General features: G+C 40.1%; 1 protein-coding gene and 1 non-coding gene across 3 annotated transcripts; one reads left to right on the forward strand and one right to left on the reverse strand.

The window, feature by feature from the left end:
* Window positions 1–108848: 108848 nt before the first annotated feature.
* Window positions 108849–236746, reverse strand: LOC124606923 (protein FAM234A). 2 transcript variants are annotated; one of them, XM_047139036.1, is made up of 7 exons: window positions 236566–236746; window positions 236309–236474; window positions 196774–197079; window positions 196378–196683; window positions 126292–126588; window positions 125603–126199; window positions 108849–109412 (listed from the first exon to the last, which is right to left on the reverse strand). In XM_047139036.1, the coding sequence occupies exons 2-7, from the start codon at window positions 236463–236465 to the stop codon at window positions 109255–109257; spliced, it is 1821 nt and encodes a 606-aa protein (XP_046994992.1). In that variant the 5' UTR covers window positions 236466–236474; window positions 236566–236746; the 3' UTR covers window positions 108849–109254. The 2 variants fall into 2 exon arrangements, with proteins under 2 accessions (XP_046994992.1, XP_046994993.1); XM_047139037.1 differs by lacking the exon at window positions 236566–236746 and having other exon boundaries at window positions 236194–236312.
* Trnat-agu lies at window positions 155945–156017 on the forward strand. Its single transcript has one exon. It is a non-coding gene; the product is annotated as a tRNA-Thr (tRNA).
* Window positions 236747–287408: the final 50662 nt, after the last annotated feature.

Consider the following 287408-nt stretch of genomic DNA (forward strand, 5'->3'; position numbering starts at 1 on the left):
ACATTCAGTCAATCATCACAGTAAACACAGTGTTTTGTAGAAGTCTACCCAAGTAAATTACACAGATATTTCATTTTTTCCAGTCCAGTCCTTAATGAATGTTGCAAAGCACAACAATCAATCATTCCAGTGAAACTGATGGTGCAGCTCTCCTACCAGTCACAACACCATTTAGCCAAAATTTTCACAAACATGAATTACAAAATTCACTAGTGGCTTCTTAGGCACTGTTATTACTAAGTTTTTAGCATATTGTTGGGGAAATGGCTCATGCAGACTTTTACAGGCAGGTTTTACATAGATGTCATGTGATTAATTATTGGGAGCAAACTGATGGTTTTGGGTGGTATCAGACTATTTAAAGACTGGTGTATTTTGGAAACTTTATATAATCATTTGTAGTTTGGATTTTGCTACTCAGGATGCACTGTGTGTTAACAGTAATTTTGTTTGTGAAATATGTGGTGGTCTAGTAAATTGGAAAAGCTTATGAAACAATTTTATGCATCTGCATTAGGAATGCTCTACCTATAGGTAAATATTTTGTATTGAAAATTATGGTAAATTATACAAAAATCTCAATTAATGGCTTAATCAATTATTGAAGTAAGCTACCTTGTGCATTAAATTCAGTCACCACTTCAGAGGTAACATCAGTAATGGAAAATGTGGCTACTTCTGAAATTTAATGTTAATTATTTGGTAAATTTGTTAGTTTCACAGAAAATGAAATATGTTACTGGACAGATGGAATGCCAGTATTGCAAAAGGGCGTTGTCAGTATGATCAGATCTACCAATCAGTTCACTAGAAATTTACTCTTGAATGTTGCATTAAGAAGTTCAGTTATCCATATATTTTGATTAGCAAAACTTTCATGAAAACTACATACACTAGGAGAATCAGCACATTAAAAATAATAATCTGAGCATTGAGTCAAAGCAAAATTCAGTCTAGATTATATTTTGAGATACTTTGATGTACATGTCACACGTAAATTATGTAGACAACTATATCAAGGAAGGATAAACATCAGAAAAAATGAGTTATTATCAGGAATTGTAATGATTACAGATGTAATTCAAACTTTCTATATCTCAGCATGGGGGACTAGTAGTGCATTCAATAGTGGAAGATTTTGGAGCAGATATGTTTCAGTCTTACAATTACATTAAAAATCAAAAATTACTTTCACTTATTCTTCCTTTATATTCATTCTGAAGACAATAAATCAGCTAAAGAAACTGGTAAAAACCGTAAGTTCAGGGAAATGTCAAATACGGTGCAGGGAAAATTTTGCACAGAACATGTACTTGGTGAAACAGTTGCCATAGATGAAACAATTGTACTATTGACATGTTTGTATAAAGCAGTTGATCTTAGATTAGTGCAAAAATACTCAGAAATATGCATTGTACAAATATTGATGTCATATTATTTCATTGTGGACTAGGATCAATTTTCATTACCAAAATTCAGAAATCAAGTCAAATTCAGTTGCAATCATAAGTTCTGAAATTAGTGATGCTACAAAGATGCAAATTGAAGCTGAAAAGATGTTATTAATTCTCCCATGCTGCTAAAGTTTGAAATTTTTTTCTTTTAGGTGTAAGATAACATAAAGGAGAATTTCAACAGTTTAAGTAATGAGAGCAGGCAATATTTGATCACATTAGAATTCGTGAAGATGACTTATAAGTTATAATTAATATGTAAATGGTTTACAGTCATGATGTACACACTTAGAAGTAAATTAAAAAAGGGAAATCCAAACAAATTGCAAAGAACAGTTAAGTATAATTGTTGTTCGATGGAAAAACCTCATATCTAAAAATATCTGTTTTACAGGAAACTAAAAAGCCTTTCTAATACATTTAATTTTTAATTAATATAAAATCATACTACCTTAAAGAGATACTGAGTCATAAACTCAACTACGGTACCAATATTTGCTGCACATATTATTTGGCAGTCTTGTGGTATTCATGACATTATTAAGTAAGATATAAAGTTTTGCCACAAAAGATTGTTAACACACAACAAGTTGAGAGAATTTTTCCACTCCAATAGTTTTTAATATTACTAAACAGAACTGTGCATACAAAAATATAGAACAAATTTAATTTTGATTTACAGACTTTTCATGCTGTGTACTTGACATTATTTGTAAAAGCAATTTCACAAATGGGTTAATAACCTCTTGGAATAACAGATTTTAGAGATATTAAATCACGGTGCTCTTGTGCAGAATCTGCATTGGTACCAGTTATATATTTGCAATGACTGCAGCGTGGTATCTTGGAAGTAATACTGAATCCTCTTCAAAATCTAGTTTATGTCTAATGCCCACAGATGGATTATACCTCAGAGCTGATATGTCTGTAGCACATGGATCTCCTACCTTTTTCGCTGGATGAACTGATTTATAGTACAGAACCTGAGAGGAGTCTTTAAATGAGTCATGAGATACATATTTTAATTTATACTGGTCCTATTTGCCAGATCTTGATTCTTTTATCACATCATCATAATTAGCTGGTGAATAGAGCACACTGTTTCTTTCTCCATACTGATTTGTGGAATACCCATATCATATTCCATTTGGCTGTACCCTGCAAGTAAATATTTTTGAGTGATTGTCCTACTACTTGCTATCCTGTAATACTGGAACACATTTGAGAGAAGTACATATCAGTACTGAGCACAACACCCATAACTATAAAATATTTTAGAGTGATTTTTGTCATAGTATTTCATTCTATGTCTACAAAGTCTGCAATGAAAGTTGCAAACACATTAGCAATTAGCTCTCCTCCTCCTTCATGCCAAATATAAAATAAAATTGGACTGCCCTATTAATTATAAATTGTGAAACTGAGAAACTAGCTTCTGTTTAAAATAAAGACAACTCTCCAGGGTTGAAGGCATTAACTGCATTGGTTGTACATACACGGTGATCACAACTGCTCTGTATAATTCACTAAATGATGAAAAATGTGGCTTCAAAAAATCTTTGTTATAGGTGCTCAGCAATAGTGAGTTGGCAACTTTGAAATTTTATCTAAAAAATTACAAACATCTTCTTTCAGTGCATTACTTTATTCTTTCCATTCCCTTTCGGTTATGAAGTGATTGTCCTTTTTACCATGTTTAACCCAACAGATGACTCGCCATTCACCAGTTGAAATGAACATTCCTTCAAGGAGGTAATACATCATCTAGTACTTTTGAACTGCACTGAGGACTTTATTTTTTTCTTGACTCTTTTTGCTTCACTTTTTTGTTTAAATTCTTTCCTGTGCACCATGGCACCAAGACATACTTATCATTGTTCCCAATCCATATTTGATCAGAAGGTATGGAATATTTGAGTATGGTTCTCATCAGACATTGAAGAGTATATTCTGATCTGATTTGCAATAGAATTTTGATGAGCCTCATGGACCAATTTTCCTAGGTTTTCTTGTTGTTTAGTTTGTCCTAAAATTTTAGCTTTATGTCTTTTCCATAGGGAATTATCTGCTTCACCTTTCTACCATGCTTTCTTGTTATTTCATTAGCTTCATTGATAGGTTCTTGCTCCTCAGCATTATTCAGGATTTTTAATTGTACACCTTGGCTATACTTTTAATTTTGATTATCTAATACTACTTCATTTGCAGCAGGTGCATCTGATTTTAAATTGTCATTTTTTCTGGTTTCTTATATTTTATACTTTTGGACACTGAGGGACAAATTTTCTTTCTCCATTATATTGTTAGATTTGCATCATCTACTTCTGAGCCTTCAGATTCCTCTGCTGTAGTAGACTTATACCTTATACCCAAATCTATGAAATCATTGCCTTCTGACTTACTTACATTTATTAGATATTGAGATTTGTTTGCTGACGATAATAATGCTACAGTACACTTGGAACTTCTGAGAAGGAAAATACGTCAGAAAATACACCCCTGCATTCTGAATTATGTAAATTTAACTTAAAAGTTCAGTTCATGGTGAGAATGATGCTGTTGGAACACCTGGAATATCCAAGACAGAAATGTAGATAATTTAGAGCAATCTTCAGTATTCTACTTTCCTATGATTCATAATTATTTACGAGCATTTGAGTTTTCTGCAATATAAAGAGAAACCTCTAGAAAATTGCCTGATTGGCTGTAAAATTTATATAGTACATACCTCTGGGCAACATTGTGTAATTATTATAGTACAGTTGCATGATATTGCTCTCTGTATACACAGAGAACTATCTACAATATAAAAGTTTAGCTTTGGTACAATAATGTACAATAATATGATGAAAGAATCACATAGTTCAAATCTAAGCTGCTCTCATTTTTGTTGGTGAATGTTGATTTATAATAGGCCTACACTTGATTGTTTTCTGGTTGAATGTAGCATACTTCATTATTTGTGTACTTCTCAATTTTGTACAGTCTATTTAATGTTCTGTATGCATTATCTAATCACCTCAACAATAAATGGCTTATTGCATATTAATCATTGCACTTTAACAATGTTTAATTACATAAAGAAAATTATAAATATTGCCAAAAACTCATTACTTCGGTGCAATAAGTGCAATAAGTTTCCGAGCAGAAGCATTCTTCTGAGACATAAGGCATCTTACCTTAAGATCTGAATGCTACAAAAGAGCCAAGCAAAGTTACATTGACATACAGGATTCTTCATCTTCTGCAGCATGCATTTCTTAATGTGTAGAAACATGCTATTCAAAACTGACAGTTTTTGAGTTATGAGGTTTTGCTATCTTCACAAAAACCCAGACTTAGACAGCAGCCAATAATAACTGAACATATCTAACAAAAGTACTCCCAAGGCTGGAATAGCAGTAACTCCATAATTTATATTAAATTTTTAACTACCAAACATATGCTCAAACTACTCTGAAAATGCCAGGCACAATGATAGTTTCTTTAACATTGAATATCAATGGCTTTAATACTCATAAATATTTTCATCCACACAGAAAGCTGCATAAAGGCCAATTATCTTCAAAACTGAAGCAAACCCAAGGTGTAGGAGCACTTGTGGGTGGGGTTGGGTCATGGCAGTGAGTCATGCCTAGAGAATAGTCTGTTGACAGCTTAGATAATCAGCATCAAAAGTCAAAACATTTTATTAACACTCATGTGTTTAGGAGGAGGCGGCAGACATGTCCCATCACAGCACACATTGAGATCAGTGTGTAGCAGCAGCAAACTGACGGCAACTGGGCTGTGAAGTTGGTACCCAGGAATGCTGACTCCAGGAGCATATACAACAGCATGCAGCTCTGTTAGCACAACACAGATGCTTGCAGATGGAACCATTGGCACTGAAGACTGCCAGGTTGCTTGCCAGGGAAGCTAGTCTCCAGTGGTGGAGCTCATCACTGCAAGTGATGGAGAGTGATGGCTAGGCACCCACACTAGCATAGAAGGGTGAATGGCTGTACTACCCTGGTCTTGTTTTGCACCCTCCAGGGAAGGAGCCTGGCAACAGTGGGGGGGGGGGGGGGGGGGGGGCAGGAGGTAGCCCACTGGAGGAGAAGTATCGTGTCTAAAGAGGAGAACTTGATACTAGCAGATGCTGTGATGGTGGAGGCCCAAATTCGTGGTGGCTGCATGCTATTCCAAATTAATTGGTCCTGTCTGCCTCCATAGCATAGCAGTAGCATTTCCACTTACCATGAAAGGGGCCCGGGTTTGATTCCTGGCAGGGGACTGGCTGTTGTGTGTCCTTCATCATCAATGATCCGCAAGTCGCCAAAGTGGCGTCAACTAAAAAGAACTTGCAATATGGCGGCTGAACTCGCCCACATGGGACCTCTCAGCCAACAATGCCATACAGTCATTTCATTTTTACCTTGCTCAGTCATTTGTCCCTTTAGGTGCTGTCAGACTGCTCTTTCTTCCGCTAAAATTAATGGTTGTTTATACTGGCTCAGAGCCCACTTATTGTGCCAGTGCACTGTTTTTAGTCAAATTCAAGACAGCAAATCTATGGCATGGTGGTGTGGAAGTGGCTTGGCTCATCCTGCAAGAGGTCCATCTTGCCACTACATTCAATATTCCAGTGCTTGACCTAGTCTGCCTTGTATTGTATAAACAATCTGTTGCTGCATCTGGCATGCCAGTACTTCAGTTGCCTTTGATTACTGTGGCTAAAGTGCTAGTTTCTGTAGTATTGCACAAAATAATGGTAGTGCTACTTTACCTCCCTCTTCTGGAAGATCCAGGCACCAGGTCTCTACCCTAGACTGCTCTGTGACACAACTCAGCATATGTGCACAACAATATGGAACATTTACAAGTTTTACTACTTAATTTCAATGCAGCATACACCACAATATTCAGAGGCTGTGAGTTTAATCTACAGCTCTACAGATTTAGCTCTCGGACTTCACATTTGAATACACTTCATCTTTGTTGCTTAATCTTAACCACAGGCACCATACCCTGCTCAGTAGTGTTTTACTACATCTTAAATACTAGGAAACATATTTCTAATCACTACTCATGTCATAATGCTCCACACAGAACAGTTATCTCTTACTTTTTGCTTACAAATTATGAATGGTACTGAAATATATTTCTTTCTTAATAAATTATCCTTAATAAATCATTTTTAATAATAAATGGTCTGAAACCATTAATCTCTTATGCTTGGCATCTCTCTTGTCTATCCAGGAGTTTTTCAACACTGGAACATTATCCCTGAGATAACAGTTCCCCTTATGCTTTCCCAGAAAACATGTTTCTAAACCTATCCCTCCACATGAGCCACATGCATTATTACTACTTACAATATGTTGACAGGTAGATCACTTATCACTTCACTGTAGAGCTAAACACTGACTGAATTACTCTCAAAAGCCTTGGCTCTCTGGTACCCTGGTCCCTCAAAGCAAATTCTTTGTGTCTAGTGAGACTATGTCATACAAATTAAGCCTTAATGATTTTGTTTGCAGTTGACTGATTTTTCCTTAAGACAGATGAACCTTGCAACAGTATTCCACTGGAAACAGCTTTCCCTAGCTGCAGTTTTGTTCCTTCAGGTTCCATTGTGTATCACTGAAGGTCAATTTTGGCATAATGTTCAGGGAAAAAGTTTACTCTCATCTTTGCCTTAAACCCTCCACTGACATTACATCCTTCATACATATCAGCATTGTAAACAGCTTACAGTGTGATCCAAGTATGTGATGTAGTGCTCACACTACTGTAACATTCTGAACAACAGGATATGCTCCTCAAAACAGTCCACCCCACCTTGTTGGCCTGATCAATAAGTTTATGAATGAGTTTCCTCTTTCTTTTCCAAAATTCATCCTACCCCTGGGGAAATATATGTCTACTGTTTTTCTGTAACATCTGCAGTACAACTATAGATATCAACAGGTTCCGGTGCATTCCCTGTATTATCTACAATAACATCAGCTGCTGTTCCACTCCACATAATGCAAAAGTCTGTGATACATTTTTTTAACCCTTCTGTACATCTGGCCCAGGCTCCAGACTCAAATGTGAAATCTGCTACACCTCTCCAAGACAAATGTGAAATTTTATTAATGCAAGTGAACACTCCAAATGTTAATAATTCACAGAAAGGCACAGCAGTTGTGGAACAACAAACACCAGAAATAAGTGAAACAGCAGCAGCACCATCATTATCAACAGAAGCAGCAGCAACAGCAACAAGAACAGCAGCAGCAGTAGCAGAACCAACAACCACTGGAGCAGCAACACAACAATGCTTAAGGAGGAGCCAAAGGAAAAACACATCTGTGTCATTCAGCGATAATTTTTTATGATTTCAAGCCAAGAAGAAAATAAAAATGTGAAAAACCAGCCTGCTAACTCACAGATAAGTCACAACAACATCCTATTTTTAAACATTCAGGGTCTTGAAAGTAAAGTTGAAATTCTGGAGGAGTCATTGCCACAGAATAAGTATTCTTTCTTATCTCTATCAGAACATTGGCTTAAACCAGAACAAATACAAGGTTATAAACATGTAAACAGATTTTGCAGATCTCAGTACCGTAATAGTGGTACTGTTATCTATGTTTCAAATGAAACAGAGTGTAGAGCACTAGATCTTAGTTGGGCATGTGTAGAGAAACACTTTGAAATTACCAGTATCATATGTGATATAACAAAACTTATCATAGTATGTATCTACCATTCCCCTGACTCAGATTATAAAACTTTTTTAGATAATTTAGACAGTGTGCTCTGCTACATAACAAAGTGGAAGCAGTATGTAACTGTAATTGGGGAAGACTTAAATTCAAGCTTTGATGTAACATGTAACAATCCCATTGTAAATAAGTTACTGAATATGCTAAGGCAGCACAACTTCCATCATGTAAATTCAGAACCAACAAGACTAAAAGCATGCTTGGATACTGCTTTTGTCAACTGTGCTCATGAAATGTACTCCACCAAGGTAAAGGAATTTGTTTTCTCAGACCACTCCATGTTAACAGTAGAGTTAAGACATTTTATAAAAGGGGATGAGAGCAAGGTTGCACAAAAGCTAACAAAATCTAATACCTTAATATTAACAAAACACAATCTCATAAAACTAACACATCATCTGAGCATAACAAACTGGGACAATTTATTTCAAAACTGTGATTACAGTGCCAAAACAGTTTATGAAGCATTCCACAATTACTTAACAGGTTCTTTAAAAGCCCATCTTGTTCAAAAGAAATATCATAAAACAAGAAAGGGTAAATTTTGGTACACCAAAGAACTGGAGAATCTAAAAAATAAGCTACTGCTGTTGAAGCACCTTGTGAAAGTAAACAATTATAATGAAATTAAGGATCTTGAAGAAACCACTGAGAAACAGTATAAGAAAGAGTTACAATTGGTGAAAGAAAGATACAACACAAATCTCATAAAAAATAGTAAAACCAATGCAAAACAGCCTGGTCAGTAATTAATACTGTTAAAGGTGAAGTCAGAAACTTTGACGAGACAGTCCCAATACCAGCAGATACATTCAATAAATATTTTGTAAGCTGTGCTGATGATATCAAAAAGTTGATCACTAAACCCAATGTAACATGTATAGATTATCTTAAGAGTGCAAACCTAAATCACGATCAGGCCAGATCATCATTGCAACACTTTAAAGAGGTATGCCAACATGAAGTTCTTAAAATAGTCAAAGAAATGAAAAATTCATACAGTACAGATACTTTTAATATGTCCAACAATCTATTGAAAGAAATCATACATTACATTGCAGCACCATTAACATATTCTATAAACCTGTGTCTCATTGAAGGGGTTTTTCCTGAGCCTCTCAAACTATTCAAGGTAACTCCAGTCTTTAAGAAGGGTGTAAAATCAGATCCTGCAAACTACAGACCAATTTCACTAATTCCAGTACTAGGAAAAGTCTTTGAAGGCATAATACATCAGCAGATATATGAGTACCTAGAACTAAATGGTATGTTAAGTGTATCACAGTTTGGTTACAGAAAAGGAAGATCAGCTATACATGCTGTAGAGCTCTTAGTCAGAGACATTTTAGCAACATTCGAGGACCATGCTCACACACAGATAACCTTATGTGATCTGAGCAAAGCTTTTAACTGTGTTAACCACTCACTTCTGCTCTCTAAACTTAAGTACTATGGAATAGGTGATAAAAGTTTAAAACTCATCAAATCATACATCAATAAAAGTAAACAGGTGGTGTGTTCAGGAAGTCATCGGTCAAACACACTCAAGGCTCAACATGGAGTGCCACAGGGATCTAAATTGGGACCACTTCTTTTCATTGTACACATAAATGACTTACCAGAAAATATAGATCTAAAGACATATATGTATGCAGATGATACAATTTTTCTATCTGTAAACCATGCACTTGATAACCTTGTAAGTGATATGAAATTGGCAAAAGAAAATGCAACATCATGGTTTAATGCAAACGGTCAACTATTAATTGAGGAAAAGACTCAGAATATGTGGTTCAGTTTAACAAAGACTACAAAAATAGAAAAACAAAAGGCAAAGTTGTTAGGTATCATACTTGACAACAGTCTAACATGGAACTCTCATGTTGATCACATAGTGGTTAGGTTGCCAAGAGTTATATATTTGTTGAAGAGACTGATGTGTTGTGTGACATTTGACTATGAAAGGACAGCGTACTTTGCCTTTTTTCAATCTGTTTTAAGGTATGGGTTAATACTCTGGGGAAACAGCAGAAAAATAAATGAAATTATGGTGATCCAGAAGAAAGCAATCAGAGTAATAGCTAAGGTAGATAATAGAACACATTGTAAACCACTGTTAATTAAATATAGAATTTTAACAGTTATTAATTTATATATTCTTGACAGCGTTAACTACATACTTGCTGAACTACCTAATTTAAGTGTAACAAATCAAAGGCATGACTACTATAAAAGAATCTGTACTTCTCTGCTGTTGCCACAAAATAGATTGGCTAAAACTAACAATAGTCATAAGTATATGGCAATTAAAATATATAACAAATTGTCTAAAAATGCATCAATCAAGCCTTACAAATTATTTAAAGAAAATGTACATAACTTCTAGTTAACTAATCCATTCTATTCATTAGAAGAATTTTTAGAAATGCCCAAAATCAACTTAAATATGTAACAATTTATTTTGTAAAATTAATAGGTTAAGTGAACAGATGAAGTCTGTTGCATGTAATAATGCTGAATGACCAATAAAGAATCTGAAGCTGACGACCTCTACACAACACCTATTATCACTCAATGGGGCAGATAATATAGCACTTAAATCATCCACATTGCTATTCACTCACTTTTACAGGCTCTACAGCTACTTCATAGTTCCACATGATATTGGAGACAATACTTCTATGTTACTCTCCTTAACATCAACAGTGTTAGTATCCCACATTCTGTGATAACTCTGCACAATGTCACTGCCCTCTTCACTAATTATCTCCATCTTCCCACTCATGAGATCATCCAACTAGGCATGAAATTCTGGTCTGCTCTTTATAGGGTTGACAAGCTTACCTACACTAACAGTAGTTGGATGTATTGCAGGAACAGATAAACTAATCACAGGCCTGTTCCTCTTGCTTTCAACTTTCTCTTTCTCCCTCGTCTCTGCTTCCTCTCGTTTCCTTCTTTTCCTCCTTACCTCCCTCCTTGTTTCCTCAAATCTCCACTCAAATCGTTTTCACACTCTGGATTTTTGCAAAAAGATATTTGCTTTTCCCTTGACTGAAGTGCTTCCAGTCTCTTAAGTAACTTTACATTGTCCACTCATATATTGTCTGCCATGCCTCCTACAATTTTCAATACCTCCTCCATGGTAGCCCCCTGTTTTACAGAAAACCCTGCTTTTAGTTGTACTGACTACAACATGATTACTCTTTATTAATTACACAAACATAAACAACAAGGACATTTACACGTAATACTATCCCAACACTTTTCACTACTTTACATGCTTATATACTGAGCCATATTCCTTGTTCAACACCACAGCCTGTTCCAAACAGCACAAAATAGCACAGGTCCTACAATTCAATAATGCTGGTGTCATAAAAAGTCTATTCAATAAATACTATAAAACAGCAAAACAAAATCAAATTATGTGGAAGGCACTTGACTGTAACAATATCAAGACACTTATTATTGTAAGTTAACTACTGTGCCTGAATGGCTGCTCATAATTATTGCATTACATATTAAAAACAATGAATACTCCTTGACAGCACTCTGCTTTACCTCCTGAATTTCTACACATGGTTAACACCTTATACACACTTATAGACCATGAGCTGCATATCTTGTTATGATTACGTATACTGAAAAACTGATATTCTTATTTACATACATGCAGGCCACAGTCTGTGACTACCTGCCACAAACTTAACAATACAAATTATACATTTGGAAAAATACATATTGACTCTACACTCTCCCCACAACATGTTAATGAAACTGTGTCCTACAGCAGCCAAGTCTCTTCTTCATTCATGGATGCTGGTTGTAGGAACTGTTGATACCTCTTCTGCCACCAACTGAAGTGGCCCGAGTTGCAGCGCCACTTCAATGCAGGGTTGGGTCTTGGCGGTGGGTCATCATGAGGGGGGAAGCCATTGGCAGTATAGAAAAACAGCATCAAAGGTCAAAACATTTTATTAACATTCATGTGACTACACTTGTAGCATCTCACTGGAGGTGTTAGCCTCACCTCCTTGCAGCACTTGGTGCATTGCAATATTGTGGTGCTTGGCCTAGCTCACATCATGGTGTATAAACAGCCCTGTTGTTGCAACTAGTATTGCTACAACTTATCTTAGAAAATAGATTAAGGAAAGGCAAACCTACGTTTCTAGCATTTGTAGACTTGGAGAAAGCTTTTGACAGTGTTGACAGGAATACTCTCTTTCAAATTCTGGTAGTGGCAGGGGTAAAATACAGGGAGTGAAATGCTGTTTACAATTTGTACAGAAACCAGATGGCAGTTGTAGGAGTCAATGGGTGTGAAAGGGAATAGTGGTTCAGAGGGGAGTGAGACAGGGTTGTAGCCTATCCCTGATGTTATTCAATCTGTATACCGGTATTGAGCAAGTGGTAAAGGAAACAAAAGAGAAATTTGGACTAGGTGTTAAAATCCATAGAGAAGAAATAAAACCTTTGAGGTTTGCCGACAACATTGTAATCATGTCAGAGACAGCAAAGGACCTGGAAGAGAAGCTGAACAGAATGGACAGTGTCTAGAAAGGAGGATATAAGATTATTGTGACAATGCCACGAGATTTAAAAGTGCCGCTACGTCAGTACGCGAACACGGCGATAGAGGCACTCCGCAGCTCGGCCGAGCGCGGGAGTGCCACCTGGCTATGAACGGCGCCGGCCGCATGTCACGGCACGGCAGTGGAGTGACAGATTCGGAGTTGGAAGCATGTAACTCGCTATTGCTCTACATTGTATATCCACGCAATTTATTAGGATTAAAGGTTATAACACTTTTTGGCGACGAGGTCGGATATTTTTTTTCCTGCGTTGTGACATTGTGTGTTCGTGTCGTGGCAGACATGGAACAGCTTCTGCAAGTGCTCATTGACCAACAAACACAGCTGACGGCTGCTATTCAGGCGCAACAAACACAGCTGACGGCTGCTATTCAGGCGTTGTCGACGTCGCTTACTCATCGTCTGTCTTCTTCTTCTCCGCCTCCGTTCCCTCCTTACGACGAGGCCGCTGAAGACTGGGAGGATTATGAGAAGTGTTTGCGGCAACACTTCTTGGCTTTCGGCATTGTCGACGCTCCTATGTGTAAGTCATTATTTCTATCTTGGATTTCCCCACGGATCTATCAGCTGCTATCTCAGTTAGCCCCTCTGCGGGAACCAGCCTCTCTGTCCTTCCAAGAAATGTGTGACTTATTGTCTAACTACTACCGAAAAAATACCCATGTTGTTGCCACCCGCGTGTTGTTCTACCGGTGTCGTAAACAGCCCCATCAATCCTACCGGGCTTGGGCGGCGGAACTACACGGTCTGAGTAGGAAATGTCAGTTTGTCACGGACACTCATCATGAGTCTTATGCTGATTCAATGGTTAGGGACGCTATTCTCCGGCTTGCTCCTGATAAAGAAGTTCGGCAACGTGCCTTACAACTGCCAAACCCGTCGTTGTCGGAAAGTTCTAAGCATCGCTCAATCTTTTGAAGTGTCTCACGCTGCTGGTGCGCAAATAGACGCGTGGTGTGATGTAGGCGCTGTACAGACCACTTTCGGCACGGACAATTTGCCTGTTTCACAGTGGAACAACGATGTGGCGGCGGTTCACTCGCATCAAAAACGTCGCGTTGGGCCGCCCGCTCAAAGCGAAAACAGCAACCACAGAAGCAGGTTCGTTCCGCACATCCTTCTTGTCCACGTTGTTTCGTACAGCATGACAGGGCCGTGTGTCCAAAACGATGGGCCACATGTAATTCATGTAGGAAAAAAGGCCACATTGCTTCTGTGTGTCACTCCCCTAATGTTCCTGTTGACGAGGATGAGGCATCAGACATGGACGTTAACTGTGTGCTTTCTCAAACAAATAAATTGTTTGTTACTGTTCGTATTCTGGATAAAGACATTCGCATGCAAGTGGACACTGGCTCTGCGGTAACTCTCATTAATTCTCACACGTATTTGGAGTTGGGCTCCCCTCCCTTGTCTCCAGTTATACGAACTCTGAGAACTTATAATAAGCAGAAAATTCCTATCGTTGGCCAGTTTGATGCTTCCATTGCCTACAAGTCTGTTGTTCGGCCCCTCACGTTTTATGTGGTGGATCATGCTGGCACTGAAAACCTGTTTGGTTATGATGCTTTCCAGTTGTTCGGGTTCTCCATTGATGATGATGTGCACCTCATATCTGAGGATATTCCGTATCAACAGCTGGATGGATTGTGTTCTGAATTCTTGTCCGTGTTCTCTGCTGGTCTGGGTCGTGCCAAGGAATTTGAAGCCCACATTACTCTTCAGCCTACAGCTCGCCCTAAGTTTTTCCGGGCACGCCCTATTCCGATGGCGTTGCGTGCACCTGTCAAGGCTGAGATAGACAGGTTAACAGCTTCAGGGATTCTCCTTCCTGTTACCTCCAGTGAATGGGCATCGCCAATCGTGGTGGTTTCTAAACCAAACGGGAGTCTGCGATTGTGTGGTGATTTTAAAGCCAGTGTCAATGCTCAGAGCCTCATTGACACTTATCCTCTTCCCCATCCTGAGGAGTTATTTACCAAGCTCGCTGGGGGCCAGTTCTTTTCCAAACTTGACTTATCGGAGGCGTACCATCAGTTGCCGTTGGATGCTTCTTCAAGGAATTTCTCGTCATCAACACTCCTTGTGGGTTGTATCAGTACCAGCGGTTACCATTTGGCGTCGCTAGCGCGCCGGCCATTTTTCAGCGGTTTTTGGAACAGCTCACGGCTTCCGTTCCCAGCTGCATCAACTACCTGGATGACATTGTTGTCACGGGGGCCTCCACTGAGGAGCACCTTCGCAATTTGCGTTCGCTATTTCGAGTTCTGCATTCAGCTGGGTTGAAGTGCAATCTGGACAAGTCACAGTTCTTCCAACCCTCCATTGTTTATCTTGGTTTCCACTTGTCCCGTGAGGGTATACGTCCTCTACGACAGCACGTTGTGGCCATTACCGCTCTACCCCGGCCATCTACGGTCAAAGAACTTCAGGCGTTTCTAAGCAAGATTGCTTATTATCACAAATTCATTCCCTCCGCGGTGGTGGTGGCTCATCCTCTGCATCAGCTGTTACGCAAAAACGTTCCTTTCTGCTGGTCCGATGAGTGTGAGCAGGCTTTTGTCCGCCTGAAGGCCCATTTGCAGTCGGCGCCTAGTCTTGCCACATTCCGTCCGGGTCAGCACTTGGTTCTGGCGACTGACGCGTCACAGTATGGCCTAGGAGCTGTTCTCGCCCATCGGTATGAGGATGGGTCGGAACGACCCATCGCCTACGCTTCCAAGACCCTCAATGATGCCCAACGGCGTTACTCTCAAATCAAAAAGGAGGCGCTCGCTATCATTTATGCTCTAAAAAAGTTCAGTGTTTTTTTGTATGGTTCTAAGTTTCACCTCATCACCGACCACAAGCCACTGGTCTCTCTGTTCAGCCCCTCGGCGTCGCTTCCAGATAAGACAGCTCACCACCTGCAACGTTGGGCCCTATACTTGTCTCGTTTTCACTATGAGATTCACTATTGCCCCACGGCCCAGCACGCCAACGCTAACGCGTTGTCGCGTTTGCCGATGGGCCCCGACCCGGTTTTCGATCGAGCTGAACTCCTCTGTTTCCACATTGATGAGGAAGAACGTCGCGCAGTCGAGGGTTTTCCACTTACAGGTTCGCAGGTCGCGTCGGCTACTGCGCGGGACCTGGTCCTGCATCAGGTGATCGGTTTTGTTCAACGGGGTTGGCCGGACAGGACCAAGGCCCGGGCATCGGATCCCCTTCGCAACTACCATGCCTTGCGCCTTTGTCTGTCTGTTCATGACGGTGTTGTTCTTCTGGCCATGGATGGCGCATCTCCACGGGTCGTTGTGCCAGCCTCTCTTCGCAAAGATGTTCTCAAACTATTGCATGAAGGCCATTGGGGGATTTCTCGGACTAAGTCCCTGGCCCGCAGGCACGTTTATTGGCTCGGTATTGATTCGGACATCGTCCACATGGTCGCTGCATGTGGTCAGTGTGCTCAACAACTGGCTGCACCTCGTACTATGCCCTCTCCGTGGCCTGATCCGGCGCAGCCGTGGGAACGGGTGCACGCTGACTTTGCCGGCCCCTTCCTCGGCACTTATTGGCTACTGTTGATTGACACCTTCTCGAAGTTTCCATTTGTTGTTTGATGTCCATCACCCACCACTGCGGCGACGACACTGGCTTTGTCCAAAATCTTTGCGCTAGAAGGTCTTCCATCCACAATTGTCACGGACAATGGCCCTCAGTTCTCTTCGCAGGCCTTCCGTGATTTTTGTACTGGACAAGGGATTCATCATGTTACAGCACCGCCCTTCCATCCGCAATCGAATGGGGAGGTTGAGCGCCTTGTCTGCACTTTCAAAAGCCAGATGAAAAAATTCCTTAGTGATTTTTCCACAAATGCTGCTCTGCTGCAATTTCTGAGTTCTTATCGCTTCACGCCTCTGGGTGATCGCAGCCCTGCCGAACTCTTGCATGGCCGCCAACTGCGCACTCTACTACACCTGCTTCACCCTGTCAGGCCTTGTACTGTGTCCCCTAGTGCAGGAAAATACCCGTTGGGCGCCGACGTGTGGGCATGGGGGTATGGATCTCGCCCTAAATGGATTCCAGGGGTGGTCCAGGCTCTTCGCGGCCGCCGGCTTTGTGAAATACGTACGGACGACGGCATGGGTGTTCGCCATTACAACCAGATGCGCCCATGAGTGGTGGCCACGCCGGTGCCACCGCCCCTTCTTTCGTCTCCACCAGCCCGAGAAGCCAGTCCTGTCGCTGCTGACGATCTTCTGGGCGTGTTGCTGCAGCCGACGTCGCTACCGCTTCTGAGTACGCCGGAACCGGCCCCAGTCGCGGCGCCGCCTTCTCTGGGACACATCTCGCTGGACCACACCCCCAGGTCCATGACACCTATGGATGCTGCTCCGGAGTTTTCCCCCATCATCTCGTCCAGGAGGCGCGTTCCACGCGCAAGCTTCCATCCTGGACATTTTTGACCATACTCTCGTGTTTCTCCGCGGGATCTTCTCGGGGCCTCCCAAGAGGCCATGGATGTCTCCGCACTGTCCGTGTCTCCAAGGAAGTGAGTGTCTTTTTTTTCAAGGGGGGGAAAAGTGTTGTGACAGTGCCATGAGATTTAAAAGTGCCGCTATGTCAGTACGCGAACACGGCGATAGAGGCGCTCCGCAGCTCGGCCGAGCGCGGGAGCGCCACCTGGCTATGAACGGCGCCAGCCGCATGTCATGGCATGGCAGTGGAGTGACAGATTCGGAGTTGGAAGCATGTAACTTGCTATTGCTCTACGTTGTATATCCACGCAATTTATTAGGATTAAAGGTTATAACAAAGATGAACATCATCAAAAGTGGAATGAGAATAATGGAATGTAGCCAAATTAAATCAGGTGATGCAGGTGGTATTAGATTAGGAAATGAGACACTAAAGTAGTAAATGAGTTTTGCTATTTGTTGAACAAAATAACTGATGATGGTCGAAGTAGAGTGTATATAAAATGCGGACTGGCTATTGCAAGTAAAGCATTTCTGAAAAAGTGAAATTTGTTAACGTTGAATATAGATTTAAGTGCCAGGAGGACTTCTCTGAAAGTATTTGTATGAAGTGTAGCCATGTATGGAAGTAAAACATGGATGATAAACAGTTTAGACAAGAAGAGAATAGGAGCTTTTGAAATGAGGTGCTACTCAAAACTGCTGAAGATTACATGGGTAGATCATGTAACTAAAGGGGAGATATCATACTGAATAGAACTGGGGAGAAAAGGAATTTGTCATACAACATGACCAGAAGAAGGGATCAGTTGATAGGACACGTTCTGAGGCATCAAGGAGTCACCAATTTAGTACTGGACGGAAGCGTACAGTGTAAAAATGGTAGAGGGAGACCAAGAGATGAATATGTTAAGCAGATCCAGAGGGATGTAGGTTGCAGTAGTTATTCAGAGATGAAGAGTCTTGCACAGGATAGAGTAGCATGGAGAGATACATCAAACCAGTCTCTGGACTGATGTCCACAACAACAACAACTTCAATAATAAATGCTACGTATGTATGATGAATACCTGCAGCCATACAATTACAATCATGCCAGTGGCCAATTTAGTGGTGTTCCCAAGCATGTGTTATGCTAATTTAGATCCACACTGAACCTCATCCAACTGATCAAACCTTAGTTTTTTACAAAATAGTCAGAGAAAGACAAGGCTGCGTAAGTGTGCTTTGACCAGAAGGTTGGGGCGCCAAAATGAGGAAGGTGAAAGACTTTTGGAGTTCTGTCGAAGGAATGATTTGCTGGTTGGGAACTTTTGGTTCAGGAAAAGGGAGAGCCACAAGATGACCTGGTAAAGTCAAGACTTAAAGAGAATGTCAATAGTTGAGTACTTCCTGTACGATATTGAGATGAATAGGAACATCATTGACATTAAGGTAATACCATCAGAGGCTTTGGATAGCAATCACCATTTGCTGGTAATGAACCTGAGAGGGACTAAGGATAATAAAGGGACAGAAAACCAGGAAAGATGTAAAAGGGTATGGAAGTTGAAGGAGGAAGAAAGCAGGCTACAATACCTACAAGTAGTAAAGGAAAACATCCCAATTGATGAACCAAAAACAGTAGAAGAGGAGTGGGATAGATTCAAGGGAACATTATTAAGTGTGGCGGAAGCAATATGTGGGAGGACAAGCGACAATAAGAGATGGAAAGAAACAGCCTGATGGAATGATAAAACAAAGGATATAGTACAGAAGAAGATTAGAACCTTTAAGGTATGGTTCCAGAAGAGAACAGTAGAGACAAGAGAAGAATATCAGGCAAGAAAGAAGAAGCAAAAAGAGTGGTGGTGGAGGAAGGAAGAAAGCGGATTGAACAGTGGACCAGACTGTTGGAGGAGGATAGTGAAGGTTCAAAAAAAGTGTTATATGGGATGATTAAAAGTAAGAGGAATAACAGTATGACAGCTTATGTTTGAATGGTGAAAAAAGTGGACAAGATGTAGAGAATAAGGAGGAACTCAAGAATATGTGGAAGGAGTATTTTGAAGAACTCCTGAACGTGAATGGAGGCCTGGATGAGGAGGAACAAGCTGAGGAGAAAAATGAGGAGGAACAGCAAATAGAAAAAAAATCTTACATGGGGAGAAGTGGAAGAGGCATTGGGCAAGATGAAGGAAGGGAGGTCACCAGGTCTGGATGAGCTAAGTGTAGAGATGATGAGGGCAGCAGAAGAGGTGGGGATACAATGGCTATATCGAGTAATGAAAATTGTGTGGAGACAGAAGATGATCCCAGAAGACTGGAAGAAGGGAACAATTGTCCCAATCTTTAAGAAGGGAAATAGAAAAGAGTGCAAGAACTATTGGGGGATAGCATTGATGAGTCATTGTGCAAAGATTTTTGAGAATATTTTGGAAGCACAAATTCAAGCAAAATTACACTCCTGGAAATGGAAAAAAGAACACATTGACACCAGTGTGTCAGACCCACCATACTTGCTCCGGACACTGCGAGAGGGCTGTACAAGCAATGATCACACGCACGGCACAGCGGACACACCAGGAACCGCGGTGTTGGCCGTCGAATGGCGCTAGCTGCGCAGCATTTGTGCACCGCCGCCGTCAGTGTCAGCCAGTTTGCCATGGCATACGGAGCTCCATCGCAGTCTTTAACACTGGTAGCATGCCGCGACAGCGTGGACGTGAACCGTATGTGCAGTTGACGGACTTTGAGCGAGGGCGTATAGTGGGCATGCGGGAGGCCGGGTGGACGTACCGCCGAATTGCTCAACACGTGGGGCGTGAGGTCTCCACAGTACATCGATGTTGTCGCCAGTGGTCAGCGGAAGGTGCACGTGCCCGTCGACCTGGGACCGGACCGCAGCAACGCACGGATGCACGCCAAGACCGTAGGATCCTACGCAGTGCCGTAGGGGACCGCACCGCCACTTCCCAGCAAATTAGGGACACTGTTGCTCCTGGGGTATCGGCGAGGACCATTCGCAACCATCTCCATGAAGCTGGGCTACGGTCCCGCACACCGTTAGGCCATCTTCCGCTCACGCCCCAACATCGTGCAGCCCGCCTCCAGTGGTGTCGCGACAGGTGTGAATGGAGGGACGAATGGAGATGTGTCGTCTTCAGCGATGAGAGTCGCTTCTGCCTTGGTGCCAATGATGGTCATATGCATGTTTGGCGCCGTGCAGGTGAGCGCCACAATCAGGACTGCATACGACCGAGGCACACAGGGCCAACACCCGGCATCATGGTGTGGGGAGCGATCTCCTACACTGGCCGTACACCACTGGTGATCATCGAGGGGACACTGAATAGTGCACGGTACATCCAAACCGTCATTGAACCCATCGTTCTACCATTCCTAGACCGGCAAGGGAACTTGCTGTTCCAACAGGACAATGCACGTCCGCATGTATCCCGTGCCACCCAACGTGCTCTAGAAGGTGTAAGTCAACTACCCTGGGCAGCAAGATCTCTGGATCTGTCCCCCATTGAGCATGTTTGGGACTGGATGAAGTGTCGTCTCACGCGGTCTGCACGTCCAGCACGAACACTGGTCCAACTGAGGCGCCAGGTGGAAATGGCATGGCAAGCCGTTCCACAGGACTACATCCAGCATCTCTACGATCGTCTCCATGGGAGAATAGCAGCCTGCATTGCTGCGAAAGGTGGATATACACTGTACTAGTGCCGACATTGTGCATGCTCTGTTGCCTGTGTCTATGTGCCTGTGGTTCTGTCAGTGTGATCATGTGATGTATCTGACCCCAGGAATGTGTCAATAAAGTTTCCCCTTCCTGGGACAATGAATTCACGGTGTTCTTATTTCAATTTCCAGGAGTGTAGAAGGAAGAATGAGAGAATAGCAGCACGGCTTCAGAACAGGAAGGTCCATGGCAGATCTAATTTTGGCTGTAAGACAACTGCAGGAACAGCACTATGAATATGGAATAGATCTACTAATGACCTTCCTAGACATTGAAAAAGCTTATGATGGTGTATGTAGTGTGGAAAGCCCTGAAGAACAGAGGAGTAGCAAAACAGATTATTTGAAGGATAAGGGAAATGTACCATGGAAGTGTGAGCTGTGTGCAAGTGGGAGGAAAGAGATCAGCTTGGATTGAACAGAAGAATGGCTTGAGGCAGGGAAGTGCACTTTCACCATTACTCTTCATTGTAATGATGGATGATATAATGAGTACAGTAGCACAAGCAATTGGTGAAAGGAAGATGAAAGCTATGGTGTTTGCAGATGGTCTGATGATTGGGGGGAATAAGGAGGAGGAAGCAGAAGAGCAGTTGGATGTATGGGAATGAACAGTACAAGAATATGCGATGAAATTTAGTATAAGTAAGAGTGAGATGATTATCACAATAAGAAAGAAGGGGAGAGGAACAACTGGAATAACAATTTATGGTGAACAATTGAGGAGAGAGTAGAGTTTCAAGTACCAAGGAAGCCTGATACAGGAAGATGGAAAAAATGCCAGAGAAACAAATGAGCGGGGGAGAAAAGCTGAAGCATTTCGGAAGAGTGTCATAAGCCTGATATGGAGCAAGGATGTATCCCAAATCAGTAAAAAGGCTATATACCAGTCATACCATATCCCGATCCTGACATATGCATCAGAACCATGGGTTATGAAAGGAAGGGAGAAAAACAAAGTATAAGCTAGCGAGATGAAATTCTTGAGAAACAGTATTGGAGTGACAAAGATAGACAGGTTAAGAAATGAGAGGATCATTGAGTTAATGAAGGTGTAACCATTACAGGAGGAGATAGAGAAATCAAGGCTGAGATGGTATGGACACATTAAGAGAATGGAGGAGAAGAGGATACCCAGGAGGATACACAAGATGAAACTGGAAGGAAAGAGACCAAGAGTTAGACCAAGAGACAGATGGCTGAAAAGAGTAGAGGAAAGCATTCAGAAGAAAGAAGAAGACTGGACCAAGGTGAAGATGGAGAGATGATGGCAAGACAGAAGACGATGGAGATGCCTATGTTCCATACAGACCTGGCCAGAGGCTGGAAACTGTCCAAGATGATATGAGGATGATGAATGAGTTAGTTAACTGGCTTTCTATTGTGAACAAAGATTAGAAATGATCTCCTGTCAGCAATTTTTATCCAGTTAGTTCTAGGATTATCGATTTATGCAATAATATTGGATACACTCTGTACTTGGCACTCTGTGCAGGATTGCATGAAATTTGTCTCTAAGATTCCGGAAAAAAAAAAAAAAAATGCTGGAGCTCATTGTTAAGGATACCTTCTTTTGCTATTATCAATATATTGTTTTTTTTATTTTTCAGACACTGCATCTTCTTCATTTTAATCTGCAGACATTTCTGTGTCAATATAGTTTCTATTACTTTGTTGTTATTTCTCCTAGCGCTCTGTCCGTCTGAAAGTTCCCTTGTTGTATAAATCTGTTCCAGTCACCTAAAGACCATGATACACTGCTCTCTAGGTCATATCCAGTGTCTCATAGCTTTGTCTCACAGCTCTGCTTTCACAGAATGAAAAATGTGGTAGTCAGTGGGTACCAATTTTGAACTGAGGATGCGGAAAAATTTCTCATTAAAATCTCTTATTTTCTTTTTGACTGTGATATGTGCATTTTTAGGCAACAAATTATCATGTTGCAATGTAATATTCTTCCCACATTGTTTATTATACATTTCACAATGGAACTTCAGAATGATTTGGATGTAGCGGATGCTATTTATGATCTGTCCAAGTTCAAGAAAAGCAGTCAGAAATACCTCTCTGCATTCCAGAAGATCCCCAGAACTTTCTCAGCAGATTTCAATGTCCTTGATTTCCTGTTTTTTGTGGGGTACTGTAACAGACTGAGTCTCATCAGTTGAAATAGATGACATGTCTCTTTAGTACACATCTCAATACACTGTAACTTCATTGCATGAACATATACTTGTGGTGATGTCATGATTTTCAGCTCATACTGATCACTGCATAATGAAATTGGTGGTAGTAACTGGCCTACAGAATAAAAAATGTTGACAGAAATTGATAAGATAACAGGAAAGTGTGATCATCATGTACATAAATGTAACATTTCTGGTGTTCAAAACACAGTGGAGGACATTTATTTGTATAAAACAAAAAGAATTTGGAATTATAGGTAATTATAACAATAACTTGTTTTTACTGAAGTCGTACATATATGTATATTAATTTCTAGGAATACACATTTAAAAAAATACAATACATGCATAATTTGCTTATAAATAAATAAATAAATAAATAAAGGTAAAATCTGTTATTCATTCTTGCTGAGTATGTTGTCACTGCCAAATTAATTTGAACACCCTTGTGTCCACGTCTTATGCAAAAAGTAAACATAGTTTAGAGTTGCGCTTCTGTATACTGCACTTGGCTGCAAGGGCCATTCCTCAAAGCCAACTGAGATAAAATAGTAGTAGTAGTAGTAGTAGTAGTAGTAGTAGCTGTTGTTGTTGTTTTAGTAGTAGCCAAACCGGTACACCGGCCGATAATGTAATGATAACTTCACATTCTCATGAATATATTTATGGGCTGGTGTTACCCAAAGTAGTTAGCAGTTGTTAAACAATGCACTTGTGAGGTAGCAGTTGTTGAAAGTGAAAACTGTTAAAAAGAGAATAACTTTCATAACATGGATGTCAGAAAATATTTGAAAACTGTAAAACTTGTTCCACATTATGTATATAATTAACAAATGTATTTTCACTGTGAAACAGAATGAAAACTATGATACTGCAGCTTGCATGAATGTCCAAAGGAATAATTAATCATAAATCAGAATGACACAGGCACTGCCATATAATATTTATCTGCCAACACCGGGAAAGTGACTTTGAAGTAGAATGTCTCCCCTGTATGGGAAGGTACAAAATTGATGTATGAGTACAGGTCAAAGGCACATGGATATGGAAGTTTGGCTCTGGCTGTGAGCCATGCTCAGATGACCAAATGGTAAGGCTATCACTTTTGATAAGCAGGAAATCTGGGTTCGAGACCTGGTCTGGCACAAATTTTCATTGACGTCATTCCATTATACAGCTGATGATTGCCCACATTCGCAACTGCAAATACATTTCATGTAGAATGAAGACTTCTTATGATTAACACTCACTGGCTCCACTGATCTATTCAAGCAAAGTATTTATGTTACTTTCAAAATTCTTAAGATATTGCAAAAGACTCATTTAATTACTTGAGAAAAATGCATTTTGAGACTAAAAACATTTTGTGTCAATATTCATAAATGTATATGAAGCAGGAGCATTACAATTGGCGAAGCTCAACTGGGATCCTAAATGAAGTTTATGCCCTGAAGCGGAATTTTTAAGTTTCCAGATAATACATAAGAGTAAAACAATCAAATCATGGAAGTGTGATTTGGAATACCACTCAAAATTATACATAAAACAAGAAAAAGGCAACTGCTCACCTACAGCAGATCAGTCCATGGTGTACAATAATACATAACAGAACACGGCATTCACACTAGCTTTCAATCACTAGCTCTTTTTCTGGCACTAGTAGACAAATTCATGTACACAATCACACAGACATTTAGACACACGCTCTAGGGCATGGGAAGACTCTTGCCAAGGCCACAGGAGTGTGCATTTGGGTGTTTGTGTGTGTGAATGTATGTACTAGTGTTAGAAATCTAGTATAATCCTGTTATTTGTTGTGTTGTTGTACTCTGCCGATTGATCTGCTATAGGTGGGTGGTTACCTTTCCCTTATTTTATGAATTGTTTCATCCAGGAATTTCCATTATTGTTAAACACTCAAAATTAACTCAAGCTTGGAAATCATGATAGACTCAGTGTTATGGACCAAACTTTTTGCTGTCTTGTGTAAAATCAGAAATATAGGTACTGAAAATAATTATTCCTTTATTCTAATTCTTGAGAAGTAAAACCATTTTTTTAGCAAATAATTGTGGAAACAGTGGATTGGGGGGGGGGGGGGTTGATCTATATGCACTTCCAAACTTTTTTGTGCCCTCTGTGCTGTTTATGTGTGATGAAATGCAAGGTGTGATGTACTTCATAACCTGTGTGACAAAGTAGCTGTGGTAATAGCACACTGGCGAGCATTACTTCACGTACCACTTTTTTACAATTGTGGGGCTGTGTAATGGCAGCATCTTCTTGTGTGGCACTGACTATTGTTTTGCATTGCCTCTCTGCAACTTGTTGTTTGAGTGCATCCAAGCTGTGTTGCACAGTTTGAAGTTGCTCATAAATTATCTGTTACTATTCCTGATTGATGGTGGAGGCTACCACTGTGGTGAAATAAGGTGGTTCTTAGATTCTGGTTCCCTTATTGCACCGGATAAAGTCCAATGCTAAAACCATTGTATGAGGGTCCAAGACATTAATTGTAACTACAAACTGTAAGTAAGTTCCCACACATGAAACCATGATGCTGGTTGCTATGATAAAACTGCACTTTGTTTTGCAGTGGTTGAGACACTGCATTTTATGGATGTAATGTTTGTTACTGGTACAGAAAATTCCAAACTTTGTGGAAATATTTGTCCTTCACTATCTGAAGTTGCTTGGAAGTTAAAGTCACTATTTGCACTGTGTTTGGCTGCATGGTGCTGCCCAAATTTCAAAACTGGCGTAATATTATCTGTTGGTGTAGGCACTGTTGAGCCACTTTGACTTTCTTTCATTTTAACATCCATTTTTCTTCTTGGGGTCACAAATTTGTGGGTACATTAACCACAATAAACAACATGCATATAGAAATTGAGGGAAGACATGTGAAACTATCAGCCTACTTCTATTCTTCCAGTCCTGACAATAGTGCTAGAGAAATTAGGTGCAAACCAGATCAGAAACTTTATTATGAAAAATGATATTATTATGAGTAACCACTATGGATTATATGTTATCTCTTGGTGTAGGCACTGTTGAGCCACTTTAAATTTCTTTCATTTTAGCATCCATTTTTCTTCTTGGGGTCACAAATTTGTGGGTACATTAACCACAATAAACAACATGCATATAGAAATTGAGGGAAGACATGTGAAACTATCAGCCTACTTCTATTCTTGCAGTCCTGACAAAAGTGCTAGAGAAATTAGGTGCAAACCAGATCAAAAACTTTATTATGAAAAATGATATTATTGTAAGTAACCAATATGGATTACAACCAGGGAAAAACACTCTGATTGCAGTGAATAACTTTATTGAAAAGATAGACAAATTATTAGATCAGAGGAGTAATGCGAAGGTATCTTCTGCAATCTCACAAAAGCATTTGACTCCATGGACCATGACTTGCTCATCTACAAATTATACAAATGTGGGATTAAAGACAAGGTTACAAATTGGCTAACATCATACTTACACAACAGAAAACAAAGGGTAACTCTCACCTCAGATGCAGTTGATTATTATTCTAAGTGGAGTACAGTATCACAAGGTGTGCCTCAAGCTCCATTTTGGGACCAATCTTTTTCCTATTCTATGTAAATGACTTACCCATAAATATAAATTCCCCATCAGTTCTGTTTGCAGATGATACTTCTGTTTTAATTGAACATGATGATGCATAAAAAATTCCAAGTTCCATTGTAAGGACACTGGATACCTCAGAAAACTGGTTCCAGTGAAATGGGTTGAAACTGAACATTGCAAAAACCCATATGATACATTTCAAAACAAAACATTCAAAATGTGTGGAACTTAAAATTCAACATAACAATCAACCTATGAAAGAAGTTGGCATGGTCAAATTCCTGGGACTAAATGTGGAAAAGAATTTAAGCTGGAATACACATATTGACTTCCTATCAAATAAACTAAGCAGTTTTGCATTTGCAGTGCAATACTAGCAAATTCCACTGAATTAGCCCCGTATTACACAGTGTGACATTGAAATTTGCTGCAGAACAAAACTATGTGGTTGTTATGTAGTTAAGTGCACTGATGACAATGATGAAAACCTTTGTTTGGTATCATCTAAACTTTCTTCTGGAATTGCAATTTTATCTGCACTCAGCTGTGTTATTTATGTTCTCACAGCACTTATCACATTCTGTTATTTTAGGAATATTATTGCCTAGTAGTGGGATTAAAGAGGGGAGGGGGAGACAGCCATTTGGGGTAGGTTGCAGTTGCATCAGTCAGTCAACTATTAGCCATCAACTATCTCACTATGAGGTCACACACTATCAATTCTTACGTATGTACATCCGCTAATGTGAAGAATATTGTTTGTGCATGTTCATGTATTTCTTATGCTCACTGATGTCTAGGAAGTGTGTTAATTCACCAAATCTTTTCTAATATGTGTGTGGCAAGTTTATACCTAGGTCTCGAAGACTTCCTTTTAACAATCACCAAAAAGATATGAAAGTTGTATTTTGGATTAAAGGTAGATCAAAGAACTGTTGCTCATGTTGCTGCCACTATTAAAGAGACTGGTTGCAGGGAGTCGGCCCATCTATGCCATTTGACAAACCATGTTTTTGAGAGAACTAAAGACTACATTACAGATTGCTACTTTTGTTTAGTGAAAGTAAAAGGAATCTCAAGTAAATCAAAACACACAGTTTCTTATCCAAATTTGGAATCTGCAATTCATCCAATCCCGCATTTTGATTCTCTGCCAATTACAAAACTACTAATGGTATGGGCACTCGAAGATGAAATAGATGATGGTCATGACAAACCAACAGATCATGAAGATCTTGAGTACACGCCATCTGCAGTATGCCTACAACCACAGTCATTGTCACAGGCAGAATTAAATGCTCTTGTGATAGATCTAAGTCTGTCAATGATCCAAACAGAATTACTTCAGTCTCATCTTCAAGAAAAGAACCTGTTACAACCAGACAATAGTATTACATTCCATAAATTACAGCTTGGTTTTTCCACTCTTTTTTTCAATGACATAAATAGGCTGGTTACAAAATTTGGGCTGATTCATAATCTGGAAGAATGGTGCCAAGTTATAGATGATTCAAAGAGAAGTCTCATAGCTGTTCTCTTACATAATAGAAATGAGACACCTTCGATACCAGTGGCCCTTTCCTCCAGTTAACAGAAACCTATGAGAACATGAGGCTACTCCTTAAGTATACTGGCTATTCAAATCACAAATGGAAAATCCGTGGTGATCCCAAAGTTCTGAGACTTGTTCTGGGAATACAGACTGATTATACAAAATGTTGCTATTTCTTGTGTCATTGGAACAGTAGGACAAGGAAGGACCATTATGTATCCAAAGAGTTGCCTTTAGGAAAAATTTTCAATCCTGGTGAAATAAATGTGCCACATGAAATGCTTGTTGACAAAGACAGTGTGCTGTTACCACCAATCCATTTGAAATTGGGCTTCCTGAAGAATTTTGTGAAAGCAATGTACAAAGACGGCCAGGATTTTCAATTTCTACTATCTAAATTTTCTGTCATTAGTACTACAAAAATTAAAGAATGAATTTTCATTGGGTCTCAGATATGTCATTCAATGAAAGATATTACCTTTGAACAGTTGCTGACAGATGCTGAGAAGTCAGCTTGGCTTGCTTCTAAAGATACATGGTACAATTTCTTGGGGAATGTAATGTCTTAGAATTATAGGGAACTGCCAGAACACATGCTGTGCTGTTATAAACCTAAGCTAATTCATATACACACACATTTACAGACTTCTAGTTAGAGACAATCATTAGATTTACTCCTGGTATACAATACTGTTTTTTTTACAAATAACTTATCAAATAATGTAATGCCACACTCTTCACTCATATCTCACTATCAGTCACTGCACACACTACACACACATTGTTTCATAACACAACACTCACTACACAGACAAACACACATACATTGGTGATCTCTGGGCCATTTCCTGTACCACAAGTTCCAATTTGCTATCCTGAAAAACTGAGTCAGCATCCCTTCATAATGAGTAAGATGTTGAGCTCAGGAAGAGACAGAGGTGTTAGTATTGTGCTGTGCATAGCTTGGTGGTAAGTATTTCTAGAAAGGAAAAAAAGAAGGAAAAAATAGATTGAAGGTATTATGTGGAATGTTGCATGTTTTATAATCACTATTATTATTATTTATTTGTATAACCTTTCTTTCATCAAACCCCTACTCTGTTTTATGTAAGTAATCCTTCAATGTATAAAGTGTATTGCATAACAGGTACTTTTTAGCTGCCTTTTTAAATAAGTGTATTTTTGCAATTTCTTTAATCTCTTTTGGTAATTTATTGTACAGTTTTATTCCTTGGTAGAAAATGCTATTTTGAGTTTTATATTTATTTTTTCTTGGTAAATGTAAGTTGAGTCTAGCTCTTGCTGCATGGTCATGGACAGAGCTGTTTGTGCAGTAATTACCAATGTTACTTTTGATGTTTACTGCTAATTGTAGAGGTGACATCTACATTTAATTTAACATTGTCATTTTTCCTCTTCAAACTGAAATTCATAGCATTAGTTTTCTTTATGTTCAATGTCACTTTATTGCTTATTGATCAATCGTAAACTTCCTTGAGAGTTTCATTTGCTTTCTCTGTGAGGAGTTCTCTTCTTTTGTCAGTGACTATAATATTGCTGTCATCTGTGAAGAGAATTTTTTCACCATGAGTAACACAAATGGGAAAGTCGTTGATGTATATCAGGAACTGTATTGGTCCCAATGTGCTACCTCGCAGAACCCCTATATTAATGTATTTTGATTCTAAGTGTTTCACTAAAAGTTTAGATCTATTTGAAGTATGTATAAAAGAGAATAATTTCATATAAAGACAGGAAAGAATCTGTTTCTATGAAGACTATAAATTACATGTTTCATCATTGCAACAATATATTTTGTTAATTTGCATATATTAATTTACTTACTTGAAGGATAATCACCCTATCATTGGCATGTGAACAGAGGGATTAGTTTTATTGAATGAAAGGCCTAGATTCAATTAATTAAATTTTGTACAAGTAAAACTTTACATTACTATATAGTTGTAATTACACTGTTGTTAACTAACACAAATTAAAACATGAGTCTGCTTAATTATGACTGAAAAATCATCATGTCATATTTCTTCTATGGATAGAATTAGTTTTTTTGACTTAACAAAGCATAAAAATAGCTGTCTCCTCATGACTAGAAATATCGGAAATTTTAATAGTTAATTACTCCATAATTACAATAGCAATTTTATTCCTACCATGCGCCAGGTAGTTTGTATTATGTGCAAATTGTGGTGGTACATTAGCTTTTAATCCAACATGTTTCCTTGATTCTACATACTGCTGAGGCCCAATGTAAACAATGTCAAAACAATACCTTAAATTAGTGCAAATTACTAACTTGCTCCACAAAAACTCTTTGGTGTATTCTAATCCAGATAACCAGAAAAGACAAAGACAATGCAGCAGTTTAAATTGGCGTAAATTACTAATATTAAACATATGCCCTCTTTGGGAGAGTGGTGATGAGACTGGAAGAGGATACAGGATCCCAAAAAGGGTTTTGGTATTACAGTACTTAAATCAACCACCAGCTATATCTACCTGTGGTCCATGCCCCTGTATGCACAGAGCAGTGTTGTCTGACCCCCTTTATGATCTTCTAGTTTGTACCACTCACATCAGCTGTCCTGTGTCTTGTTACATGTTGGATTGGTTTCATGTAGTACATGGATACTGCATGATTGGATCACATCCTCATCACCAGTCGTGTAGTAACCAAGTAATACACAAAACTGATCCAAATAACACAAATATGTCTTTCTTCCTCTGAACAATAACAGAAATAAGTCCCTCGCGACTCCACATGTAACAAGACACAGAACAATTGATGTGAGCAGTGAAAACTAGAAAAACATTCAGGTGTTCAGTCAGTCCTGCTCCATGCATACATAGGTGTAGGCAACTGGTAGACTGCATGGTTCACGTCATGCCATGTGCACCCTTCCTACTGACAGCCTCTAATGGCCAGCCCATGTTTATATAGTTGGCAGTTAATTTGAGTACACATCACAGTGACACTGCACTTGGTGCACTCACACTCAGATACAGGATACAGCAAATACCTCATAATGTTCCCAAAATAATTCTCTCAGTTTTATTTGTTGCTCCAGGTTCAAGCCTTATGCGACTTCTGATTTTAGCTCTGCTATGTTATCAAATTGCTCATCAAATAAGCCATTCCCAGCATAACTAACATCAAAAAATACTTCTTTTCACTAGCTTAGGTTACCCCCTTATCTGATAGTTACTATTTGCACACTTTTGAATAATTAATTTTTTCTCTGAAGAAATTCTCTTTATAGGATCTGTAAATACTAATTCTTTGCTAGATGAATCAAAACCTACCACAGCTGTCACAATCCAACCCATTCTCAAAATTATGTCTTCACTTAAATCTGGTATTACTAAACATCCTTGTGTAAATTCCATGTCCTCATTAGCAAAAGATAACAATACCAGTAATTTCACAGTTTTTCTATACCTACCAGCAACTCCTGTTATTTTTTATTCCCACTACTTGCATTTTTAAAAAAATATGTACTTTGTTTAATTTTATCCTTTAACTTTCCAGATATCCCTTTTCAGATATCCCAGAGATTGGACTACCTATGTCTACCAATTACCTCCCAGATCATCAATTTGAACATAAATATGTGGCCTCCACAGAACTTCACATTCTTTCTGTGCATCCTCTTCTTACAAATATAATTTTAATTTCTTTAAAATTTGTAGTTTTAACATCATCTCCTACAAGTTTCTCCCTTCTGTTTGTAGAGTACTCTTAGCAATACCAGGTTCCACCTTGCATTCACATATCACAGAAATGAATTGTTCATCACTAATAGACACCAGCTCACCTTCCAACGTATTCTTCATTTTCTTCCACCAGTCAGGATAAGTTTATTCACAAAATTTCTCAAATTTGTCCTGAATTTTACTGTCTTTGTCAGCATGGCTGTAATTAATCCAAACTGTTCAAAAAATTATAATCTTTATTTTTCCCACTTTCTTCATTAACACAATTAATATTCTTATCTTTGACCCCCTCCCCATTAATTAATGAGCTGCTAGTACCTACTGACAAGATCTGATCTTCATGTACCATATATTCCTATCAGTGGTTTGACCTCCCCATCCTCTTCATTGACACACATCAAACCACTATCTTCTTATGCTTTTTTCTTAATTCCTACATAAATCATACCATTAATCTCCTCATCATAACCATCTTCATTAGTTACAACATTATTCTCATCAACATCATTATCAACAGTAACATTAATGTTACATGGCAAAAACTCTTAACCCCCTAATCGTTGATTAGCAGACTCACCCATTAACAGCTCAGAATCAGCTAGATCACACTCTACCTTTATTTCCTCATTACTCATGAATTTATTAATCTCAAATTCATCCTGATTTCACTTTTTGCTTGACTATAAAAATTTCTGAGTACATCAGTGATCGACTCAAACTCTTCATTGCACACATGATTAGAGTTACTTTTATCTCTTACACTTTTCAGAGCATTAGAAATTTTTCACCAAAATATAAGCTGTTGACTTGCTATGCTTCCCAGATACACTGCCCATAAAATCTCTGTTCTCCCCTCTCTCAAAACCCTTTTCAAAAACGTTTTGCCTGAATTTGAGTTACATCCCTCACCTTAAGCTGAAAGCTCACAATGTGATGAACATCAGGTTTCTTGCATGTTCCCTCTGTTGTCTGGTCCCCTATTATCAAGTAGTCTATAGGAGCAGAAGTACTTTGAATGTAGCGTAGAGTCTTTGATAGACACATTTTCTGTGCTCATGTCTAGTGGCTAAGTCAGTTTCTCTCTCATAGCAGACACATTTACTTCTTGTACCATATGTGAGTTAATAGTAAGTGTATATTTACAAGCTGTAAATAAATTTATTTCTTGTTTAGTATTTTTGTGAATTGTGAATTGAATTGTGGTTCATTTGTCTTATAACATACATAATCTAAATAGTTTGATGCAGGTACAGGTGACATGCCAAATTGTGTAAAAATTTCACCATAAACAAAGAACAGCTGATGTTAACAAACAGCATCATGATAATAATACAAATTACACCTTGCTTAAATTATCATTTCATCCTCTATGAATTCTTCTGTTGAATAGTAGCATTTCTCTCACAGAATCTACTGTAGCCGCAATACATACATCAGTAATAGGAATGATTCTAAAGTTTTTCCCCTTTAATTATCTTAATACCACAGCACATGATTACTGAACAGTATTGGTTCTAATAAAAGCTGAATGGTCAGCTGATGGTGTGGATAACATGACACTGTGACTTACAGAGTGGCAGCTCATTGCTGTCATGCTCACAGTTTTTATGTTTATCTAGTGTTATGATTGTTGTTTATTTTAACATTAACCAAATATGCATAATCCAGTCTTAGTATCATCTATAAGAAAATGGCATTATAAGCAAATACACTACTGGCCATTAAAATTGCTACACCAAGAAGAAACAAAGATGATAAATGGGTATTCATCGGACAAATATATTATACTAGAACTGACATGTGATTACATTTTCACGTAATTTGAGTGCATAGATCCTGAGAAATCAGTACCCAGAACAACCACCTCTGGCTGTAATAATGGCCTTGATATGTCTGGGAATTGAGTCAAACAGAGCTTGGATGGTGTGTAGAGGTACAGCTGCCCATGCAGCTTCAACACGGTACCACAGTTCATCAAGAGTAGTGACTGGCGTATTGTGACGAGCCAGTTGCTCGGCCACCATTGACCAGGCATCTTCAATTAGTGAGAGATCTGGAGAAGGTGCTGACCAGGGCAGCAGTCAAACATTTTCTGTATCCAGAAAGGCCCATACAGGACCTGCAACATGCGGTCGTGCATTACCCTGCTGAAATGTAGGGTTTCGCAGGGATTGAATGAAGGGTAGAGCCACGGGCCGTAACACATCTGAAATGTAATGTCCAGTGTTCAAAGTGCCGTCAGTGTGAACAAGAGGTGACCGAGATGTGTAACCAATGGCACCCCATACCATCACGCCAGGTGATACGCCAGTATGGCGATGATGAATACATGCTTCCAATGTGTGTTCACCGTGACGTCACCAAACATGGATGCGACCATCATGATGCTGTAAACAGAACCTGGATTCATCCGAAAAAATGACATTTTGCCATTTGTGCACCCAGGTTCGTCGTTGAGTACACCATCCCAGGCACTCATGTCTGTGATGCAGTGTCAAGGGTAACCACAGCCATGGTCTCCAAGCTGATAGTCCATGCTGCTGCAAACGTCGTTGAACTGTTCATGCAGATGGTTGTTGTCTTGCAAATGTCCCCATCTGTTGACTCAGGGTTAGAGACATGGCTGCACGATCTATTACAGCCATGTGGATAAGATGCCTGTCATCTTGACTGCTACTGATACGAGACTGTTGGAATCCAGCACGGTGTTCCGTATTACCCTCCTGAACCGACCGATTCCATATCTGCTAACAGTCATTGGATTTCGACCAACGCGAGCAGCAATGTCACAATATGATAAACCGCAATCACAATAGGTTACAATCTGACGTTTATCAAAGTCGGAAATGTAATGGTACGCATTTTTCCTCCTTACACGAGGCATCACAACAATGTTTCACCAGGCAATGCTGGTCAACTGCTGTTTGTGTATGAGAAATCGGTTGGAAACTTTCCTCATGTCAGCACGTTGTAGGTGTCACCACCAGTGCCAACCTTGTGTGAATGCTCTGAAAAGCTAATCATTTGCATATCACAGCATGTTCTTCCTGTCGGTTAAATTTCGCGTCTGTAGCACCTCATCCTCGTGGTGTAGCAATTTTAATGGCCAGTAATGTATCATCTTTAGAATGGTAATACAAGCAGTTACTAACATAACATTATTAATCATTCACTATTTTGTTTGACTGCATTGGAATGTCTATGGCATTATAGTTTAATGTTTTAAAATCAAGAATTATAGTTTTTATTGGTGACTGATGTATTGGATGCATGGACTGTAGTGCAGCAACCTGTAGTGATTGTGTATTCTGGCATTAGATGTGCTGGTATGACAGGCTTCTGTGTTAATGTAACAGATGTATTTATAAATGTAATTTCAATAATGGACATAGACTGATTTACAAAAATAAATTCAAGTATTAGGGTGACAGCACCCACAGAGGGAGATAACATAATGGGAGGATGTTTTCTCAACTCGTGCCACATGGTTACATTATGATTACAGTGGTTATAGATCAAAGTGTTTTCATGAAATGTGCAAGAAAAGATAATTTTAATTCATTTTACTCAGGAATTAAATAACAACTATGATGTACTACTTTGTTTGAAGCATGTATGAATACACTGCATGTGGCTGTGGCATGCCGTTAGCCGTGGATTATGCACATGGATACAGGCAGGAAACTAGTAACATGTTGATTTTCTGTGAACTTGTTTGTAGCAGATGAATGTCTGTTGTATGACTATGTGTTGTATGGATGTTACCCAAATCTGTCGGTGGAATTTTGATTTGATAAACACTTTTAGTGCAGACACATTAAAATGAAAAAAATTTAATTGAACTATTAAGAACTGTGCACATTATATCATGTTTATGCTGTTTTCATAATATTTCATAGTACTGCAATGCTCTGAGGTCAGGTTTGAAACAGAACAACAATGCTGATACTAGTCACCAGTATAAATCACACACAACTGTGACAGAAATTTGAATAATGTCAAATATAAATTGCTGACCCTTTTGTAGAAGAAAGCTGGAGCTATATCATTATATATGTTACTCAGTCAATCAAATGTAATTCAAATAATATATCAAAGACTGCTTGTCTGTAATATTCTGATTTATTTTTGACTTAGCTTTAACTTTGTGGCAATGTCTTACTGATTATATGCATATGAAATTCTAGTGATGCAAATACGAATGTTGTTGTTGTTGTGGCCTTCAGTCTGAAGACCGGTTTGATACAGCTCTCCATGCTAATTTATCCTGTGCAAGCCTTTGCATCTCCAAGTAACTTCTGCAACTTACATCCTTCTGAATCTGCTCACTGTATTCATCTCTTCTCTCTCTCTATGATTTTTACCCCCCATGCTTCCCTAGAGTACCAAATTGGTGACATCTTCATGTCTCAGAATGTGTCCTACCAACCAATCCCTTCTTCTAGTTAGGTTGTGCCACAAATTCCTTCTCTCTCCCATTCTGTTCAATACCTCCTAATTAGTTACATGATCTACCCATCTAAACTTCAGCATTCTTCTATAGCACCACATTTCAAAAACTTCTATTCTCTTCTTGTCTAAACTGTTTATCATCCACATTTCACTTCCGCACATGGCTAAACTCCATACAAATACTTTCAGAAAAGACTCCCTGTCACTTAAATCTGTACTGGCTTCTTCAGAAACGCCTTTCTTGCCATTGCCAGTTTACATTTTATATCCTCTCTAATTTGATCATCATAAGTTATTTTGCTGCACAAATAACAAAAATCATCTGTTACTTTAAGTGTCTCATTTACGAATTTAATTCCATCAGCACCACCTTATTTAATTTGGCTACATTCCATTATCCTCATTTTGCTTCTGTTGATATTCATCATCTCTCCTACCTTCAAGACAATGCCCATCCATTCAACTGCTCTTCCAAGTCTTTTGCTTCTCTAACAGAATTACAATGTTATTAATGAACATCAAAGTTTTCAATAGAATGAAAAACCAGCCCAAGTTGCAAATCTTTACTTTTTATTCATTTGATGGCTAGTTTCAGGCCAAGTCCCATTTTTAAATCATCCTACAGGGCATAAAAACAAATTTACACTCATGCATAATGCAGTTATTACCAAATTCTTAAGCATATGCCAAAGATACAAAATATATCATTTTAAAAGAAAGTAAAAAATGATATTTTCAAAGGTGTCAGAAATGTGCAGTGAACATTTACATTGCATTCAGATAACTGGCAGTTTACTCCCTCTGCTGTTGTAAGGGAACCTCGGGAAGGGGGCGCCCTATTAGGATATAGGAAACCTTCTTATTTATTGAAATGTTCTCCAACCATCAAGAATACAACAGTTCATACAATAATCATATAAGTCCACAATAAAATTAATACTCATTAAAATCTTTACCAAAAGAGTCAAGTACTTAAAATTACTGATGAGTTATAAAAGCAGTACAACATACGGAGTGTAATACTAAGTTGTACACCATGTTGGCACGTAAAAATCATTGCATGTGAACAGCAACATTAGTATTAAAAGAAAAGAAAACAATAAGAGCACTTTTTAAAATCTTTACCAAAAAGAGTCAAATACCTAAAACCATTGACCAGTGATTTACAGCAGTGCCACATACGGTGCATATTACAAAACTGTATGCCATGTTGGCATGTAAAAATCATAAAATGTGAAACTGTGCAATTCAACAATAAAATTATTACTTTTTAAATCCATTACCAAAAACAATCAGCTATTTAAAACCACTGAACAGTAAAACACAACAGCACCACTTATGGCACTTATTACAAAGTTGTATGCCATGTAGGCACATAAAAATTATTAAATGTGAACAGCAATGACAGTATTAAAAGAAAACAAAGCAATAGGAGAAAATTTTTAAAATCTTTATCAAAAAGAGTCAAATACTTAAAGACCAGAAATACACAGTAGTGCCACGTATGGCGTGTATTTCAAAATTGTACGTCATGCTGCCATGTAAAAATCATTAAATGTTAAACAGCGCAGAAAACAATAGGAGAAATTTTTTAAAATATTTACAAAAAGGAGTCTAATACTTAAAATTACTGATCCTTCACACAAAGCAGTGCTACATACAGTGCGTATAACAAAATTGTAAGCCATGTTGGCACATAAATAATCACTAAGCGTGAAACTGTACAAGTCAACAATAAAATTATTACTTTTTAAATCTGTTACCAAAAACAGTCAACTTTTTAAAACCACTGAACAGTAAAACAAAATAGCACTACCTATGGCACATATTACAAATGAAATTCAGACCATCAGCTGCTTACAGGCGTTGATAAATATCAAAAGGGACAGCTGAAAATGCGTGCCTCGACAGGGACTCGAAGCAGGGACCTCCTGCTTACATGACAGACACTCTATCTGAATGAGCCATTGAGAACACAGAGGATAGTACGACTGCCAGAACTTATCTCTGGCATGCTTCCCATGAGACCCACATTTAAAACTTACTGTCCACATACTACATTTGTAGTGCCCCTGCCCACTATACTCATTACTCGGGGCAGTCAATCTACTGATTCCGTATGAGTTTGTGCAGTGTGAGTGCATCCACACTGAAGAAGATAATTGGCCAGTAATCCTAATCTATATGATGATGGTATCTGTTCTTTCACACATGCCCAAAAGAACAGATACCATTGGTGATCTTGCAGCTCTCGAAGAATGAAATTACAACGAAGTCCAGACCATTAGCTTAATATAGATAAAGTTTACTGGCCAATGATCTTCTTCAACTGAAGATAAATTGTACAATTTCAGATTGTAAAATTTTATTATCTGTTTGATCGTAAGTGTTGAAGCTCTCATAGTTGCTAAAGAATAAAGTACATGTATGGTATTTATGAAAAATTGTCTTTTCTGGTACAATAGTTACTTGGTTGTATACCCAGCAACTTACTAATCCAGCTGCTCCCTAGCTACAGTCATTCAGTAATAGTAGAGTGTGATTCAGGGAAGGTGTGTGAATTGTAATACCAGAAGAGACGTAAGTGATTAAATTTATAGTTGTAAAGTTGTTTTTCTTCTCTCTCTCTCTCTCTCTCTCTCTCTCTCTCTCTCTGTGTGTGTGTGTGTGTGTGTGTGTGTGTGTGTGTGTGTGTGTGTGTGTGTGGGTGTGAACAAAGAACATTTACTTCATGAGTGAAAGATTCACAGCCAGCTGACAGAAGACAGCATTAACGAGTTGGCACAGCATCTCCATTGTGCGGTGAACTGTCCACTGCAGCTGAGCCCCACTACCCTCCACATGGTAGGTTAAGCCTTCCTTGTTTGTTGTGAATTGCTCATCAGTGTTCAGAACAACATTGACTTGGTTCAGGAGACTTGTCCTTCACAGTATCAGTTACTTCAGGTGCAAGCCCATCTTGAGCATTACAGTATTGAGGTACAGGATCTATGTATGATTAACACCAACATTAAGCAGGCAGCAGAAACTGAAGAGTTGAAAGAAAAGTTAAGAAACTCCAACACTATACTAATCTATTGCAGTGGAAAGAAAATTCTGATGAGCAGATGGGGGTAGTGAATAATCAGGTTGTTTACCTACCACTGTTATGGCTGTTATATATGGGATTATGAAATTGTCAATGAAGACTAGTGATCAAATTGTAGAAATTTTGTATTTGTTGGTTAAGTTATAATGGCAGACTACTGCCTTTCAAACTCCTGATCTGGTAACTCTTCAGATTATTTACCCACTCATCAGCAGCAGTTGGCTAGTATTAGTGGTCAAGTTTTCATGAAGGGGGAATGTCGAGTGGATTGCATGGCAGAATTGTTAGCCAAAGTTTGTCAGATAGACTGAGAAATGAGTTAGTTAACAAGCATTATTTCCAGGTGAAAGGTCAACAAGAAACCTTTGGGAATTATGTTGACAGTTTTGGTGTACTCAGTTAGCTTTGTGTGATGAATTCAGTGAAACTCAGATTAGTGATAATATAATTGAAGAAGTGTGGGTCAAAGACTGGTTGCAAGTGGTTTTTGGTTATAACCCTAGTAGTTTCCATGACTTGGATCAAGTGATGTGACAAAAGTAATCTCATCAGCTTTGCTGATCAGAAAAGAAGTATTGCTGGCTAAGAAAGCAGCTTGCTCAGAATGTCTTTCCCTCAGCCTCATGGCAGGAGCCAACCAGGATAAGTTATTGGAAATTGTTTCAGGGACATTTTGCTTGGCAATGTCCAGTAACAGTAATGGCAAATGACATTTTTGGAAGTATGGTTGGGGAAGGCAAGCAGGTTGACCATCTGTGACATGCAGCAAGTTAAGTGGAGTTGTAAGTCCTCTCTCACCTCTACTTGTGTTGCTCTTAACCATGAACTGGTCAGTGGATTGCTGGAGTCTGGCAGTAATATTTATTTGCTTAATTACTCTTGGTATCTGAAGACTAAGCATACATGAGTTTCCAATTTTAAAGCCAATGGACAAATAGGTTTGTACTGTTAATGGCCAGTCATTACCCTTGTTAGGTGAGATATGAGCTAATTTAAGAATTCAGCAATTCTCATGGCCTCTTAAAATCCTCATGCCGAACGTCTGTCTGTTGATTTATTATTAGGATTTAGTAGACAAAATGGGATGTGTTTTAGAGTACTCTGCAAATCAGTTTGCCTTTAAGTTTCGTCCAAGTGAGCATTATCCATTGTGTAGTCACAATTAACTTTCTGCCATTAATAATGTTGACTCAAGGAATTTCCAATCTGATTTTGGACATTTGGCAATGATAGCACCTTGGGGATTGCATGATTCATTGGGATGGTAAACTTTCTCAGGAAGCTCATTCCGAACTTTGCTCAAGTGACCCTGTTAAATCAACTTTGCCATAAAGAAGAGGCATTTAAGATGACAGATAATCAACAGTCAACTTTTGATATATTGAAGCAGGATCTCAATAATGCCCCCCTAACTGCCCTCTTAGAGTGGAGGCATTGGTCATTTTATTTGAGTTGGAAATATTAAAGTTTCATTTGGAACTTAAACATTTTTTGTTGGAAACTGACAAGTGCTAAGCTGGGTGCTGGCTAGGCCCCATTAAGACTGGGAGGATAGCATGGTGAGCAGTCCACCACCACCGAAGGAGAGCCTGAATCAAGAACCATTGCATCTGAGGAAGAGGTGAGATTGAGGTCATTGGGGGGCGCCAAAATCTGCAAATTGTCCTCAGATGCAGAGCTGGTAGTAACAGCTGGCCCAGAGGCAACCTGAACCTCTTCCATCTGACCCAGATTCTTCTTCTTCTTCTTCTTCTTCTTCTTCCTCTCCTCCTCATGTTGCTCCATAGGAGCAATGTGCGAGGGAGTCTCAGAAGGAGGGCCAGGGACAGACAAAGAGTGTGAAGCTCTGCTATCTGCTGCTCTTGGCTCCTTGAGCCACTGACTGATGTCAGCTACCCTTCCACGTGAGAGAAGCCGGAGGAGGCTGGTGTACCTCCAGCGGGGGGAGGGGGAGGGGTGGGGTCTGATAATCCCTTCAATTTGGGGGGGTTGGTCTCCCAAAGGAGGTACCTTGGGAGCACCAGGAGAAGCAGTGTCCCCCATCACAGACATGGGGGAAGAGCCAGGGTGGCCCTGGGGGCCCACTGGAGGCTTAACAACTGCAGTGACAGCCGTTGCCACAGGGGGCAATGAAGTCGCAGTCGCAGCATACGATGTAGTCATCTGCACAGGATGAAGCCGTTCATATATCCTCTTTGCATCCTGATAGGTGAGCCTGTCCAGGGTTTTTATCTCCATGATTATTTGCTCCTTACGGAGAACAGGGCAGTCAGGTGAGCAGGGGGAGTGGTGCTTCCCACAGTTGACACAACTGCGGGGAGGCACACATGGAGTGCCCGGGTGCAGAGGACGAGGATGATCGCAATCACTGCATGTGGTGCTGGAAGTACAATGAGATGACATGTGACCAAACTTTCAACACTTGAAGCACCGCGTAGGGGGAGGGACGTATGGTTTCATGTCACAACAGTAAACCGTCACCTTGACCTTTTTAGGCAACGAGTCAACCTCAAAGGCCAAGATGAAGGCACTGGTAGCAACCCTGTTGTCTTTGGGCCCCCTATGCATGCGCCAGACAAAGTGGACACCCCATCACTCTAAGTTGGCACGTAGCTCCTTATCCGACTGCAAAAGGAGGTCGTGATCGAAAATAAGACCCTGGACGTAGTTAAGGCTTTTATGGGGAGTAAATGAGACAGGGTTATCACCTAGCTTGTCACAGGTGAGCAACGCCCGCAACTGGGCTGGGGAGGCTGCTTGGATCAATACCACCTTGCTGCTCATTTTAGACAATGTCGCCACTTCCCCAAACCTATCTTCAAGGTGGTCTACAAAAAACTGGGGCTTTGTTGCCTGAAAAGTCTCTCCATAAGCAAACTAGGTACCGAGGTGAATACGGCTCATGAGACCGAGTTGCCCTACGGCCCTCCCAAGGCGTGGCCAGGGAGGGGAACAATCGGGAATCATAGGTCGCAGAATCAAATTCATTTCGTATGCACTTGGAGACTGCTGGGGCCGAGCGAGCACCAGCTTCATTTGATTTAACCCATTTCATTGCGGATCATCCGCCCTGATGCCACCCACTCTGACCAGGGGCTCTCCCCATGGGCGTCACCCAGCCTGGCGGGATAGCCATTGCTGGGAGTCCTGGGTACTTACTCCTTGGCATATGCGGAGAGGTCCCAGCTCTGGCATCAGCAGTGTGATTCCTGTGTTGTCAGGGGGCTACCATCAAGAGGATACATGACAACCCCACCACGACAGACTGACTACCGTGATGGATTTTGGGTGCCGAAATGGTCCAAATAGTTGTGGGCATGAAGGACGGTACGGCGCAGGAGACGAGAAGTAGGCAACCCGTAAGACATTGCAAAGCCCGCTACATGACAATAAGCAGCATGCAAGATCTGGGTGCATGATGGGCAAACAAAAACCACCACGTAAGGTGGCATGCGCTAGCGACAGAAATTTGGAAAAGATGGAGGTCAAACCCAAGAGGGGACCAGCACATAAAGGCCGAAATGTGTGAGACTCCTTTTAGTCACCTCTTATGACAGGCAGGAATACTGTGGGCCAATTCTGACCCCTGTACCCGCATGGGGTTGGTTCAAATTAATTCTCATTGCTCACTGCTTGCCATTGGATCAGTTGGGCATTAGTTTGGGCGTCCTGGTTCTTGTTAATTATTAGAGTCCACTCAAACATGTTTTTATCGCTGGCCACTTCTCTTACAGTGTGAACATTCTGTTTAAAGTTATTAATTAGTGCGTCTGACTTGTGACTGAAATCAGTTGCTTGTTGTATTCTGAATTTTACTTGTAAATTTTTTAATCATTGCCCACTGCTTTTAGAGTGTTTAGTAATTATGGCTCACTGTCTACTTTGAACCAATGACCAAACATCCATATATGTTAGCCTTATTAGTAGATAACATAGCTAATGAAGACATTTTTCTCTTTTAATTCATATGTGCTTTCCCCAATGCAGACAGAACAGAGCCACTGAAGAGCTTAAAATCAACTTATGTTAAGTTGTACAGTTTTAAATAGTAAAATTTTATTATCTGTTCAATTGTATGTGTTGAACCTCTCATAGTTGCTGAAGTATGCTCAAGAATAAAGTAAACATATGATATTTATGAATAAGTGTCATTTTGGTACAGATATTATTTGAATATTTACCCAGCACTTTACTGCTCACAGCTCCTCACTAGCTACACTGTTTCAGAATTTTAGCTAAGTTAGCCCTTCTTTTAACTATACTCAAACATAGAATCCTCAAACAAGAAACCTTGCCTAGTAGTTTAAACCATGCATGGGTTTCACTTATCTACGTCAAGGGTAGCATAAGTAATTCACAAAATTACTGTCCAATACCCTTGACATCCATTTGTTACAGAATCTTCGAATGCATTGAGTGCTCAAACATAATGAGTTGTCTTAAACAGAATGACCTCTTCCACGGCAGTCAGCATGGATTCCAAAAAGATAGATCATGTGAAAACCAACTCGTATTTTTCTCACAAGACATACTGAAAGTCATGGATTTTAGGTAGATACAGTATTCCTCAATTTATGGAAAGCTTTTGACTCAGTACCACATCTATGCTTATTCTCAAAAGTACGATTGTATGGAGTGTCAAGCAATACTTGTGACTGGATTAAGGATTTTTTGTTAGAGAGGATGAAGGATTGAGAACCATTGATAGATGCAGAAGTAATTAGAATGTGCCTCAGGAAAGTGTGTTGCAACAGTTAATGTTCGTTTTGTATATTAATAATTTCATTGACAATATTAATAGTAACCTCAGACTTCTTTGCACATGCTGCAGTTATATATAATCAAGTACTATCTGGAAGAAGCTACACAAATATCTTGATGAGATTTCAAAGTGGTGCAAAGATTGGCAACTTTCTTTAAATGTTAAGAAATATAAAATGATGCACTTCACAAAATGAAAAAAGTGTATGAGGATTGTCCAGAAAGTAATGCGTTGCATTTTTTTTCTTCAACAATTCTTTATTGAACGTAATGAGATTTACACACATGAAAGAATGGTATTTTGTCTACACACCCTATGTTTCCATGTAATCTCCATCCCATTCTATGGCCTTCCTCCAACGTGAAAAATAGGGCGTGCATACCCTGTTGGTACCAGTCCTTGTCCTCGTGGCGGAGTCAGTGCTTCAGTGTGTGAATCACTTCCTCATTGTCCTCCAAATGGCTTCCATGAATGGCATCCTTTAGTGGCCCAAACAACATCAGCTCGCTTCAACATATCAGGTGTGACAGCTGTGGATGGTCTCCCCAAACGCTGCAAATCATGGAGCTCTGCTGAACCGCCTTCTGATGACCTAACCCTCCATGCTCAGTGACTAACTGTACTTCAGTCGACAGCAGATACCCCATAGACTTTGCACATGTGTTTATGAATATTCTCCACAGTGAGAAATTCAATGACGGCACATTGCTTGTAACTTGCATCACTTACAGACGCCATTTTGAAACTGTCTTGCAGCCATGCTATCTGTCAGAAGTGACGGAAACTTGACATGCCCACTCAGGAGACTTCAAATAATACATACATATTGTTTCACATTTGTAGCATTGATTTTGGCTGAGAAAAAAAAATGCAGTGCATTACTTTCTGGGCAACCCTCGTAGTATTCTATGACTACAATCTCAATGAATCACAGCTGGAATCAGTCAACTCTTACAAATACTTGGATTTAGCAATGTATAGGGATATGAGATGGAATGATCACATAATCTTAGTCACTGCTAAAGCAGCTGGCAGACTGAAGTTCATTGGTAGAAAATTAGGAAAATGCAATCAGTCTACAAAGAAAACTCCATACAAAACTCTCTTGTGACCTGTCATAGAATATGTTGAAGTGTGCAGGACCATACCCAATAGAACCAACAGGGAGTATTGAAAGGATACAAAGAAGGGCACCATGAGTGGTCACAGGTTTGTTCGAAACATGGGAGAGTGTCATGAAGGTGCTGAGAGAACTGATCTGGCAAAAGACAAATCCAAACAATCTTGTGACAACCTACTTTTAAAATGTCTAGAACCGACTTTAAGGGATGAATCTAGTAATATATGACAGCCCCTATGTATCACTCCAAAAGAGATTGTGAAGACAAGGTTAGACTAATTGCAGCATATACAGAGGGATTTAAGCAACCATTCTTCTCACAACCCATACATAAATGGAAAAAGAGAAACCCCTAATATCTGGTATCATGTACATATCCTCTGCCATGCACTTCACAGTGGTATTCAGAGTACAGATGCAGGTGTAGAATTTGCAAGCATTATACTTAATAAATGAAAGCCAAACTGATACTACTGAAGATAGTTGTAAATACATATTTTCTTAATTGTAAATACATATTTTCTTAATGATTGTGTTTATATATGAACTGAAATATCTTTTTCATTCAAATTAAGCTTTGTGTGGTCTTCCTGTACAGTTTTACACATATTTGGCTTCACTTAAATAATTATAATTCTGTGACTTGTGGAACTGTTATAACGTCAAGTTTAACAAATATATTTTAGAACGACACAACACATATAAGTCACAGAGTAAGTTGACAAGCAAGACATGTGTACACGTTAGCATTCGAATGAGCACTGAGTCCCAGTCTAGCAGCCGCTGCTCGGCTGGCTGCTTAGGTGGCGCAGCTGCTGCATGGCTGGCAGACAGCACCGCACGTAGAGGACGCGCATAATTGCATGGCGGCACTTTGAATGATCGGCGAGTCACAACACTTTTCCCTCCTTTGAAATTGTTGCACTGCTCTTGATGGAGGTGTCCTGGAGATGGCTAATGCCCATAGGCGTTGTTTGACTCGCCGTAAAGTCTCGAAGAGGAGGCTTCCCGTACGGACGGAAGTGTCCCCGATGATAACGGGTCGAGATGACAGGAGACGTAGGGGTAGAATCTGCTGGGGCCCCCGCACCAGTCTGCCCATTGCGGCAAGTCCAGTTGATATAACAGGAGACATGGGCGATGTGTCTGCATCCGTTGGAGGAGGAGGCAAGTAGATTTGCTCTGACAGAGGATAGTCATCCGGTTCCTGCATGGGCACGTCTCCTGGTGGCATACGTTCTTGCACTGGCATCGCGATGACGGTGAGAGGGCTGCGTTGCGAGTATTGAGAGATGCCAAGATCCCGAATGTCAGGTAGGGCCAAAAGTGGTGGTGTAGCGGCATTCAGAAGAGGCGTTGCTGGCACACGAGGCCGAAGCTGGTCCGAAAGACGCACTGCAACACCCGTGTCCGTCTGGAATTCATACAGGCGTCTGCCACGGTGTCTTAAGATGCGGCCCGGGCTCCACTTTGGCCGCCTGCCATATCCCCGTACCCAGACAAGGTCATCGGCGGTGAACCGGCCAAGTGAAGGCACCCGCAGCCGTGAAGTGGAAGGCCGCAGAAGATGAAGTAGCGTGCGGGGCTGTTGGCCATGTAAGAGCTCAGCCGGGCTGTGGTCACCCATGGGGGTGAAATGGTAAGATGCCAGAAACTGGAGAAGCGCATCATCAGCAGCAGAAGAAGTCAGAAGTTTCCACATCTGAGCCTTAAATGTGCGGACCAGTCGTTCAGCCTCACCGTTGGATTGTGGATGGAACGGCAGGGCCATGACATGCATAACGCTGTGATGAGCACAAAAATCCACAAATTCAGAAGAGGCAAATAGACCATTATCAGTAACAAGAGTAGAGGGGAGGCCTTCCAAAGAAAAAATGTGGGTGAGAGCACTGGTGGCTGCCACGGTGGTAGGCAACATGCAACGGACAATGAAAGGAAAGTTAGAGTAGGCATCAATTACGAGGAGCCAATAAGTACCTAAAAAGGGTCCCGCAAAGTCAGTATAAATGTGCTCCCAGGGCTTCTCAGGCGAAGGCCACAGTGACAAAGATGACTTCGGAGTGGCGGCCTGTGACGCACAAGGGCCGCAGGCAGCGACCATGTGTGCTATTTCAGAGTCGATGCCAGGCCAGTACACATGACGGCACGCCAGAGATTTTGTGCGAGACACACCCCAGTGCCCTTGGTGAAGGAGGCGCAAGACCGAAGCACACAAAGACGCAGGTACCACAACACGCGATGAAGCATTGTCAGTGGAGAGGAGGATAACACCATCCCTAGCCATGAGGCGGTAGCGCAAAGTGTAGTAGTTCCGCAACGGATCAGAAGTCTTAGCGGACGGGCGATCTGGCCAACCCTTCTGAATACAGCGTAAAACCCGGGAGAGGGTAGGGTCAGAACCTGTAGCAGCTGCCAGCCTGTCCCCTGTGATGGGGAACCTGTCCACAACCTGCTGCTCGGCAACATCCAGGTGGAAACACAAAAGTTCGTCCCTATCGAATGCCTGATCAGGACCCATGGGAAGGCGAGAAAGAGCATCAGCATTTGCATGTTGAGCCGTTGGCCGGAAATGAATCTCATAACTGAAATGAGACAAGTAAAGAGCCCAGAGCTGGAGGCGGTGTGCAGCCTTGTCGGGAAGTGACGTTGATGGATGAAATAAGGAAACAAGTGGTTTGTGATCCGTAACAAGATGAAATTTTGAGCCATAGAGAAAACACCAAACTTATGAAGAGCATAAATAATGGCCAAAGCTTCTTTTTCAGTTTGAGAATACTTTTGTTGGGCATCCGTGAGAGTTTTGGAGGCATAAGCAATGGGTTGTTCCGAACCGTCAGAAAAACGGTGCGCAAGGACTGCACCGACCCCGTATTGAGAGGCGTCTGTGGCAAGAACAAGATGTTGGCCAGGTCGATAAGTAGCCAGGCACGGGGCCTGTTTCAGCATAGTCTTCAGTTTCTGAAAAGCCGCATCGCATGACGCAGACCAGTGAAAAGGCACGTTTTTATGCAACAGGCGATGCAACGGCTGAGCCACCGAAGCCACAGACAGTAAAAACATGTGATAGTATGCTATTTTCCCCAAGAAGGCCTGCAGTTCCTTAACAGATGTAGGGCAAGGAAGGGCATCGATCGCAGCGACAGTTTGCTGAAGCAGACGAATACCATCCCGAGAGAGTTGAAACCCCAAGTACGTGATAGATGCCTGAAAAAATTGTGATTTCTGAAGATTACACTTAAGACCGGCAGTCTGTAAGACATGAAAAAGTGTGCGGAGATTTTGAAGATGTTCTTCAGTGGTGGAGCCAGTGAGAACAATGTCACCCATGTAATTGATACACCCAGGGACAGGTAGCAATAATTGTTCCAAGAATCGCTGAAAGAGAGCAGGGGCGCTAGCAACCCCGAATGGCAAGTGTTGGTATTGATAGAGGCCGAAAGGTGTGTTAAGGACTAGAAACTGCCGGGGAGCAGTGTCAAGAGGAAGTTGATGATAAGCTTCTGACAGGTCAATTTTAGAAAAATACTGGCCTCCAGCAAGTTTAGTGAACAGTTCTTCAGGACGGGGCATAGGGTAAGTGTCGATGAGGCATTGAGCATTTACAGTGGCTTTGAAATCGCCACAGAGATTAATATCACCATTTGGCTTAGCAACCACAATGACAGGAGAGAACCACTCACTGGAAGTGACAGGAAGCAAGACCCCTGAAGTAGTGAGACGATCCAACTCCCGTTTTACCCGATCACAAAGGGCCACAGGAATGGGCCGAGCTTGAAAAAACTTAGGCCGAGCAGTGGGTTTGTGCATGATATGAGCTTCAAAGTTGTTTGCACAGCCTAATGCAGGAGAAAAAAGGGACGAAAATGTCGTCGACAAGGAATTCAGTTGAGCATAAGGAATAGCATCAGAGACAATATTGACAGAGTCATCTATGGTGAACCCAAAAACGCGAAAGGCATCGAAACCAAAAAGATTTTCTGCATTGCTCTGGTCGACCACAAATATGGGAACAATGCGAATGACGGATTTGTAAGATACCTCAGCATTAAACTGTCCCAAGAGAGAAATCTTCTGTTTATTGTACGTCCGTAATTGCTGGGTGACAGGTGACAGGAGTGGAGAACCCAACTGAAGATACGTCTGAGAATTAATTATAGTGGCAGCAGAACCGGTATCCACTTGCATGCGAACATCTCGACCAAGGATTTGGACAGTGAGGAATAACTTCCCTGAAAGGGAAGAACTGCAATTGACAGACCACACAGAATCAGAATCAGTGTCATGTGCATGAACATCATGTATGCGGTCATATTTACAAATGGAAGACACATGACCTTTCTTTTGGCAATTGTGACACACAGCCCAACGTTGGGGACAATCCTCGCGTGAATGTTTCATAAAACACCGCAGACATGAAGGAAGTTGTTGGGTGTTTTGCTGCAGTTTCTTAGCGGTTTGTTTACGGCTAGGCCGAGGCTGCGCGTGGAAGCCCACTGCGGCCACGTCGGCCGGCGGGGACACGCCGCACGCGTCGTCAACAGTGCACAGAGGTTGTATTTCCCCGACATCACCCCATGCCTCTATTTGCGCCCCAGCGGCGCGAGAAATTTCAAAAGACTGTGCAATGGAGAGAACTTCATCTAGAGTCGGATTCGCCAACTGAAGGGCACGTTGCTGAACTTCTTTGTCGGGCGCCGACCGGATAATAGCATCCCGTACCATGGAATTGGCATAGGATTCTTTGTGAACGTCAGTAACAAATTGACACTTTCGACTGAGGCCGTGAAGTTCAGCAGCCCTAGCGTGATAGGATTGATGTGGCTGTTTTCGACAATGACAAAAAGCAACACGAGAGGCTACCACATGCGTTTGCTTTTGAAAATAGACAGACAGAAGTGAGCACATTTCAGCAAAGGACAAAGATGCAGGATCCTTCAAAGGTGCCAATTGCAACAACAACCAATACATTTGAGGTGAAATCCAGGAAAGGAACAGAGATTTATATGGTTGTTCGTCCATGACATGAAACGCCAAGAAGTGCTGTCGAAGACGTTTTTCATAATCAGACCAGTCTTCCACTGTCTCATCGTAAGGAGAAAAAGGAGGTACAGCCAACGACGAGAAACGCCTCGCATTTGATGCCGCGACAAAATCGCGAATTGCCGCTGTTAGAAGCGTTTGCTGTTCAAGGAGATTTTGCAATAGTTGCTCGACAGTAGCCATGGAACCCTGTGGGTCAATGGTGCAAAGGGAAAATCCACTACCTCGTCGCCAATTGTTATAACATCAAGTTGAACAAATATATTTCAGAACGACACAACACATATAAGTCACAGAGTAAGTTGACAAGCAAGACATGTGTACACATTAGCATTCGAATGAGCGCTGAGTCCCAGTCTAGTGGTCGCTGCTTGGCTGGCCGCTTAGGTGGCGCAGCTGCTGCATGGCTGGCAGACAGCGCCGCACGTAGAGAACGCGCCTAATTGTGGGGCAGCGCTTTGAATGATCGGCGAGTCACAACAGGAACTATTTTCTTGATGAAACCAGTTAATGGAAAGATGAGGGGCCAAGACTCATGTTGTAAATTATGGAGTTGATGTGTAGTGATCATTCCTATGGTACACCAGTAGGATTTCTGATGTAATTGAAGTATTTAGTAGTTGAACAACTGTTAGAAATTATCCCATTCATACTATGAGGTATTTTAGGAAAGGAGGAACATTTTGTGGAAAATTAGAACATGTAATGTAATGAAGAATTGCATCAGATGCACTGTTAATAATGTTGAAAATGGTCTAACTGCAGAGGAATTTTGATGAAATGGATATTGCTGTACTACTCATGATGTTGCAATTAGACAAGAGATAAGCGGAAATTGAGGTAACTATACTTTATCATGAGATGATATGATTATGATGATATGCTAAGTTTCTTTGTAGACTATTATGATGTTGATAATTATGTCAATAATGGTGATGATTATGCTGTATTATGGAAGATTATGAAGTATTATATAAGTTACTGAACTAATTGTGAGAAATATAATGATGAAGTTAGGGTTATGGGTTAATTATCATTAAAATATTGTGAATTGTGTCATGTCAATCATTTCAAATGGTAAAAAGCACTTTATTTCAGTAATTACAAATATGACCACTGAAAAGATGGAATACAATTTGACATCTGTGGATCTGTTGGTTTATTGATGATAAGGAATAGTGATCTTTGGTTTCAATTGTCAATTTAATAATGATTATAGGTATGCCAGATAATGAAGTAGTGATTGTTAAATGAATAAATAGTGTTGATGAGAGGCCATATTGCTATCAGTAATGATAACCATCTAAAAGTAAAGTAGAAACAAGCTCCGATGGACAAAAACATTACAGTTAATGGAGAATTTAAGAAAGGGACTTGAGGTTAGTATCACTGGTAGGATGTGGACAACTTTGCCTGTCATGGAATAATATGGAAGTAATTATACAATTTTATTAATTAACATTCTTTTACCGAGTGTATTGTAAGGTGATGTTGCAAATGCTGTGGGTATTGATTTCATATTCTGTATATAGCACTGTTTTTGCTTAAGAAAACAGTTTACATTATGAATGAAAACACATAACACTGGAGTGATATTCTACAGTAGGTAATATTTATTTTTCATACTAATTTTCAGATGTTATGTCATCATCAGGTACTAAGATATATATGTGTGGCAGTGAAATTTTTGTAGGATCATAGATTTTTAACTAGTGGATCTACAGAGTATCTTGGTCTCCAAAGACGACAATTGCAAACATTTGGTTTATGACTAAAAGAGAGTAATTATTTCAGTGAAAATGTGATTCAAGATTACGTAACTTAGATGAAATATTTGATACATTAACTAATGATCTACATAACAAATTACAACTTTTCTGAGAAGAAAATAATTTGGACAATAAGCTTTGGTGTCATGTTCCAATGGAATTGTGTCAGCTGTGATTATACAAAGTAAAGTGCATGTGAAATTATAGTAATGAAATAAAAGAGAAAATGTGGCATGTGAGGGGTAATTTACAACATGGTTTGTATTGGATTATGAGTAGTATCTGCAGTTAGAAGTGATGAGTAAAGCAACTGCGTCTGGTCATTCAGTACTAAACTTGTGCAAAATGACATATGTATATTAATTTTCATTATTTGAAGGTACTTTGCCTTTCTCCTTTTATGAACTTGGTGTAAGACTTCCTGTTGCACCTTGTGCCTATGTCTTTCTTTGAGCAGGTGGTTCACAAAAGTAGTCTCCTTTTTAAAATTTCCAACATATATGGTGTTCCTTCAAGTGGGTGAATTTTTCCTACCAGACTAACTTATATACAAGGGCATGCTGAGAGGTAATGCCTTTGAATTTTTTTATGAGAAAACTCTTAAAACTTTTTAAATAAAACAAACAGTGTTGTCATTCTACATATTTATTTCTCAACATAATCATCCTGGTGACGAACTCATTTCTCCCAACAAGTTTGTTGATACTGTCACAGTAGTATGTTTGACACTGTTGGTGGAGACACAACCTCATCTCTACTTAAACTGATTCATTACTATCAAAGTGAAGTTCTCGAAGGTGTTCTTTAATTTTTGAAAAGAGATGAAAATCAGATGGGGGCAAGTCAGGACTGCATAGAGGATGATCAATGATGGTGAACTGAAGATATCAGATTGTTGCTGCGCTCATATGTGGTCTGGCATTTCCATGCTGAAGGAGAGGTTGCTCCATGTGTGCATGAATTCTTCAAATTCAAAACTCAGTTACAGCGCACTGCCTTTCATACACATAGTTTATTACATTACACTCTACCTTGTTACAAACTAAAATTCAGAGCCTTCTAGTGGCAGAAAGCTGCAAATATGAAGGCATAAAGAATACAGATGTAGAATGTTAATAATGTTTATTTTATTTAAAAAGCTCACACAAAAAATTTGGAGGCATTACTTTTCAGCATGCTCTCATAGAATTTGCAACAGTTACAAGTGATTTTGTATGTTCCATTCTTTTCCAAGCTGAAGTGCTGTCTTTACAATTGGACAAAAAGTGTTCAGCTGTGCTGTGCACAAAAAATGATGTTTCAAAGTTCCTGAATTTAAGCTTTTTTTATACATTCAGAGAAGCTTTTCCTAAATATGAAGCTTGTAATCTTACCCTTCCACATATCACCATTAAATTTCTCTTAGTCTCTTCATTATTTTCAAAAGCTTCGAGAGGCATAAGATATACAAAAGAAAAACTTTTTACTTATCTTCATCTTCTCTTGTTGTTGGCTCCAGTTCTTGTGTCTAGGGATACATTCTTGTGGTTGAAATTTTAACTTACTTGGTTCCAGATGACTAAGTAACTGAAGAAGTATTATCTGTTGTTATGATTTTCTTTTCTTTTATCCCATTCTTTTATATCACACTGACTTCAAAATCTCCATTTTCGTAAAACAATCAATTACATTGTTGTAGAAGAAATTAAAATACACATGCATTTCCATTAGAGGCATGCCCATTACTCATAACATTCTGCCAAACTCACAATATTCCAAAGAGTTTACAAAACAAAAGAGTTTACAAACTTTCTTGACAAAAGTAGAATCTTTATCACATAAACTCATTATCTTATAAATGAACTAGAAATAAATTTGATGAAAAATAATACATCATATACAAAATCACATGAAATTCCTTTAATGAAACAGCTGAGATAATCTTCATCTATACAAGATTAATACTGGTATAGGCTTTTTTTAAGTATTGCTAGAGGAGTGTGTCCCATTACAAACTGTACCCCTTTTATTGCAGTCTTGAGGTGGTGGTTTGAGAACAAGGTAAAGAAGTGAGTACTCCTGTTGTTTCTCCTTTTTGCGCATTACTGAGTCCACCAATGCCTTTGTTTGATGCTATTTGTTTGACTGTATTTAACTAAATCTGGAAGTTGTCATCACTCATGGGGATAGATATTAGGTTATGTATCACTGAATGAAAAGCAGCCTGTTTATGGGTCACTTGGAGTTGAGAACTGGCATGTATTACAGTATAGGTTTACTATAAATCTTGAAAGCATGAATATGATTACTGATGTGTATGGTTCAATCTAAATAATTTATGTTGTTTTGGTCTGAAAAATGCACTAGCAACTTTCCAATGCTTATTAGGTGGAGTTCTACATCTAGGTGACATCATAGTACACTCCAAGGACACCTGGTAGTGCATGATACGTCTGCAGAAAGTATTTGAATGGTTGTGCACAGTATGGCTGACTCTCAGGTTAGAAAAGTGTCACTTTGAATTGCAGGAGGTCTGCTATCTAAGTCATATTGTTGGCCAGGAGGGGTACATGCTGATACTCGGCTTGTGCAAGTAGTAAAAGATTTTTCTACACACAGCAAGGTAACAGGAGCACAATCATATCATGGGATGATGAATTTCTATAGAAAAAGACATTCCAGGTTTTGCAGAGGTAGCAGAAATAAAATTTAACTGGACTCCGGATTGTCAAGAAGCATTTCAACAGTTAAAGGTATTACTAACCACAACTCCTGTTCTAATTTTTCCAGACTATCAAAAACAGTTTATCTTGTCATGTGATTTGAGCAACCACACTCTCAGCTGTGTCCTGTATGAAGAAGTGGATGGGAATGAACACCCCAAAGCCTATGCTTTCACGCAACTGAAAAAAAAAAAAAATAAAATAAAATAAATTAAAAAAAAAAAAAAATATTCCTCTACCGAAAAGGAAATGCTGGTGCTACTTTTGGTGTCATGTATTTTTGTTGCTCTCTGTATGGGAGTCTTTAACGTCATAAGAAATAGTTTCACACTAAAATGGCTTCTCAATAAAAGGATCCAACCAGTATGCTAACTTACTGGGCCTCAATGCTTAGCAAATTTGGTTTCGAGGTAGTGTATTGTCCAGGTAGATTCATGGTAATACTGACAGATAAAGCTGCCAAGTATGTGCTGTAGACTGCTTCAGAATAAGCACAGAAGAGTGACACAGAGCTCAGGCCACTGACACTAATTGTCAGTGGTACACAAAACACAAATAGTTCAGCTCTGATGATGGAGTGTTTTACAAGCAAACACAATGGTGCTGCCTTATCATTGTGCCAGCCTATTTACAGGACAAAATGTTGGAGCTAACACATTGTTCCATCTTAGCCGGGCACAGGGGACTGAGAGCCATGGACTGCCACACTGCGCCGGCCGAAGTGGCCGTGCGGTTAAAGGCGCTGCAGTCTGGAACCGCAAGACCGCTACGGTCGCAGGTTCGAATCCTGCCTCGGGCATGGATGTTTGTGATGTCCTTAGGTTAGTTAGGTTTAACTAGTTCTAAGTTCTAGGGGACTAATAACCTCAGCAGTTGAGTCCCATAGTGCTCAGAGCCATTTGAACCATTTTGAACTGCCACACTGCAGAAAATTACTGGCGGCCACAGAGGAAACAATGCATTAAGCATTGCTTAAAGGACTGCATCACTTGCACTCAAACAGCCAAGCTGAGTCATCAGAGAATACCATTTCAAAGACTCCATTGGAGAATGTATCATCTGTTTGGGACCTTACTGAAGGGAGGGCTAAAAGGGATATGGCATTAGGTGAAAAAAATGAACACAAAGGCTCTTGAAAGACAGGATAACACACAGAATCAGAAAAGGAAATTACACAAATATCATGTTGGGCAGTGGAATATAATGTCTAAACCTCATGTTCTGAAAGGAAAAACAAAGAAGTTCATTCAGTAGTACCAAGGACCTTATCAGGTAGTTTAAACAACATCTTCCAATGATATTAAAATGCAACTTCCGACCTGACCCACAATTGTCCATATGAGTAGAATCCATCAATTTCAAGGTGAACCAGAAGAATTGCCTCAGCTGCTGGCAGCTCCTTCCAAAGAAGGAAGGGAATTAGATACAGCAAGCAGAAGAAAGAAAGGTAGAAATAAGCCAGTGGTGCGGAGTGTACCTGAGGTTGTTCTATCACATCCATAAATCTTAAGACCATGAGATTGTCTCACAAGCTAAATGTTCATAATTATCAGTTATGTATTATGTTATATTTATGTTGTGTTATTTCTTTGGGAGAGGTTCATGTGGGACATTTGCATATGGATAGTAGGTTGGAGAACTGTTAACAGAACTGTAGCTTGTCTAATTCGAATCAAGTGTTTTGTTCAAATGTATTTGGTATAGAAATAGATAACCACACAGAAAGAGAGTGGATAGTAAGTATGTGCATGACACATTGGTGTGTAACTTTAAGGTTGAAGATCCTTTATAATGAATGTTTTCTGGATCAAGTGAGTCATTTAAGGTGAGTAAGGATTTGAGGAAGTACTGCTCGCCACTGTGGAGTCACTACAGTACAGAAATGGGCAAGTCACTATTTGCCTCACAGAGTGAATACATACCGTATCTGAGTCATCCAAATATACTCTGTTTCAGTCTCAGAAGTCCAGAAGATAGGGTCACAATGGCCGTATTCAGTACCAAAACTGATAGCATTCATTGCCACCTGCTACGACCAAGGAAATTTCAACAGTACCCAGTGCATAAAGCTACAAGGTTAGGGATTGTTAACGATTGGCAAGCAATTCAACATTTCAGGTTCCATTTTCTGGTTACTTGTCACCTTTACCAGAGCCACAACTCTAAATTCCAGCTACTCATTAATTTACCTGTTGAACCTGCCTTTCGAAACTGTATCCATGGGAAACCTGACTTTCATAAATGCTTCGTTAGACCCAAATATTCTGGCTACCCTGAACCAAATGATAGAAGCACAAAATGGTTGTATGATTTCAATTACATAAGAAAACAATAGAACAAATGACACAACCAACTCATAAATGTAGCGAATAGCACATCAGCTGTTTGTTAATTTGATCATAATAAGTATTGTGTACAACTATCTCAGACATAGATCTGCCCAAGCCCCACTCTTAATTTCATCCAGACTTTGTGTCCACAATAGTAATGCTCATACCAGTCAAGAAGTGACTCAATCACAGTGAATAATAATAAGTCATGAAAGAAAAAAGACGAAGAAAACAAAGAGGGGGCAGAAATTCAGTGCTTAAACATCGTAGGAGTGATATACTGTATCTGGTGTAAAATCAAATGAAAAGGAGGACACATCAAAGTGTTATTCAAGCAATTAATAAGCATTGATAGGTGTGAAATTGCCTCTCTTACAGTCAGACTAACAAAATAGGAATCTGGAGGACTGGATTAATCTAAGGAGGGAGGAAATGAAATGGCTCAAACACTGACAGCTGGGGCCACAGCCCAGCAACCAAAAGTGATCACAGGCCACTGGCTAGTGCTCTGCCAGCCCAGGAGTTTCAGCAGACATAGTTTTCACAGCTGACATTACTGTATGAGGGATATCACATGGACTGCAACCACATGATCACCTGAGCTACTGAATGTGCTACACCAGGCCATTGACTCCACTCCAGACATTTCAACATAGCCTCAACTAAGGGGGCTTTTACAACTGTCAGCATGTGGAGACAGGATTTAAACCACCAGCACCTGCCCATAATTAAGTTGTCACAGCTGAGCTTTCCGATGACATACAGCCTGTGTTGGTCATCAATGACATACAGCCTGTGTTGGTCATCACCACATCTATGATACTGCCTCTGCAAGACTGCGAACCATCGACAGCTGTCTGAGTGTCCAGCCCAGATGCAGAGATGTCATCTTGCTGCCGCACCACCACCCACAACCTTCAGCTGCCATCTGCCAGCACTCTATGGTAGCCAAGCCATCGCTACCATCCTAGGGAAACGCCTGTGTCAGCACACCTTTACCAATGTGCTGGGGTCTTCTGAGGATCGCCTCCTACTGTCTGTAGTCTGTCTGTTTGAGATGTGCTGAATCATGCCTACTCATGTTCATCAATAAAGTGTTCTGTCCACTGATTGGCCACCTTCTTCAGCTGCTCCATGGCCAGCCTCCAGCGGAGAACCACTCGACCAATCCTAACCTGTAGTAAACCCTATTACATTCATGATGATGGTACCATCTTGCATTTACTGTCACAGAGACTGTCAAAATATCTTCTTCATCTAAACACTTTGTCCTCCATCATAACTGACTGGCCTGCACATCAGTTTGTCATACAGAGGACCCGTAGTTGAATTCCTGTTAATGCCAGGAATTTTTCCTATGTGGTGGGAGAGTCCACACAGCCTTATTATGCCAATTGCGGAGCTACTTGAATGTCAAGTAGCAGCTCCAAGATCTGGAAAGGTAACAATGGCTGGGAGAGCAGTGCACTGACGTCATTCCTCTCCATACCATATCCACAAGACACCATATGACACAAAATTACATGGCAACCAGTCAGCATTTGACAGTGTTCTGGGCCTGATCACAATTTCATTCACAGTTACGTGTCTCTCTGCTCTAATAAACTTGTCAACTTTGTTGCATACCACAGAGGCAGTTAAAGGGGAACTGCTAGGAGGTTCATCTTAGATGTTCATGTTGCCATCTTTGAAATGTTTCACCTATCTCCTAACACTTCTGGTACCAACACACACAATTGTGTGTGGGTGAGAGATCAATTTCAGCAATAAATTTTTTCTCTTTAACATGTAGTTCACTGACAGCACACTGTTCAAGTGAAACATTCATGTTGGCCGTTTTGTATATATATAGTGTGTGATACAAGTTAATGATGTCAATGTGTCAAGTCATCAGGTGATGATAATGCAATGTTTTGTTACATTGCTGAAACTGGATTTGTAACAGAGAGTTCCTCACAACATTCAGTGGACACTAATATTACCCATTAGTTCCTCTCACAAAGCAGCTTCTTGAAATGGAAGTAAATGTAATGGTCCAACTTGAAAAGACCTGATTAATAATAGAAGCATGAAAAAAGGGAAAATTGTGGAACAAGAGTCTTTAGATGATACATTGAACCCATAGCTAACGTTTTTGCCTTTCATTTATTGTTTCCTTATTCCTTATAGTAAATACTTCCTCTTTATAAATTTCATTTTGAGATACCTAAGCTGAGACAGCCAGTCTCCTTGTAACAGCTCAGAAATTATGCATTCTGCCATAACTCTCAAAAAGTTTTATGAGACTGTGCTTTAATGGGTATGAATTTCATGATACTGTAATAAAATACCTTATTTTATATACAGGATTGCCTAAAAATTTATAGCCTATTACTACAATTTGACCTGGCAGTTTTTGCTACAGTCAAAATGTTGATGTCTGATGTGAGTAATACCAGTCATGTAACAATCTCTGAGGTGCACACAAAGTTACTTATCTCACAACGCTCTCCAACCAAAATCACATTCTGTGTTTTTACTGTTAAGAAATCATTAGTCAAAGTGCAGATTTTAATACATAGTTTTGCTAGACATTTGTATAGCAATGAACCAGAGTATTTTTGTAAGTCAAGGATCTCTGTATCTTCCCAATCACTGACTTTTATTAATTTATTCATTCACTGATAATGAAAAATTTGCTAAAACTGCCAAAAATCATTAAATTTGATATTTTAATTACTAAAAAGTTTCTGAAGAAGTAACAACAGTCATAAGTTTAGTTTTAGTGCATCTGCAGTTGAGGAAGAATTAACACTGTAATTTAGTGACAATAGTATATGTTTAAAAGACAACAAGGCAAAGTACTGTAGTATTACTGTAAACATTAGTCAATGTTTTCTGAAGTGTTATTCATATAGAATAATTATGAGCCTTTCATCAGTTTAGGAAATCATTTCTCAACCACTGTGTCACAACATATTGGTGTGCCATGAACATATGTCAGGTAGGTCCTGAGATTTTTAATGTCGTCCAATCTTTTTTAGTTAAAAAATCTAGACATAAGGAAATATACTGTCAAATTGTTTTTTGTTGTGGTCCAATTTGCAAGAAATCTGTAATCAGTATAGGTGATTATACTCATTTAAACATATATCAAATCACAATTTTTATGTATTTTTTCCTTTCAACTTTAAATGAACAATCCCTAATTCCATGAACAATTTTCACCAAAAAAGTCCCAATTCTTGTTGTGTGTGCCATCCTCAGATCTTTGTCAGTGCTGCTACCATTATCTTTGACTACTTGTCAGCACTGTCAGTTGCATCAGTAAAAAAAAAAAAAAAATCATTGATACGTGATGTACATTCACTCAGGATGCAGGAGATTTCAGAGATCATGCACGTCTGTACAGTTCATAGGCCCGCTTATAGAGGCCACCTGGGTTGGCCCCTTGATGTGCTCTGGTGATCTGCCAAGAAACAGTATTATCAATAGTATTATCTTGAAATTCTTCCATTGGTCCGTGTTTGCATACAAAAACAACAATATGGGATTCTTGGGTATGCCTTGTTATTTATTTATTCCCCCAAACTAGTTTCAGTGGTAAATATCACCATCATCAGTGGATTCTCTGATCCTAAAACAAGCAGAAATAGGAATAACAAAACTCTCAGAATCAATATAGAAAATTCAAGTGTCCAGTGGATTCAAAAGTTTGCTATAATAGCAAATTATTGCTTTCACTGACTCCTTCATGCCTACATTTTCTCAGTCAGACAATGTTAGAAACTAGGACTAGCAAGGTAAAACATTTTGCCACAAATTGTCAAATTGGAAGTCAAAGGACAAGTTACATAAATTACAACGACAACAAACGTCTTTCAAGTAGACTGATCACTGTAGGCATCCAACGCTTTTTTTGTGTGTCACATGCGCAGTATGTAAACTGGCAATGCCACCAACACACTATACCACTAAGCTATGAAACAACTGTAGCAAAACAGAGCATCCTTGTTGTCAATGTGATGGATAAGATGACTAATGTTGCAAATGTCAATGTAAGCAGCAGTTTCTGTTGGAATGTGCTTCCTGGACCAAATAACATACATTTCCTACATCTTCATTGCGAATCTGGTTGCAAATGTAATTTAAAGGACATAAAAATATCGAGTGGATTTAGTAACATAGTTATGAACCACTCAAGAACGTAAATTGATCACATAGTTGTCAAACGTATTCTACGGTGTTGCCATTGTCCATTAGACTAGCAGCAGGAAGAAAACATTCGCTCAGCTGACGTGCTGAGATAAGGCCGCTGTACATGGTGCCAGTAGTGGTAGCCAGTTCTGGCGGTCAGAAGTGGACGCCACCAGTTTTACTGGCCCGTAAGCCTATACACAAAGTCAATAATGGCTTCCAAAATTTTTTCATCTGTAGCAGCCAATGGGGGGTAGAGGTGGTGGAGTATACAGTGTTACTTGTTTCTTCATGAACAATATGGCATGTGACAGTGACAGTGAGTTTGAGGAGGCTTTTGTCAAAGTGGTGGGTGAAATTGTTGTAACTTTAAGTGAGGAGCTGAGAACCACTTTAAATCAAGATAGACTGGGTAGGTCGATGGTAGCATCATCCACTTTGTTTCGTGAACTGTCAGTGGAAGATCCTTTAGAATATAAGAGACAATTGAGAATGACTGTTGAACAATTTAATGAGCTTTTGAGCATAATTGAGCTACAGATAGCCAAGAGAGATACTGTTATGAGAAATGCAATAACTCCCAAACAGAAACTAGAGGTTACGCTGCGGAATTTAGCAAGTGGTGATAGTTCACTCTCTGGCACTATTATTTCGCATACCAGCCACCACACTTGCAAGATTCATTCCTGAAGTTCTCCAGGCAATCATAAGTAGATTATGGCACTACTTAAAGGTGAGTTTTACTGGTTGATTATTGTGTAATTTGATAAAAGTAGACATGTAGGAAGTAATCTAGATATACCTTCTATTAATTATGTAATTATTTAACTGATTATTTTATCACTGTTATTTAGGAACAAAAAAATCTTCATCCATAACCTACTATTACAAAACATTGTCCACCTCCGTAGTTCAGTTGACAGCACTGCTGACTACCAGGCAGGGAGCCTGGGTTCAGATCCCAGCAGGGGACTGGGTGTTGTGTGTTTGTCATCATCATCGACATGTAAGTCACCAAAGTGGCTTCAATTAAAGAGACTTGCACATGGCAATAAAATGCCACACCATTTTCATTTCATTATGAAACTTTGACAAGGCAAATAAAAATTTCATCTCTTTTTTTTCTCAGGTATTATAACTGACCCAAAGTTTTCTTCAAATGAAACATTACTTTATATAAACATTACGTAAACATTAACTCAGTATTTATTTCTGGAGAAGTTATTGAAGATTTCTGTATATCATATCATCAACTGTGAATACATCTGAGTTCAAACTGGTAAGGTCTTCTTCTTCTTCTTCTGACACGAGAAGATGTACTTTCGTATGGTGACGCAGAAGTAACTGGCGAATATGGTGGCAATTATTTTAGCTTTTCTTTGGTGATAAGGTTCTGAAATTTTCTTGCAAGAGTGCAGAGCTTCAGGCAGGAAGTGTTCTCAATTGGCCAGCAATGTGCCGTACTCATCCACTGCTGTTTTTTTGTAGACGATGGTCTCTATGTAGCAATTTTTCATAATTTATTAACTGCACTTTCAAGTTTGGAAAGTTTTGAAATAAGTCGTTTCTTTGAAACTGGCATCGCAAATTGGTTCTCTTGTGCTGACGTTCCTTTTGCCTTAATGTGCTCTTAGCAATGCTGTCATCATCCATGTCTTGAGTATTTTCTTTCTCATTTTCTTGATGTTCAGTAAGGAGGCTAATGTTTTCCTGTTCTTCATCATAATATTCTTGAGTGGGACTTTTCTGAAAGATACAAAAGCAACATTATAGAAATTTTGTAATGATTTGCCTATCTGAATAGTATATTGCTTGGCTCTGTATTTTAATGTTTATTTGTTTTTTTTGTTGAAGGTACCTCAAACTTTGGATGAGTGGAGACAAATACAAAACAGTTTTGAGATCAAATGGAATTTTCCATCCTGTTGTGGTGCATTGGATGGTAAACATACTTCCATCAAATGGCCACCTGGAAGCTGTGCAGAATTTTACAACTACAATGGGGGTTACAGCATAATACTGTTGGCTTTGGTTGACGACGATTGTAAATTCGTGATTTGAGACTTTCTCGGCGTATTCCATTCGTGAAATCTTCTCGGGTGATCAGCCGAGTAAAGGCGTCGTCTTCTCGCAACGTTTCGAAGGGTTTCGTACCCATCATCTTCAAGCGAAGTGAAGATGATGGGTACGAAACCCTTCAAAACGTTGCGAGAAGACGACGCCTTTACTCGGCTGATCACCCGAGAAGATTTCACGGATTGTAAATTCATTTATGTAGATGTTGGCACAAATGGAAGGGCTAATGATGGAAGTGTGTTTAGGCTGTCTACTTTGAAAACAGCCATTGACAAACAACAGCCTGAATTTGCCTCCTGATTACATTATTGTAGCAGATGACGCATTTCCCCTAACTACAAATTTAATGAAACCATTCTCAAGAAGAAACTTGACCTTAGAAGAACACACATTCAACTACTGGTTATCCAGAGCACAAAGAGTTGCTGAGAATGCTTTTGGCATATTAGCAGCTAGATTTAGAGTATTTTGAAATAAGATTGAAGTTAATTTATCCACAGTTGGTCTAATAGTGCAAGTTGCATGTACAATTCACAACTGGTTATGTATCTGTGAAGAATTTAGTAAGTACTTCATAACCACAAACAAAATTCATAACTTCTTACTTCCACTAATAAGACCTGATGCTGTACTGCAGGAATCAAGAGAGTTTAAATTTACTGAAGTATCATGTCATGAAGTAGCTAACATCATACAATCCCTAAAAAATCTTAAATCTGTGGGCTGGGATGAAATTCCAACAAATATCATAAAGGCAGGAAGTGACAGCATTGCACCTCAACTCTGTAAAATAATAAACCAATCATTTGATGAGGGCTGCTTTCCAGACAGACTGAAATATGCTGAAATCTGTCCAATCTACAAAAAGGGAAAACAAGATGATGTAGTAAATTTCCGCCCAGTGTCTATACTCCCAGTTTTCTCTAAAATAGTTGAACCAATAGTATGAAATCAATTAGAAAAGGGACAAAACACTTTACAAGCTGTAAATGAACTAATCTCTAAAGTAAGTAAATGCCTTGACAACAAACAAAGTGTATCTGGTATTTTTTGTGACCTCTCAAAGGCGTTTGACACAGTAAACCATAAGCTACTGCTCCAAAAATTGGGTACCTATGGCTTCTATGGAAAATCTATAAGATAGTTTTCATCTTATCTCAAAAACAGATACCAAAGGGTGGTGATAGATCAAAAAGGAGAGAAAACTTCCTCTAGCTGGAAAGAAATTCAAGCAGGCGTGCCCCAGGGCTCGATATTAGGACCACTTCTGTTCTTATATTACATAAATGACATGCCTAGCAAAGTAAATACAGATACAATACAGATGACTCAACTGCTGTAGTCTGCTGCAAAAACACTGATGAATTAGTAAGGACCACAAAACAAACTCTACAAGAACTTGAACAATGGATAAAAGATAATGCTATGAAATTAAATCTTGAAAAAAGCCAAATCATACACTTCAGGACCAAACAAACTACTGAATGTATATCACAAAAGAATATTCAAGTAAAGAACTGACCACAGTTGATTCTGTAAAATTTCTTGGGATAACTTTAAATAAAAACTTGCAATGGAACAACCATGTGGACTGTTTACTGAAGAGATTAAATAGTTTAGTTTATGCAATGAGGGTACTACACAAAGTAACAAATTCAACGGTGAAGAAAACTGTATACCACACATATTTCATAACACTTATAAGATATGGAATAATATTTTGGGGGGGGGGGGGGGGGGGGGGGGGGGAACAGGAACCAATAGTAGACATTCATCCAAACCACTATTCGAAAGCCTGGACTTCATGACAATCCCTTCCATCTTCATATATGTAATACTTCTCTTTGAACAGAAAAACTCACATCTGTTTGAAGGAAACACATTCACACATGCCTATGAAACTAGACATAAATTGAAATACATGCTACCTTGTCACCGACTCACACTATATGAAAATACTCCAGATTACATGGCTCTGAAGATCAGATATAAGGTAAGGTCAATATTTGGGGAATCCACATTGGAGAACATAGGCACATACCTAAAAAGCAAATGTTATTATAGTCTAGAAGAATTTCTAAATGAATAAAAAGCAATGTTATAGTTTAGAAGAATTTATAAATAGGAATAGGGAGTAAAGATACAAGTACAAATGGTATACTTTCGAACCCATATAGATATAAAGTATACACGTTCACTGTATATTCATGTTTATATATAGAATATATCTAAAAGATGATGTGACTTACCAAACAAAAGCGCTGGCAGGTTGAGAGACACACAAACAAACACAAACATACACACAAAATTCAAGCTTTCGCAACCAATGGTTGCTTCATCAGGAAAGAGGGAAGGAGATGGAAAGACGAAACGATGTGGGTTTTAAGGGAGAGGGTAAGGAGTTATTCCAATCCCGGGAGCAGAAAGACTTACCTTAGGGGAAAAAAGGACAGGTATGCACTCACATACACACACATATTCATCCGCACATACACAGACACAAGCAGACATTTATAAAGGCAAAGAGTTTGGGCAGAGATGTCAGTCGAGGCGGAAGCACAAAGGCAAAGATGTTGTTGAATGACAGGTGAGGTATGAGCGGTGGAAACTTGAAATTAGCGGAGGTTGAGGCCTGGCGGGTGACGAGAAGAGAGGATATACTGAAGGGCAAGTTCCCATCTCTGGCGTTCTGACAGGTTGGTGTTAGTGGGAAGTATCCAGATAACCCGGACAGTGTAACACTGTGCCAAGATGTGCTGGCCGTGCACCAAGGCATGTTTAGCTACAGGGTGATCCTCACTACCAACAAACACTGTCTGCCTGTGTCCATTCATGCGAATGGACAGTTTGTTGCTGGTCATTCCCACATAGAAAGCTTCACAGTGTAGGCAGGTCAGTTGGTAAATCATATGGGTGCTTTCACACGTGGTTCTGCCTTTGATCGTGTACACCTTCCGGGTTACAGAACTGGAGTAGGTGGTGGTGGGAGGGTGCATGGGACAGGTTTTACACCGGGGGCGGTTACAAGGGTAGGAGCCAGAGGGTAGGGAAGGTGGTTTGGGGATTTCATAGGGATGAACTAAGAGGTTACGAAGGTTAGGTGGACGGCGGAAAGACACTCTTGGTGTAGTGGGGAGGATTTCATGAAGGATGGATCTCATTTCAGGGCAGGATTTGAGGAAGTCGTATCCCTGCTGGAGAGCCACATTCAGAGTCTGATCCAGTCCCGGAAAGTATCCTGTCACAAGTGGGGAACTTTTGGGGTTCTTCTGTGGGAGGTTCTGGGTTTGAGGGGATGAGGAAGTGGCTCTGGTTATTTGCTTCTGTACCAGGTCGAGAGGGTAGTTGCGAGATGCGAAAGCTGTTTTCAGGTTGTTGGTGTAATGGTTCAGGGATTCCAGACTGGAGCAGATTCATTTGCCACGAAGACCTAGGCTGTAGGGAAGGGACCGTTTGATGTGGAATGGGTGGCAGCTGTCATAATGGAGGTACTGTTGGTTGTTGGTTGGTCTGATGTGGACGAACGTGTGAAGCTGGCAATTGGACAGATGGAGGTCAACGTCAAGGAAAGTGGCATGGGATTTGGCGTAGGACCAGGTGAATCCGATGGAACCAAAGGAGTTGAGGTTGGAGAGGAAATTCTGGAGTTCTTCTTCACTGTGAGTCCAGATCATGAAGATGTAACCAAGAAGGCTTCCTCTAAGCCACCCGTAAATAGGTTGGCGTATGAGGGGGCCATCCTGGTACCCATGGCTATTCCCTTTAATTGTTGGTATGTCTGGTCTTCAAAAGTGAAGAAGTTGTGGGTCAGGATGAAGCTGGCTAAGGTAATGAGGAAAGAGGTTTTAGGTAGGGTGGCAGGTGATCGGCGTGAAAGGAAGTGCTCCATCGCAGCGAGGCCCTGGACGTGCGGAATATTTGTGTATAAAGAAGTGGCATCAATGGTTACAAGGATGGTTTCCAGGGGGAACAGATTGGGTAAGGATTCCAGGTGTTTGAGAAGGTGGTTGGTGTCTTTGATGAAGGATGGGAGACTGCATGTAATGGGTTGAAGGTGTTGATCTATATAGGCAGAGATATGTTCTGTGGGGGCTTGGTAACCAGCTACAATGGGGCGGCCGGGATGATTGGGTTAGTGAATTTTAGGAAGAAGGTAGAAGGTAGGGGTGCGGGGTGTCGGTGGGGTCAGGAGGTTGATGGAGTCAGGTGAACGGTTTTGCAGGGGGCCTAAGGTTCTGAGGATTCCTTGATGCTCTGCCTAGACATCAGGAATGGGATTACCTTGGTAAACTTTGTATGTAGTGCTGTCTGAAAGCTGACGCAGTCCCTCAGCCACATACTCCCGACGATCAAGTACCACGGTCATGGAACCCTTGTCCGCCGGAAGAATGACGATGGATTGGTCAGCCTTCAGATCACGGATAGCCTGGGCTTCAGCAGTGGTGATGTTGGGAGTAGGATTAAGGTTTTTTAAGAAGGATTGAGAAGCAAGGCTGGAAGTCAGAAATTCCTGGAAGGTTTGGAGAGGGTGATTTTGAGGAAGAGGAGGTGGGTCCCGATGTGACGGAAGACGGAACTGTTCCAGGCAGGGTTCAATTTGGATAGTGTCTTGGGGAGATGGATCATTAGGAGTGGGATTAGGATCATTTTTCTTCGTGGAAAAGTGATATTTCCAGCAGAGAGTACGAGTGTAGGACAGTGTGTCTATCAACCTGCCAGCGCTTTCGTTTGGTAAGTCACATCATCTTTGTTTTTAGATATATTTTTCCCACGTGGAATGTTTCCCTCTATTATATTTATATATAGAATTATAGTTTGAATGGCGGTTTGTATCCTGTTCAGTACATCCACACTTCATACAGGTGTGTGAAGGCTGTGGTACAAAAAGATTTAAAATATAATGTTGAATTTTTATTATAATAATCAATGTATGTATTATGTATTTCCTGTAGTATATAAAATACTGTAACAACTTAGGTTAAAGACTGACGAGTCACCAATGTTCTCAATCGAATGATTGCATAAAAACATGTTATGTGACAATAAAGTATCTTATCTTACAGTATCGCCAGGTACGTACATTGAAAGGGGATGGGATGATTATGAAGACACAGAAACAGAAGTGCTGCATCCAGGGCTATGGCGCACAGCTGGAACTGAGCTACCATCCATAAGAAGCATTCGTACAGCAAACGCCTACTCAAAGCAGGCATCAGAAAGGAGGAATAATATGGCTGCTTACTTCAACAACGAAGGACAAGTTCCTTTGCAAATTAACGCCATCGGAATGTAAATATGGTGTAAGATGATTAGTAATTCAAACTTCAGATTGTATCTACTTTTGTTCAATGATTTATCTTTTCTACTCTTTCAAAATTAGAATTTTAACAATCTCTAATAAACAGTTCAGAAGCTTGTAATACTTTTTTGTAAGTAATCAATAAAGATTAGTTATCATATTATTTACAAAACTGTTTCATTTTGCCATAAAAGTTTTTGGTTATATTCTATATTTAGTAAGATTCAAGCCATGTACTTAGAATAAAATATGTTAACTTACCAAATTTGGTTGAGAGTCTCGAGTTACGACAATGCTATTTAGAAACGTGTCAGCTGTTTTGAACCAAGGTAGCTTTGGCGTATAAACATCATCATCCCCATTTCTGCTTCTTTTAGACAAGATAACTTTTAGTAACTCACTTCTGTATGTTGTCTTGATAGTCTTTATTCTAGCTCTCAAAAACACAACATCGGGAACAACTACATCCTGACTTTCAAGGTCTTCTTTCAGTTTCAAAATATTACTTTCTCTGCCACAGTAGTTCGTAGTTTCAGAAAGTTACTAAAAATGTTTCAGTATTATCTGTGCCCCACTTCACAATCTTCTTAGCACCAGTATCTTTGTTTGCACTTGAACAAGACATATACAGTCACTGTATGACAGCACGGCATGACAACCACTTGATCTAAGCTCAAAAAGAATGGCACAGCTCCTCAGATGATGGCGGAATCAGCTCTCGTGGCAGCCACTGCACTTAACAACCTTCCACTAATGACCACCAGTAGGTCACATCAGTTGCTACTGGCCGTCTCACCGGCCACAAAAATCAAACATGCTTGACTTTAGGTCTGCCACTCGCTATTGGCCATGAAAGGCACCAGTGCCCCTACACACAAGGCCACTGGCACTATAAATGGTGGCAGCCACTACTGGCCAATTATAATGGACGCCACTACTGGCCTCATGTACAACAGCCTATAGCTAGCACTGGCGAAGCTCGTGCTTCAAAGACGCCACAGCATTGTCTGCCACCACTTCATCGGAAACGACAAGTATAAACCAATGTGTTGTATTCGAATATAATCAAGATGGCCGCCAAATTGGTTGCTGCGTGATGTGCCTCTGCATTCAGATGCAGATTTTTTTAGTAAAAATTTGATTGTGGACACTGATATTAAATTCTTGGGTACCGGGAGTGTTATCTTACATAGTCCATTTTCGTTTACTCATTAAGTATTGTAAATAAAACAGAGAGAGTGATTAAAGTACTTCTAGTGCGTTCGTCATGTGCAACGCGTCAACGGAGAGGCTGTCGCTCTTCCGCTGGCTGAGCGCGTGTCAGTTTCGCCAGTCAGCTGCACCAGTTCTCGCATGTCAGCACTCCACGCCATGTGCTGCGACACCTCACTAGCCGCAGTGGAATCCGACGCATCGGCAGTGGCCACCAGCCGCCCCGCGCCCCACCATCGACATCAACAGAAGCGGCCACAAGCTGTGCTCCCTGCTGTTGATAAACGACCACCTGTTTACACTCGACCCTGGATTCCAGCCGACGAAGCAGCGACACCACCACACCAGAAACTGACAGAAGAAGAAGGGAAGCATGGGGTAAGACGCTAGCTCGAGCCATCGTCACACCCGGAATGGAACACACGGAGGAAGAACTTGTGCCTACGTCCCCCAGTCAAAATATAGCAGCCACAGACAAAATATTGAGCGAAACAGAAGCAGAGTTAAAAGCTAAGCATTTTCATCTGCTCTGTTAACCATCATTAGAAGCAAAGTGTTTCCCTTAGCTTTCCAAACAACTAGCCTTGAAGCTAAACTTTCCTGCCTAAATGATGAAAATAGGTGATTAAGACTTGAACTACAGAGGGCGTCGAATACAGTCAAAGACTTACAAATACAAACTTTGCAAGAGAAGGCTACGAAATTAGAGGACGAAAATACGGAATTGAGTGTAGCAAATCAGGACTTGCAACAACAAATTAGAGAACTAACTAATAAAGTCACACAACAAGCGCAAACACAAGCACAGACACTGACATATGCTGCCGCCTTAACATTAGATCCCAAAACCAAAGAGGCTCGAAGAATAGTACAGGCTAAGACAAAACAGGCCACAACCCTATATATCAAATCGACAGCAAATCAATACGCCAAAGCTGTTTGACAGACAATCACCAAGAACATACATCCCAGGAAAGAGAATATACATATAAAATCAATCAGAACCACCCAGACTGCAGTTATAGTAGAAACAGAAACACAGGAGCATCGTCGAAAAATAATAGAAAAGACTAAAGACCTGCACACCATTGTCTGTGAAGGACCGCGAAAACACAAGCCACTCATGGCAGTATATCATGTGCCAGATACACTTGCCGACGAGGAGTTCCTAGAAAGCCTTTACGAGCAGAATCTAAGTGGTGACACCACGAAAGAAGACTCTGACAGTGAAATCAAAGGAAGGTTTAAAACAGGGCCTAAGGGAAGGGGTTTCAGTCACCAGATACTGGAGGTCAACCCACACCTGTACAGAGTCCTTACACAAAGACAGAGAGTCTACATAAACTTCGAATCACTTTCTGTGAAAACCTATACAGTAGTAAACCAGTGTTTTAAGTGTTGTGACCTAGGACATATGACTAAAACCTGCAGAAAGGCTGATGTTACATGTGCCAAGTGCAACAACCAAGGACACAAGCGCAGTGTGTGTATGTCAGCGGTTTGCATCTGTATCCCCTGCAAATACAGAGGCCGTGTCTACAATAAAACAAAAGGAGGTGATTGTCAGACCTATAAACAATTGCGTGACCGGCTCCTGGACAATATAGACTATGGCAGCTAAAATCAGCACACACACAAGAAACACGAACACCCAAAGCCAGTCACCCAAAACACATAAATACAAATCACCATCAACATTACAGAGAAGCTACCAAAGAGCAATTTCCTGGAGAACACAAATGAATCTTTTGCTGCAGAATTACGATGATAATGAACCCATCCCATCCCTAACACACTCAACGATGTTACAGGATAGCTGCATTAATACAATAGAATATATAGATGACATGACAATCGGTGGCTCCATCCACTACAAGGTGGAAACGCAAATTAAAAGACAATTACACCACTGGATAAACTTCTAAATAACATTGATGCAGAGGATAGATGAGTTGGAAGAGGAGCTTACATATTGTGCACAAGAAAATGTACAAACAAAACCAATACACTCCTTCACAATATCTCCCAACTGAAGTACATCACATCACACATACACAAGATGAACACAAACCAGAATCATCATCACATGGAAAACCCATCAACACACGTAAATGTGAACAGTACGTCAAACCAGTCAAATTTGTCTCGGGAAAAAGGAACAAGGAACAAGGAACAGACAGGCACATAGACCCTGAAAAAATCAGGCCACAGACCAATACAAAACTTAGAACTACTGGACCCACACCTATAAAAGTAGATAAATTAGTTGAGGACAAATCTGAGGGAGAGACATGTGACATTTGCAATGATATCAACGTGTGTCTAGAAACAACCTCCACTCCAAACATCAACAAAGACAACGTAACACATAGAGTCAGTCTCACACAAATCACCACCATTGCCAACACCACACCAGCAAGCACCACCAACACCAGTGAAAAAAGTGTGAAGGCAAAAAGCATTGAAGAAGCATATGACAAAACAAAATGTAACCGTGTGACATCTCAAAGAGTTCTTAAAATGTCCCCCAATCAGCAGCCAAGACCAAGCCACAATCAGTCTAGTACCACCTCAGAGACCGCAACAGAAACCAGCACCAACAGCAAGACAGCTATGCCTAATTATGATAATTTAGAATTTAACTTATTTTGAAGTAGGCTAGAGAAAAAAAAGAGATACTGCAAACAGTGCAGCAGATGCTACTTAGATTGTGCCATCCAAAGGGAGATTCTCTCTGTTTTTCAGTAACTGAACAGACAGACAGAATCATCCTGAGGACAGAAAATATTCCTACATGAGCAGACCTGCTGCTCGACCTCATGCTCCAGGTCTGCCCGCGCAGGTCAGAATCATTCGACTTGGACAAAAATGGTTCAAATGGCTTTGAGCACTATGGGACTTAACATCTGAGGTCATCAGGCACCTAGAACTTAGAACTACTTAAACCCAACTAACCTAAGGACATCACACACATCCACGCCCGAGGTATGATTCGAACCTGCGACCGTAGCAGTTGCGCGGTTCCAGACTGAAGCGCCTAGAACCGCTCGGCCATACCGGCCGGCGACTTGGACAAAATATATATAGATCATGTAAGAGCACACGGACAAACATATTTCAATTACTCACAGACTGGCAGTAAATGTTTTGTACATGTAAAACACCCAGAACACATACACAAAAAATGAATATCTTACAACATAATACAAAAAAACAGTACAACAGTCAGCGCGGAAATCCCCAAAATAGCACAGGACTTGCAGGCAGACATCATGAGTTTACAAGAACCTTATAATAGAAATGGGCAACTGATATGTCTACCAAAACATGCTATCACAATAACAGGCAGCAATGACTGTAAGGCTGCAATAGTAATTCCAAATAGAACTTACGACATAATTAAGGTAACACAGTTATGCAATCAACACTTGGTTACCATAGAGATAACTAATGGGTACGGCACATGGGTTATTGCATCTATGTACGTCCAATACAGTCATCAAATACAGCCGTACGCAGACTACATCAGAGACTTAGTAATGTATGCCAGAGACAAAAAATTAGTGATAAGTGATGACATTAATTCGAGATTGACCCTCTGGAACTCTGACAGAACAGATAAAGAGGATGCATAATCACCGACCTAATACAAGAAATACAATTACATGGAATAAATACAGAAGGACCTATACCAATGTATGCAGGGTTCAATGGTTCTAGCAGTAATTTTGACTTTACGCTAGCAAATAATGCAGCAATGGCATACTTAACAAACTGGACTGTACATGACAACATAACCAGTAGTGATCACAACGTCATAACATAGACACAAACTCACACTCAGAACACAATGACCAAATCACACAGCAGACACTTGTTATTGCACAAAGCAGACTGGAACAAATTAACGGGAATTATCCAACAACACGATATAGGAAACATCAATGGAAGTATCGATTATAGAGCACACAAGTTAACACAGGTAATACAACACACACAAAACACTTCAATAGCGACAGCAAAAAACACAAAATGCTCACCAGTACCATGGACCAACGAACTCACAAGACTCAAACAAAATGCAAGACGCAAACGAAAATTATATCAAAGGGCTACAGCAGATAGGGACAGACTCATAAGACGTGAAGCATATAGGCATGCACAAGACTCATATTAGACAGACCCTATACAACATATGTAGACAACAATGGGAGCTATTTGTAACAACACAAACAGAGCAAAATATATGGTGGGAAACCATACAAAATACTGACAGAGAACATAAAAAACCCACTAACGCTAAGGCAGGATGACGGCATGATGACGACGGGATGGAGGAATACAGCAGAGTTTCTGCTGTATAAACTGCTCCCTGACGACGTTATCAATTCAGAAACACAATACCACACAACACTAAGAGAAAACCAACACACACCATACAACACTGCAACAGTCACCTGTCCTTATGCACAAGAAGAGATTGCGCTAGCAATCTCATAGCTCAAAAACAAGAAAGCACCTGGACGAGATGGTATCCACTCGGAAACACTGAAAAAACTAGCCCCACAGATCACCCCATTCCTAACAACGTTACTCAACGATGCCTTGTGGCTGGGCAGGGTACCTACAGTATGGAAAACCTCCAAAGCTGTCATTATTAAGAAATCAGCAGACAGGGATCTTTCAGATCCCAAGACTTACAGGCCAATATGCCTAATGAACACCCTAGCAAAGATTGAGGAGAAACTACTTGTAAGTGCCTGCAAACACACAGAGCTCTCAGGGGTATGAGCCAACACCAATTCAACTTCAGAACTGGCAGATCAACAGATGATGCCATCAACCAGGCCCTGCACATAGTTAACACCACAAAACAGAAATACGCCACGGCAATAATGATTGACATTGCCGGAGAATTTGATAATCTCTGGTGGCCTGCAGTGTTTCAGAAGCTAAGACATCTGGAGGTACCACAGTCACTGTACAACAGTTTTCTAGACTACTTTAAAGGCCGAGTAGTCGAATGGTAGATGGACAGCCAGAAAGTAATTAAAAGAATTACCGAAGGCTGTCCACAAGGGTCGATCTGCAGCACCATCTTCTAGGACATAACAATCAAAGCCCTCCTACAACTTCTGGATGGGGATGACAGGTCAGACAGAATTTTCGCCTATGCAAATGACCTATTAGTTGTAGTCACTGCAAACAACAGAGCCCAGTTAGAAGAGAAAGCCAGTGGAATACTACAAACAATTACGCAGTGGTGTCACAACAACAAACTCAGGATAGCCAAAAACAAAACAACATACACTTTACTGAAAGGATCACTCCAAAGGGATCCTTCGGTTAAAATTGGGGACACAAACATCAAACAAGCACACTTTACAAGCTTTCTTGGGGTACACATAGATGAAAAATTGAATTTCCACGAACACATAAGGCTAACAACAGACAAAGCAGAAAAAATACTACACAAACTGGAGAGGCTAAATTCAAAACAGTACAGACTACCTCTACCAGTCATATGGACATACCATTGTTCACTCTTCGAATCAGTAATCAGCTTCGCAGCTAGCATGTGGGCACATAGACTGAACGTGGCCACTAACAAAGCATCGGTCAGACAAGGGCAGAGAAGTGTCCTACTTAGGCTATCTGGAGCCTTCAGTACCACCTCAGCAGATGCACTGTGTGTGGTGCTCGGAATATGAACCATAGATATCATGATCAAATACAGAGCTGCAAGGTAATGGTTAAAGATGGGGAGACTAGATAAGGTACACACAGTAACCGGTGTGCCGATAGAGATAATACGTCGCCTTCAAAGTTGGCATTTGGATACATGGCAAGGTGAGTGGGATTTAAGTTATAACAGACATAGACTACATGGCTTCCTCCCTGACATAAGGGAGCAGTTGAGAATGAGACATATCGATCCTAGCCGTGGTATGGTACATTTCTTAACTGGACGTGGACCTTATCCCACGCACTTAAACCGTGTGAGTCTGAGGCAGACACCTACATGCACATGTGGGGAAGAAGGTTCCCACTGTCTTTTTCTGAGGGCAATATGCCAACAATAGACATACACTACACTTAGAATGCACAGATACAGACATAGATATATACACAACAATAACAGATGAAGAACAATGGGCACAATTAAACACACTAACAAGCAGTATTTCAAAAATAACACATGAAGAGTACATGTGGACACGACATAACAGACATGCCTATGTGCAAAATAACAATCTCCAGAGGGTGGACAGCGATACCCACAGTGACAGTGAAAATAGTGACAATGAGGAGGAACGGGATGAGGAAGCTGAGATGTGACAGTAAATAAGCGTAAGGTGCTGGCGATCTAGCCAAGAAATCACCAAATGCTGTACGTAGATGGGCACCTAAAGTAGTTAATACATAGGATTAGTAATAAACAGGATAAGCAATATTATTTCTCTACTAACAACCATTTGTGTGTGTGTGTGTGTGTGTGTGTGCGTGTGTGCGCATTTCTGTGTGGGTGCCACTGGTGGTCAACGGCTCGAATAAACCATTCCGAGGTATTCACCGTCAGTCACATTCATTGATGGTACTAACAAATCTCTCCTCTATCCTATCATCTTTTTCTATTCTTCTTCAACCTTAAATTATTGTTATTTTGAAAAGTATCATTCTTTGTAAATGTTGTAGATAAAACAAAAGAAAACTGTAAAAAGATGAAGAACAAAAATTGTAAGATGTATGACCTGTTTTAAACATCAGGTAACAGGTCTATAATTTGGCAATAAATAAATAAATAAATAAATAATCTGTGGTTATGGATAGTACATATGCTCAGATTGTGAATCTAACATCATAAATAAAGACAAGGGGAAATGAATTAGGCATCCTTCCTCTTCCGTAACATCAAATATATTTTAGTTATTCTATCTTAAATGTACAGCACAGAAAATCATTCACCGGAAGTAAATAACTTTTTAGCAGCTTGCCGGCGCGGGTTAGCCGTGCGTTCAACAGTGTCATATCGCAGACAGCACGGCTGCTAGCGCCGTCAGTTCGAATCCTGCCCTGGGCATGGATGTGTGTTAGGTTAGGTGGGTTTAAGTAGTTCTAGGTCTAGAGGACTGATGTCCTAAGCAGTTTGGTTGCGTAGTTCTTAGAGCCATTTTTTGACCTTTTGTGTAAATTTTCTTAACATGAACGGTTGTATCTTTAGATTGCGTTGACATAGAAGCTCACTTTTTTACACCACCAAGGGACCGTATACTGCAGGAAGTCTGATACATTTCCGTTTATTATGTCTACGGTCAAGAAAGTGAGACTAGTAGGGTTCCATTTTTACTGATTTAGATGATGAAATCCTAACAACAAAAATAGCTACAACAGTTACTGAAGATGAAGGCCGCATAAATAATTCCACCTACTCTTCATTTCATATGTTCCAGTTGCAGTCGATACATCAACATATTAATCGTAGCTACGCTTTTGATCCAAATCACGTTTACAGGAATGCAAATAAAATCCATACTTGCCTATACACGTGGTAATTCAGATCCCAGTAGTAATGCCACCGTGTTTTAGAACTGCGAGCATTCCTATTGCTAGCTAGCTAAAGAAACACTTCAGCTAATGAACATTTTCTGGCTGCGGGGAGTCTAATGGAGAATTCGAAACATTGTAAAATATGTTTGGCAGCTATGTTACCGTGTATTTCCTGGGGTGGTGCAGAATTATCCTACTAAATTTACTCGCTAATAACAGTATTTTGTTATTTCGATAAACATCCCGAATGATTGTCACATAAGTGGTGCCATAAAGGTAGAAAATGCATGTTTCTGAGTCCAAAAAGCTCTATGCAACAGAAACTGCAGGGCATTTTGCCATTTTCACTGCGAAATTGCCAGCTTATTCACGTCTGGGGTAAAAATAGAGGGCTGTTTGCCTGGGTTGTCTGCTAGCGTAGTGAAGGGTGTTTGCTACTGCAAGGGAGGTCTGATTTTGTTTTTGGTTGTTATTTCGATGGAGGCAGATAGACTATCGGTAAAGCAATTTTAAGAAAGTCTCGTGCCCCCAATACATTTTATTGCTACCTTTATTCTGTACCAGTGCCCTGTGGAAGTCAATATGAAACTCTTGTAGAATTTCATACTTGTTACTGCCTACTTTTCCGCTTCTGTCAATAACTGAATTGACTTAAGTGTGGCACTGAATGATTTTTAACTGAATTTCGTTAGGATTCTTCACGCATTGCTAAATTTGAACAATTTCATGGTAGGTCAGCAGCGATAATCCAGTATGATTGGTCTGAACGTTGACACAGGCTGTTTCGCGGGAAAGTGCATGACATTTTACTGATTCGTAACAATGTGGGGTACTTTGTCTTGCTAAAACAGTCATGTTATCTCGATAATCTGAAATTCATTTTTATTAGTAGAGTTCATACTAATTAGCATTTCTCCTTTCATTTATGCTTATATTTATGTGTTGTGTTTAACACACTAATCAGCATTAATATAGACTTACAAATGACTGGTAACAGTCTGACAAAGTTTGAATAGCTCTTCAATTGCATGCCTGTGCATAGTATGTTGGTAGCACTTCGTCGCATTGTCTGTTATACTGTGTAGCAGACTTTAAAGCTGTGCGGATCAGCATAATGAAAAGGTGAGAGGTATTGCTCGTTTTGTCCATGGCTGTACATTGTTGTGCAGTTGTATGTTGGTGGTGCCGGAAGGGGGGAGGGGATACCAGGGAGGCTGATGGCAGTAGAAAAGAGAGGCCATCATTTTTCAGTTCTTGCCTAGGGTGGTAAAACATCAAGCAATGACGCTGTGTGATACATACCAAGTTGAAAAGGCATTAGGAACAAAACCACCACCATGGCCCTCAAAAACCACAAGAGTATTTCAATGTCTGCATACCTCCAGTCAAGCATCTGTCTTAATGGAAAAATGAATAAAGGTGTCAGATAAACCCCTTTTCACATCATTCAGAATTTCTAAAATAATTGCGAAGAAACACAAAACCCATGGCATTGACAAAGAGCTTATTTTATTGGCATTAATGAAATTGTTGCTCCTATGTTGATACCGGGAGCAGTTGAATAGATTCCAAAAGTACGGCACATCTGTCAAATGACACACCCCATCAGTACATTATGGATATGTCATTTGATATTGAAAGTAATGTTCTAGAAAACTTAACAAACCAGCAATTTGCTCTGCAGTTAGATGAAAGCATTGATATTTCTGGAAAAGCCCAATTATTAACCTTTGTGAGATTTTTTTGTGGATCAGAAATTATTGAACAATACCTGTTTTGTTGAGTACTGAAAACATCAGCCACTCGAGCTGACATATTTGCTGCTGTTGAGAGTTTCTTTCAAGATAACAAACTTAAGTGGACTGATTGCATTGCTATATGTACTGATACCATGCTGCAATGAAAGGAAATACAAAGGGATTTCTAACTATTGTGAGGAATAAAAACCCATCAGTAATAACTACTCATTGGCTTTTACATAGAGAGCCTATAATAGTGAAGACTATAGATGGGAAATATTTGGGTGACGTCATTGGGATGGTTGTATGAGTGATCAACTATGTAAAAACTCATGTGTGTATGAGAAACTCTGTAAAGAAGTGGGTGCAGATAATAAAGTGTTGTCAGTACTGCCAGTGTCATCATAACTGCCATCTGCTTCACATCTCCTGTGCAGCAAGCTAAGTAAATTTAAGTATTAACTGTGTTTTTCTTACTTGTCACTTCTTTTTTTGAGTGTTTTTGCTTTTAGGAAGCTTTAATTTTCGAGTACTAGTAATAGTGTTCCATAGATTTCGTGTTTGTTTTGAATACAGTCCAGAGACAGGTAGTACTTATTTTCATTGTTTCCAACAAGAAGTGTCTAGTACCCACAGTTAAGTCACCTATCAGCTGCCTTTAGTGAATTAGCAGTCTAGTTAAAAGTTGATTACTTAACTCTCTACAGTAAATTGTTCATTTCTTAGGATGGATAGGATGTGCGACTGCTGTGTACGGATGCAGGAGGAGCTGGCCACCGTTCATGAACAGCTGAACGTGCTGATGGCCACGGTCAGCCGTCTTCAGGCTGCTGTATCAGAGTGTAGTGGCAGTGGGGAGTCTGATGCATTGCATGGTACACCCCAGGTGTTACATGCTTCATCCACCGCCCCTGCTGTCGAGACATCTTCGTGGGTACTGGGTGTGGTTGGGTCACCCTCTCCCCAAGGCGAGTGGTGGGTTCAATGGCGTTCGCGTCACACGAGGCGGAGGGTCAATGTGGAGGCTGGCCGTATGGCATTGCCCGCACTGCCTGTGAGTGGACATGTGGCTGCTCCTTCAGCAAGGTCTGAGCAGGCACACAGGGGGAGGGGTTTATTAGTGATTGGGAGCTCCAATGTTAGGCGGGTGATGGAGCCCCTTAGGGAAATAGCAGAAAGGTGGGGGAAGAAGGCCAGTGTTCACTCTGTCTGTTTGCTGGGGGGTCTCATCCGAGATGTGGAGGAGGCCTTGCCGGCGGCGATAGAAAGCATTGGGTGCAGCCGACTGCAAATTGTTGCTGATGTCGGCACCAATGACTCCTGCTGTCTGGGTTATGCTCAGTTCATACAGGTGGTTGGCGGAGTTGATGAAGGCGGAAAGCCTCGCTCGCGGGGTAGAATCTGAGCTAACTATTTGTAGTGTCATTCCCAGAAACGATTGCGGTCCACTTGTTTGGAGCTGAGTGGAATGCTTAAATCGGAGGCTCAGACGATTCTGCACAGATCTGGGGTGCAAATTTCTCGACCTCTGCTATTGCGTGGAGATATGTAGGGTCCCCCTGAATAGGCCAGAGGTGCACTACATGCAGGAAGCGGCTGCAAGGGTAACAGAGTACATGTGGGGTTTTTAAGTTAGAGAATTCCCTCCGTAGGCCCGACAATACACCTGCTGAGACGCGTCGAGGTAGCAGTAGGCAAAATGCAACAGGGAATGACAGTATTAATGTGGTAATAGTAAACTGCAGGAGTGTCTATAGAAAGGTCCCAGAACTGCTCTCAATTAATAAACGGTCACAATGCCCACATAGTACTTGGGATGGAAAGTTGGCTGAAACCTGATGTAAACAGTACTGAAATTCTAAACTCAGATTGGAATGTATACCACAGAGACAGGCTGGACAGTGAAGAGGGAGGCATGTTTATAGTGATAAAAAGTGCAATAGTATCAAAAGAAATTGACAGAGATCCAAGATTGAAATAATTTGGGTGAAGGTCATGGTTAAAGCAGGCTCAAACATGGTAACTGGATGTCTCTATAGGCCCCCTGGCTCAGCAGCTGTTGTGGCAGAACACCTGACGGAAAATATTTCGAGCAGATTTCCTGACCATGTTATAGTTTTGTGTGGAGATTTTAATTTACCAGATATAGAGTGGGAGACTCAAATGTGTATAATGGGTGCCAGGGACAAAGAATCCAGTGAAATTTTTTTAGTGCATTATCTGAAAACTACCTTGAGCAGTTAAACAGAGAACCAACTTGTGGTGATAACATATTAGACCTTCTGGTGACAAACAGACCTGAACTATTTGGAGCAGTTAATGGAGAACAGTGAATTAGCAATCATAAAGCGGTTACAGCATCAGTGATTTCAGCCATAAATAGAAATATTAAAAAAGGTAGGAAGATTTTTCTGTTTAGCAAAAGTGAAAAAAAAGCAGATTTCAGAGTAATTGATGGCTCAACACAAAAGTTTTATCTCAAGTACAGATAGTGTTGAGGATCAGTGGACAAAGTTCAAACCATCATACAATATGCATTAGATGAGTATGTTCCAAGCAAGGTCGTAAGAGATGGAAAAAGAGCCAATGTGGTACAACAAAGTTAGAAAACTGCTCTGGAAGCAAACGGAACTTCACAGCAAACATAAACACAGCCAAAGCCTTGCAGACAAACAAAAATTACACGAAGCGAAATGTAGTGTGAGGAGGGCTATGCGAGAGGCGTTCAACGAATTCGAAAATAAAGTTCTATGTACTGACTAAAGGCCAAAATACCAAATGTCTTTTTCCAAAGCTCTTTCACAGAATAAGACTGCACTGTAGTTCCTTCTCTAGATTGTCGCACAGATGACAAAATGGTAGATATCGAAATAGATGACACAGGGATGGAAAAACAATTAAAATCACTGAAAAGAGGAAAGGCCACTGGACCTGTTGGGATACCAGCTCGATTTTACACAGAGTACGTGAAGGAACTTGCCCCCCTTCTTGCAGAGGTATACCGTAGGTCTCTAGAAGAGCGTAGCATTTCAAAAGATTGGAAAGGGCACAGGCCATTCCCGTTTTCAAGAAGGGACGATGAACAGGTGTGCAGAACTATAGACCTATATCTCCAACGGTGCTCAGTTGTAGAATTTTGGAACACGTATTATGTTCAAGTATAATGACTTTTCTGGAGACTAGAAACCTACTCTGTAGGAATAAGCATGGGTTTCGAAAAAGACGATCGTATGAAACCCAGCTCGCGCTATTTGTCCACGAGACTCAGAGGGCCATAGACACGGGTTCCCAGGTAGATGCCGTGTTTCTTGACTTCCGCAAGGTGTTTGATACCGTTCTCCACAGTCGTTTAATGAACAAAGTAAGAGCTTATAGACTATCAGACCAATTGTGTGATTGGATTGAAGAGTTCTTAGATAACAGAATGCAGCATGTCATTCTCAATGGAGAGAGGTCTTCCGAAGTAAGAGTGATTTCAGGTGTGCTGCAGGGGGGTGTTGTAGGACTGTTGCTATTCACAATATACATGAACGACCTTGTGGATAACATCGGAAGTTCACTGAGGCTTTTTGCAGATGATGCTGTAGTATATTGAGAGGTTGTACAACGGAAAACTGTACTGAAATGCAGGAGGATCTGCAACGAATTGACACATGGTGCAGGGAATGGCAATTGAATCTCAATGTAGACAAGTGTAATGTGCTGCAAAACATAGAAAGAAAGATCCTTTATCATTTATCTACAATATAGCAGGTCAGCAACTGGAAGCAGTTAATTCCATAAATTATCTGGGAGTAGGCATTAGGAGTGATTTAAAATGGAATGACTGTATAAAATTAACTGTCGGTAAAGCAGATGCAAGACTGAGATTCATTGGAAGAATCCTAAGGAAATGCAGTCCGAAGACAAAGGAAGTAGGTTAGAGTACACTTGTTCACCCACTGCTTGAATACTGCTCACCAGTGTGGGATCTGTACCAGATAGGGTTGATAGAAGAGATAGAGAAGACCCAACGGAGAGCAGCGCGCTTTGTTACAGGATCATTTAGTAATCGCAAAAGCGTTACGGAGATGATAGATAAACTCCAGTGGAAGAGTCTGCAAGAGAGATGCTCAGTAGCTCAGTACGGCCTTTTGTTTAAATTTTGAGAACATACCTTCACCGAGGAGTCAAGCAGTATTTTGCTCCCTCCTACGTATATCTCGTGAAGAGACCATGAGGATAAAATCAGAGATATTAGTGCCCACACAGAGGCATACAGACAATCTTTCTTTCCACGAACAATACGAGACTGAAATAGAGGGGAGAACCGATAGAAGTACTCATGGTGCCCTCTGCCACACACCGTCAGGTGGCTTGCAGAGTGTGGGTGTAGATGTAGATGTAGATTCCACAGCAAAATCCATTGGATTTCCAAAGGAAAAACACTTACCAGAGTTCTACAACTAAAATATGAATTACTTGCATTTTTTGAAACTAATGATAATGATAATCCAAAAAAACCCTTTTGGTGTGCTGAGCTGTTGTACCTTTCTGATATTTTCAACAAACTTTACGCTTTGAATTCAAGTATGCAGGGTCAGCATGAAATGGTCGTATCATCAAGTGAAATTGATCAAATCAGCACATAAAAAGAACACCTTACCCTTTGGACCCCAGCCATAAGAGAGAACAATCTCACTGCATTTCCAGCTATGGCTACCATATGAAGTGAGCTGAATACAGAAGGAAAAAATGAGATAAAGGAACACATGAGAAGGCACCAATCTGAGTTGCAAGACAGGATATCCAAATACTTCCCCTTAGTGATGAGGTAAACATATCCAAAGTGGAATTAAACGGCTTTGAAAAAGAGCAACTTATCAAATTTCAATGAGTACAGTTCTGAGACTGCAATTTAAAAGAACATTCCTGATGTTTTTTGGATCTCAATAAAAAGTGAATATCTGGATATAGTAAATAATGTAATATCTCATTTATTGCCCTTCTCAATGACCTAACTGTGGGAGTCTGGATTATCTACACTGAAGAATATAAAATGTGACTACGGACCTTACTTTCTTGATGTGAATGGCAAGTTGAAAGCATGTCTGTCAAGTGTCTGTCCATGAACAGATCTACTGTGCAAAAATTTCCAGGTGTAAGTATCTCATTAGCTTCCAGTTTTATCTCTTTTTATATTTTTGATGTTAATTTTTTTTTTTTTTTTTTTTTAAGTTTCTGCTTAGTCATAAATTTCTTTTATGTTCATATGTTCCTATTTGAGAGTCTTATGTAATAAATTTTTAAAATTTGTATCTCATAGTTGTTCCATAATAAAAAAAAATATTGTATGTACTTCATGTTTCCTTTTTTGGGTCTAAGAAAAAAGTACATGTATGATGTCACGAAAGATGTACGGAAAGCCCTCCCTCCTGTTTCCAAAACTAACAGTATCTGTGGCATACTACTGCAGAAACATGTATTGTTACAACCTGGGGAACATGATATAAGAAAAAATTTAGGGTAAATGTATGTATGGGATGAGACCATAACAAACAGAAGATGGCAAGGAAGTTCTGCCTGCCTTACCAAGCACATAAAACACAACTCATGTAAACAGATAACAATTTTCAGTGATACTTGTGGTGGACAAAACTGTTTTGAAAATACCCTCCCTATTTTAATAACCAACCTCAAAGTGGTGTAAGTCATTTTTTTAAATATCAAGTCGTATAACTCTGTTTTTCCCTACAAGAAAATACACAAAAAATACAAAGATTACAATAAACTGTTCTCATTTAGTTTAAAGGTAAATTTAGTATGCAGACTATTAAAAACTTTCAATAGAGGTGCTCTCTATGGTTCACTGATTTTTTCTACAGTGTTAAAGCAAAGCCTTCATTATTGAACAAGCAGCTGTTTTGACTTACACCCTACATTTCTCAGCAGTCCCTGTTTACCAAATATGGAATCAAGTCCAAGATCACAGACTTTAGTGAGAGCTGCATTAAACAGCTCTTTGAGTTCTGTACTTCAATAATGAACTTCGAGAAACACAAGTTAGCATTTCAGATAGCCTTAAGTTCTTGACAGGAACATTTAGCAATTAGAGAGGGTACTAATAGGACTTAGTAGAAATAATGCACAAGTGATTATAAGTGGAGATTTCAATATAGATTTCATCTCAGATAGATCTGATAATGGACGCCTTCCATTACTGATGTCCAGCTTCAGCTTGATTCTCATAAGCTCGAACAAAAATAAAAAGGTTTATCTGACAGAGATAGTCCAATAGCACCAATAAAGCATTCACATCCATGAGATTCAACTAAGAAAATATTTAAAAATATTATTCCTCTGTAGTCTTTCAGTATTAACTACTCATATCCATGCATCTCTTAGAATACAGTCACTGCCCTGGTTCAAGTTATTGTTGCACAACCTGATATCAGTGGGTTTTTTGATGACAGAATCCCAGTTGATAGATGTATTGGATAAAGTTTCTGTTTCTTCAAATATTATTGTATGATTGCCCATTACGTTGCATTTGACAACAGCCGATTTGTCGCAAGCATGATCTTGAATGTGGTGTTTGTCCTGCATTCTGCAATTGTTCACATTGACTTAGCAGTGTATGTGGCACTACATTCACAAGTAATTTGATAAATTCCAGGAAGACTATATCAACACTGTATCTTTAATTTTCTTAGGTGATCATAAATTAGGTTGAATACTAAGTCTCCCCTGGGCTTGGCTTATGTGGTATCGATAGCTACGATGCCATGGCGTAGATGCAAGTTCTAAAGCTGGCACTACGACAGACACCAAGGACAGTGCTCTCTAGCCGGCACTGTGGAGATCTACAAGCTCCACTCCAGATCCAGCCCATTTGATCAAGAGCAGACGGCTGGGACACTTCGCTTCACATAGAAACTTTGCTCTACTTATGACGGGTCTAAGGCTTCGCACCTATGTGCAAAGTTATGTAACCATTTATTAACTTGGTTTTTGCCTATAGTAAACGTCTATAATTTTACAGGCAGTACCAAAGTGTTTTACCTGTCCTGCTCCTACTCACTTTCGGCATTCAGCCAACCTTTCAGTTTTCATGAGCAGACCCCGCGCCGCCTTCTGGGCGGGATACAAAAACTGGCGACGAGGCTAATTTTTTTTCCGTCTCCTATCATTTCATTTTTCGCTCGGTACTGCTTTAGTTTTTTTTGTGATATTCCCATGTGACTGTATCTAAGTGCTCCCACCTTTCGCTATATAAACTTTCATTTGTGTAAACCATGGATCCGCCACAGGAACAGGCTTCGCTGTCCAATCTTGTACATTTTCAGGCTCAGCAAATGACGCAGCTGCTTGCTGCCATAAATAGACTGGTCACACTACAAACTGCAGCTACTTGACACCTCTGACACCACCACCTGTACCGATGCCATCACCAATGGTGCCGCCATTTCGTGCCTTCGATCCTGACGTTGAACGCTGGCGAGAATGCATCGCCCAGCTAGAGGCACACTTCGCAGCATACAACATACCAGGTACAGGGGGGCTTGCCTTTTTCTGTGCCAACGCAAGTGCTGTGTTGTACCGTGTGCTCGTGAAATTGTTTCCCACCACCCGCTCAAAACTAAAACTTACGACGAATTGATTGATGCTTTGAACTCCCACTTCTGTGACAGTGTAAATGTGGTAGCTGCATGCTACAAATTCTTTTGTCTCTGGTGTGGCCCTACTCAGTCCAATAAATCTTGGTTAGCGGACCTTCGGGGACTAACTTCTGATTGTGACTTTAATTGCTTGTGTAGACGCTCATGTGCGGGTATAATGATTAGAGATGCTATTGCACAGAATGTGGTGGATCACTGTATCCACGAGAAAATCCTTAGCTTTAAAAACCAGTCTCTGCAGGAAGTAGTGGACTTGCTAGAAAGACAAGATACATTAGACGTGGCTACTTCTGCGTTCGACGTGACCCCGGGTGTGCGTACTGTTAGTGCAGCACAACACGTGCCCTCCCACCCGGCCCCAGCATGGCCGGCCACACCACGCCACTCGCTTGCACTTAAACACATTTCACACCAAGCACCTACTCAGAAACTGAAATCATGTCCAAACTGCTTTCATGCCCACCCCGTCAAGCACAGTGTTACTTTTTGTAATAAGAAAGGACACGTGCAAGCTGTGTGTAGTAAGAGAAACTCTAATTCACAACTTGTCTCCAGTTCGCGTGACTCGCGTGGGTGTCACTGCAATGGTAACCGCCATGATCATGATACACATGGACGTTAACGCCATTTATTCCACGGCTTCTGCTTCATGTGCTTCTACAGCTCGTTGTGTGAATCAAGTTTTGCTAGACACTTCCTCTCGCATTCAGTGTGATACGAGGAAACTTTTTGTGACTTTGCACATTTGTGGACGTTCTGTTCGCATGCAGCTGGACACTGGTGCATCAGTTTCTTTACTAAACAAATCAACGTATGACTTGCTTGGTTCACCCCCGCTTCGCTGTTCGCATTCCACGCTGACTGCATTTACTGGACAGGAAATCTCAGTGCTCGGCGTATGTAGTTTGCTAGCCATGTATGGTGCAACGACCCGTACAGTGTCTTTCCATGTGCTCCGCTCTAGTGATGCTATGAATCTTTTGGCATGGACACATTTGAACTTTTTGGCCTCGCAATTCAAGACAATGTACTTTGCATCAACGCTAGTGACCATGCAGCCAGTGTTGCCATACTGTGTGATGATTTTGCTGAACTCTTTTCTGATGGCCTTGGTTGTGCCACAGACTTTACAACGCATGTTGTAGTTAAAGACAATACCATGCCCGTTCTCCGGGGCACACGCCCAGTACTGCACGCACTGTGCAACGCCATAGCTGCTGAACTTGCGCATTTGCAAGACAGTGGTGTCATTGAACCTGTTTCTTCTTTGCAATGGGCTTCGCCTATAGTGTGTGTGAAGAAACCAAATGGTCATCTCCATATTTGTGCTGACTTTAAGTCTACAGTAAATCACCAGACAGTGGTTCCCTTACCATGTCCTGAAGACATTTTTGATAAGCTTGGTGCGGGAAAATTCTTTTCCATGATTGACTTGCGGGATGCATACTTTCAGATTCCGTTCGACGAACAGTCACAGCGCTATTTTGTGATCAACACCCACCTTGGTTTGCTCAAGTTTTGCTGCCTTCCATTCGGTTGTGCTTCAGTTCCTGCTATTTTTCAGTCTTATTTGCAGCAGTTGTGTGCCACTGTCCCTGGTTGTTCCAACTATCTGGACGATATAGACATATCAGATCGCACCCCTAACGAACATTTGCAGAATTTGCGTGCCTTATTTACTGTAGTTTTGCAGAGACATGTGCAAATTTTTTCAAACTGAGATTCAGTATTTAGGACATATGATTAACAGACAGGGTATCCACCCCTCGCTGTCACATCTCAGTGCGATTAGAGACTTGCCAGCACCCATGAACTTGAAAGAACTTCAGTCTGTGTTGGGCAAAATTACATATTATGTTCAGTTTATACAAAATGCAGTGCAGATTGCAGCACCTTTGCATCGCCTTCGGTGTAAAAACGTTTCTTTTGTTTGGTCTTTGGAATGTGGCACTGCTTTCCACAAGCTCAAATCTGCTTTGTTGAGTGATGGCTGTTTGATTCCTTTCGATCCCTCCAAACCAGTTATTTTGGCTGTTGATGCATCTTCTCATGGCATCAGAGCAGTTCTCTCACATCGCATTAATTCTGTCGATCGCCCGATCACTTTTGCGTCTAAGTTGCTCAATTCCGCCCGGCAAAACTATTATCAAATCGAGAAGGAAGCTTTAGTTATTGTCTATGGAGTAACTAAGTTTCATGATTTTTTGTGCTGTCGTTAAGTTCTATTTGGTCACCGAGCATAAGCCTTTGACGTCGTCGTTTCACCCATCAAAGCCAGTTACGGCCCATACTGCACAAAAGTTGCAATGTTGGTCTTTGTTTTTGTCTAACCACAATTACGAAATTTTGTTTCGGCCTACGGCCCAGCATGGCAATGCTGATGCTTTATCTCGTCAACCTATCAGCCCTGACAAAGTGTTTGATTCTTCCAAATTGTCGTGCATGTTTATTGATTTGCAAGATAAGGAATTAGCTGATGGTGGTTTTCGTCGCATTACTTCCGCAACAGCTACTGATGCTTCTTTGCAGATTCTTTTGCAGTATATTCGTAGTCAATGGCCTCCATCTGCTACACAGATTTGTGATCCACTTATTCGACGTTACTTTGCGCAACGTCACAACTTTTCTGCACACCACGGTGCTATTTTGTAACGAACTGACAATGATCAGTCTCTTGTGGTTGTACCTCGTTGGTTGCAGTCGGAAATCCTCCGACTGCTGCATGCTGGTCATTGGGGTACAGTGCGGACGAAGCAATTAGCACGTCATCACTGCACTTGTGTTGGCATTGATAAACATATTGAGAATTTGCTTGCTAACTGTCGCTCTTGCACGGAGCCTCAATCTGCTCCCCGCCAATGCTTCTTTCCATGGCCGACTCCTGCTGCACCTTGGCAGCGCCTTCATATTGATTTTGTGGGTCCTTTCTGGGGCAACTGCTGGTTGATAGTCATTGATGTGTACAGCAACTTTTCTTTTGTTGTGCCTATGTCTTCTACTACATCTTCCAGTGCTATTCAGGCTTTGAAGTCTATTTTTCGCATTGAGGTCCTTCCTGAAGTTATTACCTCAGACGATGGCCCCCAATTCATGTCCTCCGAGTTTGAAGCGTTCTGTGCTGCTAATGGCATTCGTCATCTGACCTCAGCCCTGGCAGTTCTACTGTACCCTCAACTGCGCCGCCCCTGGGTCCCTCCACCTGCCGTTGGAAGCCCTACTCAATGACGGTGCACCCTTTCAGGGGGGAGGGATGTGGTATTGATAGCTACGATGCAACTGTGTACGTGCAAGTTCTTAAGTTGGCAGTATGACAGACACCGACGACAGCCCCCTCTAGCCGGCGCTGTGGAGATCTCCACTCCATTTGATCGAGAGCAGATGGCCGGGACACTTCGCTTCAGCTTTGCTTCATGTAGAAACTTTGCTCTACTTACGACAGGTCTAAGGCTTCACACCTACGTGCATAGTTATGTAACCATTTATCAACTTGGTTTTTGCCTATAGTAAACAGCTATAATTTTACAGGCAGTACCGAAGTGTTTTACCTCTCCTGCTCCTACTTGTTTTCGTCATTCGGCCAACCTTTCAGTTTTCAGGAGCAGATCCACGTGCCGCCTTCCAGGTGTGATACTAAAGCTTATTTTATTTGTTGTGGCTCCAAAGAAAGGCATGCTATAGGCTGATTATCCTATGATAATTGATTGGATGTTTGTTTTTTTTCCTTAGATACAGTTGACTTAATGTCTCATTCACTGTAGCCATATTTCCACAGCGGATTTTTCAGGTATCTGATTTTAGAATCCAGGTAGTTCTTGGAGAACCCATGTTATGCTGCCAATCTTTTCATGAACTTTAACACTTTAAAAAAGTACCTGGTTATCTAAACATGGTGAAACAATTTGATATGACTTGGAAGGATTTTCATGAGCAGGGGGCCACATCTAAACTGACCTTAATTTTGTCTGATTTGATTAATTGTGTACACAAACATCTGGAAATTTTTAATATGATGTTAACAGTGACCACCAATTAACTTATATAGTTCACTAGCCTGTAGATTGCAGAATCTTCAGTGTTAATGATAGATCACAATGTAATGCCTTTTTGATGGATTTAAGGCAAACCACATACCCTTTCCAGCCTAGGAGATCACGTTCACAGATTACTTATCACCATTGTCTGGTAGGCCAGAATTCTTCAGTTGTTTCAGGGTTTTCCTGTTAAGTGATAAAGTAGGACTGCATTTCATAGTTTTGTATGTACTGTCTTCCACATGTAACAACATTTTATCATGGTACAAGGGGTGTGCAATAAGTGATGCAACACATGTTTTTTTTTTCTGGAAGCAGGTTGGTTTCATTCAGGAACCCAGTACACCACATTATTCCTAGTCTTTTGGCTACAAAAAACTATTTTCCAACATAATCTCTGTTCACTACAATGGTCATATGCCACCTTACTGGGAGTCCTGTGTGCAAACATGGTACTAATCTACTGGTTGATGTTGGAGCCAACCTCTTGCTGCATCAATAACCTGCCCATCATACATGTACTACTTCCCATGGAGTGCATCGTTTATTGGGCCAGACGGATGGAAGTCAGAAGGTGCAAGATTCGGGCTGCTGGGCGGATGAGAAAAAACAGTCCAATTAAGTTTTATGAGCAGACTTGTCACAAAGAAGAAGTTCATTTGCATTTTTGTGGTGATGAACATGCTGAAGTTGTTTCTTCAATTTCCTGAGAGTAGCACAATACACTTCAGATTTGCTCACTGTAAGATGAGGGAGGACATCAAACAGAATAACCCCTTCAGAGCTCCAGAAGACCATTGCCCAACTTTACGGGCTGTGGGTGCAGCTTTGAACTGTTTCTTTGGAGGAGAGGTGGTGTGGCAGCACTCCATGGATTGCAGTTTTGTTTCCAGTTCAAAGAGCTCAAATTATTTTTGGGACAGAGCGCTGGCAGAAACCCAAAGTGGAAACCTCTGAAACATTTAGTGAGTCATAGAACATATATCGGAAGGGTAGATTAAGAGGTCACAGGATGGGGAGTGTTCATTGTAGTCAACAAACAATTTTGTCTCTATTGAGGTCGCAGTTGAACACTGATCAAGGTGGCACAGTGGTTAGCACACTGGACTCGCCTTCAGGAGGACGAAGGTTCAGACTTGCGTCCGGTCATCCTGGTTTAGGTTCTCCCTAAATCACTTCAGGCAGATGCCAGGATGGTTCCTTTGAAAGGGCATGACCAATTTCCTTCTCCATCCTCACCTAATCTGAGCTTGTCCTCCATCTCTAATGATCTCACTGTCAACGGGATGTTAAAATACTAAATCTCCTCCTCCTCAAAACTGAGTATGACAATGAAGTAATTTAGTCACGTATAACAGGTCAATGTGAAACCAAATTAAATGTTGGATGTTTTTACCAGCCACCCCCAATTCCGCTATCACAGTTCTAGAGTCATTCAGTAGGGTGTAAATACCCAGATCACACAATACTAGTTGGAGACTTTAGCCTACCGAGTACACACTATGATGTCTATGAATTCATTACAGGAGGAGGAGGAGAACGGGATGAGGAGGTCCAGACAGACAGTTGTGCAAAGTACTTTTGCGCACGTTTTGTGAAAACTGTCTTGAGCAGCTAATTCAGCAACCCACATGCAATGGAAATGTCTTAGTCTTGTACCTACAAATATGCCAGACCTTATCAACAACGTCAATACAGAAATGGGGCTTAGCGGTCATAATGTCACTACTGCAACTATGGTTATCAAAGTTAAGAAATCAGTTAAGAAGGCTAGGAGAGCATTTTCACTACAAAAGAGAAGATAAACAGTTGTTAGCATCTCACTTAAATACTGAACTGACATCACTTAGTTTCAGTAAGATGTAGAAGAATTACGAGTAAAGTTTAAGCATATTGTAAATTGTAGTCAGGAGAGTTATATGCAAGGTAAATGCATTAAGGATGGAAAAGATCCACTGTGGTTTAATAACAAGATTCAGAAAATGCTGAGAAAGCAGAGGCTGTTGCATTTTCAGTTCAAAAGATAATGTGCAAATGACAACAAGCAAAAGTTAGTAGAGGCTCATGTGTCAGTGAAAAGATCTGTGCGTGACGCATACACCAACTACCACCATCATACCTTAGCAAAACATCTGGCAGAGAATTCAAGAAAATTATGGTCCTATGTAAAATCGATAAGTGGGTCAAAAGCTTCCCTCCAGTCACTTGTTGACCAGTCTCACGTGGCAGCTGAAGACACCAAAACCAAACCCCAAGTCTTAAAGTTCATGTTCAATAGATCATTTCCAAAGGAGAATTGTGCAAACATACCATAGTTTGACCATCGAAAAGTCTCCTGTATGGACAACATAATAATAAGCATCCCTGGTATAGAGAAACAACTGAAAGAGTTGAAAACAAATAAGATACCAGGTCCGAACAGAATCCTAATTCAGTTTTTCAAAAAGTACCCTGCAGCATTTGGCCCCTTACCTAGTTAGCATTTATCGTCAATCTCCAACCCAATGCAAAGTTCCAAGGGACTGGAAAAAAGTGCAGGTGACTCGTGTATAAAAGAAGAGTAAAAGAAGGAACCCACAAAATTACAGAGCAATATTCTTAGCATTGGTTTGCTGCAGAATCCTTGAACACAGTCTCAGTTTGAATACAATAAATTTTCTTGAGACTGAGAATCTTATATCCACCAGCTTGCCCTTTTCTCACATGAATACTGTGAACTAGGGATGAAGGGCAACAGACTGATTCCATACTTCTAGATTTCCAGAAAGTGTTTCACACGGTGCCTCATTGCAGGCTGTTAAAGAAGGTATCAGCATATGGAATAGGTTCCCAGATATATGAGTGGTTCAAAGGCTCCTTAATTTATAGAACCCAGTACGTTGTCCTTGATGGCGAGAGTTCATCAGAGACAAGAGTATCATCAACAGTGCCCCAGGAAAGAGTGATAGGACTGATACTATTCTCAACATAAATAAATGATTTGGTGGACAGGATGGGCAGGAATCTGCGGTTATTTGCTGACGGTCTGTGGTGTACAGTAATGTGTCTAAGTTTAATGAGTGTAGGATGATATAAGATGAATTAGACAAAATTTATAGTTGGTGTGTCAAATGGCAGCTAGCTCTAAATGTAGAAAAATGTAAGTTAATGCGAATGAATAGGAAAAACAAACCTGTAATTTTTGGATACAGAATTAGTAATGTCCTACTTGACACAATCATGTCATTTAAATATCTGGATTTAACATTGCAAAGTAATGTGAAATGGAATGAGCATGTGGCAATTGTGGTAGGGAAGGCGAACTGTCAACTTTGGTGTATTGGGAGAAATCTACAAAACAAAGGTTGATCTGTAAAGGTGACTGAATATAGGACACTAGTGTGACCTATTGTCAAATATTGCTCAAGTGTTTGGGATCCATACTAGGTCGGACTAAGGGTAGACATGAAATAAATTACACATAGGCTGCTAGATCTGTTACTTGTACATTCAAACAACGGGCAAGTGTTATGGACACGCTTCAGGAACTCAAATGGGAATTCATGGAGGGAAGAAGACATTCTTTTCAAGTACCACTATTGAGACAGTTTTGAGAACCGGCATTTGAAGCTGACTGCAGAACGATTCTACTGCCTCCAACATACATTATCTGATTATCTGTAAGGACCAAGACCATGACCAGGATACACCCCCCCCCCCCCCCCCCCCCCCACACACACACACACAAGAACTATGGATCTTGCCATTGATGGGGAGGCTTGTGTGTCTCAGCAACAGAGATAGCTATACCGTAGGTGTAATAACACTGGAGGGGTATCTGTTGAGAGGCCAGAGAAATGTGTGGTTGCTGAAGAGGGGCAGCAGCCTTTTCGGTTTCAGGGGCAACAGTCGGGATGATTGACTGATCTGGCCTTGTAATATCAACCAAAACTACAGCTGTAATTTCTCCTCAGGACATACAGCTTTACTGTATGGTTAAATGATGATAGCGTCCACATGGATAAAATATTCCGGAGGTAAAATAGTCCCCCATTCAGATATCTGGGTGGGGACTACTCAGGAGGATGTTTTATCAGCAGAAACTAAACCGACATTTTATGGAATGGAGTGTGAAATGTCGGATCACTTAATTGGGCAGGTTAGAAAGGGAAATGGATAGGTTAAAGTTAGATATAGTGGGAACTGGTAAAGTTCGGTGGCACGAGGAACAAGACTTCTGGTCAGGTGAAACAGGGTTATATATACAAAATCAAATAAGGGTAAAGCAGGAGTAGGTTTAATAATAAATAAAAAAATTGGAATGCTGGTAAGCTACTACAAACAGCATAGTGAATGCATTACTGTAGTCAAGATAAACATAAAGCCCACACCTGCCACAGGAGTAAAAGTTTATATGCCAACTAGCTCCGCAGATGATGAAGAGATTGAACAAATGTATGATTTGATAAAACAGATTACACAGGTAGTTAAGGGAGACAAAAAATTAATAATCATGTGGCGCTTGTGAGGTAACGGGCGAGTTGTGGCGCCCCGGAAGTATTATATGTTCGGAGTTGGGGCGGCTGCTCGGGTCGCTCGGCCAACTGGAGGCCGGCAGCAAACACGTGGTGCCAAACATTAGCCGGACGAGAGGGGTAGCCCCAGCGCATGGTCCAGCCGCATGGCTGGAAATTCCGCTGTGACGAGGACGGTGCTTTGTGTCGATGAAGAAGATGTGTATGTCGAGAGTGCCAAAGATGGCGGACTTTGTGAAACCATCAAGGCAGGCATTTCACAGTTCATACAGAAATTAATAGCAGCCAGATGAATCATGATACCTCAAAAAGAAACATGTACATTACTATTATTTTCATGACAATTTTGATGGTGTAATCATATTTTCAATATCTTTATTAGTTTAAAGTTTAGTATCTATGGTAAATTATAAAACTGACACCCAGTAACAAATTTCCTAAATTTAAACGGTTCATCCGATTTCGTTGATCTATGTCCCTTTAGAAAGCTATTAGCGCAAACCTAAATTGGTATGAATTACACGCATGTAACTTAAATATTACATGAGTTATTGGAGGTCAAAGTGGCCGATTACTGTTGATTGCGTCAGGACATAAGTACTCCACAGTCACACAAAAAATGGTAGCAGCATGCTTATAAATATATTTATTCATCTATGCCTTTGTTTATATCTAATATAAATACTATTCAAGAAGAAATTGGTTAAATATTTACTGTGTTTTAGAAAGCACAGATACACTAGGCTGCTGGCCTACCTTTTGTTTCTATTCCTTTGAAATGTTTATTTGATTTGTTTATGTATTTAATGATGAGTTAGAGCGTGTTTATGGTCCAGCCGTTTTCAAGTTATTTAAAGGTAAACCAGGTATTTTGAATGTGTTTCAATATGTTTGTGAGTGTACATTTGCTTGGAGACATGGAGGGAGCGCCCTAGCCAATCACAGTGCTCGTTACTAAGGGAGGCAACTTCGGAGGAGGGAATTTACGTGTTTCTAGTTGCAACTGAAGGTGAAATGAAACTTATTGATGAATGTGAGGATCTAAAACGTTTGTCAGAGTATGAATGTGAGAATGTGTCTAAAGTAAGATTGGGGGTTAATACGGATGAACGGGGTGTAGAAATGGCAGTGTGTGCTGATTTTTGTCCGATCACAGCGGAATGTAGCAAGGCTGGGAATCCCAAAATTGTATGACAAGGTAGCAGCAAATTGTGTAATGCAGCACCGGAAGATAAAGTTGTGTACGATTCACGTGAAGTTAATTTGTTGACGGAGGAAGGTAAGGTTTCTGATGTGAATTTATGTAGTGATTTAAATGGTGTATCAGCAGATAAGGTTGCTGAGATGAATAGTTATGGTGATGGTGGTTTAGGCATCAATGTATTATTTCAGGAAGATAAAGTGTTTAACAGTGAATAGCTGCAAGTGTCGATGTTTTGGAGGGGAAAAGCAGTAAAGCTGTGCATGCTGTGGGAAGCATATTGGCGAAATGTGTGGAAGAACTAACAGAAAATTTAGAGAGGGCAGAAGTAAACAGTGTGGATGGGGATAGTTTGTGCAATGAAGTTCATATGAATTGGTATATGAAGGAGGAGTGTGATTTTAGTGTGACTGATTGGCGTTGGTACGGTTACGGTAGTTGCTGCTTCATATGTGGAAACGAGAGAAGTTTAAAATTGCTAGAGGTTTAGAAAAGGGAATGAATGAATTTGGGACGAAAGAAATATTTAATGAATTATTTTGGGATGAACCTGAGATTGAGGGATGGATTGAACAGGATGTGTGTACATTGGAATTGGAAGAAAAGGGACGAGACGTAGAAAATGATTTACTAAGGGAGAAATATTTAGAATTAAAGGAAATGGTAAACGTACAGCCAATTATTGAAATTAAAGTTCGCAAAGAAATGGTAGATGCACTTCTAGATTCAGGTGGTAACATGTCAGCGGTGTCTGAAAGTTTTATGAACATGATCTCAAATAGGAAATTAGTAATCTTCCCAGTCACCAGCGTTCAGGTATGAGTAAGCCAATAAGACAACAAATACTTTTAGAATTTAAATGTGGAGAAAATAAATTTGAGGTAGAATGTTTTGTAGTGAGTGGTCTAGTAAAGGAGGTAATTTTAGGAACTGACTTCCTGTGCAAATACAATACTTCGCTTAATTGTGTAGGGAATTGCCTAGAATTTGAATTTCAGAATGAAAAAAGGCAAGTAAAATTTAAAAGACTTTTAACAGGTGAAAATCAGATTGCTCATGCCATAGTTACTGAGGATTGGAGTGAGGAAGTCGATATGCATAACAGAATTAAGGAAGTGACTGATACAGTCAAAAGCACATCAGAAGGGGAAGAGTTGTGTGGGTTGTTGTACCGCTACAAGGATGTATTCTCGGATCGACCTGGTAAAGGTACCGATTTCGAGTACTCTATAAAAGTGAAACCCCAAGAACCAATAAAATGCAATCCGTATGTAATACCTATAGCTGATCGGGATGCCGTCAGAGTTCAATTAAAACAAATTTTGGATTGGGGTATAGTCAAACAATGTAGGAGCGATTACTGCAATCATACCATTATTGCCAAAAAATGGGATAACTCAGTCAGAATTGTATTAGGTGCGAGAAAAATAAATAAAGTATTTGTAAGGGAATTAGACCAACCTGGCAATATGGGGTAACTGCTGCAGAATTTTAATAATATCAAGTTAAAGTCCAGTTTTGATCTGACCTTGTGATTTTGGCAGATTCCGTTGGCAGAGGAAAGCAGACAGTACACTGCTTTGATTTTCGAAGGGAGAAGCTACCGGTTTAGGGTAGCACCATTCGGACTTACAATTTCTGTGGCAGTTTTTGTAAGAGCGCTGAGTCATCATGTCCTGGGGGAGAGTCTAATGAGCAAACTCGTGATATGCATAGATGATATATTGATCACTACAGAAACGTGGAATGAACATTATCGAGATTTGGAGGAGGTACTCATGGCTCTGAGACGAGGTGGAATGACCTTAAAGCTTGCAAAATGTGAAGTTTGTTAGAGCAGAAATTCGATTCTTGGGGCATATCCTCACTTCAGAAGGAATTTTACCTACTTCCGAAAAATTAAAGCCCATTGCCGAATGTAGTAGACCCAAAAGTAGGAAACAACTAAAGCCATACTTGGGCTTGTGCGGTTTCTACAGAAAATTCTTGTGGGAGGCAGGAATGAATATTCCGAATTTATGCAAATTGTTAAAGGAAAATGCAGCTTGGAGGTGGACCGAGGAATGTGAAATGGAATTCCAGGGTATAAAATATAAATTGTGCAATAGTAAGATGATGTACTACCCAGATATGTATTTCCCTTTCTGTTTAGTGTTGGACAGTTTGGACTATGGTATAGGTTGTGAGCTACTTCAGGAAAAGCTAGTCAATGGAAAAATTGAACACTGTAGTGTGGCATTCTCCAGCCTCATGCTAAATAAGCATGAACTGGGATACAGCATATCGGAGAAGGAGATGCTCGTGATTGTGCACGGATTTAAGAAATTCCGCATGTATTTAGAGGGCAGAAAAGTGACAGTGTTGTCGGACCACAAGGCTCAGAGGTATCTGCAGGACTGCAGGATACTGAAGGACCGCTTAATGTGTTGGGCAATGTTCATGCAGCAATTCGAATACGAAATTCGCTACGTCAAGAGTACAGAAAATTGTGTTACCGATGCTCTGTCCAGATTACCAGTGGGGGTGGAAGACAATGGAAGGGAGGAGTGAAACGAATTTAAGCTACTGTATATGAAGGGGGTAATGGGGAAGAAAGAAATTCGTGCGGTGTGCAAAGATATGCGGTGAGCACAAAACGATGATGCTGAACTGAAACACATTAAGGTGAATGTCGACAGCAAGGGATACGAGAAAATACCAAAATATTTTAAGATACAAAAGGGAGTGTTATTCCAGCAGAAAGATGAAGAGACGGACAAATAGAGACTGTGTTTTCCCAATACGTACGTGGAAAAGTTGATAGACTACGTCCATTTAAGTCACGGACATTACAGGGCCGAAAAGTGCACCGAAATCATCGAGGAATACGCCCACGTAAATAAGCTGGCCAGACAGGTCCGTACGCAGCTGGCGGCGTGCAACCGTTACCAACGGGTCAAATACTACACGACCGCGCAACAGGGGGAATTGCAAAACATTATACCTACCAAAGTGGGCGAGTTACTGGATGTGGACAATTTTGGCCCACTACCCACAGGATGTGGCGACATGAAGTACATCTTTGTTGTGGTGGACATGTTCTCTAAGTTCATTAAACTGTATCTGATATGGAAAGCAAATACTAAAACTCTGATCACTAAACTGGAGGAGGATTACTTCAAGAATATTGTAAAACCAGTAAGGCTGTTGTCTGACAATGGATCGCAGTTTATTTCGAATGATTGGAACATGTTCATGAATGACCAGGGTGTGCAACATACCTGTATATCAATCTGCTACCCAGTGAGCAACCTGTGTGAACAGTATATGCAGGAAGTAGGATGTTTATGTAGGACATATGCCATCAATCGTCATTCCAAGTGGGTGGAGTACGTGAGCGTGTTTGAGGACGTACTCAACAGTGTAAAAAAGTACAGCTATGGGGTACTCATCTTTGGAAGTCATGACCGGGACTACTCACAGAAATGGTAGAATTCCCGCCGTGAAAAGCGGAATCGGCTGCTGAAACAGAACAAGCAGTAATGGTCCGCATGAAAAAGTTAGCCACTGAAAGGAAAAAGCAACACGATGGATGATACAAACTGATGAAGTACAAAGTGGGTGACAAAGTGTTTATACGCACCAAAGAGCTTTCATGCGAAATGGACAGGGAGATTAAGAAACCAAAACATTGCATTAAAACAAGCGTTCAGTTCACAGTGCTGTCGAATGTGGAAAAAAACCGCAAATTGGCTTTCGTAAGAAGAAGAACAACACATAAAATGCAACAGGAGCGTAATATGTAAGAAATTGTCCACGCAACCTGTAAGTACAATTCAAAACATTACTACTTAATAGGAAATACCAACCACCAGAACTGTTTATAACCTATAGGCACAGTGACAAAAATGTAAATTAAATAGCTAACATACGTACATATTCCAGGCCACTGATGATGCCTTGCAGAAAATAAAGGCGAAACGCGTATGGCACTAAAATTGTGTTTTATTCAGTTGCTGTCAGACGGTCCATAAGTAAAAATTATCAATATACCGTAAGATTAAGAAATTATTCAAGTTATACTATGGGCCATTTGTTGTGGCAGAGTGCCCTCATCCAAATGCATACCGTTTAAAATACCCTGTCTCAGGAAAACCTTTGGGTCTAAGAAATGTGACGGAATTGAGGCTGTATGTAGAGAAAGGGAGAAGTGAAAAGCTGTTCTAATCTGTAATTGGTGGTAGGACATTTGAAGGGATAATTTATATGTTTATTTGGGGATTCATTAGTAATTTGTTAGTTCATTGTGGTACTGTAAGTGTGCAAAAAGGGGGAAGTTTAGGCACTGAGGATACGTGTAGGTCAGTGACCTCGTGGATTTAAGTAAAATATATGGTTGTATAAGAGTGTGGCAACGAATTTAGTGGTCAATTTGAAGTGATTAAAATTGTAATTATATGTGCATGCGGTTTTTGGTGCATGGAGGTAGGAAGGATTGATTTAAGCCAATTAAATAGAACTTATGGGAATTTGAGCTTACTGTGGTTCAGTCATTTGCTTTGTGACTTTGTTTCTAAGGTATCGTTTTCCGCTTGAGGGAATTGTTAGCAAGAATCCTGGTTGGTTTTCGGAAATGGTTTGTTGACGGGTTTCTACTTTTGGTTCTTGTTGTACACAGATTTGTCACGATAAATGGTGGAGCTCGGAATTTAGTGGCAGACACGATTCTGCGAGGCACTCGGTCAAAAGACTGAGTGAGTTGATCAATACTTCGTGCTAAAATCCATGTGAGCATGTGTAGTGCGGAAAAAAAAAAAAAAAGTTCAAGAAGGAGCCTTGGTGCTGAGTGAGTGACACAAGAAGTGCTTAGAAAATCACACGTAAGTGAAAGTGCATTTAAAAATATTATTTCTTCTCCAAAGACTTGATGATACATAACTGAAATGCTGTTTCATTCATAATTTGTGGTAGTTTCAGTTATTCTGAAATTCATGCTGCTCCCACACCACTACAAAAGTCTTGTAAACACTATTGGCCTGGCGTTTAATCATTTAATTCTGGTCTTTGAAATTTGTTTTATGAGTACTTGTATGAACTGAAGGGTGCTACTTCTGAACATTCTGGCAAGCCAGAATGTAAATAAGTGGAGGTGTGTGAGGTAACGAGCAAGTTGTGGTGCCCTGGAAATATTATATTTTTGGAGTTGGGGCGGCCGCACAGGCTGCTCGGCCAGCCGGGGCCTGGCAGCAAACGCGTGGTGCCGAACGTTAGCCATATGAGAGGGGTAGCCCCAGCGCATGGTCCAGCCATGTGGCTGGGAATTCCGCTGTGACTAGGACGGTGCTTTGTGTCGATGAAGGAAATGTGTATGCCGAGAGTGCCAAAGATGGCAGACTTTGTGAAACCATCATGGCAAACATTTCACAGTTTGTATGGAAATTAATAGTACCCAGATGAATCATATCTCAAAAAGAAACATGTATGTTACTATTATTTTCACAACGATTCTGATGGTGTAACTAGATTTTCAATATCTTTATTAGTTTAAAGTTTAGTATCTGATGGTAAATTATACAACTAACTCCAGCAACGAATTTGCAAAATCTAAACGGTACATCTGATTTCATCGATCTACATCCCTTTAGAAAGCTATTAGTGTAAACCTAAATTGGTATGAATTACAGGTATGTAACTTAAATAGTATATGAGTTATTGGAGGTCAAAGTGGCCAATTACTATTGATCGTGTCAGGCCATAAGTACTCCACAGTTACAGAAAAAAATCGTAGCAGCATGCTTATAAATATATTTATTCATCTATGTCTTTGTTTATATACAATATATATACTATTCATGAAGAAATTGGTTAAATATTTACTGTGTTTTAGAAAGCACAGAGACACTAGGCTATTGGCCTACCTTTTGTTTCTATTCCTTTGATATATGTTTATTTGATTTGTTTATGTATTTAATGATGTGTGTTAGAGCATGTTTATGGTTCAGCAGTTGGAATATTTATTTAATTTCAAGTTATTTAAAGGTAAATCCGGTATTTTGAATGTGTTTCAATACGTCTGTGAGTGTACATTTGCTTGGAGACATGGAGGGAGCGCCCTAGCCAATCACAGCGCTCGTTACTAAGGGAGGCAACTACCGAAGTGAATGGAGGGAGTTCGGAATGGTGCGGCGAGGACACAGGGAGTGCTGGACATGAAGGTGCGACGTACGGTCCTGGGAAAGACTTGGAGTGGAGCAGTTTGCACGTGATCGTGAGAGAGAGAAATATTTCGGAGTGCCGACCTGTACTCTTGTGTGAACTCCGTGGCTTCTGCAGTGAAGACATAGTGTGCATTTAGAAGTGAATATCTCATGAGCTATGTTGTTGTTCGTAACTAATTACGTGCAGTAGTAACCTATTGTTTCCCTGTTATTCAACTTATATTTTATTTAATTGCTGGACCATCGACACCAATAAGTGTTTTGTAAAAATATACCATATTCTCAAAAGTACTTCTACTATCGTACTAATCATTTAAAGTCATTACGATAGTACCTGCTAATTTTATTTAATTGCAATCTTTCATTTATAAATTGATATGTTACATTTATAATTCACAATTGCTGAGTGATAGAAACCTTCGACCATTCGATTCATGTGTGTATTCTTATTGTATACTGTAGACTCAGCAGTATTTGGCCTGTAATGCGGCAACTACATATCCCATCCCCTAGATTACAAAACCAGCCAAAACTTTTAGTATTGCAATCGGAGGGTACATAGCTGAGGGCCACCACCACACCACCTCATTTCATTTCAACATTTCATACTGTTTGAAAGCCTGCAGACTGGAATTCGATAGCAGAAAAGGAAGAGGTGGAAAAGTAGTAGGTGAATATGGACTGGGGTAAGGAGTGAAAGAGAAAGCCCACTTAATCATAGCTAACACTTGGTTTAAGAATCATGAAAGGAGGTCGTATACGTGGAAGAGGCCTGGAGACCCTGGAAGGTTTCTTAGAGATTATATAATGGTAAGACAGAGATTTAGGAAAGAGGTTTTAAATTTTAAGAAATTTCCAGGGGTAGATGTGGATTCTGACCACAATCTATTGGTTATGAACTGTAGACTAAAACTGAAGAAACTGCAGAAATGTAAGAATTTAAGGAGATGGGACCTGGATAAACTGAAAGAACTATAGGTTGTAGAGAGTTTCAGACGGAGCATCAGGGAACAATTGACAAGAACATGGGAAAGAGCTACAGTAGAAGAAGAATGGGTAGCTTTGAGAGATGAAATAGTGAAGGCAGCAGAGGATCAAGTCCATAAAAAGATGAGGGCTGGTAGAAATTCATGGGTAACACAAGATATTGAATATAACTGACGGAAGGAGAAAATATAAAAATGCAGTAAATCAAGCAGGTAAAAAGGTATATTAACATCTCAAAAATTATATTGACAGGGGGTGCAAAATGGCTAAGCAAGGATGGCTAAAGAACAAATTTAAGGATGTAGAAGCATGTATCACTAGGGTTAAGATAGATGCCACATACAAGAAAATTAAAGGGACTTTTGGAGAAAAGAGAACCACCTGTATGTGTATCAAGAGCTCAGATGGAAAACCAGTTCTAAGCAAAGGAGGGAAAGCAGAGAGGTGGAAGGAGTATACAGAGGGTCTATACAAGGGCGACATACTTGAGAGCAATATTATTGAAATGGAAGAGGACAAAGGTGAAGACGAAATGGGAGATATGATACTGTGTGGAGAATTTGACAGAGCATTGAAAGACCTGAGTCGAAACAAGGCCCCGGGAGTAGACAACATTCCATTAGAACTACCGATAGCCCTGAGAGAGTCAGCCATGACAAAACTCTTCCATCCAGTGAGCAAGATGTATGAGATAGGCGAAACACCCTCAGACTTCAAGAAGAATATAGTAATCCCAGTTCCAAAGAAAGCAGGTGCTGACAGGTGTGAAAATTACCAAACTATCAGTTTAATAAGTCACGGTTGCAAAATACTAGCATGAATTCTTTACAGGCGAATGGAACAACTGATAGGAGCCGACCTCGTGGAAGACCAGTTTCAATTCCGTAGAAATGTTGGATCACGTGAGGCAATACTGACCATACGACTTATCTTAGAAGATATGTCAAGGAAAGGCAAACTTACATTTCTAGCATTTGTACATTTAGAGAAAGCTTTTGACAATGTTGACTGGAACACTCTCTTTCAAATTCAGAAGGTGGCAGGTGTAAAATACAGGGAGTGAAAGGCTATTTACAATTTGTACAGAAATCAGATGGCAGTTATAAGAGTCAAGTGACATGAAAGGGAAGCAGTAGTTGGGAAGGAAGTGATACAGGGATGTAGCCTATCTCTGATGTTATTCAATCTGGGTATAATGAGCAAGGAGTAAAGGAAACAAAAGAAAAATTTGGAATAGGAATTAAAATCCATGGAGAAGAATTAAAAACTTTGAGGTTTTCTGTCAACATCGTAATTGTCACAAACAGCAAAGGACCTGGGTGAGCAGCTGAATGGAATGGACAGTGTCTTGAAAGGAGGGTATAAGATGAACATCAACAAAAGTGAAATGAGGATAATGGAGTGTAGTCAAATTAAACTGGATGATGCTAAGGGAATTACATTAGGAATTGAGACACTTAAAGTAGTAGGTGAATTTTACTATTTGGGGAGGAAAATAACTGATGATGGTTGAAGTAGAGGGGATATAAAATGTAGACTGGCAATGACAAGGAAAGCATTTCTAAAGAAGAGAGATTTGCTGACATTGAGTATACATTTAAGTGCCAGGAAGTCCTTTCTGAAAGATTTGTGTGGAGTGTACCCACGTGTGGAAGTGAAACATGGACGATAAATAGTTTAGACATTAGGAGAATAGAAGCTTTCAAAATGTCGTGCTATAGAAGAATGCTGGAGATTAGATGGGTAGATCACGTAACTAATGAGGAGGTACTGAATAGAATTGGAGAGAAGAGGAATTTGTGGCACAACTTGATTAGAAGAAGGGATCGGCTGGTAGGACATGTTCTGAGGCATGAAGAGATCACTAATTTAGTATTGGAGGGAAGTATGGAGGGCAAAAATCATAGAGGGAGACCAAGAGGTGAATACACTAAGCAGATTCAGAAGGATGTAGGTTGCAGTAGTTATTTGCAGATGACGAGGCTTGCACAGGATAGAGCAGCATGGAGAGCTGCATCAAACCAGTGTCTGGTCTGAAGACGACAACAACAACAAGGACCACGAAGATAAGACATGAGAAATTAGGGCTTGTATGGAGACATAGAGACAGTCGTTTTTCCCTCACTCTATTTGTGAGTGGAACAGGAAAGTAAATGAGTAGTCGTGGTATGCTGTATCCTCCACCAGACGCCGTATTGTGGATTGCGAAGTATCTACGATGAAATCACGAATCATCATTTGTGATGATGTTTGACAAAAAACTGTCATGATCAGCCTTATAGCACACAAGCAATTCGCACAGATGGTCATTTGTTGCTTTTTATGGTGTTCCATTAGACAGCGAGGAATTCAGCAGGCACACACCTTTGAGTATCCCCTCTGGTAAATGAGTGTGTCAGCACTACCAACAGAGATGTGCAGTTGTGCGGCAAGGTGTGTATGTGTGTGTGTGTGTGTGTGTGTGTGTGTGTGTGTGTGTGATTCTTCAATTACCTTGAATGAGTGTGTCCATATTTTCCAACATCTCTGGAGTCAGAGCTGTGTCCAACTGGCCACCATGTGGGAGATTGGACGTGTTTGCACTACCTTGTTGTAATGATACACCTTGCCCAATGACTCACCATGTTTTTTTTCATTGCAGGTCTTTGCAGACATTCTGTGAGTATCTGTGACACTCTGGTTTTCTGCCAAAAGAAACTAATGACAGCTCTCAGCATGGAACACACCTCTGTTACAGATGCCATTTTGAAGACTATATATAGTGCCAATACCTATGAGAACTTCATGAAATTACAGGGGGTTGTAAAGGGAATATTCCATGATGTCCCACAACAAATTCCACATTTTTTCAACTGAAATTGGCTGAGAAAAGAATGTGTTGCATTACTTATTGAATGAACCTCATATGCTGCACTACTCAGGATGATCATTTCCCTAATAAGTGAACAGTACAGTTAGATCTTTGTCTCTTCGCAAAGCACAGAGACTTTATGTCTCTGCTCTATTCATATTTGACTTTGAACGCTTAGCTGTTACTAGTGACTTGTAGTGAGCCGTACCTCATCTGTGTTGTTTTGTAAGAGATGCCGTACTAACTGTTTCAATGCACTGATGATATTTACAGTAGATAGTGTACGTGGCATACAAATGACGCTCACACCACTGTTGAGCACTGTGGTGGTTTCTTTGTCATGATTCTTCTTTGACAAGTTGATGACCGAGTGTGGTATCCCATGAGGTATACCTGCACTTATTCTGTGCAAAGTACTCAAATTTATTTACTTGTATCATAGTTTTGATAATATCAGCTTTTTGATGGACTGTTGTGGTCATTTCAACCCAATCCCACTTGAAAGGTAAGCAGGTTGTAGATAGAAAGAGGTGGAAACTATACAAACTGTAAGCAGTAACATCTAGTATGTATTATGCATGCTGTATTCTTTCGTTAACAACTGCTAGGCCAATTATCCATAAAATCTTGTTAACTCCAGCAGACCGTAAATGATGTTTGACCACAGCAAACTCTGGCACTACTTTAGTATATCTACAAATCTGTAAGAATGTAAAATTGCTCCACACTTATGACCATTTCATGCATAGCTTCTCTATGACATATGTTACCTGTGATGTCCTCCAGGTAGAGGAAAATTATATGAAAACAAAGTTCTGGATGGTGACATTCTTGGATAAATGCTTCACTGATTTCTTGCCAATTTAGATTTGTATGTAATTTCAAGATAATTAAAACACTGTGAATAGCACTGATGCCACATTAAATATTGTGTTACCAGTTACTGCTGAACTCAGGCCTATAAACAAACAAATGATTATGTTTGATGAAATAGAAATCTTATCCCGTATATCTACCTATGAGGATTCTGTCACCAAAGAAGCTGTTAACTTCAGAAAGTGCATTAACTACTTTAACCAGAACAGTTACTTCACCCACAGTGGTGCATGGAAATTAGTACTTTATGTTGAAGTGTTATAGAGAAATAAGCTACGTTATCAATTCTCTAACAAAATCAGCATCACTACCAATGCTCCTCCATTATAAACCTTGACATACTCTCGGATAGCATACAGAACTTCTGTAAGTTCATGATGCCTCCATGACACCATTTAGCCAACTAAATGAAGTACCATATGGTCTATGGATGATGATGACAGAAAGTACATACAAACCTCAAGTGGGAACAAATCCATAAAGCAGTTATCCACAAACATCACTGCGAAAAACTATGTTGTTGTGCCTTCTAAATGTTGTAGTAAGTTTTTATCTTGAGGTTTGTGTATTGTGTGTATGTGTATGATACCTCTACTAGACATGAGAAAGATGCGCAATAAGGCAAAGATTATCCAGAAATAAGGTGACACAGTGTTAGCAATCAGACTGAATGTATAATATGTTATACCAGACTGTAGCATACAATAAAGAATTCCAGTTCGCAACAATGCAACCTACATATAACATTATTACTAATATAATACCGAGGATATAAAACTTACCTGGTTACCCAGGAACTGTAACACCTTATTTAATGATGTGCTGTAATGTACCCTGCCGCACATTTCTATTCTTTAAGCAAAAAGTTACCCAATTGATCAATTTTTTTTTGCTGTTCAGAATCAAATTATATTATAAAATCCATTAACTTCGAAGGAAAGCTTTTAATGTAATGACTTTCATTTTTTTTTTGCAGACAGATTCTACAGTGCTGAAAATGAAATATTATCAAAAGAGGAGACAGAATACAAAACTAGTTATCATATTTGGGACTGTTGCATTGGCTGCTTAAACTGCATACATAGATACACATGGTACATTACCTAAATAAAATAATAAATTAAAAACACACATTAGAATGAATGAAGAAACTATTCAATGTTTGTACATCTTTTAAAGATCAAGAGCTGCCATAAAATCAGTGACTAGTGGAAAATAACAATAATAAAAATTATTATTATTATTATTATAGTTCTTTACTTTCGTTGCACTACATAGTGTGCATGATCACTCTCCAATAAAGTAATGAAAACAAAACACACAATGGATATCCTTTCTCTTCAAATTTTCAAACATACTCATAATAAATGACATGTCAAGCAAATGCATGACCTGTGTAAAACATTTGCAATTATAAGATGGTAGCTAGTAGCCCACACATAAAAATTCACATTTCTCCACTCAAGTGTAAACACACCATTTCATTATTTTGTGTGTTAAATCACAAACAACACATTTATAACTGAAAAATTAACCCTACTGCATCCAGTGCTAGTGGTGCTAATGCACAACTTCTTCATATAGCTTTGGCAATTCAGCTTCAAGTCGTATTACACGAATGTGAGATTGGAGATTTCCTGGAGACTGCCCGTCACTGAATGTTGAAAGATATGATATCAGCTCGTGGGAACCATCACCATCCAGATCAGCAACCAACACTGAAAAGAGAAAGAATATGCCATCAGTAAACTCTAAGTGTCATATCTTTACTCTGCTACCAGCAACACCCCCCCCCCCCCCCCCCCCCCGACCACTACACTATGAAATTATGAAAACCACCCACACAGTTTGGGGGGAAAAAAGAAAAAGAAAGCCAATGAGAGAGAGAGAGAACGCAAGTAATTGGCAACATTGCAACCCACATATAATGGAATGGGTGAATGGAGCAAAACGATGGGGCGGAGTGAAAATAAGACAGACTGACAGCTGGGAGGGAGAGGCAACAAGGGTGGCATCAGTGAGTCCATCCTGGCACCAGCAACGGAAGTCGCGTGTGGCACTTGATCAAGTGGGAGGTGGATTGAGAAAGGAGGGATATAGAACAGAGGAATAGGGAGACTGGGCTATCATCTGCTGATTAATGAAATGAAGTGAAAAAGCATAATGACTGGAGTGGAGGTCAGTGTGGGGCACGGACAATTCCCACCTATGTACACCAGAGAAGCTGGCAGACTGCACTATGAGCTGTTAATTAATGCAATTAAGTGAGAAGACGTAAGGACAAGAGTGGAGGTGGATGTGGGACAGAAGATATCAATACTTGGGGTCAGGGGTATTTTGTGATCAAAGGATCAAGGTAGCAGGGTCATGAAGTAACCATTCACGTTCAAAATGTTGTTTTCATCAGTATTTTCTGCCAGTAGGTGATAGACTCTGCTGTTATGCAGAGTTTGGCAGTAGCCATTATTTAGGGGGACAGCTGACTGATGATGATGTTCACAAAAAGTCTGTGGAGAAGTTACAGCACAATTGGTAAGTGAAATGACTGTTTTCACGGGAGGGTAGAATATGCCTCTGATGGGACTGGAATAATATATACTCGGTGGCTGCAAAGCATAGGTCTTGTACCGGGGTGTTCCCCAGGTATGTGAAATATGGGAATAGGTTTGGCATAAGGATTGACTAGGATATTTCATAGATTGAGTGGGTGGCAGAATACCATCTTGGGAGAGGCTGCACAGGTTTTGGGAAGGATAATCCTCATTTCAGGGCACAATGGAAAGTAATTAGATAGGTGGTCCTTTCCAGTTGGTATGGCGTGGGGGGCAGATGAGAGGGGAACAAAGGTGTGCTTGGAGAATTAAGGGCATCTGTGGGTATGTCATGGGGTATATGTTTGTGGACTAGGTTTGGAGGATAGCGCTTGTCTGTGAAGACCTTCGCAAGACCATCAGCAAAATGGGCAAGAGATCATTCATTACTAAAAGTGTGCTGTCCACAGGTGTCTATTATATGTAACAGATTTTTTAGTGTACAAAGGCTAGTAACTATTTAAGTGGAGGTCCTCTCAATGGTTGGTGAGCTTTATATGCACATTCTTACGGAGTCACAGGAGAGGTGGAGATCAAATGTTCAGGAATGTGGTACGCTGAGAAAAAGAGGATCAGATAAAATGGATAGGAAACTTGGCTGAAGGTTAAGGGACTAAACAGAAAGGTCATCTGTCCCTTTGTCAGAGACATCTCGTTTGGAGTTAGTCACATCACCCAGAAATTTGACTGAATTATGAAGTATATAGCAGTGGTATAATGAGGCTCTGAAATCAGTATTGATGCCACAGCTGAGAAATCATTCAAAGAAAAATAAATTAAATGTGTTGGGCCAGTAGGTAAGTTAGGAAAAGTAGGTAAGAAAAGATTGTATCTTGGCTCCGAGTCCATTTCCTGAAGATATCTTCAATGAACCTGAACCAGAAAAAGGGGTATGGGGGCTTAGGTAGATATGAAGATTTTCTCTGGATGATCAATTAACTGGATGGGATATGATGGTGCCACAATTGTACTGTGAACTACTTTGAATATCTTTCTATCATAGGAGAAGGCGTTGTGAATGAAGATATAGATGGTCTGGTGTATAATGAATGAGGTAGTGAGTTTGGAGTTTGTAAGATGTTAGGAAAGCAAGGGCACAAAGGAATAAGAGGAACGGCTTGTTATTGAAGAGGAAGGTTCTTCAATACTGACAAGCATACAGGTAAGTGGTAATACGGTGGTAACGGTGGGAGGTGATGATGGAAGCTCCATAGCCCATGCCATCTGGTTCTCTGAATTATGTATATGGGAATTATTACTGCGACACATCCTTCGAACCAGCAGTCGTCATAACCTCAATATTTGCTAGCCCCTCTCCATGCCCACCTCTGTCCCTGCCCTTATGCATCCCACTTCATTACATTAATGTACACCACGCTGACCTCTTGCAGTCTTCCTTCGGCTCTTTTCTCCCTCTCTCTACTCCTAACCTGCTTCTCCACTTCACTGTGTGTCACTCATGAATATTTTAACTGAAACTGGTCCCACATGACTACTCCATGCTCTCGGTGTCTCTTCTTCCTAGGTATCAGGCTTTCTTTCCCTCCCACCTCCACACTTCCCCCTCCTCCTCCCATTTCCTCTCACCCACTCTATCAGATCCACCTCCTGGCCCAGGTCAGGCTGCAGCTTCAACACAGTGTAGTATCTGGACAATGAAGCCATTGGTGTGTATGTGCATATGTTATTGTTTAAGTCTGAGAAAGAATATTTTCCAAAAGTATAGCAACAACATCAAACATTTTTAACCTATGAAGCTATCAATTGGCCAATGCGCTAACTACTTGGTGAGCGATTATCTTCACTTTTTTCCACCAAGTGGGGTAGCACAGTGGTTAGCACACTGGATTTTTATTTGGGAGGATGACGGTTCAAATCCCTGTCCAATCACTCACGTTTAGGTAATCCATGATTTCCCTGAATCATCCTTTTTGAAAGTGCACAGCTGATTTCATTTCCCATCTTTTGGAAACTGAGGTCGTGCTTTGTTTCTAATGACCTCACTGCCAATGGGATGTTAAGCTCTAATTTTTCTTTTCACTTCTTCCATTATTTATATTCAAGTCGGGATTTTCCAGTACCATATTAATTTAATTAAAAATATTGGTTAACTGTGTGGTGTACAGCCATTAATATTTGCACTGGAATAGCTGATATGACAGAGGGGGCAAAATAGTCATCTTGGTGAATGGAATACTTAGCATGTCACACAATCCAAATGTTGTACCAGCCACTGGCATCATAGTGGAGAGCAGGATGGGCAATGGTAAGTCAATTATTATTCGCAATTTAGTTATATTTTTGTTTATTTTGGTAGTACTGTCATTTTATGTTTATGACACATGCTTCGTCTATTTGTTGTTATATCTGCAATTTTCAAGCTGCTGGGTTAGTTTTGTCATCATTGATGTGCTGTTGATTATGGCTGCTCTGCTGTCTATTTGCACCAAAGATGAGCAACATTCAATGATCTGTTTTTTGTGGTCAGAAGGCGTATCACATAGTTGCATAAACAAACGCGCTTGGACATTTGCAAAAAACATTTGGATCGCTATGGTAAGGAAGAGGACAACTTCTTAGACAGAATCATTACTGGTGATGAAACATGGATCCATCATTACGAACCACAGAGTAAACGGCAGAGTATGGAATGGAAACATCCAAATTTGCTGTGCAAGAAAAAGTTCAAGACCCAACCATCTGCAGGAAAACTGATGCTTATGGTTTTTTGGGACACACAAGGTCCAGTACTGGAACATTATGGGGAAAGGGGCACAACAATGAACAGTGTATGTTACAGTGAGATGCTTACTGCCAGGCTAAAGCCTGCAATTCGAAGCAAACACCGAGGATTGCTGTCAAAAGGTGTTGTGTTGATGCAAGACAATGCCCGTTTGCATACTGCTGCCCACACTGCTGAAACACTCCAATAACTCAAATTTGAAGTACCGGATCATCCTCCATATAGTCCTGATCTTGCCCCTTCTGACTATCACTTGTCTGGTGCACTTAGACTGGCATTAAAGGGCTGTCGATTTGCCTTGGACGAAGCAGTGAAAGAAGAAGTGCATTCCTGGCTAGCAGCTCAACTGAGAACCTTCTTTTGTGAGGGCATCAGGAAGCTTGTACAACGATGGACCAAGTATGTTGAAATGCAAGGAGACTATGTTGAAAAATGATGTTCTTTTAAGTTTCCTATTTGATTACAATAAAATTTTATAACTACTATGCAGATAATAATTGACTTACCCTCATACGATTATTAGATTATTACAATGAAGGGAAAGCAATCTCTGCCAAAGTAAATTACCATGGTCAACACGTTATGACAACAGGCATCACTGACAGTCACTGCTTGTAACAAAGAACAGAGGGACAACAGTTCAGCAAATCACTTACCATTTCAATGTTGGATAACAAAACAGTATTAGAAATGCTTACTCATTATGGGGATACAGAAGCTGTTATTCCTCATAGTCAAACGTAGTCTGGACCCATGAGTAGTGGTGCACATTTGTACATGCTGATGGCAGGGTACAAATATACAGAAAACCACACAACATGGTGCCTATGGAACACCACACAAGTGGCACCTAATTGTATTGGGTTACTATACACCCATGGAAAACATTTCAACTTTAGCTGACCAATACTTCCAACCCATTATTTGGAGCCTAATTTCTTGCATCAAGGACATGAACCACTTCCTTTAATGCTTCTCCACGATCCCTGATCTACTACCACCTGGATCCTTGGGTGTACGAGTGTTGTGAAAAATTAAGTAAGGAACACACCACAGCCAAAAAGAAAAATAAGTGCTTAACAGAAAATATAGTGACAATCAACTTCAAATATCAAGAACTTGTGACAAAATATAAAGAGTTGGAAAGAATTTGGTAGAACCTATCATAAACACTGCCTAACCCAAAACAGCATAATTGTTAATGGTCATTATTTTCAGAAAACACGGCATGTGCCAAATAAAATGTATAAGGAACCATAGCTTCAAGTATAGCTCCAGTGATAATCATTAAGTCAGCTTCTGGTACAACAATCTGCGATGAAACCACCAGCACATGAGATATAAAGTGCCACAAGAAAGCATCTGGTAAAGTTTCAAATAAGAAAATTCTGATGGCAAGAAAATGCTCCTACTTTATGCCAACAATAATGGAAAATACCTATCTGTACCCATCCATGAAAATGTCTGGACAAAGCATTTACTATTTACAAAAGCTAAACCTGGTGCCACATTAAATGTTGTTGTTGCAACCTTGAGTCCAAAGACTGGTTTGACGCAGCTCTCCATGCTACACTATCCTGTGTGAGCCGCTTCTTTTCCGAATAACTACTGCAACCGACATCCTTCTGAATCTGTTTGCTGTATTCATCTCTTAGTCTCCATCTGTGAATGTAACCCCACTGAACTCCCCCCCCCCCCCCCCCACTTCCCTCCAGTACTAAACTAGTGACCCCCTTGATGTCTCAGAGTGTGTCCTATCAACTGAATCCTTATTTTGGTCAAGTTTCTTGTCTCTCTAATTCCAGTCCGTTCAGTACCTCCTAATCAGTTATGTGATCTACCCATCTAAAGTTCAGTATTGTTCTGTATCACCACATTTCAAAAGCTTCTATTCTCTTCTTGCCTAAACTGTTTATCATCCCATGTTTCACTTCTACACATGGCTACACTCCAGACGATTAGCTTCAGAAATGACTTCCGTATACTTAAGTCTATATTCGATTCTCTTCTTCAAAAACACTTTGCTTGCCATTGCTAATCTACATTTTATATGCTATCTACTTTGTTCATCATCAGTTATTTTGCTGTTATTTTGCTGCCCAAACAGCAAATTCATCTAATACTTTAAGTGTCTCAATTCCTAATCTAATTTCCCTAGCACCATCCAGCTCAATTTGACTACATTCCATTAGCCTTATTTTGCTCTTGTTGATGTTCATCTTATATCCTCCTTTCAAGACTGTCCATTCGGTTCAGCTGTTCTTCCAAGTCCTTTACTGTCTCTGACAAAATCACAATTTTTATTTCTTCTCTCCCAACTTTAATTCCTATTTCAAATTTTTCTTTGATTTCTACTGTGACAGTGCCACGACATTCAAAAGTGCCGCTACGTTAGTACGCGAACACGGCGATAGAGGCGCTCTGCAGCTCGGCCGAGAGCGGGAGCGCCACCTGGCTATGAACGGCGCCGGCCGCATGTCACGGCATGGCAGTCGAATGACAGATACGAAGTTAGTAACATGTAACCCGCTAGTGATTCTACTTTTGTATATCCACACAATTTATTAGTGATTAAAGGTTATAACACTTTTTGGCGACGAGGATGGGATATTTTTTTTCCTGCGTTGTGGAATTGTGTGTTCGTGTCGGGGCAGACATGGAACAGCTTATGCAAGCGCTTATTGAACAACAAACACAGCTGACGGCTGCTATTCAGGCGTTGTCGACGTCGCTTACTCATCGTCTGTCTTCCTCTTCTCCGCCTCCGTTCCCTCCTTATGACGAGGCCACTGAAGACTGGGAGGATTATGAGAAGCGTTTGCGGCAACACTTCTTGGCTTTCGGCGTTGTCGACGCTCCTATGTGTAAGTCGTTATTTCTATCTTGGATTTCCCCACGGATCTATCAGCTGCTATCTCAGTTAGCCCCTCTGCGGGAACCTGCCTCTCTGTCCTTCCAAGAAATGTGTGACTTATTGTCTAACTATTACCGAAAAAACACCCATGTCGTTGCCGCCCACGTGGCGTTCTACCGGTGTCGTAAACAGCCCCATCAATCTTACCGGGCTTGGGCGGCGGAACTACATGGTCTGAGTCGGAAATGTCAGTTTGTCACGGACACTCATCATGAGTCTTACGCTGATTCAATGGTTAGGGACGCTATTTTACGGCTTGCTCCTGATAAAGAAGTTCGGCAACGTGCCTTACAATTGCCAAACCCGTCGTTGTCGGAAGTTCTCAGCATCGCTCAATCGTTTGAAGTGTCTCACGCTGCTGGTGCGCAAATAGACGCGTGGTGTGATGTAGGCGCTGTACACACCACTTTCGACGCGGACAATTTGCCTGTTTCACAGGGACATGACGATGTGGCGGCGGTGCACTCGCGTCAACAACGTCGCGTTGGGCCGCCACGCTCGCAGCGAAAACAGCAACCACAGAAGCAGGTTCGTTCCGCCCTTCCTTCTTGTCCACGTTATTTCGTACAGCATGACAGGGCCGCGTGTCCAAAACGTTGGGCCACGTGTAATTCATGTAGGAAAAAAGGCCACATTGCTTCTGTGTGTCAGTCCCCTCAAGTTCCTGTCGACGAGGACGAGGCATCGGACATGGATGTTAACTGTGTGCTTTCTCAAACGAATAAGCTGTTTGTTACTGTTCGTGTTCTGGATAAAGACATTCGCATGCAAGTGGACACTGGCTCTGCAGTAACTCTCTTTAATTCTCGCACGTATTTGGAGTTGGGCTCCCCTCCCTTGTCTCCAGTTACGCGAAATCTACGAACTTATAATAAGCAGACAATTCCTATCGTTGGCCAGTTTGATGCTTCCACTGCCTACAAGTCTGTTGTTAGGCCCCTCACGTTTTATGTGGTGGATCATGCGGGCACTGAAAACCTGTTTGGTTATGATGCTTTCCAGTTGTTCGGGTTCTCCATTGATGATGATGTGCACCTCATATCTGAGGACATTCCGTATCAACAGCTGGATGGCTTGTGTTCTGAATTCTCGTCCGTGTTCTCTGCTGGTCTGGGTCGTGCCAAGGATTTTGAAGCCCACATTACTCTTAAACCTATGGCTCGCCCTAAGTTTTTCCGGGCACGCCCTATTCCGATGGCGTTGTGTGCACCTGTCAAAGCTGAGATAGACAGGTTCACAGCTTCGGGGATTCTCCTTCCTGTTACCTCCAGCGAATGGGCATCGCCCATCGTGGTGGTTTCTAAACCAAACGGGAGTCTGCGATTGTGTGGTGATTTTAAAGCCACTGTCAACGCTCAAAGTGTCATTGAAACTTATCCTCTTCCCCATCCTGAGGAGTTATTTACCAAGCTCGCTGGGGGCCAGTTCTTTTCCAAACTTGACTTATCGGAGGCGTACCATCAGTTGCCGTTGGATGCATCTTCCAAGGAATTTCTCGTCATCAACACTCCTTGTGGGTTGTATCAGTACCAGCGGTTACCATTTGGCGTCGCTAGCGCGCCGGCCATTTTTCAGCGGTTTTTGGAACAGCTCACGGCTTCCGTTCCCGGCTGCATCAACTACCTGGATGACATTGTTGTCATGGGGGCCTACACTGAGGAGCACCTTCGCAATTTGTGTTCACTGTTTCGGGTTCTGCATTCCACAGGGTTGAAGTGCAATCTGGACAAGTCCCAGTTCTTCCAACCCTCCATTGTGTATCTTGGTTTCCACTTGTCCCGTGAGGGTATACGTCCTCTACGACAGCACGTTGTGGCCATTACCGCTCTACCCCGGCCGTCTACGGTCAAAGAACTTCAGGCGTTTCTAGGAAAGAGTGCTTATTATCACAAATTCATTCCCTCCGCTGCGGCGGTGGCTCATCCTCTGCATCAGCTGTTACGCAAAAACGTTCCTTTCTGTTGGTTCGCCGAGTGTGAGCAGGCTTTTGTCCGCCTGAAGGCTCATTTGCAGTCGGCGCCTTGTCTTGCCACATTCCGTCCGGGTCAGCACTTGGTTCTGGCGACTGACGCGTCACAGTATGGCCTAGGGGCTGTTCTCGCCCATCGGTATGAGGATGGGTCGGAACGACCCATCGCCTACGCTTCCAAGACCCTCAACGATGCCCAACGGCGATACTCTCAAATAGAAAAGGAGGCACTCGCTATCATTTATGCTCTAAAAAAGTTCAGCGATTTTTTGTATGGTTCTAAGTTTCACCTCATCACAGACCACAAGCCGCTGGTCTCTCTGTTCAGCCCCTCGGTGTCGCTTCCGGATAAGGCAGCTCACCGCCTGCAACGTTGGGCCTTATACTTGTCTCATTTTCACTATGAGATTCACTATCGCCCCACAGCCCAGCACGCCAACGCTGACGCGTTGTCGCATTTGCCGATGGGCCCCGACCCGGTTTTCGATCGAGATGAACTACTCTGTTTCCACATTGATGAGGAAGAACGTCGTGCGGTCGAGGGTTTTCCACTTACGGGTTCGCAGGTCGCATCGGCTACTGCGTGGGACCCGGTCCTGCGTCAGGTGATCGGTTTTGTTCAGCGAGGTTGGCCGGACAGGACCAAGGGCCGGGCATCGGATCCCCTTCGCAACTACCATGCCTTGCGCCTTCGTCTGTCTGTTCGTGAGGGTGTTGTTCTTCTGGCCACGGATGGCGCATCTCCACGGGTTGTGGTGCCCGCCTCTCTTCGCAAAGATGTTCTCAAACTATTGCATGAGGGCCATTGGGGGATTTCTCGGACTAAGTCCCTGGCCCGCAGGCACGTTTATTGGCCCGGTATTGATTCGGACATCGCCCACATGGTCCCTGCGTGTGATCAGTGTGTTCAACAACTGGCTGCGCCTCGTACTATGCCCTCTCTGTGGCCTGATCCGGCGCAGCCGTGGGAACGGGTGCACGCTGACTTTGCCGGCCCCTTCCTCGGCACTTATTGGCTACTGTTGATTGACGCCTTCTCGAAGTTTCCGTTTGTTGTTCGATGTCCGTCGCCCACCACTGCGGCGACGACACTGGCTTTGCCCAAAATCTTTGCGCTAGAAGGTCTTCCATCCACGATTGTCACGGACAATGGCCCTCGGTTCTCTTCGCAGGCCTTCCGTGATTTTTGTACTAGACAAGGGATTCATCATGTTACAGCACCGCCCTTCCATCCGCAATCGAATGGGGAGGTCAAGCGCCTTGTCCGCACTTTCAAAAGCCAAATGAAAAAATTCCTTAGTGATTTTTCCACAGATGCCGCTCTGCTGCAATTTCTGAGTTCTTATCGCTTCACGCCTCTGGGTGATCGCAGCCCTGCTGAACTCTTGCATGGCCGCCAACCGCGTACTCTACTGCACCTGCTTCACCCTGTCAGGCCTTGTACTGTGTCCCCTAGTGCGGGAAAATACCCAGTGGGCGCCGACGTGTGGGCACGGGGGTATGGATCTCGCCCTAAATGGATTCCAGGGGTGGTCCAGGCTCTTCGCGGCCGCCGGCTTTGTGAAATACGTACGAACGACGGCATGGTTGTTCGCCATTACGACCAGATGCGCCCATGAGTGGTGGCCACGCCGGTACCACCGCCCCTTCTTTCGTCTCCACTGGCCCGAGAATCCAGTCCTGTCGCTGCTGCCGATCTTCCGGGCGTGTTGCTGCCGCCGCCATCGCTACCGCTTCCGAGTACGCCGGAACCAGCCCCAGTCGCGACGCCGCCTTCTCCGGGACCCATCTCGCTGGAGCACACCCCCAGGTCCACGACACCTATGGATGCTGCTCCGGAGTTTTCACCCATCATCTCGTCCAGGAGGCACGTTCCACGCGCAAGCTTCCGTCCTGGACATTTTCGACCATACTCTCGTGTTTCTCCGCGGGATCTTCTCGGGGCCTCCCAAGAGGCCATGGATGTCTCCGCACTGTCCGTGTCTCCAAGGAAGTGAGTGTTTTTTTTTCAAGGGGGGAAAAGTGTTGTGACAGTGCCACGACATTCAAAAGCGCCGCTACGTTAGTACGCGAACACGGAGATAGAGGCGCTCCGCAGCTCGGCCGAGCGCGGGAGCGCCACCTGGCTATGAACGGCGCCGGCCGCATGTCACGGCACGGCAGTCGAATGACAGATATGAAGTTAGTAACATGTAACCCGCTAGTGTTTCTACTTTTGTATATCCACGCAATTTATTAGTGATTAAAGGTTATAACAATTTCCTTTACTGCTTGTTCAATGTACAGCTTGAATAACATTGGGAATAGGCTACATCCCTGTCTCACTCCCTTACCAACCACTGCTTCCCTTTTGTGCCCCTTGACTCTTATAGCTGCCATCTGATTTCTGTACAAATTGTAAATAGTCTTTCGCTCCCTGTATTTTACCCCTGCCACCTTCAGAATTTGAAAGAGAGTATTCCAGTCAAGAGTGTCAAAAGTTTTCTCTAAGACTACAAATGCTCCAAATGTAGGTTTGCCTTTCCTTAACCTATCTTCTAAGATAAATCATAGGGTTATTATTGCCTTGCATGTTCCTAAATTTCTCTGGAATCCAAACTTATCTTCCCTGAGGTCAGCTTCTACCAGTTTTTCCATTATTAAGCGCATAGTTCTGCTTTCTTTGGAATTGAAATTATTACATTCCTCTTAAAGTCTGAGGTTATTTCACTTGTCTTGTACATTTTGTACATCAGATGGAAGAGTTTTGTCATGGCTGGCCCTCCCAAAGCTGTCAGTAGCTCTTACAGAATATCATCTACTACCGGGGCCTTGTTTCGCCTTAGGTCTTTCAGAACTCCGTTAAATTCTTCTCACAGTATCATATCTCCCATCTCATCTTCATCTACAACCACTTCCCTTCATATAATATTGTCTTCAAGCCCATCTCCCTTGTATAGACACACTGCATACTCTTTCCACCTTTCAGATTTCCATTCTTTGCTTAGGACTGGTTTTCCATCTGAGCTCTTGGTATTCTTACAGCTGCTTCTTTCCCCCAAAGACATCTTTAATTTTCCTGTAGGTGGTATGTATCTATCCCCTGGTGAAATATGAGGGCTGTTCAAAAAGTAAGGTGACTTTTAAAATTGCACAGGCAACGTACATTCTGTTATCAATCTTTATTTTTTGTATTAGAACAAATAAGCCCTCGGTCTCAAATATTAAGTCAAAATTGACCAGGTTTCGACGCTACTGTGAGCGTCGTCTTCAGAATTAGACTAACTGTTCTAAAACATATTAAGTATATAATACATTAATAAAATTAAAGTTTGTACTGCCTGGAAAAAGATGCAGTACTTACAAGTCACATATTAAAAAAGATCTAAGCCAGAAAGGCGATGTCATGAATAGTTGTAAGCAAGATGGCGAGCCGCTAAGAGCTGCTCGTACTTTAGTGAACAAGGGTTGAACCCTTGCAAAGAATTAAAAATGGAATACAGTGCTCTAAAACAACTGAAATGTTGACTGTGGCATACAGTGAGTCTGCTATAAATAATAAAAAAAAATTACAAGTGGTATGAGCTCTACCAAGTTGGCCGAGAAGATGCCAATGACAAACCTCGCTCTGGATGCAGCAGCACATCAACAACAGATGAGAACATCAAAGCTGTGAAGAAAATTCTTCTGGAAAATAATTGAATTACCATAAGAGAAGTTTCTGAGGATGTTGGCTTATCAGTTGGCTCATGTCATGCAAATTTTTTTTGTTTTGTTTTGGGCATGAGACGTGTGTCAGCGAAGTCTGTTCCAAAACTTCTCAATTTTGAGCAGAACAACCATTGCATGACCTTGAATGACGTCAATGATGATCCTGATTTGTTCAAAAGGGTCACACCTGGTGACAAAACATGGGTTTACGGTTATGATGTTGAAACCAAAGCCCAATCATCCCAATGGAAGCATCCCGGAGAGCCAAGACCGAAAAATGCACACCAAGTTCGATCAAATGTCAAAGTTTTGCTCACTGTTTTTTTCAATTACCGTGGCATAGTGCATCATGAATTTTTGCCTCAAGGTCATATGGTCATTAAGGAATATTACCTTGATGTAATGTGCTGTTTGAGAGAAGCAATACGAAAAAAAATCTGGAATTGTGGAAAAATGCGCGTGCTCATTCATCATTGCTTGCGAGAGATTTTTTTGGCCGAAAACAACATGACAATCATGCCACAGACACCATATTCACTGGATTTGGACCCTGCGACTTTTTCCTGTTCCCAAAACTAAAGAGGCCTATTAAAGGATGAAGATTTTCAACAATTGAGGAAATAAAAACTGCATCACCGGAAGTACTCAAGGCTGTAGCAAAAAGTGCTTATGAGAAGTACTTCGAGGATTGGAAGGAGCATTGGTAGAAGTGTATTGTATGTGAGTGGGATTACTTTCAAGAGGACAACACAAATATTGATGAATAAATAAATATTTTTTCATAAAACATAAAGTCACCTTACTTTTTGAACACACCTCGTATGCTTCTAAACTTTTACATTTGCCATCTATCCAATCGTACTTAGTCATTTTGCAGTTCCAGTCAATCTGTTTTTCTGAATGTTTGTATTCCCTTTTGGCTGCTTCATTTGCTGCATTTTTTAACTTTCTCCTTTCATCAATTAAATTCAACATCTCTTGTTTTAGCCCAGGTTTTGTATTAGGCCTTCTCTTTTTACCTATTTGATACTCTGATGCCATGACTATTTCATCTTTTAAAGCTACCCATTCATCTTCTTCCCCAGTCTAGTCAACTATCCTCTGGTTCTTTCAACTTATCCAGGTCTCATCTCTTTAATCTGCTACCTTTTTCCAATTTCTTCAGTATTAATCTACAGTTCATAACCAATAAATTGAGGTCAGAGTCCATATCTGCTCCTGGAAATGGCTTTCAATTTAAAATCTGGTTCCTAAGTCTCTGTCTTACCATTCTATAATCAATCTGAAATCTTCTGGTATCTCCATGTCTCTTTCACGTATACAACCTCCTTTATGAGTCTTAAACCAAGTTTTAGTGATGATTAAATTATGCTCTGTGCAAAATTCTACTAGGCAGCTTCCTTTTTCAATCCTATCCCCGAGTCCACATTCACTAATTATCTTTCCTTCTCTTCCCTTTCCTACTATTGAATTCCAGTCCCCTGTCACAAATAAATTTTCGTCTTCTTTAACTATACCAATAATTTCTTTCATCTCATCATACATTTCTTCAATCTCTTCATCATCTACAGAGCTAGTTGGCATATAAACTTGTACTTCTGTGGAAGGATGGGCTTCGTGCCTATCTTCGCTACGATAATGCATCCACTATTCTGTTCGTAATATCTTACCCACATTCTTATTTTCTTTGTCATTATTAAACTCATTCCTGCATTACCCCTATTTGATGTTAGATTTATAACCCTGCACTCACCTGACCAAAAGGGCTGTTCTTCCTGCCACTGAGCTTCACTAATTCCCACTATACCTAACTTCTATCTATCCATTTTCCTTTGTAAATTTTCTAACCTACCAGCCTGATTAAGGGCTCTAACATTCCACACTCTGATCTGTAGACTGCTGGTTATGTTTCTTCTGATGTCGACATCATCCTGAGTAGACCCTGCCTTGAGATCCATATGGGTGACCATTTTACCTCTGGAATATTTTACTCAAGAGGATGCCATCATCATTTAACCACACAGTAAGGCTGCATGCACTTGGGAAAAAATATGGCTGTAATTTCCACCTGTTCACAGTGCCAGCATAGCAAGGCTGTTTTGGTTGATGTTACAAGGCCAGATCAGTCAATCATCCAGACTATTGCCCCTGCAACTACTGAAAAGGCTGCTTCTGCTTTTCAGGAATCACATGTCCATTTGGCCTCTCAACAGATACCCCTTGATTGTGGTTGCACCTATGGTATGGCTATCTGTATCGCTGAGGCATGCAAGCTAACCCACTGACAGCAACATCCATGTTTCATCGGGGGGAAACGTTGTGATAGAAAATATTATTGCAGAAACAAGCCAGTTAAAAGAAAATGTTGTAATTATATACAGTGGCATTGACATCTATCGAACAGAAAGTGAGACCGAACTGCAAGGTTTTATAAATGTGTAATATGAATGTTGCCATTATAAATGTGCCGGTGTGACATGATTTTTCACAATGTTTGTATAGCAATAAAGAAATACAGTATTACAATTCAGAGCTAAAAAATCTTCATGATAATTTAAATGTGATCACTCACTACATACACCTAAAATGAACCAAGACTGACCAAAACCATTATCTATGATCAGAAACTGTACGAATATTTGACTTACAATGAGAGTTTGAAGAAAAAGTGTTGTGAAAAAATAGAAATTTCACGTGAAATTTTTTACTGTATGATTTGTCACAGTTTTTTTTATTAAGGTTAAACTACACAACAATGCCCCAAATCACTTTGTTTAATTCTTGGTAATCAATTACCTACAGAAAAGACTACTTAAAATTAGTTTACAGAACTTCACTGTGGTCATGCTTTTGTCAGCATTTAATTGCTTTTCCAGTTGATGAAAATTGCTATGCGTGAATTTTCTGTTTGAGATAAGAAAACAGACAGAATTCACTGAGCAATAAATCAGATATGCATGGGCAACGAGACACTGAGTCAATGTTTTCTTCATCAAATAATCAATTGTTTGTATTGTGTGTGACAGCTGGCATTTTCATGAAAAGGATGAGCCAGGATTTTTGGTTGCTTGTCCTGATTTCATGGATGACTTGTGGCAAGCAAATTGCTGGTACTATTTAGTCATAACAAGTCCAGTTTAACCAAAGAAACAAGCAATAGTTTTCTTGTAAGTTATTTGCAAATGAATAACTTTTGTTATTTTTGATTCATCTTGGAACACAAAACTTTTGATTGTTGCTTAGTTTTGGCTCAAAATAAGCATCTGATGTTAAAATCTAATGTGCAGCAACTTTAGATATGCCTAACAATGCCTCTATCTCAAGATAAGTTACATGTCAGCCCTCATCAATAATGATGTGTATAGCATCAATGTCTTCTGGCACAATATCTGCTTTTGGTCAACCTTCACAAAAATTCACTGCTGACAGAAGTATGATCAGGATGAAATACTGTAAACTAATTGTAAATAATACCGTAGGTGTAACAAACCAGTTCAAGATGTCATAGAGCTGGACCTTCATGAATCACAATAAATCAACCAACACAAACTTTCACCTGAAATTTCCATTTTTTCGCAACACTATTGCTTTAAATATTCACTGTCAACAAAGTACTTGGCACGTTTTTGAGTTCCCATTGTTTAAATAATAGAAAATATTACAACACTTCTGTCAAGTCTCAAATATACCATTTGTCTGTATAACTTAAAAGGTGAGGCTTGTAATTCTGACAGCCTATGGTCTTGTTCATGAAGTTACCAGACAATGAACTGTATTTTACATTATAGAGACTATCTTAGTACAAGATAAAGTTATAGTAGAGGATGCTTATCAGACATTTCATTTTACACCGTATAGCAAATGCCTCTTTAGTATACCTGAAAATCTGTACCTAGATTAATACTTTAAAAAATTATCCATGTTTATAAAGGACATCTACATTAATTTATACTCTGTAGATTGTAGATAAGGTTAGTGCATAAAAGGACTATTTTGCTTACATGATTCCTCTTGTAGCTTATGATCTGGCTGACAGCTATCACTTTGGTTGTTGCAAAGCTGCAATATTTCACTCTGACTGGTGTTGACAATGTGTGTACTTGTTTTATTAAATGTAATCAGTACAACTCGTTCATGCAACCAATGTTCACTTATATTGTCAGCATAATGATTCTTTGATGTAACTGGAACATTTCTTCTGAGACGAATTCTGGAGAATGGGTTGCCAGTCAGTTCTCTGTTTTGATGATTCCACAACCAGAATTTAAGAACAAAGCCTTCTATTGACTGCCTCTTGAAGTCAAGTGCAGTGGGGATCATAGCATACATATTCTTGCCAGTGTAATTGTACAGAATACTACTTTGACCTTTGGAAACTATTTTTATTTCTGTCTGACATGTACCAGGGCATTTCCCACTGTTTAGCACTGTCAAGTGATGGTCACCTATATCATGTATTTCCAAATGAGTATTCCGTGGAGGTCTCCGAAGGCCATGCTGTTTCAAATTTTGAATTCTGTATGTGCTCTGATCTATGTGCCATGTGCGATTAGTAATTTCGGTATATAGTTGATTCACTGCTATAATCTGCACAGAATCTGTCAGAAGAGAAAACAAACCATAAGCAGCAGTTGTAATTATGCATATGCTTATATTTATCCTAATTTCAACTAAAAATAACTATGCTCACCTTTCCCAGCTTCCTCTTCACATGTACAAGTAATTCTCCAGTCTGTTTCCAAAATGATATTTGTTATTCTAGGACAGTCAGAGACCATCAGTGGCTGTCCCAGTAACTGGCCCATCTTTCCTGATATTAGTATTAAATGGTTTCGCTTTGCAGTATTTGTTTTGTGATTCTCTGTAATTGCACAAGCTGCAAGCAGTTCATTAGTTCCATCATGGTCTAAATCTGGTAAGATAAGGGGAAACTGTATGTCATCTACAGTAAACTGGAACCGATGTCTGAGATGCCATACCGTACTACCTGCAAAAAACAGTAAAAACATTGGGAGACTGACATCTCACACACAAAAATCATATTCAGCAATTTTCCATTGTATTCAATCCACACAGGCAAAGAAAAGCAGTTATAAATCCAGTGGAAAATTCAATCTTCAGTTTTTTTTTGCTAGGTACAATTAGTTAATTATCATGTGAAATATATATTCATTAATTCATTGCAATTTGGAATGCATCAGTAAGTCATAATACATGTCTTACATGTTTCAAGAGTTTTTATGGCTACATGCTGACCATTTATATAGTTGTACTTCAGGCTGCTTAACTTATAATACTGAACTTAACTGGTCATAGTGCCACAAAAAGTGACTATATGAACACAAAAAAAATTATGGCGTAAAGTTTTAAAATAGTTTTTATCTATCTGACCCTTCAGAGCATTAAGTATATGATCAAAGACTTTTACAATTACACACTTCATGCAACATGTGTTAAGCTAAGGCTGCGTAACAATACTAAAGTAATTCTTTCTTTGAGCGTTATATTCACTGTGGATGGAATGGTGGTTCTAAGTGACAGGTTTAATAATTGAGTATATTTACTATGAGGCTGTTATCAGCAAATGCATTTCCTTGCAAGAGATTTAAGAATTAACACCTCATATTTAGTACATGTTAGTTAATTTTAAAATCATTTGATGTTTTTGGTCTTCTATGTGATATCATAATGACTCAAGCTTTTCTACAAAATATCTGAATATTTCCCAAAGAGGATCTTGTAACGTCATACAGTGAGTACGCGCAATTAAACAGTGCATCGGCCCAGACAGCACATGGGGCCCTCAACCACTCATCTTCACATGACTAATGTATGCTTCAGTGTTAGACGGTGACTTAATGTACTCCTTGTTTAAAAGTTTTTGCACTGATTACTACTTTATTCAGTGTCTCTGTATATCCTTTCATGCGGAAGTGGAATAAAAGTTAGTTGGTGGGAATTCTGATATTGTGTTTGTGCAACATTACAATATTTTTGGCAATGAGTGTGGTATTCTGTTCAGAATGTTTTGTTTTAGGTTCACTATGACCAACATGCCAGTGGATGAAATTATTCAATCCCTTGTTGAACAGCAGCAAGCTCCCACCAACCAGCAGCAGGTTCTCTCCGTAGTGCTAAATAATTTGCCAGCTTCACTGACATGCAGGGGTTCACCACCGTTGACACAGCCCCCATTTTTCCTCCATATGATGATACTGCATATAAAAAATGCCTTTGACAACAGTTCCAAGCTTCTGGTGTCTCTGACCCTAACATGTGTATAGCTTTCTTTCTGTCATGGATTTCTCCTTGTGTTTATCACCTTTTGTGTCAGCTAGCTCCTGCTCAGGAACCTGCCAGTCTCTCTTTCGTAGAACTACTTCACTTGGTCTCTACTTATCAGTGCAAGTGAACTCATGTTAATGCTGCTCACACTGAGTTCTACTATTGTCAAAAGTGACCACAACAATCGTACAGAGTTTGGGAAGCAGAACTCCACAGGCTTAGCTGTCATTGTGTTTATTACTGAAGGTCACTAGGACTCATATGCTGATTCGGTGGTTAGTGATGCTACAATATGCTTGCCCCGAATAGAGAAGTTCGTGAACCAACCTTACAATGTAAAAATACCTCTCTCATAGCGGTTTTGAACATTGCCCAGCCTTCTGAAGTATCTAGGAAATCAGATAGAAGCTTGGTGTGAAGTTGCCTCCACCGCTTCTCCTCCTCAGCCACCATCAGTTAGCCCACAGGCAGAAGATGATGTCGTGGCCACACAATCACGGCCTCCACAACACATGGGCTGATGCCATGCTAAACAGCAAAAGAATCAGCATCATAACAGTGGCCGTGTGCTCCTCTATCATTGTGCCCATATTGTTTTGATCAACATGATCAAGTCATGTGCACAAAAAGGTACAAATTGCATCTGTGTGCAACTCTCAACCTCATTCACTAGCCGTGAACACAGATGTGAACAGTGTTTGCCAAGTGATGGTAGCACCAAACGGCTGTGGCAGTGACTTTGTTAAATTCTCAAAACTATGTGGACCTTGGATCAGTAGTGTTGTCCTCTATCTCTCATCGGTTGGTGAGTTACAACAAACAACAAATACTCATATTTGGATTGTTGTCTACTCCTCTACTGTATAAAGCAATTGTTTGGCCTTTGACATTTCTAATGGTGAATAATGCCAACACTGCAAAATTATTTGGGTTACACACTTTCAGAATGTTTGGATTCTCTATTTCTGATGAAGTGCATCTTGTTTCGGATCAAATTCTGTACCAACAACTGGACACATATTGCTCGGAATTTTCCTCACTGTTTTTGCAAGGTTTTGGTAGTGCTACCGATGTCAATGCTCACATCACAATGAAATGGTGTGCCCAAGTTTTCTTCATGCCTGACCAATCCTAATAGTGCTTTCCATTTATTAATCCTAATAGCGTTTATGGAAGCACGTAAAATTAGAATTAGATTGCTTAACATCCTTGGGTACTGTCACACATCTCCTTTAGTGAATGGTCTACTCCACTGGTAATTGCTGCAAAACATAACAATAACCTCTGGCTCTGTGGCGATTTTAAAAAGTCTGTAAATACACAGTATATTACTGATAACTATCCCTTACTCCATCAGGATGAGCACTTAGCATGGATTTCTGGGGGCCAAAATTTTTTCAAGGTAGACTTGCCTGAAGCCTACTTGGAACTGACTATGGATTATGATTCCAAACATACCCTCATAGTGAATACCTCCTTTAGGTTATATCAATTCCAGCGCCTGCCACTCAGCGTCGCTTGCACTCTTTCTATTTTCCAATGAATACTGGAGAAACTCTGGCCTCCATGCCGGGGTGCGTTAACTACCTGGATGATATTGTAGCCTCCAGTTCCTCAATAGAACAGTTGTGGAACCTTCGATGGTGCTGCATGTTGCCAGGTTGAAATGTAACTTGGACAAATCACAATTTTTTTCAGTTGTCTATCATCATCTCAGTTTTGAAGCTTCACGTGCAGGCATTGAGCCTTTACACCAGCATGGTGATGCCATTACGGCTTTGCCATGTCCTGCCGATGTCAAGAAGATGCAGACCTTTCTCGGAAAGATTGCGTACTACCATAAATTTCTTCCTGGTGTGGCCTCAGTGGCTCAAGCCCCTTCATGCTCCATTATTTCACTTGTCACGCAATTGTGAGCATGCTTTTACACTGTTGAAGCCAAAATTACACTCGGCACATTGCTTGGTTACCTTCCAACTAGGCCAAGATCTTGTTTTGGCCGCAGATGCATCCCAGTATGGCCATGGGGCCATTGTCACTCACAAATATGTGGACAGATCTGAATGCCCTATTGCGTACGCTTATAAAACCCTGATTCATGCACAACAGCGATACTCACAAGTGGGAAATGCAGCCCTTGCTATTGTGTATGCACTCAAAATATTTCATCTTTTCCTCTATGGTTCTAAATTTCATTTTCTTATAATAGATGTCTAGCTCTTCTTTTCCATCATTCAGCATCTCTACCAGATGAAGCAGTCCATCGTCTCCAATGCTGGGCTCCTTTTTTGTTGAGCTATAACTACAAAATTCATTTCCACCCCACAGTACAACATGCTAATGCGGATGTTCTTTCTCAATTCCCGATTGGTCCTGATTCAATATTTGATCAAGATGAACTGTTGTTTTTTCATTTAGATGTCAAATCCCAAAACACCAAGGATGGTTTTCCCACTATTAGTTGTCAGATTTTGGTGGCTGTCATGGCCAATCCTGTCTTAAATCAGGTTATTCAAATTGTCCACCATGGCTGGCCAGATAAGCCACTGGGCTGCGCATCGGATTTCTTGTGCTCTCCATTCTTGCTGGTGTGTTAGTTGGCTACTGAAGAGCTGGTGATGAGGGTTGTGATCCCGTCCGTATTGCGGTGAGATCTCCTGCGCCTTCTCCACCTGGACGATAGGGGTGTTACTCATACAAAATTGGCCAGGTATTGACAATGAGATCATGTGTGTTGTGCCAGCCTGTCCACAGGGTGCCACCTAGGGGGCGTATTCACACTGATTTTGTGGATCCATTCCTTAAGTCTTTAGAGCTTGTAGTAACCGATGGTCTCTCAAAATTTCCTTATATTGTTCGCTGCCCATCCAAATTCATGGTGGCTATTGTCACGGCTGCCGTAAATAGTTTTTCCTAGGAAGGATTCTGGTATACCCTTGTGACAGACAAGAGCCCACAGTTTATTTCTTAGAATCTTGAAGATTTTTGTATAAAGAGTGGCATCCAGCAAGTTACTGCCCCTCCATTTCAACCTCAGTCCAATGGTGAGGCGGAGCGGCTGGTCCATACTTGCAAAACTCGGATTAAGAAATATATCATGCAATCTTCTCCCGAGGAACCCTCAGTAGGTCCTTGAACTCATATAGGTTCACTCCAGCTGGTGACCATAGCCCGGCAAAGCTGTTTCACAGCTGCCAGCCCTGTACACTGCTTCATCTGTTCCGGCTGACACCTGGCCACCCATGAATGGCCCCCTTGCAGCAGTTCAGTTTGGGCTTGCTGTAAGGACCCGTGGGTTGGCTGGCACCCTAAGTGGATACCAGTGATCTTCCATCACTGCTGAGGCCACCGATTGCGCATCATGCACACCTCCAATGGCTTGGTGTCATGGCACTATGACCAGCTCCTCGCACTTGTGACCAACCATGTGCCAGAGACTCCGCCAACCCTGTGGCCACCTCCTCCATCCACGCAGGTGCCTACAGTGAGGTCTGTTAATAAAAGCAATGTAAATACTAGTGAGAGACACAATTTGATACAACTCATGCAACAAATAACACAACAGTTTACAAAACAACACAAATATCAGGAAAGTGGAGCACAACTTAAGGGTATAGGTCAACAATTAACACAGCTAAATCAGGTATTTAACAATCTGAAGAATAATGTTAGTCAACAGTTCAGTAAAGTGAGCAAAACTATACGCACTAAATTAGCTGACAAACTATCTGGGAGGTTCACAGAGCTAGGTAAACAACTGAAACAAGAAATAAGTACCAAGATATCCTGCAACATAAATACGTTAACGGAAAGAGTATCATCCATAGATGATAAACAGGAACAACTGCCAGGTGAGTACAAAACCTCAGTGAAGCATATTCCCAAATTCAGGAGAGAGAATCCCAAATGGATGTGTCGGTAAAAAATGTGACGAATGCAGTCAGCAAGATGTGTGCAAAAACTTACCTACAGAAGTACAAAAGTAAAGTCTACGAGCGGACCAATTGAGTTTAGGATCAAAATTTGCCAAAAAACAGAGAGAGATGAGATACGTACAGATGTAAAGGAAATAACTGTCAAAGCTGAAGCTGGGGTGCTGGATAAGGGCAGCACCCTTGCTGACAAGGTAGCGTCAGAGTGCAAAATTTATGTAGATACAGTAGAAGAAACTCTAAAGGAGAAAGGAAGTTGGTAGATTCCAGTTTAAAGGAAGCAGAGGAAAGGTTTCGGGGCAGTATTGCTAAAACTACTGACATTCCAAAACAAAAGTTGACAGAAACCAAACCCATGCTTTTAGAAAAGTTAGATACTTTGGTTACCCACAATACATGGCCAGCCCATTGACAGAAAATAGCGAAGGTTGCAGAATGCAACAACACTTGCCAGCAGCTGTACCTGTCAAGCAAGCACAACCACCATGCGCTACACCCCAAGTGAACACAAACACGCCTGTCACAGACAGCACAGTGTGCTTGTCAACATTACTTGCAGATGAGGGATTACTCAGGCATCGACAATTTCCTCTGAAGGGAAAAAAACCTCTGAAGGGAAAAGAACAAACCCCGTGGTCTCTCTCAGAGCATTTTGAAATGGTTTACCTCATACCTGAACCGAAGCCCAGATTAGATTTGTTGTTGGATACACACAGGCAACATTCTACTATGGGCTATGAATATGGCGGAACGTTGCCATGACTATGATCAGTTTGAGAGAGCCTTTCTGGATAAATATTGTTCTGAGGCCATCTCAGATGTGAAGTATTCAACCCAGCTCCAGTGAATAGCAAACATGCTCCAGTGAATAGCAAACATGGAAGTTTAAGCAGCTATTTTGAAAAATATTTGAATAAAATCATATACTGGATGAACCCGGTATCTCAAGTAGACGTGCTGAAAATTTTACAGAGCCATCTTCCTGCTCACATTAGGGAAAATCTCATTACCATTCCAGAACACGACACCAGATACTTTCTATGACACCAGATACTTTCTATCTATACTGGACTCAATCGATTTGATATATGAAGAGAGACCAGTACAACTCAAGCTTGTTAATACACAGATAGTGCCACAGAGATTTATGGACCAACAAGTGAACAATGGATTCGTAGTACAACACAAATGGTATCCTTAACCCACACAGACATATGGTAATGGTAATCACAATGACAATGGCAAAAGCTGTAAATTCAAGGGTGGATATAAAAGAAATGGGCAAAAATTTAACAAAAACAACTACAATGGGCCAGCAGAGTATGACCAGCCTGTACAATATGTACAGACACACAACCTATCAGCAATAATCAGCCATTTGCTTGGCAAACACAAAACAGTACAACAGTCGAATAATCCACAGATGGCGGAATTTGGTCAACAAAGTAATACACATATGCCAAGTAACACACAAAGGCAAAGAGAATTTCAGTCGAGAGCCTCACAGGATACTAATTGGCATGGTCAAACACCAACTGTCCATATAGTAGAACTGATGTTGCCATGATGCCGGAAAAATCGAACCGGTCATGGTAGGCCCTTGTTCTGTGAGCTGGGGGGAAGAGTGGGGGCACTAGTTGATCAACACCTGCTTTATCTGGTACTACGACGGTAGAGGTGTGAAAGATGATCTGTATACCCTCTACGTTGTATATTAATATTAGATTTAGGCTGCTGGAAGTCACATTTCAGAATTTATGTACTTAGTTGTTAAGGAAAATTTTTTGTTTGTGTTTTTTCTTATATGCCAAATGTGTAAATGATAAGATGAGTGGTTGTAACAAGTCAGAATTATACTTTTATATGTCTAGGGATGACAACACTCTAAACACAACACTTTGCCTTGTACATGGCCCAGTTGTAAACACATAAACAAACTTGTAAAACACACGGTAGCATCCAATGCAATACACAACTCGCCGCAACGCAAGTGGTATCAGAGCGATGCAGCAGCATTGGGGAGCAAGCTAGTCAACAAACTGCAAGCTTATTGAATAAACAGGGATATAGAAAATTAGGAGAGAGTCTATACTACAACTATAACTATCTACACAGTACACACCCACAAAGATAAGCTAAGGGACTATATACACAGGAAAGAGATCCTAAACTATGAGATATTTACTTAAGCTATGCTACTATATACGTTACATCTATATATGCACAGTATTTATAAATTTAAATATTAGTGCATGCACTAATTACAATTTATGGATGAGAAAAGTGTTGCTGCAGGTAAACAAGCGAGTACAATATAAGTGGCAAATTGAATAAGAGGTCACACTACACCTCTAATACGCTTTATCTTTCAGACTTGTAAAGGTTGGTACAGAAGCACACATGAATTAAATAAGTTTTGTGATAGCCAGATTGCACACTGAAATGAATGAATACATGGTTTAATATGTGAAAAAAAAGTATTAATAGCCATCAAGCCACTATACACTTATCTATGAAAATTTAGTTTTAAGTTAGTATTAAGGTTTCTCTTGCAGGACACGATGCATCGACACGTCCTAATGTGAAGAAAGATATGTAGGGTGTTAGGTACCATATAAACCAAATAATCAAGGGGTTGAAACCAAACTGCTGCGAGTGTTGACTACCCATGAAAGCCTCACCTGATTTACAGTGAAATTTTTATGCATGTTTGTTACTTATGTAAACACTGTTTAATGCTTATTGTACGTAATGATGATACAACTTTGTATACCTCAGCATATGAAATGGTTATCCTTTATACAATGAATGTAATGTGTAAATATTGAGCTGCACTTTTAAACATTGAATTAGTATTTGGTACAATTGGTATCGTCAGATTTGAGTTGTGTTTATAAACAACAAATTATTTTGTTCTTGGGATCACAGTTAAGTCTATTAACGAGATGTAACTGAGCACATAAATGTCTTTCCACGAAATTTCCACAACCTTGTAGTGTGCAGGTCCTTCCTGGATAATGCTAGAGAAGTGAGGCTATGCTTAGTTACCTGAGCAGCGCATAGTATCTATTGTAGCGACTGTTTTTTACTTCTTTGATTCTTTTGAATTCATAAATATGATCCAGCAAGAACTCACTGTGAACTGAAATGAATTTTATGTCAATATATGCCATAAATGAAAACAGAATCTATTGTTGTATGAATGTTTTATGAACCACGTATAACCAAATGAAAGTAAAATGTTACTCATATAATTGGAATTGAATAATCTCCACAGTGAACAGTTTTCTCAAAGAGGGAAGGAGTGTTGAAACCTTATACAGCACAACTCCATGGCCAGCCTAAGGATGCCACTGTCCATCAGTACAGATGGTGCAGCAAGCGCTGCGCCGTGTGCAAAACAAGTCATATGTAAGCCAGCATGTCGAGCCCTCGGCCACCCTACTGTTTGTGCAGCTAATATATCTGCTTCACTGTTAGTTAATGTACCCTTTGGTTAAGTGTGTGGAAGTGGAATAAAAGTTGGTTGGTGGGAACACTGATATTGTGTTTGTGCACCATTACAACAGATCTATACGCTATTGATTATATAGTTATATCTAAAAACAAAGATGATGTGACTTACCAAACGAAAGCGCTGGCACGTCGATAGACAGACAAACATACACACAAAATAAAATTCTAGCTTTCGCAACCAACGGTTGCCTCATCAGGAAAGAGGGAAGGAGAGGGAAAGACGAAAGGATTTGGGTTTTAAGGGAGAGGGTAAGGGGTCATTCCAATCCCGGGAGTGGAAGGACTTACCTTAGGGGAAAAAAAGGACGGGTATACACTCGCACACACACACATATCCATCCACACATATACAGACACAAGCAGACATATACAGAGGCAAAGAGTTTCAGAGTAACTCTTTGCCTCTGTATATGTCTGCTTGTGTATGTATATGTGTGGATGGATATGTGTGTGTGTGTGTGTGTGTGTGTGTGTGTGCGCGAGTGTATACCCGTCCTTTTTTTCCCCTAAGGTAAGTCCTTCCACTCCCGGGATTGGAATGACCCCTTACCCTCTCCCTTAAAACCCAAATCCTTTCGTCTTTTCCTCTCCTTCCCTCTTTCCTGACGAGGCAACCGTTGGTTGCGAAAGCTAGAATTTTATTTTGTGTGTATGTTTGTGTGTCTATCGACGTGCCAGCACTTTCGTTTGGTGAGTCACATCATCTTTGTTTTTAGATATATTTTTTCCCACGTGGAATGTTTCCCTCTATTATATTCATATGATTATATAGTTATAATAGAGGGAAACATACCACGTAGGAAATATATATCTAAAAACAAAGATGATTTGACTTACCAAATGAAAGTGCTGGCAGGTCGACAGACACACAAACAACCACAAACATACACACAAAATTCAAGCTTTCGCAACAAACTGTTGCCTCATCAGGAAAGAGGGAAGGAGAGGGAAAGACGAAAGGAAGTGGGTTTTAAGGGAGAGGGTAAGGAGTCATTCCAATCCCGGGAGCGGAAAGACTTACCTTAGGGGGAAAAAAGGACGGGTATACACTCGCGCACACACACACATATCCATCCACACATATACAGACACAAGCAGACATATTTAAAGACCAAATATATGTCTGCTTGTGTCTGTATATGTGTGGATGGATATGTGTGAGTGTGTGTGCGAGTGTATACCCGTCCTTTTTTCCCCCTAAGGTAAGTCTTTCCGCTCCCGGGATTGGAATGACTCCTTACCCTCTCCCATAAAACCCACTTCCTTTCGTCTTTCCCTCTTTCCTGATGAGGCAACAGTTTGTTGCGAAAGCTTGAATTTTGTGTGTATGTTTGTGGTTGTTTGTGTGTCTGTCGACCTGCCAGCACTTTCATTTGGTAAGTCAAATCATCTTTGTTTTTAGATATATGATTATATAGTTAGTTACATGTTCTGTAACTTGAATGATTCTTTTATCAAAATCATATGGAATGAGTCAGTTCACCAGTTTTATTTATTTATTTTGTTTTACAGGCTCCCGATTTTATTAACAAAGGAAATGAATTTCCTGTAAGAGTCCATGATCATTATAAATATTTTGTAAATAAGGCTGTTGAGATTGCTACCGGTGTCAATAGCAAACTAGACAGTTTTGTTCACAAAATACCAGATTTTAAATAGAAATATGTCCATGGAATAGAAGGAGTGGTGCAGTAAGAATGATTTTAAGTTTGATTTAAAATTCTCTTTGCTACCTGAGAGACATTTTATATTATTGGTTGAATGATCAAAGATTTATGCTGTTGCTTACTGAGCTACTTTCTGAGCTGCTGACTGCTTTAATAATGGGTATGTCACTTTTTTCCTCTAGTGTTGCAGGTATGGGTATCACTATTCTTCTCAAATTTCAATGGAGGAACATGTAAAAAAAAGACTGTGGCACTTCACTAGAGAAAGATCAGAAGCTCCAAAGCTAGTATAAATAGTTTTCTGTTATTTGCTTCTATACACTACATATCAGACAGTTGTAGGTGAATGCTTGCCATTCCTTTATTTTACATATTATTTTATCCAGCAATTTAAAATTGTGATGGATTTTTTATGACTAATTTCGTTAGCAAATATATGTAGTGTTGTGGCATAGTTAAAATGCCTAATGCCTTGAAGAAGTATTTACATGATAATTGCGGGTGAACAGCACATATTATTCTTACTCTTACTTTTATGCAGTCATTACTTTCTTTTGAAGTGATAGGTTACTCCAGAAATGTATTCCATAATACATAGCTGAGTTGCAATATGCAAAGTATGTCAGGAGGTTGATTCATATGTTCCCAAGACTAGCATTTATACAAAGCGCAAAAGCAGTTGAACTTAATTGTTTTACAAGCTCTGTAATAGGGCCTGTAATTTTTCCAGTTCAAATTTTCATCAATATGTACACTTCAAAATTTGGAGCATTCTATCCTATTTACGGACTCCTAGTCATGTGCTACATAAATTGTTGGTACAACCTGATTTGTTGTTCAGAACTGAATATAGTGCATTTTCTGAAAATTTATGGATAGTCCATTTCCATAGAATCACTTTATAAATTCCTGAGGGCAATTTTGTTCCGTTGTTACAACTACTAGGAAATGTGTGGTTTTCTTTTCGATAGACATGTTTTGCTTCATTGAAGTAAAGCATCAATGGTCTATAATTAAAGATATTTACAATATGATTTGCTTTTAAGGTCGAGGAACAGTTTGCTGACAATTTGCTTTTTTTACTTATGGTATTTATGCTTGGTTTTATGCCTACATCAGGAAACACCATCTGCTAGCATGTCTTTGGTTTATTTTTTCAATAGTCACTGATGCTTCATCAAAAAATTAGACAAGTATCAGTGTCTAATGAAGAAAGAAACCAAAGACATGTTACGAGATGGCACTTCCTGATGTATGTGTAAAACCAAGCAGAAATTACCACATGTGAAAACTCAACAAACTGTAAATGCACTGTTTTTCAATCTAATTACAGGCCACTGATGATGCTTTAATTCAATAAAGCAAAATGTGTCTAGTTGGGAGGCATGCTTTTTCTAATAGTTTAAAAAAAATTATCCTCAGAAAGTGTAATGCAACTATGGACAACATGGCCACACAAATGAAGAATTCATTTTATAAATCTTTGTACAACATCATTAACAACCTTTTCCATTACTTTCTCTCCAGTATTACTTATTATAACACCAGTACTGTCTGCTAAAGTACCAATTCCCCTTGATGAATGCATATAAGGAGTATGAGTAGACCCAAAATTGAACCCTGTAGGATTCCCTTTGCGATTTCTCCCTTTCATTGAAATTTTCTATCTTTCCAGCATGGTTTGAATCATTTAGCACAACTTTTTGCATGTTGTTTGTTAAGTATAATTCAAACCAGTAATGTGTAAAGCCACCATTCCATAAAACTTAAGTTTTTCTGAAAGTGATCCATATAATCAAATGCCTTGGAAAGATCGCAAAAAATACCAACTGGCAACTTTTTATTATTTAAGGCCTGTAATATTTAGTGAGTGAATGTATAAATAGCTTTCTTAGTTGAGCAACCATTCTGGTATCCAAACTGTGATGTACTAAGCAAGTTGTTTCTACTTATGCTGCACTTGAGTACACTACATTTTCGAATATATTGGAAAAATTTGTCAGATTTAAGCCTTTCTTGTCACTTTTCTTACAAAAAGGCTTCATAAATACATATTTTAATCTGTCTAGAAGAATTTCCTGTGCTAGTAATGCATTACAGATATCACAAAGGACATTACTGTAATTTTTAAGTTAGAACAACTTTTCAGAATTCTGTCTATAGTTCCATCATCACCATATGAGCTTTAGTGTTTTAAAATTTTTATGATTCTGTTAATTACAGTAAAGGACGTTGCTGCTACTTCTATTTGCTTAAAGCTTTGTGGAATGCCTCAATAATAATAATAATAATAATAATAATCTTCTGCTGATACTGCTGCTGTTGTTTCTGCTTTCAGTTCTTGGCTGTGTCTGCTTGGAATGCACGCTTTTCCATTTTGTCCTGTCCTCCCACAATGTTTCCCTAATCCATCTGTATCTCGGTCTTCCTGTAAGTCTCTTGTCATCAATTGTCATTTCAAGAGCCTGTCTTGAAATCCTGCCAACTCCCAATACTGAATATGATCATATCATCTTACTCTTATCTTTTCTATCGCCTCTTGCATGGTTTCCATAGATACAAATTTTGTGTTTGTTTTAACAGATGACAATTTCTCCCTTCTCCCTATTTTCCCTGCAGAAATAGGCTGCCTAGTTTATAGGTCTCCATGTCTAACATTTGGATTCCTGAATGTATATGGTGCTCTGAGAAACATAATACATGTACTTCCTTTTGATATTGTAGATCACACAAAAAGACAAGAAAATCATTAACGTTATATGTAGCCTTCTAACATTCTATGCATCACATTAAGCTTATTCAAACTACCTTCTTCTATGTGTGACACTTCATTTATCTGGACTTCTTTTAAAGCAGTCTGTCTGAGACAGCATAAATGAATAGATGAAACTGGCTTCAGTGTGTGGTGGCAGATTCAAGAGTCCTTTAAAGGATACTACAAAAGCTACTGTATTTTTATTTTTTCCTTGTTGATCTCCTACAGTACATTACAGATGCTCTTATTCTTTCAAATCTACTATGTCATGCCCATTACTTCTCTGCTTTTAACAACTGCCTCGCTCTCGTTCAGTATTTTGTGCAACTTCTAATGAACTCGCGCAATACTTATTTACACACTTTTAGTACATGAGACACTAATAATACACATATGATTTATTTGGTCTGTGTTTTGTTACTTATTACTACTGATTCACTCATATTAAGCACATATATATGTAACAATATCAAAACCTTTTGTGAACTCTGCCTGCATTTAATTAATATTAATTGGATTTTTTTTTGTAAACTTTGTCATTTCTTTCTTCTTCTTTTTCTGTTTGTGTCATCTAATGACCACATGCCAATTTCAATGCTTCATCCTTTGTTGTTCTTTCTTCTTCCTCCAGCATTCTTTCATTTTCTCACTAAGTATCCTCTTTCTCTCCTCAGACCATTTTGATCCTGCTTTCTTCACACTCCTGCCTTGGAATCCTTCCACTTTTAACATTTCCTTCTTAAAAAAATCTTCTTGTACCCTTTTCACTTGTGTTGTTTCTTTCCAAATCTTTCCTAACTTAATAAAAGCACCAGTTTGCGTTTGTTCTACAATATTACTTTTATTGCTAACCGGTTTTCAGCTTACAAGGGCATCTTCATACATTTTCTGAGTATTATCACCAAAGAAGTTAAATGTTAGCAGACAACATTGGAAGAGAAGTAACACATCTAGAGTAACATCTTTGCAATGAAATAGTAAAAACTGAACAGTACATAAATAACAATGGAGTTGACAGGAAAACCTTTAGCACAAAATAGGAATAGCATGCCTACATAACAGCTATACATGCTATTCCTATTTTGTGCTAAAGGTTTTCCTGTCAACTCCATTGTTATTTATGTACTGTTCAGTTTTTACTATTTCATTGCAAAGATGTTACTTACTGTATGTTTCTACTTCACTCTAGATGTGTTACTTCTCTTCCAATGTTGTCTGCTAACATTTAACTTCTTTGGTGATAATACTCAGTAAATGTCTGAAGATGGCCTTGTAAGCCGAAAACGAGTTAGCAATAAAAGTAATATTGTAGAACGAAAGCAAACTGGTGCTTTTCATTTATTATTATAATGTTGTTCTACCAAGAACCGACGGAAGATTCTGTTAATATGACTTTCCTAACTTCTTGAATCCATGCTGCTGTTGACTTCTTGTCCCAAAGATACATAAAAATCTGTTTGGTTAACCTGCTGCCATTCATTCTGTATAAATGTTTAAAAAATAGCAGTCACCTCTTCTGTAGTATTTCAGTTATGTTTTATATGTTGTGATATACTAATCCATTATTTCTCAATTTCCATACCTCTGTGTTTCTTAGTGGACCAAGTATTTTTCAAATGATTCTTCTTTTTAGGACTTCACGTTGTAGTGCCTCGAGAATTTCGGGGTTAATTCCAGACACACTCGTATTTCCACCGTCTCAAACATGCATTATTTTAAAGATGAGAGTGTGAAAGTGGAACTGTGTCTACTGCACAACGATTATGTGTGTGCAGGACTGCCATGTATCGGACGGTTGATCGGCATTGGCAGGTAGTCGCAGCACTCGCCTCAGAAGTTACATGCCAAGCACAAGAAGCAAACGCGCCGTACTCTGTGACGGTGCTACGTCAGTCATTATTGAGAACAGCTGAATGTTGTTAAAGAAAAGAAAAGACACTTACTTATTCACTTACTTTCGTGAGGTCCGCATGGTGGACTTTCTAGAGCTTTCTAGATTGTATTTGTTATAAAGTATGTGAGAGCATCTTGTCTTCAGAGAAGAAGTTGGGCACACAATCGCAGCTAGCTATCCTGAAAAGAAGATCGGCGAAACAACTCCACCTAAGCTCAATAATAAAGTGGGAGTGTGAGTCTGGCACACTGCTCCCTCTAGTTGCCGGAAACCACCAGAACGATTGCGTAATTTGTAATTCAGCACTAAACATTCACTTGCCTAAAGACTGATGTGTTGTAATGCTATATTTTCAAACTTTTAGACAGAGACCTTTTGTTGTAAATATTCCTGGTTATATGCACTCTCCATTTTATATACTCTTTCTTCTACAGCAAATTTTTCTAAGCCATTTTCCTGAATCATTTCTCCCAGATGTTTAAGTTTATTAACCCTCTTTATCTGTTACTAGGATTTCTGGGGCATTTTTTATCTTTGCCATAAATTTTGTTTTCTCTACAGAAATTCTTATACCTACTTTGTTGGCTATTCTTTTTAGAGAATGATTTGTATTTCTCCATTTGTTAGGTTTCAGAAGGAATGACAAACTAATCCGCAAATGCTAGACAGTGAATTTCACTACCTTTGTTGTTAGTCCCCAGCCTTATTAATAATAACTTATGTTCTCTAACAGTTTCAGCGATGAGAGAAGTGGTACAAAACTGGATTGCGAACTTCACACTTCTCTTACTATACAATTGACGTACTTGAAACGTCTAGCCGATCCTCTTCTCCGGATATGCGGCTACGTCGATCTCCACAACTTCTACTCCGAAGAAATAATGCTGGTTAGAGGAACTAAAAAAGACACTTTCTCTACGGAAATAATTTGGTACTCACATAACACACTGGGTTCAGTTCTGGTATATTTTTAATTCCATGAGTTTCTTATAAGCACACAAACTCTTGCAAGTCAACTACACCGATAACCATCAGATACTATTAATGATAACTACATTGTGGTGGGTTTAATAACCACCAGAAATGCCAAAATAGGTCTTGCTTCTAGCAAGTCTAACACCAAGATTAAGCAAGAGTCTTGAGACACATCATGTTTCAATTGTCTATAACAATTACAGTTATTTGACCACCAAGGAATAATACGTAGTTATTCCTTGCATCCTACATACAGGTTCTATGGCATGAGCAGCAAACACTTGTCGGTGTCGCTCATCTGATGCAACTCTTGTCTTCCCACGATAACGTCCATCCTCCACACACAGACATGTGTTGTGCAGTATATAGGTGCTCTCTCTCTCTCTCTCTCTCTCTCTCTCTCTCACACACACACACACACACTTATCTTTAAAACATTGCATGTTCGAGGTGGCAGAAGGTCGACTGGTTCCAGAATTTATGTGGAAATTCTCGAATCACTACATATCCCCCCCTAGGCGAACACACAATATTTTATACGTAATTACCTTGTACATTAATATCACATAGGATAACACTTCATTTTTCAATAATACATCTTTTTCTATTAATAATCGTAAATACTCTTGTTCTTATTGCTTGGTCATTCCTTTTTTCCATTCTACTACAATTATAAAATACAAACCTTTCAATCAATGTTGAGTGACCTCTTTCAATATCTAAAAATCGAGAGGACCCAAATTTTTGTTTTCTGCTCTTTTTCCAATCATAAATTCCAGATGTCATGGATCCTTGAATATTTCATCCTTTATTCTAATTCTCTGTACTACCTCTTTAGTCTGTAGTCTGGAGGAAATCTGGGCAAAATAAAAGTGTTCCTATCGACACTCAGAAAATGTAATAATGCTAGTGAAATATAGAATTCAAACTTACCAGAATAATTCCTACAAAATGTGTGATTTCTGTCACGATACTGTCCTTTCCCTTTGGATCATCTATACCTTACACGTGGGTTGACCCTATGAGTGCCCTTCCTCCATCCATTTCAGTAGGTACACCCCTTTAAATTCCTATTCTCCTATGGTACACGTCAATCCCCTTCTTGGAGCCCCTGTCTGCACAGTATAGTCAGCCTATCTTAGGTCTGCCTAGCTTCCCTTTATATCCAATAAATGCTGGGTGCGCCGTCTTTATCCTTTATGAGCAGGCCTCTAGGTTCATTACCCGAGTATACATCTTTATGTACACTATAATTAAATAGCCTCTGGTAAAATTACAAAATCTATTTGACACTTCACACTCTCTTTTTAATACTTCATTTAGTATCCTAGAGTCCTCCTCTACTTTTCAACTTTTATACTCTTGGTACCTCTATACACTAATTGTAGAACACCCCTAGATAGGTCAGGGGTGCACTACACAAAGGAAGCAGCTACTCGGGTAGCAGAGTACTTGTGGCGTGCACATGAAGGTTTTTTAGGCTAGGCAGTAGTGCGAGGTGTCCTGATGAACATTCACCAGTCGACGTGCAGGCAGGGAAATCAGGACTCAGTGCAAAGACACTTCAGCTATCAAGACATTAGCAGTAAATTTTCAGAGTGTTCGGAATGAAGTTCCTGAATTTACTGCCCTCCAGGAAGCGTGTGACGTGCAAATTATTCTCGGGACTGAGACCTGGCTGAAGCCTGAGATAGGAAGTTCTGAAATATTTAGTGAGGGTTGGAACGCGTATCGGAAAGACAGATTAGACACCGTGGGAGGTGGTGTCTTCATTGCAGTTGACAAATATATTGTGTCTACTGAGGTCGAAGTAAAGTTTGATTGTGAAGCTATCTGGACCCGTTTAACAGGGCTAGGGGCAATAAATTTAGTTGTTGGGTGTTATTACCGGCCAACAGGTTCCACCATGGCAGTTCTAGAATCATTCAAAGGGAGTCTACAATCTGTATCACAGAAGTACCTGGATCACGCTATGTTAGTCGGAGGCGACTTCAACCTACCTAGTATAGACTGGGATGTCTATGGATTCATTACAGGTGGTACAGACAAGCTGTCGTGTGAATTACTTATGAACACATTAACCAAAAACTGCCTTGAGCAGCTAAATTGACAGCCAACGCGTAACGGAAATATTTTAGATCTGGTAGCCAAGAAAAGACCAGACCTCATCGACGGTGTCAGTGTTGAGACAGGGATTAGTGATCATGATGTTGTCATTACGACTATGTTTACAAAAGTTAAAAAGTCGGTCAAGAAGGCTAGCAGAGTATTCTTACTAGAAAGAGCAGATAAGCAGTTGTTAGCATCCCACTTAGTAAATGAATCGACTTCATTTACTTCCGGTACGGTGGACGTGGAAGAATTATGGGCAAATTTTAAACACATTGTAAATCACGCATTGGACAAGTATGTGCCGAAAAAGTGGGTTACGGACAGTAAAGACCCACCATGGTTTAATATCGCAATTCGGAGAATGCTCAAGAAGCAAAGGCAGTTGCACTTGAGGTACAAGAAAGATCGGGAGAATGAGGACAGACAAAAGTTAGTAGAGATTCGTGCTGCTGTAAAAAGAGCGATGTGCGAAGCATTCAACCACTACCACTGTCATACCTTAGCGAAAGATCTTGCTGAAAACCCAAGGAAATTCTGGTCTTACGTAAAATCAGTAAGCGGGTCGAAGGCTTCCATTCAGTCACTCACTGATCAGTCTGGCCTGGCAATGGAAGACAGCAAAACGAAAGCTGAAATTTTAAATTTAGCATTTGAGAAATCTTTCACACAGGAGGATCGTACAAACATACTGCCGGTTGAGTCTTGTACAGATTCCTGTATGGAGGACATAGTGATAGATATCCCTGGGGTTGTGAAGCAGCTGAATGGGTTGAAAAAAAAATAAACCGCCAGGTCCTGATGAGATTCAAATTCGGTTTTACAGAGAGTACTCTACTGCATTGGCTCCTTACTTAGCTTGCATTTATCGTGAATCTCTTGCCCAACTGTTTGCTGATGATGCTGTGGTGTACGGGAAGGTGTCGTCGTTGAGTGACTGTAGGAGGATACAATGACTTGGACAGGATTTGAGATTAGTGTAAAGAATGGCAGCTAACTCTAAATATAGATAAATGTAAATTAATGCAGATGAATAGGAAAAACAATCGCGTAATGTTTGAATACTACATTAGTAGTGTAGCGCTTGACACAGTCACTTCCATTAAATATTTGGGCGTAACATTGCAGAGCGATATGAAATGGGACAAGCACGTAATGACAGTTGTGGGGAAGGCGGATAGTCGTCTTCGGTTCATTGGTAGAATTTTGGGAAGATGTGGTTCATCTGTAAAGGAGACCGCTTATAAAACACCAATACAACCTATTCTTGCGTATCGCTCGAGTGTTTGGGATCCCTATCAGGTCGGATTGAGGGAGGACATAGAAGCAATTCAGAGGCAGGCTGCTAGATTTGTTACTGGTAGGTTTGATCATCACGCGAGTGTTACGGAAAAGCTTCAGGAACTCAGGTGGGAGTCTCTAGAGAAAAGGAGGCGTTCTTTTTGTGAATCGCTAGTGAGGAAATTTAGAGAACCAGCATTTGAGGAAGACTGCAGTACAGTTTTACTGCCACCAACTTATATTTCACGGAAAGACCACAAAGATAAGATAAGAGAGATTAGGGCTCATACAGAGGCATATAGGCAGTCATTTTTCCCTCGCTCTGTTTGGGAGTGTAACAGGGAGAGAAGATGCTAGTTGTGGTACGAGGTACCCTCCGCCACGCACCGTGTGGTGGATTGCCGAGTATGTATGTAGATGCAGATGTATTCATATAAAATGGTTTACTCGTGTTATAAGAGTCCCACCAGTCGTCAGAATATTTTGTTTGACTGACCTTCCTTAACAATTACCACAAACTCTTCCTCTCTGGCTTATGCTCTCCTTAACTACTCATGCTTCCCACAAGGTATACATGATGTAAAATAAGCATAGTTCTTATATACTGCGATATGGAACGATCATTGTTCTTCAATGTGTGCACATTTCACGATGTACACATACCTCTTCCCCCACAATACTTGACGGTTCTGGTCATTGTTTGTGTAATCATATTTTTTGCGCGTATGCGTATGTGTATCTGTGTAGCCTGATTCTTTGGCCTACTTATATAAAATTTTGGAAACCACGGAAAATGAGAAGGACTTCCGCGACAGAAGCAGTTGAATTTGGAAAGAGGGGAAGATAAACAGATACTCAAATGAGAAGTAAGAAAGAAAAAAGTAGAAATTGTTGCTAAGATCAATGAAGAGAAAGAAGATAGCCCCGAAGATAGGAAACCCTTCCCACCCCCCCTCCCCCAGGATCCCTACTTCGCCGGTACTTGAGTGAGCATGGAGGTATGGAGTTAAACGTCTCCTACAGAACGGACATTCTCACCTTCGCCTTTGAAGTCCCTGAAGAAAATCTTAGCAACCCCTACGAAACGGAAAATGGTGCAGAGTGACACACTTGTTTGCGAGGGTCGTTTGAAAGGTGTGGTGTGTGTTCTGTGTTAGTCATGATTTATTTGTTAGTCATGTCCATTATAATCATCCGGGCTGTTATGCCGTGGTCGGTTGATGAATTCTGTCTCAATTCCCAACGTTTCGTCTCCAACTGCGGGAGACATCTTCAAGGGGGTCCGTAGCTCGATGGAAGGTCCAACACACCCACTGGCTTGCTACTGACTGCCGCTAAATTCCGTGTCCATGCGCTCCCACGTGGATGACACATTTGTGCTGTGGAGACATGGTAGACAGGAACTAAGCCGCTTCCACGAACATCTGAACAGTATGAACTCGAGAATTCAGTTTACAATGGAGGAGGAGGTAGATGGCAAATTACATTTCCTCAATGTGCTTGTTTTTAGAAACGAAAATGGTAGTTTGGACCACTCAGTATACCGCCAAACCCACACACACGGACCGTTATTTGCACTGGGATTCGAACCACCACCCACAACAGAAGCGAGGTGTTATCAAGACGTTAGCGGACAGAGCTAGAAATATTTGTGAACCTGAGTTGCTTGTCACTGAGATGGAACATCTCCACAATGCACTAATGATGTAAGGATATTCGTCCACCGAAATAAAACGTGCGTTGAGGCAGCCACGCAGAAATCATACTGATGTACAGGCTACTGCAAAATCTAAGGTTTTCCTGCCGTTTGTTAAAAATAGGGAGGATCTTGATGAAGTGGAATATTACCGTAATTTACAAGCCCACCAGGAAGATACAGGAATACCTTAAGCCTGCCAAGGACGCTCGCAAACCATTGGAAAAAGCCGGAGTGTATAGGATCCCATGCAGCTGTGGAAATGTTTATGTGGGTACCACTAAAAGTACTGTTTCTAAACGTTTGGAAGAGCACAAGGGAAATTGTAGAAAAGGAGAAACGGAACGATCAGCTGTTGCGGAGCATGCTTTCCAGCCAGGGAACCACAATATTTGTTTCGAGGAGACGCAAGTGCTAGAGGCCACAAGCGGATATTACGAAAGGCTCTACGGGGAGGCAATCGAAATCGCTAAACATCCAAATAATTTCAACCGAAAGGAGGAGGGCGTGAAATGAAATGGTATATGGATGCCGGTGTTAAAGAAGATGTGTATCACCCGTCCTCTACTGGGTGATGGCAACGGCGATCGACGGCGACGGGCAGCGGCCAATTGCACTGACGTTTTCAAAACACGTGACGTCGCGCCGCGGCGTGGGATCTCACAGACATGGAATTTAGCGGCAGTCAGTAGTGAGGCAGTGGGTGTTTTGGACCTTCCATCGAGCTACGGACCCCCTTGAAGATGTCTCCCGCAGTCGGAGATGAAACGTTGGGAATTGACACAGAATTCATCAACCGACCATGGCATAACAGCCCGGATAATTATAATGGACATGATATTTCCGGCCGTGAAAGTCTACATTTTAGTATTATTTGTTAGTGTAAATCATGTTTTAATCTATAATACCCACCCCTTCCAAAACCAATACAAATGCTCCCATCTACATCACATTTCATAAAACGTTTAAAATACTCTACACTAAATGGAAAATTATACACTACGATAAAATAGTTGTTTAGTCATTAAGCTTATACTATATTTTTATATATAAAAACACAGATGAGGTGACTTACCGAACGAAAGCGCTGGCAGGTCGATAGACACACAAACAAACACAAACATACACACAAAATTCAAGCTTTCGCAACAAACTGTTGCCTCATCAGGAAAGAGGGAAGGAGAGGGGAAGACGAAAGGAAGTGGGTTTTAAGGGAGAGGGTAAGGAGTCATTCCAATCCCGGGAGCGGAAAGACTTACCTTTGGCGGAAAAAAGGACAGGTATACACTCGCACACACGCACATCCATCCACCATTGGTCTGTATGTGTGGATGGATGTGTGTGTGTGCGAGTGTATACCTGTCCTTTTTTCCGCCAAAGGTAAGTCTTTCCGCTGCCGGGATTGGAATGACTCCTTACCCTCTCCCTTAAAACCCACTTCCTTTCGTCTTCCCCTCTCCTTCCCTCTTTCCTGATGAGGCAACAGTTTGTTGCGAAAGCTTGAATTTTGTGTGTATGTTTGTGTTTGTTTGTGTGTCTATCGACCAGCCAGCACTTTCGTTCGGTAAGTCACCTCATCTTTGTTTTTATATATAATTTTTCCCACGTGGAATGTTTCCTTCTATTATAATTATACTATATTTTTATACACTTAAAATATTATGTTCAGTTCATGTCGTCTAGGTATCACTCTGTCTGAATAGTACCATCATATTATCTTTTCCACTAATACTATATACTATTTGTTGCATTTCATGTTTAGAGATCACTGTTTATCCATGATTCTCTTAATAGACTTTTAGTCTTATTTAGCTTCCTAGGTACTAACATTATAGGATAGTTTAAGAAATCAAGAATAGATTACAATATAGTTTAAGATTTGAAGGAATTTGGTGCAGGAAAAATAGTACAGAAGAAACACCAAAAACAACTAGGGATCTGATAGTCGTCACTCTGCCCGTTAACACGGAACATTAACGTCCCTGGGGGATAAAGGTGACTCCGCCCGGATCCCATATTAACTTCACTTGATCAAGTGCAAACCAGTACTTCTTGTTAAATTTTGTGTGAAAGTCTCCCTACGGCAAAACAATCACCACTTTACAAGGTAACACAACATCACGTAAAGTTATTCTGTTTTCTGTTTTGTCATGGACAAGTTTGAATTCTTCATTCAAGTCATCCATAACCTTGCTAGCATCATTAAGTTCGGAAAAAGCAACCATCAAAATGTTTCCGTAGATTATGCTCTCAGTAATTTCTTGATCTTTAATTAGTTCAAATGGTTCTGCCAAACTACGTACATTTATAATGTTAAAGTTGGCTATTTTTCCTTTAAAACTTAGTCTTATATCATCTACGCGTGAACTAACGATGCGTGCAGTAACACCTGTGATTTTTGTCTGAATAATCGACATTACTTCCTTCTGTGCTCTCTTTCAAAGTATTCATTTCCTGTCTTACGGAATTAAATTTGACATTACGTACATTTTCACAAGATTTTAATTTTTCATTAAGATTGAGTTCTTTGTTATTACATTTGTCTTCAATATCAAATTCTAGTTTCTTTGCTGAATCCTGAAATTGGTTACTCTGTGTCTCATTAAAGTCGTTGAAGATCTGATTGACGTGGATAGTCACGGAATTGTTTAATTCATTCTTTAAACCTAATTGCAAACTCTCCACTTTATCATTTAAGGCATTGAACTTAGCATTTAAAACCTTACCCTGTGCTTCTAGTTTTTCACTTAAAGTAGCACTTAGTTCCTTTCTTATAGCAGTTGAATCTGCCTGCTGGTCATCTAATTTAGCATTGAACTGAATATTCACTGAGTCTAACTTGAGACTTAAAGTAGTAATTTGGGCATTTGACTCTGTTCTTTGGCTATCTAATTTAAGACTTAGTGCTGGCATTTCTTTTCTCACTGTCATGGCCTTGGCTGGTTCTGATGTTTCCCCAGTTTTTTGAGCATTATCCATATTTTTCTTAGTTTTAGATAGAGTTATCATTTAAAAAATTCACCTCTGAGTATAATAACTACACTAACAGTCTATTATTGAACTGTGTCCTTAACTTCACACTCATTAATTACTGTCTTTCGCTCACCCGGCAATGAGTTTTAGGCTGTGTCGGTGAGCCAGTGTGGAATCAGCGCTGGTGAACAGCATGGCCACCGACAGTGTCGAAGGTTGGTTTCAGCATCGGTGCCATTGAATTGATTTGTAGTCAGCACCGGTGAGCAGCAGCTGGCACCGTTGGCGTCAGTTCCTGGTTACAGGGTCCACGCCCCCGAGATGTGGGTGAGGGCTGCTTACTCTCCGCACTGGATCTTCGTTGTCGAATTGATCTCGTCGTAACTCTTCTTAGTCTAAACTGTTGAGGTTTTTCTTGTGTCTTTTCTTGTATGGTATTTATTAATTTTCACCCCTTTTTACCATTTATGCTGAATCTAACTCTGCGAAACAATTTCCCTGCCTTGTTACTATTGGTTGCTATAGCAACTCACAATATCTTTTTATCTTTATTTCGTTTCAAAATTCCTCTTTCTTCGAGTCCTTATCACAAAATTCCTCTTTCTTCGAGTCCTTATCACATCGGTCACCACGTTCTAATAGTTTTTGATGTTAGAATGTGGAGCGGTGCAAAACTTGATTACAAACTTCACACTTCTCTTACTACAGCTGACTTACTTGAAAAGTTTAGCCAATCCTCTTCTCTGGATATGCGGCTGCGTCGATCTACATGGCTTCTTCTCTGAAGAAATAATGGTGGTTAGAGGAACTAAAAAAGACACACTCTCTCTCTCTTGAAATAATTTGGTACTCGCGTAACACCTTGCGTTCAGTTCTGGTATATTTTTATTTCCATGAGTTTCATATAAGCATACAAACTCTTCCAAGTCAACTTCGCCGATAACCATCAGATACTATTAACGATAATTACAATGTGGTGGGTTTAATAACCACCAGAAATTCCAAAACAGATCTCGCATCTAGCAAGTCTAACACCAAGATTAAGCAAGAGTCTCGAGACACATCATGTTTCAATTGTCTATAACAATTACAGTTATTCGACCACCAAGGAATAATACGTAGTTATTCCTTGCATCCTCCATATAGGTTTTATTGTGTTAGCGGCAAACACTTGTTGATGTCGCTCATCTGACGCAACTCTTGTCTTCCCATGATAAACGTCCATCCCCAAACACAGACATGTGTTGCGCAGTAAATAGGCTCTCTCTCTCTCTCTCTCTCTCTCTCTCTCTCTCACACACACACACACACACACACACACACACACACACACACACGCACACTTATCTTTAAAAAAAAATGGTCTGAGCACTATGGGACTTAACATCTACGGTCATCAGTCCCCTAGAACTTAGAACTACTTAAACCTAACTAACCTAATGACATCACACACATCCATGCCCGAGGCAGGATTCGAACCTGCAACCAAAGCAGTTGCGTGGTTCTGGAATGAAGCGCCTAGAACCGCTCGGCCACCGTGGCCGTCTGTCTTTGAAACATCGCATGTTCGAGGTGGCAGAAGGTCAAGTGGTTCCAAAATTTACATGGAAATTCTCGAATCACTACAGTTCTTTTAGTTTTTATTTCCATTCACTTACTATTTCTCTTGGACACAATTGAAGAAATCATCTGTTTTTATTTTGAATGCCTTATATACACTCCTGGAAATTGAAATAAGAACACCGTGAATTCATTGTCCCAGGAAGGGGAAACTTTATTGACACATTCCTGGGGTCAGATACATCACATGATCACACTGACAGAACCACAGGCACATAGACACAGGCAACAGAGCATGCACAATGTCGGCACTAGTACAGTGTATATCCACCTTTCGCAGCAATGCAGGCTGCTATTCTCCCATGGAGACGATCGTAGAGATGCTGGATGTAGTCCTGTGGAACGGCTTGCCATGCCATTTCCACCTGGCGCCTCAGTTGGACCAGCGTTCGTGCTGGACGTGCAGACCGCGTGAGACGACGCTTCATCCAGTCACAAACATGCTCAATGGGGGACAGATCCGGAGATCTTGCTGGCCAGGGTAGTTGACTTACACCTTCTAGAGCACGTTGGGTGGCACGGGATACATGCGGACGTGCATTGTCCTGTTGGAACAGCAAGTTCCCTTGCCGGTCTAGGAATGGTAGAACGATGGGTTCGATGACGGTTTGGATGTACCGTGCACTATTCAGTGTCCCCTCGACGATCACCAGTGGTGTACGGCCAGTGTAGGAGATCGCTCCCCACACCATGATGCCGGGTGTTGGCCCTGTGTGCCTCGGTCGTATGCAGTCCTGATTGTGGCGCTCACCTGCACGGCGCCAAACACGCATACGACCATCATTGGCACCAAGGCAGAAGCGACTCTCATCGCTGAAGACGACACGTCTCCATTCGTCCCTCCATTCACGCCTGTCGCGACACCACTGGAGGCGGGCTGCACGATGTTGGGGCGTGAGCGGAAGACGGCCTAACGGTGTGCGGGACCGTAGCCCAGCTTCATGGTGACGGTTGCGAATGGTCCTCGCCGATACCCCAGGAGCAACAGTGTCCCTAATTTGCTGGGAAGTGGCGGTGCGGTCCCCTACGGCACTGCGTAGGATCCTACGGTCTTGGCGTGCATCCGTGCGTCGCTGCGGTCCGGTCCCAAGTCGACGGGCACGTGCACCTTCTGCCGACCACTGGCGACAACATCGATGTACTGTGGAGACCTCACGCCCCACGTGTTGAGCAATTCGGTGGTACGTCCACCCGGCCTCCCGCATGCCCACTATACGCCCTCGCTCAAAGTCCGTCAACTGCACATACGGTTCACGTCCACGGTGTCGCGGCATGCTACCAGTGTTAAAAACTGCGATGGAGCTCCATATGCCACGGCAAACTGGCTGACACTGACGGCGGCGGTGCACAAATGCTGCGCAACTAGCGCCATTCGACGGCCAACACCGCGGTTCCTGGTGTGTCCGCTGCGCCGTGCGTGTGATCATTGCTTGTACAGCCCTCTCGCAGTGTCCGGAGCAAGTATGGTGGGTCTGACACACCGGTGTCAATGTGTTCTTTTTTCCATTTCCAGGAGTGTATTTCATCCCGGAACTTTACTTTTATTTGGTATCTGCAGTTGGGTAGTTTAGATTTAATGCCTAATTCTCAAATCACTTCATATATATTTCCCCATCAACTTAATCAAATTCCTTTTTAAAATCTATAAATGCTAAAACTGTGTCTATGGAGTTTGTAAGTCTGGGACATATTATGGACTGTTGGTCAAAAATCTCTTCTCTGCAAGATCTGCTTTTCAAAATCCACTCTGATATTCTCCCATATGGCAGTCAAGTGTTGTTTCCACCTTGTTGAGTAATATTGTTGAAAATATTTTATAACCCACTCTCTATAGTGATTTATATAATGCTTATCACCTTTCTTGTGCAGAGGATGGATAAGAGCCACTTTACAGTCTTCTGGAATATCTTCAGTTTCTCATCTGTCATTTCTTTATATATTTTGTACTTTGGATTTTTTAAAATTATAACACATTTGTAACTAACATTATTGAAACATTTGTGAAAGATATCAGAAAATTCCATGATGTAACTGAAATTTTTTCAGTTCATTAAAATTTTGATATTGAGACTACTAAAATCAGAGATAAAATGTTAAAAATGGACACCACAAAAACCTTAACTACGTGTATGAAAAATCTACAACTTAAAATACATGGGTTACACTAATGATGCTGTAAATTTTAATTGCACATGGCATACAGAAAATTAATGATATTTGGATAGACTGTCAATAGCGTTTGGAGTGGAGCCTCTTTGATGTATCTTCTTTGCTGTAAAGCCGTGTGTGACATCAGCTGTTAGTTAAGATTCTGCACTGTATGGGTATGTTGAAAAAGTACTGCATGTAAACTTAATTATGATATGAAAAAATACAAAAGAATGAATAAAATATGGAATAATTTATCTAAAGGCCTGTGATGAATTCATTTAAAACTGTGCATGAAATGACCCTGAATGTCAAGAAATTCCTTTCTTGCAAACAGGAATCTCTTATTAGACAACTGCACCAATAATGAGAATGAAGACTGATGGGCAAACAATACAAGGTGAGTAGAACAAATGTTTACTCTTATTTCTTCTTAAGGTATGAGTAAACTGAACACACGGCAGATCACACTGGAAGTTAATGAGGTCTGCTAAGTAATAGTAGAATTATCTCAGACTGGCAATAATGAGAAGGGAAGTTAGAAATGCTTCTGTCATTAGTTACTGTTCCAAAAATTTGCTCTACATCACATTCCATAGCTGGAAGTGTTACCCTTGTTTTACAGGGTGTCCATAATTAATGTTTCAAAACACTGCAGAAAGAGTAATGCTGCTCAAAATGACATCAAGTTTGTACAGCTTATTATTGATCCAGGCGGAAACATCATGGAAGAAAACAATTTAATGAAATTTTACCACTGTCTGATGCTGTAATCATCTTAATGTAAATGGGATCAGCTACAAATGACAGATGAATTACGATATGATGAAGTTTAAAATTACACCGTTTGTACTGTATAATCTGCATGACAGGCCAAGTTCAGCAGTCAACATTTATGGCACTGTTAGTTAGGTAAGAGTATCCACCATGAGAAGGTTGTACCATACTGAATTGGAAAAATTGGTTTTTAACAGTCCTGAGTACAGAAACAACATAAAAAGCAAAATGACTTTTTTTTAATTGGCCTTGGGCCAAAAACCACATAAAGAGCAGAATGGCATCAGTTTTTAATTGGCCTTGGGCCAAAATCCACAAAAAGAGTAGAGTGACATCAGTTTTTAGTTGTCCTGGAGCCAAAAACTGCATAAAAAATGTAATCAGTTTCTAATTGTTGTGAGACTAGCACGAGACATGTTCAATATGCTCTCCACTGTTTCCTTGCCTGAGTTGAAATAGAGAAACAAAATGTTCCACAACAGACTGGAGTGGCTCACGGGTCACATTCAGAATGTGTTGTGCAGTGTCAATTCAGCTATGTTCATAATCAGGGTACTGAACACATCACCTTACAGATATACCCATGGCAGGAGTCACATGATCAGGATGGCTAGGTGTATAATAGACAGGGACTGCGGATAGGTGGCACTCGGTGGGAGTGTGGATCGGTCGTGACTTGTACTGAGATAGTCCATGCAGTTGTGATAATGCTGTGTACCGGATGGTGCAGTGGTTACCACACCTGCCTAGTAAGCAGGAGATCCCGGGTTCAAATCCCAGTCTGATACACATTTTCGTTCATCACTGCTGATTCCATTTAAAGTCCCGCTGTGGCTAATAGCAGTGATCTCTCTCCAATTTACATATAGTATTTCACAGTTGCTGGATCTGCATTGCATCTGATCTTTCGAAAGAACAGACACTGTGCATTCAAATAATTGATAAGCCTGACTGGGCTTATGGTTAACGTACTTATAGTCAGTATTCAGGATGAAACAATCAATGCCTACTCAGTTGTTAATGGCTGACCATTATCCACAATTAACAGACACAATATAACATCTTAAAGCTCTCAAGCAGGTTCATACAAAGCAGTGAGGCTTATTAAGGAGAACAGGATACAGTGTTTTACGGGTAAGTTAAACGACATGGCATGAGATGAGGTACGTACAGAAAGATATGCTCATATCATATTCAGTTTATTCCACAGTGATTTTGAATCAATATTTGAAAGCAGCTTTGCTAAACATTTATCAGAAAACCCATTTAAAAAGAAGACAAGAAAGCCATGGATAACTAAGGGAACTAAAATCTCATGTAAGAGGAAGAACAAAATTTACATACAGGGCAGAATACATCAAGCTCTAGCTTTACTTGCATGCTACAAAAAATACTGTAGTATTTTAAGGAAATTCATTAAAATATCCAGAAGTATGCATGCCCTGATACATCTACATCTATGCGGTTACTCTGGTATTCACAATAAAGTGCCTCGCAGAGGGTTCAATGAACTACCTTCAAGCTGTCTCTCTACCGTTCCACTCTCGAACAGCACGCGGGAAAAATGAGCACTTAAATTTTCCTGTGCGAGCCCCGATTTCTCTTATTTTATTGTGATGATCATTTCTCCCTATGTAGGTGGGTTCCAACAGAATGTTTTTGCAATCGGAGGAGAAAACTGGTGATTGAAATTCATGAGAAGATACCGTCGCAACAAAAAACGCCTTTGTTTTAATGATTGCAACTCCAATTCACGTATCATGTCTGTGACACTATCTCCCCCTATTTTGCGATAATACAAAACGAGCTGCCCTTCTTTGTGCTTTTTTGATGTCATCCGTCAGTCCCACCTGATGCGGATCCCACATCGCACAGCAATACTGCAGAGTAGGGAGGACAAGTGTGGTATAAGCAGTCTCTTTAGTAGACCTGTTGCACCTACTAAGTGTTCTGCCAATGAATTGCAGTCTTTGGTTTGCTCTACCCACAATATTATCTGTGTGATCGTTCCAATTTAGGTTACTTGTAATTGTAATCCCTAAGTATTTAGCTGAATTTACAGCCCTCAGACTTGTCTGACTTATCATGTAATTGAAATCTAGCTGATTTCTTTTAGTACTCATATGAATAACTTCACACTTTCCCTAATTCAGGGTCAATTGCCACTTTTCGCACCATACAGATATCTTATCTAAATCATTTTGCAAGTAGTTTTGATCATCTGATGACTTTACAAGACATTACAAGATGGTAAATGACAGCATTATCTGCAAACAATCTAAGATGGCTACTCAGATTGTCTCCTACATCATTAATATAGATCAGGACAATAGAGGGCCTATAACACTGCCTTGGAGAACGCTGAATATTACTTCTGTTTTACTCGATGACTTTCCGTCTATTACTACGAACTGTGACCTTTCTGACAGGAAATCACGAATCCAGTTGCACAACTGAGGCGATACCCCCCTGTAGGCACGCAGTTTGGTTAGAAGACGCTTGTGAGGAACCGTGTCGAAAGCCTTCTGAAAATCTAAAAATATGGAATCAATTTCAGGTACTTCATAATGTTTGAATACAGTATATGTTCCACAACCCTACTGCAAACCGACGTTCGTGACATAGGCCTATAATTCAGTGGATTACTCCTACTTCCCTTTTTGGGTATTGGTGTGACTTGAGCAATTTTCCAGTCTTTAGGTATGGATCTTTCTGTGAGCGAGTGGTTGTATATAATTGCTAAATGTGGAGCATACTCTGAGAGGAACCTCATAAATAAACATAAATATTGCAGATAATAAGACTGGAACTACATGGGTTTAAGTCAAATGGGAGACAGAATAGCCAGTAAGGGACAAAGATTTCATAACAACTAAACAAAGCAGCAACGTGTGACTGACAATTCACAAGTTGTGAGTGCTTTTTAACAACAACTTTCTAAATGTGGCAGCAAAAATAGGATTAAATGGTTCATTGAAGAAGCAAGAAGATATATTAAAAGCATCATTCCACAAAATTTTAAGCAGCTAGAAGCAAGACCAAGTGCCTTCACTGAAATTAAAACAATTCTAAAAAAATAAAGGCTCATATGCTGTTGACTGAATCTCAAACAGAATTCTGAGAAGTCGCTCTAACGTAAAAAGTAATATCCTAAGTAATGCATGTAATGCATGACTGGCACAGGAAATTTTTCCAGACAGATTAAAATATGCAATTGTTAAAGTACAATATAAGAAATGCCATGACAAGAAAGACATAAATAATTACTGTCCAGTTTCCTTTCAGACATCTTGTTAAAAAAAAAGTACTCAACAGTAGCATCACATTTAAGCACAAAGAATTTCTTTAGCACATCACTGTGTGGATTCTAGATTGCTTACTCAACTGAGAATGCTATTTACACATTCATCCATAAAATATTACAAGCATAAATACTAAAATCTCACTAGATGGTTCAAATGGCTCTAGGCACTATGGGACTTAACTTCTGAGGTCATCAGTCCCCCAGAACTTAGGACTACTTAAACCTAACTAACCTAAGGACACCACACACATCCATGCCCGAGGCAGGATTCGAACCTGCGACCGTAGCGGTCGCGCGGTTCCAGACTGCAGCGCCTAGAGCTGCTCGGCCACTCCGGCTGGCTACTACATGGTGTTTTTGTGATCTTTCCAAGGTGTTCAATTGTGTAGATCAAGTTACACTCTTAGAAAAACTTAAGTTTTATAGAACTGATGGCTTTCCACATACAACTGGTCTAAATCACACTTATCAAACAAGTTACAAAACGTTGTACTGAATAAGTCAAGCAATGGGGAAAAGGTAGAAAATTTGAGTGACTTGGGAGAAATCACAAAAGGAGTCTCAAAGGGTTCAGTTTTGGGTCCACTCATTCCTTACACATGTGAATGACCTTCCAATTAACATTTAACAAGCGGAATTGGTACTTTTTGCAGAACATACTACTGTTATAATAAATCCCATTGAGAGAAAGAAACAGAAAAAAAACTGAAGATGATGTTTTACAAAGAATTATGTAGCACATGAAGAGGAGTCAGTAATAGAGTAGAATGCTCCAAATTTTTAGGTGCACATATTGATGAAAATTTGAACTGAAAGAAGCATAGGCCCCCTTACCGAGCTTCTCAGACAATGAAGTCCAGCTACTTTTGCTCTTCGTATAATTGCTAGTCTTGGAAATATGTGAATCAACCTGATGACATATTTTGCATATTTACACTCAGTTACATACTGTGGAATAATTTTCTGGGTAACTTATCACTTAGAAAGCAAATAATGATTCCAAATAAGTGAGCAGTAAGAATGATAATGTGGTGTTCAGCCACAGTCATCATATAGATCTAGTCAGTGACAGAATTTTTGAGACTGCTCACCTCGCTGTTATGTTGGCCTGTACAGTTTTACTGTCTGTTAACTTTAAAAGGCCTAACTGTCTGTTAACTTTAATAGGCCTAGTTCATACAAGTTATGAGGGACCCAAGTCATGGTGGTTAATTTTGATAATGCATTAGTTTCTCTTGAGAAACAATTGGGACCCATAAGAATTAGCAGAACCATGTTTCTTGTGTGGAGGTACAGAATGAATAGAATCAGCAGTCTCTCAAAACTATATGTTCTAGAGGAATCTGAGATTAGTCACTCTCTGATACAGTCAAGACTTCACTGGTGAAAGAAGGGTGAAAATGAAGGAACAATCCTTTTGTCTTAGCTCAATAGTTTTTGAGAAAACGACAGTCAAATTTTGACATTATTTCATCGCTTAGCCTGTGTTGCATTAGGCCAACTCAATCAGTTGTTAGTGGCTAAGAGTACAGTTTCAAATTTTTGTGCTCTCTGTTCAGGTCCAATCCTTTTCTTGTCTTTTCTTTTTTTCTTCCAGTTAAGTGTGTAACATCCGTGACATCTAGATTTTTTGTGAAATTGAGAAATACAATGATGTGTTGAGAAAAAGATAAGCATTTCAAGTCTTATTAAAAATAAATTTTATCATCACACATCTTATAAGACTTCTCAGTAAAAACATATAAATTCTAGTATTTCAATTTTGACTTTTTTTACTTGAAGAGAACCAATGTATTCTCCAGGGAGATTTATATATAAGATGATGAGACTTACGAAACAAAAGCGCTGGCAGGTCGATAGACACACAAACATACACACAAAATTCTAGCTTTCGCAACCAACGGTTGCTTCGTCAGGAAAGAGGGAAGGAGAGGGAAAGACGAAAGGATGTGGGTTTTAAGGGAGAGGGTAAGGAGTCATTCCAATCCCGGGAGCGGAAAGACTTACCTTAGGGGGAAAAAAGGACGGGTATACTCTCGCACACACACACATATCCATCCGCACACACACAGACACAAGCAGACATTTGTAAAGGCAAAGAGTTTGGGCAGAGATGTCAGTCGAGGCGGAAGTAAAGAGGCAAAGATGTTGTTGAATGACAGGTGAGGTATGAGCGGCAGCAACTTGAAATTAGCAGAGGTTGAGGCCTGGCGGATAACGAGAAGAGAGGATATACTGAAGGGCAAGTTCCCATCTCCGGAGTTCTGACAGGATGGTGTTAATGGGAAGTATCCAGATAACCCGGACGGTGTAACACTGTGCCAAGATGTGCTGGCCGTGCACCAAGGCATGTTTAGCCACAGGGTGATCCTCATTACCAACAAACACTGTCTGCCTGTGTCCATTCGTGCGAATGGACAGTTTGTTGCTGGTCATTCCCACATAGAAAGCTTCACAGTGTAGGCAGGTTAGTTGGTAAATCACGTGGGTGCTTTCACACATGGCTCTGCCTTTGATCGTGTACACCTTCCGGGTTACAGGACTGGAGTAGGTGGTGGTGGGAGGGTGCATGGGACAAGTTTTACACCGGGGGCGGTTACAAGGGTAGGAGCCAGAGGGTAGGGAAGGTGGTTTGGGTATTTCATAGGGATGAACTAAGAGGTTACGAAGGTTAGATGGACGGCGGAAAGACACTCTTGGTGTAGTGGGGAGGATTTCATGAAGGATGGATCTCATTTCAGGGCAGGATTTGAGGAAGTCGTATCCCTGCTGGAGAGCCACATTCAGAGTCTGATCCAGTCCCGGAAAGTATCCTGTCACAAGTGGGGAACTTTTGGGGTTCTTCTGTGGGAGGTTCTGGGTTTGAGGGGATGAGGAAGTGGCTCTGGTTATTTGCTTCTGTACCAGGTCGGGAGGGTAGTTGCGGGACGCAAAAGCTGTTTTCAGGTTGTTGGTGTAATGGTTCAGGGATTCTGGACTGGAGCAGATTCGTTTGCCACGAAGACCTAGGCTGTAGGGAAGGGACCGTTTGATGTGGAATGGGTGGCAGCTGTCATAATGGAGGTACTGTTGCTTGTTGGTGGGTTTGATGTGGACGGACGTGTGAAGCTGGCCATTGGACAGATGGAGGTCAACGTCAAGGAAAGTGGCATGGGATTTGGAGTAGGACCAGGTGAATCTGATGGAACCAAAGGAGTTGAGGTTGGAGAGGAAATTCTGGAGTTCTTCTTCACTATGAGTCCAGATCATGAAGATGTCATCAATAAATCTGTACCAAACTTTGGGTTGGCAGGCCTGGGTAACCAAGAAGGCTTCCTCTAAGCGGCCCATGAATAGGTTGGCGTACGAGGGGGCCATCCTGGTACCCATGGCTGTTCCCTTTAATTGTTGGTACGTCTGGCCTTCAAAAGTGAAGAAGTTGTGGGTCAGGATGAAGCTGGCTAAGGTAATGAGGAAAGAGGTTTTAGGTAGGGTGGCAGATGATCGGCGTGAAAGGAAGTGCTCCATCGCAGAAAGGCCCTGGACGTGCGGAATATTTGTGTATAAAGAAGTGGCATCAATGGTTACAAGGATGGTTTCCGGGGGTAACAGACTGGGTAAGGATTCCAGGCGTTCGAGAAAGAGGGTGGTGTCTTTGATGAAGGATGGGAGACTGCATGTAATGGGTTGAAGGTGTTGATCTACGTAGGCAGAAATACGTTCTGTGGGGGCTTGGTAACCAGCTACAATGGGACGCCCTGGATGATTGGGTTTGTGAATTTTAGGAAGAAGGTAGAATGTAAGGGTGCGGGGTGTCAGTGGGGTCAGGAGGTTGATGGAGTCAGGTGAAAGGTTTTGTAGGGGGCCTAAGGTTCTGAGGATTCCCTGAAGCTCCGCCTGGACATCAGGAATGGGATTACCTTGGCAAACCTTGTATGTGGTGTTGTCTGAAAGCTGACGCAGTCCCTCAGCCACATACTCCCGACGATCAAGTACCACGGTCGTGGAACCCTTGTCCGCCGGAAGAATGACGATGGATCGGTCAGCCTTCAGATCACGGATAGCCTGGGCTTCAGCAATGGTGATGTTGGGAGTAGGATTAAGGTTTTTTAAGAAGGATTGAGAGGCAAGGCTGGAAGTCAGAAATTCCTGGAAGGTTTGGAGAGGGTGATTTTGAGGAAGAGGACGTGGGTCCCGCTGTGACGGGAGGACGGAACTGTTCCAGGCAGGGTTCAATTTGGATAGTGTCTTGGGGAGATGGACCATTAGGAGTAGGATTAGGATCATTTTTCTTCGTGGCAAAGTGATATTTCCAGCAGAGAGTACGAGTGTAGGATAATAAATCTTTGACGAGGGCTGTTTGGTTGAATCTGGGAGTGGGACTGAAGGTGAGGCCTTTGGATAGAACAGAGGTTTCGGATTGGGAGAGAGGTTTGGAGGAAAGGTTAAATACTGAATTAGGGTGTTGTGGTTCCAGATTGTGTTGATTGGAATTTTGAGGTTTTGGAGGGAGTGGAGCTGGAAGTGGGAGATTGAGTAGATGGGAGAGACTGGGTCTGTGGGCAATGAGAGGAGGTTGAGGTTTGCTGGAAAGGTTGTCAAGGGTGAGTGAGTTGCCTTTCCGGAGGTGGGATACCAGGAGATTGGATAGTTTTTTAAGGTGGAGGGTGGCATGCTGTTCTAATTTGCGGTTGGCCTGTAGGAGGATGCTCTGAACAGCCGGTGTGGATGTGGGAGAGGAAAGATTGAGGACTTTTATTAAGGATAGGAGTTGATGGGTGCGTTCAATGAACAATGTATGTTTGTGTTTGATTGTGTGTCTATGGACCTGCCAGCGCTTTTGTTTGGTAAGTCTCATCATCTTTGTTTTTAGATATATTTTTCCCATGTGGAATGTTTCCCTCTATCATATATAATAGAGGGAAACATTCCACGTGGGAAAAATATATCTAAGGTAAGTCTTTCTGCTCCCGGGATTGGAATGACTCCTTACCCTCTCCCTTAAAACCCACATCCTTTCGTCTTTCCCTCTCCTTCCCTCTTTCCTGATGAGGCAACAGTTTGTTGCAAAAGCTTGAATTTTATGTGTATGTTTGTGTTTGTTTGTGTGTCTATCGACCTGCCAGCACTTTCGTTCGGTAAGTCACATCATCTGTGTTTTTAGATATACAGGGTGATTCAAAAAGAATACCACAACTTTAGGAATTTAAAACTCTGCAACGACAAAAGGCAGAGCTAAGCACTATCTGTCGGCGAATTAAGGGAGCTATAAAGTTTCATTTAGTTGTACATTTGTTCGCTTGATGCTAAGATGGCGACCACTCAACAGAAAGCTTTTTGTGTTATTGAGTACGGCAGAAGTGAATCGACGACAGTTGTTCAGCGTGCATTTCGAACGAAGTATGATGTTAAACCTCCTGATAGGTGGTGTATTAAATGTTGGTATAAACAGTTTACAGAGAATGGGTGTTTGTGCAAAGGGAGAAGTTCTGGACGGCCTCCAAGAAGCCCTGATCTTACCCCCTGCGATTTTTTCTTATGGGGGTATGTTAAGGATATGGTGTTTCGGCCACCTCTCCCAGCCACCATTGATGATTTGAAACGAGAAATAACAGCAGCTATCCAAACTGTTACGCCTGATATGCTACAGAGAGTGTGGAACGAGTTGGAGTATCGGGTTGATATTGCTCGAGTGTCTGGAGGGGGCCATCTCTGAACTTGTTTTTGAGTGAAAAAAAACCTTTTTAAATACTCTTTGTAATGATGTATAACAGAAGGTTATATTAAGTTTCTTTCATTAAATACACATTTTTAAAGTTGTGGTATTCTTTTTGAATCACCCTTTATTTTTCCCACGTGGAATGTTTCCCTCTATTATATTCATATCATTAATTTGAACCCAACAATTACGTTTGTTATTGTCACTGTTGCATTTCGAAATATTTCCTGTCATCTTATTTTCTCTTTCTGTTTTTGCAAGTAGTTCCACTTTGTATTCACCTTCTCCTCTTTACCAAATCTACCATACAATTTTATCCCACCTATATATACTCATTAATACGTAACCCACTTCCAAACCATAACCAAAAAATTTTTTTTCTTCCGCTTTCAACAATACTGCTGCTACAAAATCCACCATTTCCAGTTCACAAACAGTTCCTTTCAGCTATTAAACAGCCATTTCGGCTGGTTCCAATAATTTTCACTTTTTTCCGTTTTTCCCACATCACTGATCTTTTTTAGCCGCTTCCCACAGGTTTTAACGTCATTATTTCTTCGTCAGACAATTGTTAGCCTCATTTTCACAATATGTCACCACAAAACCACTCCTTTTAATACATTTACACGCAGTTTTTTTCGAAATTTTCCCGAATTGGTCCACCCTTTAACGTGTTTTGGCGGCAACACAACCACATAACCTTTGTGCACATCGTTGTCTACCAACCCAAGTTCACCACAGGATCAACATAGCCCAGCTATAACCAACACCTTTTCGCCTTTTTTCACACCAGATCTCCAGTTGCTTTCTAGTTCACCTTATCTCTCGCCATATATTTTTATTTTCATTTTCATTTCAGCCTCATGTTACACTTTCCACCTTCTAATACCATGTCACCCTCACAACATCCCCACAACGACCCCATTAAGTTTTATTTACATTCCCTCCGCAAACATGCCTTTGCCCTAGCCAGATTACACTCCCTTATTTTATTTTCTCAGGCTTGTCTGACATTTGGCATTACCCCCAAAGGCCTCACACTTAAAGTTCCCGTCCCTGGCTGTAATCCTTCTTTCCGTCAGTCCCTATACCAGATCCAAACTGAACAAACTGAACAATCCATTGCCCTCACCCACCTAATCCTTCACCTACACATCAACTCAGCCAATGAACACACCCGTCAACTCTTATCCTTATTAAAAGTCCTCAATCCTTCCTCTCCCACATCCACACCGGCTGTTCAGAGCATCCTCCTACAGGCCCTTCTCGTTACCCGCCAGGCCTCAATCTCCGCTAATTTCAATTTGCCGCCGCTCATACCTCACCTGTCTTTCAACAACGTCTTTGCCTCTGTACTTCCGCCTCGACTGACATCTCTGCCCAAACTTTTTGCCTTTACAAATGTCTGCTTGTGTCTGGCAGATGGATATGTGTGTGTGTGTGAGTGTATACCCCTTCTTTCCCCCTAAGGTAAGTCTTTCTGCTCCCGGGATTGGAATGACTCCTTACCCTCTCCCTTAAAACCCACATCCTTTCATCTTTCCCTCTCCTTCCCTCTTTCCTGATGAGGCAACAGTTTGTTGCAAAAGCTTGAACTTCATGTGTATGTTTGTGTGTCTATCGACCTGCCAGCACTTTCGTTCGGTAAGTCACACATCTGTGTGTTTATATATATATACATACACACACACACACACACACACACACACACACACACACACACACACCTTAGGGGGAAAAAAGGACGGGTATACTACTCCCAACATCACCACTGCTGAAGCCCAGGCTATCCGTGATCTGAAGGCTGACCGGTCCATCGTCATTCTTCCGGCGGACAAGGGTTGCACGACCGTGGTACTTGATCGTCGGGAGTATGTGGCTGAGGGACTGCGTCAGCTTTCAGACAACACCACATACAAAGTTTGCCAAGGTAATCCCATTCCTGATGTCCAGGCGGAGCTGCAAGGAATCCTCAGAACCTTAGGCCCCCTACAAAACCTTTCACCTGACTCCATCAACCTCCTGACCCCACCGACACACCTACCTTCTAGCTTCTTCCTAAAATTCACAAACCCAATCATCCCGGCCACCCCATTGTAGCTGATTACCAAGCCCCCACAGAATGTATCTCTGCCTACGTAGATCAACACCTTCAACCCATTACATGCAGTCTCCCATCCTTCATCAAAGACACCACCCACTTTCTCAAACGCCTGGAATCTTTACCCAATCCGTTACCCCCGGAAACCATCCTTGTAACCATTGATGCCACTTCCTTATACGCAAATATCCCGCACGACCAGGGCCTCGCTGCGATGGAGCACTTCCTTTCACGCCGATCACCTGCCACCCTACCTAAAACCTCTTTCCTCATTACCTTAGCCAGCTTCATCCTGACCCACAACTTCTTCACTTTTGAAGACCAGACATACCAACAATTAAAGGGAACAGCCCTGGGTACCAGTATGGCCCCTTCGTACGCCAACCTATTCATGGGTCGCTTAGAGGAAGCCTTCTTGGTTACCCAGGCCTGCCAACCCAAAGTTTGGTACAGATTTATTGATGACATCTTCATGATCTGGACTCACAGTGAAGAAGAACTCCAGAATTTCCTCTCCAACCTCAACTCCTTTGGTTCCATCAGATTCACCTGGTCCTACTCCAAATCCCATGCCACTTTCCTTGATGTTGACCTCCACCTGTCCAATGGCCAGCTTCACACGTCCGTCCACATCAAACCCACCAACAAGCAACAGTACCTCCATTATGACAGCTGCCACCCATTCCACATCAAACGGTCCCTTCCCTACAGCCTAGGTCTTCGTGGCAAACGAATCTGCTCCAGTCCGGAATCCCTGAACCATTACACCAACAACCTGACAACAGCTTTTGCATCCCGCAACTACCCTCCCGACCTGGTACAGAAGCAAATAACCAGAGCCACTTCCTCATCCTCTCAAACCCAGAACCTCCCACAGAAGAACCACAAAAGTGCCCCACTTGTGACAGGATACTTTCCGGGACTGGATCAGACTCTGAATGTGGCTCTCCAGCAGCGATACGACTTCCTCAAATCCTCTCCTGAAATGAGATCCATCCTTCATGAAATCCTCCCCACTCCACCAAGAGTGTCTTTCCGCCGTCCACCTAACCTTCGTAACCTCTTAGTTCATCCCTATGAAATCCCCAAACCACCTTCCCTACCCTCTGGCTCCTACCCTTGTAACCGCCCCCGGTGCAAAACCTATCCCATGCACCCTCCCACCACCACCTACTCCAGTCCTGTAACCCGGAAGTTGTACACGATCAAAGGCAGAGCCACGTGTGAAATCACCCACGTGATCGACCAACTGACCTGCCTACACTGTGACGCATTCTATGTGGGAATGACCAGCATCAAACTGTCCATTCGCATGAATGGACACAGGCAGACAGTGTTTGTTGGTAATGAGGATCACCCTGTGGCTAAACATGCCTTGGTGCACGGCCAGCACATTTTGGCACAGTGTTACACCGTCCGGGTTATCTGGATACTTCCCACTAACACCAACCTATCCGAACTCCGGAGATGGGAACTTGCTCTTCAATATATCCTGTCTTCCCGTTATCCATAAGGCCTCAATCTCCGCTAATTTCAAGTTGCCGCCACTCATACCTCACCTGTCATTCAACAACATCTTTGCCTCTGCACTTCCGCCTCGACTGACATCTCTGCCCAAACTCTTTGCCTCTGTATATGTCTGCTTGTGTCTGTATATGTGTGGATGGATATGTGTGTGTGTGTGTATAAACTTTGCGAGTGTATACCCATCCTTTTTTCCCCCTAAGGTAAGTCTTTCCGCTCCCGTGATTGGAATGACTCCTTACCCTCTCCCTTAAAACCCAAATCCTTTCGTCTTTCCCTCTCCTTCCTCTTTCCTGACGAGGCAACCGTTGGTTGCGAAAGCTAGAATTTTGTGTGTATGTTTATGTTTGTTTGTGTGTCTATCGACGTGCCAGCGCTTTCGTTTGGTAAGTCACATCATCTTTCTTTTTAGATATATTTTTTTTCCCCACGTGGAATGTTTCCTTCTATTTTATATATATATCTCAACTGCTGTTTTCAACTCTTTCATTTGTGACTTGTGGTGCACCACAATTGCCTTGGTGTCCCTTTTGGACAGCACCATTTTACCATGAATCACATACTTTAACAACGGCAGCACATGGACTATTTTAAAGCTTAGCCATTTCAGAAATGCTTCCACCCTTGATCCAAAAGCCAATGATCGTGCCCTTTTGGACATCATCAGATAAATCACTCCCTTTCTGCATTACAACAATGACTGCACTGTTTTCCACATTCCCTACCACACTTTATATACCCTCTACTGCTACTGCTGCATATGGTTATTGCCTGTTGATGCTGAATGTAGGTGGTAGTTACATTAATGTGATTGGACGGCTTCGAATGAATGACAGTTCTGCTTAAGAATGACATATTCGACACATTACTATTGGCACTGTTTGTTCCTTGTTTCACATTTTCATTACAACTGCTTCTTCTTTCATGTTATTAGAAGCTGGAATCGAACTTGCACTACAACGATTCACTTGATTAATCATCTTGGTGTCTTCTGAATTCTATTTTTTGGTCATTGCGAAAGATTTTCTTGCATGGTTTGCTTTTGTGATTTGAAACTATATTTTATTTGCAGCCTATGAAATTTTATTACAAAACACGAGCATCTACAAACAGTGCTATGTTGTCTATTCATTTATGTTATGATGTATGAGAGATAGTGCCAATGCAAGTGTTCCTAAGGAAGAATACTTTAAATTATATAATATTAAAATGAATGTTATTTACTCATAAAGTTAACAGTATCCGTTGATGGTAAAAAAGTGAATCCCTTCTGATGAACGAGTTTTTTAGTTTGGAATTCATTTAAGGTAGAAGAACAAAGGTACCTGCAAGATATACTGAAGAACAGAACCGCCAAAATAATTTTCCCTGCTCCTCATTTATGATGTTCAAGTTGCCATCAGTGCATCTGGATATTATTTGTAACTGTGCTTTAGACCTGAATCAGTTACAGAAAGGCGAATAAAACTCATTGGCCTAAGTTAGGTAGTACTACACCCTGTCAATGCAGTGGTAGCTGGCAACACTGTGTATTTACAGGGCCATTTTCTCCAGTGTCAGCCAGCTCAAGAAACATATCAGCAGACCAAAAATATTCTGCATGTTGTTAGTTTAATAGAGAATTGGCAACATTGTAGAATAATGTTTTGGAACTGTATGTCCATCAATTTCCTTCATAGATTTAATCAGAATTATCCCAGTAAATTCGCTTAATATTATCTTGCCATTTAAATTAAATATTCTGTATTCTTCTCATTTTTGGGATGACACAGAAGTAGCAAATGTCTGTTTTTGAGTCCAGGAAGCTTGTTCCAACAGAAACTGCAGCATACATCACAATTTATGTTGCGAATAACTCTCCATCTTAGCCATCATCTGATGCAGCTGCATGCTAGCTTACTGGTAAAGTGTTTACTCTTCAAGTTAAAGGCTGTGTTAATTTTTGGTTCTAATCTCGCTGGAGACAATATTTTTACTTCTTCTGTGAAATAGCCATTAGCAGGCAGGTCAACAATCAGTAAAGAAATCCTACGACAATTCCTGCTTTGATGATGTGTAACGGCTTCACAGCCAAACTTCTGCAGCATAGTTGAAACAACCTTGGCAACATGTGGGCAGGAATTTGCTTGAAACAGAATGATGCCATCCGTCAATGATTCCTGGATGTTCGAACTTGATGGCACACTGCTGTGTGTTAACTGTGGTGCAATGGTCCAGAAAGTCAACGAGCAGTGGACCCATGCCGTGAAAGAAAATGGTTATCATGACATTCCTGCAGCTGGATTGCACAGCTTCCAAATTATTTTGGTGGGAGTGAACCCACGTGCTTCACTGTTGGCTCTGATGCCTGCTTCCAGCTCAAAATGATCATACCATATTTCATCTCCCTTGACAGTATGGGACAGGAAATGATATTCTTTATCATGGTATGATTCCATGAGTCGCAGTGATATCAATCGGGAACAAACTGTGCACAGATTTTCCAGAACTTCATCTATCACAATGATGTGAATGGTACTGTGACTGATACCTAAAATGAGCTGAAAGTCTTATACTGTCTGCCATCAGTCATTTCTGACACCAGCATCCACTGCAGCACTGACAGAAGGGGCAACAACACAATGAGCCTGTTCTGGCCACCTTGCTATCTTCAGTGACACCTGACCACCTCAAAATCGTTTTTTCCATTCAAATACACGTCCATGTGACATACTGTTTTGCCATACACAGCAGACTTTTATGCATGAATTTCACTTCCTGACACTCCTTCTGCAGTCAAAAATCACACTTCACCTCCCTGTTCCTCTTTCTCGGCCTCCATAGAGAAGTCACACACAAACGACTCACTGAGCCCATGTTCTCATGTTGTGTACACCTAACAGACAAATGGCACAGTGGTGAAAGTTTGTGTTAATCCGTCCTGATTCCCAATAGAGGGCACTTTGATAAACACACCTACCTGCATTACCAACGTCCACACCATGCTTGTTATGTAATCTGTCACATTTTCATTTGACTGCCCCATATATTATGCCTGAACAGACATTCATATCTTTAGCATTCTGCTCACAACTGAAACAACATTTTAATTTTTAAAGGAAACTGGAGACAATTTCATCTTCATGATCTAGGTGATAAACCCAAAAGCTCCACCCTACCATTACAGTTTATTACTGAAACTAAAAGTACTCATATGCAGATGATTGGTGGCATTTATCAGCAGGGACAGAACATGAGAATATATGTCCCAATAAGTTCGAAAATTTTTAGATGCTTTTCGGACAAACCATGTCTTACAAGAGTATTGAAAAGATAAACATGTTTCTTACATAATACTTATGAGGCACACTGAAAACTAGAGCAAACTTCGACTTCTTTCCTAATGTGACCAAAGGCTGGTTCTCAAATGGAAGAAGTTTATCCCTCTATGCACAGTGAACAATGTTAAGCAAAAGCTGTTAGTTCTGCAGTACCATATAGTGAGTGAAGAAAAAAATCGTATACTTTATTTTGAGTTACACTGTTTGACTGCCATGAACACAAGAGATGCGTATAGGTTTGAGAGTGTATCCGTAAGCTAGATATTTTTATTGACAGCTGTTGTTGTGATAGTTTACAATTTAATTCCTTATGACTGTTTTACACTTTTCTGCCATGGAAAACTTTTACATTTTTCTGCCATGGAAAACTCTGTCTGGAAAAGAATCCACACAACTTCATGAGCCAAAATGAGAAGCTCTTTGAAAAGATGAATGTAACTGATGTGAAAGTTGTCAAAGATGTTGTTGTTGTTGTTGTGGTCTTCAGTCCTTAGACTGGTTTGATGCAGCTCTCCATGCTACTCTATCCTGTGCAAGCTTCTTCATCTCCCAGTACCTACTGCAATCTACATCCTTCTGAATCTGCTTAGTGTATTCATCTCTTGGTCTCCCTCTACGATTTTTACCCTCCACGCTGCCCTCCAATTCTAAATTGGTGATCCCTTGATGCCTCAGAACATGTCCTACCAACCGATCCCGTCTTCTGGTCAAGTTGTGCCACAAACTTCTCTTCTCCCCAATCCTGTTCAATACTTCCTCATTAGTTATGTGACCTACCCATCTAATCTTCAGCATTCTTCTGTAGCACCACATTTCGGATGCTTCTATTCTCTTCTTGTCCAAACTATTTATCGTCCATGTTTCACTTCCATACATGGGTACACTCCATACAAATACTTTCAGAAATGATTTCCTGACACTTAAATCTATACTCGATGTTAACAAATTTCTCTTCTTCAGAAAAGCTATCCTTGCCATTGCCAGTCTACATTTTATATCCTCTCTACTTTGACCACCACCAGTTATTTTGCTCCCCATATAGCAAAACTCCTTTACTACTTTAAGTGTCTCATTTCCTAATCTAATTCCCTCAGCATCACCCGACTTAATTCGACTACATTCCATTATCCTCGTTTTGCTTTTGTTGATGTTCATCTTATATCCTTCTTTCAAGAGGATACATGTCAAAGATACATGAATCAAAAGCTTGCATCATCAGGAAGCCACATGTCACTTTGTTACAGTACTTTTTGTGCAGGCTGATAGTTACCAACAGGAAAGCAAATGATTTTCACTATAGTTTATGAAACAAAGTAGAATGTTATAAGGAACTCAAATTTACACTGAAGAGCCGAAGAAACTGGTACAGCTGCCTAATATCATGTAGGGCTCCCACGAGCATGCAGAAATGCCACAACACAACGTGGCACGGACTCGACTAATGTCTGAAGTAGTGCTGAAGGGAATTGTCACCATAAATCCTGCAGGGCTGTCCATAAATCCCTAACAGTACAAAAGGATGGAGATCTCTTATAAACAGCATGTTGCAAAGCATCCCAGATATGCTCAATAATGTTCATGTCTGGGGAGTCTGGCAGCCAGCAGAAGTGTTTAAACTCAGAAGCCACTCTGTAGCAATTCTGGACGTTCGAATTGCCCAAGTCCGTCGAAATGCACAGTGGACACAAATGGATGCAGTTGATCAGACAGGATGCTTACGTACATGTCACCTGTCAAAGTCATATCTAGTTGTATCAAGGGTTCCATATCACTCCAACTGCACATGCCCCACACCATTACAGAGCCCCCACCAGCTGGAACAGTCCCCCACTGACACGCAGGGTCCATGGATTAATGAGGTTGTGTCCATACCCATACATGTCCCTCTGCTTGTTACAATTTGAAATGAGACTTGTCCGACCAGACATGTTTCCAGTCATCAACAGTCCAATGTCTGTGTTGATGGGCTCAGGTGAGGCATAAAGCTTTATGTTGTTCAGTCATCAAGGGTACACAAGTGGGCCTCTGGTTCTGGAAACCCACACTGATGGTGTTTCATTGAATGGTTTACTTGCTGACAGTTACTGATGGCCCAGTATTGAAATCTGTAGCAATTTGCGGAAGGGTTGCACTTCTGTCATGTTGAACAATTCTCTTCAGTCATCACTGGTCCCATTCTTGAAGGATCTTTTTCTGGACGCAGAGATGTGGGAAATTCGATGTTTTTCCTGATAGTCATGGTACACTCATGAAATGGTTGTATAGGAAAAATCCCCTTCATTGGAGATGCTATGTCCCATCACTTGTGCATTGACTGTAACACTGTGTTCAAACTCACTTAAATCTTGATATCCTGTCATTGTAAGCAGCAGTAATCGATATAACAACTGCACCAGACTCTTGTTGTCTTACATAGGCATTGCCGACCAGTGCCATATTCTGCCTCTTTACTGGTTTCTGTATCTGAATACGCATGTCTATACCAGTTTCTTTGGTGCTTCAGTATATTATTCATTTATAGAAAATAATTTCAAACAGTTAAGTACACATACTGCTTTCACTGAAAGCTCTGTTTCTAGTGGAAACTGAACTGTTTATAGTTGTGTCAGCTATGTAGTTACAACTGTTCTCAAACCGCTGTGCTAATGAACTCTATAACACAATTTCTGATAAAAACTTTAAGCTGGTAAACGGGTTAAACAGGAACTAGCGATTACTGAATAAAGCCAAATTTTCACCCATTGCACATAGCTTCACAAGAATAGATGATGTCAGATTTGAAAATGTTAGTATACATCAAGAGGTAAATGGTAAATTCTTTATAGAGTGCACAGATGACACTCTCACTGGGACTTACATAAAAAAGTTACTCTATGCATTTAATGTTCGCAATAAAGTCTGTGACATTAAAAGAATAAAAAGTGTGTAATTTACAGTTGTACACTCAATAGTTGCACACCACATTGTACCTTTGTGTGCCTTAAACAGAAAGATATTGTGCACAAAAGAACAGTTAAGATAATGAATCAAGTGTCTCTCTCCTCCAGCACTAAACATCTGTTTCTGGAGCTCAGTACCCTGGCAGTGTCTTACCTTTATATTCACAAAACAGTAAGTTTATTCAATGAAATTTACATGTCACATCGAGACCAGAATCAAGTCCATACCTGAAGTACAAACTTACCACTGAAAGCACATTTATTATGAACATCAATGTGCAGCCAGAACACAACTGCCATCTGGGACAGACACTGCTGCTATTTATACAAACATATAATATTCCAGAATATAAGAACATTATTAACATAAGAAATTTCAAGAACCTTCCAGAAATGATAAATGCTAAATAACAAATACTTGCTTGTGGTTGAGTGTGAACTGATGACCCACAGCATATCAACCAGTGATGCTAACAGCTATGCCACACCACATGCAGCACAGCTCTTCCAGAGAAGCAACAACCTGCTGTTTCAGAAGTTCTCAGTGGAGCCGACTTCAGCACTCTGGATTTAAACCACGTCAATGGTCCTCTATATGGCAGCACTGGCCGATCATTGGGTTCTGATTGTGTTGCCATGCTCTCTTCATTATGACAAGCATCGAAGATAGCCCTCACGCAGTAGCTCTGTGCCTCTGGGCTATAGTAGGGCTTCATGCAGAGGACAGGATAATGTCTGCACTTTTGTCTTCTTGATAAAGGGTCGGAATCCTCGACATCATACTTGGCATCCAAGAAGCAATGAAGGATACAATACGGTTCAAAGTAGTGGTTTAGTAACTTTTCCAACAGTTCCACTTTCTTGGTCATCCTGAGTATCATCTGGTTGAAACAGAAACACTGCATCCCTTGTCATTTGTAAGTGTGCAAATGCACATGGTGATCAATGGGAGTTGCTGATATGCACCTTACTGCTGGTCTGAGATGGCAAGATAATGTGCACCAGATGGCTGCTCATGACATCAGAGCAAGCAGGAGCTCAGAGTCTGCAGAGCAGTGTGGTGTGCCATGGAGTTCCATCCATGGCGAAATTCAGTGATCGTGGGACTTGGTAAGCAAGGAGATCTATGTACAATACAGAACTGAATTTGACTCAGAACGATAAGGAGAGACTGTTCTTGTTATTGCTTGTGCAAAATTATTGTCACTCATAAGTTAAACTGATTTGTAATTGAAATAATAAAAGCTTTCTCTCAACCTACCAGTGCCTGTAACTGTCATTTCCCAGGTAAAGTCTGCTGAAAGGTGGGGACCTTCCAAAATGAGTAAGTAGATTGCCTCAAGAAGAAGAGAATCCTTGCACATGGCGATCATGGATCTGTAAACCTATGCTGACAAGTATGCGGAAAAAAGAAAAAACAAAAGTGGGTATAGATACGTACTACTAATCTGCAATGTTCAATTACAACTGCAGTGATAAAAATATACATCAATAGGTGATACAGTGTGTGCAATTATGACAGAAGAAACAGTAAGAATCACAATAAAGTTGCACCTAAATGTCTTTTATTCTCTTATACAGCAGAATATCAATATCTACCAGTGAAAACTTTAATTTCAACACTGAAGAACAATTTAACCATAGTGACAAGAATCAACGACCATGCTGCCATGCTTATAAACAACCAGTAATGAGTTTATTCATCACCAACATCAAGCTTGTGGCTGGTTTGCATCTACAGATTGCTACACATGAATCAAGCAACACTTCAGGACATTTCCAGCACACCAATTTAAATCTACGAAGAGGCACTGAATACCTGTATATCAGGTATCCACTTCAGCACACAGCAACACAACCATGTACTAGAAGTACCAAGCAGACATTCCAGAACTGTATGTCGACACCTCACAGCAGTGCCACATGCCATTTAAGAGTGTACATCAACATCTACCTTTCCAGCTATAAATATCCAGTGGCTCAAAAATGAGATATGTTTATTTGTTTGTATGATGATAAATATATTGTGTTGAATGAATTCAGTGGGTAACTAGCCATCAGTGACTGATAGACAACCTCCAATCCCTAAAGTTTTTTTAAGGTCAGGCCATACCTGTTTAATATGACAGTATAGTAATAACTTTGTGTCGATACACTAAGGAGTTAGGACATGAGTTAACAACCATGGCTTTCATAGGAGATCACAAACAGCTGAGGCATTGTTACATACTTTCATGCAACAGATCAATGAAAAGTTTTCACAGATGGAATCGTGATCTTCACAGATGGAATTGGGTTGTCATCAGGTTACAGAAAATATGAAAGGTCAGACGATTAATAATTTTACCCAATTAGATTCTAAACCAAATGGACACCAGATTACAACAGATGGCCTTAAATATCAGTAATCTAACGACACAGGTCTATGGGAGAATGGATAGATAGGAAACTAAGACTTGAAATAGGGTTAAACAGCATAGAAGAAATAGATATACAGTTAGAATTACTAGACGACAAGCAGATGGTCAGTTACAACATATATATTCCCTTAAGACAGCCCAAGACATGCTAATTAAACAACTCCAAACAGTAGAAACTGGGTTGCTACAGACTAAATCGAACATGCAAAAATTGATGAATATAGTTCATTTTCAAACGCTGCAATGCCGCAATGAGCACAAAGAAACTATGTTACAGTCGTAGCTGAGTAATATGTCAAACACACAAGACATCCCATATTCAGATACTGCAGTCATTAAGTCAACGACCTGTAACATTAACAGTAGTAGCTAGTATTGATAAATAGTAAGGACTTAATGCAAAGGAGAAAGTAGACATTACTCAATTGTTTATCACTCATAAAGAGATAATTTTGTTGAAACCAGAAACGATTCAAGATTTCACATGTACACTAAGGATAAAACCTCATGATCCATTGTTCGTGAGACCATACAAGATAATAATAGCATTAAAGGACATGGTACAGCATGAAATTAATAGGATGATAGATTGGGATGTAATAGAAATACCTAATAGTTGTAATAATAGCGCACTGGCTGTTATTAAGAAACCAGGTGGAACAGTCAGGCTAGTGCTGACATGAAAACATTAAATAGGATAATCAGAGTAGAAAGAAACAGACCACTAATCCATAATAGATGAGCTGTTGACAAGATTTGCAGGGGTGAAGTACATTAGTATTATGTATTTAAGATACGAATATTGGCAAATTACACTACACAAGACATCACGTGAATGTACAGCATTTCTGTTTGAGGGTAATGCCTATCAATCCAAGGTTCTACCATTTGGATTGAATGTTTCGGTGTTGGTCTTCATAACAGGTCTTAATAAGGCAATTGCAGATGATCTAAAACACAAGATCTTGGTATACGTAGATGACATAGTAATAATATTGCAAACTAGGGATGGACTAATATCTCTGTTATATTCACATGGAATTACCCTGTAACTATTTAAATCTCTATTTGAACAACGGGAAATCTAGGATGGAATGTAACAATGCCAGAGAAGGAAAGTTGCTACTCACCATATAGCGGAGATGCTGAGTCGTGCTAGGCACAATAAAAAGATTCACACAATTAAAGCTTTCGGCCATTAAGGCCTTTGTCAGCAGGAGACACACATACACACGCGTGCGCGCGCACACACACACACACACAAACACACACACGCACACACACTCACATAGATGCAACTTGCTGAGACCACACTGCAAACAGCAGCACCAGTGCATGATGGGAGTGGCAATTGGGTGGGGGTAAGGAGGAGGTTGGGGCAGGGAGGGGGAGGGATAGTATGGTGGGAGTGGCGGACTGTCATGTTGCAGTTTAGACGGAGGGCAGGAGAGAAGGTGTGGAGGGGGTAAGTAGCAGAAAGGAGAGAAAATAAAAGACTGGGTGTGGCGGTGAAACGACGGCTGTGTAGTGCTGGAATAGGAACAGGGAGGGGGATGGATGGGTGAGGACAGTGAGCAATACATTTTTCACTATATTATGTTCAAATTTAAGGTGAAGTGGGATTCAATGAAATCCCACAACCATTTTTTATGTTCGAAAGTATGATGTTAAAGGCAAGGGAGTACTCAACAGGAGTCCGTGTGTAGAGCAGTGAAAGGACTAATATGGAAATTAAATAGTAATCAAGTGATGCACTGTAATATGAGCTGAATGGAATGGCCACTATGAGAATCATGGTTAATACCAAACTGTGAGGTACCTGGTTAAGTAGAATTAAGTATTAATATTACAGTTTCTAGTAAAAACAGCTATTAAGTGCCCAGTGTGTTGTTCTTTAAAGATTTGAAATTCCTAGATTTTTTTTACCTTTTGTGTGAACAGGGCATATTACATAAGATTACATCATCTGTTCCATCAATTTAAATTAAATATACATGGCACTGATATTCAATGGTGCATGTGAAGCAACATTTAGTGGATAAGAAGCTGTAATGAAAGTCAGACCATCAAGAATGATATCTCATGGATTCCACCTGAAAGTTAACGTAAGCCCATATGACACAGTTCAAACTTCATGGACATAACATTTTTTACTAGAATAATAATGGTGATAAATGTGGTTAACATAAGGGACCCACCATAAGTATGATGTAGGTATGACAGTACTTGGATGTGTACTAGAATTGTGAGGATGCTACAAAATAATGAAGTAACTGTGTATATACGAACCAGAGTTTTAGCACAGGAACAGTTGGGGACTTGAGAAGCAATGTGCTTATGGTGGCTATGTTGAAAGATAGTTTCTCCCAGTAATAATGTAAGATATAATTGGGACAAGAAGATATAGGGGAATAAGCATATGTTATGAATAAAAGAGCAGCAGTAGGTAAGTTACGGGATACCCTCATTTATTATTAATGCATATGTAAGCAGACATGATCACGCAACCTTGAAGAGCGGCAGAAGTAAGGGTGCAAATGGGAACTGCTGACATGCTCTCTTACTGCTGATCTGGCATTGCAAGATCAAGTGTGTTTGTGTTTATAGAAATAGATATAAGGCTGGGAACTGAATTGCGAAAGCCTAGGTTTAAGTTATAATAGCTACAGGTAAAAGGAAATTAGGTTCTGTTTGGATTGGAGTTGTGATATATGTTGGAGATATTCTGGGGGCAGCAGACAGCTGCTCGTGATGTCAGAGCATAATACAGAACTGAATTTCACTCAGAACCATAAAGAGAGTCTGTTCTTGTTTTGCTTATAATAAGTTACTGTTGATCGGAAGTTAAACCAAGGGGTAATTGGGATAATAGAAACTGTTTGTAAACTCACGAGCACCTATTACTACATATAGTACTCATTTAATAGGAAAATTCTGGTGGAAGGTGGGATCCCTCTCAAACAAGTAAGATTGCATCATGAAGGAGAGAACCCTCACATGTTTCAGTCTTGTAGCCACAAAGCAGAAAGAACAGAGTCTTGCTTCACTCTGTCATATGCTGTCATGACAGGTCGTACTGTATCCTGATCCCAATCTCTCTGCTCAACACAAACATTCATCAAGAGCATATTTGCCAGAGTTCTATAGATCATTCGTCTGTGGGTGGTAGGGCAGTTGTCATCTTGTGGGTGATGTCACAATTTAAAATTATCTCTGATATGATACTAGTCTCAACTGGAAAGCTTTTCCACAATCAAAGATAGTCACACGGAGTGCTTTGTGACTCAAAATTATGTTTTCTAACAAGGAATCTTGCAATTTCATGAGCTTCAGCTGTTGGTACAACTTTGGTGACAGTGGGTGGGCTGGTCAGTGAAGATTATTATCCACTGATTCCTGTTTGTCGACTCAGGGAGCAGAATTGTTTAGCAGTCAGCTCGAAATGCCGGTTCCCTAAATTTTCTTAATAATGTTTCCTAGGGGTGGGGGGTGGGGGGAATTGCCGTCTTCCCTCCAGGGATTCCAATTTGATTTCCCAGAGCATCTCCATAACACGTTTTGTTCAAACCTACCGGTAACAAATCTAGCAGCCCTCCTCTGAATTGCTTTGATGTCTTCCTTCAATCCGACCTGGTACGGATCCCAAATACTTGAACAGTACTTAAGAATATTTCGCACCAGCGTCCTATAAGCGGTCTCCTTTACAAGTGAACCACTCTTTCCTAAAATTCTCTCAATAAACCAGAGTCGACCATTTGCCTTCCCTACCACAGTTTTCACATGCTCGTTCCATCTCATATTGCTTTACCATATTATGCCCAGATATTTAAACGACTTGACTTTGTTAAGCTGGACACTAGTAACACTCATCCACCTCAACTTACATTTTTCTACATTTAAGGCTAGCTGTCATTAATCACATCAACTGGAAATTTTGTCTAATCATCTTCCTACAGTCATTCTACTCTGATACCTTATGTACACCACAGAATCATCAACAAACAACCATAGACTGCTGCCCATCCTGTCTGCCAAATCATTTATGTATATAGAGAACAACAGTGGTCCTATCACACTGCCCTGGTGTACTCCTGGCGATACCACTATCTCTGATGAACACTCACCATTGAGGACAACATACCGGGTTCTATTATATAAGAAGTGTTTGAGCCACTCACATATCTGTGAACTTATTCTATAGGCTCATGCCTTTGTTAACAGCCTGCAATGGGGCACCATGACAAATACCTTCTGGATATCTAGAATATGGAATCTGCCTGTTGTCCTTCATCTATAGTTCTCATTATATCATGCGAGAAAAGGGGCAGGCTGAGTTCTGTACGAGCGATGCTTTCTAAAACCACGCTGATTCATGGACATAAGCTTCTTAGCCTCAAGACAGTTTATTATATATGAACAGAGAACGTGTTCGAGGATTCTACAGCAAACAGAAGTTAGGGATATTGGTCTTTGATTTTGCAGGTCCATTCATTTACCTTTCTTATATATCAGAATCACCTGCACCTTTTTCCAGTTGCTTGGGACTTTGTACTGGGTGAGAGATTCACAATAAATGCAAGCTAGGTAAGGGGCCAGTGCCATAGAGTACTCTTAGTAAAATCCAACTGTGATTTCATCCAGAGCTAGTGATTTATTTGTTTTCAAATCTTTTGAGGTGCTTCTCTACAGCAGGTTTGCTTATTTCTGTGTCACCCATAAGGGAGTCTGTCCAATGGTCAAATGACACTATGTTTGTATGGTTCTCTTGTGTGAACAATTACTTGAATGTGAAATTTAAAACTTCAGCTTCCGTTTTGCTATCTTCAACTGCCACACCAGACTGAACAACAAGCAACTGAATAGAAGCCTTAGACCTGCTTAGCGATTTTACGTATAACCAGAATTTTCTCGGGTTCTCTACCAGATCTTTTACTAAGGTGTGATGGTGGTATTTGTTGTATGCTTTGCACATAGATATTTTCACAGACACAAATCTTCACTCATTGTTATTTATGCATCCCCTTTTGAACCTAGAGTGCAATACCCTCTGCTCCCTTAGATATTACGAATTTCATTTGTAACCATGGTGAGTGTTTTCCATTATTTATCCATTAACTAGGCATGTAACTCTCCAGACCACGATTTACAATCTGCTTAAACTTTGCCCATACTTCCTCTACATCCATCTTACTGGTACTAAGTAATATCTAAGTACAAGATTCATAACTAATTATCTGCTATATCTAGCAGAACCTGTCTCCTAGCCTTCATGACTAATTTATTTATTTTCATAATCATAGTTGCTATAATGACATCAAGATTGCTAATCCCCACTTCTATACTAACATTGTCGATAAGGTCAGGCCTATTTGTAGTTACAAGGTCTAAGATATGTCCATTGTGTGTGGGCTGCCAAGCGAGCTAGCTAGCTACTCAAGACAATTTTCAGAAAATGTGTTCAAAAGTATTTCGTATGATTGTCTATCTATCTGTAACCCCCCCTCCCCCCACCCCCCCTGCAATGAATCCAATAGACATCCCATTCTACACGCAGCAGGTTAAAGTCACCTCCACTGCCATAGAGCTTGCAAGGGATGAGCCTTGCTAAGGAAGTCCTCGAATTGCTGGTCCTATGAGCAGATTCTGAGAAAATGTGCTAAGGAGTTGGAAAATCTATGACTGTCATTTTCTCCAGATTGGGACAGACTCCATTGTGATTAACTAGGTGCCACAAGATTTTTATTTCTTGAGTGACAAAGAGACACTTTTCAGATTCACACGGAGGCCAATTGAATGTGCTTAAACAAGGGTGTCAGGCAGCTTAGACGTTCATCAACTGTCTAAAAAAAAAATGACAATGCAGATAGAATATCATATACATAAGATGTTAAAGCAGGTTGTCCCTGTGTTCAAAGGTGGTTGGAGCTTTACATAGTCAAAATAGCTTAACTCGAAACTCATAGAAGCCATAAGGAGTTATGAAGCTAGTATTTTTTCAGTCAGCCTTGTCAAATTCAATTTGCCAGTAATCTGTCCTCATGTCTGTAGCTGAGTAGTAATTTGCTGCTTTCAAGCAGCCCAAGGTGTCACCAACAATTGGCTATGGGTAGGTACCTTTTTCCTTAATTATCGTCAGTCATTGGTAGCTAATGCACAAACGCCATACATGCCATCCTTCTTTTCAAAAGAACCACAGAAGAGGACCAAGGACTCTATCCAAGTTTCGTGATGCCTTCTTGCACCATCTTCTCCACTTCCTCCTGGACTGTCTATAGTGGCAGCTGGTGCCACCTTATGCAAGCACTGGCTAATTGGTGGATGATCACTGGTGTTGATACAGCATTTTACCTTTGGCTGCTTGATCTTCTTTTCTCCACTCTGACTCTGAAAGAGTCCAAAAACTGATGTAAAATGGCCATCACTCCTTGAAGGTGTTCTTGCATCAGGCCAGATTCCATTCCGCTGCATTGACTATAGTGGTAGTGCAGTATATTTCTTCATCAATACCATTAAACTACCCTTCCTGCACTGGGATGAGTTGTGGCTGCTCATGGTAATTAGTGATCCAAAGTTCTCCTAAAGCACCTAAGCTTCACAGTTTAACTAAGCATCTAGATGGGCACCTTAACTTGTCTTGATGATGAAAGCAGGATAATGCCTTGACCAACAGACAACTGAGCAGAACAATATTTGCTAGTGTGCTTTTTGGAATAGTTTTGACAATCTGGAGTTCTGATAATCCACAAGTATGTGATGTCTCCAAGAAGTCCCATCTGAGATTTACATAATGACTACATTCTGTTAAAATAATAAATTCAAAGGGGTGTGTTCTGTGACTGATAGTTATTCATGCAGCATATGTACCTGTGGGCTGGACGTAGTTCCCATTTACTACCTTTGGCCCAGTTGCTTTTGTATTACAGAACGCGGTCTACATTAGATGGCGACAATAAGCATTCGACATTACAGAAAAAAGAAGCCCCTAAATTAACTAGTTCCTGCACAGGTTGGCCATTGATGATAATGTTAGTGAGAGACCTGACATCTTGGTGACTGTCATCCACGCAGGATTTTCATCTGTGCCAGCCTCTCCTCCATAGATGGTCAACTTGTTGAAGTTTTCCTGAATTCAAATATGAGCAGCTGGTACCTCTGTATGGTGACATGGAACAGCTATGGCATGTTGGGGAGTGACCTTGTCGAGGGTATGGCTGGGGGATTCAGTTAAAGGTCGATTATAATTGTCTACAGTTTACTGGCCATGAGTAGAGCTGCTGTGATGATTATCCAGTACCATATTAGTAATTAAAATACTGTCTTCCTTCTTTGCAGTAGCTATTCAAAGTGTCCAGGGCATCCACAGTGGGAACATCTCAATTTATTGTGCTCTGTCCTCCAAACGTCTTTTGTTCTATGATCGTTATACTTAGTTGAAGAGTTGGCTGTAACTGGATGGTCAGACACTGTAGAAATCCAACATGGTTGACTCCATTCTTCCTGGCACATCTGACTGGCGTTAAAATCAATACAACTCTTCTTCAAAATTCCCTATAACCCCCAGGCAAATGAGATCAACATTCATAGCTGTTATCTCTTGCTTACTCAAGGTGAGTTCTGGATGCCATAAAATGCTGTATCTCTTCTCTTACTATCTGGCATATAAAGCTCATGGTGGACTTCCATAATTGCCATACGTACAACATTCGGCAATCGATCATGTCTTTCATCCTATTCTTTTTTTTTATTGCATTCCTCAATTTACTGGCAACATTTCATGAATTCCTCTGTCATTGTAACATTCTCTACCAAAAGAGGTTGATACACATCTTCTGCCACTTGTATAATCAAATATGAGATCTAGTAGACTTCTGTCATATTTGAATTAATGATGTGGCATATGGCTACAACATTCTGTACATACAACTGTGCTGTTTTCTGTTCTTCCACTACGTAGACTTGCTTCTGATTGTCATCAAAAGTTTTGTTCATTTCAGCCTGGAATTAGTCCCAGGTATTGAGCTTCTCTTTGTTGATCTTTAAGCACTGCTGGGCGTCCCATCAAAGTAAAAATAAACATCTGTCAAATACATCATGTCATTCCATCTTTTGTATTTGATGTCTTGGTTGAATCCTTTCAGCCACTTTGTCTGATCCCGATCAGCATCTCAGGAAAACAGTGATGGGTGCCTGAAGTGCAGCTGACTTGTCTAGCTACTCAAGACAATTGTCAGAAAATGTGTTTGAAAGTATTTCGTATGATTGTTTGTCTATCTGTAAACCCCCCCCCCCCCCCCCCTCTCCCCTCCCCTGCAATGAATCCACAGACATCCCACTCTACACTCAGCAGGTTAAAGTCGCCTCCACTGCCATAGTTCTTGCAAGGGAAGAATATATGGACCTTTGGAATGATGTACTGCTTGTATTACAATTTTTGTTTGTGTGAGTGTCAACTTTCATGTTGTATAATTGGAGCCACTGTGATGTAGATGTTTTGAAGTATCCGGTGTCTTCACCAAACAATGTCAAAATTTAAGCAGAATCAAATCCAAATGTGAAAGCAGCATCATCAATGAGGTACAATACTTAGCAATGAAAGCAGATTTATTACGAACATCAATATACAGTTAGAACAGAACTGCTCTCCTGGACAGAAACTGCTGCTATTTATACAAACTTGCCATAATCCAGAAAACACAAACATTAAAAATTTTGAGAGCTTTCCAGAAAGCAGCACAGCTCACAGCAATATTTTTACAAACACTATCATCAGATCTGACATTCAAAAGATGTATCCATCTATGTAAAGAACACAGCAGTGAAAGTCACACAGGAGTTGTTTTATACAAGTTACCCAAAAGCTTAACATCAAATAGAGACGGGTTCAGAACAAAGGTAAAAACATTAGTTCAGAAAAACTGATTCTATACCATGGAAGAGTTTACGAATACCAGTCTAAAATGAATAAGTTAAATATTTTCTTATCTACCACAAAGCAAAAAGTAGTGCTGAATAACACAAATAATGTTAAGAGGGTGGTAAATTCTAGTGAATGGGGAGTTATCACAAAGGGAGTCCCACATGGTTCAATTTTGGGTCCTCTGCTGTTCCCTATTCATGAGAATGACCTCCACTTAAAGTTCAGCAAGCAGAATTAGTACTTTTTGCAGATGACACAAGTGTTATAATAAATCCCATTCCAGAAAAAGCAGCTGAAGATATTGTTAAGGGTGTCTTGCAAAGAATTATTGAGTGGTTCTCAGAAAGTGGACTCTCCCTTAATTTTGAAAAAACTCACTATAATCAGTTTTTTACACTGAATAGAGTCATACTGACAATTGATGTAGCATATGAACAAAGCTCAATTAACAGGGTAGATTTCTGCAAATTTTTGGGTGTTCACATTGATGACAACTTGAACTGGAAGAAGAATATTACTGAGCTTCTCAAACAATTAAGTTCAGCTTCTTTTGCTCTTTGTATAATCGCTGGTCTTGGTAATAAACTGATATGCCTCCTAACATACTATGCATATTTACACTCAATAATGTCTTATCGAACAGTTTTCTGGGGTAACTCACCACTTACGAATAAAGTATTGATTACACAAGAGAGAGCAGTGAGAATAATTAGTGCTGTTCACCCAAGGACGTCATGTAGGCACCTGTTCAAGGAGTTAGGTATTTTAACTGCACCATCAGAGTACATATAATCGCTAATGAAATTTGTTATAAATAATCCACCTCAATTCGCGAAGAACAGTGATGTTCATATGTACAACACTAGAGGGAAAAATGACATTTCCTATCCATTGTTGAAGCTGTCAGTTGCTCAAAAATGAGTACATTATTCAGCAACAAAAAAATCTTTGATCATTTTCCCAACAACATAAAAAGTGTCTGGCAGGCAGGTAGCAGATCAAGTTTTAAATCTAGCTTAAAATCATTTCTTTTGGGCAATTCCTTCTATTCCATGGTCGAGTTTCCATTTCAGAACTGGTAAAAAAGAGTACCTTTAAATGTAGTTGCATGTGTAGGACTAAAAGTTTCAGGAATATTAATATTAGCACTATTCATGTGTGTGTGTGTATATATATATATATATATATATATATCTTGTAATCTGGCTTGTCCACATCATATTGATAAAATAATCATGAAAATGCTCTACTGAATGTGACATAACTAAACTAAATTTGACAACTTATTTAGTACATTCTACAGATGTAACCGTATTTTCTCTTATTGTCAGTGAATTACAATACATTTTGTAGTCATGGCTTTTCCCTTATTCATGTGCAATGACACACAACGGGATCAACAAGAATCAAAACTGTAAACACAAGGTTTGGAATAAAGAGAAGATGAGACATGGGGAAGTTCAAGAGAACTAGTTTACAATCAATTCTTTGCTACATATCTTTACGTACTTTTGTTCATATTAACTTACGTATGAAAAATACAAATAAGACTGTTGTGAAAAAGAAATAGATGTGGGGAGAATACATAGCCCTGGGAATGGGTGCTAAAGGGACCACTAAAGTATGGACCAAGGCAGTTTTCACTGGGTTCAAAGAGACAAGAAAATAGCAAGGCAACAACTTCATAGAAGATATGTGGTTGCCATTAGCATACATGTAAGAATAACATTATTCTATACCACTATACAAAGGCAAGTTGTCATTTAATATTGTTACCAAAAATCTTGAAAGGTTCTTGTGAAATTTACTTAATTTTTACACGGTACTCTAATAAACAGTTGTATGGAAACAGCCCAATTTTTTTCAATATGTGCGCGCGTGCACGCCCACACACACACACACACACACACACACACACACACACACACACACACACATACACCTGATTTATTTCAGATTTTTAAACAACACTCTAATAAATGTTTGGCCAGACATAGGCTACATATTTTTTTATATATATGGTATATAAGTATGTATATAATAATATACATACAGGAATCATTGTTAGCAAAAATCTCCAAAAAGTCCCTGACCAATTTACTTAATATTTTTACACAATAGTCTAATAAATGTTTGGACAGATACAGGCTGTTGTATCCTGTGACTAGTGAGTGTAAGTTGTGAGGTTCTTTGATTATCTTGTGTCTTCAGTGGAGCAAACAGCGTCTGATTCTTGACAAAATCCCCCCCCCCCTTTTTTTTTTTTTTTTTTTTTTGTGTCACACTACTCTACTAAAGGGGTAGCACCACTCCTCAAATACAGAATAACAATTTTACAGACAAGCAGGGCTGACTAATCTCATACCAGACACAATTAAATTTCCCACTGACATTCTTGTTGGCTCTACATTCTAGTCTCCAGTGTTGGTTGGGAGCTGCCCATGGCCTGGGATCTCTTTGCTGCTACTTGTGAAGACACTACGGGCAGCCCAACTACTCTTGGTGCCACACATAGCTCAAAAGGAATACCTCAGACAAGAATACAACAACTGCAGACTATGGAAATGAAACAATTCTAAAAATGAAATAAAGATAATTATCTCCTTAACAAGCAACACTCTACTTCTCAGCTAATTCTGCTTGTTCATTTATTTGAAGCTACAAAACATGGATATAACATCAATGTATGCAAGGAAGACTGTAACCTTACACAGTATGAGTGTGGCGAGTGTGGTGATGCTGTGCATGCATGTTTGAATCGGCAGCTAACTGTATCAGAGCGGGATGGACACTGGAGGCCACCTGTGAGAAGCGCTTGTGAAGCAAGGTCTCCACTGCATCATCTGCCGGCAACTCATGCATACATATATGCAGATCAGATGAACTGATTCTCTTGTATGCCGTTCACATCAGTGTACTGCATCCTGTTACGTGGGGACCCAAAAGAGTCCATTTCCCATTATTGTTCAGTCCTTCATGAATGAAGCCATATTTGTGTTACTTGAACTGGTCTCTTGTATTACTCAGTTACTACATGATTGGCAATGAGTTTGGAATGGTTTCTGCATGTGCAATCTTTAAGTGCGGTTTCATCTGATTTATTCTTTACGGACTTCGTACAATCAGCCCTGACTGAATAGCTTACTTTGGCTGTGACTACTCTGTGGACTTCCATTAACAGACAGGGCACTGTTCCACAGGTCACCCACACATGTTCCCTCCATCTGCTGATTCAGTCAAGAACTGGGATGCATACAAAAAAAGACTCAGACAGCGCTTTTTGACTTTCAATGTGTCAGGCTCAAATTTTTGCAAAGTCTTCTTCTTCTCATACGTGTGTCGAAAACTGAGGCAGCTTGCCTCTTTACAAGAAATGGTAGCTCTTATTTTTTATCAGATGTGCAGTTTAATGTCCAACTACTATCATAAATAAACATAGTAGTGGTGTGAGTTGAATTCTACCGTTGCCACAAGAAAGCAAAAGAGTCACACAGGGCTTGGCTGCCGAAATTCTTGGCCTTAGCCGTTAAGTGTCAATTCGCTACCGATGTCTATAATGACTCTTATCCAGACACTATTGTGCACGACGCAATTATCAGTTTAGCTCCAGACAAGAAGTATGCCAGAAGGCTTTACTCCGTGAAAACCCCCTGTTGGCAGAAGTTTTGTAAATAGCACAATCTTTTGAAGTTCCCCATGCAGCTGGTGACCGAATTTAATCATGGGGCAATGTGGGAATAGTGTCACAAGATGTGTCCACTACGATGACAGACAGCCTGCATGAGGAAGTGGCAGTAGTGGCGGTAAGCATGCAGGTCCAGCACCGAGCAGACCGAGGCCCGGCCAAGCAGTTGCAATTGCCACAGCGTTCTGTTTCCCTCTTGTCCTTTCTGTTTTGTCCAGCAAAAATTTTCGGTGTGTCCTAAGCACTGGGCTACTTTTAATGCATGCTGGAAGAAAGGCCCCATCACCTCCTTGTGTTATTCACTAAAGGTCGCTCAGGACATAGACATGACTGTCAACTGTGTGATTCCAGTGCTTGTGACTTCTCCCAAGTTGTTTATTGAGTTACGTGTTTGTCACTGAATGCTCTGGCTACAGGTCAACAAAGGTGCTGCAGTGATGCTATTGAATTCTCAAAACTATGTGAGTTTAGGCTCACCACCATTGACACCAGTGATGCGGAAGCTGGTCAGTTGTAACAAACAAAACATTGGACTGTTGGGACAATTTATGACATTTGCTTTTTACTGTGGTTTGTTCCATTACATTTTTGGTGGTTGTTGATGCCAGTGTTGAGAATTTGTTTGGGATCGACACATTTCGGGCCTTAGGAGTTTCTATCACCAAGTAGTTCACCTCGTGTTGGATCAGGTACCGTATTCTCAGTTGGAAACACTGTGTGAAGAGTTTTCGGACTTGTTTTCATGTTTTCGGAAGGTGTAGGGTGTACTACAAATTCTTTTGCTCAGATTTTTTTGAGATCTACGGCCCAGACTCGTTTTTGTTATATGTGTCATATTCCTGCCGCCCTGAAAGATCAAGTGATAGCAGAATTGGACCGACTTCAATCTCTAGGGGTGGTGCAACCAGTTTGGAAGCCATTGGGAAAACTTCACCTCTGTGCGCGACTTAAGTACTACTGTGTCAATGCACAGTCAATCATAAATACGTATCCTCTCAGACACCAGGAACAACTGTTCACAAAAATATTGGGTGGCCAATATTTTTCTGAAATTGATTTGTCTGAAGCATATTGGCAGGTTCCCGTGGTCGAAGAGTCTCAGCAAGTTCTGGTTCTGAACACTCCTTTTGGTTTCTATCAATATTTGTGAATTCCTTTTGGTGTGGCTAATACCCCTGCTATTTTACGATTTTTTCAGAATTTTTCTATGCCTGTCCCAGATTGCATTAATTATATGGATGATATTTTCGTCACGAGTTCCTTCATGACTGGTCACTTGAAAAATTGGTGCTCTTTGTTTTCGGTCTTACTTTCCACAGGATTATAGTGTAACCTCACAAAATCTCAGTTTTTTTCTACCTTCCATTGGTTTACTTGGGGTTTGAGGTCTTGCAGGATTGGGGTCACCCCACTGCCAGACCAAATTTCCATTGTTACACCTATGATTTGCCCCTCATCCACAAAGGAGCTTCAGGTTTTCCAACAGAAGATGGCCTACTAGCATAGATTTGTGCTGGGGGGCGGCACACTGACCCATTTTTTGCTGGAGCTCATATTGCACATCCCAGCTTTGTTACTCTCAAGTGGAAAAAGCGGCTCTTGCCATACTCTATGCTCTCCAGAAATTTCATGGTTTTTGTATAGCTCCAAGTTTTATCTTATTACTGACCATAAACCCTTGGTTTCCTTGTTTAACCCTCACACTTTCTTGGCTGATGAGGTCACACACCGTCTGTAATGCTGGGAGCTGTTATTGTCTCGCTACAATTATGAAATCCATTTTCGACCTACATCTAAATGTGCCAGTGTGGACACCTTGTCCCACTTTCCTGTGGGTACTGACCCCGACTTTCAGTGTGAAGAATTGCTTTGCTTCCATCTTGATACTGAAACACATAACACGCTTGAGGGTTTCCCAATTATGAGATCACGCATAGCAGCTTTCACTGCTGACAACCCAGTTCTCTGCCAGGTGGTTCAGTCTGACCAACAGAGCTGGCCAGATAAACTGCTGGTTTGGGCTTTGGGCCTTCTGTGCAACTATTTTTCCTTATGGCATCACCTCTCTGTTTTTCATGGTGTTTTTCTGTTGTCTATGAAAGACATCTCTCCCAGATTAGTCATTCCCACTGCATTACGGGGCGAGGTTTTACGCCTTCTCCACTAGGGTTACTAGGGACTTTCATGCACATAACTAGCTAGGGGACATGTTTTTCGATCAGGGATTGATGGCAAAATTGTCCGTTTCGTCACGGTTTGTGAGCAGTGTGCCCGACGACAAGCAGTTTCCTTGGTGTTCTGTCTCTCTGGCCTGCTCAATTCCAGCCATTGGAACACATTCATGTAGAGTTTGCAGGTCCCTTGCTGAAGTCCTATTGGCTCTTGGTTGTGGATGCATTTTTCCAGTTTCCTTACTTTCTGCAGTGTGCATCGAAATCAGCTGAGGTCACAATTCGTACGCTTTTGTGTATTTTTTTCTATTTAGATGTTGCCTTGTACCTTGATTTCCAATAATGGGCTCCAGTTCATTTCATCATGTTATGGCTCTGCATTCTACCCTCAATCAAATGGCAAGGCAGAATGACTAGTGCTCAGTCCAAGTCTTAAATGAAAAAGTTTGTTGTGATTCTGCATTGGATGACTCCCTCCCCCTTTTTTCTGAACACCTATTGCTTTATGCCTATTGGGGAGTGGAGCCCGGCTGAGTTGTTTCACAGCCAGCAGCCATGCACAATCCAATCCTCCATCTTTTACAGCCTGCCATGGTTGGGTTCATCTACCCACGTCACACTGGGATCGGTGTGGGCATGAGGTTATTGTCACTGGACCAAGTGGATACCAGGCCTTGCTGTCCATCACTTGAAACACTGTCTGTCTGTGTAACTTCTGTACAGCCGACAGGTTGGTGGCATGTCGCTTTGATGAGCTGCACCCCCATTCCCCGCCGGAAACTACTGGTCCGCAGGTGTGGCACGCGTCACCACAGTCTGCCTCGTCACCCTCCACCTCTAACCTATCAATGCTTGCTGTGGAGACGGCCCTGTCACACTGGCTGCCTCTTCCCTGTGTGGTGTCCTGGGATCCCTGCTTCCCAGCACTGGTCTGATTACAGCCTTGGGTCAGTTTCCATAGCCTGCTGTTCCAGTTAGGCCAGCCCCACTGACCCTCTCGCCATCATCGCATCAGCTATCATTGTCAGTGGGTCCAGCCCCATTGTCTCTGTTGGCTGATGACCATGTAGAGATTGCGATGACAACCTCCTCTTCAATGCTGTTGTCAGGTGCTGCGCAGGCTCACTACCCCGGGGGTGCCCACGTCGCTGGGCGTTCCAGCCCTATGCTCAGGTACCCGTGTAGCACATCATACCCACCAGCTGTCACCCCTCATGACCTGATGGATGTGTCTCTCTTCGGGCTGCCAGTGTATCCTCCATCACCTGGACACCTAATTCACACGAGAGTTGCGACTATTGCAGGCAAGTGTGAGTACACCAAGTGCAGTGTCATTACGCATGTGTGTTTGAATTGGCTGCCAACTGTATCAGTGATGGCAAGCTGCTGGAGGCTGCCTGTGGGAGGTGTGTGCTAACTGATTCTCTTGTATGTGCTTCCAGTGTACCGTTCACATCAGTGTACTGTGTCTTGTTACGTGGTGATCCACGAGAGTCCATTTTATGTTATTTTTCAACGCATCATGAATAAAACCATTCTTGAGCTACTTGAACCAGTTTTGTGTATTACTTGGGTACTACACAGACGACATTTTTTTTAAAAATATATATTGTACATAAATATACGTATACGCCTACATGGAGGGGAAATGTCAGCAAAAATATAAAAAAATTCTAGAGTGATTTATTTCAAATTTTTAAATGACAATTTAATAAACATTCAGATGGACAAAAATCTATATTTTTTTTTACAAACGACAAGGTACACTTTTTCTGTTAAAACCAACTGCTAGAAAGAAAACACGCTGTCAAAGTGTCCAGTTTCATTTTCTTTCTCGCAGTTGGTTTTAACCATGATAGCAGGGCATTCAAACCATTATACAAATTGTTTCTCCCATGAATATGTTTCTGCCCTTCATAGAATTTTAAACAAAAATTGTATACACAACTACATGCTGTTTTCTTCTCTGCCTTGCAATCTGTTTTAACAGAAAACATTAAAGTTGTATGTATGGTTTGTCGCCTTATGATTAGAATACTGCTATGGAGTCTGTATCACCCAGACCTTTGTAATTCTATTCAATTGCAGATTGAAACTATATGAAATACTGTCATTGAAGATACTATCATCACAAATCCAGCAGTAGGAGAGACCTCTCATACCCCAACTGATACACCCATTTACTTGAGAGGCTTCATTTCCCAATCAAGTTTTCATTGGCTTAAAAAAGACCCTCGTTTCATTTGTGCATTTCTTATGCACTTGACACATCCCACATCATAACGATTGCCGTGAGATTGATCAATGGAACACGTAACTAACTATGTAGGTTTGATGGTCAGGGACAGGGGGAGAGAGAGAGAGGGGGTAGAGGAGGAGGAGATGGGAAGGGTCAGGAGGGAGGAGGAGGAGGAGATGGGCAGGGTCAGGGGGGAGGAGGAAGAGATGGGTAGGGAGAGGTTGTGGGGGGGGGAGGACATCAGGGCATATATCCAGTCCCCATAAATGTTAAGCAACTGTGAAGCATTGCTACATTGACTAGTGCTTGTATGAGGTGTTTTTTAAGTAAGTATAGTTTTGATATAAAAGTTTAACAAGTAGATTTCTTTTTTTTTTTTTTTGCAATTTTACTTTTACATGAAAGCTTGTACTTTTAATCCACTTTTCTACCTAATTACCACCAATATTAAGACACTTACAGTATCACACAGCCAGTTTCTTAATGCCATCGTTGTAGAAATCTGCTATCTGATTAGACATCCATTGCAACATGGTTGTTTTGACATCTTCAGCATCATGGTGACACTGACCACACAAATGTTTCTTCAAATGCAGGAACACATGGCAGTCACTGGATGTTAGATCAGGGCTGTACGGAGCCATTCCATGGATTGCTGCTTTGATTGAAGTGTAATGCAAGCTACCCATGTTTCGTCACCTATGAAAATTTGGCTTAGAAGTTGGCACCTTCCTTGCTGTACCACTCTAGGAAAGTCAAAGAACTGACTAAATGTTTGCTTTTGCGCATCTTAATCAGCATTTTTGCTACCCAGTGTGCGTACAACTTAGGTAATTTAAACATTCTGTAACAACTGCATAATACACACTTCTTGGCACTTGAAGAAACTCATTAGATTACGATGAAATCATGAAGTGCCTGTTCTCCCACACTTTCTCATCAACTTTTGTAGTGTTTCAACAATTTCTGCATAAAGTCTAGAACCACTCATCCTTCTACCGTCTCGAACACACTGTATTTTAAAAATAAGTGTGAGAGAACATACATACTGCGCAACACATGTTTGTGTGTGCAGGCTGGAAAGGAGTCACGAGCACAAGGTAGATGCGACGGTCAAACGGAATCAACAAGTGTTTGCCATTAGCACCACAGAAGTCGTATTGGAAGAACAAGGAGTGTTTATGTATCTTATGGTGTTTTATATCGTTGATTATTGTAACGAGAAAAAAGAAGAACACTTGAAACTTTGCACGTATTGACTCGCTAGAGGCAAGATGGGTTCATATATTATGTGGTTGGTAAACCAAATATATTGCAGACATATTTAATTGAGTCTAATGCTACACAAATCAGCTGACTTGTAAACATTTGAATATTAATGTGGGAAATGGTGAATATGTTACTTGTGGAAGTTGAAATATGTCATGAGTGAACTAGAACTATCCTTCGAGTACTAAATTATTTCGAAAGTAGAGAGAGAGACTTTTAAATTCCCTGAACTTCTTCGGAGAACGTTGATGTAGCAGGAAATCAAGAGAAGAAGATTGGCTGTGCAGATCAAGTAAGTCAACTGATGTAAGAGAGATGTTAATTTTGCAATCCAACTTCACATCACTTCGGGTTGTCTAAAGTGTTAGACTTTCTGCACCAAATCATCAGTAAGCTTTCACTCATTTCTGTAACATCCCACAGCTCATAATATTATCTCCACACACTTCACTAATATGACATTGAATTTCAGCTACTTTCACACCTTTAGCACTATGAAAATAAATCACAGCTCATATTTCACAGTTGGCAATTTTCTCAATTGCAAATGGCAAACATAAATACACCAAAGGACCCTGTAATAGCATCTGTGGCTTGCCAACACAGTGCGGTACACAATGTGCATGTGCCAAATGCTGACCACGATGCTGCAGTCGCACAATTTCAAAACAGTACTTAATTTAAAAATACACCTTGTTACTGAAGACCGTAATGCTTAGAAATGTCTACAGTAGGCCTTTATATAGCAGTGGCCTTCAAATGACCACTGTTGCTGCTTATGCTAAAGTAAACGCAAATATTCCACGTGTGCCACAATACATAAATGGAAAATGCGATCTTTTGAATAAGCCAACTACTGCATTCCCTAGAGAGTATTTGTAAGAGGTAAGATTATTTTATGATTTACACGCTCGTTCAAGAAAGTGCACCAACACTAGCTCTCCAACGATATACTTTAAAAAATTCTTGAGACTTCTGAATGAAAGAAATTCCCAGTTCTGGACAGCAAGGTTCACAGTCAATGCCAGCAAGAGCTAAATATTGTCCATAGGTGACTGCTTAATGTAGCTCAGAAATGTACTTTTTCTGCTGTTCTGCCAATATTTTCTTATTTTACTTTAATTAAGATGTGAATGCTTTGCTCCTATCCTGCAATTACCCTCATAAGACTGCAGGCTACTTTTGTTTAAAGTATTTTATTGATTATTCAATCATGAAGTCAAGTTAAGGACAGCTGTCAGCATATGAAAAGAACCGGAAGGGGTAAGAAAACTGTGTTTCACATTAAGCCATGGAGCAGAAACTGCTCAGTTTGTAGAGCACTGGTCTTAAACCTATACATATTCCTCTTCTTCATTTAATACTAAAAAACAGAAAAACCATGCATACTTATCCCACAGATTCCACATAACAAAACAAGATATTTGGTTGAATCTAACACTTTTCCAAGTAGGAAATAAAAGCAAAATTGCATTTGATCATAAATTGCTCTTATGACCATAAGAAAATGATAGTAAGAAAAAACTTAAACAAGAGGGTATTAACCAGTATGGTGATTTACCTGATAAAGGTTCAACAGCACACATCAAATCTTTAGCACCAACTACGATGCAGTCCAAGATCCCATCTCCAGTTAGGTCGATCAAAGAACAGTCTATGTCTGATGGGAGGAGATAAAATTTTTTCCACCATGCTACTTCACCAGTTGATCCCAGTAAAGAAATTATTCCACCACCTCCTGGTGCAAACCATTCAGCATTCTCTATTTTTCCATGTGAGGCAGGATTTGTCATAATGTCCGCCCGTAACAAGAAAATCAAATTGTGACCTGATACACCTGGAACAACACTTATTTTCCCAATCAGCTCTGGAAAAAAAAAGAAAATGTGTACAGCTGTTAATACCAATTAAATTTTTTGTTTTAAATAACTATGGCAACAATAGACAAAATACTTGCCAACTCCATCCAATGTTTTCTCCCAGGCTTGTGTTCCAGGCTTCACATGGTAGGAAGGGCAAGTAGCCCAGTCACATGGCACTACCCACAGGAAGATAATAGCAGTTAAGAAACACAATAAAATGGACAAAACGAAGAACACCTTACGCATTAAGGACAATGGTCTTGGATGATTTGAAGCTGTCATTTCAGGTTTGATGATTGGTACATCATCTGACACCATTGGTCCTCTATTTGTAAGACCATTTATCGGCAAGTCACAGTCATTATCATGATCTAAAGGACGATATTCAGCCATCTTGTGACCTACAAAGAGGTAACAAATCGATTGCAAGATTAGTTGAAAGTTTTAATGAAACACATGGAAAGATTCCACATAAAGTCTCCAATGAGAAAAAACTGTGATTTGCTAATTGCATTTTCATAGAGCATGCCCTATGCCACAAATATCATAATATTAACTTTCGTGAAACAGCAATACAGAATCTATTTTTATCATGAAAGTAACTAGACACATACATAAAAGAAGGTGAAATTGTGCCACCATCTGCAACATGATAATGTTGTTCTGTATTAATTAAGTTTTGTTTCTTGTTTCTATAATAACATAAAATGGCAAATTAAGGAAAACTTACCTTGTGTATTTCCACTTGATGGGATGGCAAAATTATCGCAATAGGTATATTCAGTATCTACAGATTATAAACTTTCACTAGTATGTGATAAAACACACACAAAAAAGAAATCAACATTATTATGAAAAGGAAAGTTGCCACTTACCATATAGTGGAGATGCTGGGTCACAGATAGGCACAAAAAAAAAATACTGTCACAAATAAAGCTTTTGGGCTGTAAGACCTTTATCAAAAACAGAGACAGACCTCTCTGCAGTCTCAGGCAACTGTAGACACACCTAGAGTGTGGCAACTTTCCTTTTCATATATTGTTACATTCCATCCTGGATTTTCCACTGTTTGATAAAAAAGAAATCAATAATTTATGGTAGATATTTAAATTATCAATAAAGTTTATTCTTCTATAAAGGAATTACAGTCAATGTGACTTAAAGATGTTCAATGAGGATAGTTGAAGACATGTCATTTTACATCGTAATTTAACAAGATGTCAACAGCAAGACCATTAGACATACCCCATTGTATCATTTGAATCCTGACAAGCAAGGGGATTGTCAATGACTTTCTTGAAGAATCCATCCTTTTTCATAAAATGTGATCAAGGGAAACCAAAATCATAATGGCAAGACTAGAATTTGAAACTGCCTCCAAGTATAAACACAGAATCTAAACTGCTGCACTAACTACTTCAATGAAGATTTCTTGGAAACATTTAGCAGAAGCAATACATTTTCATAAGTAAAACTGGATAATAAAGGAGACATAATGAGGAATCAATCAAACAAGGGAAACTCCGGGTAGGAGTATCAACAGTGTAGGAAAAGATAAATTGCTACTTACCGTAAAGAAGACACATGAAGCTGCAGAAAGGCACAATTAAAAGACACTTATACGGAGCTTTCGGCCACAGCCTTCATCAGAAAAAGAGAAACATATACCATTCATATACATGCACACACGACAGCCATCTCCAGTATCTCGGACCAGAATGCAACTATCACGTGAGATGCAAGCAGCAGTCTGAAGGTGGGGAAGAGGAAGGGATAGTAGTGTATGAGTGGGAACAGAGATGAATGCTATCTGGTAGAGTGTGTACGGACTAGAATGCCAACAGGAGCAACATCAAGAGGTTGTGGGGCAGGGAAGTGATGGAAAAAGGAGTGAAAAAGGAAATGAGGGAAAGATGGGCAGGTGAGTTGGCAGAGGGTGCAAACAAAGAGGGTGGGAGATGAAAGTGGGGAGGAGATAATAGGACATAGGGGATAGAAACTGTTCAGTGGAGTGTGTCAGTACAGTATGTTACTGTAAGTTGAGGCCATGATAATTACGGGAGCGGAGAATGTGTTGTAAGGATAACTCCCATCTGCACATTTCAGAAAAGATGGTGGTGGAGGAGGGATCCAGATGACTCTGGTAGTGGAGCAGCCATTAAAATCAAGTATGTTATGTTCAGTTGCATGTTGTGCTACAGGGTGGCCTGCTTTGCTCTTGGTCACAGTTTGTCAGTGGCCACTAATACTGGTGGACAGCTGGGTGGTAGTCACACCGATATAAAAAGCTGTGCATTGATTGCAGCAGAGTTGGCAAATGACATGGTTGCTTTACAGGTGGCTCTGGCCCCTTATGGGGTAGGGTAGACCTGTGACAGCACTGGTACAGGAAGTGGTAGGTGGGTAGATTGGGAAGGTCTTGCACCTGGGTCTTCTACAGGGATTGATCTTTGTGGCAAGTTGTTGGGATTGGGAGTGGCATAGGGATGGACTATGATGTTGTGGAGGTTGGATGGGCGATGAAACACCACTTTAGGAGGGGGCGAGAAGTATCTTGGGTAGTATGTTCCTCATTTCAGGGCATGATGATAAGAAATGAAAGCCATGATGAAGGATAGTTCCAGTCTGGGGTGGTGCTGGGTGACACTCCTTTGTGGCTGATTCTTGGGGATCGTGGGAGGATTGGAGGTGTGAGCGGAAATAGCATAAATGTGTTTCGGGCTATGTCTGGGGGATATATTCCTACTGACCCCATCCTGATTTACTTTAGCATTTTATATTCCACACCTACCCATGCTACATGAATGTTTGATCCTCGTCCTACCATCTTCCCTTATTGCAACACCCATCTTCCCTTATTGCAACACACACACACACACACTTTATTGTTCCTTTACTCCCATGTTCCTGTATATTTTTAATGTGTTTATACATATTTTTACGTGGTTTCATGTGGTTTCACACACTGTTGCATATTTTTAAGTATCTGTGCATATTTTTGCATTTCTGTGCATGTGTCTGTGTGTCTTTGCATATTTTCATGCTTTTTATGCATCTTTTTGCTTATCCAGCTCCTCTCACAACCATCAACAGCTATTTTGCCCATTTCTGCTTCATTCCTGTCTCCTTCACACCATTCCTGTCACAACAGACACTGCTCTGTCCTGCACCAGCTCAGAAAATTATATCTTTCCATGGTTAAAACCCAGTCCCACATCCTATTTCTCAAATGCTGCCTATACAATGGAATCCTCCCAAGTGGCCTAACCATACTGATTCCTTTCTCTGGAACCCATCCCTCCTTTCACAATGACCTATACCTGCTCAGATTTTGCCAATCTCTGGCCTTCACAAGCCTGGTACTACAAAAAAAAAACATCTCCATGGCACAGGCATCCCAGAACCACCTCTGCTCCTTCCACAAGATACTTTTACTGTGCAATCCCTACTCCATAAGTCACATTGCTGAAACTGAATCCATGCTCTCCAGCACCTGAAGGAATATTCCAGACACCAGCTCCATAAGTTACCCAACCTGCTGACATACTACTGCCATCTCAGAGCACCACTATCCAACCCCTATCCTACCCACATTGTTCCTCCTAGTCCACCTTTCATAGCGCCTAAACCTTGCCTAGCTGACCTTTTCAACTTGCAACATCCACCAAAACTCCCTACCAACTCTCCACCAAATCCAGAGTTGAAACATTCCTGTAACACTGTTGTTAACCTTTCCACCAAAACTCTCACCTGCATTGAAGTTTCACTCTTATCCAAAGGTCTCCTCACCTATAGCTATACATCCAAATTTAACCAAGCTGGACTTGTCAAACACATACTCTCTTTCTCCCTATCCCTGCAATGGATGCACTTATTTGCTCCCAATCCCTCCAACCAAAACCACCCTAATTCCAACACTGAACACTGCCTCTTCCAGTTCAACTGTGATCCTCCCCCCTCCCTCCTAACCACCCACTGGTCACCTTCCAGGCATTCCTTACCTCTAACTCATCCTCACCATCCTTCCGCAGGTTCCTTTTTCAGAACACCAACCTTTCAGTAGAAGAAAGAATACCCTACTGCATACAACCTCAAAACAAATCCTGACCTAATCATCCTACCTGCAAACAAAGGTTCCATGATTGTTGTTATGAACCACAGTGATTACCTGGCAGACGGCTTCCATTAACTATCTGATCCTCCACCTATAAACTCTGCGAGCGATGCCATCTCAAAAGTCCAACACATTCTCCAATCCCTGCTTAAATTCTTAGGCCCTTCCCAAAAACTCTCCCCTGAATCCATTTTCCTCCTCACCTCTATAACACACCACACACTCACCTCCTACATGCTCCCCAAAATCCACAACCCAACATTCCTTGCTGCCCCACCTGTGGCTAGTTATTGTGCCTCCACTGAAAGAATTTTGGCCCTCATTGACCAACACCTCCAACCAATTGCCCAAAATCTAGCCTCCCACATCAAAGACACCAGCCACTTCCTTCACTGATTCTGACCATCCTCACCCCTTTACCTCCTGGGTCCCTACTCATCACTGTTGACGCCACCTCTCTATTCACCAACATCCCTCATGCCCAGAGTCTTACCGACACTGAAAGCTACCTTCCACAACATCCTTCAGATCCCAGACCCACTATCTCATTCCTCATATACCTTACTAACTTTATCCTAACCCACAATTCTTCTCCTTTGAGAGGAAGGTATACAAACAAATCTGTGGCACAGCAATGGGCACCTGTGTGGTATCCTCCTGTGCCAATCTGTTTATGAGCCATCTATAGGAAACTTTCATCATCTCCACAAATGCCAAATCCTTAGTCTGGTTCATGTTCGTTGAAGATATCTTCAGGATCTGGACTTGGGACCATGACAACCTATCTTCATTCCTTCACAACCTCAACACCTTCTCTACCATCAGCTTCAGATGGTCCTCCTCAACCCCTGTGCCACCTTTCTAGATGCTGACCACCACCTCTCTGATGGCACCATCCCACCAGCAGCAAGAATACCTGCAAATTGACAGTTGTCATCCATTTTACACCAAAAAGTCCCTTCTATAGAGCCTGGCAACCCAGGGACAACGTGACTGCAGTGACAAGAACTCCCTTGCTCAGTATGCTGAGGGTCTCACCAAGGCCTTCACAGACCTAGTCTATAAATAGATCTACTGTGCCATTTTCCCTCACAGCTCCAATTCTCTCACCATCCCCAAGACCCAGCCACAATGGCGTGTCCCCTTCATCACCCAGTACCAAACCGGACTGAAACAACTGAACCATATTCTTCGTCACAGCTTTGATAACCTATCATCATCTGTTGAAATGAGGGACATCCTACCCAAGATTCTTCCCACCACTCCTAAAGTGGTATTCTGTCACCTACCCAACCTCCACAATATCCTAGTCCATCCCGATGCCACTCCCAGTCCCAATGCCTTGCCACAAGGATCATACCCCTGTGGAAGATCCAGGTGCAAGACCTGCCCAATTCACCCACCCAGCACTTCCTATTCCAATACTGTCACAGGTTTATCTTACCCCATCTGGGGCCAGGACCACCTATGAAAGCACCTATGTCATTTACCAGCTCTGCTGCAATCATTTCCCAACCTGTTATACAGGTGTGACTACCACCCAGCTGTCCACCAGGATGAATGGCCACTGCCAAACTGTGACCAAGAGCAAAGTAGACCACCCTGTGGCACAACATGCACTGAACACAACATGCTTGATTTTAATGGCTGCCCCACTACCTAAGCCATCTGGATCCCTCCTCCACCACCAGCTTTTCTGAACTGCACAGATGGGAGTTATACTTACAAAACATTCTCTGCTCATGTGATTATTCCGGCCTCATCCTAAGGTAACATACTGTCCCCCACCCTCCACCCAACAATTTCCACCCCATCTGTCCCGTCATCCCCTCCCCATTCTCATCTCTCACCCTGTTTATTTGCCACCCTCGGCCAATGCGCCTGCCCGTCTTTGACCACTCCTTTCCTTCGTTGCATTTCTGGCCCGAGATGCTGGAGGTGGCGGTTATGTGTGCATGAGGTGTGCTTGCTTGTGTGTGTTTTTCTTTTGCTGATGAAGGCTGTGTCCAAAAGCTCTGTGTGTCTTTTAAATGTGCCTGTCTACACAGGAATCAATCTTCTTTTTAATATTTTTCATTATTTGATGAAGCATTTTAGGATGTTCAACTGAGCATTTAGCACTGCTCAAGCTAAAAATTAATTTTACATGAGCATTTTTAAGAAGCAGGGAGCCATTATATAATGAATTTATTAGAATGTAAAAGAGTTCTTCTGGCTATGATTGTATTCTTCATAGAGGGTCATTCCATATCAAATCACCCAATAAAAAATAAATTTTACACCCACCTCCTTAGATTTCCATGAAATTTGTCTCAAATGGTTCTAATACCATCCTGACAACACCTGCAAATTTTTTTTGCTGTATCTCTTATCGTTTTTTTTAATAAATTTTTAAAGTTTTTATGTTTTGCGTTTTCCGAACCTTTGGAAATGGTAAATTTAATTTGTATTCAAAACTTTAAAATTGCTTATCTTAAAAACTCTTTTAGATAACATCATGAATTTTTGCAGCAAGTTTATTTATTATACATATTTGAAGATAAAAATGATACTATTAAAATATATTAATATTTTCTATGAAAAAAATATATATATGTATTTTTTTTCTTTTTTTTAACGGATGTTTTGTTTTATAAGAATTGCAATATCTAGAGTCTCAGACCTGATAGAATGCTCAAATTTGTTTTAATTTACTCTTAAACATATAGGCTACTTGATAAAACAAAAATAATGATGGCTTTTTAACATGTTTATTAATTATAGTAGATTACATTAGAATTATGTACAAATATAGTGTTCTTACAACACTTATGTATAACCCAACTGATTTCTTGAAACATTGAATTTTTTGAGTAATTTTGTCTTTTTAATAAACATTAATGCTGATTCAAACTGTTTTTCCACTTCATCCAAGAGCTTTCAGTTCTTTTGATACAGTTTTTTTTGAAGTAATTCATTCTTCCAGTGCCGCTTGATTGAGGTGCGTCTACTACACAGACTATATGCTCCAAAGGCGCTATGCAAGAATCTTCTCTTTCAGGCCAATAAAATGATGCAGCTGGTCCTGAAGGATGTAGAAATAGAATTTCTGCATCTTCTTCATCATTGAATATTGTTTTTACCTGTCCAAAGTACCAGTTACCATCTTGATTTGCATGGTTCAACACGAACCCAATCAGAAGAAGAATGGAAAGAAAAGACTAAGGAGGGTTTTACACTACCTGTAGTCCTTCTAATTTCAAGGTTGTTTGTTGGAAGTGGTTTGAAGTTATGAAAACTTCTTGTTCCAGGAATGGTTCGGGTTGCTGAAAAAACGTTTTTCTAGTTTTAACCATAGCAAATCAGCTTCTTTTTGTCAATAAAGTGAAAATGAATGTTTTCAATATTTTTTTCACAAAACTTGTACACATCGATTGCTGTCATTATTTGTTCTTCATCTGAAAGCTGTAGACTGGCTTTCCTTAAAATTCTTTTAATAGTTCCTCCTAGGCCATCACAAATTGACTTCCCATGACTTGTTGCAAAAAAAGAGTGTTGGGCCTTCAAATTAAAGTCTCTCAAGTGTTCACTCAAATTTTTAAAACTGTTTCTATTTTTGTACTGCCCAGCACAACCATCTGTAAAGTAGTGAACTGAGTCAATGTCAGTATGATGTAATGACAGCCACTTTGTAATTTCTTTTTGTACAAAGTTAACAAAACCAGTGTCATGTTCTTGGTCATCACTAATAAAACAGTGGTTGGAAACAAAAACATTGTTTTCCTCATTTCCTAGGAAAACTCCAACTGGGTGTAGAGTACAACCACCTCTATTCCAGTGGTAACTTTGGATCTCATTTTGTATAACAAAGGAATAATTTTCACTGAAATCCATCACAATAATTGCTGTTTTGGGTGGTGGGTCTTCTTTCAATCTTTTAAAGGCTGCTGATTGGGATTTTGCTATAAACGAGTGCGGGGTGAGCTTTTCCAATGACCTAACCAATAAAGAAATGTAGTCTTCAACAATGATAGACTGTTTGATCATTTCTGCCCTGTCTGTGTTAACCCACTGACTGATTACAATTTCTTCTTCTAAATCATAATCTTCACTTAGTTTTTCAGTTAAGTACTCAGTTAGTGCAGGATTTGCAGGACAGCTGTCGCAATGATGTAGCATGCAGTTTTGGTTTTCCGTGTTGCACACAAGCATCTTAATTACGTCTTTATAAGATTCTTCAATTTTCACAGCATCCAATAATAGTTTAACATTCTGGTGGATACTGCATACACATACAGTGTGTGTGCCTGCAGCACCAGCAAGGATACACCATTTAGGTCTCAAGAAACAAAATCTTGAAAATCCTACTTCTACCTCGGGATTATCCCATTTGAAAGAATAATAGAGTTCTCTCAAGTTACACAAAATGAGTCTTTTTTGCATGTACACATTTTTTTGAACACTTACTTTGTCTTTTGTTCCAGGTAGCACTCTGGAACTTTCATCCTTTTCATAAAAATCTGTTACAAGTCTTACTGTATTTTCAGAAAGAGTTTTACCTTTTTTTGGACCAGGAGTTTCCAAAATACCCTTTTCAGATTTTAGCTTTCTAGCTTGTCACACCATGTACTCACTTACATTAAATTCTTTCATCACTTTATTTCGTCTCCAAGAATCTGGAACCAAGGTCAGAATCTGGATTTTTCTAGACCTCCAACAGATGACATCTTCTCTTACATAAGAGAAATCATTACATCAAAATCCTTTGCTTTCTCAACCACACTTGTATCTTCTTCGTCATCATCAGAACTTGGTGCATCATATTTTAATGCTTTTGAAACCGCCTTTTTAGCAGTCTTTTCAATACTACTAGCCTTCCTTTTAAAATAAGACCCTTTACTTTGTTCTGACAAGCCTGAAGCTTTATCAGTGTTAAACCTAAATTATCAAGAGCAATGTTTGTTTGTACGAGGGATTCATTTCTGGATTCCAATGATTCTAATTCAACCATGACTTCATCATCTGTTTCACTTTCATTGACTTCAACTCTTAATTTTTCCTCACAAAAGTTACGGCATGTTGAGCAAAGCTTTTGTCCAGGTTTTATGCTACTATTTTTTGTCAGTAATTGTTTAGAAAGATCCAAGCCTACACTTCTCAACAACTTTTGATGGGCTTTTTGTGTGTTTTTTTTAGTGGGTCTACACATGTTGTTTGATACTTTTCAAAAACATTTAAAAAGTAGTAGCTGTGGTGTGAACATATATTTTTAAATTCACACAGATTAATTCCAGATCGTAAGTGGATCAAATTTTTTTCTTCCTCACTCAATTCAGGTACCGGTTGTAACTTTTTTGAAGGTGTGTAGGTTGTTTGGAAACAGTCAGATTTTTTAAATAACCCTACGCTACAGGTTTGAATATCTGACATACTGATTTCACTTTTGGTCTGATTACTGTTCTGGTTACTTTTATAGGATATTGGAAAAGAATCTCTGTAAACTAAGTAACAGTACTTACTGAAAGTTCGAATAAACTTAATAAAATACTATCCAAGCACTATTTAACACTGTAATAATTTTTTACTTCAAAACACAGGATTAACAAAACAAAATCCAAGCATACATTGTTACTCCAAGAAGACAAAAACTTATTTTTGGTGTCTAAGTCACTTGGTACTTTTTATTTTTAAAATATAATTAATATTATTAAAAAAAATTAGATAACTATTGAACAGGTTAAAAAGCCAGCATAATTTTTCTTTTATCTAATAGCCTATACAATTAAGAGTATTTTAAAACAAATTTGAGCTTCCTATCAGGTCTGAGACTCCAGATATTACAGTTTTTGTAAAACTAAAACAACAACTACTTGTAATTTTTTTTCATTTGGAAGATTTTAATATATCTTTATGGTAATTTTTTTAACATTTTGATACAATACACAAACTTATTCCAAAATTTCATACTGATATCTTGAGTATTCTTTAACATACAATTTTTTTTTAGTTGTGAGGACACGTTTAAGTTACGATTTCCGACTGCTGAAACAACGCCAAATCTAAAAACTTTAAAAATTTATAATAAAAAAAAAAACTATAAGAGATAGACCAAAAAAAATTTACAAGTGCTTTCAGGATGATAAAAGAAGTAATTGTACCAAGTTTCATCAAAATCTGACATGGTTGGTGTCAAGGCCTGGGTGACTTGACATGGAATGACCCTAGAGTATCAAAATCTTACCCTTGAGACACTATATACCCATTTTCTTTTTCCAGTATTTAGAGACATTTTGGAGAATGCAGTCTGCATCAGCACATTTGTTGTGATCTTCAGTTCAAAGACTGATGTGATGCAGCTCTCCATACCAGTCTTCACCTCTGCATAAATACTGATCCCTACATCTATTTGAACCTGCTGACTGCAGTTAAATCTTCGGTCTCCCTCTACAGGATCCCCACTTTTATCAAGTAGTGCCATACATTTCTTACCCTCCTAATCTGCTTCAGTATCTCTTAATCAGTTACCTAGCTGACCGTTCAGCATTATTCAGTACCATCATTTTCCAAATGGTTTTTTTCTCTTCTTGCCTGAACTGTTTATAGTCCATGTTTCACTTCTGTATTACGCTACATTCCAGACAAATATCTTCAGAAAAGGCATGCTAAACACTTAAATTTAGACTCATAGTCAACTTATTTATCTTTTTCAAAGACAAAGATGCTTTGTTTACTATCGTGTTTACCCATCTCTGCAGCAGAATGTTTAGGGTTGCTGCTTCGGTGCAGAAGACCCAGGTTCAATTCCTGGTATCCCCTCAAATTTTTTTACGAGTATGGAGGTCTGGTATGGGTGCCATTCAGCCCTCATGTGGCCAAATGAGATACTGCCTGACTAAAGAAGCAGCAGTTATCACCAGTACCCATCTACTGACAATAACGGCCAGAGAGATTAATAGATCACACGTCCAATGGTTGTACGTTGCTCCTCGTGCTGTCTTTAGTGACTTGTAAGAAGCAGCTGGCCAGTTGGAACAAGCCTATGGCCTAACCTGTGAGTGGTGTGCTATTGTGTCTGCATTTTATATCCTCCCTATTTCAGCCATTGTCAATTCTTTTACTGCCCAAATAGCAAAACTCATCTATTACACCTGGTGTCTCAATTCACATTCTAATTACTTCAGCAATGTCTAATTTACTTCAATTACATTCCACAACTTTTGCCGACATTCATCTTATAATCTGTTTTCAAGAGACTGTCTATTCTATTCAACTGATCTAAATACTTTGCTGTCTCCGACAGAATTACGATGTTGTTGGGAAACATTAGTTTTTAATTTTCCTCCCTGCAATTTAAATTCCTTTTCAAATTTCTCCTTGGTTTCTTTTACTGCTTGCTCAATGCCCAGAGAGCTTAACACTTGGGATAGGCTACTACCCTATCTCATTTTCTTCTCAACTACTGGTTCCCTTTCATGTCTTTCGACTCTTACAACTGCAGTGTGGTTCACTCCCTGTGTTTTATCCCTGATAACTTCAGTAACACATAGAGTATATTCCAGTCTATATTGCCAAAAGCTTTCTCAGGATCTACAAATGCTACAAACACAGGTTTGTCTTTCTCCAGTTAATTCTATTAAGGTGATGTACAGGATCAGTATCACCTTGTGTGTTCCTATAGTTCTCTGGAGTTCAAACTGATTGTCCCCAGAACTGGTTTCTACCAGACTTTCCATTCTTCTGTTAATAAGTCATGTCAATAGTTTGCAACCTTGACTTATTAAACTGAAGGCTTGGTGTTATTCACACCCATCAGCGCCTAACTTCTTTGGAATTGGAATTTTATTACCTTTTACTCAACATTGATCTCTTTCTTTTGTGTAGCCCTTTCACCTTTCTGTGTTTCTTTGGTACTAGCTTGCCATTTGACCTCTTGATATTCATACATTTGCTTTTATTATCTCCAATGGTTTCTTTAATTTTCCCCACACACGACATCCATATAATTTCCCATAGTCATCCATGTCTCTACAGCTTTGCACATGTAGTCTAATAATTCCTTCTTCACTATTTTGCATTTAAGGTCAATGTCAATTTTTAGATATCTGTATTTGGTTTTGGCTGATTACTTTTATATTTTCTATTTTCATCGATTAATTTTAATATCTGATGTGCTGTTCAAGGATTTATACAGGGCCTTGTATTTGGCCTATTTGATACTTTGTTGACTTAACTTTGCATATCTAAAAACTATCCATTTGCCTTCTCTAGTATTTCTTTCCCCTGCTTCAATCTGTCATTGCCTAATGCTCCATTTGAAACTCACAACAGTCATTATTTCCATTTATCCTGCTTCTGTCTCCTTAAGATCCTGTCTTCTCGCAATTTCTTCACTTTCATTTGACAGGTCATAATCAACAAATTATGGTGAAAGTTTACATGTGCTCCTGGAAAGATCTTCCACTCTAAAATATGATTACAAAACCTGTATTACCATTACATAGTCCATCTGAAACATCCATGTGTCTTCCACGTATAGAACCTTCTTGCATGGTTCATAAACCATGTGTTGGTAACGATTAAATTGTGTTGTGCACAAAATTCTACCAGGCAGCTTCTTCTATCACTTTTTTTCTCAGTCTATGTTCTCCTGACATTTTTCCTTCTCTTCTTTTTCTTCTTCTTCCTACTTATTGAATTCCAAGCCCTCATCACTATTAAATTTTCACTTCATTTAACTTTCTGAATAATTTCTTTCATTATTCAGACAGTTAATAATTTTTTTCCTGCCTTAAACATCAGACTGGAACAACTGAATATCCTCATCCTGACTGGTAAAACTGAAGAGCTGATAGATATATGTAAAGGAGAAACCTCTGTACCCTGATATGAATGAGACGAAGTGGAAAGGTAGAGGAATAACAAAACTAAGGAACAGATGTAAACTACATTGGAGTGGCCAAAAAACTGAAGCCAAAAATGGTGTATGTTTTGTATTAAAAAAAGGAAGAGATGTTACTAGAGAGGTAACATACATGAATTAAAGAATTATTAAACTGCACATATCACTTAACAAGAGAGTGCTGATAACTGTTCAGCCATATGCCCCATAGATAGGCTGTAGTGAAGAAGAAAAAGAACAACTGATTTAGAAGCTACAGCAAGAGAAGAAAATTTAATTATAATGGGAGATCTGAGTATCGATGTTGGATCACACAGACCTCGATATGAAAATGTACTGGGTCCACATCACCATGGCAACAGCAACCCACAAGATGAAATCCTTCTAGATCAATATGTAAGGTGTAGACTGAAAAGATTCCAGAAACAGTTAAGTCAGAGACTAACAATATATAGTTGGAACTGAGGATCTAAAACTGTGACCAATTACATCATATTACACAATGAAGCAGGGAAGATCATATGTGCCTTCAGAGTTATACCAAGTGAAAGTCTACACCATGTCGACAGATTGCTACTTGCAACAATGAATCACATTGAAGTTCACAGACCTTAGAAATACTGGAAACCAAAAATAAAGGCATGCAAACTGAGGAAGAAAGATAAACAAGTTGGCTGACCAGACTGGATTCAAAGAAAGCATTACTGGAGCTGCAGCACAAGTAAGTGGTAAAACAAGCAAGAAAATAAAAGAAACTTTTTGGTGGAATGATAGGGTGATGAGTGCTGTGAAAGAGGAAAAAAATGAATCCAGAGATAAAGAAATGCAAAAGGGTAGTAGAAGAAATTTACAGAGTAAATTAATTACAGTAGACATTAAAAAAAAAAAAAAATCAGAATCTAAAAGCAAAAAGAACTGTGGTCGAAGAAAACAGAAAGCTTGGATTAATTTCATAAACTACTATACTGAACAATAAAAAATATAAGAAGAGGCAATGAATACATAAAAGTGATAGAAAAGCCAGACGGCAACACAGTCAGGGAAAAGACAGAAATACGGAAGATCACGAACTCCTATTTTGAAAATCCATACAGCACTGCAGGGGAAGACCACAATGATGTAACCACTTTCTCTTGTAAGGGCAGGGGTACATGTTAGAGGTTTTTGCTCTCACACCTTTTGTCAATCTCAGATAGTAATCACAGAATTATTTACACTGTATGAGAATTTTTACTGTTAGTTACCTGTGAGTACTTTCTGTAAGTGTGTGAGTCTTGTGGAAGCAGATGTCAGAAGTGTTTATGCACAGAAGGATGGAGGCCTTTCAGGGCTGAAATATCACTTTCTCTGAGATTTTTCAGTCATAGTTATGTGTGGGAAAGAAGAGGTTGCAATGGAAGAGCACCAGGCTGCAGCTGCAGTTTTAATGCCTTAAGTGGCAAAAAAAAAAAAAAAAAAAAAAAAAAAAAACCACATGTTCATGTTGGATAAGATAGTGGAATAGAGAGCATGATGATTTTGAAGGATCAAGAATCTCATTGTAAAGCTTGCCATGTAACAGCTCCAAAAATATCAAAATTTTATGAGACTGACAGCATGGAGATGAAAGAAATACTCCTTATAATTGGACCTAAAAACTGTCAACCAGGACATCATTATGCATAAATCCATTAGTGTTGAAGACAGACTGTTTGTGACACAAAGATTTCAATCATCAGATATGTTGATCTCTTTAATATTTGGTAAAGTAACAATTACCATGAAATAACATTACACCAGATTTCATCTTGTTACCCACACTGTTTCAAAAACCAAATAGGACAGATATTTGATGGATGAAACATTTCCAGACATACATGTATTTGAACATTTTTACTTGAACTGACTTAAGGAACAACTCATAAATGCCTGAAAGACTGTTCTCAGCACCCAGTATTACACTGAAGCACCAAAGAAACTGGTATAGGCATGTGTATTCAAATTCAGAGATAAGCAAACAGGCACAAAACGGTGCTGCGGTCGGCAGTGCCTATATATGACAAAAAGTGTCTGGCGAAGTTGTTAGATCGGTTACTGCTGCTAAAATGGCAGGGTATCAAGATGTGAGTGAGTTTGAATGTGGTGGTATAGTTGACACATGAGCATCTCCATGGGGGCGATGAAGTGTGGCTTTCCCATACAACCATTTCATTTCATGAGTGTACTCTGAACATCAGGAATCCAGTAAAACATCAAATTTCTGACATCGCTGAAGCCAGAAAAAGATCCTGCAAGAACAGGACCAACGACAACTGAAAAGAATCATTAAACGTGACAGAAGTGCAACCCTTGCACAAATTGCTGCATATTTCAATGCTGAGCCATCAACAAGTGTCAGCATGTGAACCATTCAACAAAACAGCATCGATATGGGTTTTTGGAGCTGAAGGCCCACTGGTGAACCCTTCACAACTGCATGACACAAAGCTTTACACCTTGCCTGGGCCAGTCAACACCAACACTGGATTGTTGATGACTGGAAACATGTTGCCTGGTTGGACGAGTCTCATTTCAAATTGTATCAAGTAGATGGACATGTACAGGTATGGAGACAACCTCATGAATCCATGGTCCCTGCATGTCAGCAGGGGACTGTTCAAGCTGGTGGAAGCTCTGTAATGGTGTGGGGCATGTGCAGTTGGAGTGGTATGGGACGTCTGATATGTCTAGATATGACTGATAGATGACATGTACATAATCATCCTGTCTAATCACCTGCATCCATTCATGTCCATTGTGCATTCCGATGGACTTGGGCAATTCCAGCAGGACAATGAAACACCCTACACGTCCACAATTGCGACACAGTGGTTCCAGGAACACTCTTCTGAGTTTAAACACTTCCCATGGCAACCAAACTCCCCAGACATGAACATTATTGAGCATAACTGGGATGCCTTACAACATGCTGTTCAGAAGAGATCTCAACCCCCTTGTACTCACATGGATTTATGGACAGCCCTGCAGGATTCATGGTGTCAATTCCCTCCAGCACTACTTCAGACATTAGTCAAGTCCTTGCCATGTTGTGTTACGGCACTTTCGCAGGGGCCCTACATGATATTAGGCATGTGTACCAGTTTCTTTGGTTCTTCAGTGTGTAATATAATCAGTAAATACCACATCATAAAGTGTTGTATATATAGCTTTAATTCTCGAAGTTTAATGACAATTTTCCACATTACAAAACAATTACTTTCAAACAAATGATGGGTGTTCAATAAGTAATGAAAAAGGGGTTTTATTTCCTTGGCCAATTTCGGTTGAAAAAATGTGAAATATGTTGTGGGACAATGTGGAACATTCCCACTTTACCCTTTATAGTTTCATGAAGTTCCAATAGGTGGTGGCACTTATGTAGCCTTAAAAATTGTGTCTGTATTGGAGATGCGTTCTAAGCAGAGAGCTGTCATTGAGTATCTTTTGGCAGGAAAGTAGAGCATCACAGATATTCATAGGTGCTTGCAGAATCTTTAAGGAGACCTGGCAGTGAAGCAGGTGGCATACGGCCATCGCATTGAATGGAGATTGTATTGAAAAACAAGGGTTTGGAACCAAAGGAGAGGGGAATAATATGGTGTATTGGAATTCTGAATAAAAACAATCTGCTTTCAGTAAAAAATGTGTTGCCTTACTTACTGAACAACCCTCATAATTTCACTTGTTTCACAACGTTAATTCATCTACGTTATAAACTACTGTGCCATATTCCTAAAATTGTGGTTATTTAGCAAAATTTCTTCTGAGGAGCTGTTGAAAACTGTAGCCAGCAAACTTTGGCTTTCTATCTTGGTTCTCTTAGTCCAGTAACTATACATAAAACCGGCTTTCCTTCGTACAAACTAATTAAAGCATAACTTCGTTGTGAGTCTACTTCCTGGCAGCTTTCATCACTGTTTTTGTCAACACATCACTGACATTCTCTTCACCACATATATCATTAGTGACAGTAGTCTCAACAGCCCCCCCCCCCCCCCCCCAAAGTCCAGTACACGTCTGTAGAGCAGATACATGCAGTGTCTATGTGGCGTGATGGATAACACACTAAACTGTCATTCATATTCACATAGGATCGAATCTCCTCAATAACAATTCTTTTTCTTTATTTTAATTTCCGTATACTAATTCTATATAATATGCTTCTGGTGTGTTTATAAGGTCTTTGCTGTATTGCATTGTTTAAGTTGTGAACTTTCAAAATCAACTATCTGCTCATGCTGTTCGTTTAGGAGGTAAAATAAGCAATTTATTTTCTCAGAAACATGCCACGGTCACAAATTACAGCTCAAAACATGCATTTTCCTGAGTATTTTCATTTGATGTGTGTGTGACTACAGCAAAATATATTACCAAGATGTGGTAGCGAAAAAACTGGATGCAATATGGTCGCTCAGCACTCGTACAGAACTCTCAGCTCTCCCAACAATGCTAGTGAGTTAGGTATGGATATGAGGGCTTTACACTCTCACGAAAGCTTTTGTGAGTAATACACGACGTGTAACAGTGCTGAGTGTCAGCTCATAGACAGTGTCCAAAAGTGGGAAGAAGCTAGAGTGTACACATCCTTGAAAGAAAAAGTAACATGGACCCATTTGAGATGGTTTCGCCTTGTCAAATGAATGAATGAATGAATGAATGAGGGAAGGTTGGCAAAACAATGGATAAACACAAATGTGATTGGTAGAAGAAGAGACGGCTGGACCAAGTGAAGGAGTTGCAAAGGAAACAGTAGTGAGAAAGTTACGCTATATCGACAGACCCAAGTTGAGAGCACTCATAAGACACATCTTGGCAATTGAATTGGAAAACCGATGATGATGATGATGATGATTAATTTTTCCCATCTGATTATACATTCTTTCAATCCCTTCATTCCCTGCAGAGCTATTGGGCATATAAACTTTTACTAATGTGGTGCCAATTATTGATGTCTCTAAATTATCTGAAATAATGTTGGTTGGTTGGATGGATGGTGGGAACAAAGGGACCTGACTGCTAGGGCCATCGGTCCCTTTTTCCAAAAACTGCGAACACCCACTGAAATAATGTGTTCACCATGCTGTTCATAATATATCACCTACATTCCTTTTATCATTAGACCCACTCCAGCATCACCCCTATTCGATTTTCTGTTGACAGCTCTGTACACACCAAATCAGAAGCCCTTTTCAGTCAATCATTCATCATGATCTGTAGATACCATCATGACCGAGAACCTTCAGGGATGTGGAACAAGTCAAGACATGCATAAACAAAAGATAACGAAATTGTAGAAACTTCATGTCTACACTATATTAACAGCAAAGTATCACTATACTTCTTACTGCTATTCATGCTTTTGACGTAAATTCAACCAAGTAAATTAGAGAGAAAGCTGCTACATCAAAAAAAGCTGTAGCCTCCTCAGCAAATGAGCCCCCACTGAAAAGCAGCTTTGCGTCACTGACATGTACACACAAAAGAGAATGAAAACTTTCTAGCTTTCAGAATAAATCCTTTGATGCAATAGAGGATTACAGAGAGTGTGCGTGTGTGTGTGTTTGTACTTTGCATTGTCAAAGTATTTATTCCAAAAGCTTCATTTTCTTTTGAGTGTGCCTGTTGGCAACTCAGTACTTCTCCTATTTGGTGAATGGTCTTCTTTACTCCTATTCATGTTCTCTGAATTATGCAAAGCTCTCTCTTCCCAGCATATGATACTTTAACCCAATGAGTTAGCCACTCTTATCCTTGCTTCTCTTCAATTCTGTCTGTCTTTATTTTAGGGGAAAACTGTACTCAAAGTGCTTTGGAAATGTATTGCGACTGGCTAGTTTATAATGATTCTGCAATACACTATTTTTTTCCTACGGCCTGTATATACCTTGACAGTAAATTTAATTGTTAAAATTTGACCATCAAGTTCAGATGAATCACTACCTATTGGTTGCACAGTTAAATCACTGTAAGTTGTAGTGTTAAAAATTAATTGTTAATAATTGTTGCACTATGCCCTTCCATCCCTGTTGGGAATTCTACAGTAAAAAATGATTGAAAGCTAGACATGAACAATTTTGAGTGCCCTCAATCAGTACTGTCCGAGAGGAAATCAACATTAAAGTCACTGCAAACAATGATTCTCCAGTTAAATCTGCATAATCTTATTAAAACTACTTTTAGCTGCTTTATGAAGCCCAAGATATTTCCTCCTGTTCTTCCTACCACTGCACTTTACTAATATCCACTATATCTAACTTCAAACTATCCATTTCTCTTCTTATATTATCTAATCTGACATCCAGTTCAGGAATATAATACACAACGCCCTGACCCAAAGAATGTCAGATTTCTTTTTCCTGATGATCAACACCCCCCCTCCCCCCCCCCCCCCCTTTTGGAGGACCATTTTACCTTTGGAATATTTTACCCATGAGGATGCCATCATCATTAAATCACACAGTAGAACAAGGACATGTTGGCTAATGTTACAAGACTATATCAGTCTACCATCCAGACTTGCCCCAGCGACTACTGAGAAGGCTGCTATCCCTCTTGAGGTACCGGATGTTTAAACTCTGGTATCTCCACCGATACCTATACAATTTGGTTGCATCTATCAGGCTATCAGTATCATTCAGGCATGCAAGCTGCCCACCAAGGCAATGGGTATGGATCATCTTCAATAGAATATAGACTAATTTTCAATGCTCATCTTCCTGACAAACTAAAAATCTGATTTTTACTAATTATACTTCAAAAATAAAATTATATGTGATCTCGCAAATGAAAGTCCTGTTGGGCAAGCACAGGCAAATTGTGTCCCTAATAGACTGTATATCTATACTTAATACAGCTCATGTCAAATGAAGTCACAATCTGCGAGTAAGTTTACTAATACAATATAAAGTAACTACAGGATCATTATAAATGAATGAAGTTGTTTCAATGTACTGCAGAGATATTTTTTACACAATGTTGAAGTCATCCTGTGGAGCTCAAAAATATTTGTTTGTTGCAGGAGTTTTCACTTTTTCTACAACCAGTATAGGCTACACCTGTTAGGTGTTAATAAAAATGGCAACAGGTAATGGAAAACTTATGTTGTACTTGCATTTTATTTACATCAGTCTGTAGCACTGGTGAGTCACTTTAGAATGCAATTTCACAAATATGCACCAACTGTCAATGCTATCTGACAATAGTAGTTTTTTGTTTGTTTTTTGCTATGGTTGTAGGGCGCAAAACTGTTACGGTCATTAGCGCCCAGTCTGTGACTTAAGAAAAGGCAGAAATGGGAAAGAAACTCAAAAAAATGGAGAAACTAAAAATAGAAGGAAAGCTTAAAAAACCACTAAAGAAGGGGGTTGTTGTCCCCAAAAAGAGCGTCAAATGACTGATGTCATCTCACTGGCACTAATAAACTCGAGAACGTGATCGGCTGAGCGCGGGTCATCTGCTAAAATGGACGATATTTCAGGCGACAGCTGTAGACGGATGCGCAACGGAGTAAAATAGGGGCACTCAAGTAAAAGGTGCCTTACTGTCCACAGATGAGAGCAGTGGGGACAGAGTGGGGGAGGATCACCACTTAAAAGATGTCGATGGCTAAAAAGACAGTGCCCTATCCGGAGTCTAGTTAAAATTACCTCCTCCCGACGACGCGTTTGGGAGGAAGAGGTCCATGCACAGGGAAGAGCTTTCACTTCCCGCAATTTATTATTGAGAAGTGTCGACCAATGTGCGTGCCATAAAAGAGTAACACGACGACATAAAACACTCCGTAGATCGGCGAAGGGAATCGTGCGAATAGCTGGCTGAAGAAGAGAGACTGCTGCCTTGGCCGCTATATCGGCCGCCTCATTTCCACAGATACCAATGTGTCCTGGGTTCCAGAGGAACACCGCAGAGACGCCCCCCAAGTGGAGCAAGTGGAGGCAGTCCTGAATCCGGTGGACCAGAGGGTGCACAGGATAAAGAGCTTGGAGACTGAGGAGAGAGCTGAGAGAATCTGAACAGATAACATACGGTATCCGCTGATGGCGACGGATGTATTGGACAGCCTGGAGAATAGTGTAAAGCTCCGCAGTATAAACCGAACACTGGTCGGGAAGCCGAAATCAATTTGGGGTGTCGCCAACAATATAGGCACTCCCTACACCTAACGATGTTTTCGAGCCATCAGTGTAAATAAATGTGGCTTCCTTCATTTGTGCACATAGAGCAGCAAATGCCCGACGATAAACAAGTGAAGAGGTACCATCCTTGGGAATTTGACAAAGATCACGGAGCAGGCAGGTCCAGCGACGGAGCCAAGGGGGTGCTCTACACCAAGTTGTCAAGAAGGTTTTAGGAAAGTGGAAGGAAAGAGAATGGAGCAGTTGATGGAAGCGGACTCCCGGTGGTAGTAGGGAAGAAGGGCGGCCAGCATACCCTACATCCAAGGAGGCATCGAAAAAAATGTCATGGGCCGGATTAGCAGGTATGGAAGACAGATGGCTAGCATAACGACTCAGAAGAACTGCTCGCCGATTGGACAGCGGAGGTTCAGCAGTCTCAGCATAAAGGCTTTCCACAGGGCTGATGTAAAAAGCTCTAGACACTAAGCGTAATCCACAGTGGTGGATAGAGTCGAGATGCCGAAGAATAGACGGCTGAGCAGAGGAGTAAACTATGCTTCCATAGTCTAATTTCAAGCACACTAAGGTGTGATAGAGGCGGAGAAGGACCACTCAGTCCGCTCCCCAGGAGGTACCATTCAGGACACGGGGGGTGTTGAGGGATCGCAGACAGCGAGCCAAAAGATAGGAAATGTGGGAGGACCAGCACAGTTTTCTGTCAAACATAAGACCCAAGAATTTAGCGACATCCGAAAACGGAAGGTTGACAGGTCCTAGATGTAAGGAGGGTGGAAGAAACTCCTTACGACGCCAAAAATTAACACGAACGGTCTTACTGGGAGAAAAGCGGAAGCCGGTTTCGATGCTCCAAGAGTGGAGGCGATCGAGACATCCTTGAAGACGTCGTTCAAGAAGGCTAGTCCGTTGAGAGCTGTAGTAGATCGCAAAATTGTCCACAAAGAGGGAGCCTGAGACATCGGGAAGGAGACAGTCCATAATGGGATTTAAGGCAATGGCAAACAGTACAATACTTAGCACGGAGCCCTGTGGTACCCCGTTTTCTTGGGAGAAAGTACGGGAGAGAGTAGTGTTCACCCGCACTCGAAATGTGCGCTCTGCCATAAATTCGCGAAGAAAAAGGGGCAGCCGACCTTGAAAGCCCCAAGAGAACAGTGTGCGGAGGATGCCTGTCCTCCAACAGGTATCGTATGCTCTCTCCAGATCAAAAAATATTGCTACTGTTTGGCGTTTCCGGAGAAAATTGTTCATGATATAAGTGGAGAGAGCAACAAGATGGTCAACTGGAGAACAATGCTTTCTGAAACCGCATTGGGCAGGTGTTAAAAGACTGCGGGACTCCAGCCACCAAGCTAAACGGCAATTCACCATACGCTCCAAAACCTTACATACACTACTCATGAGAGAAATGGGGCGATAGCTAGAGGGGAGATGTTTGTCCTTTCCAGGTTTCGGAAAAGGAACAATGATAGCTTCCCGCCATCGTCTGGGAAAGGTACTGTCAGTCCAAATTCGATTATAAAGGCGAAGGAGGTAACACAGACTATGGTTTGATAAATGCAGCAACATTTGGATGTGGATACCATCTGGTCCTGTGGCGGAGGAGCGAGAAGAAGAGAGTGCATGCTGGAGTTCCTGCATGGAGAAAACAGTATTATAGCTTTCGCGATTTTGAGAGGAGAAACGAAGAGGTTGCACTTCTGCTGCACATTTCTTCGGGAGAAACGCTGGCGGGTAATTTGAAGAGCTTGAAATCTCAGCAAAGTGTTGACCCAATGAGTTAGAAATTGCCATGGGGTCCACTAACGTATCATGCGCGACAGTGAGCCCGGAGACCGGGGAGAAACTAGGCGTGCCAGATAACCGTCGAATCCGACTCCAAACTTCCAAGGAGGGAGTGAAGATGTTAAATGAGCTAGTAAAGTAGGTCCAGCTTGCCTTTTTGCTATCGTGGATGACGCGACGGCATCGTGCACGGAACTGCTTATAGCGGATAGAGTTGGCCAAAGTAGGATAGTGGCGGAAAATGCGAAGAGCACGTCGCCGCTCACATATTGCGTCACAGCATGCCTCGTTCCACCAAGGAACTGGGGGGTGCCGGGGCAATTCGGAGGAGTGTGGTATTGAACGTTCCGCAGCTGTAAGAATAACGTCTGTAATATGTGTGACCTCATCGTCGATGCTACGAAAGTGACGGTCATCGAATGTCGCTAGAGACGAAAAAAGTGTCCAATCGGCTTGGGCAAACTTCCAGTGTCGCGGGCGCATATATGGCAGTTGAGGCTGCAGTCTAAGGACACATGGAAAGTGGTCACTTGAGTGTGTATCATCAAGGGGGAACCATTCGAAGCGTCGAGCTAGCCGAACAGTACAGACTGAAAGGTCCAAATGAGAGAAATTTGTCGTGGAGGCAGACAAATATGTAGGGTCCCCAGCGTTGAGGCAAACGAGATCTGCTTGGTGGAAGACGTCTAGCTATAGTGAGCCACGTGGACAAGGATGTGGAGATCCCCAAAGCGGGTGGTGGGCATTGAAGTCCCCAACCAGCAAATAGGGGGGTGGAAACCGACCAAGAAGATGAAGGAGATCAGCTCATGCCATTGGTGTAGATGATGGAATGTATACAGTACAAAGAGAAAAGGTGTATCCAGAAAGGGAAAGACGGACAGCGACAGCTTGGAAGGAAGTGTTTAAGGGGACTGGGTGATAATGGAGAGTATCATGGAGAAGAATCGTAAGTCCTCCATGTGCTGGAGTGCCTTCAACAGAGGGGAAATCAAATCGGACGGACTGAAAATAGGGGAGAACAAAGCGGTCATGGGGACGCAGCTTTGTCTCCTGAAGACAGAAGATGACCGGTGAGTAGGATCGTAAGAGGATCGACAATTCATCTCGATTGGCTCGAATGCTGCGGATATTCCAGTGGATAATGGACATAGCGTGAACCGAAAATGGAGGAATGGGACCAAGGTTGCCGTCAACTCAATGACTGCTCAGAGCTTGCGACCGACAGCATGGAACGGCATTCAGTCGAAGGCACAAGATCCTGATCCATAGGTTGTTCAGGAGCAGCTCCTGCCACCAGCGATCGGCCGGTTGATCGGCCGCCAGCAGTGCGCCTCGGTGACACAGAAGACGGCCGAGGCCGGTTACTGCCAGGTGGTGCTGTAGATGAGACACGTCTTGGCGGAGAAGGAGAGGAACTGGGTTTCTTAGTAGCCTTCTTGTAAACATGATGTTTATATGAAGGAGGAACCGATGGTTGTGAAGTTGGGGTACGTAAAAAAATCTTCACGAGTATGCTCTTTTTTCGAAGTCTTGGTGTCTGACTTTTGGGCTCAAGATTTAGCAGAACCCGATGAAGGGTGAGCCATAGAGTGAGCAGGCGGAAGTGGGGAGGTTGGACGGGCGATCTTTGCGCTGGCCGGCAAGAACAGTGCTGTATTTTCCTGTCTGAGGCACAGTGGGCTTTCGACTGGTGAATAATTTTTGAGCAGCAAAGGTCGACACCTTTTCCTTCACTCTGATTTCCTGAATGAGCTTTTCGTCTTTAAAAATGGGGAAATCACGAGAGGAAGCAGCGTGGTCACCCATACAGTTGATGCAATGAGGGGATGGAGGTGGACAAGCACCCTCATGGGCATCCTTGCCACACATAACACATTTGGCCGGATTGGAACAGGAATGGCTGGTGTGATTGAACCGCTGACACCGATAGCAACGCGTAGGGTTTGGGATGTAAGGGCGAACGGAAATTATCTCATAGCCCGCTTTGATTTTCGATGGGAGTTGAACTTTGTCAAATGTCAAGAAGACAGTACGGGTTGGAATGATGTTTGTGTCAACCCTTTTCATGACTCTATGAACAGCCATTACGCCCTGGTCAGACAGGTAGTGATGAATTTCCTCATCGGACAATCTGTCGAGGGAGCCTGTATAAACGACACCACGTGATGAATTTAAAGTGCGGTGTGCTTCCACCTGGACAGGGAATGTGTGTAGCAGTGAAGTACGCAGCAGTTTTTCTGCCTGGAGGACACTGACTGTTTCTAACAACAAAGTGCCATTTCGTAATCTGGAACAAGACTTTACAGGACCTGCAATTGCGTTGACACCTTTCTGAATAATGAAAGGGTTGACCGTGGAGAAGTCATGACCTTCGTCAGACCGAGAAACAACAAGGAACTGTGGCAACGATGGAAGGACTGTCTGTGGCTGAGACTCAGGACCAATCGGCACTTTCGGAAGGTATCAGCTCGGGTAATCACCTCTCCCTGGGCCTGGCCATTACCAGGGGGTACGTACATGTCCTACCTGTCTACCCGGGGCGGGGAATTACACGTTACCCCGTCACCGGCTATGCATGAAAATGCGTGGGTCGGCCTTCAGACACGCACAGGGAGGAAAAAAGAGAAAGGGAAAAACAAAGAAAGGGAAAGGAAAGAAGAGAGGTCTCAAACGTCACAGGGGAGAAAAGGGTAGAGAGAAGAGGTAAGGAAAAGAGAAGGACAAAGGAAGGATGAAGACGTGCAAGCAGGGAAAGCGAAGAATGTGTGACATTTTCGAGCGTCCGTGTGACGTAGGCACAAAACATACTCCCAGAGGGGGAGAAAGGGAAGGAAAGAGGCAGAGGTGAGGAGGGGGGGGGGGGGGGCGAAGATGGAGGATACGGAAGGATGTGGAAAAGGAAGGTATGCAGCCCGGAAAGGAAGGAGGGCCACATTAGCTCGGGGTCCCGTGCTCGCTACGCACGTATCCACAAAAGAATTGTGGACCCCCTGGGGGGACAATAGTAGTTGCTGGCAAAATACGTCTGAAGGAATGGTTGAGCACATGTGAATGAGTTTCCTACAAAATCCACACTTATTAACGGATTAAAAGGATGATTTTGGTGACAAAATGTTGCAATTAGAACACAATGAATGAATCTGGGGTAAATATAGCGCACTACTGTGTAACAAATCTACAACTCACAATTTTTAAAAATGTGTTCGGTGCTAACTTAAATATTATAGTTTATGGTCCTTTTTGTTTGTGGAAGAAACCATTACAGAAAAAACGTATCTCAAAATTCTGCAAAATTGTTTCATAATACAGCCACAAACTGTGAGTATGTCATCATCAACAACATGATGGTCCCATTCACTTACACTGAAGTGACAAAAGTTGTGGGATAGAGATATTCACATACACTGATGGCAGTAGTATCGCATACACAAGGTATAAAAGGGCAGCGCATAGGTGCAGCAGTCATACGTGCTCAGGTGATTTATGTGAAAATGTTTCCGATTTCATCATGGCCACACGACAGGAATTAACAGACTTGAACGTAGAATGGTAGTTGGAGACAGACACATGGGATGTTCCACTTCAGAAATCGCTAGAGAGTTCAGTATTCCAAAATCCACAGTGTCAAGTGTGTGTGCCAAGAATGCCAAATTTCAGTAATTACCCCTTACTACAGACAACACATTGGCCAATGGCCTTACATAATGACAGAGCAGAGGTGTATGCACAGCATTGCCAGTGCTATCAGACAAGAAACACTGGCAAAATAACCACAGAAATCAATATGGGACATACGATGAATTTATCCGTTAGGACATTGCGGCGAATTTTGGTGTTAATAATAATAATAATAATAATAATTTTATTGTCATTCGGCCATTACAGCAATAGACAACGTCATATACATACTAAAATACAATTAATAGTTTGAAAGAAACAACAGGTTTCTTGTTAACATTATAGTATTATATTACAGTTGATAAATTCTCTTATGTCATAGAATGGGTGGAGGACTAGCCAGTCATGAATTGTTTGTTTGAATAATTGTTCAGGTAATTCTTGAACAGATTGAGGAAGTTTATTAAATAATTTGTACCCCATGATTTCGTAGCTGTTGAGTGACTTTGACAACCTGTGGTAAGGAATATAGAGGCACCTATTCCTTCTTGTATTGTGGCCGTGTACATTTTCTCTGGTTTTTGTTTCTGGTAATTTCTTCTTCGTATAAATTAGAACATAGTATATGTACAAGTTTATAACAGTCATGATTTTCTGTTCACAGAACAATGGTTTACAGTGTGCCTTATATGCAGAACCAGTAATTATCCTAATAGCTTTTTTTTGCAGTATTAATATGTCATGTACACAGCTAGAGTTCCCCCACAAAATAATTCCATATGTTATTATACTCTGAAAGAATGAAAAATAGGATGTTCTAACATATTTTTCAGGAACACAATCCATAAGTCGCCTTAACAGGTAAATAACTCTAGACAATTTACCACTAATATATTGTACATGTTGACCCCAAGATAATTTATCATCAATGTATACCCCCAAAAATTTGACATAACTTGGATCGTCTGACAGAAGCTTGTCTCTAAGACTACAGACCATCTGCTGTGTTTTGTTTTCATTCAGCAGGAATCCATTTGCCTTGAACCAATAGGATGCTTGGTCAATTGTCTTTGCTGCACAAGTTTTAAGGCTATTGAAATCCTCACTAGCATGAAGAAATGTTGTATCATCTGCATACAACACAGTGGTGGACTTGATAAATGACGGCAGATCATTTATCATTATCAGGAACAAAAAGGGGCCCAGCACAGATCCCTGCGGAACACCTACCTTGACTTGCTCTATACTCGACACTTCTCTCCCTACACAAACAACTTGCTTACGATTCTGAAGATATGATTTTATTAATTTAAGGCTGTTATGTCTAATGCCATAGAATTCCAGTTTTTCTAGGAGTGGCTTATGCTTTACACAGTCAAAAGCTTTGCTTAGATCACAAAATGTGAGTTGAGCATAGCCCTTATCCTCAAACACTTGATGTAAGTATTTGACTACAAAGTCTATAGCATCCACAGTAGACAACTTTTTCCTAAAACCATACTGAGATTCACTAATTATTCCTAATTTTTCAAAATAGACAGATAGCTGTTGGTAAATTACACATTCCAGTATTTTAGAAAAAGCTGGGACTATGGAGATTGGTCTGTAACTGCAAGGTGAGTCCATATCTCCCTTTTTATATATTGGAATTACCCTAGCCACTTTGAGTTCTTCGGGAAAATATCCTTCAGATATGCATTTATTTATACAGAATGTTAAGGGGTACACAATATAGTCTATTACTTTCTTTAGTAAATTACAGGATATGTCGTATATATCTACAGTGTCTGAAGATTTCATCCGTTTTACAATGCTAAGGACATGACTAGGTGAGACCTCGGAGAACATAAACGTACCTGCGTCTGTTGGTGTTCTGCAAACATTTTTAGAAAGTAACTCTGATGAATTGATATCAGGTTTGATTATAGTATTTCCTACATTTTCAACAGATTTAATAAAGAAATCATTGAATTTTCGGGGACTTATATTAATTTTTTTGCTTCTTACATCTTTAGCAACACCATTTATTAATTTCCATGCAGCTTTGCACTTATTTGTAGAATTATCAATGGTATTGAAATTATGTGCTTTTTTGGCTTCCACGATGGCTTTTTTATACTCATTCCTGCATTTTATATAGGCTAATCTGGCATGTTCTGTTTTCTGATTGCTACATATATTGTGCAACACCATAACTTGGTTTTTCATACTTGATAATTGTTTAGTGAACCATGAATTTTGTCTGTTTGTAGCCCTGTTTGTAAAGCCTTTGTCAGTTAATTTGCATTTCTTTATGGGGATATTGTCATTAAATTGTGTCAGAAATGTTTTAAAAAATCTCTCAAATAATAGTTTCCCTGACAAATCAGCACTAAGACTATAACTTGTGTCACCATGACATTGGTTGAACCAGTCTCTCTCAGCAAGGGACTTACAGAGCTGAACAATTTTGTCATCTGTGACAGGCCTGGTGATTATAACTTTTGGGACAGGCTTAGGAATATTACTATTATCAATACAGAACCTACTTGTATAGTTTAAAGATACAGAGTCATGATCTGAAAATGGAAACGCTGTAACAGCACATGATTCTTCTGTAGTTTTAAAGTTGACAAAAATATTGTCAAGACATGCTTTATCTCTTGTGGGCCTGTTATTGATTGAGTGCAAATTCCACTGTCTTAAAAGGTTTTTCAACTCAGTCACAGTACGTTTATGTGTTGTTATATCAAAATCCGCATTCAGATCTCCACCAATTACTATGTCATAATGCAACCATCTGGTCCCTCTTAGTACATCTAACAGCATGTCCAATTTTTCTAGAAATACATTGATGATACCCTTAGGTGACCTGTAAAGGGATACTATTACTAACTTAAGACTGTCCATAACTATACCAGTGGCTTCAAAGTTCTGTTCCTCACATAAATAATCTAGGTCCAACTTAACAATGGAGCAGCTGAATGACTGATTAATATATATTGCCACACCACCTCTTATATGCAGTTTTCTACAGTAACTATTTGCTACATTATAGTTATCAAGTTTGACAACTGTAAGTACACTCTCGGTAACCCAATGTTCACTCAGACAGAAAATATCAAATTTGTTATCTAGTCCAAAACTGTTTACAATAAATTCTTTATCTATTAGTCCTTGAACATTCAGATAGCAAATTTTAAGATCATAATTGTTGTTTATTTTAGATTGAACGTTTTGGTGAGGTGTTGTGAAATTTGTTACACTACTTATCTCCTGGGCTGCTTCATCCTGCTGCCTTCCACTAAAAAATCATTTAGACGGACAGGCTATGGCAGCAGGCGACCAATGTGAGTGCCTTTGCTAAGAGCATGATATTGCCTGCAGTGCCTTTCATGGACTTGTGACCATGTTGGTTGGACCCAGAAGACTGGAAAACAGTGGCCTCGTCAGATGAACCTCAATTTCAGTTGGTAAGAGCTGATGGCGCAGACCCCATGCAGTTGTGCACCCAAGTTGTCAACAAGGCATGTGCAAGCTGATGGTGGCTTCATAACGGTGTGGGCTGTATTTACCTGGAATGGACTAGTTCCACTGGTCCAGCCGAACTGATCATTGACTAACCATTTATGTTCGGATATCTGGAGACCGTGTGCAGCCATTTATGGTCTTCATGTGCTCAAACAATGGAATTTCCAGCAAATGATTTGGCCATGCCAATCACCTGACATTTATGGGACTTAAGAGGTCAGTTCATGCACTAACTCATCCAGAAGTAATACTTTCGCAATTATGGATGGCTATAGAGGCAGCATGGCTCAATACTTCTGAATGGCACTTCCAATGACTTGTTGAGTCCATGCCACACCAAGTTGCTGCACTACATTGGGTAAAAGGAAGTCGAACATGATACTGGGAGCTACCACCTCATGTATATCTCAATGTTTATGAATAATAAAACACAACACAGTGTGTGGAGCCAATGGTAAAAAATGCCAGTCCTGGTCTCCTACTCACTCAATTTAATTTCATAATTTTTTTATATGAGATTCAGTATTCGAACTACCGTTACCAACAGATTTACCAGCACTAGCAAATTGCATCTAAATTGCCTTTGAAGAGATTAATGCAATCCTTCTACATTAAGTGCAGAAAACAGTCAACAACAAAAAATCAGTGAGGAGGAACACACTGTACACCTGTAACACAAATCTATGAGTTTTCTGTAAGAATACAAAGCTCCTCAATATTTCACGAACAACATTTTAGTGTAACCCACATTTAGTCTGCACATGTGAGAAGCAAGTACACTGTGTTAAGTAAATAACTGCACATGTTGCTTAGGCTTCCACAAACATCGTTGAATTCTTAAACTTATTTCCCAGTACACTGCATTTTTACTGTTGCTGATATGAGGTGTCAGATTCAGATTAATTGTAATTTTTGTAATCACAATACAACACATAAATATAATTTCCATGCAGAGCCTACATCGTTATCTAGGTTACAGATTGGAGTTTTGTATTCTGGAGTGAATGTCTCCAACAATCTCTCATCCAGCTTAAAACAAGAAACTCCGAATCCCTAAAAAACCAAAAGAAAATTAAAATAATTTTTTGTCAGTCTTACAAATTACCTGGTTCTATAGATTCAAAGATTTAAAATTCATGTTAGTTGCATTATAAGAAGTGGAGTTCTTTGAAAAAGTTATTTATTCTTGCAGCATATAGTTCTACCGGTATTCTTGATGAATGCAAAGTATTAGTGACAATTACTCTGACTGAGGGAACAGCTTATTTTTGAAAAGTAGCACCTACCATAACAATAGGTAGCATGTCAAAGTTGAGTGACTGTAGGAAGCTACAAGATGACTCAGATTAAAGTTATGGTCGGTGTGATGAACGGCAACTAGTCCTAAATGTGGAAAAATATAAATTAATACAGATGAGAAGGAAGAACAAACCTATAATGTTCAGATACAGTATTACTAGTCTCCCACTTGACACTGTCAAGTTGTTTAAATATCTGGGCATAACATTGCAAAGTGATATCAGGTGGAACGAGCATGTGACGACTGTGCTACGGTAGGTGAATGGTCGACTTCGTTTTATTAGGAGAAATTTAGGAAAGATTGGTTCATCAGTAAAGGAGACTGCATATAGGATGTTGGTGCGACTATTCTTGAGTACTGGCAAAATGTTCGGGATCCATACCAGGTCGGACTGAAGGAAGATATTAAAGCAATTCAGGGGAGGGATGCTAGATTTGTTACTGGTAGGTTCGAACAACACAAGTGTTACGCAGATGCTTCAGGAGCTCAAATGGGAATTCCTGGAGCGAAGGCGACATTCTTTTTGAGAAACACAACTGAGAAAATTTAGAGAACTGGCATTTGAAGCTAACTGCTGAATGATTCTACTTCTGCCAACATATACTGCGCGTAATGACCACAAAGAGAAGAGAGAGAAATTAGGTCTCATTGGAGGCCTACAGACATTTGATTTTCTCTTGCTCTATTTGTGAGTGGAACAGGAGAAGAAATGACAAGCAGTCGTACAGGGTACCCTCTGCCACACACTGTATGGTGGCTTGCGGAGAATCTATGTAGATGTAGACATAACATTTTGATACAGTAAATGTAGCCTATATAAACACAAACAGCTGTACATGTAGCAGTTTAATGACAATTATCAATGTGCTTTCTATCAGATGCTTCTCTTTGTTGATGTACACTGAGACAACAAAAGTCATCAGATAACTCCTAATATCATGTCAGACCTCCGTTTGCCTGGTGTAATGCACCAACTCAATGTGGCATGGACTCAAGTTGTTGGAAGTCCACTGCAGAGATATTGAACCATGCTGCATCTACAGCCGTCCATAATTGTGAAAGTATTGTGATTGTAGGATTTTGAGCACAAATTGACCTCTTGATTACATCCTATAAATGACCAGATCATTCACTTGAATTGTCCAGAATGTTCTTCAAATCAATCTCGAACAAAGTAAAGTCATGCTGCTCGCAAAGGCACTCACATTGGCTTTCTGCTGCCATAGCCCGTTAACGGCAAATTTCTCCACACTATCCTAATGCGTACATTTGTCGTCCCATGTCCACATTGATTTCTGCAGTTCTTTCATGGGATGTTGCTTGTCTGCTAGCACTGATCACACTTGCGCAAACACCTCTGTTTTCAGTCATTAAGTGAAGGCTGTCGGCCACTGCACTGTCATGATGGGAAGTAATACCTGAAATTTGGTATCCTCGCCACACTCTTGACACTGTGGATCTCAGAATATTGAATTCTCTAACAATTTCCAAAATGGAATGTCCTCTGCATCTAGCTCCAACTATTATTCAACATTCAAAGTATGTTAATTCCCCTTGTGTGGCCATGATCACATCGGAAACCTTTTCACATGAATCATACAATACAAATGGTATCTCTGCCAATGCACTGCCCTTTTATACCTTGTGTTTGGGATGCTACCAACATCTGTATATGTGCATATCGTTATTACATGACTTTTGTTACCTCAGTGTATATCTTGACTATTCCATATCCCTGAGAGTTCTGTTTAAGATGAGGTCTACAGAACACAATGAAGAAAGTTTTAGTTGACAGTGTGTATGATATTAACAGTCACTTCCTTGAAATAGCTCAGAAGACTGCCATGGACAGTTCAAGATATCAAACAACAGAATGTACATAGGAAGTGTCGCATCCCACATACAGCAAAATAACAATTGGTCCATATTCTGCAAAAAGAATGAAGAATATAATTACTTCCTACAAAATCAAAAACTCAAATGGAGCTGATAATACTTCATGTAAAGTACTATAATTCTGTTCTTCACATATCGGAAACAGTCACATATGCAACACATCACTACCGCAGGAGATATTATCAGACAGACTGAAATATGCTATTGTCAGACCCGTTTGTAAGAATGGTAGTAAGACAGAAATTAATAACTGCTGAACAACCTCACTATTCACATACTTCTCAAAAGTACTGGGAAAAAAAGAATATGTATGCATAAGATATTTAGTCTCAATTTTGATTTCAAAAGTATCTCTCCACAAAATATACTATTTTTCAGTTCACGAGTCAGATTATATAAAATGTGAATGAGAAAATGCTGTCCACTGGTATCTCATGTGACTTGGCAAAAGCATTTGATTGCGCAGTTCACAGTATTCCGACAGAGAAGCTAAAATATTATGGTATTAGGTACCTTGCTGGTAAATGGTTTTCATCCTATCTCAATAAAAGGATGCAGAGTTTAGCATTAAGAAACTCGGGGAGTGTACACAATGAAACAGAAAATCCAGAATGAAGAATAATCACTACAGATGAATCACACGGATGAATACTGGGCCCACTTTGGTTCCTGTTGTAAAATATATAAAAATGATCTGTCATTATGTAACCTAGAAAGAGAAGCAGTTCTCTCTGCTGATGATGGAAATGTTGCACTCATGCCTAATGAAGTAATTTCAACAGTTGAAAATGTAAATTAGTAGCTGATTCTCTGCAAATGGACTTTTAACGAACTTAGATAAAACACAATATATTCAATTCATCAATGCTAAGGTCTGACTGCACAATAAGAAATAATTCATGAAGGTACATCAGTAAGTGAAGCAGAATGTTCTATTAAGTCACCCACAACATTATTGCACTGGGGAGGTACCCTTTAGTTGACTTATCTTGGAGTTTTTATCATGCAATTTCAGCAGGACACGCTGAACCACTTAGTAGTATATGCACAAGTGTCTTGAAATCATACACAATGCAATGTGTTTTTCTGAGTGTTAAATGCTAAGTGTTGTACTGTTTGCCATTGCCATAAATCCCATTATGGACTGTCTCCTTCCCGATGTCTCAGGTTCCCTCTTTGTGGACGATTTTGCGATCTACTACAGCTCTCAACGGACTAGCCTTCTTGAACGACGTCTTCAAGGATGTCTCGATCGCCTCCACTCTTGGAGCATCAAAACCGGCTTCCTCTTTTCTCCCAGTAAGACCGTTTTTGTTAATTTTTGGCGTCGTAAGGAGTTTCTTCCACCCTCCTTACATCTAGGGCCTGTCAACCTTCCGTTTTCGGACGTCGCTAAATTCTTGGGCCTTATGTTTGACAGAAAACTGTGCTGGTCCTCCCACATTTCCTATCTTTCCGCTCGCTGTCTGCAATCCCTCAACACCCTCCGTGTCCTGAATGGTACCTCCTGGGGAGAATGAATGATTTACACTATCCATAACTCATGTTAGTGTGACAAAGAAAGGAATGAGGAACTCAGCCATAAAAATCTTTTATCACCTGCCAAGTGATAAAGACAACTGAGTGTATAATAAAATTAACTCCTCAAACACTATGTGAAATCATGTCTACTTAATGACACCTTCTACACAGAATAATTCCTGTTCCACTGAGATGACATATTATAATTGGAAAATGACTCATCTGACTCATTCCACATCACAGTAAGAGGTCACAATTATTATGAACAGAACATGAATGTGAACTAACTATTTACCATGGAACAGCTGAAACAAGTCACTGACCACAAGAGTGGTACTTTTGTTTCTTCACTGCCCAGAAAACTGAACATTACAAAAACTTAACTGTTGTTATAGTATAGTATTAAAATAAATGAAATATGAAACATATCAATCTTGTATTGAAGAAGCTTTGACAGTGCAAGAATTAAGCTGTTTGCTGTGAACTACATACAACCCAGTCAGTTATAATTTTGATTGTGCCTGGTGCAGTTGACTTCAGGATCTTAGTTAATTACATTACTCAACTAGTCAGTAGGCAGCCATTTGTGTAACGGACACAACATTCTTTTTTGTAAATCTACGACATTTCAAATGTAATCCTTTCTTGAAAAAGTGCTAATCCAGCAATGTATGAAAGTTTCTATTAAAGGAGATAGGTAACGACAGAACTGAGGCTAGGAGTTGAATGTGGGCCATGCCTCTGTAGTTCAATTGATAAAAGGTTTGCCTGTAAAAGGCATGGTTCCAGGTCCAAGTTCAGGTCCAGTACACAGTTTTAATTTGGCACAAAGTTTCATAACTAAATGAACACATAAACAAATAACAAGAAGAAAATGTACTCACTAAACATAATGGGGAAGTGACCCTTGAAAGCTATCTCAGTAATAGCTCTACAAAGTATTTCAGCCTAATATTCTACAAAAAATTTGTTGCATTATACGAAACCATACTATAGCTTATGATATAAGCCTTTAAACTTTATCCAGTAGATAACAATGAACAATTTGCCTGAAGAATGTGTTACACCTATCACAACATTTTTAGAGTCAGAAGATTTACTATCTTCAGTCCTGGTGCAGTTTATTCTACTTCAGGCAAACCAAGATGGAAAAGTTAATGTTCCTTATCAGACCACATTACTAATAAGAAGGTACTGAACAGAACTAGGGAGACAAGTAATTTATGACACAACTGACTTACAGAAGGGTTTGATACGACACATTCTGACGCATCAAGTGACCAGCAATTAAATACTAGAGGGAAGGGTAGGTTGGGGTCAGGGATAAAAATTGAAGAGGGAGAGCAACAGATGAATACAGTAAACAGATACAAAAGGATGTAAGTTGCAGAAGCTGTTCAGGTACGAAGAGACTTACAGAGGATATGGCAGCATGGAAGGCTGCATAAACCAGTTTTTAGACTGAAGACCACCACCACCAAGACAATATCCATTTAATGACAGAACAATCTGCTTCACAGAATAAGAATAAAAGATAAAGCTTAATGTTCTGTCAATAATGAGGCAAACAGACACAGAGTAAGAGATTATATTCAGATATGGATGGTAGGGAGACTGGGCATAGCCTACCTAAAAAAAAAGAGCAACTCAGTACTCACTTGTAGTGATACATAGAGGTTGCAGAAACCCTACATTAATCTTGCTACACAGATACTTCAACCCAGCTTCTTCCAAAACTTAGTCCAGTACATTAACCACTTCTGAGGAGTACTCTGGTAACATGGCTGAAACTACCGTGGCTGAAAATAGGCAGCAAACATTCCCCGAGTCCTGTAGATTTTACATGAAGAAGAACCTTCAGGGTTGTGAAACAAATAAAGGTAGACATTAACAAAAGGCAAGCAAATCTTATAAATGTAACATGGTTACTGTCTTAACAATAAACTACCACCATACTTCTAAATTCTATTTCTGCTGTATTTTATAAAGTAAATTAGAAATTAACCTGCTACTTTGGAAACAGCTACTGCCTACTCAGTTATAATAGAAGGCAGCTTGTTTATCTGCTACTGGTAATTTAATATTTTCTCTGTAAATATGTAGTCCTATTTACAGTATACTGCCACTTGTTATGCAGCTATTCTGAGGATGCTGCTACTTGCCATTTTGCTAATAGAACTTTTCAATCTTTGAATCTAGATATTCAGATAATTTCCAGGTGGGGATGGGCTCATAAGGTATTTTTTTTTTAATTGTTAGTGATTCTTAATTTCTTGTTTTATGCTAGGTGGAAGCTTGTTGAGATATTCAACACCAGAGTACATAATTCCACTCCCAACCTTAGAGAAGCATGTTACACAGGTCATTCTGTTGCTTTTGGTACATATCAAAAATATGTAAGAAGCCTAAAACTGACAACAGGCTTACAATAGGCTGGTTATAAGGATAAATATAATGAGACTTTAGTACTACTACCATTGTGCATGATGCTCCTTTGTTGTCATAATCTGTGTGCATAAGCTGCTGATGTGATTCATCTCAACTTTACCAGCAATTTCTTATAACGGATGCAGCATATTTATGCAAAATGAGCAGCTCATGTGGTACTATCTGTTATAACAAATTCTCCACTGTCTGTGTACTGCTCATGGTTGCAGATAATTTACATGATAGTAGGATACAGTGGCAAATATGATATCACCAAAATTTCAGCATAAACCACTCAATGAAATCCAATACGTAAAAACACCATGCCATAAAAATTGTAACTGCTATCATGACATCCCATGTATTGATTTCACCAATTCACAATCAAAGCATTGCCTTCTAATATAACCTAGACCATAGGCTATGTTGCAGGTCAGTATGCTACTACAATCTAAAAAAATAACAGAAGGAAAATGGTTGTGGATTGTCTTCAAGTAACTGAACATAACCATTAGCAGTCTATGATCAGTACAGTTGGACAAAATGACCCTGTCCATTCCATGTAAACACAGCCCACAACATTATGGAGCCACTACCAACTTGCACAGTGCCTTGTTGACAACTTGGGCCGCGAAGCCACGACCCCTCGCTATACGCCGCGGCCCACTGGACTCACGTGGCGACCTCACATGCGCCGACTGCTATCATGACATCCCATGTATTGATTTCACCAATTCACAATCAAAGCATTGCCTTCTAATATAACCTAGACCATAGGCTATGTTGCAGGTCAGTATGCTACTACAATCTAAAAAAATAACAGAAGGAAAATAAATACTATCAGTGTTCTGATCTACTTCTGTCTGTGCACATACATGTAACAACAACATAATTATATGACATATCAAAGCCAAAGTCTGGCATCAAGAGGTTCAACTGGCTCTTACAGTGGGCAACCAGTTCAAATCTGCACCATGATCTGCATTCTACATTAAAATATAGGCTCCAAAATTACAGATTGTTGTACATAGCTCTGAAGTCAGATAAATGTGAGTACCACATCCTACTCTTAGTCTCATGGAGAAATGCAATGTTGCTTCAATTAGCAAATGTAACTGGCTCCACTGGCTAAAATACTGTTAATGCCAACTAATAAGAGGTCTTTAGCACATAAGTCCAACTCCTGAAAGTACTGCCTTTGTCAACAACATTCACGTTTCTTCAATATATCTCCCTTAAACATTAATAATACAAGGAAAAGAAAACAAGATGACATACTTCTCACTATCAAGCCTATACCACTACGGTACTCAACTTGAAAAGGTGGAATACAATATTTAGAATGGTCGTTAAGGAAGATGTAAGGAAATAAATGCAATATTTTAAGGGTAATTCACAGACTATACAGCAACATCTAGGCTAAGTATGGTAATTTCTATAAACAGCAATATTGCAACTGCAACTGATTCTGGCCAATAAACAGGATGCCAATGAATGGACTAGAGCAAACCTCATAGTTAAAATGGAAAAAGTATTCAGGAAATGTTCTTGAAAGGACAACCTATTAGACATAACTACAGAAGTTAGAGTCAATTTTTTTTCCTGAAGAAAATGAAGCTCCTTTTTCTCTGAGTTTACAGCATCCACTTGGTACCACAGATACAGAGCCCAAACAATCAGGAGCAAACAAAAAAAGTCAACAGTAGTAGTAACCACAGCAATTTTAAATTACTGGTACCACAGTCAGCTAAAAAGACCTGTACATTCTACTTTTATTCAAAGCAATTAAATAATTATGGTGTTCTAACAAATTACACAAAAATTTCACTTCTAGATAATACAGTTCTCTCTCTCTAAAAGGCCAAGAAACTATGTCAGAAATGTTCTACGGAAATAAGTTTGGTTTCTGAAAGATACAGGAAAATATACCATAACGTTTATGGAAAGTGTGCAATGCTTAAATGCTCAGAGGCACTGCCAATGGGAAAAATAATTACCAATGTCCATGCATTATTGTTTTAAACCTTTAGTGTTCCACTGATATCCTGAGAGTTATAGAACTTAATCAGTTTGATAAGGATGCAACACGGGCTCCCTGAGCCTTAAGTGAAAGGATTGCCATCAAGTAGTGCAACAAAAACTGGGAAAATACTGATATACAAGTTTACATATCCAAATACGTAATGTTTGCCTTTTCAAACATATTAGTCTCCCTTTACTAATTTTGATGGGGCCTTACCAAAGCCAATGGTCAAATGCGTAAGCTACAAAGCTATTTTCTCTCCAGTTCGGGTTTTTGTGATGTTTTACCTTTAACTTCCGTGCAGCATAATACGCTTCCACTGTTCTTAACTTCTTAATTTCTTTCTCAAATGTTATATGGAAAAGCGAGCTTTAGTCACACAAAAGATAGCGTGCAACGTACCGTTTCTTTTTTCCGAGATATCTTTGCAGGCAACTGTTAACTTTTTACTGTCATTATGAACAATGCTGACCAGTTCCTCCTCTGATGAATCGGTGTCGCTTATGGATTGGGGAAGGGGAGAATATAACGCTCCCTGCCCAGATCCACCGCTGGACATTTAGTGCCTCTTTAATAAAAAGAAATTCCACACAAATCATATAAATATTTCAGAATAAAGCTCCTGAGATACATAACAGTAAGAGAGCTCTGATTAGTACCGTAGAACACGAGGCGCTAACAATAATTTATTTTCTTTTGAACATCCAGCATAGCGCCAGAAAATAAAACTATACACAAATAATACGTCGCCGCCTTATATTTAAACAATCAACGCGGCTCAGCTAATTCCGCATTGCCTTTAATGTCAAACATTCGCTAAATTTCTGTCGGCAAATACCAGATGGCACCACCGCTAAAATCTTGCCTCAGATGTTGTTCTACGCCTACGGGAAGTAATGCGCGGGAAGCTTTAAATAACAATTAATCAACACTCGTGTAATATTAAGCCGCCAGCTTATCCTTATTGGTTGTAAACACAGCTAAATTTACAGTTAACAAACATAAGGTTTATTCTAATTTTAGTATCATTGTTAAATTAGTTTGAAGATCATTTTGAGATGATCATAATCTATTTTGGTAATAAATACTTTTAGGAAATTATTAAATTGAGAGACATTGACGAGCAGTACACCAAGTCCTTGCATTCATAGATGAATTTTTTCATCATTACTAACTTTTCTACAAGAGCGTGTTTACAATGTAAATGGCATGTTACTATAAACATAGCTAGGTCTAATTTGCGTCTTCGGGTCGATACCACAATGCCAGGTCTTAAGCCCGGTCCACACGCAACGATCTGTCTGCGCAGACATCGGCGCAGATGTCTGTACATGCAAAAGATCGCTGCAAATGTGGTGTGTTCACACGACACAAACCCCAATCTACTACTCGCCCGCCATCTGTCGGTGTAGAAAAGAAACATCAGCGACTACGCTCCCCGTAAACGTCAAAAATTTAATTCAGTTATTTTGAAATATAGAAATGGACGAAGTTCTGTTGTGGTCTGTGTTCGCAAATTGTGTTGCAAAAAAGCATTTAGACCAACCGTAGGAAACAGAGAAAGCGGTCAAATTGGTGTAGACAGTGGCTGCTAAAGCGAAAGTAGTTTTCTCACGTAAATTTACTGCGAGAGTTGCAGAGCGAACCTAACGACTGGCGAAATTATTTGCGTATGGATGTCGAAACTTATAATTATCTCTTAAAGCTTGTAACCCCTCATATGAGAAAAAATACTTGTATGAGAAGTGCAATTTCTCCTCATGAACGGCTGGCGGTAACATTAAGATTCCTAGCAACAGGAAGAAGCTACAAGGATTTGGAATTTTCAACTGCAATATCGAAACAAGCGTTGAGTGAAATAATACCCAACACATGTGAAGCTATTTACACTGTCTTGAAGGATGAGTTCTTTTTATAACAGTAGTTAATTTTCTATTATGTTTTCACACAAATATATTCTTTTGAATAAACTTTTGATAAACGTATGTGAAACATATTGTTTTACATTACCTCGAGTTCCGTTTCCTCGCACATTGACACTCCAATTTCATCTTCAATTGTACTCCAGCTTGGTCTTGGCGTTTCTTGATCACTAAGAAAGCCAAGCAGATCAAAATACCATAATGTTGGCTGGTATACTTGATCTACTCCTACACCAGATCTTCTAGATTTCTGAACTTTGGATAACTCTTTTCGGTAAACAGTTCGCAACCAATTTTTTTAATTACAGTTTCTCTGTTTGCGAGGCGTCAACTGCCCGCAATTTTTCAAGTATAGCATTGTATGCTGCTGTCTTTTTGCCTCGGTCACTATATTCTTTACTTTTCATCTTCCACAAACATGGGTGGTTTCTGTATATTTCAATGAATTCACTTACAAACTCTCGAGAACACTGATGAGTATCAGCCATTTTAAAGCCCTGTGCGCACAAATACAAACACTAGACTGAGCAAACAGCTGTTTCGCGCCAGATTTGCGGCGATCTCCTGTCCACACGCTCCAACTTGTCTGCGCAGATGTGGTTTGAACCCACAGATTTGAGAGGTTTCGCTCAAACCTCCAACTCCAACTTCCAGGTTTGCACACACCTGAGGTTGGTGCAAATCTTCTGTCCACACGCAACGATCTGTCTGCGCAGATGTGATGTGCGCAGACATTTGCGCAGATAGATCGTTGCGTGTGGCCGTCCACACGCAACGATCTATCTGCGCAAATGTCTGCGCACATCACATCTGCGCAGACAGATCGTTGCGTGTGGACCGGGCTTTATAGGTGATGACATCTCGATCGCGAAAGATTCAAGTCCTTGAAGGGAGGCGTATTCACAAGGAACGAACGATAGGGTAAACCAACCACTACCAGAATTTCCAGTAGGCACGTCCAGTGTAAAATTAACCCTACAGCCACAGAAGAATATAGGTCCATTTAATATAACTGCTTGGGCTGTTCCATTTCCTCCTAGTTTATTCTCAAGGCTAATAATATGTTTGTAGACAGGCATGCGGTGGCGGCGTTGACGATACACACAACAACAACAGCCAATAGAAGAAACAATGAAGAGTGTGAAGAGTGGGGGCTTAAATAGAAGGAATTGTTTGTGCCATAAAATTGTGAAATAACTAAATCCTTTTCAAAAAACTAAATAACGACAGAAAATTATGGCACGTTTTTCGACTAATGAGAATTAGCTATTAAATGCGTGAAACGACGAAAGACTGACACTATGGACTTTAATATTTATTTTATTCTATCTATTTCACCTAACACTGAAGCTGATTTATACTGACAAATCTTTTCAAACAAGACCTCAGTTGGTTGATCGCCACAGTATAGTGCACGCAGAATAACGAGGATGGTAGATGCGCAGTCGGCAGGGCATGCTTTGGGAGAGCGGTAATGGTCGGTGTTGCAGGCAGGCGATGCAGGATAAATGCTGAGCAGTGGAGGGGAAGTGCTGTTCTAAACTGAAGCCTTTATGTATATATTATGTGGAGCTCCTACACTTCCACACTTGCATGATGACCATTCAAAAAGCTCTACTGTCACCTCTGCTTTGGCTAGTATCTAAAAAGAATCCTGCCATAAATGTAACAAAAGCAGCGATTTATTTTCACCGGGCTTATTAACTATTTGCAACTTACACAGAAGAATCATGAGTGGCGGATTTTTTGAGTAAACCCTACACTTCTCTTGTTGCCACTTTAAAACTTGTTTCTTTTGCTAAAAACACAGTGGAGTTAACACACTGTCACCTCACTAACATATTGTGCAGACACAACTGTGAGAGAATTCTGAAAGAGTGGTTTATTAAATTCATTACGTTAGGAACTGAGGAAATGTAACGTCAATAACTTATGAAAAAGCACATCCTTGGTACAAAAATAAGCGTATAATGTCTTCATTTATGTTGTTCCAAAATCCACAGTATTTCTCATTTCACCATCGAAAAAGTACGCACTAAGTGGAATAGCATGATAGATAATTAAGTGCTGCATAGTAACCATATGGCAAAATACTCTTCTCTTTGCATGCTGTCATTTGCCTAAATCTCACTTCGATATTTCAAACAGTTTAAGAAATACGAGAAATTTTGTGGCTATTTCATTCTGCCTTTATCGCTGATGCGTGCGATCACATCACATCAGATCAATTTTCTGGAGACTGATGATGGATAGAGACATCCACCCAAACCTAAAAAAAAAGAAAAACAATATGTTAGCTAAAATTCATTTGCAACCACATATTATGTTACACGTACCAAACCCAAAATCATAGCGACTCCTATTTTTCATTGCAAACTTTTTCGAGATTTGTGCTGTCTTACTTAAGTGCAAATATCACAGTAACTATGACCATTAACGAATGATGGGCATGTGATCACGAGGTTGACATATAGAGCTATAAGTAATGGGGGGAAAACGATATTTTTTTTATTAAATAGTTTCTGTAAAATCGTTTGAGAAAGACTGTTGGATGAACGCCTCGATTTATCATTATAGCGTGTCGCCGACCTGCCGGAAGCGGGCAAACGATGTCTGCCTACCCTTCCAAACAAATGAGTGAACTCGCTCAGAGCTTTGGACGAAAACTGGTCATTGTGTATCGGCCACAGTATCTGGTGCGGACTCTACTAGCTTTCACATTTTTACCAAAAAAAACGTCATCATCGCCAGGCATTAGGTATCTAGTGTAGGATTTTGGTCTTCAGTTATGAACATCCACGCACAATTGTGTATGTTTTAATGTCACCTATCCAATTTTCATTAAATCGTTGTCTCAGTGTTATCTTATATTTTGGAATCTAGCAAAACAATTCCTTGGTCTACCCACCATTTATTCGTCTGGACACATGTCCCACCTATCTCCATTTAATTTTTATTGCAATCATAATTATGTCTTTCACCCTAGTTGTGTTTTCTGATTTGTTTGGTTATCCTCCAGTCCCTGATTTTAATTTCCAACATGTAATTCTCCATTTTTCGCTGAAGAACTATTAATTTCTTCATTACTATCATGGTAAACGCTCGTGTGACAATGTCATAAGCCACACCTACACCATTTTATGTCACTACATGTACATGCTACCTGTCTTCCGAAAGAAAAAAGAAAACGATTTTTGGAAGCCGTTTTTCGGTGTCGTTTTTACATGTTAAAGTCTGCAGCAGATTTGCTAGCGCAATTAAATATGGCGCCTGTGAAACAGCTGTCACAGTTTATGAATAGTCTGCACAGTCGCTATTTCTCTTCCATTAGACGAGGTGTACAAGGCTTCAGTCTAATATTTCTACTTATCCTTTACTGTACAAAAAGCCATTCTGCCTATATTTGCTGAAAATGTTTAAAAACAAGACGAAACCTGAGAGCTCATACATGTTCAAAAGCGTTTATATGGGAGCGAAAATCATTGCGGAATTGGAAAATTGACAGCCAGAAGCAGGCTTCCAGAATCGATTTTGAACTTTTTACATGATCACCCAGAAGCGCTATTGGGAAGTCGGTCTGCAATATCCGCTTTTGGGAGCCACATGTCAATGTTGTGTGTGTGTGTGTGTGTGTGTGTGTGTGTGTGTGTGTGTGTGTGTGTGTGCATTAGTCCTGAAGCATCGACTGAACACCGACCAGTGCAGCGCCGCAATACGGAATCAAGAAGGCTCTGATCTGTGCACTAATGGAAAGAGTGGGCATCAGCACACTACCAAGAAGACAGAGTTCAGTGCCCCCTGACAGTGCTGATATAACCAGCCGCCCATCGCTGGTCGGGCCGAGTTTGGTCGCAGTCTTCGAGAGTATCAGTACTGAGTATTAGGAAGACTTTACTTAACCTGCATTCTGCGAGTGGTAATAGAGAGTAAAGTCTTTGTATATAGGAGGCACAGGAAGTTAAGTAGTTTTTCTTTCCTTAATAGTATTAGGAAGACTTTACTTAGCCTGCATTTTGTGAGTGGTAATAGAGAGTAAAATCTTTGTATGCAGGAAGCACAGTAAGTTAAGTACTGTTTCTTTCCTTAATAGAAATAAATTTTCCGTTAATTAGTAAGTGTTTTGTGCAGATGATTTTGGATTCTTGCTGCCAGTCATTGCAACTTCTCACCTTCCTTGTTTGAGTCAGTGCTGACTTCCACAGTAGCTGACACAACAGTGAGAGTTCATATCTGATACACCAGAAGCTTAAGTTTTGAAAACATGTTTAACTGACCAAAAGCATTTTGGTAAGTGAGAAACCCATTTTTACAATTCTGTTTGCTTCTTTTTCATCTAGTCATCATATTTACTTACCCTAAATACATTACATTACTCATATTTTATGGATCTCACATAAAAGAGGGAAAGGGGGGGTGAGTTAGAAAGAACCAGATATCTACAGTTTATTTCACTATAGTACAATGAAATTATTTAACATTATGAAATATCCTAAACTATCAATTTTAAGAGTTATTATGAAAACTTTCCGTAGAATAAAAAGAGTAACCCAACAGAAAGTTCCTTAATTCACTGTTAAATGCCACTAAACTATCTACAAGACATTTCATACACACCTACAGGTTGTTGAATACATGTGTTCTTTTGCATCTGATTTCTTTTTGTACTAATTTTAACCCCATATGGTCTTTGAGGAGACTGCTTTTTAGCCTAGCGCTATATTCATACTTTGCACTATTTTTTGAAAAAAAAGAGAAATTTTGATAATGCTTAAGGACAGTAATGAATATATGAAATTCCAGGTTTTATTTTGAATGTTCTGGAAGTAACAGTAGATATAATTACTACAACAATCTTCTGTATTCTGAAAATACTATTCTGTAAGTTGAGTTTCACCGACGAAAAGTTTTTGTAATGCAATCAGCTAATGAAAATATACAAAATAACCTAACGTCTTCATTTTATCAGCTGTAGCAGTAATAATGCATACCGCAAATGCAGTTAATTAAGGCTTTGGTTGTGGGTTTTCAATTAAGGTTTTGGGTTCTCTGTGGTCCCAAAAATTGTATACTATCTACTTCTTTCATTTTACTGTGTGTGCTATTTTAAGTAGCTTGAAGAGTGCTATGAGAAACATTGAATTTTATTTACAGTAATAATTTGTGAACTCGTAATTGGAATGTCACTGATATTGTGTTGTAATGTAACAAAAAACAGTTAGTCCTGATCACAAAAAGTGCTGTTTATCACAGTTGGTGACAAGTGCTTCCTGTAATTACAAAATCCCCACATATAGACTCCATCGATCGCCAGTGGAGACATTACTGGCATGAAGATGGTCTATGTATATGACTGAAACCGGTTACTATACCATAAAAATAAATACCATTTGCGATCTGCACTGATTGTTCTTTCATGTATTTACTTTCTTCTGCCACAGATTAAATAACAATCAATTTGCCATGAATCATTTGTTGATGTACTCGAAATGTTTCAGTAACCACTTTTTCAATAAGTGGGCTGCTAATCCTCTTTATTCCTATATTTCCATTATCTGCAAAAAGGACAAAATTTGCATCATCTGACACTACAAGTGACTGATCATTCATACGTATTAGAAATGGCAGGGGACCCAAAATGTCCAATTGCTTCAGACCTTGGATACTCATTGTTATGTAATCGATATACCCTAAAGAGCGGAAGAAACTGGTACACCTGTCTAACTGAGTCCCTACAAGCACACAGAATTGCCGCAAAATGACGTGGCATTGGCTCGACTAATGTCTGAATTAGTGCTGGGAGAAACTGACACCATGAATCCTGCAGGCTGTCCATAAATCCGTAAGAGTACGAGGGGGTGGAGATCTCTTCTGTACAGCACGTTGTACGACATCCCAGAGGGGAGTTTGGTGGCCAGGGGAAGTTTTTTAAACTAAGAAGAGAGTTCCTGGAGCCGCTCGGTAGCAATTATGGACGTGTGGGCTGTCACATTGTACTTCTGGAATTGCAGAAGTCCGTTGGGATACGCAATGGACATAAATGGATGTAGGTGACCAGATAGGATGCTTATGTACACGTCACCTGTCAGAGTCGTATCTAGATGCATCAGAGGTCCTACATCACTCCGACTGCACATGCCCCACACCATTACAGAGCCCCCTCCAGCTTGAACAGTCCCTTGCTGACATGCAGGGTACATGGATTCATGAGATTGACTCCATACCCATACACGTCCACCCGCTCGTTACAATTTCAAACGAGACTTGTCCAACCAGGCAACATGTTTCCAGTCATCAACAATTCAATGTCAGTGTTGATGGGGCCAAGTGAGGCGTAAAACATTTGCTGAAGGGTTGCACTTCTCTCACGTTGAACAATTCTCTTCAGTCGTCATTATTTGCTACTGACAGAAGCAAGTCATGAAAAATATCGGAATGTTTGGAGTAATATTTGAGCTGTTCATTATCTATCTTCAATGAAATTTCTTCATTTTTCTGATTTATTTTTACTGTTTGATTTTTTACTGTCTTGTTTCTTTTGTTGTATTTACTGTCTTGTCACAATTTATATGACTGTTCATTTAATTTTAATTTTAATAATCAGCAGCCTCAGTAGCACCATTTACCTAGAATTTTCCTAGGTTTCAGTCAGGATAACCCAACCTTCTTGAATAACAGTAACTACCGTTTGTCCATAGTGGACATCGTCAAGTTAAAACAATAAATCCATAAATTTACCTTTACTCATTTGTTGAATTGTAATTACATCTTGACATTATAATGGACCTGTTTACAATTTTAAGGAACAGTTTGTAATGCAATTTAGCACAGTCACTAACAGCATCCCTTGACACTAAGCAGAATCTCCTCTTTGTTTTGTCTGCTGTTCAGATTGCATTTGTAGCTGAGGGACTAGGGACATTTAATGTATTTACGCAGAGTAATTTATTAGGCCAACAGAGTCAAAGGTACCCTAGAACTGCGTTACAGAATACATCATATTTTGTATTACCACCTAATGGGCTGTCTATATTTTTCTAGTCTATTTATCAAATAGTTTTTTAATCTCATTTTCATTTTTTGCCTCTGTAGTTTTTCAGTTATTTTTATTTGTCACCTTTCCTGATTTTAAATTTCGAAATCTTCATTTCAAATCAGAAATTCAAATGCACATCATTGTCCTTTCAATTAAAATTTTAATGTGGTTTTATGACAAGCTAAGGACTAATGTCGAAATTCAGCATTTCTGCAACCATGCCCCAGTAGTTGGGACAATGGTCAATGTTTGTTTCGGCTGCACTTGGTGAGCATTTTACGTGACACCTGTAGCAACATGGCCTGCCATATTGTGTATTGAAGCTAAGTTTTCCACCAGGCCAATGATGTTTACAGTTGAGCTTTGAATTGACATCTGCGGTGTATAGGCTTATGCTATGAGCCAACCAACATTCTTCTTGATGGAACTGCCAGCCCCATACAGTCCAGCTGCAGCATAAGTGGGCTGAGGGTCAAACTAAGGTCCTCCAGACCTTAGTTACTGAGAACCTGCTAACGCCACCTGCCTTTCTCCAGACACTGGTCTGGGGTTCGACCCTGTGTAATGACACTAAATATTGCTGAGCTGAATGTTTCCCACTCTGTTCTTAGTTATGAAAACCAAGGCACCACTGTTTGACAGCACTGCCAGACAGCTTGGATGTGCAGCTAAGCAAGATCATTTACTTCAGAGATGTGTGTTTAAGAATGGCTGATAATGGTGGATCTAAGACAGCCTGCCCTAGTCAGACATTCATCGATCACTGCCTCACACTTGCCTTCCAAGGGTGTGTATTTACTATGTCTGCCTAAGAAGAAAGCCAACAAATTGTGTCAAGGTTCACTCACGTTTAGCTACAAAAAAATTTTCTGGAATACGAAAAGTGAATCAACAGAATTTGCATATTTGCAAAGCAAAACTACTAGGATGTGGATATGATTCACTATGGTTAATAAAGATAATTTTTATTTCATGAACCTAAAATCATTGACATTATGGACTTGGATATTTTAGAAAACAGGCTGATGACTCAGTTGAATGAGAATGAATGAGAAAAACAATGGCTAAATCTTCTAACATGAAGACCATTCAGCTCACGCCTGCAAATTTTTGTGAAGGTATCTCATTAAAATTTTGTCTCACTGATGAACAGTCTTCCACGGATGTGTAAATTATCCATTTAAGCAGTGACTGCCTTGATCTACTGATTTTCTTATTACAGGATTTGTGAAACATTTGATATCTCCATATTTCCACAGGTACACAAAACTGCTAAAATGTTTTTCTATAAGACGCTCTGTGAAATTTAGACTAGTTACCTGCATTTAATTGCCAGATTTCAAGCATGCATTCTCATTGCACAGAGATGAAAATTAATTTCATTGGTTCTTCACTGGACATAACAAATAAAAACACTTCAAATGAGAATAAATGTTTACAGATTTAGAAATTGTCACTGTCAAAGCATGGAAAGGTACGCCAATTTACTAATGTGTGTTTGTAAAGAAATATGTTCATTATGAGGGCGACTCAAAATGTGAGAACTGTAAATGTACATGAGTGTATGGCAGTCAGTAATAATTCTGCAAGTAAGAAGAAATGGGGCATAAATAATTTTATCCATTGTCAGTTATAAGGAGAAGAAAAATAAACAAATACAAAAATGCAGATGAGGGGCTATTGGAACTACATAACACGATGAGGGTGCTGGAATTAATCGGAGAAGGTGCTATTAATCATGAGATCGAACGACTTCATGAAGTTGTGGTCCTGCCCAAGGACCTGACAAGTTAAGGGCGATTGATGGAATGGAACAGAATGTCATGTAACATCAAATTAAGATATTCCACAAGGTGTTTCAAATGGTAGCACTCACACAGGCTGTCAGTGCCATAGAACTTCACATCCCATCAAGTCACGTCACTGTTAATGGTTATGGAGAAGGAAGTTTTGACGTTGAAGTTTGAGGGGCAAACTGTGTCGTTGTCTGTTAATGTTGGAACTTAACCTATTTCGTTGCACTTCCTATGTTGTAATAGTGGATTTTACACTTTTGTTTCTTCTTAATCTTTATTTTACTATTTTGCACTGTGTTCATGATAAATTGCAAATTCTGCATGACTACTTGTATATTTTTCCCATAAGAGATACCAAATACATGAAAGTGGAAAATGATTTAAGTTTTACAATTACAGAACGGCGGTGATGCCTATATTTCATATAAATAAGGACATAAATTGATGAAGCAGTTTTCATTAAATAAGCTTTTATTAAGTAAAAAAATGCAGCTCTACTGAAGGAGAAAAATATAAATGCTTTTGTAGTTATTTGCTACATAGAAGAACGAAGTCACTCTTTCGATGTTGTTACACTTCTCAACAATTTAGCATGCAAAACTAATCAAAAATATCCTTTATGAAACTTGCTTTGGCCAGTAACAAACTTTATAGTTGCTAGTTTCTTAGTTCCTGTACTATACTCTGGCTTTATGTATCACAGATGACATCTTATAAACTCACTTTTCCCCTTCAGGGCTGTGCTAAGACAACTGACGTGATGTGTCGTCTAGTGGTAATATGCTCTGACATTGACATGATATGACATCCTGTTCTTCTGACATCTGGTGTAAATCCGCCTTTGAAGTGTGTTTTCTTGATGGCAGAGCAGTGTGAAGAAGTTGGTTAACCTGTAGAGCTAACATGTATGTAACGTATTGTGGAGTCAACAAAGGTTGGCACTTATCATTTAATGAAAATGTCTTGTTACCTAGTAGGTGATAACAATTTTGTAAAAAAAAATTTCACTCTAAAAATTTGTAGGAAGGAACACATATTTATCAGAGAAATGTAACTGCAATTTTGTGTATCAGACACAGTGTCATCACTGAAAATGTCAAAGAATCATTACTGGAAAAGAAAAAGTTAATCTTTATGATCTCTGCTTGTTATCTTTCTGGCATGGTCTCTTCTCATGTTCTGATGAAACTGGTGTGAACTGTACAAACCTCTTGATTTATTTGGGGAAATAGAAAAGTATTCTGTATAGTTTACATGTAAAATATACAGTATAAAACATGTAAGTATCTGTGAGTTAGTTAATCATCAACTATTTTAATCCAAGACAATAGTAACCAAGAAAACTTAGCGACATTAAGACCCAATTCGCCTCCATTATGACTAACATAGGAACAACTACTGAAAGAAGTGGCGACGTAATGGACCTTACAGGGATCACAAGAAACTGAAAGCCAAAACATAAAAATTCAAAACATTTATGGACACTAGACTGTGTGAGTGAATCGATAAACTAATATATAGAGCTTCTCAAGACAGGCGACTCACCATAGCCTCATAGGACTGCATAAAAATAACATTTCAATTAATAATACATAATTTCCTATATACATAATTTATTATATTTGGCGATCTTACAGGGACTGTACCTGTTTCAATAGGTATATACTGATAAATGATTGTGGAAGACTGATTATTCATGTAATAAGTGATATAAATTTCCATTCTAGTCATATGCTAAAAAGAGAAGCGAAATAAAAGAAACAAGGAGATAGGAATATCTGAAGAAGGAAAAGAGATGGGAAACTTGGTTCTTACAGAACTATAATACAAAGAATAACGATATTTGAAATGGCAAATGAATAACATGCCATCATTCAAAGTAAGTCAAAGGCTTGATATTTATCCTTCTGTAGTCAGTCAAATGATGTATAGTTAGATTAAACAGCAAGAGTAGGCTTTTCTACATAGTTTGCCTAGTAGCAACTTTCAGTAGAATGTAATGTTCCGTGTTAGCGATCTTGTGCTACACAGAGCATTCTCATAGAAAGTAGCAGCCATTGTGTTGTGCACAAATGCCACGCCAAAAATTTTCCAGTATATAAAGAATAATTATGACTCACATCAAGATTTTCACATATGAACATCCGTTTAGCCATTGAAAATGGAAGCAACAAAAAGTGAAGAGATTAATGTGAATATTTTCAATAACCAGACTCAGGAATTAGTAAATATTGATGTGATGATGCAAACAATCGTATTGTACCTCACAAGAATGATGAAAGAATCAGTGGCTGTCATGATATGGATTTGACAGAAAATATAAATAAGAAAATTTTTCGATGTAATATCTAAATACTTGAAAGTACTTTTTTCCAGAACAGTTATAAAGGAGGTATCGCGAGATGATAGGAAAATTCAGATAGTCCAATGTCCAACATCATGAATGGGGTGATGCAATTTGTAAGGGAACTGATCAAGAAGTTCAATTAAATATTTACAAATCTTGATTAAAAATTCGATCAAAAATTTAAAAATCATGATCAAAGATATGACGAGAAGTTTTTGCAAATATTAGAAGGACAACAGAAAACTACAACTAGATTAGACAAACTCCAAACTGTGCATGATGAATTAACAAAAACCATTATGGAAGTTCATACAGAAGATTCTGAACTGCAAACAGTTTGCAAAGTTCTACCTAACAAGATACAAAAACTGCCAGAGGAGGTGGGGTTTATAAAGCTTGGACAAAAGTGTATTATTACCAATTAAAGGAATGGAACAATTCTGTGGGAGCAGGAGTGTTTGAGAGTGATAACACACTTGCACAAAAATTTATAATACAGCAACAAACTGACATTGACAAGACAGAAAAGTTGATGTCCGAGAACATACAGAAAACTGTGATAAAGTAGACATCGGTATCAAAACTGCAGTGTAGCAAATACATTCTAAATTGAACTCTGACAGGATCAGTTTGTGCCAGTCAAACAATGCTAACACAGGAACCATATCAGGTGGTTTGCTAGACAGACAAGAATATAACTCTCCATCCTTGCAAATTCAGGACATTAATGAAAGAACCCAAAAAAGAAAAAAAGATACATGGTGGGGTTAACTAAAAGTGATGCCTTGACCTGGGCTGCAGCTATAGTAGACCAATTCAAACTGGCCTTCTTGACAAATTTTAATCAAAAGCCATTCAAGAACGATTATGGAAGGAAATAAATGGTATTCAACCGCTCAGTAGCAGACAGGGAGGATTAAGAAAATATTTTGAAAAATATATTAACAAAAGAAGATATTTGAACATACCCCATGCTGATATTCTGAAAACTTTGAAAGGACGATTACCACCTGTTATTCGAGAAAGGCTAGTCACTATATCAGAGACAGACCTGGATAACCATTTTCTCTATATTGTACTCTGCTGATTTGATTTACGAGAATTGAGGCGAAATGAATAACTCAGGTGTGTAACCGAATTTCCAAAGTAATGGAAATGTACAGTCCCACAATAACAACAGCAATAATGGTCACAAGTGGCATCAGTTAATTTCAAAAAGTATGGTGTTACAGTAAACTTACGAAAGTCTGAACATAGTACCAGGTAAAGCCAAGACTGATGCAATAAAAATTTTTCAGCATGCCAATATAAAAGGCAACTCAAAGCGTTCTTATGCTTAACATCTTTTTCAGAAAATTTGTGCCACATCAATTGCTAAGGAGTGTTGCTCTACTAAGCTTATTGAAGAAGATCAGCATGGGTTGCGGACAATGCAATGCCAGAAAGATTCTGTTGCAATTAAAGAGGCCCTAGTCAATGCTAAGCTGTTACATCCTGCCTGTATGAGCCAAGACTTTTGTCTAAGCTCAGATGCATTAATACAGGGAAAGAAGGCATGCCTATTTCAAATCAGAAAAACTGACAGAAAATGTACCCTATGTGTGATTAGATTCGCAAATAGAGCCCTGACAGAATGTGAAACATTTTACTTGGTAACAGATCTGGAAACTTTGAAAGTCGTTTAATCGTTTAGAAGATTTTGGCACTATTTATGGGGTAAGCACACAAAAGCTTTTTGCAGTTACCAAGCCCTGTTTCTTTCTATTAACCTACAAATTTGTTACTCATGTATATTGCCCACTGGTGTCTTGTATTTCAGGAATTCGGTATTGATACAGTATACATAAAAGAAGAACAGATTATTATAGTAGATGCACTTTCACAATTGACACAATGTTTGTACTATTTAGCGAGTTGACAGAGCAAACTTGCAATCTTCGCATTTTTCTTATGTAATAAGGCACCTACTTAAGGATGTGTCAAAATATGAGTAAGTTACAGGATGCAGATGCATACTGGCGAAATGTAAAGTGGAGACTACAGCAAGATAACAGTGAAGAGCTGAGTGAGTATTATACTCTCCGCCAAGAAGTCCTGTCTCATTGTCATACACCAGAGACATCCCTGTGGTGCGTATGTTTACCTGATGCATACGACAATGACTTTATCAAATATGCCAACCCCATTTGGGAATACTATGGGATATCAAAGTGCAGAGACGTTATGTACTGTTATTTTCCTTATGTCCAATGCAGGGTGCACTGAGCGGTAAGAAAATATGTCATTTGGCACAGGTTTGTTAAATAGATTGACCATGTATGTGGATGACCTACATCTAGTCCAATACAACTAATCCAATGACTCCTCCTAAACCATGGAAGTTGTTGTCTATAGACGCAGCTGGCCCCCTATCACAAGATAGAAGCGGGGTAAATATATAACAGCATTATATGATGTTATTACTAAATGCTTTCACATGTACGTGGTTAAAAATGTAACTTCCACACCTGTTATCAGAAGGATTACAAATGATTATTTAGTGAGAATTGGTAAACCAGGAGCACTATTAACTGATAACACTTCCAATTTTACAAGCAATATGTCGGGAGATTTTTTGAAAGAACGACAGATAAGACACATTTTAGTTTCACCCAGAAGCAAGTCCAGTACAGAGAGTTTTTAAAAGTTGTACAGATTCATTAGGACATACTCTCCTCACAAAAAAACTAAGTGGATAGAATATTTGGCCCTCTTTCAGAAAATAGTAATTCAACTTCCACATGCCTCCACAGGAGTCACATAACCAAGTTGATTTTTGGAAAGATTGAAATTGATGAGTGGGTCAGAGCACTACCATAAGTGCCCCAAAATGAAATACAGTTAGAAGAAATGGCCAGGCAGACATTAGCAACCCTTAATGCATGAGCAGAAAAGAGGAAACAAATGTATGACACAAGATTAGAGTGTACATGCATTTTTAAAGTCAGAGAGGAGGTACTCTTATGCATGCATTCTAAATCCAGAAAACTAAAGAACGGAGACTGTAAGAGGCAACTACTGCATGCAGAACTTTATACAATAAACGACTTGTCACACTCTGGATGTTATCTCTTAGGTCAACTAAGTTCTGAAAAAGTACAGGGATTACACCCACACAAAGACATAAAGAAGTTTGTGCGCTAAATGTCAACGGGGATAGGACAAAATATGTTATTGCCTGGTTCAAATAACAATAAGAAATTAGAAAAAAAGAAATTAAAAAACCTATACATATGTACTTCTCAGTTTTTAGACTTAGGATATGGAAATAAACTGCAGAGAAATGAATATGTACAAAAGAGGAATTACACTACACTACTAGTCAGCTAAAAGTATAATATTTACAATTTTTACACTAACCACTACAATGAGTAACTACAATTAATAAAAGATAACATAACTAAATTCTACAACTAAAGTGAGGAGAAGTAAGTGCAATTTTCCTCATATCTTCTGATGGGTAAGATACTTAAAGGGTAAGATCTTATTGTGTGAAAATAAAATGTATTGTAACACTGTGTCAATACAGAAAAGACAAATACATGACTTTGCAAACCAGAATTTCGTCTGAATGAACTCAGTGTTAGCACTTATGGGCTGCCCAAGGAACAAAGACAATGTTTTGCAAATATGGAGATAGTGCACTCTACAAGTGTTGAGGTTGGGCATGAGTAATGAGTGGTCTATAGTACAGGTCATTGAGCAATTAAATAGTTTATCTAGTATTAGTTATATGGAAATGATCCAAGTACACTTCCCAATTGATAGGAGATGATACATAAATATAGCGATAGAAACCATGAGGATGCCACCAGCAGAGAATATAGTTATGTGTAAATATGTAAATGTGTGTGATGACAAATGATACATAGAGTAGTGAAAGATGCAGGAACGCTCATTATTGAAAATATGAAAATAATCATGAGAGCAGCATAAGAAAGCAAACTAGTTCTGACACTTGATAGTGAATTGCAAATGAATGATTGATAACTTAGGCATTTGCTGGTTACCACAATGTATTTAGCACTAAACAAAGGAGTTAACTTTTGTCATTTTTCCCATAAATAATGTGGTCATACACATTTTACGAAACTTATGTTACCACTAGGAGATGATTAAATGTTTGTGCAAATTTACATTTTAAGAATTTTTGCAATGCAGATCTTAAGTAAAATGCTCTGTGTTGCACATATTTTAAATCAATGTATTAGTACTCGTGATACAAAGAAGAAAACTAGCAAAGTGAATATCTATAGTTGCTAGAACAATTGGTAAAAATAAAAATAAAAATAGGCAAACATTTTTGTCACTATCAAAAAGATAAAATTACCATTAGAATGGTGATCATATTTTCACAAGTATTGAAAATATTTATGCTGAGAGGTGTAAACAATACAAGTAGTGGGAGAAAACATTTTTTGACACAATGGCATGATTTACACTGTGACCTCCTACATGCATCCACAGGTGTATAAACATGCACATAGTATGAATAGTAAATAGGTAAGTGTTAAAGTGTGATTCACGACAGAACTTAAATGTCTGTCTACAATGGCATATTTCAATAGTACTTTAACAAAGTCTTTTTCTAGTAGTAGCTTATGTGTCTATCTTATATTGATTCTCGCCTTCTACTTCTACTACTGAAGAACAATTTAGAAGTAGATTTCTTGGTGAATTCTTCTGTAGGCGTTGTTCAATGTAATTGTCCCCATGTTCTGCCGGTTATAACTTCAGCAGCCCTATGAATTTGGCGATACACAAGACTTTCATTCGTCTAAAGAGGAATAAAACAGAGCTATGTCATCACTTCATCAATGAATCAAATAACTTGATTTAATATTAGTTGAGCAGTCACATTTTATACCCAAGGTAGGTAAAAGAAAATTTCTGATACATATTTAACTCACATTAACAGCTTATTGTAACTTGAATATGAAAAATGAAGTAACGTCTACATGTGTGCGTAAAAAATTTAAACATTTGTACCAGTGACAAACGTTTCTGTTACTGATAACAAAATAAGGTGCAGACAATCAAGAACAATGGAACTCACAAGAAAAAGGAAAATGTTACGATTATGATGAATCTCTATGAGCAAGTCTAAAGAAATTTAGTTTTTGTAATAAAGTGAAATTTTTGGAGGTAAGAGAAGATGCAAGTAAGACTCAGTATGTGCAGCACATCAAAAGGATGATGTGGAGTGATATGAGGTGAACTGCATGAAGCAAATTACAAATGTGTGGCATACTTATTGAACTGATACCTTGTCCACAAACACCATGTCTTGCACAATCTTTAGTTTTCATTATGGAACGAGTGAACTGTCTTAATACTCTGGGAATGTGACTTAAAGTCAAAGGGCAAAATACAATGTTCAGCTTTCACAAGACTGTTGCACACATTCACTTACGCCAGACTGAGAATTAACAACATTGAGAGTTCCAATGGCCGGCTCAAACACTGCAACAACTTGAAGATTGACTCTGAGAGAAAGGTGGGTCAAAATTGCGTAATTGAAGTGTTTAACTGGCATGATCCGACCAAAAAAATAAATTCGTCAAATTTGACAAAAAACACTGAATAACAAAAACAGTTATTAGTGTATGTCAGAATAAACATAACGACAATGAAGAGTATCTAATGTTAAATATTTTCTTTCACTGTATGCAATTCTTTGTATAATGTTATTTGTACAGAAAGTATGTTTTAGTTTCCAACTGGGTAAACACATGGCTCTTGGGAGAATAAAAAGACATTAAATCCCTCACAACCTTCCCCATCCTCCAGTCCTATAACAAAATGGACTTCCCTGGGCCATATATGAAGGATACCCAAAGGAAACCGAACCTCTATTTTTTGAACTTCCTTATTCACATTTTAAGCACAAACTTTCAATCCCCTTCTAAGCGAGCTCCACTTGCGCTAATACCTTTGTCTAACCTTTTATTCTATTTTGGAAACTGGAGAACCACACAGACGCTTGAGATGTCCCAATAATACTCCTTGTACGCCTTTTTTAATATTTAAAGACTCTCTGTTCCACTTTTTCAGAGCAAAAAGCAGAATTTCACTGCCACACACTGTTTACAAAAACAAGCCATTGCAAAACAGACAATCACACAAAACAGATGTCTCTATAAACTCTGCCGAAACTCAGTTTCTTCAGTGATGGCACCCAGCTTACTGACTTTGAATGTTCTCTCTATGCGCTCCTAGCGTCAAAACACTGTACTACAAAAGCTCTGCCCACCACTTTTTGGTACCTCCTCGTACATACGTTACTCATTGTTGAAAGCCTGTGGTTTTCAAAATCAGAAATGGAACTCATAAATTTTATAAGCATTGTAACAGCTAATACTGTCTGCTAACAGAAGCAAGAAGTAAACTATGCCCCTTCTTCAGAATGTGTGGGCAGTTGTGATGTTACTTGTAGCTGATAAACAGTTTTTGAGAAAAGGTCATTCTAAAAGTTTGTAGGAAGAAGCAGATGTTTATTAGAGAAACGTATGTGTAATTTTGCATCAAACACAGTATAATCATCGAAAATGTCAAAGAATCTTTACTGGAACGGAAGAAAGAACCTTTACAATCTCTTTTTGTTACTTCCCCAAGGTGGTCTTTTCTATTGTTCTGACAATCAGTTGTGAGAGGAAATCGAATTGTATTTTGTATAATTTACATGCAAAATACACAGTATAAAATATGCAAGTGTTTGTGGGTTAGTGAATCGTTGACTGTTTCAGTGCAAGCCAGTTCTAAGCACAAAGACTTAGGAACATTAATGTCTGATTTGCCTCCATTATGGCTAACACGGGAATAACTATCAAAAGGAGTGGCGACATAATCGACATTACAAGGATTGCAAGAAACTAAAAGCCAAAACGTAGAACTTATAAACATTTATTGACACTGGACTATTTGTGTGCATTGATGAACTAATATACAGGGCTTCTCAAAATAGGCGACTCAACATAGCCTCATAGTACTATATAAAAATAACATTTCAATTAATATTACATAATTTCCTCACACACACACACACACACACACATTTTTCTTGTAAGAGTGTTCATCATCCTTTTTATTTTTATTAATTAATTATAAAGATAATCCTGTATGTATATTACTATTCTAGTATATAGCCAGAGCAAAATAATTAAGGGATCTTAATGTTGAAGTAAGCATGTTCTCTATTTTGTGGCAAGCCACTGGAAAATATTTATATAATTAGAATTGCTGTGTAATCGATGTAGGACCTATGAGGGGATAGCTTTGCATGTCATTTGCGATACAGAAAAAGATACCGGAGATATTGTCATTGTGTGAACCTGAGAAATACTGCTTCAATTTCATATTGACAAATAATTGTTAACTTGCATTTCCTGGGAGTTTTGATGGAATTAGCAGATCAGCAACAGTGAGACTGAGATAAGATAACTGAAGTTTCATTTAGTTGACAATTCCGATTTGATCTTGCTTGTACTGAAAGAAAGCTCTATAAAGATAACAAATTGTAGAGAAATAGTAATAAGATGAGAATGAGATACAAGTAGTATTACCAAAAGTATTGACAAAATTAAAAATGTAAAAAGAGATGTAGATGTAACATAAGAAAGAATAGGATGATTTCTAAGGCAGCAAATATAATATGCAAATAATACTGATAATGTGGCTTATGCAAGTAGCTTAAGATAAGTGGAAATCTGTGTTTTTAAAATTGTTATTGTTCTAAATATGTGTTAGCTCATTTAGTGCAGCTTTAATCACAAGGTATTAGGAAGTTCCAGATCAACAATTATTTGGTTGAAGGGAGAATATGGGACACATGATAACTTGGCTGCAAGTAAAATATCTCCTTATGTTATATCCCAGTTTTGTTCTTCTGATTCCGAAATGCAGCAACAAATCATATAATATACCAATATCAATGGATTTTACCATATGGGACAAAGATTCACATTAGTCTCTAAGCATCTTTTGTGTCCCTCTTTCTAAAGACAGACAAGTTAGTTGTAGTTTATCGTTGAGAGAAGGTTGAAACTTTTTCAAAATTGATCCCCCATGATCTGATACACACCCATACATGTAGCATAATGATTATGATCATAATATGGCATACTTAACATTATTATGTCAAATAAAATGTATCACATTTCATTAGCAGTGGATCCCCGGAAGATTACTGCACTCAAAAGATAATAAATAAGCCATAAGGCGATTTAAAAGTCAGTTTGTGTCTTCTTTGTATTATTAATACAAAAATATTTTATGTTTCCGGAACCTTATCCACAATGAACTAATATCACAGTTACAACATTCCTAGTTGAAGTAGTGGGTTGTATGGTTCGTAACCACTATAACCATTATTTAAGGAGTACTGTAACTTGTGAGCGTTGCGAAAGAACTGGTGACTAATACTGAAACAGTAGAAAAATTTAAAGTTAATTCAATTTTACATGTGCAAATATTTGCAAACTAATATTTCATTATTGTACATTTTTTTACATGAACCATTCAGATTCAGACAAGAAAGGAGAAAAGAAGTTCAGATGGAAAAATTAAAAACCAAGAAAACCTCTGCTTAATATTGAATGCAAGTTGTGAAACTTTTTGTTCTTATCAGTACAGTTATAGTAATAGTAAAATCAAGCAGAATCAAGTTAGCTGTAGTTATTTTGGGTTTTAGTAGTTGTAATAGTGTATGTACAGCATTTATTCAGTTATTGAACATAGCACTATGAGAATGTCCCTGTATTTATAAACAAGGACAAGTGTGAATATAGCACTGAAGTAATTGACACTGGTTTCTCGGATCACAAGGGTATCAAATTGAGTTTAAATGTCACATCTTACAAGGACCCTGTTATCAATAACAATTACAGAGAAAGGAGATTTATAAATGATGACAGCATAAGAATTTTTAATTACATTCTGGAAAATAACAACTGGGGTAGTGAATCAAGTGGTGATGTCAACAGAAAGTTTGACTCATTTCTTGAAAGCTACAAACACTGCTTCGATGTTGCATTTCCTATAAAAAGAGTCAAAACTAAACATAAAACCAAAACATGGGTTACACAGGGGATTAGAAAGTCATCAGACACTCTCAGAAAGTTAAATAAATCAGCCAGGAAGAATGTAGTACTGAAAGCACATGTGAAATGTTATAGAAGCCTGTACAAGAAAGTAATAATTGCAGCTAAGAAGCTTGATAATGATACCTATATTGAGAAAGGTAACAACAAAATGAAGTCAACTTGGGAGGTAATAAATAAAAATATAGGTAGACACAAAAGAAAAGATAACAGCTTTGTCATTAAAAGTGGGGGTAAAACTGTTAAGGACCCACTTCAGATTGCCAACATATTTAATGAACATTTCACAAATATAGCCATAAATTTAATTAAAACTAAATGCAATTCCAATAGCAAGGTAAAAATCCCCATGAATGACATGACAATGTTCCTTTATCCAGTATCTGATTCAGAGGTACTAAATGCTATAAATAAGTTAAAAAATAAAATGTCATGTGGGTGTGATGGGATTCCTGACAAAGTCATCAAGCAAAGTGCAAGAAACATAGCCTCGCATCTCACTGAAATTATAAATGAATCTTTTAAGACAGGGGTGTTCCCATCAAAACTTAAAATGTCTACTATAAAGCCACTTTACAAGAATGGTGATAAATATGATGTTAGTAACTTTAGGCCTTTATCAATGTTGTCAAGTTTCTCAAAAATAATAGAAAGGATAATGTATCAGAGACTATACAAATTTCTTATTAAGAATAGAATATTGGTTAATGCGCAAAATGGTTTCTGTAAAAATAAATCAACTGAAACAGCTATCTTCAATTTTTTGCAACTTGTTCTAAATTCCATAAACAGAAAGGAATTAAATTGTGGATTGTTTTTAGACTTATCAAAGGCCTTTGATGTCATCGACCATAAGTTACTGCTTAGGAAGTTATATGCCTATGGGATACGTGGAGTTGCCCACAAATGGTTTGAATCATATCTGTCAGACAGGTATCAGAAGGTGGAGATAAGCCAGGCAGATAGGACATATTCATCAAGATTCGAGAGAGTTTTGTATGGAGTACCCCAGGGATCTGTATTAGGGCCATTACTGTTTTTAATATTTATCAATGACCTACCAAGTCATCTATCTGAAGCAGAGGCAGTACTCTTTGCTGATGATACAAGTTTGTTTGTTAAAGCAAATAGTGAAGCTGACTTACAGGAAAAAGTCACATTAGCAACAGACGAAGCAGACAGATGGTTTAATGAAAACAGACTCATTGTGAATGCCAAAAAAACAACGTGGATCAACTTCAGACATATTACAAATAAAATAAAAACTAACCTTACAGTAGAACTGGGTAAGTGTAAGATTGAACAAGCATCATACACTAAATTCTTGGGAGTATGGTTTGATGAACACTTAAGATGGGAAAAGCATGTAATATCATTGAACAAAAAATTAAGTCAAACATGTTATATACTTAGAATGCTTAAAAGCTCATGTAATATTAAAACAGTGTTATGTGTTTATTTCTCATTCATGCACAGTTTATTAAGATACGGCGTACAGTTTTGGGGGAACATCAGTCTAACAAAACACTCATTTAGACTACAAAAGAAGGCAGTCAGAATAATAAAAGGTATAGGATATAGAGACTCTTGTAGGCAAGCTTTCAAAGAATTAAAAATCATGACACTACCATCTTTATACATATATGAAAGTATATGTTTCTTAAAAGAACACGAGGAATTTTCTACATTAAACAGAGAATTTCACAACTACGAAACAAGGAATAGGAATGATTTCCACAGAGAAATTCATAAAACAGCTATGTATCACAAAAGTGTACTATACCAACCCAAAATCCTCTACAGTGCTCTCCCCAAAGAACTAAAAATAATACCAAAAATAATACCAAAACTGTACATATTTAAAAGAGAATTAAAAAACATGTTATTAAGCAATAGTTTTTACAGTATTGAAGAGTTTGTGAATCGTTGACAATAAAAGCGCAGTTAATATTTCCCTGACATACTAAATATGTGTAATTGCTCACATTTAAATACTTGCTGTTTCTATGAAAGTGTGAAACTGTTAATGTAAGAATGTAAATAATCTTTGATGTGAGAATCAGTAACTTTTTTTTTTGTACGTTGTTATCCTACTTGTGTATTTTTATGTTAATGTTCTAAAAGTTCTATTAAAATTGTAATGTCTAAGTGACATGTAAATTCAATTACAAATTTTCATGTATATGTATTTTAAATTGTAATGTTATTGACAAGTCCTATATCATTTCGATGATGTACTACAAGGACGCTAATAAATTGAATTGAATTGAATTGAGCCATTGTTGTACATGACTAGCATTACAACAAAGCTCATTTGTTTTCAAGTCAAATAAGTGAACAATAGTAATTAAAGGGTTTATTGCCAATTTTGCACCCTCAAACATATGCTGCCATGAAAACAGAATTATATAGTCGAGCTGAGTTTAGGACAGAACGTGATAGAGCATGAACCACTGACCCTCAAATTATACATGAAAGCCCAAGTGTGTAGATTACACAAGAGAATATTGGAGATATGTTGTCTAAACCGCAAAAAACTGTAGGTGGCGTTGCCCCAAAGGCTAGAGAACAAAACTATACAATTAGTGAAGTAAACCCATTTGAAAAGAAAAGAAAGAAATTCGAAGATAAAATAAATACCATAGATTCAAAAATGGAAAGATTTAGCCTAATCGAAGTGGAGCAAAACTGCTTAGCTAGCGATTAGTCTTTGACTAATCAAAGTATTGAAAATCGTTCTCGCCAAAAGGATAACATTGTGAACAATATAGAAAACATGTTGAGGGAAATATATAATAAGCTAGTTTCTCCAATGTGAGAAAATATTTTCAACTGAGCTGATCAACAGAATACAGAAATAATAAAAAATGGTTCGAATGGCTCTGAGCACTATGGGACTTAGCTTCTGAGGTCACCAGTACTCTAGAACTTAGCACTTCTTAAACCTAACTAACCTAAGGACATCACATAAATCCATGCCCGAGGCAGGATTCGAACCTGCGACCGTAGCGGTCGCGCGGTTCCAGACTGTAGCGCCTAGAACCGCTGAGCCACACAGGCTGGCACAGAAATGATCGAAATAATCGATGACAACATTTCCACTCTGGAGTACATGCAAATAGCAGAGCAATTGCACTGCAAGATGGTGCCATGATCTGACTAAACAAATTCAGAGCGAAGTTGGAACAGATTTGCTTAAAAGATATCGCAGGGTGCATTTGCAAAATAGTGAAAAACAGTTACATAAGAATGAAACTGATTTTGGCCACAATTAGCGAGTGAAAATCACACAAAGAAATGAAATCATGCACCATGAGAGAGTAGAACAGAAACTAACACAAAATTGTTGGAAAATGACCCATCTGTTTTTGATGAAGATAGCATGTCTAGCACAGGCCACAACATTAACAAAAATAACAATGGTCATATGGGTGCCACCAACGCAGAAAGCAAAATAGCGACAGCTCATGTGCCATGTGCTGTTCGCGTGATGCCACTTTTTTCTGCTCATATCATGGAGGAAAACATGCTCCAACAGCAGCAATTCACGAAATTTAAACCAAAACGATGTTAAATCCGTCCTGTGGTGCTCAAAAAGATTTTTGTGTCTCCATTTCGAATAGCTGGAACGATGTAGAAAACAGTAAGTTCAAGGAAGTACATTCCCAGATAGATTTTGCACTGTGGCTCACCGAAGTATCAGAGAAGTAGTTAGTATGTGGTGACTTCAGAAAAGCATGTTTGACCATGTACTGGTCAAAAGCCACCAAGAACAGTTATGAAAATAAGTAGTTAATCCTGATAAATATAACAGTAAGTAAGGTACTTTACATGCAATGAGAAATATTTAAATGAAATGTATTGAGGTTAGGAAATGACACCTACTGATGTATCAAAAATATTAAAGAGAAATCTCCTGCAAAGGTTCAGAGAACAATTGGTCACTTTGCCTGATCATGTGGACAATTTCTTGACCCCACTGACACAGCAGATGTACCCAAAGAGGATAGGTTGAGTGCTAAGATTAATGCTTCTGTCTCACATTGAAAGTGGCTAACTGTTTTTGTTTTATGGTACTGTATAGTTATATTTACCGGTATTTTGTCTGTGTGGCAATGTGAAGTTAATTAGTGATTAGAGAAACAGTTAATCTAGTGTTTAAGTTCATATGTAATCTCGTAATTCCTGAAAAGTGATCAGCAATTCAGAAGTTAATCAGAAATGCGACACTGAGCTGTTTACTGCAATGCTCATGGCGAGAGTACAGTAAGTTCTGTTATGTTTAAGAAAACTAGCCTGCTAGCAATAATAGAAGTAACCTGTCTGCAAGAAAAAATATGAAATATAAATAACTACGAAAAATGTCCCTTCTGAAAAGTATGTTACTGTTGAAATGTTAATTGTGTCACACATAAATTATAAACAGCCTACCTGTTTGCGCAGTGAGTAAATGGTGTGCTGCTGGTATCTTCAAACTACTGCAGTTGGTGTTGCAATGCCAGTTAAAAAATAAAAATTGAAAAAACTAGCAACATGATGTGTAATGCATGCTTTAAATTGTAGAGACATCCATAAAACTTCTGTGCTAATAAATCTCATTACTGCAATGATCATTGGCAATTAAAGTTCTGTTACTGAGAATCTTGGAAAAGCTAAAATATATATGGGAAACTTGAAACAGAGAGACAAATACTGATTGATGGAAAAACAATAAAATAACTGTATTAACAAAATTGTGTGTCACAAATAGAAAATATTTTAACATTTGAAATATTAAAAATTCACTTTACATTAATAGTGGAAAAACCTAAACGAATTATCTTTGCTTTCTTACAAACACATATGCTATCCATCTTTGAAGAAAAATCAATAAATCACACATTGTTACATTATTATAAAAATCTCCAATTTTAACTCCTTGGCCAAATTAATTACTATGCTTGGATGTCTCAGTAAATGCTATATTATACTATTTTTCGAAGTCTTGTTAATGAATTTACAAAATATCTCTCCATAAATGAAAAATAGATTAAGAAAATTACTGCCAGCAAACAGTATGGCCTAAACACATCTTACTCCATCACGAGATATAACTCAACTCCTCTCTCTGTCCAAGAATACAAGACACTCACAAGCAAATGTTTTACTAACAGTCTCTCACAGTGCAACCTTTTTGGCAGAGAGGTTGCCTACTATTAGTCAGATTCTATTGAAGCTTTGATTTTCCATGTGACATTCAAAATATTACCAATTTTCTGTATAAAACAAAACCCTTACAACATTATAGCAGTCAAGCATGAACAAATTAAAGAACAGTTGCTAGTCAAACAAGAATTCACGAGATTGGCAGAAAACACCGATTCACGAAAACACATGCGATGAGTGCCAGACTAATCGCAATAACGGTGAACTACGTCAAGAAGGCCAAATAATAGGTGATGGAAAAATAAATGGAATAAACATTACCACTCAAGACACGAAAAATAGAGATTACGATCAGAACCATGATGCAGATCAACCCGAGGATTGCAATACACTAGAAACCTAATTCTGACTGGATGAATTAGCTCCCTTGTACTGATTAAAGGTGATGTGAGTGGTTCAGATTCAGACATGCAAATGTTGGGCTACTATGATTGATGGTGTGCACATGCAGCTCAATTTGCAAGCTATGCACGAAAGTTATAGTATATAGGTTCCACCTTTATGAAAAAAACACTGTTTTTTCTTTTTACCCAAAAATGGTCCATCACCTCAGTACCATCATCAGTGGGTTTGTTTATTGAAAACTGTAAAAAGTGAAGACATCTTGGGTTGCAACTGATCTAAAATGTGAGCCCTAAAGAAAGTTTTTGCTGACTTTGCTTCTTACCGTGATTTTATATTATATGGTGTTGCAGGACCATCTGTATGGTGTCCTGCCTGTTAGCTTGTCAGCTGCAAACCAAACGATGTAAATGTGAATGTCATCGGCGAGTTATCACATCCTGTTGGTTTTTACAAACGTGATATTGGCGTGGCGAAATGTTTTCCGTATATGTTTGTTATTGCTCACGTTTTGTTGTGACTGATCCACCTTCTTTTGCGTTCTGAGGCAACTGATCACATATAATGATGTGCTTTGTGTAAATTCGTTTTTTATAAGTGCCTTTTGATTTCGCAAAACGTCGCGAGCACTATGTTGTGTTTCCTGACCACGTCGGCGTTCATTTGTTCCCGAGAGAGTTTGGGGCCGAATTTTGTTTAATTTCTCTCTCTCTCTCTGTCTCTCTATGTGTGTAACTTCTTTGCTTTTTACTATCGCATGGTGGTGACTTTTTTCTGGACATACAGCTAAATCTGAATGAAAATTGGGAATACTCTCAGGATAGTGAAAATCCACTTCTAAAATATACCCTATGTCAGAACTGTCTGGAACATATTGCACAACAAAAGTTTCAATACAGTGGTGCAGTAGAACACCTATACAAAATTTGACACTGAAATATATTGTAAAACTGCCCCAACGTTAAGGTTATTCACACAAAGATAGACAAGGTTTGTGAGAAAGGTAATGAAACAGATTTTTTACCTATCAAAGTTTTTATTTTTTTCGAACAACGATATTGTTCCCTTTCAGAGTAGTTCCATTTGGTAGCTATACACTGGTGAAGTCGTTTTTTCCAGTCTTGATAGGAGTGCAGAAAGGCTTCAACTGGTAGGGCCTTTAACATTCTTTGGAATGTCGTCCAGTTCCCCAAAATGACTTCATTTTGAGGCTTTTTCAGTTTTGGAAAAGGGCCTTCCGAGGTAAAAAATTCCATGATGGAAGTGGCTGTGTGACACTATGCGTTGTCATGATGCAGCATCCACTTGCCTGCAGTGTCTGGTCTTACTCAATTCACTGTTTTCCTGAGCGTTTCAATGACATCTTTGTAAAATGCTTAATTGGCAGTTCCTGGAGGAACAATCTCGCAAGAGCACGCAAACGTTCTACATTTTTGTCGGATTTGAAGTTGAAGTTCTCCCTGACCGAAGTTCATCTTCAACGTGTTGTCGGCCTTCCAAAAATGATTTGTGCAAGCGAAAAACTTGTCCTATTGATAAAAAATGTTTCCCATAGTCCTGTTTCAGCTTTTCAAACGTCACCTTCGAGGATTGCCGAAGTTTAACACAAAACGAAATGGTACAACATTGATCTAAATTTCGTTGTTCCATTTTCGTAACACACAACAAAAAGACACCTTCGCTAATGACACTCTCAATAATCACGTGATGGCTGTATGGAGCTGAAACTCGGACTGGGCATCTGCAATGAATGAACTCACTGGTCTATAGAAACAGTACAGTACAGCTTTGTCAGATCACTCGCAGTGTTGTCAGTGTCATTACTTTTCTCACACACCTTGTAGTGTAACATTCGTCAATTTTGTCACCATAACTGTCCTTGATTCTGTTGTTTGCAGCAGCATATCTGCTTGAATAATGGGCTATACTGACTCCAATGAAACTTTCAACAAACTGGAGTTGTTCGATGTTGGCAGTAAGCTGCAATTCTGCTCCTGTAATTTTCTGTAGAACATGCAATCCCAAGATAGGTGAACGAATATAATGCGCAGAACCTAGTTCATATGTTCAATACAGAACACAAAAGTTTTCCAACATGACAGCAAGGAGCAGCACATCAATTTTCAGGTATAAATCAGAATACTCTTCAAGTGCTATATGCTTGAGTACATTCCACACACTGCAAGCTCTTGGTACTCGCCTTCTGTTATCATTTCCAGTAAAAACTATTCGTTATTCATCTACTCATATGAAAACATACCCTTATGATTAACAAGATTAAGCTCTTGATCATAAGGAAAATATGTCCTCATTATCATGAGCTCATCTGATTTAAAGCATGATGCACATTTTTTAAGGCAATGCATCAAAAAATTTAGTGAATCGATAAACTGGATTTTCTCTCTTGGGGCAATACTCTTCATAAACGATTTATATTTCTCCATATTAGATGACAGCATAGAAACACGATCTAGATTTAATTTCTTTGTGTCTATTTTTCATCATTTGTTTGTGATTGATAAATGGCTGTTGTATTTACACATATTGTGTAAAATGACTGCTACTGTATAGGTAAGCCTGTGGTTCATGCTGCAGCCAGCATGTGCTGTGTCTCAGTATGCACTGATGAAATGTGTTGAACATCTTCATCCTTAAATGCTTCCTGGCAGACATAGCGCACCTCTGCTAAGTGAAGCCCTAATTCTTCTTTGGGACTTATTACGTTCTTTTTATTTTGCAACAACTATTGCCGCTTTATGGGCATCCCCACTGCTGACTATCTGCCATGTAGTGGCTGCAAATGATAGTGTCCCAGCTTGATAGTACGGCTCCTGTAGGCAGAGTACATCAAGCCTCCTCCACCTCCCTTTGAAGCTCCTGTATCACAAGTCTGCTGCTGTGTATTTAGTTGTCCAACAGTTAATTTGGTCACTATGGGAAGTAAGCATGTATTCTGTCGTCAGGCCAAGTCTTGCTCCAATCAAAGGCAATACGACCGTTGGCTAGAACTGAGTGTAGATGTCGTCTAGGTCGAATTTTTCACCGCGTCTTCTAAATACTTTCTTGAGTAAGTCTCGCAGGGCTCCGAAGTCAGTGGGAAGGTTCACTGACTTTAATTGTATCCTATCTACAGCTTCCATTACCGAGAAGGTGACCTTTCGACCGTTCTCAAGTCCCTCTCGGACCACATGTCGTAAGGCAGTGGTCAGGATAGTCAGCCGCTCCAGTCTTGCCAGTTGCATGGTGTATTCTATATTAGTATACACTCTAACAGGGTCTACAGGCGGTAGCCTGATTATGGGGGTGTCTACTGCGGTTACGTGTGAACTGGTGCTAGTGACTGTACTTTCTTGGAGTGGCTGATGTTCTACTTGTTTTGGTTCGTCCTTGGTAAGGGCCAGGGGCGGCGCCGCCACCACAGGATGCTCTTGCCGTAGTTGATCTTTAATCGGCCTCATTCCCCGGTTTTGGGAGGGGGGAGTACCTTAGACTTAGAACTACTTAAACTTAACTAACCTAAGGACATCACACACATCCATGCCCAAGGCAGGATTCGAACCTGCGACCATAGCAGCAGCGCTGTTCCGGACTGAAGCGCCTAGAACCGATCGGTCACAGTGGCCGGTTATAAATTGCATTTCCTTTGGTTAACTAACTGCAAATGATTCCATGAGAACAAGCCAATCATTTTCTGTGTGAGCTTTAGTTAAATTATTTTTTATCTAGTGCTTGTTAGACTGATTTTACTTGCAAAAATTTAATGGCAAGTGCCGTCTGAAACTGTTAGTTTATTGATTATTTTAAAGGAACTGAGTTTTCTTTTTAAATTTCAACTTAAGGGATTTAACTGCAACTTTCTTCAGAGGAGGTAGTTTTAAATAAAAGTTTTAATACTGTTGTTTAAATTTTTTGGGGTGTTGTCTTGGCATGATCTCTTGTAAATGAATGTTAGGAAACAAAACAAAGAAAAAAAAATCATTGTAGGATGAAAGTGAGTATTAATGATTATTGTATCTTAAATAAAGGAAGAGACTAACACTTTCTGTTAGCAAAATAAGTGAAATGGTAGGGCACTGTGTTGACTGTTCAGCTACTGAAAATTAATAAACTTTTGTAATTAGGAGTGTTTGACTTTCAGTGTACAACCAGTCTGCTGGACTTCCCCACTGAATCTGTCTCTCTGCCTTTCAGATTCAAGGTGCCTGACCATGGCTGGTGGCCAGCCTGCGTTGTTGTCAGATTTTCTGAGTTTTCTGCTGATGGTACTCGCCTGAGATATAGGATGTTTGTTTCCCCCGCAAATCCAACCCTGCCTGTTAGACAAAAGAGCCTGGAGTTCTGGGACTAAGGCCATTGTCTCAGAAGATCACCACCCTCCACCCTTACCATTTCTAGAACAAAGGGTATTTGATTCATCTGCTGGTCCAAGCCAGTCTGTCAGACAAAGGATACCATTCATAGCCTGAAGATCTTTCATGATGGGTAGGAATCAGTTTGCTGAATTACTTTCAGTGACATGGAAAACCAGTTAATAATTTTTATCCGAGCTGTTATTCACACAGACAAGCAAGGATCTGCAGGTGTGGTAGTCAGGTCACTTGTTCTAAGTCCAGGATTCAAGATGGCCATAGGGTTTTCCTTTGATATCACATACACACTGCCTCAAGTTGAAGTCCACCAATCTTAAGTTTCCCTCGCACCAATCCGACATCACAGCTTAAACAGTTATCATCCTAAGTTTGGTTATGACATGTCCTAAGTCCAGCTATGGATAATCAACTGCTGGGAATGGTATAATAACAATTGTATCTTTATTTAAACAAACATCTCATCAGGAAGAGTCCCCTCTCCATGGTCGCAAAGTTCATGGTCATCAGACTGATCGAGAAGTCTGCACCACTACCCCGTCACTGCTCTGTCTGTGGCAACATGCTAGTGAAAAGGGTTGGGTTGGACCTCACCACCAGTAGCAGTGAGAGAGGGCCACTGTGTCATACACTGCTGCCCTACTGCTGCATGTTGATAGACGTCATCTGTTTATCCTTGCCTGCAAGTTTTTACTAGTGCTAGACTACCTCCCCAAGTCCACTGCTTCAACTGCCACCCCAGACATTGAGTTGTAAGTTTAGACTCCAAGACCTCCCCTATGTTAAGTATAATTTGGCAGTAAATTCAAAATCCTGTGTCGTAGCTCAAAGCCCCACCAATAATATGTTATTTTCGCCAGCATTGCAGTCACAGCCTTGATAAAATGGTGGGGAGATATAAATGATCTGTAGCCCACAGGTAAATACATACACAAAAATAAGGCCATTCCACACTGCACGTGGCACGCATGTCTGGATGTACACCACGCCGGCTACGCTAGCCACGTACCAATTCACATAGCGGCGATAGTTGTGATGCTATACCGGCCACATTTTATGCCAGTATGCAGAAAGATGTCAACTCCGACGGTTCCATGGTGTCAGTCTGGATTTTCGTGTGGCTTGCCTTGGTTTTATGACACCAGCAGCAGCGACAGTAGTGACGGTGAGCTGGTTTTATTGTATACTTTGACTTCAAGAAACGAGTGGGTGCATCCATGCAATAGGAGAAAGAAGAAGCATGGCGAATACCACCACTTGATGCGTGATCTTGAGGCGGATAATGAAAAATTGAGCAATGAAATGATAATTAAATGGACACCCTAGTTGCAAACAGGCGTTGATGTACTTCATTGGGGACATGTTGAAAATGTGTGCTCCGACGAGGACTCGAACTCGGGATCTCCTGCTTACATGGCAGATGTTCTACCCATCTGAGCCACCGAGGGCACAGAGGATAGGGCGCCTGCAGGGACTTATCCCTTGCACGCTTCCTGTGAGACCCACATTCCCAACATGTCCACACCACTACATTCGTAGTGCGCCTGATAGATGTTTGCCCATCATACTCATTACCCGTGGCAGATTAATCTACCAAGTCCCGTACGAGTTCAGGCATAGCGTGTGTGTTCGCACAAGAAGGTCAATGGCCGGGAAGCCGTATTTTAACTATACAGGATGTTACAAAAAGGTACGGCCAAACTTTCAGGAAACATTCCCCACACACAAAGAAAGAAAATATGTTATGTGGACATCTGTCCGGAAACGCTTACTTTCCATGTTAGAGCTCATTTTATTACTTCTCTTCAAATCACATTAATCATGGAATGGAAACACACAGCAACAGAACGTACCAGCGTGACTTCAAACACTTTGTTACAGGAAATCTTCAAAATGTCCTCCGTTATCGTGGATACATGCATCGACCCTCCATCGCATGGAATCCCTGATGCGTTGATGCAGCCCTGGAGAATGGCGTATTGTATCTCAGCCGTCCACAATACGAGTACGAAGAGTCTTTACATTTGGTACCGCGGTTGCGTAGACAAGAGCTTTCAAATGCCCCCATAAATGAAAGTCAAGAGGGTTGAGGTCAGGAGAGCGTGGAGGCCATGGAATTGGTCCGCCTCTACCAATCCATCGGTCACCGAATCTGTTGTTGAGAAGCGTACGAACACTTCGACTGAAATGTGCAGGAGCTCTATCGTGCATGAACCACATGTTGTGTCGTACTTGTAAAGGCACATGTTCTAGCAGTACAGGTAGAGTATCTCGTATGAAATCATGATAACGTGCTCCATTGAGAGTAGGTGGAAGAAAATACTGACGAAACTAAAATGTGCTCTAACATGGAAATTAAGCATTTCCGGACACATGTCCACATAACATCTTTTCTTTATTTGTGTGTGAGGAATGTTTCCTGAAAGTTTCGCCGTACCTTTTTATAACACCCTGTATATGATGGTAGTATCTGTTTCTGAAAGAACACTTACCGTAGATGACCATGCAACTTTGCTAGAAATGAAATGATAATTAAATGGACACTCTAGCTGCAAACAGGCGTTGATGTACTTCATTGGGGACATATTGAAAATTTTTTTGTTTTGTTTGTGGCCTGCCCAGTCGTAGTTCTTCTATTCAAAATTTGGCGGTGGCAGTCCCTTAGCTTTTTCCACTGATGTCTTAAGGAGTTTTCTGAAACAATTTTTATTTTCAGAGTTTTGGCAATTGGTGATATGTATAGTACGATCAGATTCAGTTACAGGGTTGGAATAAGCACAGTTGCTAACATCGTGGAAGATATCTGTGATGCATTATGGCAACGCTTGCAGCCAGAGTTCATGACAACTCCAGATGAAGCTATTTGGCATAAGACTGAGCGGGGATTTAAAGAAAAATGGAATTTCCCTCACTGTATTGTGGCCATTGACTGGAAACATGTTGCCATCCAGAGCCCCCTCACTCTGGTTCTAGGTTTTACAATTACAAACAGTATTATTCAATTGTACTACTTGGACTAGTTGATGCAGATTATAAAGTTATAGCAATAGATTCTGTTTCATATGGTAAAGAGTGTGATGGAAGTGTCTTCACGGAAAGCATCCATGGACAAAGGACCTGCAGTTACAGTATTGCAGTACCTCCTGATGAGCCTATTGTTGAAGGAAGAAGCAATCTCCCATATGTAATTGTGGGAGATGAGGGATTTCCTCTTAAGCGATTTTTACTCCACCCTTTTCCACATGATAAAAGAATGACATCTGAAAAATGTGTGTATAATCACAGGGTATGCTGTTGTAGGAGGGTAGTTGAAAATGCTTTCGGTATACTGGCACAAAGGTGACGGGTGTACTTTCGACCATTGACTTGTAGCATTGATACAGTAAACAAAATAATAAAAGTTACAGGAGTCCTGCACAACTACCTTCAAAGCAGAGGTGACCCGGTACCTATGGCCTCTTCAGAGGCCATCGTAGAAGCCTACAAGAATTGCTGGAAGGCTGTGTCTCGATTTGGATTGCAAGCCTCCAATGAAGCAAAAAACATTCACGATGAGTTTGTGGCTTACTTCAATTCCGAGGAGGGCAAAGTGCCATGGCAAGACCAACTTACGTAAAAGCAATAAATTACAAGGGCTAGCTACATTTTTAAATGTAATGTTTATAGATTAACAATGTTGATGAAGTTTCGTATGTTTTTTTCTCTCTCTTTTAACTTGCTATTGCAGCTGACATAGGGCATTAGAAACATTATATAGGGTTTTCATAAAATAATGATACAGTTCTCACATGAAATAACGAATAAACAAAAAAATCAACAAAAACATTTATTTTATTGAAATCCTCATGAAGTACAATTGTATATGCAAGACTAGTGCATTTCTATGTGCCCATCGTTTACAACTGTGCAAATATCTAAATGACGGTCTAGTTCATCGTACACATGGTGCAACATGACTTTTGTTACTGAGGATACTGCCTCATTATTGCTCTTAAAAGAAACAGATTGCAATTTTCCATAGCAAAGATAATTTGAATACCCTGTTCACATAGAAACAGCTGAAAAAGATTATTTACTCACAACAAATTTGTAATTTGGTTCATTTAAGAGATAGTTTAACTGTTTTCTGTGTGGATTTCAATAAACTAGATATTTTGGTTGTACCTTTTTCGGTTTGTTTGTTATTTAATTTAAAAAACGCACCATTATTTTATGAAAACACTGGATATTCCAGTTCCCTGTTATGGGTATTCACTGTCTGTAAACACAATGAGCACTGAATGTTAATACTGCATTTTATTTATAATTACTGCATTTTCTCCACTGTTATTTGAACAGAATTTAACAGCAGCTGATTTTAAAATTTTCTTCTGATTATTTCAGTTTATTGAAGTACTAGTTTCTTTCAAAATGTAATAATAAAATTAAAAATACAAATATCATTAATATATACGGTGAACAATTATGGTGACTGGACACTACATATAACAATTTTTCACGTTTTAATAAAATATTATACAAATTTATTTATAACATATTTAATAATATTACTGCAGAATATGTATGTACTTATTGTCTTTTGTTAACGATTCAGCAATTTCATCCCATGCATTTTCCTTCAGTGTCACATCTCTGTAGACTTCTAATGTAGAGTGCCAAATCACTGGATGAGTACGTTCTTCTTCAATCAATTGCTCCATCTTGAACCCACAAAAGTTACTGAAAGCACACTCTCACACCTACTACCTACAAATTATCCCCAATAAACACAACAGCTCAGACAACAATGACAACGCGCTGTGTAGTGCACGAGGCTTGGCTTGCACGAGGTCTAATCTTAGCTCTGCGCCTGCGCGGACTGGAAACTTGTCCGCCACGTTTAAAAAGGTCGCTCAGGGAGCGAACGGAAGCCACGCGTTTCCAGTATAGCTGGACTGGCGTAGCGCGTGGCCGTGGCCCTGCAGTGTGAACGGTCTCATTTGATAACAAGCGAAGCGATATTTTTAAAAGTAGCTAGCGCACGTCCGGACACGCAAGCCACGTGCAGTGTGGAATGGCTTTAGCGCGTTTCGCCCCAAAGTATATTACGAAGACAACAATTGGACTCAGTTACAAGAGCAGGTGCTGCCGCCGTCCGCCGCTCCCATTGCCAAAGTCAGCCGAAGAGAGAACCTTCTGCGTGAAGCGAATCAAGATTGGGAGTTCCATAATTATACGTCAGCTAGCTGATACACATCGCCTGACAAAGAACAGATTGTAAGGCAACGAAAGTACAAGCAATCTCTCTAAGCACGAGCTGTGCTGTTATTCGTATTACTCGTCGATTCTGTATGACACAGGTCTTTAACAGGTTTCTGGGAGAGCATATCGCACCAAGTGTTTGCGAAGTTTCCATTTAAGATCTGATGATTGCACTTTTTGAGTCATTCAGACAGAATTCATAATAACCTCGAAAAGGTCGAGAATGGAAGTCAGTGAAACGTATTTCTTGGAGAGCAACATGGGTACCAGGACAGGTGGAATTTAGTAGGTGTAGTTCTAGCATATGCCAATACTGTTCATTGAATTATCTGCTACAGACTCAAAACCACAACAACAAGGAAAGTGCGGGTTCCACACGTTTATTTGACTAAAAATTGTCTAGACACTAGAGCTGCCTCGAGATTTGTAAATAATTTCAGGTGGGTGTGGATGTTCCTCCCCCAACAACAGAGCTTGTATGAGTACACATCAGCTACAAGCCATGTAAAATTTGAAAGCAGTGCTTTGATATATCACGATACTTCTATTTGCTACCAACGCTTACGTACACGAGAAGTATTAAGTCCCTCTCATCTCGTGCTTGTTAAAACGAATATTGTACCGCTAACACGGAACTTTGCATCGAAAATAGTGCATATAGTACAGAAACCAGGGAAATTAGTACCCACCGTTTGCTAGGAACTCTTCAGTCCAGTTATAAATCCGACTTTATATGCCGTATTTTATTCATATGGTGACATCTCGGATGCTTACTGAACACCAAAAAGAGATCGGGAACACAAACTTTATGTTGAGTCATGTACTTGACAACATCATCAAAGAGCAGTTTAACAATGTCTGTCGTAGATTGAGTCTCTACATAGTGATCCATATTTCAGCGTACAAGCCATACAGGTTCACAGCACTTAGGTACTTTGAAGTTACTTCATAGAGAACACCTCGACGCGCAAGTCGCCGAAGTGGCGTCAAATCGAAAGACTTGCACCCGGCGAACGGTCTACCCGACGGGAGGCCCTAGTCACACGATATTTACATTTCTTTAATAGGGAACACCTAATACACAAAGGCACAGAATCGATCTCCCACTGAGCCATTTGCCGGAGGAATAGAGAAGGGAACGACTAGCAGTGATATAATATATACCTCACAATGTGTTGAATGAAGGCTTACAGAGTAAGTAGTCACTTCCCTCATGTTTGTACCTTAGCAGAAGCATCGTGGACGTCTTTAGCTTGGAATAATACGATAATTTCACATGTTTAGCTGTACGTTAAACTCTAGTCATCTTTACTATTAACAGAAAGTGATCTAGTATTCAGATGATTTTAAGCTGTATGCTACAAGTGTTTTACTTGTACATAAGACATCCAATATCTCCAGCAAACTTCTAATAGTACTGTCTTCAATGGTTTAACATCATGTCGGCCCGTGTGCCATGGAGCTCAATGTCATTGTGAGGAAGATAAATGTAGGTACGTTATAGACCGCGTGAGAATAGATCTGTGGTACTGTCTGCTGCCTTACTCCACTGAGCTGTACATTTCATTTTCAAAGAGAATCACTGTGCTTCCTTGACAAGCACTGCAAATAGCACTAGATTCATTGACGATGTATCTTCCAAACTTCTGTAAGTCTTGAGAATGGTACTTCATCTCAAATGCATAGGTTTTCAAACATCTTTTAGTTTTGACCGTTGTCTACGGTAAACTACCAGCTTTTCACAGTTTGGCGTCTGCACTTAAACAGTAGGGCGCACAAACATCATGAAAAAGAACAAACAGAACACTGGATCACCACAGTGTCTCTCACAATGACTGACAAGCACATGGCTAGAGGAGCGTATGTATAGAGCTGGTAGAAACTCACAGCTTGCTGTCACTGACTTCTAATCGCTACAACTATGAAACTGAATGACTCGATTTGTAACCAAGATGTGACTTGGAAATGGTGTACTTCACATCATCCCACATACATCTTCGTTTGATGGACTCTAACGTCTATGGGATATGAAAACTGAATTTTCAGTTTTGCTTCAGAAACAAGGAATTTTACTCTGAAATTAATTTTCCTGCAATTTGCATCTAACCCCTGTCACAGTCCTGTGCTTAGCGGAAGCAGCATGAAAATCTTGTACTTAAAAGTGTTGCAAATAGTTCTTGACGTGGCAGGGCAACCATTTTGGTTTGGACTGCAATGTCCTAGATCTCAAGGTGTATAAATTACTGACATAATACATAATATGTTTCCAAGGGATTTGTTAATCATTTCTGATGAGTTACAAAGTCGCCTGTACAGGAAAATGTGCTATAGTATTTCATACAGATGTGTGCTCGATGTGGCTCAATTGGTAGAGTACTAATGGTTGAAGTAGTAGTAGATTAAATAGATTCAAGCAATAGGTACCATGGCGAATTCAGAAAAGTGGCAGCAGTATATTCATACTATAAATTGCAACAGGTTCCCAACTAGCTGTAGCAGTAAATTCATAACCATTGATTCTTAGCCAGCTGTAACACAGGAACCACACACTCGTTTGATGGATGACTACATTATTTTTTAGCTAACACTTATTTTCGGTGGATTTCTAAATAGAGGTCGACAGAGGAATTGAGGATGTGAGCGAGATGTGAAACCTGCATGTAACTCACCGGTGAGCAAGTGGGACATGATTTAGCAAGCACACAAGGTCCCATAGGATTTATAAATCAATTTCTGTTGAATGCCTGTATGATTCCTCCAACAAGGGCAGTTGTACAGGAGGTTTTCTCCGCTAGTCACAATAGCGGGCGTCGGGATATGAGGTATGAAACACCCATGTGTGTGGTCTTGGGGAAATTAGACAAGCCTGTCCGGTCGTAGGACATCAAAATATGTGTATGTTGGACCATAGTGAAATAGTTCCAACAATAGTAGAACATTAAGTCATTTGAGGTCATGAGGGACATGATTTTATGAAAGCTACTCAGAAATATTTCGAACGGAATGTTGACGTTGAGTATTCCATATGAAGCGCGATTCTGATCTGAAATTGTACAATTTATTTTTAGAACTACATCTACTAAATATCACCAGGCCTGATACCTGTGTTGCTCGCGCCGGCCGGAGTAGCCGTGCGGTTTTAGGCGCTACAGTCTGGAACCGAGCGACCGCTACGGTCGCAGGTTCGAATCCTGCCTCGGGCATGGATGTGTGTGATGTCCTTAGGTTAGTTAGGTTTAATTAGTTCTAAGTTCTAGGTGACTGATGATCTCAGCAGTCAAGTCGCATAGTGCTCAGAGCCCTTTGTGTTGCTCGCCAAGAAATACATTTCACTGACGTCAGTTCTCGATCTTCCCGATGCTATTACGTATTCTGTCTCAATGATTGAAAAAACGACAACTATCGAACTACACTCCTGGAAATTGAAATAAGAACACCGTGAATTCATTGTCCCAGGAAGGGGAAACTTTATTGACACATTCCTGGGGTCAGATACATCACATGATCACACTGACAGAACCACAGGCACATAGACACAGGCAACAGAGCATGCACAATGTCGGCACTAGTACAGTGTATATCCACCTTTCGCAGCAATGCAGGCTGCTATTCTCCCATGGAGACGATCGTAGAGATGCTGGATGTAGTCCTGTGGAACGGCTTGCCATGCCATTTCCACCTGGCGCCTCAGTTGGACCAGCGTTCGTGCTGGACGTGCAGACCGCGTGAGACGACGCTTCATCCAGTCCCAAACATGCTCAATGGGGGACAGATCCGGAGATCTTGCTGGCCAGGGTAGTTGACTTACACCTTCTAGAGCACGTTGGGTGGCACGGGATACATGCGGACGTGCATTGTCCTGTTGGAACAGCAAGTTCCCTTGCCGGTCTAGGAATGGTAGAACGATGGGTTCGATGACGGTTTGGATGTACCGTGCACTATTCAGTGTCCCCTCGACGATCACCAGTGGTGTACGGCCAATGTAGGAGATCGCTCCCCACACCATGATGCCGGGTGTTGGCCCTGTGTGCCTCGGTCGTATGCAGTCCTGATTGTGGCGCTCACCTGCACGGCGCCAAACACGCATACGACCATCATTGGCACCAAGGCAGAAGCGACTCTCATCGCTGAAGACGACACGTCTCCATTCGTCATACTGTGGAGACCTCACGCCCCACGTGTTGAGCAATTCGGCGGTACGTCCACCCGGCCTCCCGCATGTCCACTATACGCCCTCGATCAAAGTCCGTCAACTGCACATACGGTTCACGTCCACGCTGTCGCGGCATGCTACCAGTGTTAAAGACTGCGATGGAGCTCCGTATGCCACAGCAAACTGGCTGACACTGACGGCGGCGGTGCACAAATACTGCGCAGCTAGCGCCATTCGACGGCCAACACCGCGGTTCCTGGCGTGTCCGCTGTGCCGTGCGTGTGATCATTGCTTGTACAGCCCTCTCGCAGTGTCCGGAGCAAGTATGGTTGGTCTGACACACCGGTGTCAATGTGTTCTTTTTTCCATTTCCAGGAGTGTATAATCTAACGGAAATTTCGTAAACACATGGTACAATATACCCCTCATGAAACCTATCAAAGGCTTGTGTTATACAGAATCGATGGGGAATATGACTAACAGTGCAGCTCGTGCTTAGACGATTGCATTATCTGTCACTGCCTTGCAATGTGTACTTGGGCGGGTGATGTGCATTGCCTATCTGATCTGTCATTATAGAACGCTGACGCGTGATTCACTTGAACGCTGAAGGTCTTACCTTCGACTGCCTATGGCGATGCAAATGGCGGACAGAGGCAGCGGCTGCTGTGTACGGGAGTCCCGCTATTGTCTTCGGAATATGCTTGTCGGTGATTCGCGCTCTTGTGGAGGCAGGTATAACTGGCCCAGTTAGCTACGCTTCTTATTCAAGGGGAGACGCCTGGGTCTTACAGCTAGCACAGTTGACTGTTTTTCGTGTCACGGTTTATTACACTCACACAATGTAGTTGCTTTCTCATCTTCTATATTTCTCGCGTTTTTGGCGATTACGATTCGACATGCAAATAAGTATAAACGTTCCTGATCGTCAAATGTGATTAATGTTGCATATAAGATTAAATAAATGTAAATGTTGTGTGACTAGAGCCTCTCGTGGGGTAGAACGTTCGGTGGGTGCAAGTCTTTCGATTTGACGCCATTTCGCCGACTGGCGCGTCGATGGGGATGAAATGAAGATAATTAGGACAACACAACACCCAGTTTCTGAATGGAGAAAATCTCCGACCCAGCCGTGAATCGAACCCGGGCCCTTAGGATTGACGTTCTGTCGCGCTGACCACTGAGCTACCGGGGGCGGACAGCATATAAGATTGATTAGTTAATAGTCTTATTGTCACTGTGGGTTATGACCATAGCTTAAATCATAGCCCCCATCCTTTACACAGACAAATTCTTTGTGGTGAATTTTAGAAGCATCATTCCCAAACTTAATCTTTTTGGCATCAAAGCCATTTGCATGAGTTGTCCGAGAAGACAAGTGTGCATCACCCAATTTTTTTAATTTCCTTACAGAACATATGTATATATGTATATGTGTGGGTTGCAAGTCTTTTTTACCTCCCCATCATTTTAACAAGGGTTGAGACTGTCTTGCTATCGAAAATAACATAGTAAAGGTGTGGCTTTCTGGTACTCATTTAAGTCTGAATTTCTGCCAAATTGCACTTAACACAGGCCAATTCATGGATTCTAAACTTATGACTCAATGTCTGTGGGGCAGCTGAGGTGGCGGACTTGGCAAGATAGTCTAGCACCAGTGACAGTCGAGTGGTAGGTAAGGTATCGTGGATATGCAGGTGACATCTGTAGACATGCGGTTGTAGGACATAAGTGAGTGGTCCGGTTGTGAGCACAACCGGACCACTCACTGCTAGTGATGGTGTAGCCCAATACGCCTTTTACAATTAGCATGATACTGCAATTACGTCAGTGACTGACTGGTGGTGCAAACGTCTCGATCAGTGAGATTATCAAGAACCTTGTGATCACAGAGATGGGGCTCTCCCTTGCACAGTATTTGTTTAAGTCAAGATCCAGTTGTTACCGTCCTATTCCCAGGTATTGTTTAAGCTTAGCAGAGGTGGGCTTGAACTTAGGACAAGTCAGATTCAAACTTGGGATGACAAGTGTTTAAGCTGTAATGCCAGAGGACTGGTGGTGAACTTGGGATATGGGATATCAAGGGTAAACGCAGTGGACATCTTGAATTCTATACTTAGGACAAGCGACCTGCAACCATGACCGCAGGTCCCAGCTTGTCTGAGTGAATAGTAGCTTGGGGAAGTGTCGTTGAAAGTGGGCCAGCAAACTTGTTGCCACCTGTAAGGTTACAAACATCTTCAGCCTCAGACTGGTATCCTGTGTGTAAGAGACTGGTGTGGGCATGCAGGGTAAACAACACCCTTGGTTCTCGAACTGGTACAGGGGGGAGTGAGTGACCTTGGGAAACAACTGCCTTTGTCGCAGAACACTAGGCTCAGGTTGGAATCCTTTATCTAACTGGTAGGCTTGGCCCTGCAGGGGAAGCAAACATCCTTTACTTGGGGTAGATGATGCCAGGGGAAACCCCCACGAAATTTGATGACAATGCAGCCTGGGTTAGTATCCCTGGTCAGTCACCTTGAATTCCAGCATGGCAGTGCACCATGCTGTATTTGTGAATTTCCCTTCAATTTATACTTAGGACAGCAGTCTTACATCCACAGTTACATCTTAGAAGTCGCATGAAAGACCTGTAGTACAATTGAGCACCTTTGGGTACCCCACCAATTTTTTATTTCCTCTCAAAATTTTGAATTTCCCAAAAATTTATACATAGTGCAATTGGCCTATGTCAGAGGGGCTGGAGTGGTAGTGGGGGGGAAGATGTAGTGAAATCTGCGAACAACGCACTCTGAGCCCACACCTACGCTGCCTACTTCCTCATGTAGCTGTTAGATCACACTACTGCTGCATACAGACAAGGATGTTGCATTCATAGAGTGTAAAGGAGATATTACCACACGCTTTCCTTGCTTTATTTATTTCCCAGTAAACGAAAGTCCAAACATCAATTCTCAAACATATGATTCCTGCGTAAAAAAGATACACAGTATGTACTGGATGCTCTCTACTACGGAATTACGCATTCTCTAGTATCAGAGATGTTGTATATTGACTTGGTTTGAAAATTAGGTAATGGCTCATCGTGTGAAACCTGCCTGAGACACATACACTATGTGATCAAAAGTATCTGGAGACCTGGCTGAAAATGACTTACAATTTCGTGGCGCCCTCCATCTATAATGCTGGATTTCAATATGGTGTTGGCCCACCCTTAGCCTTGGTGACAGCTTTCACTCTCGTAGGCATACGTTCCCTCGGGTGCTGGAAGGTTTCTTGGGGATGGCAGCCCATTTTTCACGGAATGCTGCACTGAGGAGAGGTATCGATGTCGGTCGGTGAGGCCTGGTACGAAGTCGGCGCTCCAAAACATCCCAAAGGTGTTCTGTAGCATTGAGGTCAGATCTCTGTGCAGGACAGTCTATTACAGGGATGTTAGCATAGTGTAACAACTCCACCACAGACCGTGCATTATTCGATCGTGTTGAAAGATGCAATCGGCATCCCCGAATTGCTCTTCACCAGTGGGAAACAAGAAGGTGCTTAAACCATCAATGTAGGCCTGTGATGTGATAGTGCCACCCAAAACAACAAAGGGTGCAAGCCCCCTCCACGATAAACACGACCACACTGTAACACCACTACCTCCGAATTTTTCTGTTGGCACTACACAAGCTGGCAGATAACGTTCATCGGGCATTCGCTATATTCACACCTTGCCATCAGATCGCCACATAGTCTACCGTGATTCGTCTCTCCACACAACGTTTTTCCACTGTTCAATCTTCCAATGTTCACACTCCTTACACCAAGCGAGGCGTCATTTGACATTTATCGGCATGATGTGTGGCTTATGAGCAGACGCTCGACCATAGAATCAAAGTTTTCTCACCTCTCGCCTAACCGTCACAGAATTTGCAGTGAATCCTGATGCAGTTTGGAATTCCTGTGTGATGGTCTGGATAGATGTCTGCCTATTACACATTACGGCCCTCTTCAACTGTCAGCGGTCTCTGTCAGTCAACAGGCGGGGTCGGCCTGTACGCTTTTGTGTTGTACGTGTCCCTTCACATTTCACTTCACTATCACATCGGAATCAATGGACCTAGGTATGTTTGTGGAAATCTCGCGTACAGACGTATGACACAAGTGACACCCAATCAACTGACCACGTTCGAAGACCGTGAGTTCCGCGGAGCGCCCCATTCTGCTCTCTCACGATATCTAATGACTACTAAGGTCGCCAATATGGAGTACCTGGCAGTAGGTTGTAGCACAATGCACCTAATATGAAGAACGTACGTTTTTGGGGTGTCCGGATACTTCTGATCACATAGTGTACATGACAATCTACAATTTCGATATTATGACCCAAACTCTTTGGCAAGGTTTAACACTCTGCCCCCTTGTTCTGTCCCATTTTTCTACCAACCTGTCATTTTTCAGTTTGAAAGGTTTGTATTTGCATCGCAGTTATTGTCAAAGGTAGATTGGTGCAAACAAAGAAAGCTTTCAATGAAGGGTTTAACGACTGGATGTCTTAGTTGCTGGAAAGTTTTCTGCGTTGTATGGCTGTGGTCCAAGCAATTTTTCGGTCACTGACTTTTCATCCAGAACTGCCCTGAGCATTTCCGTTTCTGTCACTGACTATCAGGAGCCGAAATTTTTCTTGAACCATGGTCCAACCCGGAAGGCTTCCCAGCGACAAACAATAAAATTCTATTTATGTCAGTTATTAGTATGGGTTTGAGGAAGGTTTTCTTAAAATGTACGTCTGTAGCGCAGCTTTGTGTCGGAGTGAAACGAGGGCTTTTAGGCATGTAGAGTTGAAGAAACTGGAAATATTCAACACATCGAAGATCGTGAAAATTAAATGAGCAGATGAAATGCGAAATGAAGTACGGAAAAGAATACGGAGGAAAGAAGTCTATGGAAAACCTTTTGCGTGTTACACCACTGCCCTATCAAATCAGTGTCTGTAACTAGGGGAGCCAGCAGGCTACCACTGCATTCCGCTACCAAAATCTTAAAGGTGTTCAGCAGACGTGACGAAAGTCTGCATCTAGGCACTGAAGCGAAGCGATTACACCACGACTAGCTCTTCTGTTATTGCTGCTGGGGACTGGAACACTGCCGCCACAGACTTCCACAGTGCTGACCTGGATTACACTGTGCCTGGGCGTGGTGTTGCTCCACTTCTGCAGCCTGTGTGGCTGTAAGTGAAGTCCTGTCACAACAGGGCCTGGTCGAGCGGCCATAACTACTGCCTGCTCTGGCCATGCAGTAGGTCCCATCGACCACGGCCTATCCTGAGAGGTACCCCATGCCAGTCGTCCGCACGATGACGGTCATCCAAAATCAACTACTAATAGACACTGCCTCCGCTAGTCACAGGATCTATGGAGTGTGCAGCCGGCCAGTGTGGCCGAGCGGTTCTAGGCGCTTCAGTCTGGAACCACGCGACCGCTACGGTCGCAGGTTCGAATCCTGCCTCGGATGTGTGTGATGTCCTTAGGTTAGTTAGGTTTAAGTAGTTCTAAGTTCTAGGGGACTGATAACCTCAGATGTTAAGTCCCATAGTGCTCAGAGCCATTTGAACCATATGGAGTGTGCCTAACCTCGATGCCCCTGGGAGATGAGCTGATGCCTTTCAGCGGGGGCCTACTGCTGGCTGACTTCAGCTGTCTTCATCATGTCACCCAGGTATCCTCGGTTCACCGAATGCACGTGAAGGCGTCTTGTTCCTCACTTACAGTCACTGGCGGGGAACGGTGTACAGAAGTATGGTAGCCATCATGTACTTACTGTTGTGTTGTCCATAGTTCGTTTATCTGTTTCGAAGTGAGTAATGAAGCTACTTCCGGTCCATTGCAGGAAGTACCCATAACTCAGAGAAGAAAATTTGATGAGATATTAAGTATTTTCTCGTTTACTTTATAGCAAATGAAGTCTGTCCCACAACAAATTTTACTTTATAACTTGATTGTCAAGATAGCGAATAATATGTACTTTATACAAAAATGACTCGTTTTAGAAACAGTCTTAACAGGTCGATTAGTCAAAAATTTTACCCTACACAGAAGATTAACCACCCAAAATGACGTCTATTCTTTCATAAGATGAGTATGTGGGTGAGAAGAACTAACTTTCCTCGCCGTGAGCAATGCGTGAGATACGTTTCATTCAAGTTTCGGTACGACAATTAATTTTACAATTTGGTGCTAACTACGTGCATATTTGCAAAGTTGCCAAGTTACCTTAAATCAGTTCTTCACAAAAGTCTTTTCAGAAGCCATATATACTCCAATCATAGTCTTATTCAACCATTCCCGTCAAATCTCTATTCAATATTTAGCACTTCAATTCCAGATAAAAATTTCCTACCATTCAGTTCCATGTCTATTCCCAACACAACTCGACTAATAATGCTCGTAATGCTCCCTCTGGGAGAGCCCTAAGGCAGAGATAGTGTAACACAACCAAAGATCACGGATCACGGCATGCTCTCGGATGTGTGCTTAGCGATACATGAAAGTAAGAAATTAACTATTCTGTAATGGCCAAGATGACATGCGCACCTCATACAATTGTCTTCATTCTTGCAGTCAGGACCTACTTCCATACAACTTCCATTTGTTTTTACATCTCCAGAAATTTCTTGCCGGCCACCACTTGAGGTCAAGGTAAACTTCCAAAACAGGTCCACGTCGCAGTCAGCCTAATTCTACGAAGTATATGTGGGGCAATTAGTACCAAGATATGATACATGCCCTCATTCACATGATAAATATGGCGGAAAGAAGTTTAAGCTATGTACATTTTCCTATGGTAAAATAAAAAAATGGCTCTGAGCACTATGGGACTTAACATCTGAGGTCATCAGTCCCCCAGAACTTAGAACTACTCAAACCTAACTAACCTAAGAACATCACACACATCCATACCCGAGGCAGGATTCGAGCGTGCGACCATATCGGTCGCGCGGTTCCAGACTGAAGCGCCTAGAACAGCTCAGCCACAGCGGCCGGCGTGATGAAATACAAATGAAACAAATTTCTAATCGTTTTAATACCCAAAAGGAAATTGCTTTCAGAATTAGCTTTGTACGTTGGTGGCAGTATAATGCTCACACAGTCGCCTTCGACAACAAGTATTCGAAAGTTACCCAACAGTGTCTCATGAGAACTAACTTGCCTTTCTTCCAAGAGTGCCAGTTTAAGTTCCACGAGTATTTCTAATACACTTTCGTATGTGCTGTACCTGTCACTTACGAACCTGCAGGACCTTTCTGAATTTGTGTGTGTCTGCTATCTTGTGTGCTTGTCAAGGACTCCAAACACAGGAACAATACCGAAGAACTGTCGCAGTAGCATGTTGTATGCGATTTCCTTGCGTTGCACTTTCTCAGAACTTTTCCAACGAATTTAAATCTTCTACTGACATTCCCTAAGGCTCGATGCCCACGAGAGCGTGGCGAAATAAACGAAAAAATTAAATTTATTGAAATTTTTGAAAAGAGAAAAATTATGGATATGGCACTTTAACTTTAAAATTTTTGAAAGGCTTTTTTACGGATTGTATTGACCGGCTTGATTGCGGACAAATTCAGTGCTGCATGAAATTTTGCCTGTAATATAATTTACAGTTCCGATTAATATTTTGAATTCTACCTCATTCAGAGTTCTCACCTTAGACGTAGAATTAGTCTTTCTGCCACAATATTAATTCATTAGTCCATCGATGTTCTTCTCTTTGTTGACCGTGTGTATCTTCCTAAGTCGGCATCGGTTTCAAGATGGTTGCCTTTCCGCACACACCAAAAATTACGTCCGTCCCCTGCAAGGTAACAATCGGAAGTGTATCTTAGCTCCCTCTTGAGGTATGAAACAAAAGAGAATCCAATATGAACATTACAGAGATTATATTCTACATCCCTCTCAATTTAATCTTTGGCGCAGCCTTTAAGGTATTGTATGTCTCTGCGTCGGAATGTGTCATTACAAGAGACTAACAGCCGTGAGTGCTCTCAGCGAGATCGCTGCGTCAGAAATGGTTTCAGTGCACACACGGCGGCATCGCAACGATAGTCGTTCAGCAGTACTGCACTGCAAGCCAACCACTAAGCACGTAGATAGGAGAAAGCAAGTAGTGGTTGTTCATTTCGTTTATAAACACATTAAGAAACGTAAGAGTAGTTTTTGCACTCACCTGGTTCACAGATGCCGAAATTAAGAGTTCGTTACACTGTTTGTAGATTTAAGAGAAGGTGAAAGTAAATTTGTTATTTTCATATGAATGTACAATAGTTTGATGAATTAACAGCAAAACTGCAATCACCCATCAAAAGCAAGGACTATGCAGTGAGGCTTTCACTACCGGCTAATCTAGTCCGTGTAATTTTGTCATGAGACCATACACCGAAATCTATCTCTCCTACAAGTAATGAATGTTTAATTGCCGTGAAAATCGGCCCCGAGGTATGTAGTGAGCCGTGGTGTGCCTTTTCTGGCACACCAGCTCTTTGGCAGTACTGTCGATTACCCGGCTGTACTACCATCTTTGCCCCTGTTGTGATCTGTGGAGGGTATTTGCGGCAGGGGAGTTGGTCGTGGGACTCGCTACGAGGCTCTAGGACGTGCTTCAGGGGACGAAGGAGCAAAACACGCTGGCTCGGCCAGCAGCGGCGCGGCCGGTCTACCTTGCAGGACGGTAGCGAGTTTGTGGTGGAGCTGCCTGATGTCAACTCCGGGCGCTGCTCGTCGCCTTGCCTTGGTACCTGTTTCCACGAACAGACCATTTCCTCGAGACCATCTCGAACAACGCTTTCCGTCGGAGGTGTAAGTGATCTTGGTGCCTCCGTTTCGTGGACCCATCTGCGTTCTAGTGACTGTCACTTGTGGGTTGGTTGGTTGGTCTTGTGTATGTGTTGATGAAGTAAGAGCAGCCGGCAAGGTGTGTGACTGGAAGCAGACCAGCATTCAACACTTCCTTTAAGGAAATCAGTGTCCCCGAAAGATGTAGTGACTGTAAGCTATTGAAGATATTGGGTCATAGTCTAGTTGTAATTTGCTGCATACCAAACTCATACAATTCAGTTACATTGCAGACCTAAACAAGGAAACTAAGGTTTCAAGGGGGCTTAACTGAAAAGAAAAGACTAATATTAATGAATAAATGCAATAATTTTACTAGCTGTGTGACCGGTTACGAAGTCTCGTAGCCGGTTGGCCCTGACTATTATTAGCAGGCAATCTGACTGCATAAAATAAAAATAAAGAATGACAAGGAATGTACATTAACACAATTGATTAATTAAGTCCCCTGCAACTATAAAAGCTACGAAACAATAAAGCACAAGTGTAACTGTTCAGTGTGTGGTAGTGTGACTCAACGTACATGTATCTGGCTCGGTTCTTTCTCAATAAGACAAAATATTTTAAACACCATTTACAATGAACTAATTGAAAAACCAGAAATACTATAACTGCACATAGAAACTAGAATTACAAGTTTAATAAACGAACACGAGCCAGATGCTTTGTTGACTGTAACTGTGAGCAAGAGTGATTGTTATTAAAGAAAACTGTAATACATTTTTACCTCATTATATATTGACGAAAATATTCCATTACACCAGCGTCATAAATCAAAAGCCCATCTCCTTCCTCAAATATATTCTGAAGATTGCATCTTCTTCCATCTATACATTACACCAACCGAACAGTACAACAATTCAGTCAACACTCAGATCGTCTACTCTCTCGCCCAACAGAACAACGACTGCTCTCGACATCCTCTGAACTACTACTGCGCCCATTGAAGGCGGCGGAATAATAATCTTTCGCGCTGTGACTCAGTGTAGCCACCTTTCTAGGTGCACAAAACCTATTTCTCCATTTCATCTTTGTACACATTATCGGTCTCAATTATATGTGAAAGTATTGCCTGGAAACTAA

The sequence above is a fragment of the Schistocerca americana genome, chromosome 3 (genome assembly GCF_021461395.2).
Source record: "Schistocerca americana isolate TAMUIC-IGC-003095 chromosome 3, iqSchAmer2.1, whole genome shotgun sequence".
Taxonomy (NCBI): domain Eukaryota; kingdom Metazoa; phylum Arthropoda; class Insecta; order Orthoptera; family Acrididae; genus Schistocerca; species Schistocerca americana.

What these genes read in the sequence shown, in the direction of transcription:
- LOC124606923 (XM_047139036.1), bottom strand. Translation starts at nt 236,465, where the DNA reads ATGTCCAGCGGTGGATCTGGGCAGGGAGCGTTATATTCTCCCCTTCCC. An exon ending in TATCTCGGAAAAAAGAAACG is followed by an intron (nt 197,080 to 236,308) that starts GTACGTTGCACG and finishes ACCTCTTTGTAG; the next exon opens with GTCACAAGATGGCTGAATAT. An exon ending in TGAAGAGGAAGCTGGGAAAG is followed by an intron (nt 126,200 to 126,291) that starts GTGAGCATAGTT and finishes CTCTTCTGACAG; the next exon opens with ATTCTGTGCAGATTATAGCA.